The 272,939-nt window shown below is 48.3% G+C and overlaps 3 protein-coding genes across 8 annotated transcripts in view; all 3 read left to right on the top strand.

Moving 5' to 3' along the window:
* The first annotated feature begins 4,976 nt into the window (after nt 1-4,976).
* On the top strand, nt 4,977-29,385 carry tirap (toll-interleukin 1 receptor (TIR) domain containing adaptor protein). Of its 4 annotated transcripts, XM_085968138.1 has the most exons (7): nt 4,977-5,133; nt 14,591-14,788; nt 17,029-17,231; nt 21,103-21,274; nt 22,850-23,425; nt 27,786-27,940; nt 29,203-29,385. In XM_085968138.1, exons 4-6 carry the CDS (start codon nt 21,268-21,270, stop codon nt 27,896-27,898), a joined length of 696 nt encoding a protein of 231 aa, XP_085824264.1. In that variant the 5' UTR covers nt 4,977-5,133; nt 14,591-14,788; nt 17,029-17,231; nt 21,103-21,267; the 3' UTR covers nt 27,899-27,940; nt 29,203-29,385. The 4 variants fall into 4 exon arrangements, with proteins under 4 accessions (XP_085824264.1, XP_085824263.1, XP_085824265.1 ...); XM_085968137.1 differs by having other exon boundaries at nt 27,786-29,385; XM_085968139.1 differs by lacking the exon at nt 17,029-17,231 and having other exon boundaries at nt 27,786-29,385.
* A 4,517-nt stretch (nt 29,386-33,902) lies between these two features.
* On the top strand, nt 33,903-130,325 carry dcps (decapping enzyme, scavenger). Of its 2 annotated transcripts, XM_085968159.1 has the most exons (6): nt 33,905-34,138; nt 57,315-57,483; nt 97,913-98,058; nt 108,450-108,563; nt 125,264-125,374; nt 128,004-130,325. In XM_085968159.1, exons 1-6 carry the CDS (start codon nt 33,944-33,946, stop codon nt 128,268-128,270), a joined length of 1,002 nt encoding a protein of 333 aa, XP_085824285.1. In that variant the 5' UTR covers nt 33,905-33,943; the 3' UTR covers nt 128,271-130,325. The 2 variants fall into 2 exon arrangements, with proteins under 2 accessions (XP_085824287.1, XP_085824285.1); XM_085968161.1 differs by lacking the exon at nt 125,264-125,374 and having other exon boundaries at nt 33,903-34,138.
* Nucleotides 130,326-241,077: 110,752 nt separating this feature from the next.
* LOC147100438 (CMP-N-acetylneuraminate-beta-galactosamide-alpha-2,3-sialyltransferase 4-like) overlaps nt 241,078-272,939 on the top strand; it is a 163,550-nt gene continuing 131,688 nt past the window's right edge. The window contains exons 1-2 of one of the 2 annotated variants that reach the window (XM_085968162.1): nt 241,078-241,338; nt 271,444-271,522. The gene's annotated coding sequence lies outside the window, so the exon portion shown is untranslated. The remainder of the gene's footprint in view (nt 241,339-271,443; nt 271,523-272,939) is intronic. The other variant, XM_085968163.1, reaches the window with a different exon arrangement.

Consider the following 272,939-nt stretch of genomic DNA (forward strand, 5'->3'; position numbering starts at 1 on the left):
GCTGGCTGGTTAAAGTGCCCCTGACCAGGGACTGGGCGATCCAGCGGGTTAGTGTATTAACTTTTCATCTGACTTCAGTTCACATCCAACCTAGGCTCATGGAATGAAATTGTGCTTTCTCTGCCAGTTGTGAAGGAGCTGAGTTTGGACAATGCAGAATCATGGCATAGAACTTCCTGTAAGTTGGCACTAAAATATCAGAGTTACCCATAAGGCTATAAGGGTTGCTTTGTGGTGAATGGAATCATGACATTGATGTAGTTGGCTCTTCTAAGGTTATGGCTATGGCTAAAGCACATTAATTGAGGTGCTTGTTGACCTACATTGGCTCCTGCTCCACCAATGCCTCTATTTTAAAATTCTCATCCTTCTGTTCAGATCCCACCATGACCTCACTCCTCCCTCTCTCTCTAACCTCATTCAAGCCCATAACCCTCCGAGAGCTCTGCGCGCCTCCAATTCTGGCCTCTTGCCCATCCTTGATTTTCATTGGAAAGTGGCAAATGTGACACTGTAGGAGTCTCTGCACTCCCAGCAAAGATATTCTAAACTCTCAGGTGTTTAACAAATTGAGTTTAATGAATCAAAACTTTACAAAAACAAGAAAACGCTGGAGAAGCTTTACACAGGTCTATTCACTAACACTCCACACGAGGACTAACTGCCCATGCCCCCTAACCCTGACGTCATCACGTTTCCCGCCATTGGGAAGTCACGTGATGACGTCATCGCGTCAGATCGCGATTTTGTCGATCTAGCTCTGTTTAACCAGAGCCAACAATAAAAGGTAATAAACATGCTTAAAGGCAATTATACAAGTCACTGTGAGAGTCCCTTAGTGGCTTTGTCACAACACCATTGTTCAAGAAAGGGTGTAAGGACAATCCTAGTAACTACAGGCTGGTCAGTTTAATATCAGTGGTGGGTAAAGTTTTAAAAACAAGGAAAATAATCAAGGAAAAAATTAACGGGCACTTGGAGAGGCTTAAGCTAATTAAGGAGAGCCAACACGGATTTGTAAAAGGCAGATCGTGTTTGACTAATTGAATTTTTTGATGAAGTAACGGGATCGATGAAGGGAATGCAATGGATGTTGTCTACATGGATTTTCGGAAGGTGTTTGACAAAGTACCACATTGAAGGCTGGTTAACAAAATTGAGGCTCATGGAATAGGTGGGTCAGTGGCAGCTTGGATAAGGAATTGGCTTAAGGATAGAAAACAGTGAGTTGTGGTAAATGGCTGTTTTTCAGACTGGAGGATGGTAGACAGTGGTGTTCCCCAAGGGTCTGTGCTGGGGCCACTGCTTTTTTTGATCTATATATAAAAATGACCTGGATATTGGAATACAGAGTAGAATTTCTAAATTTGCTGACGACACCAACCTTGGGGGTGTGGCAAACAGTGAGATTGATACCAATTGACTGCAACAGGACATAGAAAGGCTAGCAGAATGGGCAGACAAGTGGCAGATGGAATTTAATGCAGAGAAGTGTGAGGTGATGCATTTTGGCAGAAGGTTAGGCCACAACTGGAGTACTGCGTCCAGTTCTAGTCACCACATTTTAGGAAGGATGTGAAAGTCCTTGAGAGGGTGCAGAGGAGATTTACCAGAATGGGTCTGGGGATGGGGGATCTTAGCTACAAGGACAGGTTGGAGAAGCTGGATTTGTTTTCATTAGAGCAAAGGAGGTTGAGGGGTGATTTGATAGAGGTGTACAAGATTATGACTGGTTTGGATAGGCTAGACCAGGGAAAGGCTGTTCCCACTAGTTGATGGTACAAGGACTAGGGGACACAGATTTAAGGTTTTGGGCAAGAGATACGGGGGGGGATGTGAAGAAAAACGTTTTTACGCAGCGAGTGGTGAGGACCCGGAACTCGCTGCCGACGGACGTGGTGGAAGCGGAGACACTCAATGTTTTCAAGGGGAGACTGGATAGGCACTTGAGGGAAATAAACTTGCAGGGCTACGGGGATAGAGCGGGGGAATGGGACTGACTGGATTGCTCTGCAGCAAGCCGACACGGACTCGATGGGCCGAATGGCCTCCTTCTGTGCCGTTATGACTCTGACTAATTGATCTCTTGTGGCTTTTCTCAAAGATTGGGTTGGTAACACTCGCTTCTCAGTCAGAAGGTTGTGGATTTAAGTCCCAGTCCACGACTTGAGCACATAAGCTGGGCTGGCACTTCAATGCAGTACTCGGGGAGTGCTGCACTGTCAGAGGTGCCAACTTTTGGGCAGGCTATTAAACCAGGGCTCCATCTGTCTATTCGTGTGGATATAAACGTTCCTCAAGCAACACCACTAAAAGCATTAATTGGTCATTGGTCAACTTCATAACATGATCGAATTCTTCATTAAGATGGAGAATGAAGTAGTTGACTCGGAGACTAGGGTCCTCAATTTAAATAAAGGAAACTACGATGGTCTGAGGAGCGAGTTGGATAGGATTGATTGGGGAATGGCACTCAAAGGGTTGACGGTGGATAGGCAATGGCAAACATTCAAAGACTGAATGGATGAACTACAGAATTTGTTCATCCCAGTTTGGCATAAAAATAAAACAAAAAAGGTGACCCAACCGTGGCTAACAAGGGAAATTAGGGATAGCATAAGGTCCAAGGAGAGGGCATATAAATTGGCCAGAAATAGCAATAATCCTGAGGATTGGGAGCAGTTTAGGATTCAACAAAGGAGGACAAAGGGATTAATTAAGAAAGGGAAAATAGAATGAGAGTAAGCTTGCAGGGAACATAAAAACTGACTGTAAAAGCTTTTATAGATATGTGAAGAGAAAAAGATTGGTGAAGTCAAGCGTAGGTCCCTTGCAGTCAGAATCGGGGGAATTTATAATGGGGAACAAAGAAATGGCAGACCAACTAAATACATATTTTGGTTCTGTCTTCACAAAGGAGGACACAAATAACCTCCCAGAGATGCCGGGGAACATAGGGTCTGATGAAAGGGTGGAACTGAAAGAAATCAGTATTTGTAGGGAAATGGTGTTAGAAAAATTGATGGGACTAAAGGCCGATAAATCCCCAGGGCCTGATAATCTACATCCCAGGGTACTTAAGGAAGTGGCCCTAGAAATAGTAGATGCACTGCTGGTCATCTTCCAGAACTCGATAGACTCTGGAACAGTACCCATGGATTGGCGGGTAGTTAATGTTACCCCACTATTCAAAAAAGGTGGTAGGTAGTGGGGAAAATGCTAGAGTCCATTATAAAAGATGTAATAGCAGAGCACTTGGAAAGCAGTGACTGGATCGGACAAAGTCAACATGGATTTACAAAAGGTAAATCATGCTTGACTAGTCTACTGGAATTTTTTGAGGATGTAACTGGTAAAATAGATAAGGGAGAACCAGTGGATGTGGTGTATTTGGACTTTCAGAAGGCTTTCGATAAGGTCCCACATAAGAGATTAGCGTGCAAAATTAAGGCACATGGGATTGGGGGCAAGGTATTGACTTGGATAGAGAACTGGTTGGCGGACAGAAAGCAAAGAGTTGGAATAAATGGGTCGTTTTCCGAGTGGCAGGCAGTGACTAGTGGGGTACCACAAGGATCGGTCCTAGGACCCCAGCTGTTCACAATATATATTAATGATCTGGACGAGGGAATTGGATGTAATATCTCCAAATTTGCAGACGACACAAAGCTGGGTGGGAGGGTATGCTGTGAGGAGGATGTCGTGAAACTCCAGTACGATTTGGACAGGTTGGGTGATTGGGCAGAAACATGGCAAATGCACTATAATGTGGATAAATGTGAGGTTATCCACTTTGGTGGCAAAAACAGGAAGGCAGATTATTATTTGAATGGCAATAGATTGGGAGAAGGGGAAGTGCAAAGAGACCTGGGTGTTCTTGTGCACCAGTCGCTGAAGGTAAGCATGCAGGTGCAGCAGGCGGTTAAGAAGGCAAATGGTATGTTGGCCTTCGTAGCAAGAGGGTTCGAGTACAAGAACAAGGATGTCTTGCTGCAGTTGTACAGGGACTTGGTGAGACCACACCTTGAGTATTGTGTGCAGTTTTGGTCACCTTACCTGAGGAAGGACGTTCTTGCCATGGAGGGAGTGCAGCGAAGATTCACCAGGCTGATACCTGGGATGGCAGGAATGACGTATGAGGAGAGATTGTGTCGATTGGGCTTATACTCACTGGAGTTTAGAAGATTGAGAGGGGATCTCATCGAAACCTATAAAATTCTGTCAGGCCTGGACAGACTAGATGCGGGAAGGATATTTCTGATGGCGGGGGAGTCCAGAACCAGGGGTCATAGTCTAAGGATAAGGGGTAAGCCATTTAGGACTGAAATAAGGAGGAATTTCTTCACCCAGAGAGTGGTGAACCTGTGGAATTCTCTGCCACAGAGGGCAGTGGAGGCCAGTTCATTAAGTATATTCAAGAAAGAGTTGGATATATTTCTTAAGGCTAAAGGGATCAAGGGGTATGGGGAGAAGGCAGGGACAGGGTACTGAATTTGGATGATCAGCCATGATCTCATTAAATGGCGGAGCAGGCTCGAAGGGCCGAATGGCCTACTCCTGCTCCTATCTTCTATGTTTCTGTTTCTGTTTGCTTTCAAAACAGCAGCATTTGAAAAGAAATTAATCGGTTGCGAAACATACTGTGGTGAGGTGCTCGAAAATGCAAGTTCTTCTTTGGGTTCTCGGTTTTGAAAGTGGTCCAGTGGCAGCGTTTCATGCTTCAAGATTAAAGAAGGCGTTTGCAGGTAACTTATGAACTCACTGGATAAAACAAGTAAACCTATTTCATTGTTCTGCATATGCTGAGTGCAGGTACTTTAGCCCAGTATTTCCCCCTGGGTGCCACTCAGTCACAGGGAGTTTCCACTTTCGCACTCCCCAGTTTGCCATTGCTAGTCGGTTACACTGAATCGTGACTTGGGGTGGGGATGGAGCTGTGCGGAAAGGTCAGAGTGCCGGAGGAGGTGCCGGTGTGCGTCACCTCCGCACAAAGTTGCAGAAACTTTGGAGCAACTTCCGTGCGACCGGGAGCTGGGCACAGGTGGACTGGCAGGGGCTCGGACTGAAAACCACGTCTAGTCCCCACCTGCAGAGACCGGGGCCGGACCTGGACCTCTCCGTCCCTGAATTAATGTAATTTTTAAAAATCTTTGTCAAAAATCAAGATTTTCTTTTAAATAAGTGTATTTTATATTTGAAAATTGAGGCAATTTCAGACTTTTGCATATTTACTCTGCGGTTTACAGTCAACGTTTTAATTTTATTCCACTAACTTGTCTCTATACATAATTGGAATTTTTAAAATAAAGGTAAGAGACTTGTTACAGGTTTCCAGCACTGTCACTGAGTCAGCACTCAAGCTGAGAGGGGAATAGAGCTCGGGTACAGAGGCGAGAAAGAGGTGGATATATAGGCGTTGGTGGGGGGGGGGGCAGATGCGTGCCCAATACACACAGGTAGTTAATAGCATTACTGTAATCATCCCTTTTAGGCGATTGGATGGCTTTGCAACTCAGCAACAAGGGTTCAAGTCTAGTACAGACTGCTAGGATGCAGGTCTCCTAAATGCTGTCTATAAGGGTCCCATGTGACATGAGTAGGGCAGTCTCAACCCCGTTTCTACCAGGTGAGAACCCACAGCTGAAAAGTAACCACAAACTGGCAAACTCATTCAGAGAGGCTGCAGTAGGAGCCACTGATCAAAGATTATCATTGAAGCATGTTATTGGGACAGAGTAGAGGGAGCTTTACTCTGCATGTAACCCCTGTTGTACCTGCCCTGGGAGTGTTTGATGGGACAGTGCAGAGGAAGCTTTACTCTGTATCTAACCCATTCTGTACTTGCTCTGGGAGTGTTTGATGGGACAGTGTAGAGGGAGCTTGACACTGTATCTAACCCGTGCTGTACCTGCCCTGGGAGTGTTAGATGGGACAGTGTAGAGGGAGCTTTACTCTGTATCTAACCTGTTAGATCCGGGTATCTTAATGTGGTGTCCTTCAATAATCAGACAAAGACTGCAGGGAACGATCAACAGGTGTTTACTGAATGAGGGTTCAAACTGCAACTGGCTGTACAGAGCACTACTCAGGGTTTATATACAGGTGTGGTCACTGCCAGTACTACAGGATACAGGAGCTGTAAAAAGTAGTTCTCCCGCTTAAAGGTACATACACTACAATTCCTCCCCTTTTAGATTAACAGTACCATAACACTCATTTAACAATTAAATATCAAACTAATTACAATTAACACTTTTAACATGCAACATTAACTGGAAATAGTCCATTTATAAATTCAGTCTTTGGGGAGGCTTCCTGATTCTTTCTGGATAGCGCCTTTCCCGAGTGTCTCGCTCTTGGTGCGGAGGCGATTCTAACACCCTGTCGTCAGTTGATTCATCAGCTTCCAATGCTATTGTTTCTGAGGTAGATGTGACCTGTACGTCGGGTTCCTCACCAGGTACGTATGGCCGAGACATGGGGTTGACTCGTTCCTGTGACTCTAGGATCTGGTCAGCATAGCGTCTCACAATGTTCTCCCCAACATCCACTGTGTACATTAGTGGCCCCTGCCGTGTGCATATCATTCCTGGTTGCCATTTCTCTGTTCGGTAGTCGCGGGCCAAGACTGGTTGCCCTACATTGAAGCTCCTTGTCGGCTTCTCATTGATGTGCTGGAATTGCTTATTCTCAACATCTCTTCGTACATTTGGTCTGAGCAAATCCAGACGAGACCTCAACCTTCGGTTAAAGAACATCATGGCCGGGGCCTGGTTGGTGACTGCATGTGTCGCATTTCTGTAGGCTAACAGGAAATTGTCCACCTTATGCTGCAGTGGAATGTCGTCATCGCACATGGCCTTTACTGCTTTTTTAAAGGTTTGTACGAACCTCTCAGCCAATCCATTTGTGGCTGGATGATACGGGGCGGATGTGTAATGCCTTACCCCATTCCTTTTCATAAATCTTCGAAACTCTTCGGACACAAACTGTGGTCCGTTATCAGAGCAAATCTGCTCTGGCAAGCCGTTCCTGGCAAAAATGGTCCGTAGGACTGCAATAGTTTTCTCCGTGATGGTGGAGGACATTTTGATCACCTCAGGCCATTTCGAGTGCACATCCACGGCTATTAAAAACATTGAGTCCATGAATGGACCAGCAAAACCAATATGCACCCGTTGCCATGGAGATGAGGGCCACTCCCATGGGTGTAGAGGGGCATGTGATGGTGCATTTTGGACCTTCTGGCATCCTGAGCAGCTCTTTGTCAGGTTCTCGATTTGCTGATCGATCCCCGGCCACCACACATAAGCCCTAGCAAGGCTTTTCATTTTCACCCCTCCCAGATGACCTTCGTGAAGCTCATTGAGTGCACTCTCCCTTAACTTGGGTGGAATTACCACTCGGGATCCACACATCAAGGTCCCCTGGCATACTGACAGCTGTTCTCTTCTGGATGAGAATGCTGGCAACAGTGAGTCGCCATGTGCTGGCCATCCCTTCACCGTCAAATCATATACCCGAGACAGTGTTGGGTCATTTCGGGTCTCCTTCTCTATACCAGCGTTAGTTACTGGCAAGCATTCAATTATAGTCGAATGAAATATTTCGACAGGATCCACTGCTGATGCTTCCTCCGCAGTAGGCAGTGGCAGGCGTGATAGCCCATCAGCGTTTCCATGCTGTTTCGTGCCCTTATACTCGCTATCATATTGGTGCGCCCCTAGAAAAAGGGACCATCTTTGTAGCCGTTGCGCAGTCATCACCGGAACGCCCTTCTTTGGATTAAAGATGGAGACAAGTGGTTGGTGGTCAGTCAGCAAGGTGAACTTCTGCCCGTGCAGATAGTGATTGAACTTTTTCACTCCCCACATTAGGCTGAGGGCCTCCCTGTCAGTCTGGGTGTAGTTACGCTCGGCTGAGGTTAGTGACCGAGACGCAAATACTACTGGCCTCTCCGAGCCGTCCGGGAATTTGTGCGACAGCACCGCTCCAATGCCATAGGGTGATGCATCACACGCCAACCGAATTGGTAGTGCTGGGTTGAAATGAGCCAACACCTCTTTCGATGTGCTCAATGCTTTGCTCTTCTGGAAAGCTCGTTTACATTCGTCACTCCACTTCCATGGTATGCCCGTTTGCAGTAGGGTGTTCAGTGGGTGTAGCACGGTAGACAAATTCGGCAAGAACTTATGGTAGTAGTTCACCAGCCCGAGGAATGACCTCAGTTGTAACACATTTTCCGGTGCTGGAGCCTTGACTACTGCCTCAATCTTTTCAGGGGACTTATGTAACCCCTCTATCAATAACGTGGCCACAATACGAGATCTGCTCCTGGAAAAACTCGCATTTGTGGCGATTAGCTCGGAGCCCATATTCCTTCAATCTAGTGAGCACCTGCTCCAGGTTGGCAAGGTGACAACTGTAATTTTCGCCCGTCACCAGGATGTCATCCAAATAACACTGGGTCCCTGGAATCCCTTGCAGGACTTGTTCCATTGCCCTTTGCCAAATAGCCGGAGCTGATGCTACCCCGAACACCAGCCGGTTGTATTGGTAGAGACCTTTATGAGTGTTGATCGTGAGGTACTGTTTCGAGGCTTCTTCTACCTCCATTTGCAGGTACGCCTGGGCCAGATCAATCTTAGTGAAGCGTTTCCCTCCAGATAGCGAGGCGAAAATATCTTCAATCCGCGGAAGCGGATATTGTACAGTGTGAAGGACTGGGTTCACTGTCACCTTAAAGTCCCCACAGATGCGAACCTTCTTTGGTTCCCCAGGCGTATTACTCAACGACCTCTTCATTACAGGAACGATGGGTGTAGGCCACTCGCTCCAGTCCACTTTGGACAGTACTCCTGAACGTTCCAAACCTTCCAGCTCTGCTTCGACGGCTGGGCGGATCGCATAAGGTGTCTGGCCTTAAAAAACTTTGGGCTTGCATTTTCCTCTATTTTGATTGTCGCTGTGATGCCTTTTAGTGTTCCGAGTCCCTGCTGGAACACTTCTTGTGCGTCAGTTAGCATTTTTGACAGTTGTCCAGGTGTGACGTCATCATCCTTTTTGGCATCTACAGTCCGTGCTTGTATGGAATGCCAATCTAGCTGTATCTTCTGGATCCATTCACGTCCTAGTAGTGGTGGTCCTCCATCTGGCAATACATATAGGTCCATTTTTGGTGTTTCCTTGCCGTTATATATAACGTTCACCCTTATTTTTCCTTTGGGGTAGACTTTTTGCCCCGTGTACGTCTTCAAGACAATCTTTGTATCTCTCAAGGGTATATGTGAGAATAGCCGCTTGTAGTCCCTTCGGTTTATGACTGTTAGGGCTGATCCTGTGTCCAATTCCATTTTCACTTGGACTCCTGCTATCTTGAACGTGACCCAGATAGTTTGGTTATCCTCCGTTTTGATCACATTATGTAGTTTCAGACAACCCAGCTCCTTGCTTCCGGAGTCTGTATCACTCTTCTGTTCGTCTGAACTACTCTCCGTCACCTTATGTACCTTCTTGTACTTCTCCTGTGGAGATTTCTTGCTGTTGGTTTTCTTTCCCGACCTGCAGACTCTTGCTATGTGTCCTACTTTTCCACACTATCTGCACACTTTGTCCTTGAACCAGCAATCATTATGGTTGTGTGTTGTTCTGCCGCAGCGATAGCACTTCACTGTTCCGTATGACATTTCATTTGTGCCATATTCTTGCGATCTCCGTTGTATCTCTGCAGCGCCCCGTGCTGCTGCTTCGTGTGATACTGCCATGCTGAAAGCCTTGTCCAGCGTAAGATCCTTTTCTGATAGAAGCCGTTTCTGGGTTCCTTCACTTTGAAGCCCACACACAAACTTGTCCCTTAAAGTATCTGCTAGTCCCGTTCCAAACTGGCAGTGTTTCGATAGCTTGCGCAGTTCCGTTAAATACTCAGCATTACTTTCATCTTTATGCTGGTTCCTTTTGTGAAACTTAAATCTTTCTGCTATCAGCAGCGGTGTGGGGTTTAAGTGGTCCTGTAGGATTGACACTATGTTTTCAAAACCCTTTTCTACTGGCTTCTCTGGGGTTACTAGGTTTCGTAGTAAGCCATACATTTTTGCAGCCATTGAATTCAACAATACCAGTGCTTTCTTGTCATCTGGCACTTCATTCGCCTTGCAGTATACTTCTATGCGTTCGACATATGTCTTCCAATCTTCGACTTCATTATCGAACGCTGTGATACTGCCACTCTTCGGCATTTTTGGGTGTGGTTAGACTGGCTTAAAATGGCGTCTCCCGTGCTTTCCTTTCTTCCCCGCAGCGGCTTAAAATGGCGTCTCCCGCGCTGCTGCCAACGCTGCTCTCGGCGGTCCTCCTGGCAAATGGCGACGCCCTGTGGGTTTCGTGCGCTGCTCCTGCGCTGCTGCCAACGCCGCTCTCTGCGGTCCTCGTGGCAATGGCAGCGCTTCGCGTTTTCCTGCGCGCCTCTCTCCCCTGTTAATGCTGCTCGGCCCCTGAACACTGGCTGCGCTCTGTTCTCTTTCGCCTCTCCCCCGTTGACGCCACTCGGTCCCGAACACCGGCTGCGCTCTGCTCTTTCTCGTTGATGCTGCTCGGCCCTCGAACACCGGCTGCGCCCCGTGTGCTCTGCCCTTTCCCTCCCGTCGACGCTGCTCGGCCCTTTCTGTGCCGCTCGGTCGGCTCTAGTCGCCGCTGTCCGGGAAGGGTCTGTGCAGTACCTGTTGCCAGCCCGTTTCGCTGGACCACCGTGGCTGGAAGGCCAAGCCTGGCTCCCGACAGCCTCCCCTGCGATGCCCGTGCTTCTGGACTCGACCTCCTTCCACTGTTCTCCAGGAGCGAATCCCTGGGAGGTGAAGCAGAGTTGCAGGTAGGTTCGAATCTTCTCGTCGCCAATGTTAGATCCCTGTATCTTAATGTGGTGTCCTTCAATAATCAGACAAAGACTGCAGGGAACGATCAACAGGTGTTTACTGAATGAGGGTTCAAACTGCAACTGGCTGTACAGAGCATTACTCAGGGTTTATATACAGGTGTGGTCACTGCCGGTACTACAGGATACAGGAGCTGTAAAAAGTAGTTCTCCCCCCTTAAAGGTACATACACTACATAACCCATGCGGTACCTGCCCTGGGAGTGTTAGATGGGACAGTGTAGAGGGAGCTTTACACTGTATCTAACCCGTTCTGTACTTGCCCTGGGAGTGTTTGATGAGGCAGTATAGAGGGAGCTTTACTCTGTATCTAACCCATGCTGTACCTGCCCTGGGAATGTTTGACCGGACAGTGTCGAGAAAGCGCACACCAAAGGTGGTACCACTGACAGTGCAGCGCACCCTCAGTATTACACTGCAGTGTTGGCCTAGACTATGTGCTCAAGTCTGAAGAGTGGGGCTTAAACCACAGCCTTCTGACACAGAGGCAAGCCTGCTACTACTAAACTAAGGCTCACTTTTTTTTATTATTATGTATGTATGTATGTATCTATCTATATATATAAATCGGTACTTCTGTCATTCTGTCTGTCATCGCCTGTGCGTCTGGCGGGCTATGCGCTCGAAAGTTACAGGGCGTACCTACGCGCGCGTTACCTCCAAAGAAAGCTTACGCTTCCGAGACGGTTTTAAGCGTATTTACGTTTCGGCCGGGCTAAAATCGCGCCCGCGGTATCCCAAAAACCTTCAACGTTCCGCTCATTAGCATCTCATTATCCGCTCATTAGCGACAGAGTGACCTCGAGCTCGACCAATCGTACGCCGGGTTGCTGGCGTGTGCCGCCGGGCCAAATTGAATTTATTAAATTGTTTTTAAAAAAATCACTCATTTGTAAACCTAACCTGAACATTCTTTTTCCTACCTTTCCCCGTTTTTTTCTTAGGCCTGAAAGCCTGCGCCTTTCTTGCCCAGCCAGGCCCGAGCTAGGTGATTGCGCTTCTGCTAAGCTCCTCACCCCCACCCCCCCGCCGTGTCACTTTACCCAGGGCAACGGCGTCAGCCACGAGGGTCAGGGTGCGCGCGCAGCAGGAGCAAGTGAGATGCGGCGTCTCTGTTCCGCGCTCGGCGGGGGGGGGGGCGGGGCTCGGCCGCCGGCCGTCTCTCAGAGCCGCAATCGGGCTCGGCGGGGGGGGCGGGGCTCGGCTGCCGGCCGTCTCTCAGAGCCGCAATCGGCCGGGGGGGGGGGGGGGCGTGGCTCGGCCGCCGGCCGTCTCTCAGAGCCGCAATCGGGCTCGGCCGGGGGGGGGGGGCTCGGCCGTCTCTCAGAGCCGCAATCGGGCTCCGCCGGCCGTCTCTCAGAGCCGCAATCGGGCTCGACCGGGGGGGGGGGGGGGGCGGCGGGGCTCGGAGAGCGGGGCTCTCGGCCGGGGGGGGGCGGGGCTCGGAGAGCGGGGCTCTCGGCCTGGGCCCCCGCCCCTTCCCCTTCCCGCCTCCCCCCTCCCTTTCCCCCCCTCCCCTCCCTTTCCCCCCCTCCCCTCCCTTTCCCCCCCTCCCCTCCCTTTCCCCCCCTCCCCTCCCTTTCCCCCCCTCCCCTCCCTTTCCCCCCCTCCCCTCCCTTTCCCCCCCTCCCCTCCCTTTCCCCCCCTCCCCTCCCTTTCCCCCCCTCCCCTCCCTTTCCCCCCCTCCCCTCCCTTTCCCCCCCTCCCCTCCCTTTCCCCCCCTTCCCCCCCCTCCCCTCCCTTCTCCCCCCCGTCCCTTCTTCCCCCCGTCCCTTCTCCCCCCCCGTCCCTTCTCCCCCCCCGTCCCTTCTCCCCCCCCGTCCCTTCTCCCCCCCCGTCCCTTCTCCCCCCCCGTCCCTTCTCCCCCCCCGTCCCTTCTCCCCCCCCGTCCCTTCTCCCCCCCCGTCCCTTCTCCCCCCCCGTCCCTTCTCCCCCCCCGTCCCTTCTCCCCCCCCGTCCCTTCTCCCCCCCCGTCCCTTCTCCCCCCCCGTCCCTTCTCCCCCCCCGTCCCTTCTCCCCCCCCCGTCCCTTCTCCCCCCCCCGTCCCTTCTCCCCCCCCCCCCCCGTCCCTTCTCCCCCCCCCGTCCCTTCCTCCCCCCCGTCCCTTCCTCCCCCCCCGTCCCTTCCTCCCCCCCCCCGTCCCTTCCTCCCCCCCCCCGTCCCTTCCCCCCCTCCCTTTTCCCCCCACCCGCTCTCTCTTCCCCCCAGTCGCTCGCTCGCTCTCTCTTCCAACAACAACATGCCCTCGAAAAAGCCTCGGCACCGCCGGGCACTTCAGCTAGTATATATATATAAATCGGTACATCTGTCTGTCATTCTGTCTGTCATCGCGTGTGCGTCTGTTGGGCTATGCACTCAAAAGTTACAGGGCGTACCTACGCGCGCGTTACCTCCAAAGAAAGCTTACGCTTCCGAGACGGTTTTAAGCGTATTTACGTTTCGGCCGGGCTAAAATCGCGCCCGCGGTATCCCAAAAACCTTCAACATTCTGCTCATTAGCATCTCATTATCCGCTCATTAGCGACAGAGTGACCTCGAGCTCGACCAATCGTACGCCGGGTTGCTGGCGTGTGCCGCCGGGCCAATCGGTGCGTGTGTGGCCGGGCCTTATCGTTCTGAACCGAGGTGAGTCGCCGCCATCTTGCTTCCATTCTTTTTCCTGCTTTCTGCGTCTTTTCAAATATACATTTCCACCAAAATAAAATTGAATTTATTAAATTATTTTTTAAAAAATCACTCATTTGTAAACCTAACCTGAACATTCTTTTTCCTACCTTTCCCCGTTTTTTTCTTAGGCCTGAAAGCCTGCGCCTTTCTTGCCCAGCCAGGCCCGAGCTAGGTCATTGCGCTTCTGCTAAGCTCCTCACCCCCCCCCCCCCACCCCGCCGTGTCACGTTACCCAGGGCAACGGCGTCAGCCACGAGGGTCAGGGTGCGTGCGCAGCAGGAGCAGGTGAGACGCGGCATCTCTGTTCCGCGCTCGGCGGGGGGGGGGGGGCGGGGCTCGGCCGCCGGCCGTCTCTCAGAGCCGCAATCGGGCTCGGCCGGGGGGGGCGGGGCTCGGCCGCCTGCCGTCTCAGAGCCGCAATCGGCCTCGGCCGGGGGGCTCTCGGCCGGGGGGGGGGCGGGGCTCTCGGCTGGGGGGGGCGGGGCTCGGAGAGCGGGGCTCTCGGCCTGGGCCCCCCCGCCCCTTCCCCCCCCTCACTTCCCCCCTCCCTTTTCCCCCCCCTTCCCCCCCTCCCTTCCCCCTTCTCCCCCCTCCTTCCCCGCCCCTTCCCCCCCCGCCCTCCCTTCCCCGCCCCCCGCTCTCTTCCCCCCACCCGCTCCCTCTCTTCCCCCCAGTCGCTCTCTCTCTTCCCCCCCAGTCGCTCGCTCGCTCTCTCTTCCAACAACAACATGCCCTCGAAAAAGCCTCGGCACCGCCGGGCACTTCAGCTAGTATATTATATTTCACTTCCCAGCAGTCTCCTGTGGGTTCATTAGAGGCCATATGGAGACCTCTGTATCTGTGAGGAAGATGTGCAGACACACTTTCACTTTAACATTTGGCTTTTGAAGATTTCCACCTAAAACCATTCATTTCTTTTTTGTATCTTTTTTTAGAAATTAATTATTATTCGTGCCGAATCTGTAACAAAATCAAACATTTTCCCTTTTAACGCAGATTCTGTTTTTGAAGGCTGGATATTAACACTAAGGTGGCCTCAAAGCAGCGTGCACCGGTTGTGACACATTGAAATGTCTCGGCACATTCTGCAGGCCACAGGAGAAGGTGTGACAGCTCACCCACGATAAAAGTGTGTCTCTACTGCCATCTGGAATTTGGAAGTTGGATCGTTTATACTGGAGTCCTGCTGACAATGTGAGTCTGGCAAATCTAAAAAAAAGAATAATGGCACAGAAATTCGGGTCCCCACGTGTGAGTACGCGCTGGGTACTCACGCGTAGGCCCAACGGAAGTGCCAGTTTCCTGCATGCGCGGGAAACCAGAACTTCCGTTCCCTTGAAAGAAGGGGTTCACAGGTGGAACGCGTGCGCCAGAGAGGCAGTGCGTGAGCATTGAACTTACATTTTTTTTCCATCTTTCTTCGGGAGGGTAAGTCTCCAGGAGTTACACATGTAAAAAGCAGTCGCAAGGCCTGCTTTTAACAAGGTAAGTGGTGAATTAAAATTAAAACATTTTTTCCACAGGTTCATTATTTTAAATACTTTAAAGAAAGGTAAGTTTATTTTTAGCCCCGTTAGAAAATGTAATTAATTTTTTCAAAAATTTAAATTAGTTTAAAATAGTTATTTTATGTAATTTATAGTTATTTTTAAAATGTGATGTTTTTTAAAATTTATTTGAAGTTTTAGTGATGTTTTGGGGCTTATAGTTATAGTTTTGACAGCTCTACCTGTCAATTTTATGAATGGGCACTTCCCTGCTACCATTGGCTCTCCATGGCCCACGTGATCCCAGGGGACGCATCGAACTAACTGCGCCCCTGGGATACGCAAGCACTGCGCGCCGGCAGCTGGAGGAGGCCCAGGATCGGAATCCCACGTGGGCCCACAGCTCAACAGCCGGCGCGCTAGGTAAGTGCAGGTCGGAGGCTTGCACCCGCGGGAAGCCTCTGACCCGAATTTCTGGGCCAATGACTTGCATTTTTATAGAGCCTTTCACATCCTCAGGACGTCCCAAAGTGTTTCACAGCCAATGAAGTACATTTTCTAATGTAGGCAGATGTGGCAGCCAATTTGTGCACAGCAAGGTCCCAAAAATAGCAAATGGGATAAATGAGCAGTTCACCTGATTTTGGTGGTGTTGGTTGAGGGGGCACTATTCACCGCCTTCCAATAGTGGCATTGGACCTTTTGCATCCATCTGAGGGGGCAGTCAGGGCTTCATCCGAAAGATGGCATCTCCGACAGTGCAGCACTCCTTCAGCTCTGCGTTAAAATGTCAGCCTGGATTATGTGCTGAAGTCCTAGAGTGGGGCTTAAACTCGCATCCTTCCGACCTGTGGTTCTGTTAGTGCAAAAATCCATGTTCTCTTTAAATTTGAACATCTAGAGGCTACTTTCAAAAGAGCATTAAATGCCTGAAAAAGCGGAATATTAAAGGGTGCGGGGAGCGAGCGGGATTGGACTGGGTGGCTCATGTTGATGGGCTGAATGGCCTGTTTCTGTGCTGTAACACTGATCGAACCTCCATGCCTCAGCTGCAGCCAGTAGTGGGTACCAAAGCCTCGGCGTTGATTGGATCCCCTGCCAACTGTGCCCATCTTGTCATCTGGGGCAGGGAATGAGCCTGGGACAAGATGTCCCACAAGGCCAGCCCACGGGGTCCCTAACACGCCTGCCCTCTGCGATGTAACCGATGATCTAAAAGGTCTCTGGAGCTCAACTGAAATGACAACCTGCTCTCAGAGGCTGAAGCATACAAAATTGATGGGGCAGGAAAGGACCAGCTGGTTCATCAAGCCTTGATGTAAGAAAACTACTAAGCACTTGGTTGGAATATAAAACAGGGCTTTAATCAACTGTTTCACAACCATGAGTTCTAGTTACATCACTAGTGCCTGGTTACAAAAACGTCCTGAGCAAGCTGGGCCCACGCCCGAGTATTTATACTTTCCTTGGACGGCGCCACCAGCTGGCCGCCCAGTGTTATCACGAGTCATTTCTACATGAATGGTAAGATTCATGACAAGCCTCATAACAAACACTTCCTCCCTCGCTCAGCCATGTAATCTCCTGGGAGAGGCAAAAGACCAGACCAAAAACTCAGGGCCAAAAAGGGAAAAAAAATACCCTGGAGAATTCCTCTCCGATCCCTTCAGGCGATGGAAACCAGTCCCAAGAGCTCACACGGACCCAGTGTTATCTAGGAAGACATTTACCTTCTATAATGATGTGATCTCTGCCCCAGCCAAGATTTTGAATTTGTCTTTTCAATGCACAATTGCAGCTGGTGCTCAATTCTAACTTCCTTTTTTTTGTACTTACTGAAACTGCTGCCTGTTCTGGGTTACCAGGAAGGATGTGCTTAGCAGCTCTGGGAGTGCTTTGAATTGCAGTCGTGCATTGTGTGCTAATTCAGTGAGTTTTGTAATGCAGTGTACCAGAGGCCCAGTGGCGATCCTTCCCTCGCCATCGCTTCGAGACCAGGCGGGTAATTGTGATAGTCAGGAGGAGGAGGCAGAGAATCTGCTTTTGCAAAGACGGCCGTTACCCTGCGCACCTCGCAGAATCGGGAAGTGCTGTCCTATCCTTCTGGAATCATCTGTCAACTTGTTGCGACTGGATAAACTTAAGTCAAGGTGAGTTTGAAAGAGCAGGAGGTAAATCAGAAAGTTGTGTTTTGGTGATGCTAAGTTTTGGATTTTAGAAACCTGTGAGACGAAGGAAAGACTGAGGGGGGATGCGGAATTCCACACCTTTTAAAGTCCTGAGAGAGAATGAGCAACAGTAGGAGACTGTGAGGGGAGACTTAATTTCACCTCCGTTCAGAAGCACTATCGTTGACCTTTGTGCAGAGCTTTGGTGACCTTCAGACGTGGGATCTGACTCGGGTAGTGGTACAGCTGAAGGTTTCCAAGGGCTGGCTGCAGTCGGCGTGCTGGTTGTGGCTTCAGACCGCGCACTAACCTCGGTTCCATGGAGCAGTGCTGCTTCCCTTCCCGAGTGTCGTCTTCTCTCTTAGGCAGTCTCTCGGAACTGAGGATGACTTGCTTCCACACTAAAAATGAGTTCAGGTGACTGATGAGTCCAATGCGGGACCTACAGTCTCTGTCACAGGTGGGGCAGACGGTGGTTGAAGGGGCGGGTGAGTGGGGTGCTTGGGTTGACGTGCGCGCCTTCCGCTGTTTGCACTTGGCTTTCGCTTGCTCCCGGCAAAGAGACTCGAGGCGTTTGGCGCCTTCCCGGATGCTTCTCCTCCACTTTGCGCGGCCTTGGGCCAGGGATTCCCAGGTGTCAGTAGGAATGTTACACTTTTTCAAGGAGGCTTTGAGGGTGTCCTTGAAGCGTTTCCTCTGCCCACCTGGGGCTCTCTTGCCGTGTCGGAGCTCCGAGTAGAGCGCTTGTTTTGGGAGTCTCGCATCGGGCATGCGGACGATGTGGCCCATCCATCGGAGCTGATAGAGCGTGGTCAAAGCTTCGATGCTGGGGATATTGGCCTGAGCGAGAACACTGACGTTGGTGTGCCTATCCTGCCAATGGATTTGCAGGATCTTGCGGCGGCAGCATTGGTGGTACCTCTCCAGTGCTTTGAGGTGCCTGCTGTAGATGGTTCATGTCTCTGAAGCATACAGGAGGGTGGGTATCACTACTGCTCTGTAGACCATGAGCTTGGTGCTGGGTTTGAGGTCCTGGTCTTCAAACACTCTCTTCCTCAGGCTGCACTGGCACACTAAAGGCGGTGTTGGACTTCGTCATTGACATCTGCCCTTGTTGACAGTAGGCTCCCGAGGTATGGAAAGTGGTCCACGTTGTCCAAGGCCTTGACGTGGATTTTGATAATCGGGGAGCAGTGCTGTGTGGCGGGGGCCAAGTGTAGCAGGGAATGTTCGGCAGGGCAGGGCAGGCGGAGAGTGAGTCATCCGGATGCAGCACCCGGGGGCTGGTTTCGGGGCCTAGCAGTAGTTTGTCCACCCACTGTCCGGTACATCCTTGGTGCACGACGTATCGGAAAGCTATTACACATGGAGTTGTAATAGATGCTGGCTTAATTCACATAACACCCACTGGGGAAGTGGTCGGCTCTACTTGCTGATCCATTCATCAATAGCATATTTATAGGCTTATTAAAGGGTGATGGAAGCAGATTCAATAGTATCTTTCAAAAGGGAATTGGATATACACTTGTAAAGGAAAAATTTGCAGGGCTATGGGGTAAGAGCAATAGAAAAAAAGAAAGACTTGCATTTCTATAGCGCCTTTCACGACCTCAGGATGTCCAAAGTGCTTTACAGCCAATGAAGTACTTTTTGAGTATAGTCACTGTTGTAATGTAGGAAACACGGCAGCCAATTTGCAAACAGCAAGCTCCCACAAACAGCAATGTGATAATGACCCGATAATTTGTTTTTTATAGATTGAGGGATAAATATTGGCCAGGACACCGGGGATAACTCCCATGCTCTTCTTCGATATAGTGCCTTGGTATCTTTTACGTCCTGAGAGAGCAGACGGAGTCTCTGTTTAATGTCTCATCCGAAAGACAGCGCCTCTGACAGTGCAGCACTCCCTCAGCACTGCACTGGAGCGTCAGCCTAGATTTTTGTGCTCAAGTCTCTGGCGTGGGACTTGAACCCACGACCTTCTGACTCGGAGGTGAGAGTGCGACCCACTGAGACATGGCAGGGGAGTGGGACTAATTGGATAACTCTTTCAAAGAGGCAGCACAGGCACGATGGGCCGAATGGCCCCCTCTGCGTTGTATGATTCTATGATGTAGATGAGGGACTTCCGTTATGTGGAGAGACTAGAGAAGCTGACATTGTCATCCTCAAAGCCGAGACGGTGCAGAGGAGATTTAATAGGTGTTCAAAATCATGAAGGGTTTTGATAAATAAGGAGAAACTGTTTCCCTGGCTGAGTACAGTCAACTCGGAACAGTTGAGGTTTGAACAGATGCTTTCTGGTCAGTGTGGCACAGTTACTCACCAGCTTTGCTGGCTGAGAGTTAAAAATAACTATAAAACAGATCATCACCATGAGCTTTTCTGCAGGGTTGCTAAATGTTTGCCGTTAAAACACAGTTTTAAAGTACGAAAGTGAGACACCAGTTGGTGTACAGATGAAGATCGCTCCCGCTCTCTTAAACCATGGGCTATTTGGGGCATTCAGCAGCTTCTGTCCTCAGCCGTTTGTAAACATCTTGCCTGCAGCTGTCAGGTACAGGTTTAAAGTCCATTTCTTGGACACTAAAATTACTAGCAGCCAGAATGGGCACGTGGGTGAAACAGCAGTGGGTGCTCAGTGCCTGTGGGACTGTGCCCCAGTAAGAGTCAAAAAATCGGGAGGAGGGAGGAAGGGACATAATTCCCAGGGCATGTACAACACGGGTTAGATACAGAGTAAAGCTCCCCTCTGCACTGTCCCATCAAACACTCCCAGGGCAGGTACAGTACGGGTTAGTTACAGAGTAAAGCTCCCTCTACACTGTCCCATCAAACACTCCCAGGGCAGGTACAAGTACGGGTTAGTTACAGAGTAAAGCTCCCTCTACACTGCCCCATCAAACACTCCCAGGGCAGGTACAGTATGGGTTAGTTACAGAGTAAAGCTCCCTCTACACTGCCCCATCAAACACTCCCAGGGCAGGTACAGTATGGGTTAGTTACAGAGTAAAGCTCCCCATTACACTGCCCCATCAAACACTCCCAGGGCATGTACAACACGGGTCAGATACAGAGTAAAGCTCCCTCTACACTGTCCCATCAAACACTCCCAGGGCAGGTACAGCACGGGTCAGATACAGAGTAAAGCTCCCTCTACACTGTCCCATCAAACACTCCCAGGGCAGGTACAGCACGGGTTAGATACAGAGTAAAGCTCCCTCTGCACTGTCCCATCAAACACTCCCAGGGCAGGTACAGCACGGGTTAGATACAGAGTAAAGCTCCCTCTACACTGTCCCATCAAACACTCCCAGGGCAGGTACAGCATGGGTTAGATACAGAGTAAAGCTCCCTCTACACTGTCCCATCAATGTTCTATCGTGTCACTGTGAAGATGTTACTTCCTGGGGCCTCTTGGTGATTTAGTGCTGAGTTAAAGGCAGTTTTGCATTGTGAACCTATGTCCAATGGGAATCGGACTGAAAACTGGATGATGTGTCGTTGTCAATTGATGTAATGTTTTCCTGACTGACCTGTTTGGACACCATTCACACCTTTGATTGCTGTGATTATCTCTCTGCCGAGGTGTGATAAATGGCAGTTAGAAAGATTACCTGTAAACATCTGACATTATTCCCTGACTATATAAGCTGTGTCTTTATGCATCTCTCCACTTCACCTGACGAAGGAGCAGCGCTCCGAAAGCTTGTGACTTCAAATAAAGCTGTTGGACTATAACCTGGTGTTGTGTGACTTCTTACATTTGTCCACCCCAGTGCAACTCCGGCATCTCCACACCATGGCAGTATTTTAGTTCAATCCTATGTGGTTCTTTCGTGCATTGCAGATGAAGTCTCCATGCGATCGTGTTTGGACAGGAGGATCTTCTGCTGGTGACCAGGACTGAGACTTCAAGAAGGAACTGTCTCCGTTTTCTTTAAGGATTAAATTGGCTGTTACGTTCTGGCTGTGTGTTGGTGTGAAGGTGTTGGAGGGCCCCACTCAGCACCAGATGGCTCGTAAGTGAATCTTGTTAAAATGCACGGATCTGTAGAATTACCCAATGGAACCAAATGGTGGCGAGGGTGAGCCGGGCCAATCGTTGAGTTTACTGGGTGCTCAGATGCAGTAGGTGTCTGTGCGGCAAGTTACTGGTGGTCTCCATCAGATGGAGGCGAGTTGCAAGCAGAGGGGAGGAACCGAGAGGCAGTCACCCTGGGCTGCTCTTGCACAAAAAAGACTTGCATTTCTATAGCACCTTTCACCACCTCAGGACGTCCCAAAGCGCTTTATAGCCAATGAAGTATATTCTGAAGTGGCGTCACTGTTGTAATATAGGAAACGCACCAGCCCATTTTACGCACAGCAAGCTCCCACAAACAGCAATGTGATAATGACCAGATCATCAGTTTTAGTGATGTTGGTTGAGGGATAAATCTTGGCCAGGACACCGGGAGAACGCCCCTGCTCTTCTTCGAAATAGTGCCGTGGGATCTTTTATCTCCACCTGAGAGGGAAGACGGGGCCTCGGTTTAACGTCTCATCCGAAAGACAGCACCTTCAACAGTGCGGCGCTCCCTCAGTACTGCACTGGAGTGTCGGCCTGGATTTTTGTGCTCCAGTCTCTGGAGTTGGACTTGAACCCACGACCGTCTGACTCCGAGGTGAGAGTTCTAAGCACTGAGCCCTAGCCAGAGATGGTGCATGGTGTAGGGAGGCTACACAGACAGAACAAGAATTTAAAAAAACAAACACAAGGTTAATGTACCACCTGAAGTGTTATACAGACGAGGAACTAAGGACCCAACATCCATCTGTGTCGAGCCAGCCGCTGTGGGATGAGAATGTTAAAGTTGGTCTCTGCCTTTTGAGATGGGAAGGAGCAAATTCAGCCAGGGTTCTTTGGCAGTAGTTCCAGCCGGAGAGTATGTGTGTACGCGGGCAAGCTGAGAACTGGGTCAGGCTCGGCTGTGCAGTCCCAGTGGTCGAATAGCCAGCCGACACTCACTGTCCAGGCTCTCGCATGAATGCCCACTTAGGTGAGGCTGTCGGCCATGGAACTGTGCCCCAGTGAGAGCCGGCGTTTTGAGGAAGGGGGAGGGGAGCAAATAAAGACACTCTCTCCTTTCTATAGCACCTTTCACAACTTCAGGACGTCCCAAAGCACTTTACAGCCAATGAAGTACTTTTGAAGTGTAGTAATGTAGGAAACGTGGCAGCCAATTTGCACACAGCAAGATCCCACAAATAGCAAAGTGATAATGACCAGATAATCTTTTTTTTAGCGATGTTGATTGAGGGATAAATATTGGCCAGGACACCGGGGAGAACTCCCCTGCTCTTCTTTGAAATAGTGCTGCGGGATCTTTTATTTCCACCTGAGAGAGCAGACGGGACCTGGGTTTAACATCTCATCCGAAAGACGGCACCTCTGACAGTGCAGCGCTCCCTCAGCACTGCACTGGAGTGTCGGCCTGGATTTTTGAGCTCAAGTCTCTGAGCGGGACACAGTGCCTTTTGGGATGAGGAGAGAATAAGGAAAGTCACCAACTAACTTTACCGTCTGTTTTAAAAAAAAAAAAAAAAATCCGCAGGCTTCTTCAGGCGGCTTGTAGACTTCAAGAGGAACAGGAGCTCGAATCCCGGCTCCAGCCCCCGGACGAGCGACAGGACAAAAAGTCCCCGTGGAGACTCGAGGTCCAGCAGCACCTGCTCCCCGCCCGTCGTTGCCTTGCCGTCATGGAATCTCAACAGCAGCGCCCGATGGAGTAAAGAGTACGACGTGTGCATCTGTCACACCGAGGACGATATAACGTACGTGCAGGACCTGGTGTCCTTCCTGGAACTGCACCCGTACAGCCTTCGCTGCTTCATGCAGCTCAGGGACTCGGCCCCAGGGGCCGCTATCTGCACCGAGCTCTGCCAAGCGGTCAGGGGCAGCCACTGCTGGGTCTTGGTCATCACGCCGAGCTTTCTCAAGGACCCGTGGTGCCGGTACCAGATGCAGCAGGCACTTTCTGAATCTCCCACTGCCAATGGACGGGTCATTCCTGTCCGCAAGCAGCTGGAACGGAAGGATTACCCGCAGGAGCTCCGCTTCATGTACGGCATTGATGTCTGGCTGGACAAGGAGAATGGATTCCAAAAGATCAAGCGCGCCATATTGTATTGTAAGTACCGCTAGTTGCACGTCACTGCAAAATCCTGATGGACACCTTCAGCACCCCACTTGCTGGTAACAAAAAAATATATATATATTTTCCATTGGAGGATTACCAGAATGGTGCCAGGGATGAGGGACTTCAGTTAGGTGGAAAGACTAGAGAATCTGGAGCAGAGAAGGTTAAGGGGAAATTTAATAGAGGTGTTCAAAAATGATGGAGAGTTTTGATCGAGTAGATCGGGAGCGACTGTTTCCACTGGCAGGCGGGTCGGTCACCAGGGGACACAGATTTAAGATCATTGGCAAAAGAACCAGAGGGGAGATGAGAATTTCTTTTACGCAGCGAGTTGTTGTGATCTGGAACGCGCTGCCTGAAAGGGCGGTGGAAGCAGATTCAACAGTAACTTTCAAAAGAGAATTGGATATATACTTGAAAAGGAAAACTTTGTGGGGCAAGAGCGGGGGAGTGGGACTAATTGGAGCGCTCTTTCAAGGAGTCGGCACAGGCACGGTGGGCCGAATTACTTCCTTCGGTGCTGTATGAGTCTGGTTTGCCGAGTCTAGGTTACACACACGGTCTTGGTATCAATGAGGCTCACAGTGAGGGAGATGTTTTTTCCTCAAACTCTCTGCTCTAACGCTATGTGGCCCTTCTGTTCTTTTGTTCCGCCCCTCCAAGTGCGGCCCATCCCCTTCTGAAGGTGTTGACTCCGGTACCTTGCCCAAGTGGTTATTCGTGGATCATGTGTGAGCCTCGACTGGCAGGCTATTCACACAAGGGAGGCATCGCAGCCGAGCCTGGCTCCTGTCCTCGGCCAACATCCAAACCCAGTTATTTTTCAGCAAGGATCACTGGAGCAAGATCAGTGGCTTATTTTGCCCTCCCAAGGTATACTGGATCCAGTGCTTGAGTGCTTCTAATTCAGGTCAGACGGGCATTGTACCAGGGACCTTCCTGCTCTGTCTGGTTCGGCTCCGCGCCGCCCTCAGCAGTGAATACACCAACTCGTTGGGAGTGGCCTTTCTTGTGGTCTACATTTGCTAATTGTGTGCAGCACTGGTACAAAGTGCCAGTGACTACAGCCTGACCCTAGAGAATGGTTCGCCCAACAACCACTTGAATTTATATAGTGTCTTTAACGCAGACACCACATGGTCTTTAATGCGCTCCACGTGAGTGCCATCATACAATATTTTTATTCGTTCATGGGATGTGGGCGTCGCTGGCAAGGCCAGCATTTATTGCCCATCCCAAGTTGCCCTTGAGAAGGTGGTGGTGAGCCGCCTTCTTGAACCGCTGCAGTCCGTGTGGTGAGGGTACTCCCACAGTGCTGTTAGGGAGGGAGTTCCAGGATTCTGACCCAGCGACGATGAAGGATCGTCGATATACTTCCAAGTCAGGATGGTATGTGACTTGGAGGGGAACTTGCAGGTGGTGGTGTTCCCATGCGCCTGCTGCCCTTGTCCTTCTAGGTGGAAGAGGTCACGGGTTTGGGAGGTGCTGCCGAAGAAGCCTTGGTGAGTTGCTGTAGTGCATCAATATCTGGCACCGAGCCATCAAAGGAAGCATTAGGACAGGTGACCTAGTTTTAGCGAGCGTCTTAACGGAGGAGAGAGAGAGAGAGATAGAGGGGCGGAGGGCCTTAGGGAGGCAATTCCAGAGCTTGGGGCCGAGATGGCTGAAGGCACGGCCGCCAGTGGTGGGGTAAAGGAAGTGGGGGATGCACAAGAGGCCAGAGTTGGATTTCTCAGAGGGTTGTAGGGCTGGAGGAGATTACAGAGATAAGATGGGGTGAGGCCATGAATGCAGTGATGAGAACGGGAGCTAATGTAGGTCAGTGAGCACAGGGGAGATGGATGAGCGGGTTTTTGGTTTGAGCTAAGATACTCTTGCAGAGCTTTAAGGGATAGCATTGGATTTAGAAGCAAAATGCCACTAGTCGACTGGAATACTTTGAGAAGGTAATCAAACTACTGAATGAAGCTTGTCCAGTTTATCAAATTTACATTGATTTTTAGAAAGTATTTAATGAGGTTCCACACGTCTTTTAAAGAAGGTAAAGCTCCGTGAACTAATGGCAAATTAGTTCAATTGAAAGCTGGCTTGGCAGTAAGGAAGTAGGATGAGGATAAAGGGCAGGAGGTGTGTTCTGGGCAAGGTGTCTGTAGAGTTCCCCGAGGGTCAGTTCTGGATCTGTCGCACCTTTTTACATTCTTCATAAACAATATGGAGGAGGATACGTCTTGAAATTTTATCCAGTTTATTGATGACGCCAAGCTACATAGAGACAAGGTCGAAAATAACTTCTCTGTTGTCTGTGTAGTGAAATTGTAAACGTGTTCTTTTTGAACATGTCTATGTTGCCCCATTGCATAGAAACAAGAGGAATTCTTCCTCCCCAATGAGTGTAAAAGACATTGAGTGTTCCAAAGGATCCGGACCAATTAAGTGGATGGGCTAAGAAATGGCAAATGGAATTTACCGCAGGTAATTGTGAGGTGGCATATACGGGGACGGGATGTGTAAGACATGCATACACGACAAAGGGATATCATCAAAGGTGGAGGGGGAGAAGGATTTGGGGATAATCACCAATTGTTCCTAAAAAAAAATCTTGAGTCAACTTGATCAGCAATGGTGAACAAAGGCTAAGAGACATCTGAAGGGCATTTGATGCCAGGTCTAAATAAGGTACTCTATAGATCACCGGTGACCCCACACTTGATCAGCGTGTCTGGGTTTGGGCACCTGATCATCAAAAGTCATTGATGCATTGGAGAGAGTTTACAGAGTAGCGGCAAAGATTGTGCTTCAAGTCATCAGTTATTAAGAGAAACTTACAGAACTGAACTTCATGAGAGAAAAAGAGGATGGGGCCACGATCCAAGTCTTCAGAAGGCTCGAGAGGGATGGCTAATGTAGATGCAAGGCCATTTAACCTGGACTATGAGCACAGAACGAGAAGACACCTGTTCAAAATATCTAAGCTTGGAGCAAAACTTGAGATTGGAGAAAAAAAAATCTCGCACAATAAAGGTTGAGCCCAGCAAGAAACGGTTATTAAGGTGTCCGTTTACCCCGCAGATGTAAGATAATCCGTGGGATAATGTACTTCTGGAGCCCGTGAGATGCTATGCAGTGACACTCTTTGAAGAGCAGGTGATAATTTTGTATAAAAGTTTGGTTTGGCCACAGTTAAAGCACTTGGGCATCTCATTACAGAAAGGACACCAAAGCCATTGAGAGCCGTGCAGCGTGGATTCACCAGAATGATACCAGGGATAGGAAACTATAGTTACGAGGAGAGACGCTAGATAATGGGACTATTTCCAGTGGAGCAGAGAAGCTAAGAGGAGATTTAATCAATTATGATGGGTTTTGACGTTTTGAATAGAGAGAGGCTTTCCTCTAGTGAGGGAGTAAGTGACGAGGAGTCCTCAATTTAAAGTTGTCACCTGAGGAGGAGAGTGGTTAGAAGAAATGTCTTTGTGCTGATCAAAATCCGGTACAGAAGCCTTGTGGTTATGGGACTGGACTAGCAATCCAGAGGTTATGAGTTCAAATCCCATCATGGCAAGTTGGGAATTGAGTTCAGTAAATCTGGTGATTCACAGAGGACCTGCAGCATGACACAAAGCATGGTTGAAAGGCAAAGGCACGGGATGACTGAAAGGTCATCTGGTGGTTGGCACCAGATAAAGATACAGGAAACTTTTGATTTACCGACACCTAAATAACCGGAAATCTCGGTTAACCGGCAAAATTCAGGAGTAGGTTCAGGTAACTTTTATTACTTGCCTTCCTCCATTTGTTGCTGTGCAAGGGTGTGGCTGCAGCTGTTGCTAAGCTACAGAGACGCTTGCAACTTGTGGCCATTGTTCTGAAGCACAGGGTTTGTTGCTTTATATGGCGCTCTCAGCTCCGTATCTTTTACTATAGCTTTCGGTTATCCGGAATTTTTGATGAACCGGCACCACGTCGGTCCTGTCCGTGCCGGATAAAAAAAAGTTTCCTGGAGCAATAAAAGCTACGGATAGTCATAAAAAACCCAACTAGTTCACTAATGTCCTTCAAGGAAGGGAATCTGCCACCCCTACCAGTGTTCCCTCTAATTATTTTTGGTGCTAAGCTTCTCTGTCTTGTGATGTTATTATGCTAAAGGCATTAATTTAATGCAAGTTATAAAATCAAGAGCAGGCGCAGAGGGCACAGACATCAAAACTCCACGTGCCTCCCTTGTCTGTCAGCCCACATTCTGCCAGTGCTTCACCTGCCAGGCATGCCACCCAGCCCCTCCCTGCCAGCGCACCCCGTGGTACCCCGGAACTTAACATGGAAACTGACCTGTTTCTCTTTATGTCTCCAGATCTCGAGGAGCTCTGTAGGAAGGAGAGAGAGCACAGTGACCGTGTGCAGTGTGAGCGAGAGTCGACCGTGGACACGGGCAGCGAAACACTAGACTTGAGCGGAAATTGCTGAGCGAGTGAAGGACAGTACGCACTGAGTTCCACCATCGAGGAGGTGGGGTACTAAAAATGGAGGAGTTCTAACACTGGGGGAAACTTGAAAAATGTGTGTCTGTTTCTGTCGGTCTGTGTAACTGTCTATTTGTCTCTGTCACAGTGTGTGTGTGTGTGTGTGTGTGTGCCTCTGTATCTATGGTTTATGTGTGTGTGTTTGCAATGTTTTGCCCCTCTTTACTTTCCCTGTGATAGGAACCTCTCCCCAGCCAAGGGACAGTCAAATGAAAACTGACACCGATCGATGTTTGTGTTTGGCCTGACTCCTGAGCTTTGACATCTACACTCACTCCAGCTTGTGTTGAGTCCAGGTGATACACATGGGTGCACCTTAGGAGACGGGAGTGGCTTGCTGTGTGTTTTGGTGGGGTTTTCCCCTCGCTGGCACAGATCTGGATGGATAGTGAAGGAGAGTATGATCGAGTTGTGATTGGAGAACCAAAGTGGCGTTTTCTTTTTCTTTTTCTTTGAATGAATGGGGAATAAACGATTGGGTCTCCCGGCGGGAGATGTCGGTGCTGGGAATGGAATGTCTCTCCACTTTGAGTACTGGCTAGGTGCAGAACGAGGGTCGCTCTGCTGCACTCTAAAGCCAGCCCCAACCTCGCAAGAGCACCCCCTATTGCATCAGTGTAAACTTTTCTACTTCTCATCTCTGTGGTGCCTGAGTAGACCAGTTACATACTAATGGCTGCATATAGTGACACCATAAGTCCCGACTAGACAGGAGATGATTGGAAAATTCCCCCATCAATCATGCCTGGAAGTGACCGGAATTGATTCTATGCACATAATTTGTATTATGTATCTTTTTTCTACTCACTGCATTTTGCTGGAGAAGTAATCTTGCTTTTAGCGGGAGGCTCTGCTGCAGTTTCGGTTACGAGTTCTGTTTGCTGCAGTTCGCGGAGACTTGGATTAAATAGACTCTGTTTGCTGCCAGGGCCTGCCCTGTTTCAAACTCATTGGCTAACACAGTGGTGTCAATACTCACTTTGAATACTAATTGATCAAATGCAAATTAGATACATTTCCTTCAGAAACTAACATTTTTGGGTCGAGTATATGAGGAATTTGAAACATGACGTGTGGTAAGGGTAACTTTTGTGGGAGGAACGAGTGACTTTGGACATTTGGTCCCCACATCTCTCCACCACTGGGGTTTTCTCGCCTCATGTCTGGGTCTGGTGTAGACTAATTGATAGAGATTGATTGCTGTGATTAGTCAACAACTCCATTATCATTCTATCCTGTGACTACCAGGATGGTCGACGGTGAACCAGATGGACCGTGGTCTTTTTCGTCTATCAATTCCGAAGCTCTTGAACTGTGATCAGCCTTGTGTTGTGTGTCAATTTTCACGAGGAACTGTGCTGAAACCAAGAAATAAAAACACACAGCAGGTCTGTCGGCATCTGAAAGGGAAAAATAAACGAGTTAACTTTTTGTCTGTGCACTGACTGCTCTGCTTTGTCATTCTCTCTCTCTCTGTTCTTTTCTTCTTCCATCCCATTAGTCTAGTTTTGGTTTGAACCCAGTCCTTAAGAGGTCAAAGTTCAGTGCGTAACCCACTGCAGGACCCAACTGACACTGGACATTAAACATTCAGTGGCTCCATTCAGAGAGGAGGAAGAAGAGAGTTGGCCAACATTCCTATCTCAACCAACACCCGCAAAACAAATTGGTCATGTAGATCATTGAGGTATGTCACTGGTGCAGAATCACTGCTGCTTTGTCCCACGTAACATCACCCGTTTCCGCCCCTGCCTCAGCCCTTCTGCTGCAGAAACCCTCACCCATGCTGTAGTTACCTCCAGCCTTGAATATTCCAACGCTATCCTACCCGGCCTCCCATCTTTCACCCACTGTAAACTTGAGCTCATCCAAAACTCGGCTGCCCGTATCCTGACTCGCACCAAGTCCCGTTCACCCATCACCCCCTGTGTTCACTGCCCGTGTCCTAACTCGCACCAAGTCCCGTTCACCCATCACCCCCTGTGTTCACTGCCCGTGTCCTAACTCGCACCAAGTCCCGTTCACCCATCACCCCCCCCCCCCCCCCGTGTTCACTGCCCGTATCCTAACTCGCATCAAGTCCCGTTCACCCATCACCCCCCTGTGTTCACTGATCTACTTTGGCTCCCGGTCCGGCAATGCCTTTTTTTTTAAAGTTCTCATCCTTGTGTTTAGATCCCTCCATCGTCTCGCTCTTCCCTATCTCTGTAATCTCCTCCAGCCCTACAACCCTCAGATCTCTGCGCTGCTCCAATTCTGGCCTCATGCACATCCCTGATTTCCTTTGTCCCAGCGTTGGCGGCCGTGCCTTTAGTCCCAAACTCTAGAATTCCTTCCCTAAACCCCTCCACCTTTTAAGACGCTCCCTAAAACCTACCTCTTTGACCACCTGCCCTAATATCTCCTTATGTGGCCAGGTGTCAAATTTCATTTGATAACGCTCCTGTGAAACGCCTTATGACATTTTACTACATTAAAGGCGCTATATAAATGCAAGTTGCTGTTTTTATCAGTCACTACACTCCAGTCACTGTGCATGAAGCATTAAGGTGTCTCAGCATGCTATACAAACACAAGTATTATTTTTGATTTGTGCTTTCACTTTCCTTGGATTGTGACATCCTCTGTATGTTGCACACTGGGTTCTGTTGCACATCCCCACCTCCCTGGCCCGCGCTCACTCCTGACTGATGCTGTCATCCTCGGATTAAGAAAACATAAAACTGGATAGTCTCGCAGGAGGTGAAGTCAAGAATGGTTATTCAGTATATGTTGTCCCGTCGCTAGCCTCATTGTTCTGTTTGATAACAAAATAAAATGATGTTGGAGGCGGTCACTTTTGCGAAGTATTTGCTGTATTTTTAAAGTTTGTTTATGGAAAAGTGTAGGCTGCGAGGACCCAAAAGCAGCGCTACCTGCTGACTGGGAGGATCTCTCTCACTGCTCTGTGACACATTATATCTGAGAACATTCAGTTGTTTCTGGTTCCTGTACACTTCCTTATTTCATAACAGTAACGGGCAGAATCCTACAGTGACTTTCTGGCTGATTGTTTTATTTTGTTGCCGGTTGAACCTTCTTTAGTTTCCTCTCTCCCCACCCCCCCCCCCCCCCCCTGCTGGCCCAATCTTGTCTTCTCAGCATAGACTGGTGCTGGAGAAATTCCATTCCAGTTTGCCCTGGATGTTCCAAATATCACTTTAAGGGTGGGGGAGGTGCAGAAAGGGCAGACTACGACACCTGGTGAGCGTGCAACCACCAGGACACCTGGAGAACACACTGTATGGTGATGTAACAGTGCCGTTACCAATGTGGGGGGAGTGGTGTTCTGGGTGTCGAGCTGTGGAGGGGGTTTTGCATAACTCGTGGATCATACAGCTGACACAAGTTATTAAATTTACCTTCTCTCCCTCTTTTTGCTTTTGATTTTACAACCCCCCCCCCCAGATGAGCTGGCAATAGGATGACTCTTCCTTCAGCGCTTTCTGCTTACCTTGTTCCATTGCCATTTATCAGGCACAGTTAAGATTGTGAATTTACTATGGGAGAGGAGGGTTGGAATCTGTGAATAAATGCAAGTTGTTCATAGAATCATACAGCACAGAAGGAGGCCATTTGGCCCACCATGCCTGTGCCAACTTTTTGAAAGAACTGTCCAATTAGTCCCACTTTTTTCTTTTCCCTTACACCTGTAAATTTTCTTTCTGAAGTATTTATCCAATTCCCTTTTGAAAGTTACTATTGAATCTGCTTCCACCGCCCTTTCAGGCAGCGCGTTCCAGATTGTAAACACTCGCTGCGTAAAAACATTTCTCCTCATCTCCCCTCTGGCTCTTTTGCCAATTACCATAAATCTGTGTCCCCTGGCTACCGACCCTGCTGCCAGTGGAAACCATTTCTCCTTATTTACTGTTATTAGAACCCTTCATAATTTTGAACGCCTCTGTTAAATCTCCTCTGAACTTTCTCTGTTCTAACCATCCAATTGTTCTTCAGCAACTATCTGGATGGTCTATCACTACCAGTTAGTGACATAGGGTGCTTTTGGATCCTTGTCAGTCTCTCGGAGGGGCTAGCAAGGTTAAGCAGTGCATGGAGGCTTTGGGAGTGAGACGCTGGGTCTGAATTCCGAGACACTTTTAAAAATAGATTTTGTGCCTAGTGTATCAATTACTTATTTTGAGATGTTGTGAAAAAACAGACTGGATCAAAACTACCCTGGTGAATCCTGTGGTTTATGAAAATGTGACACAAAGTGAATTCGCCCTGAACTAGATAATTTCATTCACTTTGCTTCCAATTTCCACCCTTCCCTCAACTTCACATGGTCCATCTCCGACTCTTCTCTTCCCTTCCTCGACTTCTCCGTCTCCATCTCTGGGGATAGGTTATTGACAAACATTCACTGCAAGCCCAATGACTCCCACAGCTACCTGGACTACACTTCCTCCCACCCCGCTTCCTGTAAAGACTCTATTCCATTCTCCCAGTTTCTCCGTCTCCGCCGCATCTGCTCTGACGATGCCACCTTCCACACCAGTGCTTCCGACATGTCTTCCTTTTTCCTCAACCGAGGATTCCCCTCTACTGTGGTTGACACGGCCCTTGACCATGTCCATTCTATCTCCCGCACTTCTGCCCTCACCCCTGCCCCTCCTTCCCGGAACCACGATAAGAGTTCCCCTTGTCCTCACCTTTCACCCCACCAGCCTACACATTCAACTGATCATCCTCTGCCATTTCCACCACCTCCAGCGTGATCCCGCCATCTCCAGCGTGATCCCACCACCAAACACATCTTTCCCTCGCCTCCCCTTTCAGCATTCCGAAGGGACCGCTCCCTCTGCGACACCCTGGTCCACTCCTCTATCACCCCCAACACCCCTTCCCCTGGCACCTTCCTGTGCAAGCGCAGGAGATGCAACACATGCCCTTATACCTCCCCCCTTCCCACTGTCCAGGGCCCCAAACACCCCTTCCAGGTGAAACAGCGATTTACTTGTACTTCTTGCAATTTAGTATACTGTATTCGCTGCTCACGATGTGGGGAGACTAAATGCAGATTGGGCGACCGCTTTGCGGAACACCTCCGTTCAGTCCGTAAGGGGGACCCCGAGCTTCCGGTCGCCTGTCACTTTAATTCTCCGCTCCACTCCCACTCAGGCCTCACTGTCCTCGGCCTCTTACATTGTTCCACTGAAGCTCAAGGAACAGCACCTCATCTTTCGATTAGGCACTTTACAGCCTTCCTCCATAGCCTCAACATAGAGTTCAACAATTTCAGATCATAACATCGGCCCCTATCATCATATATATATATTTTTTATCCACGCTTTTTGTCTGTCTTTTTTTCTTCTCTCCCACGGGGCAGCTGTCTTTCATTCTGCCAGCGCAGTTTACACTTCATCTAGAGCCATCCTTTGTTTCTTAACCTGTCCTGTTACCATCTCTTTTTGCCTTGAATATCTCTTAATGTCTCTTAACCTCTCCTGCCTTCTATCCTATCACAGACCTCCCCTTTTGTTCTTTCATCCCCTGTCCCAGCCCCTACCCTTGCTTAAAAATCTGTTCCGTTTTCTGCTTTTTTCCAGTTCTGACGAAAGGTTAGCGGTCTGACGCGTTAACTCTGTTTCTCTCTTCACAGATGCTGCCTGACCTGCTCAGTATCTCCAGCATTTTCTGTTTTTATTTCAGATTTCCAGCATCTGCAGTATTTTTTTTTGAATCAAAATATCTCCTGGCCGAAGAGCCCATGTGTAAAGCAGCAGCTATGGCTGAGGGCAGGCTCTCACCCTCTCCTCCGGCAACAGGGGAGGCGGAGGGCGAGCTCTGCGCACGCGCCGCTGTCCCAGCTTGTTGACAACGATCGCCGGCGTCAAAACAAGACGCGCGCTGATTGGGCGTCTTCAGTGAAGCTGGCGCTCATTGGCCGCGGCGGTCAACGCTCCTGCCGATTGGCTGACGAGTAAAGGCGGGCGCTGGTTTGGAGATGGCGGAGAATGCGAAGGAGTGCGCGCCGGGGTCCGCGGAGAAGAAGCAGCGGCTCAGCGAGAGCGCCCCGGAGGCGGAGTCGCAGGAGGGGAAGGCGCCGGCCGAGCGGAGTGGCTTCACCTTCAACAGCTTCCGCATCGAGAAAATACTGAGAGAAAGCGCGCGCGACAAGACCATCTTCATTCACGGGAAGGTGAGGGGCGGGGCCAATAGTGGAGAGGGGGCGGGGCCGACAGTGGAGAGGGGGCGGGGCCAATAATGGAGAGGGGCGGGGCCAATTGTGGAGAGGGGCGGGGCCAATTGTGGAGCGGGGACAGGGCCAATAGCAGGGTGGGAGCGAGGCCAATAGCAGAGAGGGGGCAGGGCCAATTGTGGAGAGGGGGCGGGGCCGACAGTGGAGAGGGGGCGGGGCCGACAGTGGAGAGGGGGCGAGGCCGACAGTGGAGAGGGGGCGGGGCCGACAGTGGAGAGGGGGCGGGGCCAATAGTGGGCAGGGCTTTTCGGCAGAGCCTTACAGTTGTCACAACTGGAGGCGCAGAGATTATTACATTGGATATACAGCACAGAAACAGGCCATTTGGCCCATCCAGTCCATGTCAGCGTTTATAGAAACATAGAAGATAGGAGCAGGAATCGGCCATTCGGCCCCTCGAGCCTGCTCCGCCATTCAATGCGATCATGGCTGATCATCCAAATTCAGTACCCTGTCCCTGCTTTCTCCCCATACCCCTTGCTCCCTTTAGCCTTAAGAAATATATCCAACTCCTTCTTGAATATATTTAATGAATTGGCCTCAACTGCCTTCTGTGGTAGAGAATTCCACAGGTTCACCACTTTCTGGGTGAAGAAATTCCTCCTCATCTCAGTCCTAAATGGCTTACCCCTTATCCTTAGACTGTGACCCCTGGTTCTGGACTCCCCGGCCATCTGGAACATCCTTCCTGCATTTAGTCTGTCTAGTCCTGTTAGAATTTTATAAGTTTCAATGAGATCCCCTCTCATTCTTCTAAACTCCAGCGAGTATAAGCCCATTTGACCCAATCTCTCCTCATACGTCATTCCTGCCATTATGCTCCACTCGAGCCTCCTCCAGTCTTTCCTCATTTAAATCTATCAGCGTAACCCTCTATTCCCTTCTCCCTCATATGCTTGTCCAGGCTCCCCTTAAATGCATTTATACTATTCGCTTCAACCACTTCCTGTGGTAGCGAGTTCCACATTCTCACCACTCTCTGGGTAAAGAAGTTTCTTTTGAATTGGATTTCTTGGTGACTATCTTATATTGATGACCACTAGTTATGCTCTTCCTCACAGAGTAGACAGAAAGAGTGTTTCCACTTATCAAAACGTTTCATAATTTTAAAGACCTCTTATTAGGTCACCCCTTAGCCTTTTCTTTTCAAGAGAAAAGAGACCCAGCCTGTTCATCCTTTCCTCATATACCCGCGCATTTCTGGTATCATCTGTGTAAATCTTCTCTGCACCCTCTCCAGTACCTCTGTATCCTTTTTATAATATGGCGACCAGAACTGCATGCAGTATTCAAAGTGTGGTCTAACCAGGGTTTGATACAGGTTTAGCATAACTTACCTACTTTTCAATTCTATCCCACTAGAAATAAACCCTAGTGGTTGGGTTGCTTTTTTATGGCCTTTTTAACCTGTGTCACTACTGTCAATGATTTGTGTACTTGTACTCCGAGATCCCTTTGTTCCTCTGCCCCATTTAGATTCTTATTTTCCCAGTAATATGTGACCTTACTATTTTTCTTACCAAAATGTAATACCTCACATTCTGTGTTGAATTTCATTTGCCAATTATATGCCCATTCTGCAAGTTTATTAATGTCCTCCTGTAATTTGTTGCAGTCCTCCTCAGTATTGGCTTCCCCCCAATTTGGTGTCATCCGCAAATTTAGAAATTGTGTTTTGATTCCAAGGTCTAAATTGTTAATATAAATTGTAAACAACAGTGGTCCCAACAGTGATCCTTGTGGAACACCACTACCCACCTTCTGCCACTCTGAATAGCTACTCTTTACTCCTACTCTCTGCTTTCTGTCTTGAAGCCAGCTAGTTATTCATTCTGCTACTTGTCCACTGACTCCGCATTCCCTGACCTTATTCATTATGTGGTACCTTATCGAAGGCCTTTTGAAAATCTAGATAAATTACATCTACTGCATTACCCTTGTCTACTCTCTCTGTTACCTCTTCAAAAACTTCAATTCGGTTGGTCAAGCAAGACTTTCCATTTTGAAATCCATGCTGACTTTATTATTAGTATTTTTGGTTTCTAGATGTTCTTCTATTTTCTCCTTTAGTAGAGATTCCATTATTTTTCCTACCACCGATGTTAAGCTGACTGGTCTATAATTCCCTGGACATGTTCTATCTCCCTTCTTAAATATAGGTATTACGTTAGCTATCTGTCAGTTCTCTGGCACTACACCTTTTTCTAATGAATTACTAACTAAGTGTAGTAATAGCTCTGCTATTTCTTCCCTAGATTTTTAAAAAAATGCGCGGATCCATCTGGACCAGGGGTTTTATCCTCTGAGTTTCTTTAGTATATCTCCAACTTTTACTTTAAATGCAGTTAACTCATTACTAATCTCATCATCTGATGTCATCTCCACCTGTTCTATCTCCCTGGCAAATACTGAAGCAAAGTAATTATTTAATATCTCTGCCATCTCTATGGCTGCCTGTGGTATTCTCTCCATCCCTTAGTGGCCCTATTCCCATCTCGACCTTCCTTTTAAACAAGGATTGCGGAATGGGTGGGAATGTGAATAAATAGTTTGATAGATCACAGAAGGAGGCCATTTGGATCATCGTGCTCTTTGAAAGAGCTGTCCCACTCCCCAGCTCTTTCCCCATACCCCTGCAAATTTTCCTTTTCAACTGTACGTATATCCAATTCCCTTTTGAAAGTTACTATTGAATCTGCTTCCACCGCCCTTTCAGGCAGCGCATTCCAGATCACAACAACTCACTGCGTAAAATAATCTCCCCTCTGGTTCTTTTGCCAATTATCTTAAATCTGTGCCCTCTGGTGACCGACCCTCCTGCCAGTGGAAACAGTTGCTCCCGATCTACTCTATCAAAACCCCTCATCATTTTGAACACCTCTATTAAATTTCCCCTGAACTATCTGCTGTAAGGAGAACAACTCCAGTTTCTCCAATCTCTCCAGTCCCTCATCTCTGGTACTATTCTGATAAATCTCCTCTGCACCCTCAACTCCAATAGAGAATTTTTTTTAGTTACCAGCAAGCAATGCAGGCTAGTGCGGAGCTGAAGGTGTCCATCAGGATTTTGCACAGTGACGTGCAACTAGCGGTACTTACAATACGATATGGCGCGCTTGATCTTTTGGAATCCGTTCTCTTTGTAAAGCCTGCCATCAATGCCGAACATGAAGCGGAGATTCTGCGGGTAATCCTTCCGTTCCAGCTGCTCGTCCTTCCAGTAAACCTCCATTGCACACGCTCCAAGGCCTTGACATCCTTCCTAAAAGCTTCTATAGATATGTGAAGAGAAAAAGCTTGGTGAAGTCAAGCGTAGGTCCCTTACAGTCAGAATCAGGGGAATTTATAATGGGGAACAAAGAAATGGCAGACCAATTAAATACATACTTTGGTTCTGTCTTCACAAAGGAGGACACAAATAACCTCCCAGAGATGTTGGGGAACATAGGGTCTAATGAGAGGGAGGAACTGAAAGAAATCAGTATTTTGTAGGGAAATGGTGTTAGGGAAATTGACAGGATTGAAGGCCGATAAATCCCCAGGGCCTGATAATCTACATCCTAGGGTATTTAAGGAAGTGGCCCTAGAAATAGTAGATGCATTGCTGATCATCTTCCAAAATTCTATAGACTCTGGAACAGTTCCCATGGATTGGAGGGTAGCTAATGTTACCCCACTATTTAAAAAAGGTGGTAGAGAGAAAACGGGAAATTATAGACCGGTAAGCCTGACATCGGTAGTGGGGAAAATGCTAGAGTCCATTATAAAAGATGTAATAGCAGAGCACTTGGAAAACAGTGACAGGATCGGACAAAGTCAACATGAATTTACAAAAGGTAAATCGTGCTTGACTAATCTACTGGAATTTTTTGAGGATGTAACTGGTAAAATAGATAAGGGAGAAGCAGTGGATGTGGTGTATTTGGACTTTCAGAAGGCTTTCGATAAGGTCCCACATAAGAGATTAGCGTGTAAAGTTAAGGCACGTGGGATTGGGGGCAAGGTGCTGACTTGGATAGAGAACTGGTTGGCAGACAGGAAGCAAAGAGTTGGAATAAACGGGTCTTTTTCCGAGTGGCAGGCAGTGACTAGTGGGGTACCGCAGGGATCGGTCCTTGGACCCCAGCTATTCACAATATATATAAATGATCTAGACGAGGGAACTAGATGTAATATCTCCAAGTTTGCAGATGACACAAAGCTGGGTGGGTGTGTGTGCTGTGAGGAGGATGCCGAGAAACTCTAGTATGATTTGGACAGGTTGGGTGATTGGGCAGATGCATGGCAGATGCAGTATAATGTGGATAAATGCGAGGTTATCCACTTTGGTGTCAAAAACAGGAAGGCAGATTATTCAAGATTCAAGATTATTTTATTGCCATATGTAACTGGTACAATGGAATGCTTACTCCCCACTCACTCCCACAGTATAAGTATAAATATAAGAAGCAAAAGTAAAAACAAGTATAAATATAGAAACAATAAGCAAACAAGTATAGCAATGACAGTCCAAGTTGCAGGATATGATGAATAGTGCAAAAAGCCTCTGTTACCACTGGAAGTAATAGTTATGTAATATGATAAGTATATGGTAGTGTAATATAATATATATAAGTTAAAATGCAGTGTGCAATGTACAAATGAGTTATAAGTTCTATAAGTTATAAGTTAAGGTTGAGGTACAAGAGTCCTATGTGCACACAGTCCAGTGATCAAGAATGTTCTTGTGCGCTCACAGTTCATGTGATATACAGTTCCAGGGTGGGAGGGAGAATGTGACTATGGTATGTGGGGCAGTGCGGTTAGCAGTTCAGTAGGCGCACTGCCTGTGGGTAGAAACTGTTCTTGAACCTGCTGGTCCTGGTTCGAATGCTGCGGTACCGACGACCGGACCACAGGAGGGAGAACAGTTCGTGCCCAGGGTGATTGGGGTCCTGGATAATGGAGCGGGCCTTGTTCCGACACCTGGTCTGAAAGATCTCCACGATGGACGGAAGTGCACACCCGATGATCTTTTCTGCCGTCCTCACAACCCTCTGGCTGGCTTTCCTGTCCTGTGCAGTGGTGTTACCATACCACACGTTGACACCACCCGTCAGGACGCTCTCTATGGTGCCGCGGTAAAAGTTCACAAGCCACTGTGCTTATGTCACATTTCCTCAGGCACCGTAGAGGGTAGAGGCGCTGGTGTGCCTTTTTCAGCATGGCCTCAGTATTGTGGTTCCAGGCCAGGTCATTGGAGATCTGCAGTCCCAGGAATCGGAAGCAACTGACGACTTCCACTGGTGTCCCGTCTATGCTGATGGGGCGGTGGTTCCCTCGGTGGCTTCTGAAGTCCACGATGAGCTCCTTAGTCTTGCCAACGTTCAGGGCAAGATTGTTGTCATTGCACCATCTCATCAGCTGGACTATCTCATCTGCTGGACTATCTCATCTCTGTACTCCGTCTCGTCGTCGTTGCTTATCAGGGCGATTACTGTGGTGTCGTCGGCAAACTTGATGATCCGGTTGTTGCTGTGTATGGCTGTACAGTCATGTGTAAACAGAGAGTACAGCCGAGGACTATGATCTGAAAGGCAGTAGATTGGGAGAAGGGGAAGTGCGACGAGACCTGGGTGTCCTTGTGCACCAGTCGCTGAAGGTAAGCATGCAGGTGCAGCAGACGGATAAGAAGGCAAATGGTATGCTGGCCTTCGTAGCGAGAGGGTTCGAGTACAGGAACAAGGATGTCTTGCTGCAGTTGTACAGGGCCTTGGTGAGACCACACCTTGAGTATTGTGTGCAGTTTTGGTCGCCTTATCTGAGGAAGGATGTTCTTGCCATGGAGGGAGTGCAGCGAAGATTCACCAGACTGATACCTGGGATGGCAGGAATGACGTATGAGGAGAGATTGGGTCGATTGGGCTTAAACTCGCTGCAGTTTAGAAGAATGAGAGGGGATCTCATTGAAACTTATAAAATTCTAACAGGACTAGACAGACTAAATGCAGGAAGGATGTTCCCGATGGTCGGGGTGTCCAGAACCAGGGGTCACAGTCTAAGGATAAGGGGTAAGCCATTTAGGACAGAGATGAGGAGGAATTTCTTCACCCAGAGAGTGGTGAACCTGTGGAATTCTCTACCACACAAGGCAGTTGAGGCCAATTCATTAAATATATTCAAGAAGGAGTTAGATATATTTCTTAAGGCTAAAGGGATCAAGGGATATGGGGAGAAAGCAGGGACAGGGAACTGAATTTGGATGATCAGCCATGATCGCATTGAATGGCGGAGCAGGCTCGAGGGACCGATTGGCCTACTCCTGCTCCTATCTTCTATGTTTCTAAAGTTTGGTGCCCGGAATTGGACACAATACTCCAGTTGAGGCCTAACCTAAATTTAATACATAATGGTCAGGAGTTTTCCTCCGTGGGCAAATAATTTGAAGATGTCAAATTACGCCCCAGTATCCTCCCAATCGCATTAGAATACGGCTACATTTAAAATGGGCGTAAACCAGTGGAAACAATCAGAGCCCAAAGAAATACCGAACCCCCACCATATATTCTTTGGAGTCTTAAAATTTAAGTTTCAGCTCATTTCACCACCGGCACAGACACGATGGGTCGAATGGCCTACTTCTGTGCCGTTGATTTCTATGATTGATTCACTCACACCAAGCGCAGCGAGTTTAAGAACCTCAGTAATGCCAACTCTCACAATTTAATATCGAGACACGCGGTTTTTAATTAAAATCCCCCCCCCCCCGCTCGCGATACACCTAAAAAAAACTCGCGAGTTGAACGCTTGATTAATTCCAAACCAGAACTTCTATACAGAAAAAAACTAGCAAAGTCTGGGTGCCCTGCCCACCTCCTATATATAATGTTCCAGTTCCAAAGGGGGGCGGGCTCTCGTTACCTGGACACTGATTGACGGGTACGTTTCGATGGAATCTTTGCAAAACATAAATGAGGTGTGACGGTGCCAATAAGACGCTGACTGCCTGACGAGGGTTGCAAAATTCCGGGAATTTTTAAAAGAAACTTTCCATGGGGATTTTGAGTTTTTTTGCACACTGATGGTTTTTGTCTCTGACCCTTATATTATCTTTGTCATCAAAATGGACATACAAATAAAAACAGGCTTTCAAAACTTTATTTAGGTTATAATTTTGAACTTTATTGAACCCCCACATAAAAGACCCATCTAAAATAAAATAAAAAGAGTGTCAGCTTATTTAGCCTGTAATTTGTCCTTATTTTGTCCCTTTGAGTCTTCTACTCATGAGTCTTCTGAGTCTTCTACTCCTCATTGCTCCTCCTGATTCTCTGACTCTGGCTCTGATGTGTCCATTTCCTCCTCTGTGTCACTGTCTGGCTGTGTGGTGGACACTTCTGTATCTGGCTCAATAAGCTGTAGGTTCGCCCGGATAGCCACCAGTTTCTCCACTCTCTTGTTAGTCAACCTGTTGCGCACCTTTGCATGTGTATTCCCAAAAAGTGACCAGTTTCGTTCAGAGGCTGCTGATGAAGGTGGGATTTGGAGTATCACCGATGCAATGGGTGACAGGGCCTCAGATGCACAAAGTCCCTTCCACCAGGTATGTGCACTGATATGCTTGCATGATTCCCATATCCCGTCCCCATTCCAAAGACCTTGCTTGGTAGAGAACTTTGCCAGGCTTCCCAGAACTTTGCCCACGTCCAGATTGAGATGGTGTGAGAGGGTAGAAATCACACTGTAAGCGCTGTTGATCTGTTCTCCAGAAAGTATTGGTCTCCTAACATGCTTTGGGTCCAGCATGTATGCTGCAGCATGAATCGGCTTGACACAAAATTCTTGACGCGTCTGTATGAATTGAACAGTTGCCTTCTCCCCTGCTTTGAGCAGCAGGGATGTGCGTAGGGCAATGCTGATTTGTTCTTTTAAATCAGTAAAAAGCCTGAGAACATCTGACAAGACAGCGTCATCTCCTTCAATCTGAGCAATTGCAGATGCTACTGGTGAGAGTAGTTTAAGGCTGCTAACCACTCTCTCCCAAAACACATCATCCAGCAGTATTTTCTTGATGGTGGTTTCCATATCCCCAGACTGGGATATTGCCATTTCTTGCAGCGACTCCTTACCCTCCAGAAGGCTGTTGTACATTATGACAATGCCACCCCATCTAGTGTTGCTGGGCAGCTTCAGTTTGGTGTTCTTGTTCTTTGTCGTTTGCTTGGAGTTGTAGGTTGTTGCAACTACCTGTTTTCCCCTGACATACTTAGCAACTTACTTGGCTCTCTTGTACAGTGTTTCCATGGTTCTCAAACCCATGATGTCCTTGAGGAGCAGGTTGAGCCCATGAGCTGCGCACCCAATAGACGTAATATGAGGGTAGGCCTCCTCCACTTGAGCCCAAACAGCCTTCATATTCGCAGCATTGTCAGTAACTACTGCAAAGACCTTTTGTGATCCAAGATCATTGATGACCGCTTTCAGCTCATCAGCAATGTATGTGCCTGTGTGTCTGTTGTCCTTCATGTCTGTGCTCTTGAAGAACACTGGGAGAGGAGTGGAGACGATGTACTTTATGATGCCCTCCTCTCGTACATTTGACCACCCATCTGAGATAACTGCAACACAGTCTGCCATCTCTATTGTTTCTTTGAGCTTTCCTTGGACTCTGTTATACTCAGCCTCCAGCAAATAAGTAGACAAAGCATGTCTGGTGGGAGGACAGTATGCAGGGCGAATAACATTGAAAAATCTCTTCCAGTATACATTGGCTGTGAGCATGAGGGGTGAGCCTGTCGCATATACAGCTCGAGCAAGGCACTCATCTGCATTCTTCTGGCTATGGTTATCCATTGTATCAAAGAACCTTCCAAGTGGGCCAGGAGTTGCTGATGATAAGGAGCCTGATGCTGAATGTGAACCATCATCTTCTTGAATGGAAGCAGAGGAACTCTGGGCTGACTGCTGTGAGCTTTGAGTGAAGTTTTTGCATTTGGATAAATGCTGCTGCATCTTTGTGGCATTCTTTACATATGGCTTTGTACAGTGTTTGCACATGTACACAGTCTTTCCATCTTTAATGCCTGGGGTAAAATGCTTCCACACATCCGACGGTAAACGTGGCATTGTTCTATGCAGAGAAATAAAGGGCATTCGTCTCTGTGTCGAACAGCGGTCGATCAGCACGTTTGCAACAGGGTGATGCTCCATGTGATGGAAGCATGACCTGTGCACGCACGACGCTACATCACCAATAGAGGGAGCCAATCGCTCATCCAACCAATTGGGACACATTTGTTCACAGTCACACACAAAACTTGTAATTATTAAAACAAGCCAAGTAAGAAGATAAACATATATTGATTAAGAAATTCCTTAATAATTAAGATTCCATCTCTGTTAGTAATTTTAAGAGAGGACCTGTGGAAAAAAGAAATGAATGAAATACAAAAAAAAAATGTTATGCTAGCATGTGCTTTTTTGGGCAAAATTCCCAAGCAAACTTTCCACCCCTTCGCAACCCTATGCCTGACTCTGCAGAATGGTCATGGGGGGAGGGGACAAGGCTAACTGGTTCAAAACTACAAGGTATGCAACAGAAGGCTTCCTTTAATCATGTGTGAAATCCAAAAACCAAGCTGTGAGCGGAGTTGTAGCAAAAAGGGGAAACAGTTTATGAAGGTAGGTGCAGAAAATATGAACACTAATTCCTGCACAAAGGTCACCGCATAGAAGAAATAGTGTATTGAAAAATTCTAATGTGGAATCTGGCATCAGACGTTAAATTTCTTAAATTGTCTTCTTTATTTTGGCTGAAATTGCACGTAGTATATGGAGCTGGGTTTTCAAGGTGAGGAGAGCAGCAAGAGGTGGAGGGGTTAAGAAAGGGAGTTCCAGAGAAAGAGACGAGGTTCTGCCACCAATGGTGAGGTGAAGGGACTGGGAACGCACAAAAGCCCGGAGTCCAAAGGCTAAAGGATGCAGGAGGGGGTATAAAACTGGAGGAGGTTGCAGAAGGTTGGGTTGAGGTTGTGAAAGGATTTGAAGATACCGACAAAGATTCTAAATTTAAAAAGTGTTGGGCATCACGCAGCCAGAGTTAGTTTGTGATAATGGGTGAACAGGACTGAGTGCAGAAAAGAATAAGAGTGGCTAAGGGTTGGAGGAGTCAGAAATTCAGGAGGTTGGAGAGTCAGAGCCAGAAAGAGGGCTTTGGAGAAAAATATTCTTTCGGTGACAAAAGCATGGATAAAGGTTTCAGTAGCGCAGGAGTCGAGGTGGGAGCAGAAACAGGCAGTGTTGCACAGATAGAAACACAAAGTTGTGGTGATGGGGAGGATGTGGTGTTTGGAGCTCAGTCTGGATCAGACAGAGGTCAAGGTCTCGCACTGGTTCAACCTGAATGAGTGTCTGGGGAGGGGGATGGAGTCGGGGAGGAGGATGGAGTCGGTGACAAGGAGCAGAGTTTATGGTGGCGGCCAAAAACAACGATAAAATGTATTGTTGCTTCTGGACTACCTCAGACACAGCGTGTATAATAGCGTAGGTTTTGGTTTTGGTTCACAGGAGAGTTGAGGCTTAAGTTTTAACATCCGGCATCAAACAGGTGGGCAGTGGGCGGAATGCTCGCCTCTTCCTGCTGTCAGGTGGCCAAGCCGTAAATATAAGAACATAAGAAATAGGAGCAGGAGTTGGCCAATCGGCCCCTTGAGCCTGCTCCGCCATTCAATAAGATCATGGCTGATCTGATCCTAATCGCCTATCCACTATCACAGAACCATCTCCTGAATCTAACAGAATTAGACACACAAAATAGGAGCAGGATCAGGCTACACGGCCCCTGGGCCCGCTCCGCTACCCACAGGGCCATGACCGATCCGAACCTAGACTCATGTCCAAATTCCTGCCCACTCCCCGTAACCCTTAATTCCCTTTACTTCTAGGAAACTGTCTATTTCTGTTTTAAATTTATGTAATGATGTAGCTTCTACAGCTTTTTGGGGCAGCATATTCCATGGACCTACCACCCTCTGAGTGAAGTAGTTCCTCCTCATCTCAGTTTTGAAAGAGCAGCCCCTTATTCTAAGACTATGCCCCCTAGTTCTAGTTTCACCCATCATCGGGAACATCTTCCCCGCATCCACCCGATCCAACCCCTTCACAATCTTATATGTTTCAATAAGATCGCCTCTCATTCTTCTGAACTCCAATGAGTAGAGCCCCAATCTACTCAACCTCTCCTCATATGTCCATCCCCTCATCCCCGGGATTAACCGAGTGAACCTTCTTTGTACTGACTCGAGAGCAAGTATGTCCTTTCTTAAGTATGGACACCAAAACTGTACGCAGTATTCCAGGTGCGGTCTCACCAATACCTTGTACAACTGAAGCAATACCTCCCTATTTTTATATTCTATCCCCCTAGCAATGAAAGCCAACATTCCATTGGCCTTCTTAATCACTTGCTGCACCTGCATACTACCCTTTTGAGTTTCGTGCACCAGGACCCCCAGATCCCTTTGTACTTCAGTACTTTCCAGTTTCTTGCCATTAAGACAATAACTTGCTCTACGATTTTTCCTGCCAAAGTGCATAACCTCACACTTTCCAGTATTGTATTCCATCTGCCAAATCTCTGCCCACTTACTTAGCCTGTCTATGTCCCCTTGCAGGTTTTTTATGTCCTCCTCACTCACTACTTTCCCTCCCATCTTAGTATCATCTGCAAACTTTGATATGTTACACTTGGTCCCCTCCTCCAAATCGTTAATATAGATTGTAAAGAGTTGGGGACCCAGCACTGACCCCTGCGGAACACCACTAGTTACTGATTGCCAGTCTGAGAATGAACCATTTATCCCAACTCTCTGCCTTCTGTTAGATAGCCAATCCTCTATCCATGCCGGAATATTAACCCCAATCTGGTGATTTTTTATCTTAAGCAATAATCTTTTGTGTGGCACCTTGTCAAATGCCTTTTGGAAGTCTAAATACACTACGTCCACTGGTTCCCCTTTATCCACCCTATACGTTACTTCCTCAAAGAACTCCAGCAAATTTGTCAAACATGACTTCCCCTTCATAAAACCATGCTGACTTTGTCCTATTAAATTATGATTATCCAAATGTCCTGTTACTGTCTCCTTAATAATGGACTCCAAAATTTTACCTACCACAGATGTTAGGCTAACCGGCCTATAGTTTCCAGCCTTCTGTCTACTGCCCTTTTTAAATAAGGGTGTTACATTAGCAGTTTTCCAGTCTGCTGGGACCTTTGCCGAGTCCAGGGAGTTTTGGAAAATTATTACCAATGCATCCACAATCCCTACCGCCACTTCCCTCAAGACCCTAGGATGTAAGCCATCAGGTCCAGGTGATTTATCCGCCTTGAGTCCCATTATTTTACCGAGTACCACTTCCTTAGTGATTTTGATCGTGTTTAGCTCCTCCCCCCCTTTAGCCCCCTGTTTGTCCAGTGTTGGGATATTCTTAGTGTCTTCTACTGTAAAGACTGATGTAAAATATTCATTCAGTGTTTTTGCCATCTCCATATTTCCCACCATTAATTTCCCGGTCTCATCCTCTAAGGGACCAACATTTACTTTAGCCACCCTTTTTCTTTTTACATAACTATAAAAACTCTTACTATCTGTTTTTATATTTTTTGCTAATTTACTTTCATAATCTATCTTCCCTTAATCAATCTTTTTGTTATTTTTTGCTGTCTTTTAAAGTTTTCCCAATCCTCTATCCTCCCACTAGATTTGGCTACCTTATATGCCCTTGTTTTTAGTTGAATACTATCCTTAATTTCTTTACTTAGCCACGGATGGCTGTCTTTTCTTTTACACCCTTTTGTTCTCAGTGGAATATTTTTTTTTTGGAAGTTGTAAAATAACTCCTTAAATGTACACCACTGATCATGTATCGTCTTACCCTTTAACCTATTTTCCCAATCCACTCTACTCAATTCCGCTCTCATACCTTCATAGTCTCCTTTATTCAAGCTTAGCACGCTTGTTTGAGATCCAACCTTCTCACCCTCTAATAGAATATGGAATTCAACCATGTTATGGTCACTCATTCCAAGGGGATCCTTTACTAGGACATTTTTAATTAATCCTGTCTCGTTACACAGGACCAGATCTAAGGTTGCTTGCCCCCTGGTCGGTTCAGTTACACACTGCTCAAGAAACCCATCCCTAATACACTCAATGAACTCATCCTCCAATTAATATGATAGTTAAAATCCCCCATAATTATAGATGTTCCCTTATTACAAGCCTCAACTATTTCCTGATTGATACTCCGTCCAACAGAGTTGCCACTGTTCGGAGGCCTATAGACTACGCCCACTAGTGTTTTTTTCCCCTTATTATTCCTTACCTCCACCCAAACTGTTTCATTATCCTGATCTTTTGACCCAATATCATTTCTCTGTATTACAGTGATTCCTTCCTTTATTAATATAGCCACCCCACCTCCCCTTCCTTCCTGCCTGTCCTTCCTGATCGTTAAATAACCTGGTATGTTTAATTCCCAGGCATTGTCACCCTGCAGCCATGTTTCTGTAATGGCCACAAGATCATACCCATATGTAGTTATTTGTGCCATTAACTCGCCTATTTTGTTACGAATGCTACGTGCATTCAGATAGAGAACTTTCAAAGATGTTTTGTGACACTTAGTTCCTGCTTTTGCCCTTTTTATTACTTTACCTTTTACTCCATACCTTCTGCCCCTTCCTGACACGCTCTGGTTTTTAATTTCCCCACTGCTACCTAAGTCTATGACCTTCTCTGTTGTCATTTTTATTATTTGCTCTCTAGGAATCTCCCCCCCACTAGTTAGTTTAAAGCCCTCTCTACAGCCCTAGTTATATGATCCGCCAGGACTCTAGTCCCAGCACTGGCCAAGTGAAGCCCGTCCCAACGGAACAGCTCCCTCCTGCCCCAGCACTGGTGCCAGTGTCCCAGGAAGCAAAACCCATTTCTCCCACACCAGTCTTTGAGCCACGCATTTAACTCTCTAATTTTATTTGTCCTAGCCAAATTCGCTCGTGGCTCGGGTAATAATCCAGAGATTATTACCCTTGTGGTTCTGCTTTTTAATTTGGCCCCTAGCTGCTCAAACTCCCTCAGCAGAACCTCCTTCCTTGTCCTATCTATGTCGTTGGTACCAACATGGACCACGACAACTGGATCCTCCCCCTCCCACTCCAAGTTTCTCTCCAGTCCAGAGGAGATGTCCTTAACCCTGGCACCGGGCAGGCAACACAGCCTTCGGGACTCTCGCTCTCGGCTGCAAAGAACTCTATCTATCCCCCTAATGATACTATCCCCTACCACTACAACATTTCTTTTAACTCCCCCCACTTGAATGGCCCCCTGCTCCACGGTGCTGTGGCCAGGTTGCTCATCCTCCTTGCAGTCCCTGCTCCTGTCCCCACAGGGAGTAAGAGCCTCGAACCTGTTGGACAAGTGCAAGGGCTGCGGCTCCTCCAACACTACCTCCTGGATCCCCGTACCTGCCTCACTTCTAGTCACACCATCCTGACCCTGGCCATGGACTACATCTGAATTAATTAATCTAATTGGTGTGACTACCTCGTGATACACAGAGTCCAGGTAACTCTCCCCCTCCCTGATGTGTCTCAGTGTTTGAAGCTCGGACTCCAGCTCTTCAACACGGAGCTGGAGTTCCTCGAGCAGCCAACACTTACTGCAAATGTGATCACTGTGAGCATCAATGGTGTTCACCAGCTCCCACATATTGCAGCAGCAACACATCGCCTGATCTCCCATTCTATGTAATTAATTAAATTTATTAATATTATTCTTAAATATCCTCTGTCCCGATTCTAGATGGTGAATATCACACCTTAGAAACTATGGTCTAGAAATTCACTTTGGGCCCGCCAGCTGGCGTGCGCCCAAAAGTTAGCGCTGAGCACGGAGCCAGTTGCGCCCGTCAGATATTCAGTTTTTGCGCCCCAAGTCGGAACCGGGCGCTATTCCAGGGTGTGCCCGCCCCCGCTTGGGGCGCTGAAACTGAATTTCAGCACTCTAGGCGCCGCTGCGCCACCCGCTGCGGAGCGGCAGGCTGCGGTACTGCAGGCCTCCTCCTTAAGGGGGAGGTGCCTGCAACGGGGAGATCGCCGCTGGATAGTGCCGGCAAATGAGCCCGGCACCACGGAGAAGTGCCGGGTTCGCGGAAAGCAGCCGGCAATGCCGCGGGGGGGGGGGGGGGGTGCGGGTAGAGGAGGCCGGGGAAGGAGGTGCGGGCAGGTGGCCGCCGAAAAAGTGGCCGGCCGCACCGCCACCTTAAAGCGCCCCACTAAGGCTACAGGACGGCCCCGTTTTCTGATCGCTGTTTGCGGCCGCTGCGGAAGAGGCGGCCGCAACTAAATATGGCGGTCGGGGCGGTAGCGGGGCACTGCGCACACCGATGACGTCATCGGTGGCGGCGCAGCGCTACTGGCTAACGCCGCCATTATCGCAGCGCTGAATATCGGCGAAAGCTCAGCAAGTGGCGCAAAAGCCCTCTTTGGGCGAAAACTGGGCGCAAAGCCTACTGAATTTCTAGCCCTATAAACCAAAGAGATTTAAGCTTAAAAGGGAGAAATACTCACCAACCAATCACTTACCCGCTTTCTGGTGACGTCACACTTGGATTACTTTTTACCTCTCTCCTTCCAGACTGGAGACTGGTACACCTTACCTGGTCTCTGGGGACTTTTCTACCCCGCTCTGCCGCTCAGGATTCCCGCCGACGCTGTGAGGCCTTACCTGGTCTCTGGGGCTTTTATAGCCCCGCTCTGCCGCTCAGGATTCCCGCCGACGCTGTGAGGCCTTACCTGGTCTCTGGGGCTTTTATAGCCCCGCTCTGCCGCTCAGGATTCCCGCCGACGCTGTGAGGCCTTACCTGGTCTCTGGGGCTTTTATAGCCCCGCTCTGCCGCTCAGGATTCCCGCCGACGCTGTGAGGCCTTACCTGGTCTCTGGGGCTTTTATAGCCCCGCTCTGCCGCTCAGGATTCCCGCCGACGCTGTGAGGCCTTACCTGGTCTCTGGGGCTTTTATAGCCCCGCTCTGCCGCTCAGGATTTCCGCCGACGCTGTGAGGCCTTACCTGGCTTAATTGACTGACTCCATCCCCCCTCCCCAGACACTCATTCAGGTTGAACCAGACAGTGCGAGACCTTGACCTCTGTCTGATCCAGAGCTGAGCTCCAAACACCACATCCTCCCCATCACCACAACTTCGTGTTTCTATCTCTGCAACACTGCCTGTTTCTGCTCCCACCTCGACTCCTGCGCTACTGAAACCCTTTATCCAAGCTTTTGTCGCCGACAGAATATTTTTTTCCAATGCCCTCTTTCTGGCTCTGACTCTCCAACCTCCATAATTTATATTAGTCACCGTAAGCTTAAACTGAGATGCATGGCAGCATGGTGATAACGGGTGGGATTTTAAAAAAGGATTTTTGTGAAGCATTTTCAGATGCAGTAATACAGTTTTTGTGAAGATCTGTGACCTGTTAGAGATTAAATAAAACCACTAACTAGTTTTATAAATGAACTGTCAATCTATATTGGTTTATATGTTTGTGAAAAAAATAGCAACCCATGATTTCTTACCAAACCTCATGATTTTTAAGAGTTTGTCACATGATTTATGGGGTTGGCATTACTGGAACCTGCAATTGGGAAAGCATTTCAATTTTTAACGTGACTTGTACTTATTCTTTAAAATGCATTCAAAGGAACAGAAAATAAGGAGCAGGTCTCGGTGATGGTGATTTAAAAAAAACCTCAGAAAATTGCAATGAAAAGACCAGTAAAATGACTTGCTTTTCTGCTGCACCTGAAACTCTGGCCGCAGTGTGGAGTGACGTGCCCCCACCCCCGAACAAGTGCAATTGGAGGATACTCATGTTTGAGATTCGGGGCATGGCCGGTGTTGTGGGTGGGGATTCATTTGGATGGAAGGTTTGATGGACGGACGTAAAAGGTTGAGAAGACTCGGGCGTATTGTAGTAACTCACTTAACGCCCAAAATTCTACAATCTTTAAGCCACGCAACTTGTTTACGCCCAGTTTGTGGGTGTGTCTGTTCGCAAATGCGGAGGAAACTCCAGGCCACAATGTGCGCTGGTGAGCATGGTAACAATAATTGGTGGCGCTCAGCTTCCCCACACCGACTGAACTCCTGGACCAGCATTCACTCTTGTCGCCCTGCTGCATCTGGAGCAGCAGCAGCATTCATTCGGACCCTCCCTCCTCGTCCCTCAACCACCCCCTCCTCCACCAATCCGGCCTGACCTGCCATTCACTGAGAGCCCCCCCTCCCTGGGCCGGCAGACACTTGGAACAGCCTCACCGGCCACTTGCCCCCCACCCCCAATCTGGACCATTGTTTGTTACATTTGGCACAGAAGGAACTTGTATTTATGTAGCACCTCATTAAGGACTCCCCAAAGCACTTCACTGAATTCCTTTTGAGCTGTAGTCACTGTTATTTAAATAAACGTTCTTCACACTGCCCCTTTGAGAGATATTCCAGGTGTGTCTTCCAGTGCATTGTTGATCCCATTGGTTGGTTGAATCTTCCCCCAGCCCAACCCATACGAGCGGTTTGTCAGCCAAGGTTTTGGGAGCCATTTAAATTTAACAGTTGCTGGTCGGTTTTCCCAGGGCTCAGGAAACCCGGCAGCAGAAGGGAGGCGGGAGCTGCCGGATCCAGCAGGTAAATGCTTTTCCAGCACTGCTCGTGGGCCAGGAGGCGCAGGAGTGCTTCCTCCCCCCTCCGGCCCTCCAAGCTAACTGCTGCGATCTCTCCCTCCCTCACTGCCGCTCTCTGAGCACCGCCCCCCCCCCCCCCCAATGAACCCCCGATCTTCTCCGCTGCCAGGGACCATCCCCAGTTGATCCCGGCTGTGGCTTTCCCGCCTGACAGTGGCCAGCTTGGCAATCTGTCCAGCTGCCGGGCGGGAAACGGAGTAAATGCTGTTAATTTCGGCAGGACCTCCGGGTTTCCTGGCCGCTGACCCGCGCCCCTGCTCCCTCCCCACCTACCCATAAATATCGAGGCCTACATTTCCGTCTATAGCGTTGCATAAAATAGCATTTTAAACATGCTGTCCTGTATCTTAAAGGATTGCTGAGCAAACAACGAGAAAAGCCTCCATTTTAGACGCCAACCACTTGAAACTATGCAAGGTAAAGGAAAATTCCTAATTTGTCTCAACATGTGGTGGTTAAAGGGTACCTCCTCTGCCAGTGCAGCGTTGTACCGCGCGCCGTTTCAACAGTTGCGGTATCCCACTCCCGCAGTTGTGTGTTCCTACTTCGATGTAATCACCACCTATCGCTGCCATTCCTCAGTTATACTGCCCTCTCTCTCTCTCTCTCTCTGTCCAACATGCACTTGTTCTTTCCTTCACTCTGGTTCGCACTCTCCACCTATAAAAGCTGTTTCCATCTGCCTTTCTATGTCGTGCACCAGTCAGCTTGATCTAAATAAATGAAATTGCAGCAGCGCCGCCCCCACCTTACAGAAAAATAAACGGAGGGGATGTGGTCTGTGGGTCAAAAATATTTAAGGAAACAATTTTCAACCTGCTGTACCAACATAAAGTGAAGTTAGTCAAAGGCTGAGGATCAGCATACTGGTCAGATGTCCGTTTTTAAATGAGCACCTCATTGGGGTGTGGAGCCGTTTTCCACGGATGTCTGCTCGTGTGTTGTGGTGCAGGACAGGTGTGAAGGAAGGAATCTGACATATAGTCCACTAAACGTGATACCTGACGCCCATGGCTATCGGATACAGGCCGTGCCAGGATACTGTGAGGTAACTGGGCACGATAGTGCAATTTGCTGGAACCATTTTGTAAAGAAGGAAGTCTGGAAACAGTTAGAGAAGTGCAGAGGTAGTTATGATCCTGTCTTTGTTGTTGAGGCAATTTGGTTTTTTTTGGTTGACTCTCACAGAACAACCCATCACTATGCTGAGGTTTCCAAACCCAAGCTAATGAGAAATCCCTAAGCTTGAGTTTGTGTGTCAGAAGTGAGTGCCCACTAACTCCCTAGGGACCTCCCCCGCATCGTCCCTTGCCTAACTTAGGTGCAAGTTGGGAAGAGGCCAGGCTTAGGACCCCCAAGTGTGTGGAGCATAGGAATTGCTAGGCGAAAAAGACCACGGTCTATCTCGTTCACCTTCTACCTTCCTGTTAGAGGCATGATACAATGATAATGGAGTTACTGACTAATCACAGCAATCAATCTCTATCAATTAGTCTACAATAGACCCAGACATGAGGCGAGAAAACCCCAGTGGTGGAGAGCTTTGGGAACGACAGGTCCAAAGTCACCCGTTCCTCCTAACAATGCCACACTTGCCACATGTGCCTCAAATTACTCATACATTATATCCTCAAAATGTTATTTTCTGAAAGAAATTTATCTAATTTGTATTTTAATGAATCCATATTAACTGTTCCATGAATTGACTACTTGCTCACTGAAATATTGTTTCCACAGATTCGTTTTGAATTTTCCCCCCTTCAAGCGTAGGCTGTGTCCTCTGGTTCTGCTGATCCAGACCAGGTGAAATAGCTCGTCATGGTCGACATTGTCTACGTGTGTAGCTGTACTGTTGCAGTTTAACCAGCTGAAACAGAGGACTGTCCAGCCAAGACCACTCTACCTGCTAGGCCATTGGTTTGCGGGGTTGTCTGGACCTGACAGAAGAATTGCAGCCCACTGCAAATGGCCCACCCCTTCAGGCCCCGTTCATGAGCCAGGCTAACTCATCAACAGTGTCTTAGGGTACTGCAGATCTGCCTGAAGTGTTCGATTACCAATCTGCCACGCAGGGTTGATTTGGTTCCAATCTTGCTTCAGCAGGTGTATGATCTTGGAGCTGAAGTAAACCCACTTACTTCCACCCTGTGATCCAGGAAAGTTTGATGTGTGCCGTCAAGCACAACCCCAGGCATTTATTGCCTATGACGTGGCAGCCACTCTAGATATTCACCGATCGCAACATGACCTGCTCTGCAGGGGTCAGCTGAGGAACGAATTGCCTCTAACTTCGGACACAGATTTAGAGAGTAAACCTAATGCTCTTGTGGAATGCGGCCAGTGCAGCAGATCTCCTCCTGTCCAGCTGGAGAGAGCTGGGCTGTAACACAATGGCCTCATGAGAAAAGCTGCTGTTTCTTGGACAGCATCACAGCTTGTGGCTTACTGGTGTTTGTTGTCAGATTGTAGCCGCTGTGTGTGGAAGCTTGTGTCTGCATGGAAGAGAAATCTGTCAGACTGCGTTCACACCAGTGGCTCTGGTGTCAGGTAATTAGTGATGACACTGAAGCGATGGTGCTAGCTGGTTTCTCATTTCCTCTGCCAATTTGTCTCCGTTCTCCCGGTGGTCTGAGACTCCTTGCTGGGATAAGGTTCCTTGGACACTAGCTCCCCTCTGGTGCCTTGCCCAAGTGTTCATCACCCTTGTGTGAAAGCGGGCAGTGAGGGCGTCGGGACGAAGCCGGATCTTCTTCACCCCGGAAGTCTGCACACATGCACTTTTTGGGGATGGGTGGGGGGTGCGGGGTGTCACTGGATTGTGATCAGGGGCAGGGACCCTGGCGGACTGTTCCCCGCTTCCTAATCCAGGGGCTCTGAGGTCAATAGTAGCGCCCCTATCGCCCCCCCCCCTCCAAACCACCCCCCAACCCCCAAAACCACCATCCCGGCTAAGATCAGCGGACACAGCACAGACTGAGGATTGAACCTGGGGCTCTCTGGGTCTGTATGACTCAGCCGCTCTCCGAACCATCAGGGATGCCTCATAATAATAGTTGTAACATCAGGACCAACCTGGGAAGGATTATAAATAAACGGTGACACTCCTGTAAGGCGAGCAGTTGGTTATAAACCTTTGTCTAACAAGAACTCTGAATGTATGGGAACAATATTTTTGATAAGTGGATTTTTGAATTTATGAAAATTATTTTTAAATTCCGCCTGATTTTAAAGACCAGAGCAGCACAAGCGTTCAGTTTAATGGGCAGTCAGAGCTGATTGAGGGATTCCCATTGACTTTAGCCTCCACCGCATCACAGCTGCACACTTGGGCAAATTAACCACGGGAGGCTGGAAAATGGGCCAGTGTTTTCTGTTTCACCTTATTTGAGTGGGGGGGCAGTGCTTGGGCAGATTTTCCGTCTGTTTGGGCCCGGGGGAGTGTGCGGACTACCCTGGGAATTCTGTCCTTTACACCCAGTCTAGGCCTCGGCAGGACTCAGGCCAGGTGAGAGCTGGTGTGAGTCCCACTGCAGCCTGTATATAGGCCCCAAATCTTCACCAGGGAAAGTTAATCAATCCCGCAGGTATATTTAGGAACAGGAGGAGGCCATTCAGCCCCTGGGGCCTGCTCCGCCATTCACAATCATGACTGATCTGTACCTCAACTCCATTCGTCCACTTTTGCTCCATATCTCTTGCCAAACAGAAACCTATCGATCTCGGTCTTGAAAGCCCCAATGGTCCCCCAGCATCCACAGCCTTTTGAGGGAGAGAGTTCCAGATTTCCACCACCCTTTGTGTGGAATAAGTGCTTTCACTCCCTGAATGATCTAACTCTAATTCTAAGATTATGTCCCCTCATTCTGAATTCTCCACTAGAGGAAATTCTCCGCATCTACCCTATTGAATCTCTTTATAATTTTAAACAACTCGATTAGATTGCCTCTCAATCTTCTATACTCAAGGGAATTTACTGTTATAATGCAAGGAAATGTGGCAGCCAATTTGTGCACAGCAAGGTCCCACACACACCAACAAGGTAAATGACCAGGGCATCTGTTTTAGTGGTGATGGTTGAGGGATATTGACCAGGCCATTGGGAGAACTCCCCTGCTCTTCATTGAATAGTGCCATGGGTTCTTTCCATTCACCCGAAAGAGCAGACGGGGCCTCGGTTTAATAGCTCATCTGAAAGACGGCACCTCTGACAGTGCAGCACTCCCTCAGAACAGCACTGAAGTGTCAGCCTGGATTATATGCTCAAGCGCACGGAGTGGGGCTTGACCCACGACCTTTTGGCTCGGGGGCGAGAGTGCTACCACCGAGGCACGGCTGATGACCTGTAATGGTGGTGAGGGGCCCGACCCCTTCACACTCACACAGCCTTGGCTCTGGGACTAATACTGAGGCCCCAGGTGGAAGGATAATTATTTCTTCAGTGGGTTAGAACGCAGCCCTTTTATCCCTGGGTCTTGCTGTGGAATTCAGTTGGCCTATTTCTCTCACGTGGAAAGGCTGCCTCAGCCCAACTTCCAGTTGGCGCTGACCCACAGAACCACTCTTTCCCCACAGCAGTTGCCATCAAATTGCTGGTCTCACTCAAAGTGGGCAAAGGATGCCTGGCGTGATTAACGATGGAGACGTCTGGACCACTCTTGTGTTAAAGTGGCTGCCGGATGTCAAGATGAACAGGCTGGGGCTCTTTTCTCCAGAAAAGAGCAGGCCGAGGGGTGGCCTGATGCAGGCCTCTAAAAATTATGAAGGGGCTCAATAAGGTAGAACTGGAGAAAATATTTCCACTTGTGGGAGAGACCAAGACTAGAGGTCATAAATATAAGATAGTCACTCATAAATCCAATAGGGAATTCAGGAGAACTTCACTACCCAGAGAGTGGGGAGAATGTGGAACTCGCTACCCCAGGGAGTGGGGAGAATGTGGAACTCGCTCCCCCAGGGAGTGGGGAGAATGTGGAACTCGCTCCCCCAGGGAGTGGGGAGAATGTGGAACTCGCTCCCCCAGGGAGTGGTTGAGGTGAATAGCACAGATGCCTTTTAAGGGGAAGCTGTATGAGGGAGAAAGGAATAGAAGCATATGCTTGTAGGGTGAGATGAAGTAGAGTGGGAGGAGGCTCATGTAGAGCATAAACACCGGCACGGACCGAATAGCCTGTGTCTGTGCTACAGAATCGATGTAATGATAGTTTGGCAGAGGATGCGTGTAGGTGAGTTATTGTTCGATTGTTTTCACTAGAGTAGGCACATTTCACCGCACTTTCTGCTGGTGGCAGAGGGCCTTGTTCTATCAGTTTTTGTAAGCAGCTTCTTTAATGTGGCAGGTTGGAGAAGACTGTGGAGACATTCAGGACGCCGTGGTCATTCTAGAGAAGACGCCATTCCGCAAGGAGACCCTGCCGCAGCTTCTCAACAAGGACACAGATCTTCGCCTTCAGTTAAGGAATGACATCTACAGCACACACCACCTCCGCCCGCTTCCAGCCTTCAATGGTACGGTGCCGTCCAGCCCAGTCCTGCTTTCCACACACACTGGGTCAGCATCAAGCTGAGCTGCAGGTTACTTTACATTTCGAATTGTCTCTAAACACAGTGGTGCCCTTAGCATTTAGGTGAAGCATTTGGATGTAAAACTTTCATACTGTGTCCACTTAAAACTTCAGAAGAACAGACATTGTTCTTTAGAACATCTGCTGTATCTGGAGAGAACTTTGAGTAGTATAACACTCAGGTAGAGTACTAGTGGGTACAGATCTGTCACTATATAACACTGGGGTCCAGTATTGGTGGGTGCAGGTCCGTCACTGTATTACACTGGGGTACAGTACTGGTGGGTACAGGTTTGTCACTGTATTACACTGGGGTACAGTACTGGTGGGTACAGGTTTGTCACTATAACACGGGTCCAGTATTGGTGGGTACAGATCTCACTGTATAACACTGGGGTACAGTACTGGTGGGTACAGGTCTGTCACTAACACTGGGGTACAGTGCTGATGGGTACAGGTATTTCACTGTAACACTGGGGTACAGTGCTGGTGAGTACAGGTATTTCACTGTAACACTCGGGTACAGACCTGGTGGGTACAGGTCTGTCACTAACAATGGGGTACAGTACTGGTGGGTACAGGTCTGTCACTAACACGGGTACAGTGCTGATGGGTACAGGTCTGTCACTATCACTGGGGTACAGTACTGGTGGGTACAGGTCTGTCACTAACAACTGGGGTACAGTACTGGTGGGTACAGGTCTGTCTCTAACACTGGGATACAGTACTGGTGGGTACAGGTCTGTCACTAACACTGGGGTACAGTACTGGTGGGTACAGGTATTTCACTAACACTCGGGTAGAGTACTGGTGGGTACAGGTCTGTCACTAACACTGGGGTACAGTACTGGTGGGCACAGGTCTGTCACTAACACGGGTACAGTGCTGATGGGTACAGGTCTGTCACTAACACGGGTACAGTACTGGTGGGTACAGGTATTTCACTAACACTCGGGTAGAGTACCGGTGGGTACAGGTCTGTCACTAACACTGGGGTACAGTACCGGTGGGCACAGGCCTGTCACTGTATAACACTGGGGTACAGTACTGGTGGGTACAGGTCTGTCGCTGTATAACACTGGGGTACAGTGCTGATGGGTACAGATATTTCACTAACACTCGGGTACAGTACTGGTGAGTACAGGTCTGTCACTAACACTGGGGTACAGTACTGGTGGGTACAGGTCTGTCACTAACACTGGGGTACAGTACTGGTGGGTACAGGTCTGTCACTAACACGGGTACAGTACTGGTGGTTACAGGTATTTCACTAACACTCGGGTAGAGTACTGGTGGGTACAGGTCTGTCACTAACACGGGTACAGTACTGGTGGGCACAGGTCTGTCACTAACACAGGTACAGTGCTGATGGTTACAGGTCTGTCACTAACACTGGGGTACAGTACTGGTGGGTACAGGTATTTCACTAACACTCGGGTAGAGTACTGGTGGGTACAGGTCTGTCACTAACACTGGGGTACAGTACTGGTGGGTACAGGCCTGTCACTTTTTAACACGGGTACAGTACTGGTGGGTACAGGTATTTAACTGTAACACTAGGGTACAGTACTGGTGGGTACAGGCCTGTCACTGTATAACACTGGGGTACAGTACTGGTGGGTACAGGTCTGTCACTAACACTGGGGTACAGTACTGTTGGGTACAGGTCTGTCACTAACACTGGGGTACAGTACTGGTGGGTACAGGCCTGTCACTGTATAACACTGGGGTACAGTACTGGTGGGTACAGGTCTGTCACTAACACTGGGGTACAGTACTGGTGGGTACAGGTCTGTCACTAACACTGGGATACAGTACTGGTGGGTACAGGTCTGTCACTAACACTGGGGTACAGTACTGGTGGGTACAGGCCTGTCACTGTATAACACTGGGGTACAGTACTGGTGGGTACAGGTCTGTCACTAACACTGGGGTACAGTACTGGTGGGTACAGGTCTGTCACTGTATAACACTGGGGCACAGTACTGGTGGGTACAGGTCTGTCACTGTATAACACTGGGGTACAGTACTGGGGGGTACAGGTCTGTCACTGTATAACACTGGGGTACAGTACTGGTGGGTACAGGCCTGTCACTAACACTTGGTTTAGTGACTGGTCTCTGGTGTTGGGGGAGGTTGAGGTGATGAATTGAAGTGGTGCCTGTTGTTGAAACGGACTCGGCGGAGACTTCGGTGCGGTACAACGATCGCTTTATTCAAGTGCACCGGGAGAAATCTCCATTCCGCGAGGGTCAAGAGGATTTCTGTCTTCACAGCGAGAAGCGAGTTGCTTTTATGCTTGGAAACCGCAAAGATCAACATGTTGTTTTTGCACGTTCGCATATTATTTAGAAAAACCACTTTTGACTGTGGTTTCTGCTTGTCACAGACACTTGGGCTGTATGAACTATCCACTCTTTAGTTTAGAGAGGTTGTCTCCATGGTTACACTTATCTACCCACTTTGTGGTTTCTGTTATCTGGGTCATAATGTTAGTTTAGGTGCCCTAACAGTGCCTTTCAAACATTCTGCTCTGGGTGAGGAGACCCTTTTCCAAATACTGATGCAGTCCTGCGGACTGGACCCTCTGCCCTAAAACTTCCGACGGACTTTGTCAGTGACTCAAAGATAGAAGATGATGGAAGAGCATCACACACAAGCTTGTTGTTACAACACTGAAGCACATTGGATGTTATTTCTGATAGTGTGTGTGCTGAAGAAGCTCTATGATCGCACTGAAAATGCAAGGTTTTTCCCCACCCGTGTGGTTCCCAAAGCTATCGACCCCAGAACGGTGTGGGGCTGCCAGGAAATGGTAGGTCAGCTCAAATGAAGAATGAGGCATGTCATATCGTACAGAAACCTCGACTGTTGCAATGTTCCCCAGGATATCCCAACTGCTTGCTTCTAATTGGGGAGTAACAGAGTCTGAGGGCAAATCACACAACCCGCACTGGTTGAGTTGTGAAGTGTCATGGGCATAGGGCTGGGAGCGGATTGCCAAGCTGTTTGCTTGGTTGGAGAATGTGTGTCAGGAGAGGGGAAATGGAAAACTATGTATGTGTGATAGATGAAAGTGCATTTGTAACACTGGTAATCGCCAAAATGATTGTTCGAACCTAGAAAGTGAGTATTGACTGACTATTCAACTGTGGAAGGCATCACTGCCAAGCCCAATCCTGCCCTTGGCCAATGTCCATGCATGAAGATTATTGCAGGGGGTGACTGGAGTCACTTGGGCGAATTGCACTGACCTGAAGCTGTACCTCCAATCTTTCTGGTTTATGTGGCTCAGGGCCACACAGCCCAGCACTTACTGGAGCATCGGGGCAGCACTGTCATCTCTGCTCCTCTCTCGCTCTGTTCTGCCTTGAACTGACATCCTCAATATCGACGGATGTTTTTACCTACAGTAGAATGAACTATTCTGCTTGCCCAAGACTTGGGGCCCTCGATTTGCTTGGCCCAGGCCAGCAGAGAGCTGGGCTGAGTTGTCTGAGTGTCCAACCTAGACACGGGTCCCCAAGTCCTGAAAGTGCTGCCGCTGAAGCCTAGGCAACTCGATCCTTATAGTGATATTCAATGTTCCCTCTAATTGTTTTTTTTTCCCCCCGTGCATCTCCTCCAGCGGCAACAGCTGGCGAGCAGCCTGCGCGGGACTTCCAGATTGATGCGCAGCCGCTTGCCCACACACCTTAGGGGGAAACATTGGTAATATTACATATTCCCTGGTTTGCCCTGTTTGAATTTTGTGGGCCTGGAGGTTTGGAAAGGGCTGTTGTTGATGTTGTCACCTCACTGTTAAATCAGAACAAGAAGATCTGTGAGTATCAGCAACTTCAGACAGGTGCAAGTTAAGGAGAACGTGGATTTAAACTTTCTATGTGCTGCTCGAGGTTCCATGTGATGCAGCCCCTGTTCTGCGCGACCTACATTGATGCAAGAGTCATAGAATGGTTACAGCACAGAAGAAGGCCATTCGGCTTGTCGGGCCCATGCCGGCGCTCAGCTAGTCCCACTCCCCCGCCCTTTCTCCGTAGTCCTGCAATTTTTTTTCCTTCAGGCACTTATCCAATTCCCTTTTGAAAGCCACGATTGAATCTGCCTCCACCATCCTTTCAGGCAGTGCATTCCAGATCATAACCACTCGCTGCGTAAAAAAGTCTTTTCTTGTGTCGCCTTTGATTGATGCTGTGACAAAATTAAATGTCGAATTGCATTATCTTGTATTGTATTTGCCGGTTCCCACGACTGATTGACGTCAGCTGTGGCTCAATAGGTAGCACTTTCTCCTCTGAGATTCAAGCCCCACTCCAGAGACTTCAGCACATAATCTAGACAGGTACTTCAGTGCCGTACTGAGGGAGTGCTGCACTGTCGGAGGCGCCAGTTGGAGTATTCTTCTTCTTAGGCAGTCCCTCGGAACCGAGGATGACTTGCTTCCACACTAAAAATGAGTTCTCAGGTGACTGATGAGTCCAATGCGGGACCTACAGTCTCTGTCACAGGTGGGGCAGACGGTGGTTGAAGGGGCGGGTGGGTGGGGTGCTTGGGTTGACGTGCGCTCCTTCCGTTGTTTGCGCTTGGCTTCCGCTTGCTCCCGGCGCAGAGACTCGAGGTGTTCAGCGCCTTCCCGGATGCTTTTTCTCCACTTTGTGCGGTCTTGGGCCAGGGATTCCCAGGTGTCAGTGGGGATGTTGTACTTTTTCAAGGAGGCTTTGAGGGTGTCCTTGAAGCGTTTCCTCTGCCCACCTGGAGCTCTCTTGCCGTGTCGGAGCTCCGAGTAGAGCGCTTGTTTTGGGAGTCTTGTATCAATGTGGCCCGTCCATCAGAGCTGATTGAGCATGGTCAAAGCTTCGATGCTGGCCTGAGCAAGAACACTGACATTGGTGTGCCTATCCTGCCAATGGATTTGCAGGATCTTGCGGAGGCAGCGTTGGTGGTACCTCTCCAATGCTTTGAGGTGCCTGCTGTACATGGTCCATGTCTCTGAAGCATACAGCAGGGCGGGTATCACTACTGCTCTGTAGACCATGAGCTTGGTGCTGGGTTTGAGGTCCTGGTCTTCAAACACTCTCTTCCTCAGGCGACCGAAGGCTGCACTGGCACACTGAAGGCAGTGTTGGACTTCGTCATCGACATCTGCCCTTGTTGACAGGCTCCCGAGGTATGGAAAGTGGTCCACGTTGTCCAAGGCCTCGTCGTGGATTTTGATAATCGGGGGGTAGTACTGTGTGGCGGGAGCAGGTTGGTAAAGGACCTTTGTCTTACGGATGTTTAGCGTAAGGCCCATGCTCTCGTACGCTTTGGTGAAGGTGTTGACGATGGTTTGGAGTTCAACCTCTGAGTGTGTGCAGATGCAGACACTTGGTATTATGGCCAATTTTGGGCACCACACTTTTGGATGAGACGTTAAAATGTGGTCTGTCTGCCCTCTGGATGTAAAAGATATCACTGCATTATTCGAAGACGAGCAGGGGAGTTCTCCCCGGTGTCCTGGACGATATTTGTCCCTCAACCAACACCTAAAACAGATTATTGTGTCGTGATCACATTGCTGTTTGTGGGACCTTGCTATTAGATGTTGGCCTGCTAAGCCAACATTCTTGGTGCTTGGCACATTCTAATCCTTTGAAACTTTGTTTATAGTTTCCTTAACTTTATAATCTATTTCTCTCATTTCCACTTGCTAAGCTTTTGACAGGTTTTAGTGTACTTTTAAATATTATCTTGACAGAAGTGTCAGTACAAAGTGTTTCATTGTCCCGTGGGCTACAGACTTCGATAGAAGTTATTTATCTCCATATTTTGTTGCACTTCTTGGAACTGCACTGGGTAATAGATTCCATTGTTTTGAAGTCTGGCTCCTACTTGCCTTTGGAATAGATCCAGTGAAAATTCCCCGTAGAGCAGTGTGAAGTGATTAATTTTGGTTTGAAGAACGAAGAGAGGCAAAATAAACTAAATGGTACAGTGTTAAAGGGGGTGCAGGAACAGAGAGACCTGGGGTACATACATAGATACATAGAAGATAGGAGCAGGAGTAGGCCATTCGGCCCTTCGTGCCTGCTCCGCCATTTAATGAGATCATGGCTGATCCTTTAATTCAGTATCCCGTCCCCGCCTTCTCTCCGTAACCCTTAACCCCTTTTGCCCGTAGAAATATATCTAATTCCCTCTTAAATATATTTAATGAGCTGGCGTACACTGCCCTCTGTGGCAATGAGTTCCACAGGTTCACCACTCTCTGAGTGAAGAAATTCCCCCTCATCTCTGTCCTAAATGGTTTAGCCCTTATCCTTAAATTATGTCCTCTAGTTCTGTTTTCACCCGCCAAGGGAAACATTCCTTCTGCATCCAGTCTGTCTAGACCTGTCAGAATTTTATACACTTCTATGAGGTCCCCTCTCAATCTTCTAAACTCCAGTGTGTACATCCCTAAACTACATAGTCTCTCCTCATAGGTCATTCCCGCCATTCCTGGTATCAGCCTGGTGAATCGCCGCTGCACCCCCTCCATGGCAAGAACATCCTTCCTCAGATGAGGCGACCAAAACTGTACACAGTACTCGAGGTGTGGTCTCACCAGTGCCCTGTACAGCTGCAGCAAGGTATCCCTGTTCCTGTATTCTAACCCTTTTGCTATGAAGGCCAGCATACCGTTTGCCTTCTTGACCGCCTGTTGCACCTGCATGCTCGCCTTCAGTGACTGGTGTACAAGAACACCCAGGTCTCTCTGTACTTCCCCCTCTCCCAATCTATTGCCATTTAAATAATAATTTGCCCTCCCGTTCCTGCACCCAAGGTGGATAACTTCGCACTTGTCCACATTATAGTGCATCTGCCATTTATCCGCCCAATCGCCCAGTCTGTCCAAATCGCTCTGGAGCTTCCTGGTCTCTTCCTCTGAGCCCACCCCACCTCCTAGTTTAGTGTCGTCTGCAAATTTGGAAATGCTGCATCCGACTCCCTGATCCAGGTCATTAATGTAAATTGTGAACAGCTGGGGGCCCAGGACAGATCCCTGTGGTACCCCACTTGTTACTGCCTGCCATTCAGAAAATGAGCCGTTTATTCCAACTCTCTGTTTTCTATCTGACAGCCAGTTCCCTATCCACGCCAAAACTTTCCCCTTTATCCCATGAGCCTCAATTTTCCATGCTAATCTTTTATGTGGGACCTTATCGAAGGCCTTTTGGAAGTCCAGGTACACCACATCTACTGGCTCTCCCCCATCTATTCTACCAGTTACTCCCTCAAAAAATTCCAATAGATTAGTCAAGCACGATTTACCCTTTGTAAATCCATGTTGACTCTGTCCTATCCTGTCCCCATTTGCTAAGTGCTCCGCTATTTCATCCTTAATGATGGACTCCAGCATTTTGCCCACAACTGATGTAAGGCTTACAGGTCTGTAATTACCTGCTTTTTCCCTACCCCCCTTTTTGAATAGTGGGGTAACGTTAGCTACCCTCCAATCCATCGGCACTGTTCCCGAGTCTAATGAATTCTGAAAAATCATCCTTAGTGCATCCGCTATCTCTAGGGCCACCTCCTTCAGTACCCTAGGATGCATGTTATCAGGCCCTGGGGATTTGTCCACCTTCAATCCCTTTAGCTTCCTTAACACCATATCCTTAGAGATATTGATTTGCGTCAGTTCCTCCTTTGCCAATGTCCCTATTTTTCCCGATATCCCAGGGAGGTTTTTTGTGTCTTCCTTCGTAAAGACTGACCCAAAGTATGCATTTAGTTGATCTGCCATTTCCTTATTTCCCATTATATATTCCCCCGTATCTGACTGCAATGGACCAACTTTGGTTTTCACCAGTCTTTTCCTTTTGATATATTTATAAAAGCTTTTGGAGTTAGTTTTTATATTTTCCGCCAGCTTGTTTTCGTAAGCTATTTTGCCCCTCTTGATCATGCCCTTTGCCCTCCTTTGCTCTAGGTACACAAATCATTGAAGGTGGCAGGGCAAGTTGAGAACGGTTAAAAAGGCACACGGGATCATTGGCTTTATAAACAGAGGGATAGAATACAAAAGCAAGGAAGTTATGCTAAACCTTTATAGAATACTGGTTAGACTCCAGCTGGAGAATGGTGGCCAATTCTGGGCCCTGCACTTGGGAAGGAGGTAAAGGCCTTAAGAGAAGGTGCAGAGGAGATTTACCAGGGATGAAATACTTCAGTTATGTGGAGAGACTAGAGAAACTAAGGTTGTTCTCCTTAGAGCAGAGAAGGTAAAGGGGAGATTTGATAGAGTTGTTCAAAATCATGAAGGGTTTTGACAGACTAAATAAGGAGAAACTGTTTCCCGTGGCAGAAGGGTTGGTAACCAGAGGACACAGATTTAAGGTAATTGGCAAAAAAACAGGCGAGATGAAGTTTTTTTTAAGCAGCGAGTTGTTATGATCTGGAATGCACTGCCTGAAAGCGTGTTGGAAGCAGATTTAATAATCGCTTTCCAAAGGGAATTGGATAAGTACTTAAAGTGGAAAAATTTGCAGGGCTGCGGAGAAAAAGCAGGGGAGTGGGACTATTTGGGAGAGCTCTGTATCCTATGCTGTATCATTCTCTGATTTTATATCGCTGCAGCATTCGTTCCCTGCCACTAGGTGACGCCAAATTCCAGCGTGCACCTGATCGCAGCCACTAGGTGGTGCTGTGCAGGCACTCGGACATGTGATGCTGGCATCACAGCGCCGCCCAGTGGCGGCAATATATTAATTTCCGTGCAGTCGGTCACTGGTGCCAGATACTAGCAGCTGTCGCCTCACTGGCAAGGAACGAATAGGCTTTAGTGAAAAGCTGAAGTAAAGCCAACAGTTTACAATAAGAAGAATTTTTAGGAAAATACAATTTGGCCCCTTTTGGATTTGATTTTTTTTTGGCTTTAAGTGATTCAAGTAGGGTGTGCTGGACAAGTAATAACTTGTATTTATATAGCGCGTTATTGAGTTGAATAGCCTCCAAGTGCTCTGTCTACTGCATAACCTATTTAAACACATTGACTGTTGCGCAGTTCTGGATCGGAAACCCATTTACATATAGAACCTTCGTAATTCTCTGCGGACGCCAGACCCATGGCAGCAAGCTAGTGACATCTAGTGTCACGCGCTGAGTGCTGCGACAGAACCTTTTACTTTTGAGACCTAGGAACAGGAGGAGGCCATTCAGCCCCTCGAACCTGTTCCACCATTCAGTTCGATCAGGGCTGATTTGCACCTCAGTTCCATTTACCTGCCTTTGCTCCATGTCCCTCGATTGGAATGTGGACCTACCCTCCCTGGTGTTTCTTGCCCTCGCCAAGGTGTTGGCTTGTGCCAGGGTTCAGGTCGGTGCATGCCAGGGGCCCTCCTGGAGCGCAGACTTGCTGCAGTTACGCTCGGCAGAATGTGCTTTCTCCTGTGAGCATTGCAAGCTGCCCATTGCGCCATGGTCTGCATGAATTACTTTACTTGGCTGCAGTGCTGCTGTGATCTCCAGTCGTGTTCATCGCAGTAAATTGGATGCTACTCAACTCTACAACAGCGCGAGTGTTATTGTTTGCAGTTTACCAGCCCCTTGTAAATTTCCAGGAACCTCCTTCGCAAACGGCAAATAACCTGGAATTGACCGGAACATGAAATTAACGCCTTTCTCTTTTTAATACTTGTGATACTTTGAAATGCGATGTCCGATGCGTAAAATAACTCTCGCCTCTGAGTCAGAAAGTCCCACTCCAGAGACTTGAACACATAATCTAGTACTAAGGGAGCGGCGCACTGTCGGAGGTGCCGTCCTTTGGATGCGAAGTTAAACTGAGGCCTCGTCTGCCCTCAAGTGGTTGTAAAAGATCCCATGGCACTATTTCGAAGAAGAGTTGGGCAGTTGCCCCTGGTGTCCTGGCCAATATTTATCCCTCAACCAACATCACTCAAGCAGATGATCTAGTTATTATCACATTGCTGTTTGTGGGACCTTGCTATGCGTAGATTGGCTGCCGCGTTTCCAACATTACAACAGTGACTACACTTCAAAACACTTAATTGGCTGTAAAGCACTTTGGGACATCCTGAAGTTATGAAAGTCACTGTATAAATGTAAGTCCTTTCTTTGTACTGCACGGTCACTGAGAGAAGCTCTTTGGTTGCACTTGAAGTACTTTAAAAGCAAAAAGTCAGCATGAAAGAGGTGAAGCAGCGTCAGCAAGTGCAGGAGAAAGTCTGTGAGCTCCGCCACGCTCACGAATGAAGTGGCCACAAACACTAGTACCAAAGCTGGAGCGAGTGACACCTCGGAGAGTTCTGCAAATCTCGACAACATCCCCAAGGAGGGTTTAGAACCAGATAGCAGAGTTTGGGTTGGCACTGATGACCGTGCAGTGATCACCCACACTACAGCATCGGGCGAGCTTGCCGCCTGTGCTCACGGTGATGAGAGTTGATGACGGTCACTGTGATACAGGCGACTCTCACTGGCCTGGCTGGAAGGGAAATCGCTGACTGCATTCAAACCCTGCAGGCACTAGAATAACGCATCAGAACAGAAGGAAGGCAAGATTACAAAAACAAAATACTGCGGATGCTGGAAATCTGAAATAAAAACCAGAAAATGCTGGAAATACTCAGCAGGTCAGGCAGCATCTGTAGAGAGAGAAACGAGTTAATGTTTCAGGTCGATGACCCTTCGTCAGAACTGGAAAAAGCTGGAGATGGAACAGGTCTTTAAGCAAGTGTAGGGGCTGGGAAAGGGGGGAGGGGAGGAAAGAACAAAAGGGAAGGTCTGTGATAGGCTGGAAGGCAGGAGAGATTAAATGACAAAAGGGATGATGGTGCAAGGCAAAAGGAGATGGTAATGGGACAAGTTAAGAAACACAAGATGGCTGTAGATGAAGTGTAAATGGCACTGGCAGGTGATCAACAGCTGCCATGTGAGAGAAAGAAAAAAATGATCGGGGCCGAGGTTATGGTCTGAAATTGTTGAACTCTATGTTGAGTCCGGAAGGCTGTAAAGTGCCTAATCGAAAGATGTGCTGTTCCTCGAGCTTCCGCTGAGCTTCATTGGAACAGTGTAAGAGGCCAAGGACAGAGAGGTCAGAGTGGGAGCGAGACGGAGAATTACACGCACGTTCATTAAATGAATGATAATTAAATGCTTTTGGTTCCTGAATTGGCTGCTGGCCCTGATTCACTAAAACATTACTATAATCAACTGTTTTGCTAACCAACCCAGTAAGCTAATTGCCGCACTGCAGTCTAATCTGTCTTTGTGATTTACTTGTTGACTTGATAAAACCATTCTCTTCCAAGTTTGTTCCTTTCTGTGCTCAGATTCTGGCTCTTTTAAATTACAGTTTTTTAATGTGATCTAAACCTAATAACTTCTCGCCTCTTTCCATTAATCCTTCTTAGTCCTCTGCTAGATTTAAGAACCTCTTTTTAAAAAAAAAATCTTTCCTCCATCTCTGAATTTAATTAACTCTCTCTTCCCCTTTCGCTGCGCACCAAATTTGCCCCTGCCATGTTCCACAGCACCAAATACTCCCTGCTACCTCGGCCAAATCGCCATTATTCAAATGTGAGGCTTATCAGTCAGCTAGGGGGTTGGGGAAGGTGGCATAGAAGTTGAGCATGATCCTGTTATCAATTGACATCCATGCAGCCTTTGGTCTTCTTATCTAAGGAAGGATGTACATGCCTTAGAGGCGGTGCAACAAAGGTTCACGAGGTTGATCCCTGGGATGAGAGGGTTGTCCTATGATGAGAGATTGTGTAGAATGGGCCGATATTCTCTGGAGTTTAGAAGAATGAGAGGTGATCTCATTGAAACATACAAGATTCTGAAGGAGATTGACAGGGTAGATGCCGAGAGGTTGTTTCCCCCTGGCTGGAGAGTCTAGAGCAAGGGGGCATAGTCTCAGGATAAGGGGTCGGCCATTTAAGACTGAGATGAGGAGGAATTTCTTCACTCAGAGGGTTGTGAATCTTTGGAATTCTCTGCCCCAGAGGACTGTGAATGCTGAGTCTTTGAGTATATTCAAGGCTGAGATCAAGAGATTGTTGGACTCTGGGGGAATCGAGGGATATGGGGATCGGGCGGGAAAGTGGAGTTTTTTTTTAGAGATAGGAACAGGAGTAGGCCATTCGGCCCTTCGAGCCTGCTCCGCCATTCAATGAGATCATGGCTGATCTTCGTCTGAGATCATAGCTGATCTTACCAGTTCAGTACCCCGTCCCCGCCTTTTCTCCGTAACCCTTAATCCCCTTAGCCTTCAGAAATATATCCAATTCTCTCTTGAAAATATTTATTGAATTAGCCTTCACAGCCCTCTGTGGCAGGGAATTCCACAGGCTCACCACTCTTTGAGTGAAGAAATTCTTCCTCATCTCTGTTTTAAATGATTTGCCCGCTATTTTTAGACTGTGGCCCCTGGTTCTGTGCTCCCCTGCCATTGGAAACATTCTCTCTGAATTCAGCCTGTCCAGGCCTGCCATAATTTTATATGTTTCGATGAGATCCCCTCTCAATCTTCTAAACTCCAGTGAGTACAAGCCCAAACTATTCAATCTCTCCTCGTAGGTCATTCCCGCCATTCCAGGTATCAGCCTGGTGAATCGCCGCTGCACTCTTTCCATGGCAAGAACATCCTTCCGCAGATGGGGCGACCAAAACTGTACACAATACTCCAGATGCGGTCTCACCAGCACCTTGTACAGCTGTAGTAAGGTATCCCTATTCCTATACTCGAACCCCCTTGATATGAAGGCCAACATACCATTTGCCTTCTTAATCGCCTGTTGCACCTGCATGCTCTCCTTCAGTGACTGGTGCACAAGAACACCCAGGTCCCTCTGCACTTCCCCATCTCCCAATCTATTGCCATTTAGATAATAATCTACCCTCCTGTTTTTACCCCCAAAGTGGATAACCTCGCATTTATCCACATTATAGTGTATCTGCCACGTATCCGCCCATTCCCCCAACCTGTCCAAATCGCACTGTAGCCTCCTGACATCCTCATCAGAGCCCACCCCTCCTCCTAGTTTAGTGTCGTCAGCGAATTTGGAAATATTGCATCCAATTCCCTGATCCAGATCATTTATATATATTGTGAACAGCTGGGGTCCCAGGACAGATCCTTGCGGCACCCCGCTGGTCACTGCCTGCCACTCCGAAAACGAGCCGTTTATTCCAACTCTCTGTTTTCTATCCGCCAGCCAGTTCTCTATCCACGTTAATACTTTGCCCCCAATCCCATGAGCCTTAATTTTGCATGATAATCTTTTGTGTGGAACCTTATCGAAGGCTTTCTGGAAGTCAAGGTACACCACATCCACTGGCTCTCCCCCATCTATTTTACCAGTTACTTCCTCAAAAAATTCCAGCAGATTAGTCAAACACGATTTACCCTTTGTAAATCCATGTTGACTCTGTCCGATCCTTTCCCCATTTGTCAAGTGCTCCGCTATTTTATCCTTAATAATGGACTCTAGCATTTTGCCCACAACCGATGTAAGGCTTACTGGTCTATAATTCCCTGCTTTCTCTCTACCCCCCTTTTTAAATATTGGGGTAACATTAGCTACCCTCCAATCCACGGGTACTGTTCCCGAGTCAATGGAGTTCCGGAAGATGATCCTTAGAGCATCTGCTATCTCCAGGGCCACCTCCTTAAGTACCCTAGGATGTAGTTTATCAGGCCCCGGGGATTTGTCGGCCTTCAGTCCCCTCAACTTACCCAACACCATATCCCTAGAGATACTAATTTCTGTCAGCTCCTCCCTCTCATTAGTCCCTATGTTTGCCGATATTCCTGGGAGGTTATTTGTGTCCTCCTTTGTGAATACAGAACCAAAGTATGAGTTTAATTGGTCTGCCATTTCCTTATTCTCCATTATATATTCTCCCGAATCGGACTGCAAGGGACCGACTTGGGATTTTACCAGTCTTTTCCTCCTGATATACCGATAAAAGCTTTTGCAGTCTGTCTTTATGTTTGCTGCAAGTTTACTTTCGTATTCTATTTTCCCCTTCCTGATTAATCCCTTTGTCCTCTTTTGCTGTATCCTGTACTGCCCCCAATCTTCCGGTCTGGTGCTTTTTTTTGCCAGTTGATATGCCCTTTTTTTTTATTTTATGCTGTCCCTAATTTCCCTCGTTATCCACGGTTGAGCCACCTTTTTAGGTTTATTTTTATGCCAAACCGGTATAAACATGTTCTGGAATTCTTCCATTCTATCTTTGAATGCTTGCCATTGTCTATCCACTGTCAATCCCCCCAGAAACACCACCCAATCAATCTTACCCAATTCCCGTCTCATACCCTCGTAATTCCCTTTATTTAAGTTGAGGTCGAAGATCAGCCATGATCTTATTGAATGGCGGAGCAGGCTCGAAGGTCGTATGGCCGACTCCTGCTCCTAATTCTTATGTTGTTATGTTCTTGTGTTCTCATCTGCAGCAGGGGTCAGTGGATAGTGCTCAGGAGCAGGAATGCTGGCTGATTCTTCCAGCTGAAATAAATTTAACTCAACACAGCCTGGGCATTGAACCTTGGACCTCCCTGTTCTGTAAAGCTCTGTTAGCCACTCAACAAACTTGCTGAGCTATCAGGGGAGCCTGTTTTGAATTATAATGCATTTCTCCATTTTAATAAATCTTTTCATCTTAGGGCTTTACCTTGTATAACGACAGTAACTAGATGTTCCAATTTTTGTTGTTTACCTTTACGATTTTTAGTCCTTAGTTTAACCATTTTATTGGAGGCGAAAGCCAGGCTTGTATGGGCGCTTCCCATTTTACTTTTGGTAACATCAAAGTAAAATTGGGTGCAAAAAAAACCCCAGTTGTATCCTGATGGACAATTTTAATAGCGGTTCACGGGTAAATGGAATGTTTTCACTCAATGGCTGTTGTGGTAAAATAACTCTTTAATTTTTGGAAAAGCATAGTTCGCATGAATCTGATGTGAGTAAACTAGGCAAGTACGGAGCAAAGCTTTTTAACCATGTGTCCTTATCTTCAGTGCTTCTGCGGGTTTAAACTTCAAATGGGCAATCCTACTTTTATCTGTCTTGGGGACGAGATGTCATCGAGGGACTGGGTGAGTCATGGACTAGTAATAGCCAACACCACATCAATTTCTTCAAAAATCAGGGGGACCCATGTCAGAACGATACTGCAGGATGCAATTCCTATTTTGTATCAGTCTGCTTCCTAATGACCCCTCACTGGTATGTAACTGTTATCTAAATTAGATCGACTTCAGAGCTTAACCCTGGGGAGACCATGGCTGGTTTCCACCATTATTTCAGCAAAGTGACTGCAGGTCCCACGCAACGATGGGGTTTACCCAGAGTTATTTGGACAGCAGTCACCAGCCTTGCTCTGATTTCCTAGGACAGAATTCTATGGGGTGTTTCTGGACATAGAAACATAGAAGATAGGAGCAGGAGTAGGCAATTCGGCCCCTCGAGCCTGCTCTGCCATTCAATGAGATCATGGCTGATCATCCAAATTCAGTACCCTGTCCCTGCCTTCTCCCCATATCCCTTGATCCCTTTAGCCTTAAGAAATATATCCAACTCTTTTTTGAATATATTTAATGAACTGGCCTCCACCGCCCTCTGTGGCAGAGAATTCCACAGGTTCACCACTCTCTGGGTGAAGAAATTCCTCCTCATTTCAGTCCTAAATGGCTTACCCCTTATCCTTAGACTATGACCCCTGGTTCTGGACTCCCCGGCCATCAGAAACATCCTTCCTGCATCTAGTCTGTCCAGGCCTGACAGAATTTTATAGGTTTCGATGAGATCCCCTCTCAATCTTCTAAACTCCAGTGAGTATAATCCCAATCGACACAATCTCTCCTCATACGTTATTCCTGCCATCCCAGGTATCAGTCTGGTGAATCTTCACTGCACTCCCTCCATGGCAAGAACATCCTTCCTCAGATAAGGCGACCAAAACTGCACACAATACTCAAGGTGTGGTCTCACCAAGGCCCTGTACAACTGCAGCAAGACATCCTTGTTCCTGTACTCGAATCCTCTCGCTACGAAGGCCAACATACCATTTGCCTTCTTAACCGCCTGCTGCACCTGCATGCTTACCTTCAGCGACTGGTGCACAAGGACACCCAGGTCTCGTTGCACTTCCCCTTCTCCCAATCTATTGCCGTTCAGATAATAATCTGCCTTCCTGTTTTTGCCACCAAAGTGGATAACTTTGCATTTATCCACATTATACTCCATCTGCCCAATCACTCAACCTGTCCAAATCATACTGGAGTTTCTCTGCATCCTCCTCACAGCACACACGCCCACCCAGCTTTGTGTCGTCTGCAAACTTGGAGATATTACATCTAGTTCCCTTGTCTAGATCATTAATATATATTGTGAATAGCTGGGGTCCTCGGACCGATCCCTGCGGTACCCCACTAGTCACTGCCTGCCACTCGGAAAAAGACCCGTTTATTCCAACTCTTTGCTTCCTGTCTGCCAACCAGTTCTCTATCCAAGTCAGGACCTTACCCCCAATCCCATGTGCCTTAACTTTACACGCTAATCTCTTATGCGGGACCTTATCGAAAGTCTTCTGAAAGTCCAAATACACCACATCCACTGGTTCTCCCTTATCTATTCTACCCCCAGTTACATCCTCAAAAAATTCCAGTAGATTAGTCGAGCACGATTTACCTTTTGTAAAATCCATGTTGACTTTGTCCGATCCTGTCACTGTTTTCCAAAATAACAACAGAAAATGCTGGAAAAACTCAGCAGGTCAGGCAACATCCATGGAGAGAAATTTGAGTTGACGTTTCAGGTCGAAACCCTTCTTCAAAAGTGCTCTGCTATTACATCTTTTATAATGGACTCTTAGCATTTTCCCCACTACCGATGTCAGGCTTACCGGTCGATAATTTCCTGTTTTCTCTCCACCACCTTTTTTGAATAGTGGGGTAACATTAGCTACCCTCCAATCCATGGGAACTGTTCCAGAGTCTATTGAATTTTGGAAGACTTGAGAAGCAGTGTTCCCCCACACCCGTGTAGCAACGCATCCAAGCCAAGGAACTTTCGACGGATCTGGAACAGGATCAACATATCGGTGTAACAACCTGCTCAAGCACGTAGCATTCTACAGTGAAGGAACTTGAGAAAAGCAGAAATAACAGCTCTTTCATAACAATTTTCCAACTCTGATAACGGAAGAGCAAGGTCCCCGGTTTAGATTGAGGTTCCCACGGTCTCCTCAAGTTCCTTGCGGCCACATGCTGACTCCCAGCAAAGAGGCAGGTGATGTGTTCTTATACCGCTGGCAGTGCTACCAAACGATTTGCCTCGCCCACCCACGATAGCTCGGACAGACTGAAGAAAGCAGAGGAAAGGGAAGAGCGAAGGCAGCGAGAGCAGATTGGCGGCGGGGATAGAGTGGTGGGGGTGTATTGGAAACCCAGCGCTGTGTGTGTTGGGGGAAAGGCCTTTTTGATGAGGTTTTAGTTAGTCTCTGGTGCAGGACTTGTGTGTTCAAATGGGGGAGTCGTTCTCTCTTGGAATAGCTCATCCCAAGGGACGCTGTGACATCGCACTGCTTGCGGGGTTCACAGTTATTGTATGAGCTATTCTGTGAACTGTGATATAACTGCTCAGACCCGATCTGACCCAACCTAGAGAACTCGCAAAAGCAGACAGAGCCCAAAAAAGGCAGGCAACTCAAATTTAACTGTCTTAATATAGGCCTATGACACGTAATTAGGGACTAAATATCGCAAAGCAAACAAACAAAAATTGGAAAATCTGGTTATAAAATGCTGCAATTGACCCGTGATCCAGTAATGTCTGCTGTACAAGGTAGAGTCCTGAGATGTAAAGATTTATTAAATGGAGAAATGCATTATAATTCACACTGCAAAACAGGCTCCCTTGTTGAGTTTGTTGAGTTATTAATGGAGCTCTTCAGAACAGGAAGTCTGAGGTTTAAGGTACGGAAATAAAAAAAACAGAAAATGCTGGAAAAACTCCGCAGGTCAGGCAGCATTTGTGGAGGGGGAAACCGAGTCAACGTTTCAGGTCGATGACCTTTCATCAGAACTGGAAAAGGTTCGAGATGTAACGGATTTTAAGCAAGCACAGAGAAAGGGGGGGAAGGGAGGAAAGAACAAAAGGGAAGGTCTGTGATAGGCTGGAAGGTAGGAGAGATTGAATGACAAAAGGGATGATGGTGAAAGGAGATGGTAATGGGACAAGTAAAGCTGACCGTGTCCGCTGTGGCTCAGTTGGTAACACCATCGCCTCGGAGTCAGATGGTCGTGGGTTCAAGCCCCACTCCAGAGACTTGAGTACAAAAGTCTAGGCTGATACTCCAGTGCAGTGCTGAGGGAGTGCTGCACTGTCGGAGGTGCCGTCTTTCGGATGAGACGTTAAACCGAGGCCCATCTGTCACCTCAGGTGGACGTAAAAGATCCCATGGCACTATTTCGAAGAAGAGCAGGGGAGTTATCCCCGGTGTCCTGGCCAATGTTTATTGAGTGCAAATTGGCTGCTGCGTTTCCTACATTACAACAGTGACTACACTTCAAAAGTACTTCATTGGCTGTAGAGTGCTTTGGGATGTTCAGTGGTAGTGAAAGGCGTTCTATAAATGCAAGTCTTTTTTCTTTAACAAAAGATGGGTCTAGAGGAGCTATTAATGGGAATATCAGAATCATCAGCTGCTGCTGCTGCCCGAGAAAACAGGGGCAGAGTTTATGATCTGAAATTATTCAACTCAATGTTGAGTCTGGAAGGTTGAGTTAAGTTGATCTTTGATGGTGTAGTACAGGGGCCTCAACTTGCTGGTTTTAGGGAGGGGGTTGGGGCGGGGCGGGAGATTGGGAGGGAGTTGGGGCGGGAGGGGTGTTGGGGTGCGGAGGGGAGTTGGGGTGCGGAGGGGAGTTGGGGTGCGGAGGGGAGTTGGGGTGCGGAGGGGAGTGGGGGTGCGGAGGGGAGTGGGGGTGCGGAGTTGATTGACTAGGCTCATATATGAATAATAACTATTTGGCTGAGGTAGCAGAGTATTGACAGTAGATTCGGAGCGGTTTTTCATTTTTCTATTGTTTTGTAGTCTACAGCACTTTAAAATGATCACAGCTTATAAATGAAACCAGAACACAGACGCACCAATGGGACAGCCTTGTAATATTAACGAGGCTGCAGCAGTTGCGGCTCAGTAACATGCGATGTCTCAATTAAAAACAACACGGGAGAATTATTCACAACACTTAAGTACAACTCCCCCTAAAAATGTACCTCGCAATTTACAGCAACTCATTGGGGTTAAAATACAACCAGTATTGCACTCTTAACAAAAGGAAAACCAACCCCCAGTCAAACAAACTGTTCTAGGTTTAACTGCCAGCAGCATCTCACTCTCAACCAGGGAAAACCCAGGCTTTTTGTGCACCCACAGTTTAAATTTTCTTTTGGCTCCCTTTTATGATGTTATCCATGGTGATCAGTCCCTGTGCAACACCCCACAGATTCTCCATTTACTACATTCAGTGTGACTTGCCCATTTGGAATGGGCTTGCTTAAGTTATACCTATCAGGAAAGGATGAACAGGCTGGGTCTCTTTTTTCTCTTGAAAAGAGAAGGCTGAGGGGTGACCTAATAGAGGTCTTTAAAATTATGAAAGGTTGTGATAGAGTGGATACAGAGAGAATGTTTCCACTTGTGGGGAAGAGCATAACTAGAGGCCATCAATATAAGATAGTTACCAAGAAATCAAATAGGGAATTCAAAAGAAACTTCTTTACCCAGAGAGTGGTGAGAATGTGGAACTCGCTACCACAGGGAGTGGTTGAAGCGAATAGTATCGATGCATTTAAGAGGAAGCTAGATAGGCATACGAGGGAGAAGGGAACAGAGGGTTACGCTGATAGATTTAGATGAGGAAAGACGGGAGGAGGCTCGAGTGGAGCATAAACACCGGCATGGACTGGTTGGGCCGAATGGCCTGTTTCTGTATATTCTATATAAAGTAAGGCAGTAAGTAATTACTGAGTTATATTTCCAACCCAACACACTCGGGGCACAGGCGCAGGGGGCAAGTGGCCTGTGGAGGACAAGCAGCGTGAGGGCGAGAGAGAGTGACTGACACTGGGAGACTCGTCCCCAGTCACATTGAATCTGCTTTTTGGATTTTTTGCTGCAACAACTCACTTGCCCTGTTGTACCTGACCAGTGTGATGCGCACAAATGATTAGAAACCTTCAATGGTTTTCACCAGGTTGAAGTCCCATTGCCTTTGTACCGAAACAGATATTACAGCAGCTCATGAGTATTTAAGGAGTCATGAGATGTCCCACTCCAGACACTCAAGTGTGTAATCTAGGCTGACACTCCAGTGCAGTATTGAGGGAGAGCTGCACTATTGGAGATAGTCTGTCTGCTCTCTGAGGCGGATGTAAAAGATCCCACGGTTCTTTTCCAGAGCAGGGGAGTTCTTCCCAGTGCCTGGCCAATATTTATCCCTCAGCCATCACTAAAAATAGCTGCTCACGATGCGGTCTCCTCTACATTGGGGAGACCAAACACAGATTGGGTGACCGCTTTGCGGAACACCTCCGTTCAGCTTCCGGTCGCCTGTCATTTTAATTCACCGCCCCATTCCCACTTGGACCTCACCGTCCTTGGCCTCTTGCATTGTTCCACGGAAGCTCAACGTAAACTCGAGGAACAGCACCTCATCTTCCGATTAGGCACTTTACAGCCTTCCGGACTCAATATCGAGTTCAACAATTTCAGATCATAACCTCGGCCCCTATTACATTTTTACTTATAATTTTTATCCACACCTTTGTTTTGGCCTCCCCCCCCCCCCCCCTTTCTTTTTTTTTCCTCTCTCTCCCACATGGCAGCTGTCTCCCATTCTGCCAGCGCATTTCACACCTAATCTAGAGCCGTCTTTTGTCTCCGCTAGTCCTATCACCATCTCGTCTCGTTTTGAATACCTCTTAATGTCTCTTCTCTTTTGTTCTCTCCCAGCCCTGCCTTTCGATCTATTTCATTCCCTGTGCCTCTTTAGTCTTGACAAAGGGTTTCGACCTGAAACGTTAACTCTGTTTCTCTCTCCACGGATGTTGCCTGGCCTGCTGAGTTTTTCCAGCATTTTCTGTTGTTATTTTGGATTTCCAGCATCTGCAGTATTTTGCTATCGTACTAAAAATAGATTATCTGGTCATTATCTCACTGCTGTGTGTGGGAGCTTGCTGTGTGCAAATTGGCTGCCGCATTTCCTGCATTACAACAGTGACTACATTTCAAAAGTACTTAATTGGCTCCAAGGCGCTTTGGGACATCCTGAGGTTGTGAAAGGAACTGTATAAATGCAAGTTTGTTCTTTCAAATAGTGCCACAGGATCTTTTACGTCCACCTGAGAGGGCAAACTCGGCTTAATGCCTCATCAGAAGGGCTGCAGCTCCGACAGTGAAGCACTCCCTCACTTTCTCTAAGGTTCCGCCCTGAACTTGCATATTTCTCTAGTTTCTCTCCAATCTGCACTCAAGCCCTCTCCGAGCACATCTTGTCCATGAGACCCACTTCCTGCTCCCTTGACCCTATTCCGAACTGCTGACCACCCAACTTCCTTTCCTGGCCCCCATGTTAGCTGATACTGTTAAGTGTTCTATCTCCTCAGGTACTGTCCCCTTCCCCTTAAAATCTGCCGTCATCACCGCACTCCTCAAAAAACCCACCCTTGACCCCTCTGTCTTTGCAAACTACTGCCCTAACTCCAACCACTCTTTCCTCTCCAAAGTCCTTGAACATGTTGTCGCCTCTCAAATCCATGCCCATCTTTCCCGGAACTCCATGTTTAAATCCCTCCAATAAGGTCTCGGTCACTGCCACATTACTGAAATGGCTTTTATCAAAGTCACAAATGACATCCTATGTGACTGTGACCGTTGGAAACTAGCCCTCCTCGTCCTGTCTGCAGCCTTAGACATGGTTGACCACTCCATCCTCTTCCAGCGTCTCTCCTCCGTCGTCCAGCTGGGTGGGACTGCACTCGCCTGGTTCCATTCTTATCTATCTAATCGTAGCCAGAGAATCACCTGCAAAGGCTTCTCTTCCCGCTCCTGCATCGTTACCTCTGGTGTCCCCCAAGGATAGATCCATAATCCCCTCCCGTTTCTCATCTGCATGTTGCCCCTTGGCGACATCAACACAGCGTCAGTTTCCACATGTACGCTTGTGAAACCCACCTCTACCTCACCACCACCTCTCTCAACCCCTCCTCTGTCACTAAATTATCAGACTGCTTGTCCAGCATTCAGTATTGGATGAGCAGAAATTTCCTCCAACTAAATATTGGGAAGACCGAAGCCATTGTCTTTGGGCCCCACCACAAACTCCGTTCCCTCGCCACCAACTCCATCCCTCTCCCTGGCAACAGTCTGAGGCTGAACCAGACCGTTCGCAACCTTGGTGTCGTATTAGATCGAAATGAGCTTCCGACCATATCAGCGCCATCACCAAGACCACCTACTTCCACCTCCGTAACATCGCCCGACTCCGCCCTTGCCTCAGCTCATCCGCTGCTGAAACCCTCATCCATGCCTTTGTTACCTCTACACTTGACTATTCCAACACACTCCTGGGCGGCCTCCCAGCTTCCACCGTCGATAAACTTGAGCTCATCCAAAACTCTGCTGCCCGTGTCCTAACTCGCACCAAGTCCTGTTCACCCATCACCCCCGTGTCCTAACTCGCACCAAGTCTTGTTCACCCGTCACCCCCCGTGTCCTAACTCGCACCAAGTCCTGTTCACCCGTCACCCCCCGTGTCCTAACTCGCACCAAGTCCTGTTCACCCATCACCCCCCGTGTCCTAACTCGCACCGAGTCCCGTTCACCCATCACCCCCCGTGTCCTAACTCGCACCAAGTCCTGTTCACCCATCACCCCCCGTGTCCTAACTCGCACCGAGTCCCGTTCACCCATCACCCCCCGTGTCCTAACTCGCACCAAGTCCCGTTCACCCATCACCCCCCGTGTCCTAACTCGCACCAAGTCCCGTTCACCCATCACCCCCCGTGTCCTAACTCGCACCAAGTCCCGTTCACCCATCACCCCCCGTGTCCTAACTCGCACCAAGTCCCGTTCACCCATCACCCCCCGTGTCCTAACTCGCACCAAGTCCCGTTCACCCATCACCCCCCGTGTCCTAACTCGCACCAAGTCCCGTTCACCCATCACCCCCTGTGTCCTAACTCGCACCGAGTCCCGTTCACCCATCACCCCTGCGCTTGCTGACCTACATCAGCAACGCCTAAATTTGGAAATTCTCATCCTTGTTTTTAAATCTCCATGACCTCATCCCTCCATATCTCTATAACCTCCGCCAGTCCTACAACCCTCCGAGATATCTGCGCTCCTCCAATTCTGGCCTCTTGCGTATCCCCTGATTTAATCCTTCCACCATTATCGGCTGTGCTTTCAGCTGCCAAGGCCCTAAACTCTGGACTTCCCTCCCTGTACCTCTCCGCCTCTTTACCTCTCTCGCTGCCTTTAAGACGCTCCTTAAAACCTCTTTTCATCTATCCTAATTTCTGCTTATGTGGCTCGGTGTCAATTTTTGTTTGATAACGCTCCTGTGAACATTTTACTACGTTAAAGGCGCTATATAAGAACATAAGAAACAGGAGCAGGAGTAGGTCATTCGGCCTCTCGAGCCTGCTCCGCCATTCAGTAAGATCATGGCTGATCTGATCTTGGCCTCAACTCCACTTCCCTGCCCGCTCCCCATAACCCTCGACTCCCCTGTTTTTCAAAATTCTGTCTATCTCCGCCTTGTATATATTCAATGACTCCGCCTCCACAGCTCTCTGGGGAAGAGAATTCCAAAGATTCACGGCCCTCTGAGAGAAGAAATTCCTCCTCATCTCCGTTTTAAATGGGCGACCCCTTATTCTGAAACTGTGCCCCCGAGTTCTAGATTCCCCCACGAGGGGAAACATCCTCCCTGCATCTACCCTGTCCAACCCCCTCAGAATCTTATATGTTTCAATAAGATCACCTCTCATTCTTCTAAACTCCAATGAGTATAGGCCCAACCTGCTCAACCTTTCCTCATAAGACAACCCCTTCATCTCAGGAATCAACCTTCTCTGAACTGCCTCCAAGGTGAGTATATCCCTCCTTAAATAAGGAGACCAAAACTGTACGCAGTACTCCAGGTGTGGTCTCACCAACGCCCTGTACAGTTGTATCAGGACTGCCCTACTTTTATACTCCACCCCGCTTTCAATAAAGGCCAACATTCCATTTGCCTTCCTAATTATAGGAAACTCTCGATTTACCGGCACCCAAACAACCGGAAATCTCGGTTAACCGGCAAAATTCAGGAGCAGGTTCAGTTAAGTTTTTCTTCATATTAGTGGCAGTTTCTTGATTCTTGGCTGTGTAATCGGGGGTTCCTGCACTTGTTGCTAAGCAACAGGGACGCTTGGTCTGTGGCCGGGCTTCTTGCACCTGTTGCTAAGCAACAGGGAAGCCTGGATTTGTTGCTGTGTACGGAGCTCTCGTACCTTTTAACTATAACTCTCTGTAATCCGGACTTTTTGATAAACCGGCACCACGGCGGTCCCGTCAGTGCAGGATAAAAAAGAGTTTCCTGTACTTGCTGTACCTGCATGCTAACTTTTTGTGTTTCATGTACAATATAAATACAGGTTGTTGTTGTTGCACTGGAGTGTCAGCCTGGATTATTTCCTCAAACTCACAGTCATCTGACTCAGAGGTGAGAGGGCTACAGCCATAAATGTGTCCCAGATGGACAGGTGACTAAAATCAATCAAGCCTCCTGCTGATGTAATCGGGCAGGGGGAGCAGTTTCCCTGCCAGCATTCACCTACCCGATCTGCAGCAGAGATAATCGTATACTCGCAGTTACTGTACTGTGCGTCATTCTGTGCAAGCAAGATCCTGATTAAAAAAAATGCTTGTGTAAGAATCCAATCAGCAAAATTTGCATACATAATTCGACAGTCTCAGAGGTGATACTGATTGAAGTAATGTATCTAAATGTAATTTCAGATAATAATCCCTGCCCCCATTTTTCATGCTGTATTGCCATTCCCATTTGCAACATTTTCACAGGATGTTCTTTCAATTCCTTCCTCCCCTCCTAAACTCCCCCCGTCTCTGCACCTGCTTAGTATCTGTTACATCTCCAGCTTTTTCCAGTTCTGATGAAGGGTCCCAGACCTGAAACGTTAACTCTGTTTCTCTCGCCACGGATGTTGCCTGGCCTGCTGAGTATTTCCAGCATTTTCTGTTGTTATTTCAGATTTCCAGCATCCGCAGTATTTTGCTATTGTATCTAAATGCTGTATTGGGTTTAGTAAACTTAAAGGTTCTGAAGCAGACTCCAAACTGCTGCGTCACAATGTTCAACTGATGACATGACTTACAGCTCCGTATACCCTACCTGACCCTCACATTAGCATAGAAATTACGCAGTTCAGTATTAGTGTACTTATGAAATTACTTTGTATGCTATTTTAACTGAGGTTAATCTGTTTATGGGTTAACTCTTTTAATAAAATACAAAGTAATTTCACATGAACTAATCCTGTTTGCACGCTGATATTGCACTGCATGGTTTCTAGGCTTTTGGTTCTTAAAAATTCATTTTGCTAAAACTCCCCCTCTGTATCCAATAATCATGTCTTAATTTTGCTGTTTTATGGGTGGTTTCAGTGTCATTCACAGCAATGTCATCATGCTCTCTATGATCTACATACAGGAAACTTTTATCCGGCACCGACGGGACCGGCGTGCTGCTGGTTGATCAAAAAGTCCGGATTACAGAGAGGTATACTTACTAAGGTACGAGAGCCCCGTACACGGCCACAGATCCGGGCGTCCCTGTTGCATGGCAACAGGTGCAGGAGTCCCGGTTACACAGCCACAGATCCAGGAACTGCCACTAATATCAAGTAAAACTTACCTGAACCTACTCCTGAATTTTGCCGGTTAAGAGAGATTTCCGGTTATTTAGGTGCCGGTACTTGGTTACAGTGCCACAGTGGCAAGCTAGGCTTTCACGCTCAACCGGCCCAATGTTTTCCTTTCCCCCTCCAATTTTCTCTCCTCCTCCGCCCCTGACTCTAGTTGGGGTACAATTCCACGGACAAGGTTTTAGAAAGATGGACAGGCATCATCAGAAAGGAGGGAAGAGAGAAAACAGGAAACTACATCAGTCTAACATCAGTAGTGGGGAAAATGCTAGAGTCTATTATAAATGATGTGATAACAGGACATTTAGAAAATACCAACGGGATTAGACAAAGTCAACATGGATTTATGAAAGGGAAATCGCGTTTGACAAACCTACTGGAGTTTTTTGTGGATGTAACTACTAGAATAGATAAGGGAGAACCAGTGGATGTGGTGTATTTGGATTTTCAGAAGGCCTTTGATAAAGTCCCACATAAGAGGTTAGTGTGCAAAATTAAAGCACATGGGATTGGGGGTAATATACTGGCATGGATTGAAAATTGGTTAACAGACAGGAAACAGAGAGTAGGAATAAATGGGTCTTTTTCGGGGTGGCAGGCGGTGACTAGTGGGGTACCGCAGGGATCAGTGCCTGGGCCCCAGCTATTCACAATGGCCCAGAACTTGGTGTCGGGGGCTTGCCGCGCGTGCAAGCCCCCAATCTGCACTCACCCTGCGCGCTGACATCTGAAGCCCGGGCCTGCTTGCATTTCCTGTCACAGGCCCGGTTCAGATGTCAGCGCGCAGTGCTTACCTGATCCAGCGGCGTAGTTAAGTGCGATGTGCCGGCTGGGATCAGGTGAGCACTGTACAACCAATCAGGGGAGGGGAAGGTTCATTCGTGAGTTTGAGAGTAAGAACTGTCAAACTCATGAAAACTACGGGGACCCAAAACACTATTTAAACTTTAAATAAAAATTTAAAAAACATCCCAATCATTAAATCTATCTATCTATCTATATATATAAATCGGTACATCTGTCTGTCATTCTGTCTGTCATCGCCTGTGCGTCTGTCGGGCTATGCGCTCGAAAATTACAGGGCGTACCTATGTGCGCGTTACCTCCAAAGAAAGCTTACGCCCCTCCCTTCCCCCCCGCCCTCCCTTCCCTCCCCCCCGCACTCCCTTCCCCTCCCCCTCCTCTCCCCCCTCCCCTCCCCCCTCCCTCTCTTCCCCCCAGTCGCTCTCTCTCTTCCCCCCCAGTCGCTCTCTCTCTTCCCCCCAGTCGCTCGCTCTCTTCCCCCCAGTCGCGCGCTCTCTCTCTTCCAACAACAACATTCCCTCGAAAAAGCCTCGGCACCGCCGGGCACTTCAGCTAGTCTATCCACCTATCTATCTATCTCTATCTATCTATATATAAATCGGTACTTCTGTCTGTCTGTCATTCTGTCTGTCATCGCGTGTGCGTCTGTCGGGTATGCGCTCGAAAGTTACAGGGCGTACCTACGCGCGCGTTACCTCCAAAGAAAGCTTACGCTTCCGAGACAGTTTTAAGCGTATTTACGTTTCGGCCGGGCTAAAATCGCGCCCGCGGTATCCGAAAAACCTTAACATTCCGCTCATTAGCGACAGAGTGACCTCGAGCTCGACCAATCGTACGCCGGGTTGCTGGCGTGTGCCGCCGGGCCAATCGGTGCGTGTGGGGCCGGGCCTTATCGTTCTGAACCGAGGTGAGTCGCCGCCATCTTGATTCCAAACTTTTCCTTTCTTTTTCCCGCTTTCTGCGTCTTAAAAAAAAACGTTGCTTTTAAAACACATAGGCCTAGAAATTGGGTTTTGGCGCAGCAACGGCTTTAGCGCCGGAAGTTAGTGCCGGAGCTAAGTCGCGCTGGTCGGGCCAAAAATTCAGTACTTCTGCGCCCAAACGGCTGCCGGCGCTGCTGAAAGCTGTTAGCGCCTGAAAACTGGCGCTATGCGCTGAATTTCGGCGCTATTCCGGCGCTGCGGCGCCCGCTGCGGTGCGGCAGGTTCGGGAAGTGCAGGCCTCCTTCCCTTAAGGAGGACCTGCCTGCACCCGGCCGCGGCCCGCGATAATCGTATTAAAAATGAGCCCGGCACCTCGGACAAGTGCTGGGCTTGCTTCTGTTCCGGGGGGGGTGGGGGGGAAGTCCGGGGAGGGAGCTGCGGCCAGGCGGCCGGCGGGAAAGCGGCCGGCCGCCGCGGGGCCTTTAATGCGCCGGCGCAAACTTGTGCAAGGCACCTCTGCCAGAACGTTGCTTGCGGCTGCCACGGGCGAGGCGGCCGCAAGTCAATTTCCCAGTTCGGGCGGGTTACCACGGCAACCGGGACGCTGCGCACACCGATGACGTCATCGGTGCCGGCGCAGCGCTACCGGTCTACCGCGGCGGAAGGGCCCCAGGCAATTTAGGCGCCGGCGCCAATTGCAGCGCTAGGCCCTCTAGCGCCGCAAAATCGGCGCTAAGGGCACTGAATTTCTAGGCCATACTGTTTTTTAAAAAAATGATTTAGAAACGAATTAACTTATCTAATCTCATTAATTTTCCTACCTTTCCCCGTTTTTCCAGGTAGGCCTCGAAGCCTCGGCTTCTCCTTCGCACCCACGCCCGAGCTAGGCACCTCCCGGCCCCACTCGAAGGCTGGAGGGCCGAGCCTCAGCCCAGCGCCGCTAGGGTGCGCGCGCAGCAGGAGCTGAGACGCGGCGTCTCTGGCTCGGCTGGGGGGCGGGGCTTGCTGAGCGTCAAGCGTCACCCTGGCAACCGGCCCCCCGGCCGTCTCGCACAGCCGCAATCGGCGGTCTTCACCTCGGGCGGGGGGGGGCGCGACCCTCGGGGGGGGGGGGGGGGCCGCGACCCTCGCGGGGGGGCGCGACCCTCGGGGGGGGCCCCCTCCCTCCCCCCCCGCGCCCCTCCCCTCCCTCGCCCCCCCCTGCCCCCCCTCTCCCCTTCCCCCCCCCGCCCTCCCCCCCCAGTCGCTCTCTCTCTCTCTCTCTCTCTCTTCCAACAACAACATGCCCTCGAAAAAGCCTTGGCACCGCCGGGCACTTCAGCTAGTTAAGTATAAATAAGTTTTTTTTTAAAAATTTAAACAATTTTTTTTTTTGAAAAAAATAATTTTTAATAAAAAGGGTCTAAAACTAAACTTACCTTATTGTAGATTCTTTAAAATAATAAACCTGTGGAAAAAAAATTCTAAATTACACTAAAACACCACTTACCTGTAAAAATAAATACTTACGTGTGCTTTTTACAAGCGTAAAGACCGGAGGCCTTTAGACATGCGCAAATCCCCCAAAACAGAGGAAATCCAAGACGCACGCGCTGCCCCCTACAGCGCACGCGCTAGCCTCTTCACCTCTTGGGTTAGAGGAGAGGAAATGCCGGTTTTCAGCGCATGCGCTGTGCATGCTGAAAACCGGCATTTCCTCCGGCCAGACGCGTGAGTACCCCTTCCGTACTCGCGCGTTTGGGGAGGAATTACTGCCCCATTATATATCAGTGATTTGGATGAGGGAACCAAATGTAATATTTCCAAGTTTGCTGACGACACAAAACTAGGTGGGATTGTGAGTTGTGAGGCGGATGCAAAGAGGCTTCAAGGCGATTTAGACAAGTTGGGTGAGTGGGCAAATACATGGCAGATGCAGTATAACGTGGGTAAATGTGAAGTTATCCACTTCGGTAGGAAAAACAGAAACGCAGTGTATTATAAAAATGGTGATAGATTGGGAAATGTTGATGAACAAAGTGACCTGGGTGTCCTTGTACACTAGTCACTGAAAGCAAACATGCAGGTGCAGCAAGCAGTTAGGAAGTCAAATGGTATGTTGGCCTTCATTGCAAGAGGATTTGAGTACAGGAGCAAGGATGTCTTACTACAGTTATACAGGGCCTTGGTCAGACCACACCTGGAGTACTGTGTGCAGTTTTGGTCTCCTTACCTAAGAAAGGATATACTTGCCATAGAGGGAGTGCAGCGAAGGTTCACCAGACTGATTCCTGGGATGGCAGGACTGTCGTATGAGGAGAGATTGGGTCGACTAGGCCTGTATTCACTAGAGTTTAGAAGAATGAGAGGGGATCTCATTGAAACGTATAAAATTCTGACGGGGCTGGACAGACTGGATGCAGGGCCTAGAACGAGAGGTCACAGTCTCAGGATATAGGGCAGGACATTTAGGACTGAGATGAGAAATTTCTTCACTCAGAGGGTGGTGAACCTGTGGAATTCTCTACCCCAGAAGGCTGTGGAGGCCAAGTCACTGAATATATTTAAGAAGGAGATAGATAGATTTCTGGACACAAAAGGCATCAAGGGGTATGGGGAGAGAGCGGGAACATGGTGTTGAGCTAGAGGATCAGCCCTGATCATATTGAATGGCGGAGCAGGCTCGAAGGGCCGAATGGCCTACTCCTGCTCCTATGTTTCTATGTCCAAAGGAGCATTCTTCATGCATCAACCAAGATATAGTCAGGCTCATAGAGGGTTAGTTGTGATTGTGGGGAGCTATGTGCTACCGCAGTCTTCCAGGGCTTTGCTTGTCTTAGAGATTCAGAGAAGGACATCCCAGAGATTTTGCTGAAATAGGTGCAAGTTATTTTCCCCTTCTCTTTTGCTTGTCCCAGGAGATTGCATGGTCGGAGGTGGGTCAGTGCTGAACGTGGTTTCACCATGTCGCAATATGGCGGGCCTGATGTCCTTCCATGCCCTTTTTATTTGTATGTGCTGAAGGTTAATTGACTGTGGCAGACCTCACAGCTGAGCCAGATCTTGTTTTCACTGGGTAGCCTGGCTCATCCATGTTTTTTGTTTTAGTTTTCCCCATTGCTAGTCCAGAGGTGCTCAAACAAGCACTTACTGTTCCCTTGGCTGAGATCAGCTGTCTCAGAGCACTAAATGGGGATTGAAGCTGGGTCTGAATGGCCCACTTGCTCACCGGAAATAAATTGGTGTGGCATCAGGGAAACCCGTTGCTGCAACTCGAACTTACTCCAGATACTTTCTCCGTGTGCTGAGTGCAAATAATCCACTCCCACAGATAAGCCTTGGTCCCTCTGAACTAAAAATATGGGCCTAGAAATTCGGTATAGCCCCGTTTGGGGTGCTAGTCCTGGCGATGCGCAAAGTTTAGCGCCAGTCACAATTTAGCGCCACCTAGCGCGATATTGGGTTGCAGCGCCCCTAAAGGTGATTGCGGCGCTAAATCAGGCACTGCACGCTACTCTTAAGGCGCTAACCCGGCGGCGCAACCCAATATTGCTGCGGCGGGGCGCAGCGCAGGTGCTTTCAATAATCACTTTCCCTGAGACACAGTGGCGCCGGCCAGCTCTTAAAGGGGCAGGTCAATTGGCATCACCAGACACACTCACTGCCTTGTAGGCCTTCAAAGCGGTGGGAGCCTACCTGTGGCGCACCAGCCTAGCAAGAAATGGAAAGGGTGAGGCAGTGGGCGGAACGCCTCACTGATGGGGCATTGGATGCTTTGGTTGGCGCAATGGAATCAAGGCCAAGGAAGATGGTCGGAATGTGATTTATGTTTTGGACAGTCTCCCGGGTGTGAGAGGCAGTTATGTGTCAGGGTATTAGTTTTGCTTTCTGTTGCCATAGCTTTCTCATGTTTGAAGGAACCACATTTTGTGTAATGAAACACTTTTTCATTTACAACGGCTATGCCTGCTATTTACATGCATCTTGCCCTTCACAGGCTTGGGGGTATCAGACCAGTTCCATGCCTGTTCTTGGAATGGCAGCAAGCATTCCGTGAGAGGGGCCTAGAAGCTACTTCTGATCAGCCTCTGATGCGCAGCCTGAGAAGAGCCGCTCGCGTAGAAGTTCAGCCACCGACAGAGATGTCCTGCACCTTATCTGAGGCTGCAGATCTGGCTGAAGCAGCTGGCACAGCTCAGTCACCACCTCCTTTCTAAATCGCAGCCTTCTGACACACTGCTCCTCCGGCATGTTCATGTAGGAAAACTGCTGTCGGAAAACCCTGCCAGCGTAAGGTCTGCTGTGGCGACGTCTGTTGGCCCTCCTCCGTCTGGCCATGCCCGCCCCCCTCTCCCAGCGTCTCAGTGCCCTTTCCAGATGATTCAGCAGCAGGACGTTCCCCTCCAATGCAGCCCCCATAATAAGTGCCCACAGGATGGTTCCCCGTTGTCAAGGCTCACCAACAGCAAGGTGATGGTCAGAAGGCTGAAGATCGTCTGCCTGTGCTGGCTCAGTGGTCAAATGGCTCTCGGTGTGCAGCTCAGCAACTCTTTGTAGCTCTCGAGGAAGTTGTGATCCAAAAATGGCTGCCACTTTTAAACCACACCAGTCCCCTATAAATAACGCTCCTCCAGCCTGAGAGAGACTTGGTAAGGCCCAGGTAAGCTGTCACTATTAGCGCCAGGCGCTATGGAGGGGGGCGCCACTGAATTTCTGGTCCGGGGCACCCAAAAGGCGTTGCACACTCAAATTACTTCATAATCGCTAAGATTTAGCGCCGGCGCTAAATGCATGCTCAATATGGGGCGAGGCGCTAGACGCCTTGCGCCCGCCCGGAAATTGGCTAGCGCCCCACTTCTCGGCCTCTTTAGGCATTAATCGGTGGCGCTATCAACCGAATTTCTCCCCCATGGTCTTTTGCATGAAGACTAGGATAGAAGGGTCAATCATGGTTCTTTTTACTGTTAATTCATGCAGTGGAAATAGTACAGGATCCCACTTGATCGCTCCGACTGATGGCAAACTCCACATTGACAAACATTGGCTGAAAAATTAAAATCTAGTTGATTAAAAAGTAAGATTAACAGAATCAAGATTGAAACAAACATCAGATTTAGCTTTAAAAAAAAAAGAAAAAGGAAGACTTGCATTTATACAGCGCCTTTCACGACCACTGGAGACCACAAAGTGCTTTACAGCCAATGAATTACTTTAGGAGTGTAGTCACTGTTGTAATGTGGGAAACGTGGCAGCCAATACGCACAGCAAGCTCCCACAAACAGCAATGTGATAATGACCAGATAATCTGTTTTTTTGTTATGTTGATTGAGGAATAAATATTGGCTAACTTAAAATATTTAACATAACGCAGTGTCTCTTCCAGAACAATAAAAGTCAAGATAACTTTAGAGGCTCTCTGTAGTGCTTTAGACATAGGACCGTGCGTTCTCAGTGGAAAAACTTGTAACAGACCCAGCGGAGACCTTGTTAGTCTGCAACTGTGTCGCATTAGACCAAGAAGAATATTGAAGCATCCAGACTACCAGGTCCAGTTGTTTATGTATCGCCCTTGGAAATCGAGATGAAGGTTGACGGATAAGTCTCACAATTAAACAACGCTAATCCCCAGTGATGTACGCTTGCAATGATAGAGCCTTAAATCAACTTGGGCTTCTCAGATATCACTATACTCTCGCAGAAACCAGACAAGCAATTTGCACACATCCAGGACACAACCGAAACACAAGAATCTTGCTTACAGTAACCCAATGAGACAGTTAAAAAGTTTATAGTCTGGAGTATAAGAAATTGATGGTAATTATTTCTATCTTTGTGCCTCCCAAAACTTGTTTAGCAGACAATCCCTTTGAAGCAACTTCTACATAGTAACCAGGGGTGTGAGCTGCCTACCAAGCTAGAGACAATCGCATCCATTGCTAGGAACCCATTCTAAAAAAAGTAGCAAGGAAGTGGACTCGTTTTTGGATCATAGGGAACAAAAGATGCCTCCAGCAACAACTATTAAACTGTCGAATGAAATAATGGTACTGAAAATCTGAAACGGTAACATACTACCTGGTACAATCAGACTGCAGCATGGCACCTTTATAGTCAGACAGCAACGCACCACCAGCGCAGACCGAATGCTGTGACATACATGCGGGAGCTCTCGATCTCACACAGAGGATTCCCACCAAATGTGAAAAGTTTGTAGGCTGCCATATTGATCTACATAAAAGGAAGATCAGATGCGGAAAGGGAACTGAGGGTGGCTGTGATGGAATGAAACAGAAATGTTGTGTGATTAGACAGTTTCATCATTGTACATACTTCACCTTCAGCTCCATCACTGGCTACAATACCCATTATTTTCACTTTTCTATATATCAGTTGCTGTGTTGGGCTGAGCTTTTTTAAAATTTGTTTATGGGATGTGGGCGTTGCTGGCAAGCCCCGCATTTATTGCCCTTGAGAAGGTGGTGGTGAGCTGCCTTGAACCGCTGCAGTCCGTGTGGTGAAGGTGCTCCCACAGTGCTGTTAGGTAGGGAGTTCCAGGATTTTGACCCAGTGACGATGAAGAATCGGTGATATACTTCTAAGTCAGGATAGTGTGAGACTTGGAATGGAACTTGGAGGTGGTGGTGTTCCCATGCGCCTGCTGCCCTTGTCCTTCTGGGTGGTAGAGGTCGAGGGTTTGGGGGGGGTGCAGCCGAAGAAGCCTTGGCGAGTTGCTGCGGTGCATCTTGTAGATGGTACACACTGCAGCCACGGTACACCGGTGGTGGAGGGAGTGCCAATCAAACAGGCTGCTTTGTCCTGGATGGTGTTGAGCTTTTTGAGTGTTGTTGGAGTTGCACTCATCCAGGCAAGTGGAGAGTATTCCATCACACTCCTTACTTGTGCCTTGTAGATGGTAGAAAGGCTTTGGGGAGTCAGGAGGTGAGACACTCGATGCAGAATACCCAGCCTCTGACCTGCTCTTGTTGCCACAGTATTTATGTGGCTGGTTAGACTCTCGCTTGTTGGAGATAGTCATTGCCTGGCACTTGTGTGGCGCGAATGTTACCTGCCACTTATCAGCCCAAACATGAAAGTCGTTCAGGTCTTGTTGCATGCGGGCATGGACTGCTTCGTTATCTGAGGAGTTGCGAATGGCACTGAACACTGCAGTCATCAGCGAACATCCCCATTTCTGACCTTATGTTGGAGGGAGGATCATTGATGAAGCAGCTGAAGATGGTTGGGCCTAGGACACTGCCCTGAGGAACTCCTGCAGCGATGTCCTGGGGCTGTGATGATCGACCTTCAACCACAGTTAAGTTGGTGAATACAGGAAGAGGAGTAAGTGCAACCATGCAGTGGGCCTGAACTGCTGCGGATGTCATGCAAGATGGCAGAGGAGCCAGTTCAAGAGCAGATGGATGTGGAGGAAGATTGTGTAGTTGGGTGTGACGGGGACCAGCTGTTCACTCCTCTGCTGTTTTTTTAAGAGTGTTAAGATTGACCAATTACTGAAATTTTAGGAACAAAAAGTAATACATTGAATTCTGGAGTTTCAGTTCACAAATCCGCAATGAACAGATTTGAAAGCGATGTTCAACAAAAACCTTGTAACTCTCTGACCTCCTGGCACTTTCCATTTCCTCGCAGCTCGCTGACTAAGTAGATAACATACTCCTTTGGCGTGTTTAGAATATTTAACTCTGCAACTAAACTAAAACAAATAATTAATGCTGAACACTAACTGCTTGCCCTGCCTTTCTTTTTTTCTCCTTACTTCCATTCTCTTCTCCACTCCCCTCTATTCTATTTTACTTCGATTTTAATTTTCCTTTATCTGGTGCACCTTATTTTATTTATAACCTTTAGTTACGAGCAGGTTGCTTCTCGCTCTTTGCCTCCTGCACTTCAGCTATTTTGGAAGTAGGAGCAACATTGCAAAAAACTGGGCTTTTGATTGGCTGTAAAACCGACCGTACAGGTTATTTTTCAGCGAATTGAATATCACAAGTCTAAAGATTGACAGTGATGTCATAGACATGGCCAGGCCAGTCTTTGACCTGTACAAGCGTCCAGTAAAGAGAGCTTGTCTGGCATGGGCTATCCTGTTGCCAGCCCAGAGATCTCCATAATGCAAAGACGAGAAAACAAGCTCATTGCATGGTAAAGGTTAAGTCTCGACCAGTCACAACTCTGAATGATCAGGTAGTAGCAAGGTGTTTTAGTGCAGTGTAAAGGTGTGGCTGAGTGAAGATTGGGGGCTGTATTCTCCTCTGCGATCCTGCCCTAAACGGCGTGGGATTGTGGGCAGAGAATGAGGCAAAGTCTGGTAGCAACGCCTACTTCACCTCACTGCCCCAGCCTGGATTTCCCTCCTCCTGGGACTGCCCTTTCCCCACCCACCAAAATATGAAATGGCATTGCCGGGGCATTTCCCTTCTGTCTATCCCCAGTTGCCGCCGCTTTCGGGAATGTGGTATAGAAGCTGGCAGTAGGCCTGGGGTAGTGGCTCAAGATCAGGAAATGAAGGGACAGGGCCTCATCCAGGCCTCCTCACCCTCCACCTTGGCGCCCACACACTTGCCTGTGTTGGCGCTGCTCTCTGCTGAGGCCTACAACGGTAAGGCTCTCGTGATCTATGGGGCTTTTCTGCCTGGTTGCTTCTTCTGGTGCTGCAGCAGGCCTCCCCCTCAGTGGAGAGAATCCCGCCGTGCATAACTAAAGACACCCCTCCCCCCCCCCCCCCCCCCCCACCCGGGGTAATGGGCTCGGTTTGGGGTGACATCCAAGGAGCCCCACACTTACTTCCTCCCAAATAAGAGAATCCAAGCCTGGGTGCTTTTCCCTCAGGAACCCTGGCGTGTTCTTCTCCCATTGTATGCCATTTAAAATTCATTCAGCATCTTCCATAGTCCCTTCACTATCTGAGTGGCAATGTAATGATGCGCCAGTCACAGTCTACAAATTAGCTCTCTAAATCTTGTGGAAGTTTTAAAATAATCTATGTTTCTGTTTGAAACATGCGACTTTACTCAGATAAATGACACACAGGTATGTATGTCTCTGATCACTAATGTTAAGCTTATCGGTTATTTTGCGTATAATACTGCAGACAGCAGGTGAATATACCTGATGGAACATATTTATTTGCTGAAGCATTCTGTGTATTGCAATCCACCTGTCCTGTACCACAACTGCTAAACACCCAGGCGTGAGATTAATGAAGCATCAATGTGATTTAGGGGAGTTTCCTGGCCAAGCACAACCCTTGCCTGTTTCTGAACTCCTAAAGTCTGCGTTGTATCACTGAAAATATTTTAATCTGTTTGCACATCCTGTAAAGGAGCTGAACATTTTTGATAACAACGTTTAGGGAGTTACGCCCACTTAAATCAGTGTAGTCAGCAAAACAAACTGCTCTTGCATGCTAGTTCCTACATACTAAGTGGCTGTCACTTAATTAAGATCCTGAGTTACCAGTCTTTCCCGTAGAGTATGGCGGGTAGAAATTGGACCACATTGCACACGTTCTATGGGCATGAAATGGGTGCAACGAGGGCCATATTCAGAGACCAACGTCCCGCGCCCAAAGGACACCTGAAAGACATCCGACCCGATATTGGGTTCACCCATTTTACAGGTATTGCTGGCAGCCGCCTAAAACTGCTGTTAGACCGCTTACATATGTAAATGAGGGGTGTTTTTTAAATCACTTATCGGGAAGTGGCATTGCTGGCAAGGCTGGCGTTTATTGCCCATCCCTAGTTGCCCTTGAGAAAGTGATGGTGGGCCTGTTCCTTGAACCGCTGCAGTCCATGTGATGATGTTACTCCACAATGTTGTTAGGTAGGAGGTGCCAGAATTTTGATCAGCCACGATGAAGAAACGGCGATATGTATCCAAGTCAGCGATGGTGTGTGACTTGGAAGGGAACTTGGAGGTGATGGTGTTCCCATACACCTACTGTTCTTGTTTTTCTAGGTGGTGGAGGTTGCAGGTTTGGGCGCTGCTGCCGAAGAAGCCTTGGCGAGTTGCTGCAGTGCATCCTCTAGATATTATACACTTGTAGACACAGTACACCGATGGTGGAGGGAGTGGATGTTTAAGCTAGTGAATCAGGTGCCAATCCTGGATGGTGTCGAGCTTCTTGAATGTTGTTGCAGCTGATTTGATTTCTGCCTTGTAGGTGGTGGAGAGGCTTTCGGGAATCATGAGGTGAGCCACTTGCTACAGAAAACCCAGCCTCTGACTTGCTCTAGTAGCCACAGCATTTATATGGCTGGCCCAGTTGAGTTTCTGGGCAATGATGGTGGAGGACCCGATGATGGGAATGCCATTGAATGTCGAGGGGAGATGGTTAGGCTCTCTCTTGTTGAAAATGGTCACTTGTGTGGTGCAAATGTTACTTGCCATTTATCACCCCAAGCCTGGATGTTGTCTAGGCCTTGCTGCACGCAGGCATAGGATGCTTCCTTATCAGAGGATAATGTGCCATCATCGTGAACAGCCCTACTTCTGACCTTATGATGGAGGGAAGGCCATTGACAAATCAGTTGAAGATAATTGAGACTAGGACACTGTCCTGAGGAACTCCTGCAGCGATGTCCTGGAGCTGCGATGATTGGCTTCCAACAACCGCAGCCATCTTCCTTTGTGCCAAGTATGACTCCAGCCAGTGGAGCGTTTTCCACCAATCCCCATTGACTTCAGTTTTACCAGGGCTCCTTGGTGTCAACTGTTGCCTTGTTGTCAAGGGCAGTCACTCTCATTTCACCGCTGGAATTGAGCTCTTCTGCCCATGTTTGGACCAAGGTTGGAGTCTGATGATGATTGGGAGCAGGCTGATGGGGCAGTAATTTACCTGGATTTGTCCTACTTTTTGTGGACAGGACTTACCTGGGCAGATTTCCACATTGCCGGGTAGCTGCCAGTGCGCAGCTGTACTGAAACAGCTGGGCTACTGGTTCTGGAGCACAGGTCTTCAGCACTACAGTCGGGATGTTGTCGGGACCCGTAGCCTTTGCTGTGTCCACCGCACTCAGTCGTTTCTTGATGGAGTGAATTGGCTGAAGACTGGCATCTGTGATGGTGGGGACCTCCAGGGGGAGGCCGAGATGGATCATCCACTCGGCACTTCTGGCTGAAGGTGGTTGCAAGTGTTTCAGCCTTGTCTTTTGCACTTGTGTGCTGGGCCCTGCCATCGTTGAGGATGGGGATGTTCCTTGACCCTCCTCCTCCCGTTAGTTGCTTAATTGTCCACCACCATTCACAACCCGATGTGGCAGGACTGCAAAGCTTTGATCTGATCCATTGATTGTGGGATCGCTTAGCTGTGTCTGTAGCATGCTGCTTCTGCTGTTTAGCATGCATTTAGTCCTATGTTGTAGCTTCACCGGGTTGGCACCTCATTTTCAGATACGCTTGATGCTGGTCTCGGCAGGGGAAAGAACCTCTCAGCGTCTACCCTGTCAATCCCCTCAGAATCCTACATGTTTCAGTGAGATCACACCTCATTCTTCTAAACTCCAGAGAGTATCGGCCCAATCTACTCAATCTCTCCTCATAGGACAGCCCTCTCATCCCAGGAATCAATCTAGTGAACCTTCGTTGTACCGCCTCCAAGGCACGATAACTGTTTAACTTTTTTTGTGGGGAGGGTGGGGGTAGATAAATGTTGGAGTAATAGGGTATAGGTTTTCTTTCACTGTTCATTGCATGGGGAGTGACCAGTAGTGATCGATTGTTTCACTGGTCACTTAGATGGTAACAAAAAGGCAAAAATTTAAGATGGGCACAAAAACAATTAAACAGGAGGTTAGTCAAAGTTTCTTGCCACGGAGAATGGTTCGAATGTGAACATTTCTGCCACAAACTATTGAATCTACAAATTCTTTTGAAAAGGAATTAGTTAACAGGAGACAGCAGGAGAGGGGGATTAGACTGGGTGGGATATTAAAGGGGCACGGGGAGACAGCAGGAGAGGGGGATTAGAATGGGTGGGATATTAAAGGGACACTGGGAGACAGCAGGAGAGGGGGATTAGAATGGGTGGGATATTAAAGGGACACGGGGAGACAGCAGGAGAGGGGGATTAGAATGGGTGGGATATTAAAGGGACACGGGGAGACAGCAGGAGAGGGGGATTAGAATGGGTGGGATATTAAAGGGGCCTGGGGAGACAGCAGGAGAGGGGGATTAGAATGGGTGGGATATTAAAGGGACACGGGGAGACAGCAGGAGAGGGGGATTAGAATGGGTGGGATATTAAAGGGGCCTGGGGAGACAGCAGGAGAGGGGGATTAGAATGGGTGGGGCATGTGGATACAAACACCGACACAGACCTGATGGACCGAATGGTCTGTTTTTGTGCTGTAACAATCTATGATTCTACCGCAGCCATTGTGTCATGGACAAGCAATAAACAGAGGCCAGATAACGTCCCTGTGGGCAGTAGGACTTAACATTGGGGCTTTCTGCACCTCCTACTCGGTGGTTATAGAATGGGATTATTGGAGGCTAAGAAGCAGGCCACTTGTCCATGCTGTACCCAACAAACATAGCATGGGAAGTGGGGAGGAACAACAATTGATGGCTTGGAGAATTACAAAAAAAATTCTTCACTCATCTTTCTGGTTACTTTTTTAAATTCTAAGACAAAGTCTGCATTCCTTTGCAGAGATAAAGACCACAGTGGTATGTCCAGCTACAGAGAAGCACATCAAGAAATACCTACGGCAGGAGATGTACCTCGTCCATGAAACAGCAGATGACTATAAGACCATCAGCACCCCGTACCTTCAGTCCCAAACCTTCAGTATTCAGGTATTGTGCATTTCAATAAATAAATGGCCCTTTCTGCTCATTCCTTTTCTCATGGGCTCTGTAGTTCAGTGGGCCACTCCTGAGCCAGGAGGGTGGGTGTGCAGGCAGGCTGTCTCAGGTATCTGCCAAAGCCACAGTCAGTTTGGCCATTTGGAGATATGCAAGAGCAGCGCTGGTACTGCATCCTCTTTATATAATTCTCGTAATTCTGTGGGTAAGTGGCAGGCCCCTGCTCAGTGCCAACACAAATAAGATCAAACTTAAGTGATGAATACTTGCAGGCAGCAGTATTGGTCCATCCTGACCAATCCAGTTCCCTACAAGATTATCTTGATGGATTTCTAGGTCTAATAACCTTGAATCCTATTTGCTGATGGGAACCTGTCTTGTCCTTCAGAGTAGTCTGTTCCACATATTTATCATCCCTTTCACTGAAAATGTTTTGCCTGAACTTTCCGTTTTCTTTTGTCATCCTTAATTTGAAACGATGATCCCTTGTTCTTGAAGTTCATACATGGTAGAAGAGTTTCTCTCGATCCACATTCTCCAATCGCCTCAAATCTTAAATACGGAGAGCATGTCCCAGGGTAGCTAATGTGTCCTGAAAGCTCTGCCCTCTTAGTTCTGGAATTAATCCAGCAACCCTCATCTGCATTTCCTCCAATAAACAAACACTTTTTAAATGGAGATACTAAAATTGCACAGTATTCTCACAATGTAGTCTCACCGAGGCCAGATATAACTTTAGAATTCCCTCTCTCAACATATAAATGACACCCCTAGTTAAAGCTCCCAACATTCTGGCTGCTTTCCTGTCTGTAATCACGGTACTCACAGTTCTAGCTGTCTACCAGTACAGGAAACTTTCGATTAACCGGCACCTAAATAACCGGAAATGTCAGTTAACCGGCAAAATTCAGGAGTAGGTTCAGGTAACTTTTATTACTTGCCTTCCTCCATGTGTTGCTGTGCAAGGGTGTGGCTGCAGCTGTTGCTAAGCTACAGAGACGCTTGCAACTTGTGGCCATTGTTTTGAACTTGTTGCTAAGCAACAGGGTTTGTTGCTTAGCTCCGTATCTTTTACTATAGCGTTCGGTTATCTGGAATTTTTGATGAACCGGCACCACGTCGGTCCCGTCCATGCCAGATAAAAAAAAAGTTTCCTGTACTACAAAAAGCACATTTGCATTTAATACATAATCCACACCGTCCTATTCTCTGCTGAACCCCAAAACTTTACATTTCTCTTTTCACTTCAGTTAGCTTTCTGCCTTTTCTATAAACCTTCTAACAATTTTCTTGGAACCCTTACTTACGGGTGGACAGACGTAAACTCCTATTCCTACTAACTAAATCCCACTGGGACAAACCATTAGTGACCACTCAAGAGGATTGATTCTGTCACATGGATCATTTCCAAGGTGTCATTTAACTGGACAGGCAAGTGTCAAAAACTATCATTGCCAGTTGTGAATTAGTTTAATGAAGGACAGGACCTCACTTAGGTGCAGCATTCCTTTCATCTTTGATAGGTTATGGTAAGGGCAACAGAGACCGGATATCAATACCATCCAAAACTTCCTTGTTCATTAGGCCTATTTAAGCAAGAGCCATAGCACCTTAACCAGTGTACTAGTCTAAAGCCTTGAGTGGTCTTATACAGACCCAGCTGAACAGGCACCAGTCCCAAATGGGAACCCTTAGTAACACAACTTCCCCACAATCGAAAGACTTGTGATTTGACGGCTTGACCTTAGCCCTCTTTTAAAAATAGGAGTCACGTTTGCTGCTTTCCCTTCCTCCAGGATGGGACCCTAATCCAGACACTCTAGAAAATGTTGATGATGGGATTCACGATCTCCTGAGCCAACTGGGATGAAATTCGTTTGAACTCTGAGGCTTATCAATCTTGAATTTCTGGAACTTTCCCAATACAGTCTGCTCCTGACAATGTAAAGGATTTTTTTGAACAATAATATGAATTACGTAACTTTTAGTTGAAAGGAATAGACTTTGTATGCTCGCTTTCATTTTAAAGGTGTCTACGTTAAACTCACCATTAAATTATATCCTCATTTTTGGCACTTCTCTCCTTTTCATTTGTGAGTACTTCTGCAGAGTAGTGGCTTTGTATTTCAACAACTTCCCTGTCCTCAGCCACAGGGTATTGTTCTTTCTGGCTTTTACATGCCCTTTAATATCCCACCTAGTCTAATCGCCTCCCTGTACCCACACCTTGCTTTTGACATATTTGAAGCAGGCTTTGTTCTTCTCCTTTAGGTTGCCAGCTATATTTTGTTCATGTTCTCTTTCAGCAAATATTTCTTTGTATTTCTCGGCCTCTTTCTAGATCTCCCTATCCAGTTCCCTTCCTGAACTTTTTATATTTTGCATGCTTTCTCCTTCTTTCTAATGCTTTCTGTAACTTTTTTAATTATCTGCATGATTTGTATTTCCTCAACAGCTTATTTGAGGGATAAATTACTTTTGCATCTTAAAAAATATCCTTTTAAAATGTTGCCATTTTCTTTCTGCAGTCTTTCTTCTCAATATTTCCACCCACTTTATGTATTCTCTCATGCCCTCAAATTTTGCTTGTCTAAAATTAAGTTTCTTAATAGGCTTGTTCTTCTCTACTCAAAGTAACAACACTATGGTCACTAGATCCCAGATCTTCCCATTCTACTATTTAACTTATCTCCCTTTCCTCACTAGTTAACACTAAATCTAATATTGCATTCTCCCTTGTCCGTTCCCTCACATGCTGCTTTAGAAATGGGTGCAGCCCAGCTTCAGTAAATTTCTGCTCATAGAGTCATAGAGTTATACAGCACAGAAAGAGGCCCTTCGGCCCATCGCGTCCGCGCCGGCCATCAGGCCCTGTCTATTCTAATCCCATTTTCCAGCATTTGGTCCGTAGCCTTGTATGCTATGGCATTTCAAGTGCTCATCCAAATGTTTCTTGAATGTTGTGAGGGTTCCTGCCTCTACCACCCTTTCAGGCAGTGAGTTCCAGATTCCAACCACCCTCTGGGTGAAAAAGTTCTTCCTCAAATCCCCTCTAAACCTCCTGCCCCTTACCTTGAATCTGTGCCCCCTGGTTATTGACCCCTCTACTAAGGGAAAAAGTTCCTTTCTATCTACCCTATCTATGCCCCTCATAATTTTGTACACCTCAATCAGGTCCCCCCTCAGCCTTCTCTGCTCCAAGGAAAACAACCCCAGCCTGTCCAGTCTTTCTTCATAGCTGAAGCGCTCCAGCCCAGGTAACATCCTGGTGAATCTCCTCTGCACCCTCTCCAAAGCAATCACATCCTTCCTATAGTGTGGCGACCAGAACTGCACACAGTATTCCAGCTGTGGCCTAACCAGCGTTTTGTACAGCTCCATCATAACCTCCCTGCTCTTATATTCTATGCCTCGGCTAATGAAGGCAAGTATTCCATATGCCTTTTTAACCACCTTATCCACCTGTTCTGCTGCCTTCAGGGATCTATGTACATGCACACCAAGTTCCCTCTGATCCTCTGTCTTTCCTAGGGTCTTACCATTCATTGTGTATTCCCTTGCCTTGTTAGTCCCTCCAAAATGCATCACCTCACACTTTTCAGGGTTAAATTCCATTTGCCACTGTTCCGCCCATCTGACCAACCCGTCTATATCGTCCTGCAGACTGAGGCTACCCTCCTCGCTATATACCACCCCACCAATTTTTGTGTCATCTGCGAACTTACTGATCATACCTTTTACATTCACATCCAAATCATTAATGTAGACTACAAACAGCAAGGGACCCAGCACCGATCCCTGCGGTACCCCACTGGACACAGGCTTCCAGTCACAAAAACAACCTTCGACCATCACCCTCTGTCTTCTGCCACTCAGCCAGTTTTGGATCCAATGTGCCAAGTCACCCTGGATCCCATGGGCTCTTAGCTTCTTGACCAGTCTCCTATGCGGGACTTTATCGAAAGCCTTACTGAAATCCATGTATACCACATCCACTGCATTACCCTCATCCACACACCTAGTCACCCCCTCGAAAAATTCAATCAAATTAGTCAGACATGATCTTCCCTTGACACAGCCATGCTGACTATCCCTGATTAATCCTTGCCTCTCCAAGTGGAGACTAATTCTGTCCCTCAGAATTTTTTCCAATAATTTCCCTACCACTGATGTTAGGCTCACTGGCCTGTAATTCCCTGGTTTATCCCTACTACCCTTCTTGAATAATGGTACTACGTTAGCTGTTCTCCAGTCCTCTGGCATATCCCCTGTGGCCAGAGAGGTTCTGAAAATTTGTGTCAGAGCCCCTGCAATCTCCTCCTTTGCCTCACACAGCAGCCTGGGATACATCTCGTCCGGGCCTGGGGATTTATCCACTTTTAAGCCTGCTAAAACCGCTAGTACCTCCTCCCTCTTGATGCTAATATGTTCAAGTATATCACAGTCCCCCTGCCCGATTTCTATGTCTACATTGTCCTTCTCCATAGTGAACACAGATGCAAAAAATTCATTTAAAACCCCACCTACATCTTCTGGCTCCACACACAGATTGCCACTTTGGTCCCTAATGGGCCCTACTCTTTCCCTAGTTATCCTCTTGCACTTAATATACTTATAAAACACCTTAGGATTTTCCTTTATTTTGCTCACCAGTGTTATTTCATGGCCCCTCCTCGCTCTCCTAATTTCTTTTTTAAGTATCCCCCTGCACTTTTTATACTCCTCTAGGGCTTCCTCTGTCTTTAGTCCTTTGTATCTGCCAAAAGCCCCCCTTTTTTTCCTAATACATTCTCGTATATCCCTTGACATCCAAGGTTCCCTGGGCTTGTTGGTCCCACCCTTGACCTTTACGGGAACATGTTGCCATTGTACTCTCTCAATTTCCTTTCTGAAAGACTCCCATTGCTCCGATGTGGATTTTCCTACAAGTAGCTGATCCCAGTCCACTTTGGCCAGATCCTGCCTTATCATATTAAAATCGGCCTTCCCCCAATTTAGAATCTTTATTTCCGGTCCATCTCTGTCCTTTTCCATGACTACCTTAAATCTCACCGAATTATGGTCACTGTCACCAAAGTGCTCACCTACTAACACTTCTACCACTTGGCCGGCCACATTCCCTAGAATTAGGTCCAGTACCGCCCCCTCTCTTGTAGGACTTTCTACATGCTGGCTCAAAAAGCTCTTCTGGATGCTCTTTAAGAATTCTGCACCCTCTAAGCCTTTCACACTCTGACTATCCCAGTTAATATTGGGGAAGTTGAAATCCCCCACTATTATTACCCTATTATTTGCACATTTCTCTGAGATTTGCCTACATATCTGTTCCTCTATCTCCCCCTGACTGTTTGGGGGCCTATAGTACACTCCCAGCAAAGTGCTTGCCCCCTTTTTGTTTTTAAGTTCTACCCATCTCAATTGGGTCTCGCTGTCCTCTGCCGAAACTGTCCACCGCCCAGGATCATTCTGATCCGCTTCCCATCTTCCACCCTCCATAAACTTCAGGTCATCCAAAACTCTGCTCCCCATATCCTAACTCGCATCAAGCCCCATTCACACATTGCCTCTATCCTCGTTGACCTACATTGGCTTTTGCTCCCCCAACGCCTTAAGTTTAAAATTCTCAACCTCATGTTTAAATCCCTTCATGGCCTTGTCCCTCCCTGTCTCTGCAACCTCTCCCAGCTCTCTGGCCAACTGTACACCCCTTCCCCCCATTCACCCCACCATTGGCGGCCATGCCTTCAGTCGCCTTGGCTCCACATTCTGGAATTTCCTGCATAACCCACTCTGCCTTTCAACCTCCTTCAAGACCTTCCTTAAAACCCACATCTTTGACAGTGTTTTGGTCATCCCCCCTGATAGCTCATTCTTTGGTGCGGTGTCCATTTATTTTTGATTGTGCCTTTGTGAAGCACCTTGGGATGTTTTCCTATGTTAAAAGCGCTATATAAATGCAAGTTGGTGTTGTCATCAACGATGATCCTGCACTCATCTGTTTTAGGGCCTCCAACAGCAATACGTTTCCATCCTTTGGATTGTTTGATGGCCTGATGCATATTCCTGGCACTAACTTGTTTTTTTTTGTTGCTTTTTCTGTTTTCTAAATCCAGCAAAAAAACTCTCTCATTGCCAAGACCCTTTTATAGATTGCAGGTCATTTCTCTCTGATTCTCTAAAGCACACATAACCCTGCAGGTTTGTTCCTCGCTCATTTTCCTTGTTGAGCCAAGTTTCAATTGCCCACTGTGATTTTGGCAGAAACCTTGAAGAAACATTGTAACCGGCCATTCTTAGCTGTTTCTCTGGGCGATTCGCCACTGGAGAAACGTGGCAGAAATTCAACGAAATGATGTTCAATTGCCCCGTATTAGTCATCACGTCCAGCTCATCCATTGTTTGTTTCCTTCTTGTATTTATATAAACATAGCTTAAATCATCCTTCGCAATCCTAAGTTTAGTTGCTTAGTCAGTAGTCTGCTGTGCTGTCTCCCTTTCCCACAACATTGCTCGTATAAAACCTTCCCCAGTGTCCTGTTTATCCCACCCACTAGGATATATGTACCACCTTGGTTCAGTGAATGGTGCTCCCAGCACTAGTCCAGTGTCTCGGGAATACGAAACCCTTCTTCGTACAACAACTTGCATTTATATAGCGCCTTTAACGTAGTGAAACATCCCAAGGCGCTTCACAGGAGCATTAACAAACAAAATTTGACACCGAGCCTCATAAGTAGATATTATGATAGGTGACCAAAAGCTTGGTCAAGGAGGTAGGTTTTGAGGAGAGGCGGAGAGGTATTGGAAGGGAATCCAAGAGCTTAGGGCCTCCAATGGTGGGACCAAGGAAATCGGAGATGCACAAGAATCCAGATTGGGACGAACGCAGAGTTCTCGGCGGCTTGGAGGAGATTACAGAGATAGAGAGGGGGCGAGGTCATGGAGGGATTTGAACACAAGGATGAGAATTTTAAATTTGAAGCATTGCTGGATCCAGAGCCAGTGTAGGCCAGTGAGCACAGTGGTGATGGGTGAACGAGACTATCTACATCCAAGGTCTAGTGCTCCGAGCTAATCAACGCTACAGTGTTGTAAATCTGTCTCTGCCCCCGCTACCTGCAAATGCAGCTTCCCCTGTAGGAGCACAGAATCACCCATTATATCTGAAACGGTTCGTCGGGTTTTATTTTGGATAGCCTTGACCAACTCCTCCCAGGCCCTAAACTCACTCTGCCAAGGTATTACTCCTACTGCTACTTTGTTCTGCAGCATTTTATAACAGCGTTTTTAAGTTCATTATTGTGATTTGAATGATAGATTGAATGCTGTCTGTGTGTGCGTGCATTGCAAGGGTGTTGGTTTTTATCTGTTGAAGTGTGTGTTGTAGCAGAAACAGCCAAGCTTTGGAGCAGAGCCACGCCATAGTCTATCTGGGCAGCAGTCCCAGACTGAAACAGAATCTCCTTTGGAATGGCTACTTTAAATGATTGCAGCACTAGTCCGTCACACAGCGATACGTTTTCAGCAGCTTCACCGTCAGATATAAAACTGCATTCTCCTTCTCCCACCCCTGTCCCGGTTTTCTTCCCTGTCATCCTGAAGGTTCTGACTCAGAATGGAGTATAGTACCAAGGGCATCTGCAACTCTCCGGGACCCTTCACAAGCAGGTATTCTTTACGTGTGAGCCTCGCCAGTGAGTATTGGCAGGATATTTTATTTTTAATGGTGTATTCTTACGATGTGCAGGCAAAACTTCCAGGTGTCTTGACCCAGTGACAGTGAAGGAACAGTGATGTCTGTCCGAGTCAGGATAGTGTGTGACTTGAAGGGAAACTTGGCGATAATGGTGTTGCTATGATCTTGCTGCTCTTGTCCATCTTGCTGGCAGAGGCCACCGAGACTAGGAGGTGCTGTTGAAGTAAGCCGATGGAATTGCTGCAGTGCAGCCTGCAGGTAGTCCATTCAACAGCCAAAGTGTCCCAGGTGTGGTGGAGGTGGAGTCCAGTGACAGGGATGCTGATCAAGTAAAGTGCTCTGTCCTGGATAGTTTTGAGCTTCCTGAGATGTTTTATAGCAGCCAGAGGTACCCAGGCATGTGGTAAGTGTTCCATCACACCTATGACTTTAGTCTTGTAGATGGTGGAGTGACCCCTGCCCTGCCCTGCCCACCACAGTGTTGGCATGGCTGGTTCAGTTAAGCTTCAGTTCACTGGTTATTTACCCCTGGATAGTAAACAGGAATGAGAATTCGACATCATTGCAGAATGCTCAGTGACGGCCTCAGCAGTTCAGGGATTGAAGCCGCGACCTTCCTAATCTGTATAGTTTAATGGCACTTAGTGCATTTACTATTTTGGGAAATAAAGCCTCTACTTTTAAACCTAAATCTCTACATGTGGGAGAGGATGAAGAGAGTTAGCATTGAGCTGTTGCTTTACAAAGTGGTGCATTACTGGTTCCACAGTAGCATCAGAGATTGCTAGAGTTTATGAGCGAAGAGTCCCACACAGCTTTCGATTGCAGCAGGAGAGTAAATCAAACCATGTATCCCAACTCATTTCCAAGTGTTTGTGGATTCATATATTTTCCTTACTAAATAGTCTGAGTCTCTTGCTTTTTGTGCTGTAGAATGGGGAGCATAGAAACTGAAGCCAAGGGACTCCGTCTAAGGGCTGTATTCTAGTGAGCCCAATCCCGCTCCTTCAGTGAGATTTCTCTTGACGAAGGTAACTGTACTGGCCGCGCTAGACGTGCTCCTATCTAGCTATCCAGCAAGTTAAACACTCATTCAAAATAATTCTTCCTGAAGCGGTTGCTGTTTTGAAGCTTTTACTTGAACAAATTTGTGAAACTGTAAACAAAGACAAAGTATGTTTTGTACATAAACTGAGTACTACACATTCGATATTACACAAGATATAAACATATTTACAACAGTAGAATAGACTAATTGTATAACTAACTAACATTTGAACGAACTTCTGTAACTATTAAATATTAACCTTTTATAAACATAGTATTATCAAAATATTACTCTGACAACATTGCTATTATGCTAAGAACTAAAGATACTCACAGATATTGCGCTTGGCCTAACATAGGAAGTCAGATTACACTGGATTGTAATGGAACCTCTCATAGCAAATTCTCCATTACTCAAGTCAGGTTCTTCCTGGCAAAACTGCTTCCTGGGGTCAACAGGAAGAAAGGTAAGAAGGTCAAATGACCTCTCACAGGAAGAAAGGAACAAAGGTCAAATGACCTCACACAGGAAGAAAGGAACAGATGACCTTTCCAGCTTACAAACTGTTAACACAATAACCGCCACCAGAGGGTGCTATTGCATGTAAAAATGTCCAGAATGTCACATAATGTCCATCGGTCCAGAACAGTAACCACCCTGTCTAGTTTTGAACCAGGCAGTATGGGTTCAGGGGTGGAGGCCCAGTCATTTGGAACAATGCAAAACAGACAAGAAAAAGCTTTTGTAGGTTTTTGTGTTCCTAGGGCAATCAGAGTATCAAATAGAAGAAAATCCGGCAGGGAGAGGCACACGCCTGTTCAGGCAGCCTGCCCGATTTTAGATCCATTCAAATGAAATTGGGCTCCGTTAGGGGAGCACACTTCTCCCTGTCCGATTTTCCTGTACAGTATTTGCTGCTCCCAGGCGATCCAAAAGCCCCAAGCGAAGCAACAGGAAAATCTGCCCCATTCAGTTTTTCACTGCTGGTAGTTTTTAAACGGCTGGTGACCAATGTTCCCCGTGAGCTGCACTTTGTTCTGCGCGGCCTGTTTCTTTTAATGCGCGGTCCCTTTAAATTTCTGTGCATGCGTGGTATTTTCAGTGTAAAAGCCGGTGAGCGGCCTGCCCGGGACCTTGCAGATGAGTGCGTGGCCACGCACGCGCGCAGCTTAGCGGGAACATCGCTGGTGACATATGCGAAACACGTTTGCTTGTGGATGCATGAATGAAGAGCGATTGCACACGAGTTAAATGGCCCACTCCTGCATGCCCGAGAGAAATGAGTGCACGACTCATTTTGCATTGGATTGAACTAAAGGTGATCGCCCTATCTTTGATGGCAGGTTCCTTGGTAATGGTGGCAATTGGATTCAAAATCGTTTTGAAGAGCAAGCATTTCAAATAAATCGACTTCCATTTGTTTGACCTATAATGAGAAGGTAGATGAGAATAAGGAAGGCTTATTCAGTCATTCATTCAGAAGGAACCTACAGTTCACTCCCTCCCACACCCGTCACAATATCCAGCTGTTTCTTAAATGATTCAGGGGATTCTCCTGACACGTTAATGTATAATGGCTTCTGTTAATCAGGCAGGTTTTCTGAGCTCTCCCAGATTGACTTATGTATTTTCTTTCAGTGGGTGTACAACATTCTGGAAAAGAAGGCAGAAGTTGAGAGAATAGTTTACGAAAATCCAGATCCACAAAACGGTTTCATCCTTATTCCAGACTTCAAGTGGAATCAGCAGCAGGTACGATCATGGATGGGATGGGATGTCATTTCTTTCCTCCTGGGATGTGGGTGCCGCTGGCAAGGCCGCATTTATTGTCCATCCCTAGTGCTTTGAGCAGGTGGGAATGGGCCTTCTCCTTGATCCACTGCAGTCCTTGTGGTGATGCCTTCCCACTGTCACATGGGAAAATCCTGACCCAGCAACAATGAAGGAAGGACAGTACAAATCCTCGTCAGGGTGAGGTGGAGGGGATCCGGAATCCGGGGTGATGGTGTTCCCGAGACCTTGCTGCTCTCGGTGGCAGGGGCAGCAAAGCTGGGAAGTGCTGTTGAAGTAAGTTTGGTCAAGGCACAAGATGGTGACAGACTACTTGGAGTTTAATTTTTGCACTTCTGTTTTTCTTTTCTCTATAATATATGATAAAAATCGAGTACCACAGATTGATCCTTATACCACAAGTATGAATATTTTCGCAGTTGAGGCTTTCTTCTATCCTGGACCTAGTCGTTACTAGTTCTTAATTCTAAAATACTGTTAAAATGTGAAGTTAGTGTCTGCGTTGCTCATGTATTACAATCCCCACCATACAGCGGTGCTAACGTGATTTGCCCACTGCACGGGTTGAGCAGTTTAAAGGGGTAGCGCTGTTACAGCATTCTACTATTGAACAGGAATGTAGCAGATCACTGTTGAATAAACTAAACAAGACTGCGTGCAGTATAATTAGCTTTATTTAAACAACAAAGTCAAATACATATGTTAAATGTTTTAAAAAAGTTATAAAAATTAAAAACAATTAAAAATGTATCCGCATTAAAAATGATAAAATTGACAAAAATCTGTCCTTCACGTCTCCACCACAAAGAACTCTGGAATCCGAGACACATAATAAAACTCACTACACACTTGGTTTGAGTATAAAGCAAGGCTTCAATCAACTTGTTTCAAAACATGGAGGTCTAGGTGTCTTTCACTAGTTCCTGTTTACAAAATGTCCTGGGCAAGCTGGGCCCACGCCCGAGTACTTATACTCCTTGGACGGCACCACCAGCTGGCCGTCCAGTGTTATTTCATGAGTCTTCATGGATCATAAGATTCATAACACCGAGTTTGAACTGTCTTTATCTGGCAGTATGGCGCCAAATGATGTCCACCTTTCTGAGGGTTTCCCAGTCTGGCTTTACATCGGGACGCTGCTCCCTAGCACGCCACAATGTGAGAACCACAGAGATAGCATTGGTCGGTCGTTCGGTATCACCATCATTTCTTCGCTGTCCAGATCCTGTTCCTGTTCTCCCTCCCCTCTTTTTATTTTGGGGCTCATGTTGCACCCACCACCCCTCCTATGTCATCGGTGTCAGTTTCTGACCGTCGTGGTCACCAAGGTGACACAGCTGAGAGGAATCTTCCTCTGACGGATATCCCGCCTGGTGATGTCACTGTCTCCGCTTCTGCTACATTTTCCTCAGCGTTTATCTCGCCACCATTTAGAAAACTCTGATCTCTTGAAGCAACACTGGATTGTTTGCTGATTGGCAGAGTCTCCGGCACCTTTCAACAGACAAACTGTATCCAAGAGAGATTCTCTTTACACACTGGAGTGCTGTCAGTTCGGCGTTACTGTCCATCTCTTGAAGGTTTTTCTCTCTCATTGCCTTAACATAGTGCTGTTTCAGACCGTAGATGATGCCCTGGCCTAAGAACTGGATCAGACATGTGGGGTTGGCAGGGAGGAATATAAGTTGGATGTTCCTCAGCCCAGAGGGTGTCCAGAAAAGATGCCCAGAATCAGGAAAACTCTGCAACCCATCCGTTTGTGATCCAACAGGTGTGCCCATTCAGAAAATAATGTCTGCTGTCATCCAGGCGATCTTACTCGTAGGCAGGTGATGAACTCCTCTAAAACAGCGAGGGTCCTGCAACTCTCCAATCACCAGTAGATCGCACTTCTCCATGCCATCCATACTGCAGCAGGCCATAATGGCAATCCTTTCTTTTATGGCCAAGCAGAGCTTCACCTTTGAAGGCGAGGGTCCCATATCCAACACACCTATAGAAGGCACCAGTCTCGTCACAATTAAAAGATTTCCCGGGGTTCATGACCTTCGAGGAGCCCAGGCAACGCTTTTTTCATCCACAGTTCTGCACCGGAGTTGAGCTTTTCCTCGTATGCACGGTGGGAAACTGTGCTGTGGCGAGACTTCCATCTTTAAAGCCAGCCCTCCGGGGGATTAAAATCAGGCTTTCCAAGTGCTTCGGCCAACTGCTTGCACTTCTGGGCTAGAAAGGAGCCATTGATAAGCGCATCTGTCCCACGCGCATCCTGAAGCCAGTGGAGAGGTGCCTCCTTGACCTCCCCATCCTTACCATCGCACTTCCTTTGGAATTTCGATGCCACTCGCTGTACAACCTATCTCCCTGTTTCAGCAAGTTTGCGACAGTGGATTTCGGAGGACCGAGGTGCTGTGCCAGGTCGTACTGACTCATCTTGGGCAGCTCATTGATTATGTTCAGGAGGTCAGCTTTAGTGCTGAGACTCGTGGCTTTCCTCTTTCCCATCATGTTTGTTAATGCAGTCTGTGCTTAGTGCAAACTGTGACCCCACACCACTCCGAGGGGATTAGCAGGGTTTAAGTACACAAGGAAATTGGATCTTAACGGGATGTTACTTACTTACACCAAAGCAAAATACTGCGGATGCTGGAAATCTGTGGGGAGAAAAACAGAGTTAACGTTTCAGGTCGATGGCCTTTTATCAGAACTGATCACCAGAGGCACTGACACTGAGTTGCATAAACAACAACAGCAACAAAGCTTGCATTTATATAGCACCTGTGAAAGTCCTAAGGCTCTTCACAAAGGCATTGTCATGAATCTCATCATTCATGAAGAAATAACTCATGAAGTAACACTGGGCGGCCAGCTGGTGGCGCCGTCCAAGGAGTATAAATACTCGGGCATGGGCCCAGCTTACTCAGGATGTTTCTGTAACCAGGAACTAGTGATGTAACTAGAAATCTCATGGTTTTGAAACAGTTGATTAAAGCCTTGTTTTATACTCAAACCAAGCACTCAGTAGTCTTTTTACATCAGGCGTTATAAGACAAATATGGATTTTGAGACAAAGCAGGAGATACTAGGAGGGGTGATCAAAACCTTGGTCAGCGAGGTGGGGGAGGGCTTTAAAGGAAGAGGGAGCTGGTGAGCCGGAGGGGTTTAGGGAAGGAATTCCAGAGCATGGGCTTAGACAGCAGAAGGCACAGCTGCCAATGATGGGGCAAATTGAGGGGAAGATGCACAAAAGGCCAGATTCAGAGGAATGGAGAGTTCAGGGCGGGGAGCGGTTGATGGGCAGGAGGGGCAAGGCCATGAAGGGATTTAAACACCAGATTGAGAATTTTAAATTTAAGGCATTGGGTGACCAGGAGCCAATATAGGTCAGCGAGCACAGGATGATGGGTGAGCGGGACTTGGTGCGGGATAGGATACAGGCAGCAGAGTTTTGGATGAGCTGAAGTTTACGGAGGGTGTAGATTGGGAGGCTGACCAGGAGAGCATTGGAATAGTCAAGTCTGTGGGTGACAAAGACATGGGTGACAGTTTCAGCGGCATTTGGGCTCAGTCTGGGGCAGAGGGGGTGATGTTAGGAGGTGGAAGTGGGCGGTCTTTGTGGTGGAGAGTACATGCAGTCGAAAGCTCAGCTCGGGATAAGTGAATAGGAGACCAAGATTGCAAACACTCTGGTTCAGCCTGAGGAGGGGGGTGGAATTGGTGGCGTGGATACCGAGTTTTTGGCGGGGGGCCAAAGACGATTGCTTCAGTCTTCCCAATGTTTAAATGGAGGAAATGCCATCCAAGTGGAGGAGTTTAGACAGGTGGTGTAGAACTGGGTGTTGTCAGCATACATGTGGTGACCCCATATCTACGGATAATGTCAGCATGTAGATAAGCAAGAGAAGCGGGCCAAGGACAGATACTTGAGGGACTCTGGAGGTAACGGTGCAGGGAGAGAAGCCATTGCTGCAGATTCTCTGGCTACAATGGGATAGTTAAGAGTGGTACCAAGTGAGGGCAGTCCCACTGAGCTGGGCGATGGAGGAGTGGCTTTGGAGGAGGATAGTGATGTGCCTCAATTATTCCGAGACTCGAAGTTAGCAGAACAAAAGTAAGGCTTTTATTAACTCAGAACATAACACGTAAAATAGAGAGATGTCTACCTTCAGGAGGCTGATGCCGGACTGGTTAGATTACAAAGGAGCCAGGTATGGGCGGAGCCCTGCACACAACCAGTTCCAGCACATTCCAATGCATAATACATGAGGACTGGGGGAAGGGAAAAGACACAGAAGGCAGGCAGTTAGAAGACACAGAAAACAGGCAGTGATGAATGGAATATATTTCATCACATTCACCCCTTCTATAGATTTAGTCTGTTCGGGGGTTTGATAGTCCTCTGCGACCGACGTGGCTGTTGTGGTGCCGCGGGTGTCGGCTGGGTGTCCCCGGTAGCCTCCTGGGTCTCTGCCGGGGGTGCCGCCGGGGTTGTTGAAGGGGTAGTTGGTGGGGGTGCCGTTGGTCGATGTTCTTCCGGGGGTGATGAAAGAATAGTGGGTGGGTAAGGGTTGCTGTGATCGTCGTCGCTGCTATTGCCGTGGTTGTTGTTGATGCCGGCTGGGGCGACGTCTTTTATGGACACGGTGTCCTCCCTTCCGTCGGCGTGCCGGACATATGCGTATTGGGGGTTGGCGTGGAGTAGGTGTACTGGCTCCACGAGAGGGTCCGTCTTGTGGCCCCTCACATGCCTTCGCACGAGTACCGGACCTGGGGTGGAGAGCCATGACGGCATGGATACGCCCGAGGTGGATTTCCGGGGAAAGACAAACATTCGTTCATGAGGCGTGGTATTAGTGGCCGTACACAATAGCGACCGTATCGAATGGAGCACATCCGAGAGGACTTCCTGCCAGCGGGAGATAGGGAGGCCCTTGGTCCTTAGAGCTAGAGTGACTGCTTTCCACACTGTCCCGTTCTCTCGCTCCACCTGGCCGTTACCCCGGGGGTTGTAGCTGGTGGTACGGCTCGTGGCGATCCCCTTGGACAGCATGTACTGGCGTAGCTCTTCACTCATGAAGGACGCCCCCCTATCCGTGTGGATATAGCTCGGCATACCGAACAGGCAGAACAGGCTGTTGAGGCATTTAATGACCGTGGCGCTGGTCATGTCTGGGCAGGGGAAGGCGAATGGGAAACGGGAGTATTCGTCCACAATGTTCAGGAAGTAAACATTGCGGTCGACGGACGGGAGGGGGCCCTTGAAATCTAAGCTGAGCCGCTCGAAGGGCCGTGTAGCTTTGATTAAGTGGGCTCTATCTGGGCGGTAGAACCGAGGCTTGCACTCAGCGCAAGTGCGGCAGTTCCTGGTCAGAGACCGAACTTCCTCAATTGAGTAGGGTAAGTTACGGGACTTTATGAAGTGGAACAGCCGCGTGACCCCTGGGTGGCAGAGGTCGTTGTGGAGGGTCTGTAGCCGATCCTCGGTGGCGCTGGCACACATCCCTCGTGAGAGGGCGTCAGGGGATTCGTTAAGGGCCCCTGGCCGGTAAATGATGTCGTACTCGAAAGTGGAGAGCTCGATCCGCCACCTAAGAATCTTATCATTTTTAATCTTCCCCCTCTGTTTATTGTTGAACATAAACGCTACCGATCGCTGGTCGGTAAGTAGGGTGAAGCGTTTGCCGGCTAGGTAGTGGCGCCAGTGGCGCACTGCCTCCACGATGGCTTGGGCCTCCTTTTCCACGGAGGAGTGTCTGATCTCGGGGCCTTGGAGGGTCCTCGAGAAGAAAGCTACGGGCCGCCCCGCCTGGTTGAGGGTGGCCGCCAAGGCGAAGTCGGACGCATCACTTTCCACTTGAAATGGAGTGTTCTCGTCCACTGCCTGTAGCGTGGCCCGCTCAATATCCTGCTTAATGCTTTTGAAGGCGGCGTGGGCCTCAGCAGAGAGCGGAAAAGAGGATGCTTTCAAGAGGGGGCGGGCTTTGTCGGAGTAGTTGGGGACCCATTGGGAATAGTAAGAAAATAACCCCAGGCACCTTTTCAGGGCTTTGGGAGTGTTGGGCAGGGGCAGCTCCCGTAGGGGGCGCAATCGGTCGGGGTCTGGTCCGATTTCCCCATTCTCCACCACGCTGCCCAGTATGCAGAGGCGCGTGGTGTTGAAAACGCACTTGTCCTCGTTATAGGTGAGGTTGAGTTTTTGTGCGGTTTTCAGGAACCTCTCGAGGTTCGAGTCGTGATCCTGCTGGTTGTGACCGCAGATGGTGACGTTGTCGAGGTAGGGGAAGGTTGCCTGCAAGTGGTGGTCATCGACCATGCGATCCATCTCCCTCTGAAAGACCGAGACCCCGTGCGTCACCCCAAAGGGGACTCTGAGGAATTGGTAGAGGCGTCCGTTCGCCTCGAAGGCGGTGTACGGGCGGTCCTCTGGTCTGATAGGGAGCTGGTGGTACGCTGACTTGAGGTCGATGGTGGAGAACACCCGGTATTGGGCGATTTGGTTCACCATTTCTGATATGCGGGGTAGCGGGTAGGCGTCTAGTAGGGTGTACCTGTTGATCGTTTGACTATAGTCGATCACCATCCGTTTCTTCTCGCTACCCCTTACCACTACCACTTGGGCGCGCCACGGGCTGTTGCTGTGTTCAATAATGCGCTCTTTCAGGAGCCTGTCTACCTCGGTCGCGATAAACCGCCTGTCCTCCCAGCTGTACCTCCTGCTTTTGGTCGCTATTGGCCGGCAGTTAGGGGTAAGGTTCGCGAATAGCGAAGGCGGCTTTACCTTCAGGGTAGCCAGACCGCACACTGTGAGGGGCGGCTGGGACCCACCGTACTTGAGCGTGATGCTTTGGTGGTTGCACTGGAAATCCAAACCCAAGATCACGCTCGCACATAGATTCTTCATGATTAATACTTTAAAATTATCATACACAGTTCCGTTAACGCACAATTGTACCGTGCAGTAACCCAGAATGGTCGATGTCTGGGTTTTATCGGCCATAGAGATGGTACCCTGAGCAGGGACCACCTTTAGGGAGAGTTGTTGTGCCAGTTCAGGGTGGATAAAACTCTCCGTGCTTCCACTGTCAATTAAGCATTTAACCCGGCACCCGTTTACCTCGATGTCCACCATTGATTTGGATAGCGGATGCGGCCTGGTCTGGTCCACTGTGACCGATGCCACTGTAGGGCCCTGATCGAGACAAGATGGCGTCCACGCTGTCTGCTCATAAGATGGCGGACCCCACGAGGTCGGGCAAGATGGCGTCCAAGGTGGCCGCTCCCACGGCGCACACGCGGCGGTGGCGGGTTTTCCGGCGGTTGGTTTTCCGGCGGGGTTCCCTCTGCACACCTTCCCGAAGTGCCCCTTCTTACCGCACTTAAAGCAGGTGGTGCCTTTCGCCGGGCACAGGTTTCTGGTGTGCTTTGGCTGCCCGCAGAAGTAGCAGTTGGGTCCTTGACGCGTCGCGGCTGTCGTAGGGCTTCTGGGGGGAGAGCTGGGCCCCGCCGGTGTCGGGCTGCCGGGCGGGGAAGATGCCTTCCAAGATGGCGGCGCCCTCGGCGCACACGTGGCGGCGTGGGCGGCGCGGGCTGAAGAGTAGGCGTCCGAGTTTCTCTGGGCCATCTCCAGGGACCGCGCGGTGTCCGCAGCCTGTTTCAGGTCCAACCCCGTTTTTTCCAGCAGTCTTTGCCGGATGTGAGTGGAGCTGAGGCCTGTGATAAAGGCATCGCGAACAAGCTCGTCGGTGTACACTGCGGCTTTTACATCTCGGCACTTACAGTCCTTGCCAAGCTTTTTCAGGATGCTTAGGAACTCCTCCACCGATTCCCCAGGTCGCTGTGCGCGAGTAGCGAGTAGATGCCTAGCATACACCTCATTCGTAGGCTGCTGGTAATGCGCCTTTAAGGTGTTGCAGGCGGCCAGGTACGTATCGGCGTCTTGGATGAGGGGGTAAACCCGGTGGCTTACCCAATTCCGTAGCATTCCGAGTCTCATCTTCGCAGTGTCCGTAGCGTCTTTGACGGCTGCGGAATTGTCCAGGAAGAATTCCATACAGTCAAACCAGTGTCCGAAGCGTGCTGATGCGTCCGGAGCATGTTGATCCAAATCCAAACGTTCGGGTTTCAGGAGTTGATCCATAGTGTTGAAAATTGAGTTAAGAAAATTGATGTGCCTCAATTATTCCGAGACTCGAAGTTAGCAGAACAAAAGTAAGGCTTTTATTAACTCAGAACATAACACGTAAAATAGAGAGATGTCTACCTTCAGGAGGCTGATGCCGGACTGGTTAGATTACAAAGGAGCCAGGTATGGGCGGAGCCCTGCACACAACCAGTTCCAGCACATTCCAATGCATAATACATGAGGACTGGGGGAAGGGAAAAGACACAGAAGGCAGGCAGTTAGAAGACACAGAAAACAGGCAGTGATGAATGGAATATATTTCATCACAGATAGTTTGATTGACCGTGCAACAGAAGGTTGAGGAGGGAGAGCGGCTCACGGTCACAGTTACAGAGGATGTAATTTGTGACTTTGGTTAGCACCATTTCATTGGCAAGGACTGAGTCCTGATTGGAGAGATTCAAAGAGTTACAGGAAAGATGGGCAGGGATTTGGAAGGAAACAATAAATTCAAGAACTTTGGGGCGGAGAGGTTGGAGATGGGGTGTGTGGTTGTTTGCGAGGAGAGAGGGGGTCATGGGTTTTTTGAGTAGGGGTATGATGATGGCCCTTTCGAAAGCGAAACTGTACCTGAGGAGCAGGAACCATTGAAAGCGAGAGAAACTGTACCTGAGGAGCAGGAACCATTGAAAGCGAGAGAAACTGTACCTGAGGAGCAGGAACCATTGAAAGCGAGAGAAACTGTACCTGAGGAGCAGGAACTATTGAAAGCGAGAGGAACTGTACCTGAGGAGCGGGAACCATTTACAATGTCAGTTAGCATTGGGTGAGGAAGGGAAATTTAGTGGTTGGCAGTCCAGTGGGAATAGGGCCAAGGGAGCAGGAAGTAGGTCTCATGCACAAGATGAGCTTGGAGAGGGTATGAGGGGTAATAGAGATTCTGGAGAAAGCAGGTTGAGGGTTAGGGCAGGGGGAAACCATGGGGGAGATTCAGCATGGTGTGCCAGGAGAAGAGGAGGACGCATCAGAGACAGCTGAATGGATGCTCTCAGTCTTAGTGGTGAAGAAGTTCACGAGTCCCTCGCTCTTACTGTTGGAGGTGAGGATGGAGGGGGAGGGGAGAGCGTTTTAAACAGACAATTGGCAGTGGAGAAAAGAAGCCGGGGGGTTGTCTTTATTCTGGACAGTTTTGGCAGAGGAGACTACAGCCTGATGGTGTTTGATATGGTCCAACTAGATCTGGCGATGGAGGGCGAAACCAGCTGTGTGCCAAATACGCTCAAGTCTGTGCCCCTTTGACTTGGGGAAGCGGAGCTGGGGGCCAGACCAGAGGATCAACCAGGATTGGGTAGAGTAAAGGTTTTGCTGGGGGTAAAGGCATCAAAATTGGACTTGTAGGAAGTGGTTAAGCAGGTTGATGGCTGCAGAAGTAATGTGCTGAATGGAGGGCCAAAGGCCAGGCTGCTGTGATTTAAAAAGTGCAGTTGTAAGTAATTTGGGGGTGTGTGGGGGAGGGGGTGATACCGTGTGTGGGGGAGGGTGTGTGTGAGGGAGGGGGTGATACCGTGTGTGGGGGAGGGGGTGATACGGTGTGTGGGGGAGGGGGGAAACGGTGTGTGGGGGAGGGGGTGTGTGGGGGAGGGGGTGTGTGGGGGAGGGGGTGTGTGGGGGAGGGGGTGATATGGTAGGGGGGTGTGGGGGAGGTGGGGTGTGGGGGAGGGGGTGATACGGTGTGTGGGGGAGGGGGTGATACGGTGTGTGGGGGAGGGGGTGATACGGTGTGTGGGGGAGGGGGGGATACGGTGTGTGGGGGAGGGTGATACGGTGTGTGGGGGAGGGGGTGATACGGTGTGTGGGGGAGGGGGTGATACAGTGTGTGGGGGAGGGGGTGATACGGTGTGGGGGGAGGGGGTGTGTGGGGGAGGGGGGATACGGTGTGGGGGGGAGGGGGTGTGTGGGGGAGGGGATACGGTGTGTGGGGGAGGGGGGTGTGGAGGAGGGGGGATACAGTGTGTGGGGGAGGGGGATACGGTGTGTGGGGGAGGGGGTGATACGGTGTGGGGGAGGGGGTGATACAGTGTGTGGGGGAGGGGGTGTGCGGGGGAAGGGGTGATACGGTGTGCGGGGGAGGGGGTGATACGGTGTGGGGGAGGGGGGTGTGGGGGAGGGGTGATACTGTGGGGGGAGGGGTGATACGGTGTGGGGGGAGGGGTGATACGGTGTGGGGGAGGGGGTGATACTGTGTGGGGGAGGGGTGATACGGTGTGGGGGAGGGGGTGTGGGGGAGGGGTGATACTGTGTGGGGGAGGGGTGATACGGTGTGGGGGAGGGGGTGATACTGTGTGTGGGGAGGGGTGATACGGTGTGGGGGAGGTGGGTGTGGGGGAGGGGTGATACTGTGTGTGGGGGAGGGGTGGTGTGTGGGAGGGGGTGATACAGTGTGTGGGGGAGGGGGTGATACGGTGTGGGGGAGAGGGGTGATACGGGTGTGTGGGGGAGGGGTCGATACGGTGTGTGGGGAGGGGTCGATACGGTGTGTGGGGGAGGGGGTGATACGGTGTGTGGGGGAGGGGGTGATACGGTGTGTGGGGGAGGGGTCGATACGGTGTGTGGGGGAGGGGTTGATACGGTGTGTGGGGGAGGGGTGATACTGTGGAGGGGGGTGATACGGTGTGTGGGGAGGGGTCGATGTCGGTGTGTGGGGGAGGGGGTGATACGGTGTGTGGGGGGGAGGGTCGATACGGTGTGTGGTGAGGGGTGATACGGTGTGTGGGAGGGGGGTGATACGGTGTGTGGGGGAGGGTCGATACCGGTGTGTGGGGGAGGGGTTGATACGGTGTGTGGGGGAGGGGGTGATACGGTGTGGGGGAGAGGGGTGATACGGATGTGTGGTGGGGAGGGGTCGATACGGTGTGTGGGGGAGGGGTCGATACGGTGTGTGGGGGAGGGGGTGATACGTGTGGGGGGAGAGGGGTGATACGGTGTGTGGGGGAGGGGTCGATACGGTGTGTGGGGGAGGGGGTGATACGGTGTGTGGGGGAGGGGGTGATACTGTGTGCAGGGCTATGATACAGTGATCATTGCAGGGGAGGGGGATCTAGTGAGATAGTGTGATGAGGGATTCAGTGGGATACTGTGCTGGATAGGGTACTGGGTAAGGAGTATCTTGCTGGATTCCTCTGATATCCTGATTCCAAGTGCAACAATATGTAGAGCCTGTGCTGTGCAATGTCTGACTGTTCTCTGGGGCATGATTGCTCTATTCTCTCCCAGGACACAGGGCTATCCCATCTCGGCATGTTAGCGAACAAAAAATATTTTAATTTTATTTTTACTGTGATTATTAATGTTTTGCTGCCACCACAGAAATGTAACTGGTCATATTAAGCAAGTGTAGGGGCAGGAAAGAGGGGAGGGGAGGAAAGAACAAAGGGTCTGTGATTGGAGGGCAGGCGAGATTAAATGACAAAAGGGATGAGGTAATGGGACAAGTAAAGAAACAAAAGAAATAGTCCAGAGGAGGTGTAAATACCAGGACCTACAGCCTGAGAGAGTAGGAGTGGTGGTTATGATCTAAAGTTGTTGAACTCAATGTTGAGGCCGGAATTCGAAGAGGTTGACATCACCCATGGAGCCATTGCTAGGGAAACAGAGTGGAGACCAGAGGCCAGTGGTTGGGATTTTCACAACTTTGACCACTGGTAGCCATGACTTTCTCATGACACATTTAGAGATGTCAGAACAATCAGCTTCTTGTCCTTGCCTTGAGATGGCCTATTTGGAGCGCATGATGGCTGGCTTGTTTATAAAGCTTTTCCACTTCAGAAGGCCGAATTCTGCAGGTGCCGTGTCTCTCAAGGTGGCAGCCGTGGCTCAGTGGGCAGCACGCTCACCTCTGGGTTAGAAGGTTGTGGGTTCAAGTCCGCACACCAGAGACTTGAGCACACCATCGAGGCTTTCAGATGAGATGTTAAACCGAGGCCCCGCCTGCCCTCTTAGATGGATGTAAAAGGTCCTACGGCAGAAGAGCAGGGGGGTTCGCCCCAGTGTCCTGGCCAAATTTATCCCTCAACCAACATAACAAAAGCAGATTATTTCGTCATTATCATATTGCTGTTTGTGGGACCTTGCTGTGCGCAACTTGGCTGCTGCGTTTCCTACATTACAACATTGACTACACTTCAAAAGTAAATTGGCTGTAAATTGCTTTGGGACGTCCTGAGGTTGTGAAAGGTGCTATATAAATGCAAGTCTCTCTTTATCTCAAAAATAATCTGCTCTGAGGGAGCTGGGGACAATATGTTATTGGTACTGTTCCTAAATGTATGGTACGGCAGGGAAAGCCCGGGATTTGGGAGTGTTTTGGGCGATTATGCTGTCTCGTCTGATTGCGCTCAGCTGTTTTTCGTCAGTGAGGAATGCCCTGGCATCGGATTCCAGGTCCCGTGCGAGTAGAAGGGTCTCCTCTAGGATTGACAGATGTGTGAGACACTGCCTAACTGCTCCTGCCATGTCTGTCTGGAAGTGTGGAAAAAGCTGTTCAGCCGACTGTTGGGCTGTGCTGATTGAGCCTTGCCCAGTCACTAACTCACTGGTACGCCTCTCTGTGCTGCCAACTTTCCTGGGCCTGGACTTGGTACAGCATTCTATGCAGATGATATCACAAGGGTGTCAAACGTGAGCGGAAATCGGAATCCGTCCAATCTATGTGGCGAGACTAGAGAAGCTGGGGTTGTTGGTCATTAGAGAAGAGACGGTTAAGGGGAGATTTAATAGAGGTGTTCAAATTCATGAAGGGTTGGGAAAAGAACCAGAGGCGAGATGAGGAGAATGTTTTTTTACGTAGTGAGTTGTTGTGATCTGGAATGCACTGCCTGAAAGGGTGGAGGAAGCAAATTCAATAGTGATTTTCAAAAAGTTAATTGAATAAATACTTGAATTGGAAAAATATGCAGGGCTGTGGGGAAAGGGCATGTGACTGAGACTACTTGGATCGCACTTTCAAAGAGCTGGCACAGGCACGATGGGATAAATGGCCTCCTTCCCCTGTGCTGTATCATTCTATAATTCTATTTTATGATAAGTGCAGAAAGGTTAAAAGAGCTTGTCGTCTGCCTCCTTTTGATTTATCATTCCTGTGTTTGAATGAACAAGCAGCTTTGGAGAACGGTCAGAAGGTGTATTAGTAAGAATATAAGAATTAGGAGCAGGAGTAGGCCATACGGCCCCTCGAGCCTGCTCCGCCATTCAGTGAGATCATGGCTGACCTTCGACCTCAACACCACTTTCCCGCCCGATCTCCATATCCCTTGATTCCCCTGGAGTCCAAAAATCTATCGATCTCAGCCTTGAATATTCTCAACGATTCTGCATCCACATTGGGGTAGAGAATTCCAAAGATTGAGAAATTTAGAATGGAATTTAAAGGGGTGAAGTACCTCAAAAAGAGAAAGTTACTAAACCGGAATGCACTCGACCCCCTCCCCCAGCAGCACTGCCAACCTTAAGCAGGCCCTGAATGGGGAATTACAAGGGTAAATCTGTATCAGGCCATTTAACGACAGACCTTTGCAGTGCACCACCCTCCCACCTGTGACTAAGGCTCCAATTCTTCGGTACCCAGTTTTGGTTCACTGCTGGACACCAGAAATCGCTGGATGCTGCTCACTTGTCATTATATTTCCTCTGTTTTTCCCTCCAAGTTTCTCTGTGCACCGTTCGCCAGCCAGGCTTCTGATAATCTTGGACTGCCGGCAACTGCTGCTGGGTGTGTAATGGCAGCCCAGAGGTGAGTTACCTGAAGTGCCTGACCACAGATTGGTGCTTCCTCTAAGTAGCATGATTGAGCTCGAGAACTCACTGAACAGCAACTTCCACCGCGCAGTGTAACCACGCTGCATAACCTCGCCGCAAAACTGTGCAGCATAACGGTGCTCCTGGCAAAAGTCATGACTTTCATGAGGAAAAAACAGAGCATTTACATTATATACAGTGCTTTATTCCATTTCTCCGGAATATCCCAAAGTATTTCCTATGCGATGAACAGAATTGTGCGGGTGCTGTTTTTATATGGGCAAACGTGACTGCCATTTTCTGCACAACAAGCTCCCACAAATGGCAATGAGGTGAATGACCAGTTTATTGGTAGCATTTGTTGAGGGAGGAAGGTTAGTCAGGAGAACTTTTACTCGTACTTCTTGCAATCTAGTATACTGTATCCGCTGTTCACGATGCGGTCTCCTCTACATCGGGGAGACCAAACGCAGATTGGGCGACCGCTTTGCGGAACACCTCCGTTCAGTCCGTAAGGGTGACCCTGAGCTTCCGGTCGCCTGTCACTTTAATTCTCCGCTTCACTCCCACTCTGATCTCTCTGTCCTCGGCCTATTACATTGTTCTAATGAAGCTCGAGGAACAGCACCTCATCTTTCGATTAGGCACTTTACAGCCTTCCAGGCGCAACATTGAGTTCAACAATTTCAGATAATAACCCCAGCCCCCATTTTTCATGCTGTATGATTTTTGCCACTCCCATTTGCAACATTTTATCTTTCCTGCCTCTTACATAAGCACAGTATGTTCCTTCAATTCCTTCCTCCCCTCCTAAACTCCCCTCCCCGTCTCTGCACCTGTTTAATATCTGTTACATTGCCAGCTTTTTCCAGTTCTGATGAAGGGTCCCAGACCTGAAACGTTAACTCTGTTTCTCCCTCCACGGATGCTGCCTGGCCTGCTGAGTATTTCCAGCATTTTCTGTTGTTAAGTCAGGAGAACTCCCTGCTCATTTCTGATCAATGCCTTGAGATCTTTTAATGTCCAGTTGAAATACTGAAACCAGCAAAGAGGAGACGCTAATTTAACAGCCCATCCAAAGGACGGCACCTACGACAGTGCAGCACTCCCTCAGTATTGCAGTTGTGTCAGCCTAGATTACGTGCTCAAGTCCTCGAGTGAGGCTTGAACACACAATTTTCTAACTTGGGGGCAAGAGTGCCTCCCACTGAGCTAAGCTAGCACTTCAGTTGTGATGACGTTGTTAGTGTGACATTTGCTTACAAGGAGCCCGCTCCTGGTTTGAGTGCTTAAACCGTAAAATCCATCACTAGTTTTAAATCGGATTTCTGATGTCTCGGTACAAATACTGACAGGGAGAGCTGCTTCAACAACAACACATTGCATTTATATAGCGCCTTTAACGCAGTAAAACATCCCAAGGTGCTTCACAGGAGCGTTATCAGACAAAAATTGACACTGAGCCACATAAGGTAATGAAAAGCTTGGTCAAAGTGGTAGGTTTTAAGGAACGTTTTAAAGGAGGAGAGGTAGAGAGCCGGAGAGGTTTAGAGCGGGAATTTCAGAGCTTAGGGTCTAGGCAGCTGAAGGCACGGCCGCCAATGGTAGTGATTAAAATCGGGATGCGCAAGAGGCCAGAATTGGAGGAGTGCAGAGATCTCGGAGGGTTGTAGGGCTGGAGGAGGCTACACAGATAGTTGTGTTTTTGGATGGTGTCGCTGAGAGGCAGCATTTAGATGAGAAAAAGGATAGATCCTTGGGGGACTCCAGAAGTAACAGGGTGGGAGCAGGAAGAGAAGACTTTGCAGGTGATTCTCTGGCTACAACTGGATAGATAAGAATGGAACCAGGCGAGGTCCATCCCACCCAGCTGGACGATGGAGGAGAGACGTTGGAGCAGGATGGAGTGGCCAACCGTGTCAAAGGCGGCAGACAGAGTGAGAAGAATGAGGAGGGATAGTTTACCATGCTCACAGTCACACAGGATGTCATTTGTGACTTTGGTAAGGGCTGTTTCAGTGCTGTGGCATGGAGTTGCGGGACAGAAAGGCATGGATTTGGGAGGTGATTACACATTCAAGGACTTTGGAGAGGAAAGGGAGGTTGGAGATGGGGTGGTAGTTTGCAACGACGGAGGGGTCAAGGGTTGGTTTTTTGAGGAGACGGGTGATGGGGAAGGAGAGGGCAACAGTACGTGAGGAAAGAGAACAGTTAACAATATCAGCTAACATGGGGGCCAGAAAGGGAAGTTGGGTGGTCAGCAGTTTGGTGGGAATAGGGTCAAAGGAGCAGGAGGTGGGTCTCATGGACAAGATGAGCTCGGAATAGGGCATATGGGGAGATGGGAGAGAAACTAGAGTTCAGGGCTAGGGCAGAGGGGAACATTAGGGGAAGTTTGGCCTGGTGGGCTAGGGGAAGGGAGATAATAGGCAGAGGCAGCTGAACGGATGGTCTCAATCATCATAGTGATAAAGAAGTCCATGAGCTCCTCTCACTTATTGTTGCAGGTTAGAGTAGAGGAGACGGGGAGAGGGGTTTAAGAAGATGGTTTGTCATGGAGGAGAGAAGCTGGGGGTTATCTTTGTATTCCAGGATGTTCCTGGAATAGTGAGCAGTTTTGGCCGAGGTCAGCCGGACCCGACAGTGCTTTATGTTGTCCAGGCAGATCTGGCGATGAATGGTTAAACTAGTTGTCCGCCATAAATGTTATGAGAAGTAAGTTATTCTCCGTTTCCCTTGTGTGTTGCAGGTGGATGACCTGTACCTGATTGCTATTTCCCACCGGCGCGGGGTGAAGTCGCTGCGAGACCTAACAGCAGAACATGTGCCAATGTTACAGAATATACTGCAGGAGGGACAGGTGAGTGCCTGTTAGATCAATCTGTAGCTGCTTTTATATTGCACTGAGACTAGTCACATTGGCCCCCAGTTCTTTGCAGCTGCCGCCTTTAGCATGTATCAGCCAGCTTACTTTCAGCTTGCAGCTGGCTAAATAACATCCACATAGAGAATTAAACCATCGAGATTTACAGCACAGAGGAAGTCATTTGGCACAGTGTCTGCACCAGCTCTTGGCTCGAGCAATCCAGAACTAATTCCACTGCCCCACTCTCTCTCTCTCTCTCAATAGCCCTCTATCTTCTATAGTTTCCGGAAATCTATCCAATTTTCAATTTTCCCTTTGGCTCGAGTGCAGTCCAGGTCTTGGGAGAGCAGCCAAAATCCGCCATTCTCTTCCATTTACTTACGATCACTGCAGCCAAATCTTGTAAACCGGCCGCACCCCTGAGCCTCGCAGTGCCATGCACATGGAGGTTGGCAGTGACAAGTTGATCAGCGCAAAGCGCTGGCATGGCTTCGTTAACAGAAAGTGTCAGCCCCACCGGGAATCGCTGCGTGCCCGCATGGCAATGTTGTTACACCGGCACTGGTAATCACGCCGTCGAAAGGAACAGCCCGTTTACTGGCCCCAGGAAGACCAGCGGCAGTCAGTCATTTTGCAACTAAAAACAAGTTTCCCGATTTTAAAAAAAGACATCCAGATGGCTTGGCTTCCAGTGCTGCCAGTTGAGCAAAGCCCAAGTGTTTGTCAGCAGCAGATCGACTTATGAGCAGATTTAAAAAGGCACGTACTCTTCCCCCGCCCCCCCCCCCCCCCCCAAAAAAAATCTGCCCTCTAATTGCAGCATTGCCAACACCCATCGATTCACCCGGCATTTCCACGATTTCTGGGCACAGGTTTTTTTTTTTAAAACATGCACGATTTGAAGCGAGAATTAAGAACGTTACGATTTTTTTTTCTGCCCCACGAATCGTGGGCACGGAAAAAACTGCGTAATCATCGGGGGACGAGCGAGTGAAACGTGTGAGTGTTGGCACCACTGGGTAACTAGGATGGCTTTCTGCCCGTGGTTTGCCGCTTCGAGTTTCCAGCTTTTGCTTGGCCACCAGGGGGTTGGAGGGGGTGCAACGAGTGGAGGCGAAGCATCTCCTTGTTGACTGGAAAAGGGGCAGCTCTGGAAATCAGAGTTTATCACATCAGTTAAATACCATAGAGCATTGTCAAAGTAGGCGGCAAGTGCACTGGCCCCAGCACAATGGGCCGAATGGCCTCCTGCTGTGCTGTAAGATTCTACCATATACAGGAAACTTTTTTATCCGGGACCGGCGTGGAGCCAGTTGATCAAAAAGTCCGGATTACAGAGAGGTATACTTACCAAGGTACGAGAGCCCCGTACACGGCCACAGGTGCAGGAGTCCCTGTTGCACGGCAACAGGTGCAGAAACCCCAGTTACACGGCCACAGGTGCAGGAACCCCGGTTACGCGGCCACAGGTGCAGGAACCCCAGTTACACGGCCACAGGTGCAGGAACCCCGGTTACGCGGCCACAGGTGCAGGAACCCCGGTTACACGGCCACAGGTGCAGGAACCCCGGTTACGCGGCCACAGGTGCAGGAACCCCGGTTACGCGGCCACAGGTGCAGGAACCCCGGTTACGCGGCCACAGGTGCAGGAACCCCGGTTACGCGGCCACAGGTGCAGGAACCCCGGTTACGCGGCCACAGGTGCAGGAACCCCGGTTACACGGCCACAGGTGCAGGAACCCCAGTTACACGGCCACAGATCCAGGAACCCCGGTTACACGGCCACAGATCCAGGAACCCCGGTTACACGGCTACTAATATATAGTAAAATAAAACTTACCTGAACCTACTGCTGAATTTTGCCGGTTGAGAGAGAGTTTCCTGTAGTCTTGCTTACAAGGGTATATTTTAAGGTCGTTGTTCTATAGCCCTTGGTAATTGTATTCAGATGGCGGGTATTAATTGGGGACTCTTGTGTTCATTTATATGGGAGCAGGCTCAGGAAGGAGGGAAAGCTTATCTTGGGGATGCACGGTATGTAATGTGCGTCTCTGTAAATAAAGGCTTGTAAGTGACTGAAGTCTAGGCTTTTATATTCTATCCTTCACCACCTGGCTGTCTGACTTTTATATCCTTGATGTGTCAGTCATGCCTCAGTGGGCCGCACTCTTGCCTCTGAGTCAGAAGGTTGTGGGTTCAAGTCCCACTCCAGAGACTCGAGCACATAAATCTAGGCTGACACTCCAGTGCAGTACTGAGGGAGTGCTGCACTGTCGGAGGTGCCGTCTTTTGGATGAGATGTTAAACCGAGGCCCCGTCTGCGCTCTCAGGTGGACGTAAAAGATCCCACGGCACTATTTTGAAGAAGAACAGGGGAGTTATCCCCGGTGTCCTGGGGCCAATATTGATCCCTCAATCAACATCACTGAAACAGATTATCTGGTCATTATCACATTGATATTTGTGGGAGCTTGCTGTGCGCAAATTGGCTGCCGCGTTTCCCACATTACAACAGTGACTCCACTTCAAACAGCACTTCATTGGCTGTAAAGCGCTTTGAGACGTCCAGTGGCCGTGAAAGACGCTATATAAATGCAAGTCTTTTTCTTTCTTTCCCCTGCAGGTGGCCATCTCCAAGCGTTATAATATTCCAGGAAACCAGCTGAGGATTTACCTCCATTATCAGCCCTCCTACTACCACCTTCACGTTCACTTCACTGCTCTTGGCTATGACGCTCCAGGAACCACGGTGGAGCGCGCGCATCTCCTTTCCAGCGTCATAGAGAACCTGCAGACCGATCCGGAGTACTACCAGAAACGATCTCTGACCTTCGCCTTGAAGGCCGATGACCCCCTCCTACAGCGGTTCAAAGAGGCGGGAAGGGTGTAGAAGAGAGATCGAATTTTGTTCACGCACGGTCGGTGTTTGCGCTCTGCGCTGAACTTACCTGACGCCACACGCACGTAGAGTTGGGTTGCACTGCTTTAGAAATGTCAACAGTGCAGACAGATCCCCTTTGAGCAAGCAGGCCCTCAGCCTGACCTCTGCTTTCTCAGAACGCAGATCTTCAAGAGTTTCTGCTCGAACAGACCAAAATAAATGTTGTTGCTGTGGCGTTAAAATGTTACCTGCCAGAAATCAGAGATAGCAAAGAGTCAAATACCCAAATGGAGCTTTAAAGAAAAATGTTAACTTGTTGTCAGCTTTTAGACTTGACTTTCTGTTCACCATCCTGGCTTTTCACGCAGAGAAGTTGGTGGGCGTGGGGGGTGAGAGAGGAGAGAGAAATATGTGCATTTGTAAGCTGACCCAGCCAAGATTGCTGAATAGTGTTTGTATTCTGATCTGATCATGCAGAAACGCTTGGAAATCTTTGTTCTGAGCATGCAGGGGTCAGGCTGGGTGACGGCTTGCTCAATGGAGCATCTGTCTCCACTATTCGTGTGTGTGTGTGTGTGGGGGGGGGTTCTAGGTTCTTGATTCTGCTACTTTCCTGTCACGGAGGATTTCTTCTCTGTGTGCTATTTGTAGCAAAACCATTAATGAGCTCGTTTATAAAGAGCTCATTGACGATTTTGCTCCAAGTATAACAATGCCAGCTCTTTTTACATATCTCATTTCTCCTGGAAGCCCTGACTCTTGCTGGGGGCCAGTTCCACAGGCGCCAAAGACGACCCTCAGCACCTTGGCCGTTCTTCATGTGCAAGCCTAGTTATTGAGTGACCGCATGCTAGTCAACCAAAGGGGATGCCGCTGCGCTTCTCGTGTCTTCACACACAGTGTGCACCTGTCCACCTTCCAGCTGGAACCACTGGACGGTAATCGGAAGTGGGAGCCTTGTCTATATTTTTCTTCCCCAACCCCACCCTTAGCCAGTCCACAGGAGCTGAGGCTGCTGAGGAGGAGACCAACTAACTCAACACAAAACAGGGATTACGTACGAAAATAACAGGCAGGAAAGCACCAGCTGGTCCATCAGGCCTGCCCCACACTGATGCTGGCCGGAGCATTATGACTAGACAGTTCCTGCCCCTCACCCCCGCAGCCATGTGATCTGGTGCGTGTGGCTCATGAACACACTGGGTGACCCACCAAACCATTGCAGGAGCTGATAGCTCCATTTAAAAGGTACTTTATAGTCTCTTCATCTTTTGATGATCCAGCAGCTCGCTTGGGTGACCGGCTCCTACACTACTGCCTGGAGCTTGTCACTAGGATTTGTGCCACAGTGCCCAGGGCAGAGGAGGTCCCCTTTCCAGTGGAGAAACACTCCACCACCCAGCCCGTTGCCTTGGTGGTGCAGTTGGGTTAGTCGCCTGTCCGTGTGGGGAAATCGCAGGTGTGGGCCCACCTGGGACACGGGTTTTTAATTTTCAGAACAATTGAGAAGCGCTTTTTACAAAGAAATTGAACAATCCCAGCTGAGGCTCTGTGTCTCTTTTGGGCAGTTTTCTTCCCCTCCCTTTGCCCATCCCCAGAAGTTGCTGACTTTTGCTTGGTACACAGCCCAACAATTGCCAATAGCCCCCCCTGTACCTCAATCATGTGTAACCTTAGACAGTAAGTGTTGGCAAGTTAGTCAATTATAGAGGGAATGACAAGCCCCATCCTCACATGATCCACAGATGTGTACCAGCACCAGGAGCCCTGGTAAGGATCTATCCCTCCTAAAGTCAGTTGTAGCTAACTTTGCAGATACCAGGAATCAAACCCTAGACCCTCTGCTCTGTATGGCCCAGTCATACATTTACCCAGCAGAGTATGGGGGGATTGATTGATTAGCTTGTCCCCTACCAAACTCAGATACTTAGCCAAAATTTCAGGCGGTATGCACAGTAATAGGAATTAGAATCAGAACATTTTGATACAATGACGATGTTATAATTTTTTTAAAGCAGCTTTGTAGTAATGTTTAAAGATTAATAAATGCTTTGAAGAAATGAACCATGGTGTGTGTCATTCCTTCATATCCACTATTCTGCAGTACTCCAGTCTGCCTGATGTCTATAATTACCTGCATTGCAAGGGCGTGACACAGTTGAGAAATTCAGGCATCCTCATGAACTAAAAGAGTAAAGTTTTGACCTTGTAGAGAGGATAGTATGTCTCATTTCATCATTTACAAGGCACTAATCTAATCCTGGGCCTTGATGATAGCAGTTAGTCAAGAGAAGTCAAGGATGAGAAAAGGTCATTCGACCCATCAAAGTTTGTCCCTGAAGTGTCCAAAACTACAGCTCGTGGGCCATGTGGAGACCATGTGCCTTGGCTATCTGCCCCTCCACGTCCTGGCAGCTCTGTTTCAGTTTCTTATTCATTAGTTTGTCCTGTTTAAGTTCTGTGGGCTCTTCTCAGTACTGCACCCTCATTGGAAGGCCAATCATAATTCAGAACATCAAGATCTGTTTGTATCAGCAACTTGAGATAATTGAAAATGAATGGGCAGGTGGATTTATACATTACACCTGGCTCCACGGGACACACCGAAGAGGCCCACACAGACAAAACATTTGGACACAGGTGTTTGGACACAGTAGTCCCCTAACTCTCCCATCAAAGCCATCCCTCTGGTCCCCTAACTAGCAAACGTCAAATTTAGGATTGATGTCACAAATTTCTTATTCACATAAAGATTGGAGTAAACTTCCAGCTAGGGCGGTGGAGACAAAAACCCTGGAATTATTTAAGGAACAGTTGGATGCTGTATTGTAGACTTGGTCAGTTCTTTCTGGATGCATGTGCTGGAATGGGCCGAATGCCTTCTCCTCTATCTCCTCCTCCAACTCCATCTCCTCCATCTCCTCCTCCATCACCTTCTCCTCCATCTACGTCTCCTCCATTTCCTTCTCTGTCTCCTCCGGCTCATCCATCTCCGTCTCTGTTTAAAACTATATTTTACTCATTTAAATTTATGTTCTCAGGTCCTTAGATTCCTGGCTGAATTTGAAGTAGCCTTCATTTGGTTTACCCTGTCTCTACCATTTAATGGTTCTTACACATTGAACGAGTCTCCAACCCTTAATGGCCATTTTACACTGCATAGCTTGGGCTTCTTTTGCCTCGTTGCTCGTGCTCATTCATCTTTTTTGTCTTCTCACTGTTCAAGGTGGTGTTAAGTGATACACGAACCTGTAAGTATTTTATTTAAACAGTCAACTGTAGGATAGAGATCCCTAAGGCGACATCATCAGAAAACACAGCGTCAGTTTCCACATGTACTCTGACGACACCCAGCTCTACCTCACCACCTCTTCTCTCGACCCCTCCACGGTCTCTAAATTGCCAGACTGCTTGTCTAACATCCAGTTCTGGATGAGCAAAAATGTTATCCAGTTAAATATTGGGAAGACCGAAGCCATTGTTTTCAGTCCCCGCCACAAACTCCGTTCCCTAGCCACTGACTCCATCCCTCTCCCTAACGTCTGTCTGAGGCTGAACCACACTGTTCGTAACCTTGGTGTCATAATTGACCCTGAAATGTGCTTCCGACCACATATCCACGGCATAACTAAGACCGCCTACTTCCACCTCCGTAACATCGTCCGTCTCCGCCCCTGCCTCAGCTCATCCGCTGCTGAAACCCTCATCCATGCCTTTGTTACCTCTAACTTGACTATTCCAACGCACTCCTGACTGCCTCCCATGTTCTACCCTACGTAAACTTGAGGTCATCCAAAACTCAGCCGCCAATTCCCCTTCACCCATCACCCCTGTGCTCGCTGACCTACATTGGCTCCCGCTTAAGCAACGCCTCGATTTCAAAATTCTCATCCTTGTTTTCAAATCCCTCCATGGCCTCGCCCCTCCCTATCTCTGTAATCTCCTCCAGTCCCACAACCCCCCCGAGATATCTGCACTCCTCTAATTCTGCCCTCTTGAGCATCCCTGATTATAATCGTTCAACCTTTGGTGGCCGTGCCTTCTGTTGCCGAGGCCCTAAGCTCTGGAATTCCCTGCCTAAACCTCTCCGCATCGCTACCTCTCCTCCTTTAAAATCCTCCTTAAAACCTACCTCTTTTACCAAGCTTTTGGTCATCTGCCTTAATTTCCCCTTATGTGGCTCGGTGTCATTTTTATAATTATAATACTTCTGTGAAGCGCCTTGGGACGTTTTACTACATTAAAGGCGCTATATAAATACAAGTTATAGGAACATCCTGTGACCTCTGTTTAAAAAAAGTCAGAAATCCATGTTGCTTCCACCACCCGTCATTACCCAGTTTTCCCAGTTCCATTTCCCTGCATGGAGCCTAAGTCAGGCATCACATTGTGTGTCTCTGAGCCCCAACTATCCGTGGAACTGAAATTACTGTCATGGGGGGACAGTGCTGGTCTTGCCGTACAGTTTTTGAACTACGTGCTTTAATGACACATGATCTTCCTTATTACCTTTGCCAGAGTGCTCGCTTCCCACGTCAACTTCTGTTCTCGACTTGCCGTCAGCCAGATGTAACGAAGCACTTCAAAGGGATGTAATGATGTGGAGTCATGTCCCCTGTAGTGGGCTTGCCTGCCAACGCTCAGGGGTAAAAGGTCAGTTGGCATTCTTCCGATCTCCTGCTGTAACTATGGCAGAAACTCCAGAGAAATGCCGGAAATGGCTGAACAAAATACCCCGGCCTTTCTCCTCTCTGCAGCCGGGGGTACATTCCACTGAGGTGGTGGCAGGTGGCCCATGTCCTCACCAATTTGCCGAGGGTCGCCATGGCTTGGGTCGCTGTGGAAAATAGTCCAGTCTGGAAAATCTACATACTCAGTCAGACTGAAACACCACACAAAGCACACGTTGTACTGGAGACACCCGTATCCAGCCCGCCTGACTGAAAGGAGCCAGAGCAAGGTCAGGACAACAGCAGACAGGGGTTAACTCAATCACAGCAATACACCAGAGCCAACCCGCACACGTTTAAACCACCTGCCATATTTTATCACAGGCACTGTACACCAGGAATCCAATGTAATGGAAGGACAGTTGTAATTTATTTTTTAATTAATTGCAAAGAATGGTAATTATTACCTACCTTCCCACCTGTTTTTCTTGTATCTTTGTTTGAACACTGTGGACAGTTTATCGATCAGGTCCCACTAAATTCTCCACCCAGTTTCCAACCATGGTTAAAATTAGATCTAAATTCTGCTCAGTTGTGTTCTCCAGCCCAAATCTTCCTTCTACCTGTATCTTGCTCTGGTTGGAGGTTATTTTTTGCAGCGTTAAAAAACAACTGCAGCCAAATATTTCATGCCAGATCCAATTTTCATGATGTTCCACCCTGGTTGTAGACCTTGTACGGAATTGAAAGTGATCCAAACCCGGTGAGACTTTCACACATTGCCAGATCAGCCGCAAGGATGGGCCGCCGGGCAGCAGCCTTTGGAGGCGAGCTGTAAAAACAGCAGTGGTGGGCAGAAGTGGTGCAGACAGACGCACCTTGAAAATAAACTGAAGGCACATCTGCCCTTACAGTTGATTTGGGGGGTTGAGTTGACACTGGATAGATCGCGATGGCGTGCTACCCTACCGCTGGTCTCTCACTTCGATAACAAACACCAGTGTGAGCTGGGCAGAAATGGAGATAACTGCGAAACCACACAATGGCTGCAGTGCCTCACAACTCCCAACGTTGGACACGGTGGTGTAGTGGTTATGTTATTGGGCCAGTAATCCAGAGAATATGAATTCAAATCCCACCATGGCAGATTGAGAATTTCATAGAATCATACAGCAAGTAGGCCATTCAGCGCATTGTGTCTGTGCTGGCTCGTTGCAAGCATTATCCAAATAGTCCCACTCCCCTTGCTTTTTCCCCATAGCCCTGCAAATTTTTCCTTTTTAAGCAGAGATCCAATTCCCTTTTGAAAGTTGCTACTGAATCTGCTACCACCACCCTTTTCAATTCAGTTTTTAAAAGAATCCAGAAATAAAATGTTTGGTATCAGTAAAAGTGACCATGAAGCTGTCGGAGTGTCGTGAAAACCCAACTGGGTTTTAGTGAAGGGAATCTGCCGTCCCTGCCCGGTTTGGTCTCTATGTGACTCCAGTCCCACACCATGACTCTTGATTTCTCTCTGAAGTGGCCTAACAAGCCACATACAGGAAACTTTTTTTTATCCGGCACCGACGGGACCGACGTGGTGCCGGTTCATCAAAAATTCCGGATAACCGAGAGCGATAGTAGAAGATACGGAGAGCTGAGAGCTCCGTATAAAGCAACAAACCCTGTTGCTTAGCAACAGGTGCAGAACAATGGCCACACGTTCCAAGCATCTCTGTAGCTTAGCAACAGCTGCAGCCACACCCTTGCACAGCAACAGATCGAGGAAGGCAAGTAATACGAAGTATGAACCTACTCCTGAATTTTGCCGGTTAACCGAGATTTCCGGTTATTTAGGTGCCGGTAAATCGAAAGTTTCCTGTATTTGTCTGGGCAACTCTGGATGGGCAATGATGACGTCCACATCTCGAGAATGAAAGGAACACACCGTTCCACACTGTGACCAGTGTAACGAGAACTGAGGTTCCTTCATCAGTCACCAGAGGACCCAAGTAACTTCTGATGATCCACCCATCCTTGATACGAAGAACAGCAATGCATATGTGGAATAATAGATCCTCGTTTTTTTTAATTAATTCATGGGATGTGGGCGTCATTGGCATAGCCAGCATTTATTGCCCATCCCCAGTTGCCCTTGAGAAGGTGGTGGTGAGCTGCCTTCTTGAACTGCTGCAGTCTGTGTGGTGAGGGTACTCCCACAATGCTGTTAGGGAGGGAGTTCCAGGACGATGAAGGAACAGCGATATACTTCCCAGTCAGGATGGTGTGTGACTTGGAGGGAGGGGGTGGTGTTCCCATGCTCCTGCTGCCCTTGTCCTTCTAGGTGGTAGAGGTCATGGGTTTGGGAGGTGCTGCCAAAGAAGCCTTGCCAAGTTACTGCAGTGCACCTTGTAGATGGTACACACTGCAGCCACGGTACGCCGGTGGTGGAGGGAGTGAATGTTTAAGGTGGTGGATGGGGTGCCAATCAAGCGGACTGCTTTGTCCTAGATGGTGTTGAGCTTCTTGAGTGTTGTTGGAGCTGCACTCATCCAGGCAAGTGGAGAGTATTCCATCACACTCCTGACTTGTGCCTTGTAGCTGGTGGAAAGGCTTTGGGGAGTCAGGAGGTGAGACACTCGCTGCAGAATACCTAGCCTCTGACCTGCTCTTGTAGCCACAGTATTTATGTGGCGGGTCCAGTTAAGTTTCTGGTCAATGGTGACCCCAAGGATGTTGATGGTGGGGGATTTGGTGATGGTAATGCCATTGAATGTCAAGGGGTGGTGGTTGGACTCTCACCTGTTGGAGATAGTCATTGCCTGGCACTTGTGTGGCGCGAATGTTACCTGCCACTTATCAGCCCAAACCTGAATGTCGTCCAGGTCTTGTTGCATGCGGGCATTGGACTGTATCATTACCTGAGGAGTTGCAAATGGCACTGAACACTTGCAGTAATCAGCGAACATCGCCATTTCTGACCTTATGTTGGAGGGAAGGTCATTGATGAAGCAGCTGAAGATGGTTGGGCCTAAGACATTGCCCTGAGGAACTCCTGCAGTGATATCCTGGGGCTGTAATGATTGACCTCCAACCACCACAACCATCTTCCTTTGTGCTAGGTATGACTCCAGCCAGTGGAGCATTTTTCCCCCCGATTCCCATTGACTTCAGTTTTACTAGGGCTCCTTGATGCTACACTCGGTCAAATGCTGCCTTGATGTCAAGGGCAGTCACTCTCACCTCACCTCTGGAATTCAGCTCCTTTGTCCATGTTTGGACCAAGGCTGTAATAAGGTCTGGAGCCGAGTGATCTTGACGGAACCCAAACTTGGCATCAGTGAGCAGGTTATTGGCGAGTAAGTGACGCTTGATAGCACTGTCGACGACACCATCCATCTCTTTGCTGATGATTGAGTGTAGACTGATGGGGCGATAATTGGCTGGATTGGATTTGTCCTGCTTTTTGTGGACAGGACACACCTGGGCAGTTTTCCACATTGTCAGATAGATGCCAGTGTTGTAGCTGTACTGGAACAGCTTGGCTGGAAGCACGACTAGTTCTGCAGCACAATTCTTCAGCACGACAGCCGGGATGTTGTCGGGGCCCAAAGCCTTTGCTGTATTTAGTGCGCTCAGCCATTTCTTGATATCACGTGGAGTAAATCGAATTGGCTGAAGACTGGCTTCTGTGATGGTGGGGACCTCAGGAGGAGGCCGATATGGATTATCCACTCAGCACTTCTGGCTGAAGATGGTTGCAAACGCTTCAGCCTTGTCTTTTGTACTTACATGTTGGGCTCTACCATCATTGAGGAAGGGGTTATTCATGGAGCCTCCTCCTCCCGTTAGTTGTTTAATGGTCCACCACCATTCACAACTGGATGTGGCAGGACCACAGAGCTTTGATCTGATCCGTTGATTGTGCGATCGCTTAGCCCTGTCTATAGCATGCTGCTTCCGCTTTTTAGCATGCATGTAGTCCTGTGTTGCAGCTTCCCCAGGTTGGCACTTCATTTTTAGGTACACCTGGTGCTGCTCCTGGCATGCTCTTCTACACTCCTTATTGAACCAGGGTTGGTCCCCTGGCTTGGTGGTAATGGTAGAGTGAGGGACATGCCAGGCCATGAAATTACAGATTGTGGTGGAATACAATTCTGCTGCTACTGATGGCCCATGGATGCCCAGTTTTCAGCTGCTAGGTCTGTTCTGAATCTATTCCATTTAGCACGGTGGTAGTGCCACACAACACGATGGAGGGTGTCCTCAGTGTGAAGATGGGACTTTGTCTGCACATTGACAGTGCGGTGGTAGATTGGTGAGGACGAGGTCAAGTAGGTTTTTCCCTCGTGTTGGTTCTCTCACCATTTGCCGCAGGCCCAGACTGGCAGCTATGTCCTTCAGGACTCGGCCAGCTCGGTCAGTAGTGGTGCTACCGAGCCACTCTTGGTGATGGACATTGAAGTCTCCCACCCAGAGTACATTCTGTGCCCTTGCTACCCTCAGTGCTTCTTCCAAGTGGTGTTCAACATGGAGGAGTACTGATTCATCAGCTGAGGGAGGGCGGTAGGTGGTAATCGGCAGGAGGTTTCCATGCCCATGCTTGACCTGAAGCCATGAGCCTTCATGGGGTCTGGAGTCAATGTTAAGGACTCCTAGGGCCACTCCTTCCCGACTGTATACCACTGTGCTGCCACCCCTGGTGGGTCTGTCTTGCCGGTGGGACAGGACATACCCAGGGATGGTGATGGAGGAGTTCGGGGCATTGGCTGAAAGTTCTGATTCTGTGAGTATGACTGTCAGGCTGTTGCTTGACTAGTCTGTGGGACAGCTCTCCCAATATTGGCACAAGTCCCCAGATGTTGGTGAGGAGGACGTTGCAGGGTCGACTGGGCTGGGTGTGCCGTTGTCGTGTCCGTAGCCGGTGCCGAGGTCGATGCCGGGTGGTCCGTCCGGTTTTATTCTTATTATTGTTTCTTGTAGCGGTTTGTTACAACTGAGTGTCTTGCTGGGCCATTTCAGAGGGCAGTTAAGAGTCAACCACATTGCTGTGGGCCTGGAGTCACATATAGGCCAGACCGGGTAAGGATGGCAGATTTCCTTCTCTAAAGGACATTAGTGAACCCGATGGCAATCCGATAATTACATGGTCACCATTACTGATACTAGCTTTTTAATTCCAGATTTATTTAATTAACTGAATTTAAATTCGCCAGCTGCCGTGGTGGGATTTGAACTCAAGTCTCTGGATCATTAGTCAAGGCCTCTGGATTATTTGTCCAGTAACATTACCAAATCATTGTAGCCAGTCGAGGCGTCAGATTCTTGTTTCACACGAGAGGGATTTCAATCTTCGCTACCTAGAAATAAATCTACATCACATGCAAATGAAAATGCCAGAAATCAGATATAAACACAGAATATAAACACAGAATATAAAAGCTCTAAATGAGCAGACAGTTCGTCTCTGCCCAAAGGAGAAAAGACAAATTAATGTTCCAGGTGGGATTCTTTATCAGAATTTTTTTAAATATATATATTTTGTGCATATTGTTTACTAAGAATGTTTGAGGAAGGATCAGGCTCCCTGTTTCGTTGATGCTTTCTTCTTTTATGTAGTCATGTAAATTATTTTTAACAGATGAAAGAAAGAACTTATCCAGCGCCTTTCATGACCTCAGGGCGACCCAAAGTGCTTTACAGCCAACAAAGTGCTTTTGAAGTGTAGTCACGGTTATAATGTAGGGAAACACGGCAGCCAATTTGTGCACAGCAAGCTCCCACAAACAGCACTGAAATAAATCACCAGATAATCTGTTTTAGTGATGTTGGTTGAGGGATAAATATTGGCCAAGACACCGGGGATAACTCCCCCGTTCACAAACAGTGCTATGGGATTTTTTGCGTCCACCTGAGAGGACAGCTGGGGCTTTGGTTTAATGTCACATCTGAAAGACGGTACCTCCGACAGTGTGGCGCTCCCTCAGTACTGCCCCTCCGACAGTGTGGCGCTCCCTCAGTACTGCCCCTCCGACAGTGTGGCGCTCCCTCAGTACTGCCCCTCTGACAGTGCAGTGCTCCATCACTACTGCCCCCCCGACAGTGCAGTGCTCCCTAAGTACTGCCCCCCCCGACAGTGCAGTGCTCCCTCAGTACTGCCCCCCCCCCCCCCCGCCGACAGTGCAGCGCTCCCTCAGTACTGCCCCTCCGACAGTGCGGCGCTCCCTCAGTACTGCCCTTCCGACAGTGCGGCGCTCCCTCAGTACTGCCCCCCCGACAGTGCGATGCTCCCTCAGTACTGCCCCTCCGACAGTGCGGAGCTCCCTCAGTACTACCCCCCCGAAAGTGCAGCACTCCCTCAGTACTGCCTCTCCAACAGGGCAGCACTCCCGCATAACTGCCCCACCGACTGTATTGATATCAGCAAATAGTGATGGTATTTGCCTGTTTGATTATTTATGCCTTACCAGCATATTTGCCTGATTGATTATTTATGCCTGACCAGCAGAGGGCATGTGCGAGACAAGCAGTTTACTTTTAGTTTTGTTTTAGATGGATCTCTAAGATGGTGTCTCCTGTAATGCTGTTAACATAGATGAACAAGCTTTAGATTAAAAGACATTCTCTTTCATAAATGTCTCATCATTGAACCCACAAAGAAATCAATACATGGTGTCAGAAGTGATTGAAAGAGATGAAGAGGAAAAATCTGAAGTTAAATCAGCTCTCCACATATTAGCAAGCCAAAAGAGAACATCGTTACTTACCATTGGAGAATAGCTAACGAAGTGAAAAATGGTAGGATTACACCCACCGGCGAAGCTTCAGTTGACAGGTAATGTGGCTGAAAATTGGAGGAGATTCAAACAACGTTTGGAGTTGTATTTAGCGGCAATCAGAGCTGACGAGAAAAGTGATAAAATAAAAGTGTCAGTGTTCTTACATGTCATGGGTGATGAAGCGCTGGAGGTGTATAATAACTTTGCATTCGCTGCTGATGGAGACAAAATAAAGCTGGATAAAATAATGGAACAGTTTGAGGCCTACTGCATACCTAAACGTAACGTGACGTTTGAGAGGCACAGATTTTTCACATGTGTACAGAAAACGGGAGAGACTATTGATCAGTATGTGACTGAACTGAGAAACCGAAGCAAAACATGTGAATTTGGGGGACTGACAGACTCGCTGATAAAAGACAGACTGGTGTGTGGTATTCCAGATAATGGTCTAAGGGAAAGACTGCTAAGAGAGCAAGATCTAGACTTGGGAAAAGCCATAGCACTGTGTAGGGCTACAGAGACTGTGAAGTCGCAGGCAAAGGAGCTGTTCAGTGACAATAGCTGCAACGTGGATGCAGTGAGAAAGAACGGACACAAACCGTTTAACAAAAAGAGCGCTAATGTGAAAAAAGAGGCGTGGCCAGCGAACAAAAATGAAAGGGGCAATCGAAAGTCATGTAGTCGATGCGGTACACAGCATACACCAAAAAAGTGTCCAGCATATGGTAAAACATGCAATAGTTGCAACAAAAACAACCATTATGCCCGTTGCTGTAAGAACCAAGCGCAACAAAGCAAGGTCCATACAGTAGATGAAAGCAACATAGAGGAGTTCTATGTGGATGTTGTGTCTGAAAACAAAAAAGAAAAAAAGAGACTGGATGTTGACACTAAAAGTGAATGACATACACATTCCATTTAAATTGGATACTGGAGCACAAGTTAATGTGATATCAGAGACTGATTTTAAGAAAATTAGACCCAGACCAAAGATACATGGAATCAAAGTGAAAGTGACAGGATACTCAGGTACTGATATACCAGTGAAAGGAAGATGCATTGTCAAAGTGACACACAAGGACAGAGAGCACACGCTAGCATTAATCGTGGTGCCAAAGGATGTGCAAGCCATACTAGGTTTAAAAGCCTGTGAGAGACTGAACCTGGTAAAGAGAGTCCTCGTTGTGGAAAGCGAAGGAGAGACAGTCTATGATGAACTCATGAATGAGTACAACGACCTATTTAAGGGTCTAGGCTGCCTTCCAGGAGAACACACGATCAGAGTAGATAAAAGTATGCCAGCGGTCATACATCCATGCAGAAAAGTTCCGTTTGCTCTTCAAAAGCAACTGAAGGCAGAGTTGGACAGGATGGAAAGCCTGAACGTGATTCAGAAGATAGATGAGCCAACTGAGTGGGTGAGTTCCCTCGTCGTTGTGGACAAAAAGAATGGAAAGCTCAGAATTTGTCTGGATCCAAGAGATCTAAACAGAGCAATAAAGAGAGAACACTTCAAGCTTCCTACACGTGAGGAAATCATGTCACAGTTTGCAAATGCAAAGTATTTCAGCAAGTTAGATGCATCATCAGGATTTTGGCAGATGAAATTGGACGAGGCAAGTTCAAGACTGTGCACGTTCAACAGTCCATTTGGCAGATACAGATTCCTAAGGTTACCATTTGGCATTGCCTTAGCTCCTGAAGTGTATCACAAAACTATCCATATGATCTATGAGCACCTGGAGGGAGTTGATACATCAATGGATGACATCATAGTATGGGGAACCACGAGAACTGAGCATGACAAGAGACTGAAAAAAGTGCTGGAAGCAACAAGGAAAACAAACCTGAAGCTGAATAGAGAGAAATGCCAGCTCGGGGTGACAGAACTGACATTCGTGGGAGATCTCCTTAGCAGTGAGGGCATCAGACCAGATCCCAGAAAGGTGTCCGCCATTGAGAATATGCCAAAGCCACAATGCAAAAAGGTCGTGCAGAGGTTTAATGGAATGATCAACTATATGGGTAAATTCATATCCAACCTCTCAGAAAAGATGGCGCCACTGAGACGACTAACTGAAAAGAACATAGAATAGGAATGGAATCATGAGCATGAGAAGTCATGGAGCGATCTAAAGAAACTGCTCACAGAGGAGCCAGTTCTGAGGTTTTATGACCCAGCGAGACCCATCAAGATATCATCAGATGCATCACAGAGTGGGCTCGGTGCCATTCTTCTGCAAAAATATGACGACTGGCAACCTATTGCATATGCATCGCGCTCAATGACAGACGCGGAGACGCGATATGCTCAAATAGAAAAGGAGCTGCTCAGCATCACATACACCTGTGAAAGATTTCACCAGTTTATGTCAGGACAAGCAATCAGTGTAGAGACTGACCATAAGCCCTTGATTGCATTGTTCCAAAAGCCACTAAATAGCTGTCCGCTTAGAATACAAAGAATGATGATCAGGCTGCAACGCTATACACTGAATGTTGCGTACACACCGGGTAAGCTGATGTATACAGCAGACACGTTGTCCAGAGCTGTTGACCCAAGTGAGCCCGCAAACACCAAAATGGATGAAAAAGTGAATGCCTACGTGGACATGATCACAAGTGCACTGCCCATAGCAGATGCAAAAATGGAGCTCATAAAGACTGAGACAAACAAAGATGAAACAATGAGACGACTGAGGAAAAGCATCTTGGATGGATGGCCCAACATGAAGCAAGACTGCTCACCTGACATGGCAGAGTACTGGAACTGCAGGGCGGAACTATCAGTGGTCGAAGACATCATCTACAAAGGAAGTAAATAGTTATCCCAAAGAGTCTGAGAAAAGAGATGCTAAAAAGGATCCATGGAGGACATCTGGGAATCGAAAAGTGTAAGAAAAGAGCACGAGAGGTGATGTACTGGCCACGAATCAACCAAGATGTGACAAATGAGGTGTCAAACTGCACAATATGCCTGAAATATCGAGCAAGCAATCCGGTAGAACCACTAAAGCCACACCCAGCGCCAGACAGACCTTACAAGAAGGTAGGCGCTGACCTATTCGTATGTCAAGGGAAGGACTATCTTGTAGTCACAGACTATTACTCCTTGTATCCAGAGGTTTGTAGACTGTACACCACCACTGCAGATGCTGTGATAACATGTATGAAAGCCATATTCTCCAGACATGGCGTGGCAAGCGAGGTCTTCACAGACAACGGACCCCAGTTTTACAATGCAAGTTTCCGACACTTTGCCAAAGAGTGGGACTTTGTCCACACAACGTCAAGTCCTCACTTTCCACAGTCCAATGGACTAGTGGAAAAATCGGTCCAGACAGTGAAAAGACTGATGTACAAGGCAAAAGACAGTGGAACTGACTTCTACCAGAGCATGCTTGTATACCGCACAACGCCACTCGAGTGTGGTATGTCACCAGCCCAACTCCTTATGGGACGTCTGCTAAGGTCAAACCTACCCATCCCGGAGAACCTCCTGAAAACAAAAGAGAGGGAGAAAGTGAGGAAGTTCAAAGAACAACAGAAAGAAAAGCAAAAGTACTACTATGACAGAGGAACACAAAACCTACCTGAACTCCACACTGGTGACCAAGTAAGGTTCAAAGACAAAACAAACACATGGACTCAGAAGGGAACTGTCCTGAGTGAAGTCCAACCAAGATCATACACCATTCAGACAGATGAGGGTGCTGTTCTGAGAATAAATCGTCGAGATCTTCTCATGGGACCAGCCACAGCAAGTCAAAAGACTGATACTGTTGAACAACCTGATCACACAGCTGAGAAATCATCATCTGAGGCAACAACTCAGATTCAAGGACAATCAATCAGAAAATCCTCAAGACGTGTGAAGCCTCCTGAGAGACTCATTGAGCAAATTTAAGGACTCTTGTTATAGAAGGAAGTAATGTTATCTTATTCTCTTTTGAAGTTCTAGTGTATTTACATATTTCATGTGAACACAAAAAACAAGGTTAAAAAACCTTGATAATGATAATGATAATGTAAGTTCATTAAGTGTTACAGTTAAAATGCAGAGTAATACAAAGAAAACATGTTAGATAAAAGTAAAATACTTTTGTTTTAAGAAAGGGAGATGTAATGATATCAGCAAATAGTGATAGTATTTGCCTGTTTGATTATTTATGCCTTACCAGCATATTTGCCTGATTGATTATTTATGCCTGACCAGCAGAGGGCATGTGAGAGACAAGCAGTTTAGTTTTAGTTTCGTTTTAGATGGATCTCTAAGATGGTGTCTCCTGTAATGCTGTTAACATAGATGAACAAGCTTTAGATTAAAAGACATTCTCTTTCATAAATGTCTCGTCATTGAACCCACAAAGAAATCAATACACCAACAGTGCGGTGCTCCCTTAGTACTGCCCCTCCGACAGTGCAGCGCTCCCTCAGTACTGCGCTTCCGACAGTGCAGTGCTCCCTCAGTACTGCCCTTCCGACAGTGCAGTGCTCCCTCAGTACTGCCCCTCCGACAGTGCAGCGCTCCCTCAGTACTGCCCCTCGACAGTGCGGTGCTCCCTCAGTACTGCCCCTCGACAGTGCGGTGCTCCCTCAGTACTGCCTCTCGACAGTGTGGTGCTCCCTCAGTACTGACTCTCCGACAGTGCCACGCTCCCTCAGTACTGTCCCTCGACAGTGCGGTGCTCCCTCAGTACTGACTCTCTTGGCTTGTATCTCAGTGGACTACTTGTTTTCAAGTCCAAAAGACAAAGGTGCTTTGTTTTTTTTAACTCCAGCTCTGTTTGAAGCCTTTGAAAGAAAGAAAGACTTGCATTTGTACAGCGTCTTGCACGACCTCAGGACGTCCCAAAGCATTTTACAGCCAATTAAGCGGTTTTGAAGTAAAGTTGTACTGTTGTAATGTAGGAAACGTGGAAGCACAGCACAATCTCAGAAACAGCACTGTGAGAATGACCAGATAATCTGTTATTTTTTTGTAAGACTTGTGTCTGAATTCCACTCTTGTTTGAGTGGGGAACACTCGACTCCGTACTTATACAAGGCTTTCATTTTACAGAAAGAAACCAACCTGCAAGATCACAGTCGAGAATTACAATTAACTTTAATCTGTTTATCTGGAGTGGTGAGCACTGCTGAGACTGGGGAAGAGGCTAATAAAAGATTAGGGAAGTCTGACATCATGATGGGGTTAGAGTAGCAGCAATCGAACTCTGTCCCTGGGTCAGTGTTTGTGTGGCTAAAGTTACTGCATATTTGCCACTGAATGTTATCACTGGAGCTAATCCTAATCATTTTTCCATGTTATAGTAAACCTGTGGTAGCTCTTCACGTCCTATCATACAAAAGTTCACCAGAATAAGAATGGTTGACTCAAATATCAGTTAAGACAGTGGTTATGCGCTGATCTAACTTTTATAAACAGTAGGGTGTCTGGTTGCGGCCTATATGAAGTTGACGATTAAACTTACCTGTGTTAGAATGGGCGACACAAGTTACCGCGATACTGGAGCAAGCTGTGCCCTTGGAGAAAAGAATATTTGCAAATTGGCAACTGTCTTTTGCCTTTTTTTTATTTGTTTATGGGATCAGGGCGTCGCTGGCAATGCCAGCATTTATTGCCCATCCCTAATTGCCCTTGAGAAGGTGGTGGTGAGCCACCTTCTTGAACCGCTGCAGTCCGTGTGGTGAAGGTACTCCCACAGTGCTGTTAGGGAGGGAGTTCCAAGATTTTGACCCAGTGACGATGAAGGATCGGCGATATAACATAGAAACATAGAAGATAGGAGCAGGAGTAGGCCATTCGGCCCTTCGCGCCTGCTCCGCCATTCAACGAGATCATGGCTGATCATCCAAACCCTAGCACCCGGTCCCTACACCGACAGCCATCCCACACAAGCCCTATCCCCGTAACCCCACGTATTTAATCCCCCCCTAACACTAAGGGCCAATTTTTTTTTTTGTCATAGCCAATCAACCTAACCCGCACATCTTTGGACTGTGGGAGGAAACCGGAGCAAACCCACGCAAACACGGGGAGAATGTGCAAACTCCACACAGACAGTCACCCGAGGCCGGATTTGAACCCGGGTCCCTGGCGCTGTGAGGCAACAGTGCTAACCACTATGCCACCGTGCTGCCCTTACTTCTAAGTCAGGATGGTGCGTGACTTGGAGGGGAACTTGGAGGTGGTGGTCCCATGCGCCTGCTGCCCTTGTCCTTCTAGGTGGAAGAGTCGCAGGTTTGGGAGGTGCTGCCAAAGAAGCCTTGGCGAGTTGCTGCAGTGCATCTTGTAGATGGTACAAACTGCAGCCACGGTACGCCGGTGGTGGAGGGAGTGAATGTTTAAGTTGGTGGATGGGGTGCCAATCAAGCGGGCTGTTTTGTCCTGGATGGTGTCGAGCTTCTTGAGTATTGTTGGAGCTGCACTCATCCAGGCACGTGGAGAGTATTCCATCACACTCCTTACTTGTGCCTTGTAGATGGTGGAAAGGCTTTGGGGAGTCAGGAGGTGAGACACTCACCGCAGAATACCCAGCCTCTGACCTGCTCTTGTTGCCACAGTATTTATGTGGCTGGTCCAGTTAAGTTTCTGGTCAATGGTGACCCCCCAGGATGTTGATGGTGGCGGATTCGGCGATGGTAATGCCGTTGAATGTCAAGGGGCAGTGGTTAGATTCTCGCTTGTTGGAGATAGTCATTGCCTGGCACTTCTGTGGCGCGAATGTTACCTGACGCTTATCAGCCCAAGCCTGAACGTCATCCAGGTCTTGTTGCATGCGGGCATGGACTGCTTCATTATCTGAGGAGTTGCGAATGGGACCAAGACCAAGAACCTGCTGACTCGTCTGGCCCCATTGATTTGGCCTCTGTTACATGTGTCCTTTTAATCAAACGACAATCTATTGCTCCGTATCTGCATCGTATCAAGGAGGGGGGTGACGGGACCTCAGCTTATCGTGCACTGGTCGCAGCGTCGAATGGTCTGGTTGGGGGACGGTCGGTCATTGCAGCCATTGTGTGCTCTTGTGTTTTATTCACCGTTCTGCTTAACTCACACGACCCGTTCATTTTCATAGCACCGGCATGAATATTCTCCACGCGACTCCCAGCTCCTGCCCTTGGTTTTGCTGTCTCGCTTTGCTGAATATTTTTTTTTAACTTAAGAAGTCTAAGCAAAGGGTCCATGCTCGCTGCGCAAGGCACCACCCAGACTGAAAAAAAGTCGGAGCAACTTAATTATTGTTACAGCCGTCAGTATTGTGGGAGAAAGGGAAATGGCAGGGAGTTCCACGGCTTTGGGGACCGCAGATTTTTTTTGTTATTTGTCTCTCAGGATGTGGGCGTCGTCGGCAAGGGGAGTGGGGGACGGGGGGATGTGAACCCACATTCTCTAGCTTACTCGTCCAGTAACATGAAAGAAGGAGTTGGAGTAGGAGACTGTCCAATGATCTTCAACGTCAACTGAGTGAAGCTGCAGGGAGGACGGGCGTGAGCGACGGCAGATTCGCATCTTACAACAAACAAGTGAGAATGGTTCAGCGGAAAGGGACAGTCTGGAGGCTAATCGTGAGAGACCCTATCAGATGATGAGCCTATTCTGGTACAAGAGCTCATCTAGAACGTGCCTGGTTTTGGTCCCTTCACATAAAAAGAAAGACTTGTATTTCTATAGCGCCTTTCACAACCTCAGTACCTCCCAAAACGCTTTACAACCAATGAAGTGTTTTTGAAGTGTAGTCACTGTTGTAATCTAGGAAACGCGGCAGCCCATTTGCGCACAGCAAGCTCCCACTGCACTATAACACATGGGTCTCTTTCCCACTCCATAGACCTATGGCATGCACTTTTTGAATATTGGTGCAACATTAGCCTCCCTCCAGTCCCTGGGAACAATCCCTGACTCTAACAAGCGGCCCACTTAGCACAGCTCCCATTTCAGCACCGGCTACATTAAGGGCAGCCCAATTTTGCAAAGGGGTCCTCAAACGGATATCATAGATTCATAGAAAGTTACAGCACGGAAGGAGGCCATTTCGGCCCATCGTGTCCGCGCCTCCCAACAAAGAGCTATCCAGCCTAATCCCACTTCCCAGCTCTTGGTCCGTGGCCCTGCAGGTTACAGCACCCCAAGTGCACATCCAAGTACTTTTTGACAAGTCTTGACAAAGGGTTTGACTCGAAACGTTGACTCTATTTTCTCTCCACGGATGTTGCCTGGCCTGCTGAGTTTGTCCAGCATTTTCTGTTGTTATTTCAGATTTCCAGCATCTGCAGTATTTTGCTATCGTCCAAGTACTTTTTTAATGTGGTTAAGGTTCCTGCCTCTACCACCCTTTCAGGCAGTGAGTTCCAGACCCCCACAACCCTCTGGGTGAAGAAATTTCCCCTCAAATCCCCTCTAAACCTTCCCCCAATTACTTTAAATCTGTGCCCTCTGGTTTTTGACCCCTCTGCTAAGGGAAATAAGTCCTTTCTATCCACTTTATCTAAGCCCCTCATAATTTTATACACCTCAATAAGGTCTCCCCTCAGCCTCCTCTGTTCCAAGAAAACATCCCAGCCTATCCAGTCTTTCCTCATAGCTAAGATTCTCTACTCCCGGCAACATCCTTGTAAATCTCCTCTGTACCCTCTCTAGTGCAATCACATCTTTCCTGTAATGTGGTGACCAGAACTGCACCCAGTACTCTAGCTGAGGCCTAACTAGTGTTTTCGTACACATCGGTGAAGGTGTTGACGATGGTTTGGAGTTCGACCTCCGAGTGAGCGCAGACGCAAGCGTCGTCTGCATACTGTAATTCAACGACAGAGCATAGGCCTTACACTAAACATCCGTAACACAAAGGTCCTCTACCAACCTGCCCCTGCCACACAGTTGGTGGTGGGTTTTGGGGTTTTGTTTTCAGGTTTTAGGGCCTTTTTGGCCCACAAAAAACAGCCAGATGGCTGCTGAGGGGTCCAGAGTGCCGGGCCCCTCAGAGGACAATGTTCCTCAGAGGAATTTAATTAGGGAAGAAACTGTGGTGGGAAAGGAAAAAAAAAGGCCCAAAGATTTGAGCCGGGACCCCAGGAGGTTTGATAAAGAAAACACGGTGGTGGTGCAGTGTGAGGATAAGAAGATTCGAGCTTGGGATATTATCCAGGTGGTTCATGAGGACTGTGGCGAGGGAAGCTGCTTTGCCTGCCGACCAAAGCCAAATGTGGGATTCGAGGTGACGGTCAGTGGCCGTGAGGAGGTGGAAAGACTGTTACTCAGTCTGAAAGTTGGTGAGAAATTCTTGGAGGTGACTCTGTGATATACCTATCAATCCATCCAATGAAAAGCGACGAGTTAAGAAAGTAACTATAGGTTTTTATTGGCTAAATAACAGAGCCCACCCTCGTGGGTGATCGGATCCAACAAGGAGGAATACCAGCCAGTCGACCACCTTTATACCTGGGCAGGTAGGTGGAGCCATGGGCGGAGTCAGCAGTGTTCAGCCCAGGTATAACAGCGTGACAAGAGGCGACCTCGTATAGTGATACAACAGTGTGAACAGTGATAACGATATAACAGTGATAACTATAGTGTAACGATAGTGAACGACAAAAGTGCTTTACCACACTCTGCTATATTCAGAGGAAGTGGTGGTTTCATTTTGAAACCTGCCAGTTTACATTGAGGACGAAGTGCTAAGCAAGAAGTTGGAGTCGTGGGACATAAAAATCTGTTCTGCAATAAAGAGGAAGTATTATCCGGGAACACGGGTAGCAGACGGAACCCGGTATGTAAAGGTGCGGTTCCCAGAGGGGGTGAGGCCATTGCCGTACCGTATGAAGTTCGAGACACTGCAAGGAGTACAGTACTTTCGTGTGCTGCATGATAACCAAGTAAAGGTGTGCTATTATTGTCTTGGACATGACCATCTCATAAGAAACTGTCCTGACCTGTATTGTTACAATTGCGGTGAGTCGGGACACATTGCTCGGAGCTGCAAGGAGGAGAGCTGTGGGGTGTGTCGTAAAGGCCCCACTCGCTGTGAGTGTGTGGCAGAAGGGAGTGATATGAGTGATGAGGAGATGGGAGAAGGAGCAGGAGATGAGCGTGGAACGGCCGGAGGAGCGGTGCAGTCGGAGGACACAGCCGGTAAAATGAAGGAAAAAGGAGCACAGGAAGAGGCAGAGGATGGCGGAGCGGAGAATGGGATGGAGATGGCGGAAAACACGCCGAGTGCTGTGGAGGGGAACAAAGACAGCAGCGGGCAGCGAGGGTCGAGTGCAGACGGCTCCTCCCTCCCTCCCCTACAAATAAAATTGAAAACATATCTGTTTTTTGGAAATAACAACAGAAAATGCTGGAAAAACTCAGCAGGTCAGGCAACATCCGTGGAGAGAAATTTGAGTTGACGTTTCGGGTTGAACCCTTCTTCAAAACTGGAAAGAAAAGAAAATAGGTCGAAGGCAGGGCTGCGATCGGACAAAAGAAGTGAAAGAAACAAAAGAGCTAGACGAGATGGTAATAGGCTGAGATTAGGTGTGAAGTGTACTGGCAGGGCAAGAGATAGCTGCCAGGTGTGAGAGAGAAACAAAAGGAAAGGGGGGGGTGGGGAAAAGGAGTGGAAAAATTACAAGAAAAAATGTGTAATGGGGCTGCGGTTATGATCTGAAATTGTTGAACTCGATATTGAGTCCGGAAGGCTGCAAAGTGCCTAATCGGAAGATGAGGTGCTGTTCCTCGAGTTTACGTTGAGCTTCCGTGGAACAATACAAGAGGCCGCAGATGGTGAGGTCTGAGTGGGAATGGGGCGGTGAATTAAAGTGACAGGCGACCGGAAGCTCGGGGTCACCCTTACGGACTGAACGGAGGTGTTCTGCAAAGCGGTCACCCAATCTGCATTTGGTCTCCCCAATGTAGAGGAGAATGCATCGTGAGCAGCGAATACAGTATACTAGATTGCAAGAAGTACAAGTAAATCGCTGTTTGGTTGTACCGCCAGTAAAACTGGTCGGGGAGAGCGTGGCACAGTTCTGTCCTAAAATGGCCATCGGGGTCCTATGCACTTCTTAAGACCCTGAATTGAATATTAGGAGGCCGACTGCTGGAAACAGGCGGGCGCTTCAGCCCCCCCAGCGGGAGGCCCCTGTTAAATTGGAGGAGGCCACAGCCCCTCCCCCGGCAGTAGCGAGGCGGTAAGCCTACAGACCCCATTTTGAGGCCATTATCTTCTCATTAACACAAATGCCTCCGAATTGACCCCAAGGCCCATACTGCGGGAGACCATGACAGAACTGGAGTCTTTTGTCAGTATTTTATAGATCTTTCCCATGTATTTGAGTACTGAATGTCTTTTGGAACTGCAGCGGTTCAAGACGGCGGCTCACCACCACCTTCACTGGGGCGGCCTGGAGTGGGGCTCGAACACAACCCTCTGACTCAGGATGCTGCCATTGAGCCAAAGCCTCACTTCACTTAACATGTATCACTTGGTAATTAATGTCACGATCAGTTCAGGACACACTTAGCTTATACAGCCCACATCAACTCCACCCAGGTGGTGTTCAGTACGCCTTTGCTACCTGTGTTAAGTAGCTGAAGGTTAAGGTGAAAATAAGGAGGCAAATTGGCTTCTCAAATCAAATCAACTTTTATTGTCATTGTTAGTGCACAAGTGCAGTACAACGAAATGTAGGCTTGCGGCTCCCGAGAGTGTACATTTAGATTAAGACATTTAAACATTCACCATACATTTGGCTTGTAATACATTAACATAAACATAACCATAATAAAGTGCATTGGCAGATGTGCAGGCTTTAGAGTTTATTTGTGGAGTTCAGTAGGATGACAGCCCTGGGAAAGAAGCTGTTCCTAAATCTGGTCGTACGGGTGCGAATGCATCTGTAGCGTCTCCCAGATGGCAGGAGGGCGAACAGACTGTGGCTGGGGTGGGTAGGGTCTTTGATGATGGACCGTGACCTCCGTAAACAGCGTTTCTGGTAGGGAAGGCCGCATATCAAAGGGGTACGGTATCATAACGGGGACGGTAGCATAGTGGTAATGTCACTTGGTTAGTAATCCAGAGGCCTGGACTAATGATCCAGAGACGTGAGTTCAAATCCCACCACGGCAGCTGGGGAATTTAAATTCAGTTAATTAAATAAATCTGGAATAAAAAGCTAGTATCAGTAATGGTGGCCATGAAACTATCGGATTGTTGTAAAAAAAAAACATCTGGTTCACTAATGTCCTTTAGGGAAGGAAATCTACCGTCCTTACCCGGTCTGGCCTATATGTGACTCCAGACCCACAGCAATGCGGTTGACTCTTTACTGCCCTCTGAAATGGCCTAGCAAACCATTCAGTTGTAATGGCACGCCCAGCCCAGTTGACTCTGCAAAGTCCAATTCACCAACATCTGGGGACTTGTGCCACAGACTAGTCAAGCAACAGCCTGACATAGTCATACTCACAGGATCATACCTTTCAGCCAATTACCTTCTCCATCACCATCCTTGGGTATGTCCTGTCCCACTGGCAGGACAGACCCACCAGAGGTGGTGGCACAGGGATATATAGTCGGGAAGGAGTGACCCTGGGAGTCCTCAACATTGACTCCGGACCCCATGAAGTCTCATGGTTTCAGGTCAAGCATGGGCAAGGAAACCTCCTGCTGATTACCACCTACCGCCCTCCCTCAGCTGATGAATCAGTACTCCTCCATGTTGAACACCACTTGGAAGAAGCACTGAGCGTAGCAAGGGCACAGAATGTACTCTGGGTGGGGGACTTTAATGTCTATCACCAAGAGTGGTTCGGTAGTACCACTACTGGCCGAGTCCTGAAGGACATAGCTGCCAGTCTGGGCCTATGACAGGTGGTGAGAGAACCAACACGAGGGAAAAACCTACTTGACCTCGTCCTCACCAATCTACCACCGCACTGTCATTGTGGAGACGAAGTCCCGTCTTCACACTGAGGACATCCTCCATCGTGTTGTGTGGCACTACCGCTGTGCTAAATGGGATCGATTCAGAACAGACCTAGCAGCTGAAAACTGGACATCCATGAGGCATTGTTGGGCAGCAGAATTGTATTCTACCACAATCTGTAACCTCATGGCCTGGCATATCCCTCACTCTTCCATTACCATCAAGCCAGGGGACCAACCCTGGTTCAATAAGGGGTGTAGAAGAGCATGCCAGGAGCAGGACCTAGAAATTAGGTGCCAACCTGGGGAAGCTGCAACACAGGACTACATGCATGCTAAAAAGCGAGAGCAACATGCTATAGGCAGGGCTAAGCGATCCCACAATCAACGGATCAGATCAAAGCCCTGTAGTCCTTCCACATCCAGTCGTGAATGGTGGTGGACCATTAAACAACTAACGGTTGGAGGAGGCTCCATGAATATCCCCATCCTCAATGATGGTGGAGCCCAGCAAGTGAGTGCAAAAGGCAAGGCTGAAGCATTTGCAACCATCTTCAGCCAGAAGTGCCGAGTAGATGATCTATATCGGCCTCCTCCTGAGGTCCCCACCATCACAGAAGCCAGTCTTCAGCCAATTCGACTCACTCCACGTGATATCAAGAAACAGCTGAGCTCACTGGATACAGCAAAGGCTCTGGGCCCCGACAACATCCCGGCTATTGTGCTGAAGGCATATGCTCCAGAACTAGCTGCGCCTCTAGCCAAGCTGTTACAGTAAAGCTACAACACTGGCATCTATCCGACAATGTGGAAAACTGCCCAGGTATGTCCTTTCCACAAAAAGCAGGAGAAATCCAATCTGGCCAATTACCGCCCCATCAGTCTACTCTCAATCATCAGCAAAGTGATGGAAGGTGTCATCGACAGTGCTATCAAGTGACACTTGCTCACCGATGCCCAGTTTGGGTTCCGCCAAGACCACTCGGCTCCCGACCTCATTACAGCCTTGGTCCAAACATGGACAAAGGAGCTGAATTCCAGAGGTGAGGTGAGAGTGACTGCCCTTAACATCAAGGCAGCAGTTGACCGAGTGTGGCATCAAGGACCCCTAGTAAAACTGAAGTCACTGGGGATCAGGGGAAAACACTCTACTGGCTGGAGTCATACCTAGCACAAAGGAAGATGGTTGTGGTGGTTGAAGGTCAATCATCACAGCCCCAGGACACAAGTGCCAGACAATGACTATCTCTAACAAGTGAGAGTCTAGCCATCCCCCTTGACATTCAACGGCATTACCATCGCCGAATCCCCCACCATCAACATCCTCGCGGTCACCATTGACCAGAAACTTAACTGGACCAGCCACATAAATACTGTGGCAACAAGAGCAAGTCAGAGGCTAGATATTCTGCGGCGAATGTCTCACCTCCTGACTCCCCAAAGCCTTTCCACCATCTGCAAATCAGGAGTGTGATGGAATACTCTCCACTTGCCTGGATGAGTGCAGCTCCAACAACGTTCAAGAAGCTCGACACCATCCAGGACAAAGCAGCCCACTTGATTGGCACCCCATCCACCACCTTAAATATTCACTCCCTCCACCACCGGCGCACTGTGGCTGCAGTGTGTACCATCTACAAGATGCACTGCAGCAACTCGCCAAGGCTTCTTCGGCAGCACCTCCCAAACCCGCGACCTCTTCCACCTATAAGTACAAGGGCAGCAGGCGCATGGGAACACCACCACCTTCAAGTTCCCCTCCAAGTCCACACCATCCTGACTTGGAAGTATATCGGCCGTTCCTTCATCGTCGCTGGGTCAAAATCCTTGAACTCCCTCCCTAACAGCACTGTGGGAGCACCTTCACCACACGGACTGCCGCGGTTCAAGAAGGCGGCTCACCACCACCTTCTCGAGGCCAATTAGGGATGGGGAATAAATGCCGGCCTTGTCAGCGACGCCCACATCCCAGGAACGAATAAAAAAAAAGGGTGACGGATATAAGATTTAGGCATTTCTGATATTCTAGTTCATTCTCCGCGGAATGGCTTGCTGTACTTCACCAATTTAGTTTCCTACCTCTTCTAGGGTCGCTAACTCTGATTGGATGAATTCCTGGAGGTTTGATCACATGACGTCCCGCCTTCAACCACCCCACCCGGTCAAACAGCCTCTTTCCCCCCCACTCCTCCAATCTCCGATATTTTTGTAACTAATAACCGAAAGAGTTGAGATTTAATAAGAAACACAAGAGGCTGAATTTTAACCTGCAGGGGCGCGTGGGTTTGGGTGCGGGTGGGGAGTTAGTACCAGGAAAATTGACAGCGTCTCGGGAAGCCAGCCGACTTCAGCTCACCGGCTTCCATATTTGACTCCAGCATGTTAGGCTGCCTGCGCGCAACTCCTTCTGGAGAGGCGGGTTGTCAATCTCCATATGCTAATCGCTCAATTAGAGTGATATTGACGCACTGTTTTCACTTTAACATCAGGGCCACGGGTTTCCCAGGCTTCCTGAAACTCGCCAGTGAAACCAAGGTGAGTACACAGCGGCAATTGAGGCGGTTGAATCAATCTCAGGCAAAGATGCCAATAAATACTCAGTACTCAGCTGCTTTCTTACCTGCGAGTGGGAAAAGTACTTCTGCTGAGAGGTTACTTTCTACAATTTAGAGGTTACATTCTACACTTTGGAGCTTTGCTCTATCACATCAGGATGGGTGCCGCTTATGCTGCCGTAGATTGGACCTCAGATGAGGACCAATATGACCAGCAACAGCACCAGTAACAGCTTGCTGCTCACAGATCTGTAGCTGCAAAGAAGGGAGAGGGGAGCAGCAGAGAGGTGACCGGCAGAGAGGGGCAGCTCACAGGAGGCACTACCAGTGAAACAGGGTCTACAGGCAGAGGCTCAGTTTCCTTGACATGTCTGAACAGCAGAGTCTCAGGGGGCTCAGGGTTGGGGCGTCAGGTGGTGGCAGAGATCCGCAGCCTCCTAGAAGAAGCCCTGCTGCCTGCTGGACCTGGTGGTCAGACGTTACTGGTGGCCGTCAAAGTCACCACCGCCCTCAACATTTTTGGCCTCTGGATCCTTCCAGGGCTTTGCCACAGACATCTCCAGGATCCCCTCCCCCTCCCCTCCCGTCGTCGGCTGGCCACAAATGGTTAAGACAGGTGACTGATGGCTTGTTTGCCGGGGCTGCCAATGATGTCAACTTTGCCAGCGATGTTTTGGTAGACCGTCCACTGGGGATTTCCCCTCCCCCCCCTCTCTCCTGCTGCAACTTCGGTGACGATCGCTGGAAAACCTAAAGTTGCAGTCGGAGGTCGGGAGAACCTCCACGGAAATTACTGCCATCTGTCTGTGAATAAACCTGCTTGCAAATTCACTCAGATACCACAGTGTCCGATGTGACTGATATTAATTATCCTCAGAGGTGATGTGGGTGGGCCGTGGCAATCCTGTGCCGAAATCTTGAGATGATAAACTGATCCATTATTCTCCCAGGGTGCACTGTCCCAGGTTATTTTGCATACTCCGGATTAGAGGCAGTTGTGTTTAAAATCGAGAGAAACCATTTCCTCTGGTGGAGGAGTAGAACAAGGGGGCTTAATGTTAAAATTAGAGCCAGGCCGCTCAGGAGTGACGTCAGGAAGCACTTCCTCACACAAACAGTGGTGGAAATCTGGAACTCTCGCCCCCAAAAAGGCTGTTGAGGTTGGAGGTCAATTGAAATGTTCAAAATTGAGATTGATAGGTTTTTGTTAGGCAAGGGTATTAAGGGATAGGGAGTTAAGATACCATAATCTGACTGAATGGTGGAACGGGCTCGAGGGGCTGAATGGCGGACTCCTGTTCATATGAGTCAGGGTGCTTGACTGAGGGAGCGGCTCTTTTGTGTTTGAAGTGAAATAAAAGTATCTGGTGAGAGCTCGAAATCAACAGCCACCGAGAGTGAAAGGGGGATTAAAAAAGGCACTGAATTGCTAACTTCTCCCAGTTCTTGAAGCGTTAACTCTTCTATTCCTCGCCGCAGATGCTGCATAGAAACAAGATAGGAGCAGGAGTAGGCCATTCGGCCCCTCGAGCCTGCTCCGCCATTCAATGCGATCATGGCTGATCATCCAAATTCAGTACCCCTGCTTTCTCCCCATACCCCTTGATCCCTTTAGCCTTAAGAAATATATCCAACTCCTTCTTGAATATATTTAATGAATTGGCCTCTACTGCCTTCTGTGGTAGAGAATTCCACAGGGTCACCACTCTCTGGGTGAAGAAATTCCTCCTCATTTCTGTCCTAAATGGCCTACCCCTTATCCTTAGACTGTGACCCCTGGTTCTGGACTCCCTGACCATCGGGAACATCCTTCCTGCATCAAGTCTGTCCAGTCCTGTCAGAATTTTATAAGTTTCAATGAGATCCCCTCTCATTCTTCTAAACTCCAGCGAGTATAAGCCCAATCGACCCAATCTCTCCTCATACGTCATTCCTGCCATCCCAGGTATCAGCCTGGTGAATCTTCGCTGAACTGCTTCCATGGCAAGAACATCCTTCCTCAAATAAGGCGACCAAAACTGCACACAATACTCAAAGATATGGTCTCACCAAGGCCCTGTACAACTGCGGTGTGGAGATGCCGGAGTTGGACTGGGGTGAACAAATGTAAGAAGTCACACAACACCAGGTTATAGTCCAACAGCTTTATTTGAAATCACAAGCTTTCGGAGCACTGCTCCTTCTTCAGGTGAAGTGGAGAAATGCATAAAGACACAGCTTATATAGTCAGAGAATCATGTCAGATGTTTACAGGTAATCTTTCCAACTGCCATTTATCACACCTCGGCAGAGAGATAATCACAGCAATCAAAGGTGTGAATGGTGTCCAAACAGGTCAGTCAGGAAAACATTACATCAAAGAACAATGGGGTGGGGTCACAAGGGGTCAAATATTGCAGATGCTGGGGTCTGTATGAAAAACAAAAAAAGACAAAAAACATTTTTTTTGCTGGAAATCACAGCAGGTCCGGCCGCATCTGTGCAGAGAGAACAAGCCAATGTCGACTCGAGTCTGGATGACCCTGTGGGTAAGCATTCTCCAAGGCGGCCTTCGAGACACATGACAACGCAAAATCGTCGAGCAGAAACTGATAGCCAAGTTCCGTACCCATGAGGACGGCCTCAACCGAGATCTTGGGTTCATGTCACGCTACATGTAACCCCACCTGACACAGGGTCATCCATACCATTTGCCTTCTTAACCGCCTGCAGTATCTGCATGCTTACCTTCAGCGGCTGGTGCACAAGGACACCCAGGTCTCGTTGCACTTCCCCTTCTCCCAATCTATTGCTGTTCAGATAATAATCTGCCTTCCTGTTTTTGCCACCAAAGTGGATAACCTCGCATTTATCCACATTATACTGCATCTGCTATGCTTCTCCCCAATCACCCAACCTGTCCAAATCATACTGGAGTTTCTCAGCATCCTCCTCACAGCACACATGCCCACCCAGCTTTATTAGCACCTTTACTGTAGAAAAACATCCCAAGGAGCTTCGTGGAGGCTTGAAGAAAGAAGGAAGCATTCGGAGGGGTGACCAAAAGCTTGGCCAAAAGAGGTAGGTTTTAAGAAGGGTTTTGAAGGAGGAGAGGGAGGTGGAGAGGTTTAGGGAGGGAATTCCAGAGGGTGGGACTTAGGCTGAAAGTCAAGTTAAAATAGCACATAAAGTAAATCAAAATAAATTCATTCAGTGATCGCCATTAGTGCCAATAGTAATTCTAACCCACGATACTCTTTAGAACATGTCATAAATATTTCTTCTGTTGGTAATAAAAATCATCACAAAAATCATTAAAAAATGTAAAGTTAAGACAAAGGGGGCTTCCCGACACTGCCATGGGGAGCTGAAATTCAGTTGTGCCTGAGTGAATGCCTCCAGTCTACAACAACATCTTGTATTTATATAGCACCTTTAACGCGGTAAAACGTCCCAAGGCGCTTCACAGGAGCGATTATCAAACAAAATTTGACATAAAGAGATATTTGGACAGGTGACCAAAAGCTTGCTCAAGGAGTTATGTTTTAAGGGTCATCTTAAAGGAAGAGGAGGAAAGGTTTAGGGAGGGTATTCCAGAGCTTAGGGCCCAGGCAGTTGAAGGCGCGGCCGCCAATGGTGGAGCGATGAAAATCGGGGATGCGCGAGAGGCCAGGTGGGAGTCTATTTACTGATCACTAATGGCGCTCCAAATTTTCCCCCGTGGATGTTGACTGCTCTAATTGGGTGGGATCGTTCTCTGCTGACTGCATAGTAACAAAGGGACCTTAACAATGAGCGGATAAAACAAAGTTACAGAATGCAAGCGAGCACTGGGACTCACGCAGACAAACCAAGTTCACACATCACAGCAGCGTACGGTAGCTGAATGCTAAAACAAGCGAACCTCAGTGTAACTTGTTTAAATTAAGGAAAGCTCATCGCCATTCCTTTAGGAGAAATTTTAACTCCCACCGCCCGCGGGAAAATCCAAGCGGTACATTTAAAGCTCGCTTCCCGACACGGCGACCATTTTAACGCCGCTGTTTTATTGGGTACTTGAGGCCACTGCCTGAGTCAGGCGGGGGCCTGATGAACATATGCAAATCAGGGTCCTATGATGCCATAAGGAACCCGGTGCGGGTTTAGCGGCCGACCGAGCGCACTACTCAGTAAAACCTGCCGAGACCCAGCGACAGCCTCATCAGGCAAGTTTAAAACTGCTCCTCCGGGCCACACAATGAGACTTCGAGCCTCTCCCGCCTCAGCTAACCCCCCCTCTCAACCCCTTCCAATCCACAAAACCTTCCCAAGCCTCCCCCTCCTGATTCACAGGCACAAAGTTGGCGAACTGGCTCTGGACAGCGTTTTTCTTGGAAGTGTCCATAGATTTCTTTTTTTCTGTGTTTTTATTTACTTCCTCTGGGAGTGAGCTTTGCAACGATTGGGGAGAGTGGGGCTCGAGGCCGCACCATCCTATGGATGAGGGGAGCAAGAGTGGGCCTCCCACAGTGCTGTTTTTTTTTTAGCATTGTCGGTTGAGTGATAAATATTGGCCAGGACACTGGGGGAGAGCTCTTCTTCGAAATAGTGGCCGTGGGATCTTTTACGTCCACCTGAGAGAGCAGATGGGGCTTCGGGTTTAACGTCTCATCAGAGGCCATGTTTGGGGGCAGACAGAAGGAATTGGGAAGCAGAGGGATGTTGAGTGGTGATCCAGTATTCCCGCATCCCGTCAGAATTTCCCACCTCTGTTAGGCCTCCCGTGCCCGACTTGCACCCCAGGATTGTTCAACCCAATTATCTTGATGACCTAACTGCCCTAGACATAGTTCTGAAATTAAACAGTGACGGCGTCCGAATCACAAGCCTTTGATTTGACATTTACACAGTGAGGGAGTGGGTGGATTAACTCCTCAGCCAAGAGCATACATCAGACCTTCATGGGAGGTCCGCAGGGCTGCAGATAAATTGACAATAATGAGTGTGGCAGCTTTGGTTAATTATCCTGCGAAAACAAATCCTGTTTTCAGGAGTTTGACCGAATTATTAACTCAGCTCCTGCAAAACATGGAGGGCAATTTATTTTAATTTTAAAAAAGGCTAAATGGAAAGCAATTCAAAGATAATAAAAACATAAAATATTGGAAAATACTCAGCAGGCAACATCTGTGGAGAGAGAAACAGAGTTAATGGCCCAGAAATTAGGCTTGGGGGCTTGCCGCGCGTGCAAGCCCCCGATGAGCACTTACCCGGCGCACCTGCCGTTCGGCTCCCGGGACGCTTGCAATTCCTGTTTTCAGTTGATTACTCCCGGGCAGCATCTGACGTCACGCCGCCCAGGAGTGCAGCCAGCGCGAAGCCTCGAGCGCGGAGTCTAAGTTAGACACGCCCCTTGAGGTCTCCTTAACATAGGCCACGCCCCCAATTTTTAACACAAGCTGCAAAGCAATTTTACATGCAGAGCAGCATTTTAAAGAAATTTTTTGTATTTTTATTAATCTTTAGGTAACTTTTATAAAGTTTTAAATACTTTTAAATTATTTTGTAGAATGTAAAGTAGTTTTAAACAGAATTAAAGCGTAGTTATTTTGATGAGCCGGCTGGGATCACATGGGCACTGGGCAACCAATGGGAGGTTGCAAAAGTTCATTCATGAGTTTGATAGTAAGAACTGTCAAACTCATGAAAACTCAGGGTGCCCAAAACAGCACTTAAACTACAAATAAAAGTTTAAAAAACATCCCACTAAATAAATGAACTATGAATAACTGTAAAAAACTATTTTAAACAATTAATCAAATTTAAAAAAAAATAATTTTTTAACAAATAGGGTCTAAAAATACACTTACCTTACTGTAAATTCTTTAAAAATAATAAACCTGTGGAAAAAAAATTCTAAATTGTATTAATAGACCACTTACCTGTAAAACTAAGTACTTACGTCTGGTATTTTCAAGCGTAAAAACCGGAGGCCTTTACGCACGGGCAACTCTTTACAAAAAAAGGAAATTCAGCGCGCACGTGCTGCCTGATACGTCGTACGCGTTCCGCCTCTTAACCCCTTGGGTCAGAGGAGAGGAAATGCCGGTTTTCCCCGCATGCGCTGTGCATGCTGAAAACCAGCAATTCCTCCGGGCCCACGCGTGAGTACCCCGTCCGTACTCACGCGTTGGGACAGGAATTACTGGCCCAATGTTTCAGGTCGGTGACCTTTCGTCAGAACTGGAAAATGTTAGAGATGTAACAGGTTTTAAGCAAGTGTAGGGGCAGGGAAAGGGGGGAGGGGAGGAAAGAACAAAGGGTCTGTGATTGGGTGGAGAGCAGGCGAGATTAAATGACAAAAGGGATGAGGTAATGGGACAAGTAAAGAAACAAAAGAAATCGTCCAGAGGAGGTGTAAATACCAGGACCTACAGCCTGAGAGAGTAGGAGTGGTGGTTATGATCTAAAGTTGTTGAACTCAATGTTGAGGCCGGAATTCGAAGAGGTTGACATCACACATGGAGCCATTGCTAGGGAAACAGAGTGGAGACCAGAGGCCAGTGGTTGGGATTTTCACAACATTGACCACTGGTAGCCATGACTTTCTCATGACACATTTAGAGATGTCGGAACAATCAGCTTCTTGTCCTTGCCTTGAGATGGCCTATTTGGAGCGTATGGTGGCTGGCTTGTTTATAAAGCTTTTCCACTTCAGAAGGCCGAATTCTGCAGGTGCCGTGTCTCTCAAGGTGTCAGCCGTGGCTCAGTGGGCAGCACTCTCACCTCTGGGTTAGAAGGTTGTGGGTTCAAGTCCGCACTCCAGAGACTTGAGCACACCATCGAGGCTTTCAGGTGAGATGTTAAACCGAGGCCCTGCCTGCCATCTTAGATGGATGTAAAAGGTCCTACGGCAGAAGAGCAGGGGGGTTCGCCCCAGTGTCCTGGCCAATATTTATCCCTCAACCAACATAACAAAAGCAGATTATCTGGTCATTTATTTCATTGCTGCGACCTTGCTGTGCGCAAATTGACTGCTGTGTTTCCTACATTACATCAGTGATTACACTTCAAAAGTACCTCAATGGCTGTAAAGTGCTTTGGGACGTCCTGAGGTGATATATAAATGCATGCTTTTTTTTTCTTTCTCTGACTTGGGATGTTCAACATTGTGTTTGGCACAAACCTTTCTCACCCTGGTTGAATCATTGCCATCTTCCTCATGGCGTTAAATCCGTATTCCTCATTCTCTGTTATGTAAAAAAATCTGTCCACTTCTTTCTTGAACACTTCAAACAAGTCCGTATTTAGTGTACTGGATGGCAGTCTGTTTCATAAAGTAAGTCTTAACATGTCTAACTGTGAAGGAGTTAATCCTTGTGTTGCATTTACCTTGAGCTTTCATTAGATTATATCGAATCATAAACATTACAGCACACAAGGAGGCCCTTTGGCCCTTTGTGTTGGTGCTAGCTCTTCAATTGGAAGAATCAACTCTAATTCAATTTCTCTAATCTTCCCCTTATCCTTTTAATGTATTTTTACTTTTCAAATACGTATCTAATTATCTTCTACATGGTGGTGAAGCATTCCAAATTCTGGCCAAACTCTAACTTTTCTCTTCGCTCTTGATGTAATAATCCTCAGCCTATTTGCCAACCAGTAGAAATATTCTTTTACTATTCACTCTCAAACCCTTCACTGAAAACCTCTATTAGATCACACCATCCTCTGTCATTGAATTACAGTCTGTGCTCACTCGGAGGTCGAACTCCAAACCATCGTCAACACCTTCACCGAAGCGTACGAGAGCATGGGTCTTACACTAAACATCTGTAAGACAAAGGTCCTCTACCAACCTGCCCCTGCCACACAGTACTGCCCCTCGATTATCAAAATCCACGACAAGGCCTTGGACCATGTGGACCACTTTCCATACTTCGGGAGCCTACTGTCAACAAGGACAGATGTCGACGACGAAGTCCAACACCGCCTTCAGTGTGCCAGTGCAGCCTTCGGTCGCCTGAGGAAGAGAATGTTTGAAGACCAGGACCTCAAACCCGGCACTAAGCTCATGGTCTACAGAGCAGCAGTGATACCTTCCCTACTGTATGCCTCAGTGACATGGACCATGTACAGCAGGCACCTCAAAGCACTGGAGCGTTACCACCAACGCTGCCTCCGCAAGATCCTGCAAATCCATTGGCAGGATAGGCGCACAAACGTCAGTGTTCTCGCTCAGGCCAACAACCCCAGCATCGAAGCTTTGACCATGCTCGATCAGCTCCGATGGACGGGTCACATCGTCCGCATGCCCGATACGAGACTCCCAAAACAAGCGCTCTACTCGGAGCTCCGACATGGCAAGAGAGCCCCAGGTGGGCAGAGGAAATGCTTCAAGGACACCCTCAAAGCCTCCTTGAAAAAGTGTAACATCCCCACTGACACCTGGGAAACCCTGGCCCAAGACCGCACAAAGTGGAGGAGAAGCATCCGGGAAGGCGACGAACACCTCGAGTCTCTTCGCCGGGAGCAAGCGGAAGCCAAGCGCAGGCAGCGCAAGGAGCGCACGTCAACCCAAGCACCCCACCCACCCGCCCCTTCAACCACCGTCTGCCCCACCTGTGACAGAGACTGTAGATCCCGCATTGGACACATCAGTCACCTGAGAACTCATTTTTAATGTGGAAGCAAGTCATCCTCGGTTCCGAGGGACTGCCTAAGAAAGAATCCTCAGCCTATTTGCCAACCAGTAAAAATATTCTTTTACTATTCACTCTCAAACCCTTCGCTGAAAACCTCTATTAGATCTCACCTTAACCTTCCCTTCTTTAGTGAAAAAAGCCCTAATTGTTCTACCTTGTCTTCATAACTATAACCTCTCACTCCTGATGTCAGTCCAGTGAATCTTCTACTGTCCCTTCATACCCTTCGTATAATGGAGGGCCCAGAACTGCGCACAATGCTCTAACTGTGGCCTAACCAATGTCTTGTATAAATTTAATACCACTTCCTTATTTTTTTTAAATTTAACGCCCATTTATATAAAATCCAGAATCTCATTTGCCTTTTTATGGCTTTTTCCACCTGTATGCCCAACTTTAAAGATCTTTGTACTAGCTCGCCTTGACCCCTCTGTTAAGAGTCTTATCCTTTAGGCTGCACTTCCTCTCACTCTCACTGTTCTTTTTCCCCACAATGTATCACTTCACGGGGGAAATATTCGCGTGGTTTGCGCCACACACTAGCGCCACAAGATGGCGCTAAAACAGTGTTGACAACTGTAACGACAGCTTAACGGTAGTGTTGCTGGTAAACTCGCTCGCCAGGGATCGCGCCATCATGGAGATCGTGACGTCAGTGAGTGTGCAACGCTCACTGGACACCCAATCTCCCAACTTCCTTATAGCCAATGGACTTACCGGCTGGAGTTAACAACGACAGGTTGAGGTGGTGTGTAGCAGCAGGAAGCCAAATCCAGCAACGCTATTTAAAGAGATCATCACCAATCACTCGCACCTGACCAATTTGTGAAGTTTGAGTGGCTGTGTGTTAGTTCCTGCAACTGTAAGAGTTTTCTTTAGTAATTTCAAGGTTCATTGGTATCAGGAGTGTTCTGGCAAGTACAAAACTGCATAATTATTTCTGGAAAGATTCAAACTACAACACTGGCTAAGATTAATGGGGGCTGTACTGGCAGTCGACCTCACCCTCCAGGATCTACAGTGGAGGGAGCGGAGGCAATGAGAAAGATTGGAACATGTGCGCAGAGGGAGGAGGAGGGCCATCAGGGCTCTCAACAGGAGGCCTTATCCTCCGCGGGTTTTCCAAGAGCACTTCTCCTACCTTCAATTAAGCGAGGAACAGTGTATTAGAAGGCTCCGCTTCACCAAGGAGGTGGTCACAGAACTCTGCCACCTCCTGCACCCAGACCTTCAGCCTCAGACCAGGGTGACCATGGCTCTCCCAGTGGCAGTCGAGGTCACTGTGGCCCTCAATTTCTTTGCCAGCGGATCCTTCCAGTCTGCAGCAGGAGACATAGCTAACATCTCGCAGTTCGCCGTCCATCACTGCATCCGGGAGGTCACAGAGGCTCTCTACAATAGGAGAAGGGACTACATTTCCTTCCCCATCACCAGAGAGAAGTAGGATGAGCGCGCCATTGACTGCACCCATGTGGCTTTGTGGGCACCGCATAACAATCCTGAGATCTTCCGTAACCGCAAAGGCTACCACTCACTTAAGGTGCAGTTGGTGTGCGACCACAGACAGCGAATCCTCACGGTCAATGCCCACTATCCTGGCAGCAGCCACGATGCCTTCATCCTGCGCCAGACCGGTGTGCCAGCACTCTTCCAGCCAGCACGTCAAGCTCGGAGACAAGGGCTATCCGCTCTCCACCTGGCCCATGACTCCCCTCCGCAACTCTAACACTCATTCCCAGCACTCATATAATGAGAGCTATGCTGCCACCAGGAACATCATCGAGCAGACCATCAGCCTTCTGAAGCAACGGTTCCGCTGCCTTGACCGCTCGGGAGGAGCAGGTGTCCCATTTCATGGTGGTCTGTTGCATGCTCCACGACTTGGCCATCATGAGGGTGTAGCCCTTACCACCAGGGATTGTGGGACCAGCTCAGGAGGAGGACGAGGGAGAGGAGGAGGAACAGGAGCGAGGGAGGAGGACGAGGGAGAGGAGGAGGAACAGGAGCGAGGGAGGAGGACGAGGGAGAGGAGGAGGAACAGGAGCGAGGGAGGAGGACGAGGGCGAGGAGGAGGCAACCACTCAATCGGCCTTCCGGAAGGGTGGTCTGTGACCGCCTCATCAGACTGCGGTTCGAATGAATGAAACCCCAGATCCCTGTTTCTCATGACATCCCCATCATTCCATACATGTCGCAGGCTGTATCACAGCACAAAGCTGAAATGAGAGACACCACAAAGGAATCCAAACAGAATTAATACATTTATCTATACACATATAACACATATTGTTAGATTCGTGATTCTGAGAGTATGATGTTTTTCAATAACCACACGGATGCTGTAACTTAACAATCAACAGGTCTTTACTGGAGTAGGGTAGTCTCAAGACTGGGGTACAGAGGCATGCTCAAGGCTTATATACAGGTGTGGTCACTGCCGGTACTACAGTATACAGGAGCTGTAAAAGTAGTTCTCTCTTAAAGGTACATACACTACACATATAGCATCAATACTATTAACTAATCACCCTTGTGCAATCCCTTAGTGCCTCTCGTTCCTGTGCCTTTGCCTACTCTAGTGCTCCTATGAAGTGTTGGCCCAGCGGCTGCAGCAGGGCTGGTGGAAGGCTGCTGAGTGTCCGTGCGGGAGACTTCAGATGGCCTTGCAGGACGCCCTCGACCAGCTCTGGGCCTGGAAGGCTCGGCTGCAGACTACACCACCTCAGCATGGGCGGCAGCAGTCTGGCCTGGCTGGATGACAGGCAGCGACAAGGGCAATGGTGGAGTGGCAGTGGTGGGAGCAGGAATGCTGTCATCCTGAGAGAGGACAGCAGCTTCCTGCTCCACTGGCCCACTGCCCTCCCCGGGGCAGCACCTCAGCATCCCTAGCAATCTGTTGGAGCACAGATTGCTGGCCGGCTGTGACACTGTGAAAGCCCCGGTCGATGGTGGTCGACCCAGCCACGATGGCAGCTGTCAGAGCTTGCGTGGCATCAAGCTGAGACTGCATGAGAGCAGTCTGAGCTTCCGCTGCAGCACTAAGATGTTGGGTCGCTTCCGCCTGTGCTGCAATGGAAGTTGTGACATCGCCCATCATGCATGCCATCTCATCTGGGTCGCCGCGGTCTCTCTGGAAGTCTACCATCATTTGCAGACTGGAAATGATGGGCTCCAGGCTCTCTGCAGAGCCTTGTGCAATGTTGGAGGTGGATTGCTCCACACTCCTTGCCATTGCACCTATCATTTAAGGCCTCCCCATCGAGGTCCTTGTGGTGTATGTAACCGTTCCACCTTTAAGAGAACTATTTTAAGAGTTGCACTACTTTATCTTGGCTGCTGTATACTGTAATACCGGTGGTGACCACACCGGTATATAAGTGCTGTGTAATGATTTATTGGGCAGTTCAGCCCGGACCTTCGACTAGTAAAGACCTGTTAAAAGTTACTCTTGTGGTCTGTGTAATAATTCTCATTATAACACACAGACTTAACAGTGGCGACGAGTACGATCTTACCCTGCGGCAGAGATACATCCATGGCAGTTTAACGGGCGTCGAGAGGAGGCATCCGCCCTCATCATTCTGCTGAGAAAAGACTCGGGTCTGCAGAGCAAAGGAAGAATTCTGACACGAAGCCTTCCATCAGCAACAGGCAGTGATCATCCCTTCTATCACGGTGGTGGGTAAGCCGAACAGCGACGAGCAGCAAGTCGGCCACGTTGGCGTGAAGTAGGGGGAAAAAAAAAAAACCGGAGGATATAAGGGCGGAGAACTCGACCACGGCCAGGGAAAAGAGCCGGACAGAAGTCGGGGCCAGAGGCGCTGAGACTGGGGCAGCGTAAGGCACGGGAGCCGCGGTGAATGCAAACGCAGCCGGTGTAAAAGACCGGGCTGCAAGCGGGCTGGGAGACGCATCAGCGTCGAGAGAGAGCTCGACCGCGACCGGTGAGAAAGGCCGGGCAGCTACCGAGGCCGCGAGGCGCAGCGACCGGGTCAGCGTAAGGCGCGGGAGAATTTTTTTTTAAAAACCGCGGAGAACTCAGCCGCAGCCGGGGGAAAGGACCGGACTGCAAGAGGGGCTGGGAGGCACGATTTGAAAACCGCTGGGGGAGGGCGAACGCAGCAATACGGCAATCGCCATTACAGCCAGCGGGGGAGAAAGGCAAACGCGGGAAGCCGCCATTTTCGGAGGCGGGGGAAGAAGACAAGCGCGGGAAACCGCCATTTTGAAAAAAATAAATAAATAAAAGAAAAATTTCTTTTTTGTTTCTCAAGAAGATTGCGAGGATGCCTAAGCGTGGTAACATCAACGATTTCGATCCCGATGTTGAAGATTGGGCCACGTATGTAGAACTCATAGAGATATATTGTAAGGCAAATAAAATATCAGATGAAGATAAAGCACTAACCTTACTAAACTCAATGGGTGCGAAGACATACGGGCTATTGAAGCATCTTCTATCACCAGCTAAACCGGCGGATCAGACTTTCGCTAATATTGTTGCTGTCCTGAAGAATCATTTGAACCCCACACCGCTGATGTTAGCGGAACGATTTAAATTTTATGCGAGAACGCAACTGAAAGAGGAAAGCAACGCGGAGTATTTAATTGAACTGCGTAAGCTAGCGAAATACTGTCAGTTTGGGGAAAGCCTGACAGAGGCACTGAGAGACAAATTCGTGTGTGGATTGTCGAAAGAAGGAACACAAAAGCGGCTACTTGAAGAGAATGATCTTACACTTGATAAGGCTGTCACTATTGCAGCATCGCACGAAGCCGCAGCGAGAGGCACTGCGGAAATGCAGCTGAAGGCAGCGGTACTCAGCGCACATCAAATGGCTTTGGGTACAACGAAATGTTATCGTTGTGGAAAGACAACACACGATCAGAACCAATGCTGGTTTAAAAACCAGGAATGTAGAAAATGTGGCAAGCTTGGTCACATAGCTAAAGTATGCCAGTCAGGAAAGAAGACCAGCAACAAAAAGTCACCACAGGAAAAGTGCAGAAAGGTACATAAGGTGGCTGAGAAGAGTTCGGATGAACAGAATTCGGATTCAGACTCCAACAGCAAGGAACTGGGTAGTCTGAGAATTCACAATGTGAGTAAGGAAGCTGACCGACAAACTATCTGGGTCACACTGCAGATAGCAGGAGTCCAAGTGAAGATGGAATTGGACACCGGATCGGCGTTGACGGTCATGAATAAGCAAGATTACAAAAGGTTATTCACACATATTCCCCTACGGGATACGGAGATAGTATTGCAGACATACACGGGGCAAAAAGTATACCCCATCGGAAAGATAAAAGTCAAGGTGATACACAAGGGCAAAGAACACCAAGGAATGGACTTATATGTACTACCTGAGGGAGGTCCACCACTTCTGGGGCGGGAGTGGATCAGGAAAATAAATATGGACTGGCACTCCCTAAAAGCAATGACGGTAGATTCCGGAAAAAGAAATGTCAAACCTGAACGATTGTCCAGAATATTGGATGAGGCTAAAGAGGTGTTCCAACAGGGACTGGGAACACTAAGAGGAATTAAGGCAAAAATCAAGATTGCAGAACATGCAAACCCAAAATTTTTCAAAGCCAGACCGGTACCTTATACGATACGACCTGCTGTGGAAGCTGAGCTGGAAGGGCTAGAACATTCAGGAGTACTGTCTAAGGTGGACTGGAGTGAGTGGGCCACGCCCATTGTTCCCGTCATGAAGCGTTCATCGAGTAACAAGCCAGGGGAACCGGGGAAGGTCCGCATCTGTGGAGACTTCAAGATCACAGTTAATCCGGTGCTTCACACGGTGCAATATCCGCTTCCGCGGATTGAGGATATCTTTGCTTCATTGTCTGGCGGGAAACACTTCACCAAGATAGACCTGGCGCAAGCATACTTACAGATGGAAGTTGAGGAAGAGCCGCGCCAGTATCTCACAATCAATACGCACAGAGGCTTGTATCGATATAATAGACTGGTTTTTGGAGTGGCTTCGGCTCCAGCAATTTGGCAGAGGGCCATGGAGCAGGTATTACAGGGAATTCCAAACACTCAATGTTACTTGGACGATATCCTGATTACAGGAGACGACGATGAGGAACACCTTGCAAATTTGAAACTGGTGCTCACCAGGTTGAAGGAATATGGACTTCGAGTTAATCGCCAGAAATGTGAGTTCTTTCAGAAACGGATCTCGTACTGTGGTCATGTCATTGACCAGGAGGGGCTGCACAAGTCACCTGACAAGATCGAAGCTGTTGTGAAGGCTCCCGCTCCGGAAAATGTATCCCAGTTGAGGTCGTTCCTAGGGTTGATTAACTATTACCAGAAGTTTCTGCCAAATCTATCCACGGTGCTGCACCCGCTGAATGCTCTTTTGCAGAAAGAAGTACCATGGAAGTGGAGCGAGGACTGTAAGAAGGCCTTTCGCAAAAGCAAGGCATTGATCACCTCAGAGGAAGTGTTGGCTCATTTCAACCCAACGCTACCTATTCGTTTAGCTTGTGATGCTTCTCCTTATGGTATTGGAGCAGTACTCTCACACAAGTTGCCAAATGGCTTGGAAAGGCCAGTCGCATTTGCATCCAGATCATTGACCTCCGCTGAGCGCAACTATGTTCAGATAGATAGGGAGGCTCTCAGCCTGGTGTGGGGTGTAAAGAAGTTTAATCATTACCTGCAGGGCCAGAAGTTTACACTGCTGACAGACCACCAGCCGTTGGTATCCATATTCAACCCTAAAAGGGGCATTTCCATTATGACAGCGCAAAGGCTACAGAGGTGGTCCCTTTTCCTAGGGGCACACCAATATGACATAGAATACAAAGGATCAAAACAGCACGGGAATGCTGACGGTTTATCGCGCCTACCGTTGCCAACGGTAGAAGAGGCGCCTACAGTGGACCCAGTGGAGATGTTCCACTCAACCATAGTGGAGTGTCTACCAGTAACAAATTCTACCATCGAAAAGGAAACGAGAAATGACCCGACTCTCTCACGAGTCTACGATTTAACGGTGAAGGGATGGCCAGCACATGGCGAACCACTGTTGCCAGCATTCTCGCAAAGAAGAGAGCAGCTGTCAGTGTGCCGAGGAACTTTGATGTGTGGATCCAGAGTGGTGATTCCACCCAAACTCCAGCATAAAGTGCTAAAGGAGCTTCACGAGGGGCATCTGGGTGGAGTGAAAATGAAGAACCTAGCCAGAGCGTTTGTGTGGTGGCCAGGTATCGATGGAGATATCGAAGAAATGACCAAGAGCTGTCTAGGATGCCAGAGGTCCAAAACGCCCCACCACAAGCCCCTCTACATCCATGGGAGTGGCCCTCATCTCCATGGCAAAGGGTACATATCGACTTTGCTGGTCCACTTATGGACTCAATGTTCTTAATCACGGTGGATGCACACTCCAAGTGGCCGGAGGTAATAAAGATGTCCTCCACCACCACAGAAAAAACCATCACAGTATTAAGGACCATATTTGCCAGGAATGGGCTGCCGGAACAGATCTGTTCTGATAATGGACCGCAATTTGTGTCCGAAGAATTCAGGAAGTTCTTAAAAAACAATGGGGTCAAGCACTACACGTCCGCTCCATACCATCCCGCCACCAATGGATTGGCTGAAAGGTTTGTCCAGACCTTCAAGAAGGCCATAAAGGCCATGGGTAATGAAGACATAAATCTACAACATAAGGTAGATAACTTCTTGTTGGCGTACAGGAATGCAACACATGTGGTTACAAACCAAACTCCCGCCATGATGTTTTTCAATAGAAGACTAAGATGCCGGCTGGATTTGATCAAGCCAAACATCAGAAGGGACGTAGAGAACCGGCAATTTCAAGGCATGAATGAAAGGCCAACTAGAACCTTCCAGAAATGTCAACAAGTTTTGGCCCGGGACTACAGTACCGAGAAATGGCAGCCTGGAACTATTTGCACACGACTAGGACCGCTGATGTATACCGTGGACATTGGTGAAAGCATAATAAGGCGCCATGTTGACCAGATAATAGAGTCATCCGAAAAGGGACAACCTACTCCACAACTCTATACGCCTAATGATGAAGCAGAGATACCCATAGTATCTACCTCCGATCCGGTGATACTGGAATCAGATGAACCCGACACTGGCATTCAAGCCGAATCGACCTTGCCAAAAGAACCTACTACACCACCGAAAACTACTACACCACCGAGGCGTTATCCGGACCGAGTCAGGAAGCCTCCAGAGAGACTGAATCTGTGAACTGTTTTTACATGAAGTTGTGTATATATGTTATTATGTTATGTTAATGGGGAATATATACTGTTAAGCTAAAAAGGGAGGATTGTGGTATATGTAACCATTCCACCTTTAAGAGAACTATTTTAAGAGTTGCACTACTTTATCTTGGCTGCTGTATACTGTAATACCGGTGGTGACCACACCGGTATATAAGTGCTGTGTAATGATTTATTGGGCAGTTCAGCCCGGACCTTCGACTAGTAAAGACCTGTTAAAAGTTACTCTTGTGGTCTGTGTAATAATTCTCATTATAACACACAGACTTAACAGTCCTCATCTGAGTCCTGTGCATCAAAACTCACGTGCGAACTCGCCCTCTGGAGAGCTGGCCTCCGAGCTACCCTTTCCCCCTGGCCTTGCTGCAGCTCACTCGTCCCCGGTGCCTCACCCTGTGCAGATCCCACTACTATACTAGCCTCTAAAGAACACATAGTGCCAGTGTCTGAGCTGGTGCCTGTGGGTGAGAGATGCAGTGATGCAGTGTGTTCTCCCTCCTCCTCTTCTCCTGCCTTGCGCTCTATGGTGCCCTCAGGGACAGGCTGCCCCAGTGCTTGCTGATTATCTGAAAGCAGAAAGGGTCAAGAGTTGGGTTATGGTGAGGTGAGGGGGCAGGAAGGCAGAAATGCATGTCTACAGCATGATTGGCTGGAAAGTGCAAAACGATTGTGAGCGGAGGGGGAAATAGGATGTGAGAAGAAGGAGTAGGGATGAACATACCATTGTTGTCCCCAAGGGGGTCAACGTCGCTGGTGGTCGAGCTGGTACCCAATGATCTGCAGCACTCGACTCTCCAGGTCACTCGGGTGTTCAATGTGGGCTTGGCCCCCACCTGTGCGCTCCGGCTCCCTCCTGTTGTGAGCCACCTTAGCCTGCAAGAGAAAGGAAAGTGTGTGAGTGAGTGTGGAGCAATGTGTTTGGGTGATGTGCCTGCCATAATTGAATAGCTGTCATTGTGTGCAAAGTGTGAGAAGTGGGTGTGTGTTGGTAGGTAGATATTGTTAGTGGGTGAGTGCTGGGGGTGTGGTGCTTTGGCCAGTGTGTGGAATTGGGGTACAGATGGTGGTATGTAGCATTTGTTGAAGCCTTCACTCACCCTGACCACCCATGTGAGGTCGTTAAACATCTTCCTGCACTGTGTGTGGGTCCTGGGGACCACAGTGCTGATTGAGACGTGCTACGCTACCTCCCTCCATGTTGTGCGGCACACTTGTGACGAGGGCTTCCTGCCAGTTGGCAGGTACAGGACCGCCATCCTTCTCTCCACAGCGAAAACCAATGCCTCCAAAGCTTTGTCAGAGAACTTCTGGGCTTTCTCCCTGGGGCGTCGATCTGCCATCACAACAACTTATTCACTGTTCCGGACCCTTCTCCTTCTCCTTCTCCTTCTCCTTCTCCTTCTCCTTCTCCTCCTCCTCCTCCTCCTCCTCCTTCTTCTTCTTCTTAGGATTGTTGAGGCAGCTGCACACCCAACAGCGCTGAGAATGAGGTGCTGCAGCATCAATGAACCTCCCCTTTAAGTAGTGAAGAAAGCCTGTGGCAATCATGACTTGTAATTAGACTGCCCCTGATATTGGTCCACCCTTTGAGTGTAATGCCAATGAGCTTGGATTTTTAGGCTAGATTTATGACTGCAATCATTTTAATGAGGAGTGAGCATGAATTTTACGTGCAGTCTAGATGATTTTCAGTGGGTGATTTAACCATTTTTAGTCTAAACACTGCCAATTCCTTGGCTATAATGAATTTCTAGCCCCACATTTATTCGCATTGAACTGCATCTGCCTCCTATTTGCCCACTCCACTAACCTGTCTATATAATCAAGTTTTTTCAGATTATCTCAAAGTCCGTCACATCCACCTCACTAATACCCTTCACGGCTTAATAAACTTGGATCACATCCTCTGTCAATCTTAATTATTCCCAGTTCATAGAATCATATGGCACAGTAGGGGGCTATTAGTCCTATCGTGCCTGTGCCAGCATTCTGAAAGAGCTATCCAATTAGTCCCACTTCCCTGCCTGTCCCCACCAGCCCCTGCAAATTTTTCCTTTTCAAGTATTTATCCAATTCCGTTTTGAAAGTTACTATTGAATCTGCTTCCACCGCCCTTTCAGACAGCGCGTTCCAGATCAGAACAACTTGCTGAGTAAAACATTTCCTCCTCATCGCCCCCTGGCTTTTATGCAAATTATTTTAAATCTGTGTCCTTTGGTTACCGACCCTCCTACCAGTAGATTCAGTTTCTCCCCATCTACTCTATCAAAATTCCACGTAATTTTGAACACCTCTATTAAATCTCCCCTTAACCTTCTCTGCTCTAAGGAGAACAATCCCAGCTACTCCAGCCTCTCCTGATCATTGAAACCCCTCATCCCCGGTACCATTCTAGTAAATCTGTGCACCCTCTCAAGCAGCCTGATCTCCGTTACTCTGGTTTAGGAGCTGGTTGACTTGAATGATTCGCAGTGTTGCTCTTTGAACCTTAACCAACATGCCCGCGTCTTTTCCTAAGTACAATGATCCAGGCCGGAACGCAGTGCCACACATGTGGCTCCGCTACTGCTTTACTGATTGTCAGAGGGAAGTCATCACTAGATAAACCTCTTCTCAACAGGATGCAGGGCAGATCATAGAGAGAGCTGCTTTTGAAGACACTCCTTTGTATTTGCAAATGGAAATGCTTCTTCTCATTCAAGAAAGAGTGAGAGCCCAGCCAAGGGTTGGCTGGTGCAAGGATGGAAATAGTAGGAGAGAATGTGCAGAATATCAAGGAACAGTGGTTGAAAAAGGGGTGGATGATGTGAATTTTTTTTACTCAGCGAGTCTTTATGATCTGGGATGAGAGGCAATGTTCCCTTTAAGCTGCGCCTCCAGGGGTCCCGTGCAGCCGGTGAGCAAGCTTTTAAATTGACAAAAACGCGCACGCGCGGACTTTTGAATGGGCTGCGCAGCCCCCCAAAAAATTACAGGGAACATTGATGAGGAGGCTGCCCTATGAGGAGAGATTAAGTAGAATGAGCCTATACTCTCTGGAGTCTCCATCCCTCTCCCTAACATCTGTCTGAGGCTGAACCACACTGTTCGCAGCCTTGGTGTCATATTTGACCCTGAAATGAGCTTCCGACCACATATCCGCGGCATAACTAAGACCGCCTATTTCCACCTCCGTAACATCGCCCGTCTCCGCCCCTTGCCTGAGCTCATCCGCTGCTGAAACCCTCATCTATGCCTTTGTTACCTCTAGACTTGACTATTCCAACGCACTCCTGGCTGGCCTCCCACATTCCACCCTACGTAAACTTGAGGTCATCCAAAACTCAGCTGCCCGTGTCCTAACTCGCACCAAGTCCCGTTCGCCCATCAGCCCTGCGCTCACTGACCTACATTGGCTCCCAGTTAAGCAGCACCTCGATTTCAAAATTCTCATCCTTGTTTTCAAATCCCTCCATGGCCTCGCCCCTCCCTATCTCTGTAATCTCCTTCAGCCCCACAACCCCCCGAGATATCTGCGCTCCTCTAATTCTGCCCCCTTGAGCATCCCTGATTATAATCGCTCAACCATTGGTGGCCGTGTCTTCTTTTGCCTAGGCCCTAAGCTCTGGAATTCCCTGCCTAAACCTCTCCGCCTCGCTACCTCTCTTTCCTCCTTTAAGATGCTCCTTAAAACCTACCTCTTTGACCAAGCTTTTGGTCACCTGCCCTAATTTATCCTTATGTGGCTCGGTGTCAAATTTTTTTTGTCTTAAAATACTCCTGTGCAGCGCCTTGGGACGTTTTACTAAGTTAAAGGCGCTATATAAATACAAGTTGTTGTTGAGTTTATAAGAATGAGAGGTGATCTCATCGAAACTTCTAAGATACAGAGGGGGATTGACGGGGTAGATGCTGAGAGGTTGTTTCCCCGGCTGGACAGTCTCAGGATAAGGGGTCGGCCATTTATGATTGAGATGAGGAGAAATGACTTCACTCAGAATCTTTGGAATCCTCTATCCCAGAGGGCTGTGGAGGCTCAGTCATTGAGTATATTCAAGATCGAGATCGATAGATTTTTGGGCACTAAGGGAATCAAGGGATATGGGGATCGGGTGGGAGGGTGGAGTTGAAGTTGAAGATCAGCCATGATCTTATTGAATGGTGGAGCAGGCTCGAGGGGCCCGAATGGCCGACTCCTGCTCCTAATTCTTATGTTCTTATGTTCGGAGACAGCGAGTTTGGCTTTAAAAAGCCTTTCGATTGTAGGAGGAAGTGAAGACTGCGGGAGAGAAGGACTTCTAGTTTTCAAGTGCTGGGAAAGATGAGTCGGGCAACTCTCCAATTTCCTGCCTAGCCTTTTACTGTGTAAAGTCTGAGTTATAATTAGGCTTGCTGACACCACTCACTGGATAGTTGCCTCGTTGGGGGAATTTTAACATTGAGGAGCGTGTGGGTTTAGGTAAGGGTGGGGGGTTAAAGACATCGACAATGTCAGCACGTCAGGAACTGACTCCAAACTCCAGGTATAACTTGGGCACGTAATCCCCTCCGGAGATTTGAATATTTACATTTTACAGTGAATTCCGGCGATATTTTAACCGGCATTTAAATTTAACGGCACATGCACTGGCTTCCTGAAACCGAGGCGAGAAGAGACCGGCTATTTGTGGGGCTCAGTAAAAGTCAGGCAAATACAAGAGTAGTCAGTGCTCACAGCTGCTTTCTTACCTATCACTGGGAAAGGGTTTGTTGAGAGAACTTGTGGCGAGAGGTTTATTTTTGCGCTTTGGATGTATTGCGACACAAGATCAGGATGGGTAGCGCCATGGCTCCCTTAGATTGGCCGTGAAACGCTTTGGGACGAACTGATGGAGTTGAAAGGCGCTATATAAATGCAAGTTTCTTCTTCCTTTTTCAAAAATAAAGTACGGGATTACCCAGGTTGGCTTTATGGGTGCTTGTGCAATAAACTGGAGCTATTCCTACCCAGTTAGCACTCAAATTCAAAGAAACAGTTAACTCCGCTTTTCAGTTAGAAGCAGCAACCCACAAAAATAAGCCAACAAATTCTCAACAGGATGCAGGGCAGATCATAGAGATTTGAAGACACTCCTTTGTATTTGCAAATGGAAATGCTTCTTCTCATTCAAGAAAGAGTGAGAGCCCAGCCAAGGGTTGGCTGGTGCAAGGATGGAAATAGTAGGAGAGAATGTGCAGAATATCAAGGAACAGTGGTTGAACAAGGGGTGGATGATGTGAATTTTTTTTACTCAGCGAGTCTTTATGATCTGGGATGAGAGGCAATGTTCCCTTTAAGCTGCGCCTCCAGGGGTCCCGTGCAGCCGGTGAGCAAGCTTTTAAATTGACAAAAACGCGCACGCGCGGACTTTTGAATGGGCTGCGCAGCCCCCCAAAAAATTACAGGGAACATTGATGAGGAGGCTGCCCTATGAGGAGAGATTAAGTAGAATGAGCCTATACTCTCTGGAGTCTCCATCCCTCTCCCTAACATCTGTCTGAGGCTGAACCACACTGTTCGCAGCCTTGGTGTCATATTTGACCCTGAAATGAGCTTCCGACCACATATCCGCGGCATAACTAAGACCGCCTATTTCCACCTCCGTAACATCGCCCGTCTCCGCCCCTTGCCTGAGCTCATCCGCTGCTGAAACCCTCATCTATGCCTTTGTTACCTCTAGACTTGACTATTCCAACGCACTCCTGGCTGGCCTCCCACATTCCACCCTACGTAAACTTGAGGTCATCCAAAACTCAGCTGCCCGTGTCCTAACTCGCACCAAGTCCCGTTCGCCCATCAGCCCTGCGCTCACTGACCTACATTGGCTCCCAGTTAAGCAGCACCTCGATTTCAAAATTCTCATCCTTGTTTTCAAATCCCTCCATGGCCTCGCCCCTCCCTATCTCTGTAATCTCCTTCAGCCCCACAACCCCCCGAGATATCTGCGCTCCTCTAATTCTGCCCCCTTGAGCATCCCTGATTATAATCGCTCAACCATTGGTGGCCGTGTCTTCTTTTGCCTAGGTCCTAAGCTCTGGAATTCCCTGCCTAAACCTCTCCGCCTCGCTACCTCTCTTTCCTCCTTTAAGATGCTCCTTAAAACCTACCTCTTTGACCAAGCTTTTGGTCACCTGCCCTAATTTATCGTTATGTGGCTCGGTGTCAAATTTTTTTTGTCTTAAAATACTCCTGTGCAGCGCCTTGGGACGTTTTACTAAGTTAAAGGCGCTATATAAATACAAGTTGTTGTTGTTGAGTTTATAAGAATGAGAGGTGATCTCATCGAAACTTCTAAGATACAGAGGGGGATTGACGGGGTAGATGCTGAGAGGTTGTTTCCCCGGCTGGACAGTCTCAGGATAAGAGGTCGGCCATTTATGATTGAGATGAGGAGAAATGACTTCACTCAGAATCTTTGGAATCCTCTATCCCAGAGGGCTGTGGAGGCTCAGTCATTGAGTATATTCAAGATCGAGATCGATAGATTTTTGGGCACTAAGGGAATCAAGGGATATGGGGATCGGGCGGGAGGGTGGAGTTGAAGTTGAAGATCAGCCATGATCTTATTGAATGGTGGAGCAGGCTCGAGGGGCCCGAATGGCCGACTCCTGCTCCTAATTCTTATGTTCTTATGTTCGGAGACAGCGAGTTTGGCTTTAAAAAGCCTTTCGATTGTAGGAGGAAGTGAAGACTGCGGGAGAGAAGGACTTCTAGTTTTCAAGTGCTGGGAAAGATGAGTCGGGCAACTCTCCAATTTCCTGCCTAGCCTTTTACTGTGTAAAGTCTGAGTTATAATTAGGCTTGCTGACACCACTCACTGGATAGTTGCCTCGTTGGGGGAATTTTAACATTGAGGAGCGTGTGGGTTTAGGTAAGGGTGGGGGGTTAAAGACATCGACAATGTCAGCACGTCAGGAACTGACTCCAAACTCCAGGTATAACTTGGGCACGTAATCCCCTCCGGAGATTTGAATATTTACATTTTACAGTGAATTCCGGCGATATTTTAACCGGCATTTAAATTTAACGGCACATGCACGGGCTTCCTGAAACCGAGGCGAGAAGAGACCGGCTATTTGTGGGGCTCAGTAAAAGTCAGGCAAATACAAGAGTAGTCAGTGCTCACAGCTGCTTTCTTACCTATCACTGGGAAAGGGTTTGTTGAGAGAACTTGTGGCGAGAGGTTTATTTTTGCGCTTTGGATGTATTGCGACACAAGATCAGGATGGGTAGCGCCATGGCTCCCTTAGATTGGCCGTGAAACGCTTTGGGACGAACTGATGGAGTTGAAAGGCGCTATATAAATGCAAGTTTCTTCTTCCTTTTTCAAAAATAAAGTACGGGATTACCCAGGTTGGCTTTATGGGTGCTTGTGCAATAAACTGGAGCTATTCCTACCCAGTTAGCACTCAAATTCAAAGAAACAGTTAACTCCGCTTTTCAGTTAGAAGCAGCAACCCACAAAAATAAGCCAACAAATTCTCAGTTGTTTTGGCAGATGAGTGAGAAATGTGCTAGCTGACCACTGCAAGTACTGTTAGTGGTTTTCAGAGGAAAAGGTCTTGCATCAGGATGACGAAACCAGAGGCAGGGCCAGCAGTAGTTGGGTGCAGCATAGGTTGAGTCATTTGAGAATGAGTTCAGCCACACATAAAGAAAGACTTGCATTTATCTCGCGTCTTTCACAACCTCGGGACGTCCCAAAGCGCTTTACAGCCTGTGAAGTACTTTTTTTGAAGTGTAGTCACTGTTGTAATGTGGGAAACGCGGCAGCCAATTGCGCACAGCAAGCTCCCGCAAACACCAATGTGGTAATGACCAGATAATCTGTTTTAGTGATCATAAGAACATAAGAAGTAGGAGCAGGAGTTGGCCATTTGGCCCTTCGAGCCTGCTCCGCCATTCAATAGTTGATCTTCCACCTCATCTCCACTTTCCTGATATTGGTTGAAGTATAAATATTGGCCAGAACACCGGGCGAACTCCCCTGCTCCTCTTTGAATAGCGCCATAGAATCTTTTACATCCACCTAAGAACGCAGATGGGGCCTCGGTTTAACGTCTCATCCGAAAGATGGCACCTCCGACAGTGCAGCACTCCCTCAGTACTGCTCAGGAGTGTCAGCCTAGATTATGTGCCCAGGTCTTTGGAGTGAGACTTGTACCCAGAACCTCTTGACTCAGATGAGAGTGCTAACCCACAGAGCCACGGTTGAAACCTCCCCCAACCTCAGAGCATCCGGAGCAATAAATTGTTTTTAACTGACAGGCCTGTGGTTACGCTAGACATCAAAACACCCAGAAACAGGAAGACCATTAACCCTAAAGGGAGAGGACAGAGGGTAACATAAAAGCAGGACCCCAAAAATCATCTATAAACATATAAAAAGTAAAAGGAATGGTGCGGCTGATTAGGGACAAAAAAGGGAATCTTCTTGTGGAGGCAGGAGTATGACTGAATGAGGATTTTGCATCTGTCTTCACAAAAGAAGAGGGTGAAGTTAATATCACAGTGGAGGGGGAGGGAGTAGAGATGATAGAAAGGAAGTGCGAAATAGGTTGACGTCACTCAAAGTTAACAAGCCACACGGTCCAGATACATCCCGTGTTGCTGAGGGGAGCTACAGTGGAGATAGAAGAAGTTCTGACCACAAACTTTCAATCCTCCTTGGTTATGGACGTTGTAGTGTATGTAACCTGTTCCACCTTAAGAGAACTACCTTAAGAGATGTACTACTTTCTCTTGGCTGCTGTATACTGTAATACCGGTGGTGACCACACCGGTATATAAACGTTGTGTAGGGATTTGCTGGGCAGTTCAGCCCTGACCTCCGAATAGTAAAGACCTGTTAAAGTTATTCTTGTGGTCTGTGTCCAGTGATTTATAATAAGCATAACTGGGACACACAGACTTAACAGACGTGGTGCCAGAGGACTGGAGGATTGCAGATGTTACACCCCTGTTCAAAAGGGGAGAAGGATAAACCTGGTACCTGCAGGCCAGTCATTCTAACATCAGTGTTGGGAAAATGACTAGAGACCATTGTCAAGGTCAAAATTCTCACTTGGAAAAGCATGGGTTAATAAGGGACAGCCAGCATGGAATTACTAAAGGAAAATCATGTCTGACGAACTTGATTGAGTTCTTTGATGAAGTAACAGAGAGGGTTGATGAAGGTACTGCAGTAGATGGGGAAAAAGCTGGGGTGTGGGACTAAATTGGAGAGCTCTTTTAAACAGGCACAATGGGCCAAATGGTCTCCTTCTGTGCCGTAAGATTCTATATTTTTATGAACTGTTTTCTTTGGATATAGTGGAGGGGAATATTTATTGTCAAATAATAATTGGAGTCTCAATAACATTCATATGTAACAGTTTAGCTTGTATCAACTTGGATCAGTTGGTAACAGTCTTGTCTGTGTCATGTTGCCAACCTATAGAACTTGGCAAAGCTGACAAACAGCTCTAAGGTCTAAAGACCCGGTAAAGCCCTCTTCACTAACATCTGGTGTCCGGTGCCAAGGTTGGGAGAGCTGTTCCACAGACTAGTCAAGCAACAGCCTGGCATAGTCACAGAATCATATCTATTAGCCAATGTTCCAGACTCCTTGATCACCATCCCTGGTTATGTCCTGTCCCACTGCCAGGATAGACCCACCAGAGAATAGGGTCGAGAAAGCTGGAGCTCGGTCTCAACAACAACAACTTGTATTTATATAGCGCCTTTAACGTAGTAAAATGTCCCAAGGCGCTGCACAGGAGTATTTTAAGACAAAAAATTTGACACCGAACACATAAGGATAAATTAGGGCAGGTGACCAAAAGCTTGGTCAAAGAGGTAGGTTTTAAGGAGCGTCTTAAAGAAGGAAAGAGAGGTAGCGAGGCGGAGAGGTCTAGGGAGGGAATTCCAGAGCTTGGGGCCTTGGCAGCTTAAGGCACAGCCACCAGAGGTTGCTCAAGAGGGCAGAATTAGAGGAACACAGATATCTCGGGGGTTGTGGGGCTGAAGGAGATTACAGAGATAGGGAGGGGCGAGGTCATGGAGGGATTTGAAAACAAGGATGAGAATTTTGAAATCGAGGAGTTGCTTAACCGAGAGCCAATGTAGGTCAGCGAACACAGGGGTGATGGGCGAACGGGACTTGGTGCGAGTTAGGACACGGGCAGCCGAGTTTTAGATGACCTCAAGTTTACATAGGGTGGAATGTGGGAGGCCAGCCAGGAGTGCGTTGGAATAGTCAAGTCTAGAGGTAACAAAGGCATGGATGAGGGTTTCAGCAGTGGATGAGCTGAGGCAAGGGCGGAGACGGGTGATGTTACGGAGGTGGAAGTAGGCAGTCTTTGTTATGCTGCAGATATGTGGTCGGAAGCTCATTTCAGGGTTAAATATGACACCAAGGTTGCGAACAGTGTGGTTCAGCCTGTGGTTAGGGAGAGGGATGGAGTCAGTGACGAGGGAACGGAGTTTGTGGCGGGGACCGATAACAATGGCTTCCCAATATTTAATTGGAGAAAATTTCTGCTGATCCAGAACTGGATGTCGGACAAACAGTCTGAGAATTTAGACACCGTGGAGGGGTCGAGAGAAGAGGTGGTGAGGTCTCATTGACAAGATGAGCTTTGAAAAGGCAAGGGAGAAGAAAGGAGAGAAATTAGAGAAATATGCAAATTTAGGGTTAGGGCAGGGGGGAAACAGAGAGGAAGTAAGGTCTGGTGGGCTCGGGGAAGGGGGGGGAATTGAAAGCAGAAGCAGTTGAATGAATGTTTTCGATCTTTTTAACAAAGAAGTCCATGAGCTCCTCACATTTATTGTTAGAGGTGAGGGAGGAGGAAGCGGGGTGGGGGGGGGCGTTGAGAAGACAGTTAGTGGTAGAGAAGCCTGGTGTTATTTTTGCCGTCCTGGATGATATTAGAATAGTGGGTGGTTTTGGTGATGGAGTGCGGGACCCGCCAGTAGTGCTTTCTATGATCTCGCCAAATCTGGTGATGGATGATTAGACCAGTTGTCCGCCAAAGACGTCCAAGTCTGCGTCCCTTGGACTTAGGGGAGCGGAGATGAGGGGTGTACTGGGGGAATGACTAGGTTGAGAGAGTGTAATGATTTTAGTGGGGCCAAGGGCATCAAAGGTGGTGGAGAGTCGGTAGCTGCAGAGATGTCATGGAGGCCAGAGGTGAGATAGTTGGGATTTAGAAAGTGCAGTGGTAAGGGACTTGAGGGAGAGTTTTTTCCAGGGGTGGATACGAAAAGAAGTGAGTTTAGGAGGGGGAAGGGGAATATGGGTAGAGAGCGATATAAGGAAAAGGTCGGAGGTTGCCTTATCGGTGATGGTCATGGAGGGGATAGCGAGGCCACGTGAGATAGTAAGATCGAGGGGTGGCCGTGTATATGGGCGGGGGAGTTGATATGAAGGGAGAGATTAAGGGAGGAAAGGAGGGCAATGAACTCAGAGGAGAGGGAGCAAGAAGAGTTGAGGTGGAGGTTGAAATCACCGAGGATGAGAAGTCGTTTGGTGCCGAGGCAGAGGGAGGAAAGCAGAGAAGATATCTCATTGAGAAACTTGGTGTGGTATTTGAGTGGGTGGCACAGAATAAGGACTTTAAAAGAGAGACGAGAGGGGTGGGACAAGGTGAGACGCTTGGAGGAGAAGTTGCCGAAGGAGTAGGGAGACAGACCAAGGTGTGATTTAGATACAAGGGCTACACCGTGAGCCTGGCGGTTTGGTTGTGAAATCTGGTGGAAAATAGAGTCAGGTGGGGCCGCTTTGTTAAGGGGAAAGGTGTCATCACCCCTCAACCATGTCTCCGTCAACGCCATGATGTCAATTTGATCATCCACAATAAGATCATGGGCGACAAGCCCCTTATTTACAAGTGAACGTATATTTTGAAGGGAAATGCGGAGAGGGGCGTGAATACCTAATGTACTGGCGGAGGGGCCGAGCAGGGAGGGACAGGGAGGGTGTTGGTGAGATCAGCCCGCAGCAGGTGCTTAGGGCGGGTAGGCGGGGTGAGAGTAAGGTAGGGCAATTTGGGTTGCTGCTAGCTAGGAGGCAGCAACAAGTGTCTCGGTGGGCCTTCTGAAGGATCACAGGAGAGATTGAACCAACTAAGGCACAGGGGCTAACCAAAGGGGGCATTTTCCTGAAATGCAAGTAGGTGACCCCCTGAAAATTTCCCAGTGAGCTGTTGCGAGCCGAGCAGGAAACAATCTGAAGCAGAAACCAATCGCCTGTTGCTGGCTCCTCGTTCACCAAATTACATCATTGCTGGGGGACGGGTGAAGTGGAGGTTACTTTTTTTTCAAATCGTGGATAACATTCAATTTAATGCTTACATGAAAACATGCATGCTACTTCTTTCATGAAGATTTTAATAACCAACTGAATCTATGAATCCTGTACTCCGTGATTAAATACACATCTGCAACTATTTAACTGGGAAAAATGATCATGGGTTGGCATTCATTATGACCTTGGATTTCTAGGTGGTTGCACTGCACCTTCAACAAAGCCCCTGTGGGAAACAGATAACAATAGATTGTGACTAAAATGATACAATGACTCAGCTTTAAAGAGAATGTTGTTATTGCACATTTCCAATCACTGCAGTCAGATGATTGCTGAAGCTCTGAGCTTGAAAACAGCACAATCAGGCTGCCAGATTGATGGTGTAACCTGAGTAATTAAACCAATGCTGGTTACTGGCCAGGGTTGCATGCTGATAAGCACTCGGGTTGTTGAGCTATTTACTGACCTTTGACTGTCTAATAACCTCCTTGGGTTGCATTCCCACTGAACCTTCACCCCCAGCAACCCTGACTCCAGGCGCGCAGCTGTGCTGCAACCTAACCTTAATGGCAGCCGTATGATTGCCAGGCCTGTCCCGCCATTGACGAGCACCAGGCCTGTCCGGCCTTCTCCTCGGCTGGCGGACCTCTCAGGGTAGAATTGGAGAAATAATTTCCTCTGCTGGAGGAATCAAGAATGAGAGCACATCATCTTAAAATGAGAGACTGGCCATTTAGGAGTGAAATCAGAAAGTACTTTTTTTCCACATAAAGGCTAAAGAAATCTGAAATTCTCCCCCCCTCCCCCCCCAAAAAAAGGCTGTGGATGCTGGGGTAGAATTGGAGCTTTCCAGACTGAGAGAAACATAGAAGATAGGAGGAGTAGGCCATTCGGCCCCTCGAGCCTGCTCCGCCATTTAATGAGGTCATGGCTGATCATCCAAACTCAGCACCCTGTCCCTGCCTTCTCCCCATATCCCTTGATCCCTTTAGCCTTAAGGAATATATCCAACTCCTTCTTGAATATATTTAATGAATTGGCCTCTACTGCCTTCTGTGGTAGAGAATTCCACAGGTTCACCACTCTCTGGGTGAAGAAATTCCACCTCATTTCTGTCCTAAATGGCTTCCCCCTTATCCTTAGACTGTGACCCCTGGTTCTGGACTCCCCGACCATCGGGAACATCCTTCCTGCATCTAGTCTGTCCAGTCCTGTCAGAATTTTATAAGTTATTTTGTAAGAGAGCGATAGATTTTTGTTGGGTAAGGTGATACGGAGCAAAGGCGGGTAAATGGGGTTGAGGTACAGATCAGCCATGATCTGGCGGAACAGGCCCGAGGGGCTGAATGGCCTCCTCCTGTTCCCTGACGTGAAGTAACACTCCAATCAATGAGATGAGGCTACAACCGACATATCTCAGATTACGGTAGCAGTGGAGATGCCTGATAAGAGAGCTGCTGACTGCTCAAGGTGGGAGCAGAGGCCCGACATCTGCAGATAGATTTCAGTCTAATTCCTGAGAGCTGCCAGACTGCAGCCTGCCGGCAAATCCATTCGACAGGTTGGTGATCCTCAACTAATATCAAATAATGACTGTTCCGCTTATATCATTCACCATTACCAAAGCAAGCTCCCACAAATAGCAATGAGATAAATGTCGAAACAATCTGTTTTAGTGATGTTGATTTAGAGATAAATATTGGCCAGGACACTGGGGAGAACTATCCTGCTCTTCAAACTAGCGCCATGGGATCTTTTATGTCCACCTGAGAGGGTAGACAGGGTCTCAGTTTAATGTCTCATCTGAAAGACGGCACCTCCGACAGTGCAGCACTCCCTCAGTACTGCACTGGAGTGTCGGCCTGGATTATGTGTTCATGGGGGGGAAAAATTTGGTTGGTTAGCGCCTCCCATTAACGCTAGGAACTTAGCGTCCGAGCGCGGCGATTTTAGCGCCGCTCGTGAAATTGACCAGTTGTTTTGCGGCGGCGCTAAACACTACCGCCATGATCCCCTGCGCCCGCAGATCGTGACGTCAGTTAAGCGTGCAACGCCCCGGTAGCGCCCCAGACTGGATATTGAGCCGCGCCCCTTGCCTTGGCGCCTGCCGCTAGGAACGACAGGTAGAGGGGAATGTTTTCAAGTCAGGAAGGGGCAGGGGGAGTGCTATTTAAAGGCGGGTGCTTCCTGCCTTTTCTTGTCGGGAAAATTTTTGGTTTTAACGCTGTCCTAAGGAGTTTTGGCCCTCAGCACCACTTTTGAGGTTCCTAAGCGCCAAGCTCTTTCCCTGGGCCGATCCATTAGTGCTTCCAACACAATTGCTTTTGAGGTCTCTCCAGGCCGAGATTCAAGGCTGCAATGAGCAGGGTGTGGCTGGTCAGCAAGATGGCCCCTCCCCTTTAAGAACTGGACGGTGCCAGTCTGTCTGGCTTCCATGGTAACGGACATCGCCTGAGCTTCGGTAGCGTTCTGAGGTCGCACCTCGCTCCCTGACGTTAGCGCCTTAAGAGAGGCGTGTAGCGCCTGATTTAGCGCTCCAATCACCACCAGGGGGCGATAGAGACGAATTTTGCAGTCGGAGGCGATAATTAGCGCCCGGTCGATATTAGCGCCCCAAAATGGGCGATAACCAATTTTTCCCCTCCAAGACTCTGGCGTGGGACCTGAACCCATGACCTTTCTCAGAGACGAGAGTGCTACCCACGGAGCCACAGCTGACACCCATCAGGGATTGGGCAACTGGTAGCAAACCTAACCAGCGTATTCGCTAAGGCCGGCAGCTCTGAAAACCTGGCGCTGGCCTCGACGGATTCAGCAATTTGACTTTAGGACTACCGGCTGCTGCATGAAGCTCGTGAATTGAGAGGCGCCGACTCCAATAAACCAAGACAAACGCAACAACTGGTGTGTCGGGCTCACTAACGGGCATTGTGAGATCAAAAGAGAAAAACTTGCATTTATATAGCGCCTTTCATGACCACCGGACGTCCCAAAGCGCTTTACAGCCAATGAAGTACTTTTTGAAGTGGAGTCACTGTTGTAATGTGGGAAATGCGGCAGCCAATTTGCGCACAGCAAGCTCCCACAAACAGCAATGTGTTAATGACCAGACAATCTGTTTTTAGTGATGTTGGTTGAGGGATAAATATTGGCCAGGACACCGGGGAGAACTCCCCTGCTATTCTTCAAAATAGTGCCATGGGATCTTTTACGTCCACCTGAGAGAGCAGAAAGGGCCTCGGTTTAACGTCTCATCCGAAAGACGGCACCTCCGACAGTGCAGCACTCCCTCGGTACTGGCACTGGGAGAGTCAGCCTAGCTTTATGTGCTCAAGTCCTTGGCGTGGGACTTGAACCCACAACCTTCTGACTCAAAGGCGACTGTGCTGCCCACTGATCCACAGCTGACACTGCCATGTGGCCTCCTTTATCTGAACTCAATTAATGCCCATCTATCTTACCATATAGATTATTCATCACTGACCGACTGCCACTCTGCTCTCACGTTTCCAAGCCCTCAGCACTTCAAAAGTTGTGGTAAAACATGATAGGTCCTGATCATCTCTTCCTTACACTTATCCTTCCGAGCGTTAATCGCGGCCAGAAATCCTTCCACCACTTCCTACAGTTCCCCAAAGGGAACGGTATGAAGACACGTACGATGACGACTTATCCTTCCAATCCTTAATCTCCCTTTTTAATCAGCTACTGGTACAGCTGTCTGTTGTTATACAGTAATAATATATTATTAACTGCATGGCAGGTGCGCCTGGGATCCATACCCTGTAATTTGCACCATCTCCATTACCTCTGCCGCCAGGTTACTGAAGAGAATCAGCTTTGTGAAGCCATTGTTCTGGCACAGTACAAGTGGCAATACCTGCACTTTGATGCAACCTTTGCTTCTCTCGGCCAGATTTCAGGTCACGATTCCAACTCTCGGCCAGTTTTTGGCGGGTGTGAGGTAGAAACTCAGCCACTGCTGCAGAAATGAGGTCCGGGATATTTTTAAACTCACTTGAATCCCACTGGCCGACTCTCCAGCTGACTGGCCGCCGAGACCAGGTAGGTGGCGGGATTGGCCTGTGGTGGTCTCGCGATCGGGAATGAGGGGGGCCTGATTGTAAACACGCACGCACATACACGCACACACACACAGACAGGAACTTATACTTGCAGGGTAGAAATTTCAATTAGATCTGGCAGTGAATCTACCATGCATCGCAGTGCTTTATCCAGAATGCTCTCCGCTTGTGAATTGATTACAAACGTCAGCGTCAATCTCTTACGAACAAGTGCCCGGAGCTTCCGCTGGACTTTTTGGTGCAACTCGCCCGAAATCGGCCAAACCAATTGATGCGCTATCAATTACTTATAAAAGACAGAGAGTTAGGAGAGTAACCAAAAGGCTTTTATTAACAAAGAACAGAGCATGCCTCTCGTGGTTGACTGGTTTCCAAGAAGGCAGGGGGCTGCAGAGCAGTCACCTTTATACCTGGGCATGTGGGTGGAGCCAGGGGCGGAGCCAGCTGAGGCATGCATAGATACAACAGTGTGCAACAACAACAACAACGGTGAACAACAATAACAGTGGTTTACCACATTCACCCCTTGTTTAAAATTGAGTCCGGCGGGGTGAAGCGTACTAAAGGTTCGTGTAAGTAAGTCTATCAGGTGGCCTTGTATGCCGTCCTGATCGTCGTGGTGGCGGCGGTGATGGTGCAGCATCCAACGTTGAACCTGGCGTCTCATTGAGTGGTTGGGTGGTCAATGACGGGTCGTGAGGCTGCGGCATGCCGTCTACAGGGGTTGGGTTGTGGGTAGTGGTGGATGGCAATGGTAGTGTTTCAGGGGCACCCGAAGGTGCGAGGTCTCGTATGGAGACTGTGTCCTCCCGCCCATCCGGGTACGCCACGTAAGCATACTGGGGGTTGGCGTGGAGGAGGCTCACCCTCTCGACCAGGGGGTCCGTTTTATGGGACCTCACGTGCTTCCGCAGTAGGACGGGTCCTGGAGACGTCAGCCATGTCGGTAGCGAGGTCCCTGATGTGGACTTCCTGGGGAAAGTGAACATTTTTTCATGGGGGGTGGCATTGGTGGCCGTACAAAGCAGTGACCGAATGGAGTGGAGCGCCGCAGGGAGGACCTCCTGCCAGCGAGAGGTCGGAAGGCCCTTAGATTTTAAGTTTAAGAGGACGGCCTTCCAAACCGTCGCGTTCTCTCTTTCCACCTGGCCGTTCCCCCGGGGGTTGTAGCTGGTGGTTCTGCTTGTAGCAATACCTCTCGTGAGCAGGTACTGACGGAGTTCGTCGCTCATAAAGGATGAGCCCCGGTCGCTATGGATATAGCTAGGGAAGCCGAACAAGGCGAAAAGGTCATTCAGACCTTTAATGATCGTGGTACTGGTCATGTCTGGGCAAGGGATGGCAAACGGGAAACGGGAGTACTCATCAATTATGTTGAGGAAGTACACGTTGCGGTCAGAGGAGGGGAGGGGCCCTTTAAAATCGACGCTCAGGCGCTCGAAGGGGCGAGTGGCCTTGATCAGGCTTGCTCTGTCTGGCCTATAAAAATGCGGTTTGCACTCGGCACAGATTTGGCAGTTCCTGGTCATGGTCCTGACCTCCTCGATGGAGTAGGGCAGGTTACGGGATTTGATGAAATGGAAGAACCTGGTGACCCCCGGGTGGCAGAGGTCATTGTGGAGGGTCTGCAGTCTATCAACCTGTGCGTTGGCGCATGTACCACGTGATAGGGCATCTGGGGGCTCATTGAGTTTCCCGGGCCGGTACAAGATATCGTAATTGTAGGTGGAGAGTTCAATTCTCCACCTCAAGATCTTGTCGTTCTTGATTTTGCCCCTCTGCTTATTGTTCAACATAAAAGCTACTGAACGCTGGTCAGTGAGCAGGGTAAATCGTTTTCCGGCCAGGTAATGCCTCCAATGTCGCACCGCTTCCACAATGGCCTGGGCCTCCTTTTCGACAGAGGAGTGTCGAATCTCGGGGCCCTGGAGGGTCCTTGAGAAAAAGGCCACGGGTCTCCCCGCCTGATTAAGGGTTGCAGCTAGGGCGAAGTCGGATGCGTCGCTCTCCACTTGGAAAGGGATGGACTCATCCACTGCGTGCATTGTGGCCTTTGCAATATCTCTTTTTATGAGAGTGAAGGCTGCACTTGCCTCTGCTGTCAGGGGGAAGGAGGTGGACTTGATGAGGGGTCTGGCTTTGTCTGCATAGTTGGGCACCCACTGAGCATAGTAAGAGAAAAACCCTAGGCATCTCTTCAGTGCCTTTTGGCAGTGGGGGAGGGGGAGCTCCATAAGGGGGCGCATTCTGTCGGGGTCGGGGCCGATGACTCCGTTCTCCACTACGCAGCCAAGAATGGCGAGGCGCGTGGTGCGAAACATACATTTGTCCTTGTTGTATGTTAGATTCAGCCGCTGGGCCGTACGGAGGAATTTCTCTAGGTTAACGTCATGGTCCTGCTGGTCGTGGCCGCAGATGGTGACGTTGTCTAGATAGGGGAAGGTGGCCTGCAGCGCGTTCTGGTCAACCATTCGGTCCATCTCCCTTTGGAAGACCGAAACCCCGTTGGTGACGCCGAAGGGGACTCGGAGGAAGTGGTAGAGACGACCGTCAGCTTCAAAAGCTGTGTACTGGCGGTCCTCAGCCCTGATGGGGAGCTGGTGGTATGCCGACTTCAGATCAATCGTCGAGAACACCCGGTATTGTGCTATCTGATTGACCATGTCAGATATGTGGGGGAGTGGGTATGCATCTAACTGGGTGTAGCGATTGATCGTCTGGCTGTAGTCAATAACTAGGCGCTGTTTTTCACCAGTCTTCACTACCACCACTTGTGCTCGCCATGGGCTAGTGCTACCCTCAATAATCCCTTCAGGAGTCTTGCTACTTCGGATTTAATGAAGCTCCTATCCCCGGCACTGTACCGCCTGCTTTTGGTAGCGATGGGCTTACAGTCACGGGTGAGGTTAGCGAACAAGGGGGGGGGGGGAGACTTTAAGCGTGGAGAGGCTGCAAATGGTGCGCAGCAGGCGATTTAAAAGCTGCTGGCTGCAGACTGTGAGTGGGGGGAGGGGTCCACCGTACGCTAATGTGACACTTTTAAGGTGGCACTGAAAATCCAACCCCAGTAGAACGGCAGCGCAGAGATGGGGCAGGACAAGAAGTTTAAAATTTTTGTATTCTGTGCCCCTTACTGAAAGAGTCACTACACAGTAGCCACCGACGTCTGCTGAATGGGATTTGGAAGCCATAGAGATCCGATGGCGCGTTGGCAGGACCGGGAGAGAGTAACTGCGCACTGTGTCGGGGTGGATAAAGCTCTCCGTGCTCCCGCTGTCGAAAAGGCAGGTAGTGGCGCAGCCGTTTACCGTAATGTCCATCATGGACCTGGACAGTTGGTGAGGGAGAGATTGGTCCAGCGTCACGGAGGCCAGCGTATGGTCGAGCGAGTCGCTGTGGTCGTCAGACGAGGCGGTGGTTGAGTCCGGGTCACCCGCGATTGGAGTTGGAGGCGTCCAAGATGGCGGACAAAATGGCTGCGCCCATGATCCCGATCCCCACGCGGCTGGAGGTGTCCAAGATGGCGGACAAGATGGCTGCCCCCACGGTTCACACGTGGCGCTGCTGGCGTTAGCGGTTTTACCTTTGCAGGCGCTGACGTAGTGTCCTTTCTTCCCGCAGCCAGAGCAGGTAGCGTTTTTCGCCGGGCAGCGTGCTCTGGGGTGTTTTGCCTGGCCACAAAAGTAACATTTCGGGCCCTTGGACATCGCTGCAGCAGTTGGTGCCGGGGGTGGCGGTCCCATGACCCAAGGTTGCGGCGTCCACGGTGCGGGGCGGTTAGGGGAGAATGCGTCCATATTCCGGTGGGCCGCGTCTAGCGACAGCGCGAGGGACACTGCCTTCTTCAGGTCGATTTCGCCCTTCTCCAGCAGTCTCTGCCGGGAGTAGTCGGACTTGAGGCCCGCAACGAAAGCATCTCGGATAAGTCCCTCCGTGTGTGTCGCGGCCGATACCTCTTTACAATCGCAGGCTCGGCCAAGTATCTGTAGTGCCCGTAGGAATGTCTCCACCGATTCCCCGGACTGCTGTTTGCGGGATCTCAGGAGGTGTCTGGCATAAACCGTATTTACCGGGCGTGTGTATTGTCCTTTTAGCAGATCGATAGCCGCCGCGTAGGTAGTCGCGTCCTGGATGAGCGTGTAGACTTGGTGGCCCACCTTGGAGGCCAGGATTTTTAGTTTGTTTCCATCTAGTGTCACGGCTGAGGCTTCCAGGTAAGCTTCGAAGCAACGCAGCCATTGTGCCAACTTGGTAGACGAACCCGCCTATTGAGGGTCTAGGTCCGGGCATGTTGGTCTGAGGGCATGCAGCAGCGCCTGCTGCTCAGCGTTTGGTGCCGTCATTTGCTGCAGCGCCTGCTGCTCAGCGTTTGGTGCCGACATTTTGTTTTTGTTAATAAAATTGATGCGCTATCAATTACTCATAAAAGACGGAGAGTTAGGAGAGTAACCAAAAGGCTTTTATTAACAAAGAACAGAGCATGCCTCTCGTGGTTGACTGGTTTCCAAGAAGGCAGGGGGCTGCAGAGCAGTCACCTTTATACCTGGGCATGTGGGTGGAGCCAGGGGGCGGAGCCAGCTGAGGCATGCATAGATACAACAGTGTGTAACAACAACAACAACGGTGAACAACAATAACAGTGGTTTACCACACCAATGCAAAAGATCGAGGAATTTCAAGCGCAACTCGAGTTCCTGCGATCTTTCGCGCTGGTTTAAAAAAAAAACGAGCTGGGAGCCGGCCCCACCCATGAAACGGGCCACGCCCCCAGATCGACTTTTTAAAAATTCATTCTCGGGATGTGGGCGTCGCTGGCAAGGCCGGCATTTATTGCCCATCCCTAGTTGCCCTTGAGAAGGTGGTGGTGAGCCGCCTTCTTGAACCGCTGCAGTCCGTGTGGTGAAGGTGCTCCCACAGTGCTGTTAGGGAGGGAGTTCCAGGATTTTGACCCAGCGACAATGAAGGAACGGCCGATATACTTCCAAGTCAGGATGGTGCGCCTGCTGCCTTGTCCTTCTAAAACATAGAAACATAGAAGATAGGAGCAGGAGTAGGCCATTCGGCCCCTCGAGCCTGCTCCGCCATTCAATGTGATCATGGCTGATCATCCAAATTCAGTACCCGGTCCCTGCTTTCTCCCCATACCCCTTGATCCCTTTAGCCTTAAAAAATATATCCAACTCCTTCTTGAATATATTTAATGAATTGGCCTCCACTGCCTTCTGTGGTAGAGAATTCCACAGGTTCACCACTCTCTGGGTGAAGAAATTCCTCCTCATTTTTGTCCTAAATGGCATACCCTTTATCCTTAGACTGTGACCCCTGGTTCTGGACTCCCCGACCATCGGGAACATCCTTCCTGCATCTAGTCTGTCCAGTCCTGTCAGGGGGAAGAGGTCGCGGGTTTGGGAGGTGCTGCCGAAGAAGCCTTGGTGAGTTGCTGCAGTGCATCTTGTAGATGGTACACACTGCAGCCACGGTACGCCGGCGGTGCAGGGAGTGAATGTTTAAGGTGATTGATGGGGTGCCAATCAAGCGGGCTGCTTTATCCTGAATGGTGTCGAGCTTCTTGAGTGTTGTTGGAGCTGCACTCATCCAGGCAAGTGGAAAGTATTCCATCACACTCCTGACTTGTGCCTTGTAGATGGTGGAAAGGCTTTGGGGAGTCAGGAAGTGAGACACTCGCCGCAGAACACCCAGAATTAATCACCACTGGGAGTTTCCGCTAATTGCGCCCATGTGCGGCCCTTTGAGGAGGCTCTTGAAATTAAGCTGGTTGTCGAAGCATAAAGACGCTAATAGGCACATTTTTAAAGCTTTTAAATATTAATTTCACTAAGAAACTGACTACTGCACACGATTGGAACTAGTAAACGAGTCTGTATATTTTTGTTTAAGTCATTTTCAGTTATTTAAAATCGGGTTACTCACAGGTGGCGGACCAGACACTCTGATTAAAATGCTTACTTTTTGTGATAAACCCATTTTCGGCTGTATTAATAAGACTGCCTCAGATTACCACTCTTAAATTTATCAAGGAATACTTACTAAAGGCAATAATTGTTTTTATCTTAAATTACCTTCTGAAACGCTGCCCCATTGCGCTGGTTCATGGAAGATTTTACACGTGGCAATATGCATATGAGATTGATTGGCAGCTTGAGTGAATAAAAGCCGGACTTCTTAAAGCCAGCGCAATTTGCGGCCGCATCGCCGATTGCGCATAAGGCTTTATGTTAATGGCTTTGGTTCAATGTTGGCCGTTTCAGGTGGATGTTAAAGATCCCGTGGCGTGGAAGTATTTGAAGAGGAGCAGGGAGTTCTCCCTGGTGTCCTGGGCCAGCCTTTCTCCCTCAGCCATCACCAATAAACAGATTAACTGGCCTTTTCCCCTCAAGATTGCTGCCGTCTTCCACAAACTCACCAGCTTATAATAAGAACAAGCTGGAGTTTGGGCTAAAACATTGTAACTACACTCCTTTGCCAGTGCACAGCCCTTCTTGAGTCATAGGGGGAGGAATTCGGTATCGCCTCGTTGGGGCGCAATTATCAGCGCCTGGTGCTAATTATCACCTCCGACGGCAAACTTGGCTTCTATCACCCCTGGAGGTGATTTGAGTGCAAAATCAGGCACTATACACCTCTCTTAAGGCGTTAACGCCGAGGAGCGAGGCGCTACCTCAGAGCGCCGGCGAAGCTCATGTGATGTCAGTCAGCAATGGAACACAGACACACTGGTGCCAACCAGTTCTTAAAGGGGAGGGTCGATCTTGCTCTCCATCCACACCCTGCTCATTGCAGCCTTGAATCTCGGCCTGGAGAGACCTGTACATCAAATCTGCTGGAAAGAACAATGGAGAGACCCAGGGAAAGAGCTCAGAGTGCAGCCCCCATAGTCTCTTGTAAATCGATGCAAGGAAGGTCAAATCAAAATGAACCTGCAAAGTGCTGCTCAGTACCCAAAACTCCTTCACACAGCATTGAATCTCTCTGGAAGTCTCTCTCTCTCAGAATGCGTGGTGCAAAAATGCCGGCGACAAAAAAAGGCAGGAAGCGATCGCCTTTAAATAGCGCTCCTTCAGTCCCTTCCTGACTGCATAACGCTCCCCTCAACCTGTCGTTGCTAGCGGCAGGCGGTAAGGCAGGGGGTGCCACTCAATATCCGGTCCGGGGCGCTACCGCGGCGTTGCACACTCGACTGACGTCACGATCTGCCGGCGCAGGAGATTGTGGTGGTAGTGTTTAGCACCGCCGCAAAATGTCTGGTCAATTTCGTGAGTGGCGCAAACATCACCGCGACTGGGCGCCAATTGGTTTGTGCCCCATCGCTAATGGGAGGCGCAATGCAACCAAATTTTTCCCCCATAGAGCCATAGAGTTATAACGGCACAGAAGGAGGCCATTTGGCCCATCGAGTCTGTGCCGGCTCTCTGCAGAGCAATCCAGTCAGTCCCATTCCCCCGCTCTATCCCCGTAGCCCTGCAAGTTTAGTTCCCTCAAGTGCCTATCCAGTCTCCCCTTGAAAACATTGAGTGTCTCCGCTTCCACCACTTCCGTCGGCAGCGAGTTCCGGGTCCTCACCACTCGCTGCGTAAAAAAGTTTTTCCTCACTTCCCCCCTGTATCTCTTGCCTAAAACCTTAAATCTGTGTCCCCGAGTCCTTGTACCATCAACCAGTGGGAACAGCCTTTCTCCGTCTAGCCTTTCCAAACCCGTCATAATCTTGTACACCTCTATCAAATCACCCCTCAACCTCCTTTGCTCTAATGAAAACAAATCCAGCTTCTCTAACCTGTCCTTGTAACTAAAATCCCCCATCCCCAGAACCATTCTGGTAAATCTCCTTTGCCTTCACATCCTTCCCAAAGCTTCTCCAACCTGTCCTTGTAGCTAAGATCCCCCAATCCGTGGAACCATTATGGTAAATCTCCTCTGCACCCTCTCAAGGGCCTTCACATCCTTGTGGTGATCAGAATTGGATGCAATACTCCAGTTGTGGCCTAACCAGCGCTTTATAAAGGTTCAGCATAACTTCTCTACTTTTGTACTCAATACCTCTATTTATGAAGCCCAAGATCCCATATGCTTTGTTTGCTAACCACTCACTCAATATGTCCTGCCACCTTCAGGGACCTATGCACATTAACTGCCAGGTCCCTCTGTCCCTGCACACTCTTTAAAACTGTGCCATTGAGTGTATATTGCCTCTCCCTGTCCCTTCTACCAAAATGCATCACCATTGCGCATGGAATTAACCCCGATTGGCTGTGTCTGGGATCTTGCTGTGCTTTGCTATAGAACAACGATGACTACACTTGAAATTCATTGGCTGTGAAGTGCTTTGGGATGTCCTGAAGATGTGAAAAGTGCTCTATAAATGCAAGTTCTTTCTTTCTTTAAGCGAGCTATGTTCCTTTCTTCTCTCCATCCCTAATCTTTGTTGTGTTGTAGTTCCATGGGCACCGGTACCCATTTAGTACAGTGCCCACGTGGGCATTGTTCCTGCATGATCCTGGAAGAGTGAGCAGGGGATTTGACCTCTCCTCACCCAACATTCACTTGTCCATTTTGCAACAGGAGTCACTGAATAGGGGTCAGGAGTGGGAACCAAGGCTGATATTGCCCTCCCTCAACCAAGGGCACTGAGTCCAATTGTTATGCCCTTACCACCCATTGTCTGAGATCAATGATTTCAGCACAGATCAGGGATCAAATTGGGGATGCGCAAGCGGCCAGAGTTGGAGGAGCGCGGAGATCTCGGAGGGTTGTAGGGCTGGAGGAGGTTACAGATATAAAGAAAGAAAGACTTGCATTTCTATAGCGCTTTTCAGGACCACCGGACGTCTCAAAGTGCTTTACAGCCAATGAAGTACTTTTGAAGTTTAGTCACTGTTGTAATGTGGGAAACACAGCAGCCAATTTGCGCACAGCAAGCTCCCACAAAACAGCAATGTGATAATGACTAGATAATCTGTTTTTGTTATGTTGATTGAGGCATAAATATTGGCCAGCACACCGGGGATAACTCCCCTGCTCTTCTTCGAAATAGTGGCCATGGGATCTTTTACTTCCACCTGGTTTAATGTCTCATCCAAAAGACGGCACCTCCGACAGTGCAGCACTCCCTCAGCACTGTACTGGAGTGTCAGCCTAGATTTTCATGCTCAAGTCCCTAAGGTGGGGCTTGAACCTGTAAACTTCTGACTCAGAGTGCGAGTGTGCTACCCACTTTTTTTATTACTTTATTGAACATTAAGAACATTTACAGCATCATGATCATTTCATTGTATGATACAAATCAATTCCGCCGCTCTGCACAGCCATTCCGCCACCACATTTTAACATCAAAACCTGAAGTTTAAGTTGTCTCCTGTAACATATATTAATCGATTGTACTTTAAAAATTGGTTGTAAAATACTGTCCTTAAATTCCTTTCTGAATAAAACATCCACAGAGCCTTATAATGATCTTTTAGCTTATATTTAAAATACCCTTTTAGATTGATTCTCCTCCCCTTAAAAAACAGAGCATTCCTTCTTTGCACAATCACGAATCTAGCCAAACTGAACATTAAATTAATTGCCGCTCCGCTAGACTCGGGCAGACTCTCCTGCAATCCCCATCTCAAAATTGAGTCCCACGGGATCCCCATTCTCGCTCTTTGGTCCCCACCCAGCAAAAAAGCTTCACACAACTGTCGAACATAGTACTTAAAGTCATTTAACTGCGGACATAACACCAGTAAATGGGACAGAGTCTCATCCCGTGTCCCACACATTGGGCAAGTTGCCGCCTCCACTCGTCCAATCTTGCACAAGACCGTCATGGTAAAAATCCGGTTATGAGCCAATTTGAAATCCAGTTCAATCCATTCTGGGCATTTAAAATTCGCCCACACTCCCTTCCAAATCCTGTTGAAGTCCAGCTGTGGGTATATACCCTGCCAAAACTCCTGATCAGCAGGTGTCTTGAATCTCCATTCTCTGAATACCTCATAGAAATCTCGAGTATTACAGTTGTCAAATTGGACCAACTTTCCCCCTTTCTCCAGTACAAAGCTTGGAAAGGCAGGACGCATTTTACTTCCTTTGGAGATTTCCGCATTTATTTCTTCCATCCAATCCTGTGGCATTGCCCTCACAATCTTCTCATACATGATTCCTATTGCTTTTCCTTCTACCTCCTGATCCTCCTCCCACACCATGTCCCTCACTATCGCTTCCGGCAACCAACCTGGAATTACCTCGTATAATACATCTTTCACAGATATAATCCCAGCTTTTATAAAAGCTTGATTAAATAAAACCTCTCCTTCGATGTTGACCCACCTGTTCAAAAATAAGGGCTGTTCTAAAAATTCCTCAGCCCCCTTGGGCATAAACTGCACACTCTTTAAAAATTGGGCCCAAGTCTCTACAACCCCCTTATAAAACCTAGGGAGAAGTTTAATCGATTTCAAAAACATATTATTGTATTCCATATACAATATCCCTGCCCTCCTATCCCACTTCGTTTAAAAAAATGCTCAAAACAACTCTTCCAAAAACTTGTATTTGACTTCTGAAGAAATCTCTTCACCCATTTGATTCTAAAGGATTTCGTTTTCAAATCAATATCTGGAAAATTGAGTCCTCCCTGATTTCTCCGTCCAATGATGGTGTTGTAAGCCACCAAGGCTGGTTTCCCTTCCCATAAAAACCTCACACAAGCCTCTCGGATGGACTTTTCCGCCCACTCGGGAATATCCTCCACTGTCAATAAGTACCATAGCTTAGATAGCAGGAGAGCAGACACCACTGTCGCTCTTCCTTGCACTTTCAACCACCTTCTTTCCCATCTTCCCAAAATCTTTTTAATTTTCATAACCTTTGGTTCCCAATTTAAACGATCCACTTCATCCCTATCTTTCTTGCACCCCATATGCACCCCCAGAACATCCAAAACCTCCACCACCTTAAAGGGACATTCCCGCAACCATTCCCCCCTACCCCTCCCTGCAACCAGGCATTGGGACTTACTATAATTCACTCTGGCTCCTGAAGCTCTACAATATTCCTCCACTACCTCCATAGCTTTCCTTACTGACTCCCCATTTCTCAATGTTAAGGTTGTGTTATCTGCATATTGGTGTATCACCGACACCAGCCCAGAACTGGGTACCACAATCCCAACTACACCTTGTTTCTTTCGCATCATGTAACCTAATGGTTCTGCTACCAATGTGTACAGCAGTGGGGACAGGGGACAACCCTGTCTCACTGATCTCTGTATCGGAAAATACTTGGATAAAAAGCCATTACATTTAACACAGCTAAATATGTTTGAATAAAAAATCCTTATCCACTGAATGAAATTTTCCTTGAAACCAAATGCTTCCAAAACCTTCAATAAAAACTCATGAGAGACCCTATCGAAGGCTTTCTCTTGATCTATCTTTAATACATAAGCCTCCCTCCCACTCTCTTCCATGAGCTCTATCGCATCTCGGATTGAGACCACAGAGTCTGCGATGTCCCGGCCTATGACTCCATAGGACTGAGAGGGCCAAACTATCTCCGGTAACACCTCCTTCAAATGATTTGCCATAACCCTCGCCAAGATCTTATAATCCACATTTAATAATGTGATGGGCCTCCAATTCTTCAGATCCCGTCTATCCCCTTTATTTTTATAAGCTAAGCTTATGATCCCTCTCCTCATAGATAGGGCCAGGCTTCCCTCAATTTTAATTTCCTTAAAAACTTCTAAGAGCAATGGACTTAAAATCTCGAAAAATTCTTTATAAAATTCTGCACTTAGTCCATCGGACCCTAGGCTTTTCCCCCCCTTCATTCCACTTATTGCTACTTTTATTTCCGCTAATCCTACTTCTTTATCACACATGCTTCTCTCATCCTTCTTTAAACCCTCTTCAATAAAAGCAGTAAACTTCTCCATCGCCAAATTGGAAATGTCTTCTTTTGTATCTAACTCTTGATAAAAGCTGCTAGCCGCCTCTAAAATCTCCCCACTTTCATGAATGATCTTCTCCCCAACCTTCAACTCCTCAATTAACGATAATCTCTGTCGCAGCTTCTCTTGCTCTAGAAAATATCCAGTGCATCTTTCGCCCTCCAATGCATCTCTAGCCTTTGCACGGAGAATGGCCCTCTTGCATTTTTCAGCTTGCAATAATTCCCACTCTTCCTTTAGCACCCGGAACTTAGTCTCAGCTCCCTTATCAATTCAATTCAATTCAATTCAAATCGCTTTATTGGCATGATAAGGTACATCTTATGTTGCCAAAGCATCAAAATACATTTATGGTTGAACACATAAACGCGGTTCTATTCATACAGTTTATAAATATATACATTCGCCTTGTTTGTATATATTCTTGTCTTAGTTTACTGGTTGTCCCTCTGTTCATGGCAAGCTGTAACATAGTGTGCCGCCAGTGTTACACAGCTTCTCTCCTCCCCCAGTAGGAAAGGGAGTTTTTGGTCAACTGCTTTACAGACATCCGTAAACCTTTTGTTTATATTCTCTTCTCGACGCTGGTTAGCTGCCGCCCTCTTTTTCCCATAACGTACCGAAAAAACTTTTACCTCATATTTGAAATTGTCCCACCAAACTCTTCTTTCTTTCAAGAACAAAAGTTCCTTCCGAGCATTCTTTATTATATTTATAATCCCTTCTTTATAAGCAATTTCTTTCAGGTATTGATTGTTTAAAATCCATACCCCTGAATCGATCTTAACTCTGCTGTTCCTAATTCTAAGAACCAAAGCCGAGTGATCACTAAAAAATACTTTTTTATAATAAATCTCCATCACCTCCGAACTTAACCCTTCTCGCATTAACACAAAATCTATTCGGCTCTGTTTTAAAACATTACCCACCCAACCTGCTCTGGAGAACTCCCTTTTTATGGGGTTCCGGTCCCTCCATAAGTCTCTCAAATTTAAATTTGCCATCATTTTTACAATCATCCCTCTGAAGTTATCATCTTTAAAGGTCATCTGGGCTGAAATGTCCATCCGAGATAAAAATACATTAAAATCCCCCACTATACAAGGATTTTCCACCTCTGCCGCTTCAGTGAATAACCCCCGAAAAAACTTGCGACGCTTGCAATGGTCGTTCGGTGCACAGATATTAAAGAGATTGCAATTAAATCCCTCCATTTTTACCCTTAGCCGTAAAAATCTCCCCTCAGTGTCCTTGTCCACCAAGGCAACGTTCTCTTCTATGGACGGACTCACCAAAACAGCCACCCCTCTACGGTTATTGTTTGCATAACTTGCAAACACCTCTCCCTTCCAAATCTTCTGAACTCTTTCTAGAATATCCTCATCCCAAAAGGTTTCTTGCAGACACAACAAGTCCGAACCTTTAAAACCCTGCAACAACTGCTGCAATTTCTTCTCACCCCTCAGTCCGTTCACATTAATCGAGACCAATGTAATCATGGCTCCAAAGAAGGGAAGTATGCCTGATAATCTCCCCATCATTTAATCTCTGGCTCTTCCCTCCTCTCATGCTCCTTCTCAACTTTTCGGGCAGCTGTTGCTTTTTCCTGCAGCCTCCGGCTCTTTTTCACCTCCTGTTTGACCCCTCCCTGCTGTTTCAGCCTCTTCCTTGCCTTAAGTTTGGGCCCAGGAGCTGCCCTTTCTCCCTCCTTCTGCCCCTCACTAACCTTTCCCTTTCCACATGATGCCACCCCACCCCCGACTTCCATGTCTCTGTCCCCCTCTAATTCCTCACACTCAAGCTCTTCTGTAACCCCCTGTGCCTGCTCCCCGTCAGATACATAATCCTGCTCCCCGTCAGATACTTCATCTCCCATAGAGAGTCTTCCTGCTATCGCAGTTTCTCCCACTGTGCCGCCCCCTTCGACCACGTCTCCACCTCTGACCCTTGCACCTTGTTCCCTCACTCCATGGGACAATGGAGCACCTAAATTGTTCCCTTCTGACGTCTCTATCTCGCCGATCCCATCCTGCTGTCCCTTTAAGGCTCTTGCCTCTTGCACCCTCTCCCCGTCCTACCCCCTCCCGCTCACCAAGATATCCAACTCCCCGCCTCTCCCCGGAGCACCCACATCCACCACATACCCCGCTCCCGCCTCCTCTCCCCCTGCAGACACCAGACTCCCCAGGGGGAGCCGGACTGCACTAAGGCTCGAGTCTGCACTCGACCCTCGCTGCCCGCTGCTGTCTTTGTTCCCCTCCACAGCACTCGGCGTGTTTTCCGCCATCTCCATCCCGTTCTCCGCTCCGCCATCCTCTGCCTCTTCCTGTGCTCCTTTTTCCTTCATTTTACCGGCTGTGTCCTCCGACTGCACCGCTCCTCCGGCCATTCCACACTCATCTCCTGCTCCTTCTCCCATCTCCTCATCACTCATATCACTCCCTTCTGCCACACACTCACAGCGGGTGGGGCCTTTACGACACACCCCACAGCTCTCCTCCTTGCAGCTCCGAGCAATGTGTCCTGACTCACCGCAATTGTAACAATACAGGTCTGGACAGTTTCTTATGAGATGGTCATGTCCAAGACAATAATAGCACACTTTTACTTGGTTATCATGCAGCACACGAAAGTACTGCACTCCTTGCAGTGTCTCGAACTTCATACTGTACGGCAATGACCTCACCCCCTCTGGGAACCGCACCTTTACATACCGGGTTCCGTCTGCTACCCGTGTTCCCGGATAGTACCTCCTCTTTATTGCAGAACAGATTTTAATGTCCCACGACTCCAACTTCTTGCTTAGCACTTCGTCCTTGATGCGCTATCAATTACTCATAAAAGACTGAGAGTTAGAAGAGTAACCAAAGGCTTTTATTAACAACAGAATGGAGGTCTGCCTCGAGTGGTCGACCGGTCCAGGATACCAAGGGCTGGGGAGCAGTCACCTTTATACTAGGACCTGTGGGAGGAGTCAGCCGAGGCATTTCCAGGCATGTACACAGTGGAATACAAACAGGACAAACAGGAATACAAACAGTGGTTTACCACATTCACCCCTTGTTTAAAATTGAGTCCGGCGGGGTGAAGTGTATTAAAAGTTAGTGTATTGGAGTCTCTCCGGAGGTCTTGTCTGCCGCTGTGATCGGCGTGGCGACGGCAGGGGTAGTGAAGCTTCCGGCGTCGAGTCCAGCGTAGGCTGTGGCACAGGCGTGTCGTCCTCGTAGATGTCGAGCGGGTCGCGGGGCCCAGGCCTGCCGTCTGCTGGGGCTGGATATCGGATCGTGGGGGGGGGTGGTAGTGGGTAGTGGGTTACTGTGGTCCCCGAGGGTGCAAGGTCTCTTATGGAGACCGTGTCCTCCCGCCCGTCCGGGTATGCGATGTAAGCATACTGGGGGTTGGCGTGGAGGAGGTCGACCCTCTCGACCAGGGGGTCCGTTTTATGGGTCCTCACGTGTCTTCTCAGTAGGACCGGCCCTGGGGACGTCAGCCATGGCGGTAGCGATGTCCCTGATGTGGACTTCCTTGGGAAGACGAACATTTTCTCATGAGGGGTGGCGTTAGTGGCAGTGCAGAGCAGTGACCGAATAGAGTGGAGCGCATCGGGGAGCACATCCTGCCAGCGGGAGGTTGGAAGGCCCCTAGACTTTAAGGCTAGCAGGACGGCCTTCCAAACTGTCGCATTTTCTCTTTCCACCTGTCCGTTCCCCCGGGGGTTGTAACTGGTGGTCCTGCTTGTGGCAATACCCCTAGTTAGCAGGTACTGACGGAGTTCGTCGCTCATAAACGATGAGCCCCGGTCGCTATGGATATAGCTGGGGAAGCCGAACAGGGTGAAGAGGTTGTTCAGACATTTAATGACCGTGGCACTGGTCATGTCCGGGCAGGGGAAGGCGAACGGGAAACGGGAGTACTCATCAATAATATTGAGGAAGTACACATTGCGGTCGGAGGAGGGGAGAGGCCCTTTAAAATCAACGCGAAGGGGCGAGTGGCTTTTATCAGGTGGGCCCTGTCTGGTCTATAAAAGTGTGGTTTGCACTCAGCGCAGACTTGGCAGTTCCTGGTCATGGTCCTGACCTCCTCAATAGAGTAAGGCAGGTTGCGGGCCTTGATGAGGTGGAAGAACCTGGTGACCCCCGGGTGGCAGAGGTCATTGTGGAGGACCCGTAGTCTATCGATCTGCGCGCTGGCGCAGGTGCCACGCGATAGCGCATCCGGGGGTTCATTTAGCTTCCCGGGCCGGTACAAGATCTCGTAGTTGTAGGTGGAAAGTTCGATTCTCCACCTCAAGATCTTGTCATTTTTGATTTTGCCCCTCTGCTTGTTGTTAAACATAAAAGCAACTGAACGCTGGTCAGTGAGCAGGGTAAATCGTTTTCCGGCCAGGTAGTGCCTCCAATGACGCACAGCCTCCACAATCGCCTGGGCCTCCTTCTCAACAGCGGAGTGTCTGGTCTCCGGGCCTTGGAGGGTTCGTGAAAAGAAGGCCACGGGTCTCCCCGCCTGATTGAGGGTAGCGGCCAGGGCAAAGTCGGACGCGTCGCTTTCCACCTGGAAGGGGATGGATTCGTCCACTGCGTGCATGGTGGCTTTGGCAATGTCCTCCTTGATACGGTGGAAGGCTAAGCGGGCCTCTGCCGTCAAGGGAAAAGAGGTGGACTTGATCAGCGGACGGGCCTTGTCCGCATAGTAGGGGACCCACTGGGCGTAATAGGAGAAAAACCCTAGGCACCTCTTCAGGGCCTTGAGGCAGTGGGGCAGTGGAAGTTCCATAAGGGGACGCATCCGGTCGGGGTCGGGGCCGATGACTCCGTGTTCCACAACACAGCCAAGGATGGCGAGGCGGTTTGTGCGGAATATGCACTTCTCCTTGTTATATGTCAGGTTTAGGAGTTGGGCGGTGCGGAGGAATTTTTCGAGGTTTGCGTCATGGTCCTGCAAGTCACGGCCGCAGATGGTCACATTGTCCAGATATGGGAAAGTGGCCTGCAACGCATTTTGATCTACCATCCGGTCCATCTCCCTTTGGAAGATGGAGACCCCGTTGGTGACGCCAAAGGGAACCCTAAGGAAGTGATAGAGGCGGCCGTTTGCCTCAAAGGCAGTGTACTGGCGGTCCTCAGGGCGGATGGGGAGCTGGTGGTATGCTGATTTCAGGTCAATGATCGAGAAGACGCGGTACTGCGCGATCTGGTTGACCATATCAGCTATACGGGGGAGTGGGTAGGCGTCCAGCAGGGTGTAGCGATTTATTGTCTGGCTGTAGTCGATGACCAGGCGCTGCTTCTCGCTGGTCTTAACGACCACAACCTGGGCTCGCCAGGGGCTGGTGCTGCCCTCAATAATCCCTTCTTTCAGGAGCCGCTCCACTTCGGTTTTAATGAAAACCCTGTCCCCGGCACTGTATCGCCTGCTCTTTGTGGCGATGGGCTTACAGTCGGGGGTGAGGTTAGCAAACAGTGGTGTGGGGGTGACTCTGAGTGTGGAGAGGTTGCACCTGGTGCGCGGCGGGCAATTTGGAAGCTGCTGGCTGCGGACTGTGAGTGGGGGTAGGGGTCCACCGTACGCCATCGTAACACTTTTAAGGTGGCACTGAAAATCTAACCCCAGCAGGACGGCAGCGCAGAGGTCAGGCAGGACCAGAAGTTTAAAATGATCGTACACGGTCCCGTCTACTACGAGTGTCACCACGCAGTAGCCGCCGATGTCCGCCGACTGGGACTCGGAGGCCATAGAAATCCGCTGTTGCGCAGGCAGGACTGGGAGAGAGCAACGCCGCACCGTGTCGGGGTGGATGAAGCTCTCCGTGCTCCCAGAGTCAAAAAGGCAGATTGTATCGTGACCATTTACCTTAATGTCCATTGTGGAACTGGCCAGTTGGTGCGGTCTCGCTTGGTCCAGTGTAACGGATGCCAGCGTAGGGGTTGGTGTGTCGCTGCGGGTATCAGATGAGGCGGTGTCGGGGGCCTGCTGCGTCCCGGCTGTCGTCCAAGATGGCGGCGTCCATGATCCCCATGTGGCTGGAGGCGTCCAAAATGGCTGCTGTACCGGTGATTCGCACACGGCCGGGGAGGTCCAAAATGGCGGCCCGCATGGCCCACACGCGGCGCTGCTGGGGTTCGGGGTGGCTTTGGCCCTGCAGACGCTAGCGTAGTGTCCCTTCTTCCCGCAGCCCGAGCAGATCGCGTTTTTCGCCTGGCAGCGCGCTCTGGGGTGTTTTGCCTGGCCACAGAAGTAGCATTTCTGGCCTTGGGGCACTGCTGTCTGGCCTTGGGACATTGCTGCGGTAGTTGGGCCGTTGTTGGGGTGTGGCTGGGGTGGCACGGCGCTATGAGGCGGTCCTACCGTGTCCCAGGCTGTCATTCCCCGCGGCGTCCACGGTGCAGAGGAGTAGGCATCCATGCCCTGGTAGGCTGCATCCAACGATAGTGCGAGTTCAGAGGCCTTGTTGAGGTCGAGGTTACTCTGCTCCAACAGTCGCTGTCGTGTGTAATTGGATCTGTGGCCCGCTACAAAAGCGTCCCGGATAAGTTCCTCTGTGTACACGGCGGCCTTTAAATCCTTACAACCACAGGCCCGGCCAAGCACAGACAGTGCCTGAAGGTATTCCACGGTCGATTCCCCAGGTTGTTGTTTACGACTCCCCAGGAGGTGCCTGGCGTACGCTTCGTTCACTGGGCGCGTGTACTGGCCCTTGAGGAGCTTGATAGCATCCGCGTACGAGGTCGCGTCTTGGATGACCGAGTACACTCGGTGGTTCACTTTGGAGGTCAGGACATCCAGTTTGTCCTCGTCCGATTTGATTGCTTCGGAGGCGGTCAGGAATTTTTCGAAACACTTAAGCCAGTGAGTAAACTTGGTAGATGAGTCCGCCTCCCGATGATCTAAGTCCAGGCATGCTGGTGTGAGGATCTTCTCCATTATAAAAATGTTGTTAATAAAATTGATGCGCTATCAATTACTGATAAAAGACTGAGAGTTAGAAGAGTAACCAAAGGCTTTTATTAACAACAGAATGGAGGTCTGCCTCGAGTGGTCGACCGGTCCAGGATACCAAAGGCTGGGGAGCAGTCACCTTTATACTAGGACCTGTGGGAGGAGTCAGCCGAGGCATGTCCAGGCATGTACACAGTGGAATACAAACAGGACAAACAGGAATACAAACAGTGGTTTACCACAGTCCTCAATGTAAACTGGCAGGTTTCAAAATGAAACCACCACTTCCTCCGAATATAGCAGAGTCACCTCCAAGAATTTCTCACCAACTTTCAGACTGAGTAACAGTCTTTCCGCCTCCTCACGGCCACTGACCGTCACCTCGAATCCCACATTTGGCTTTGGTCGGCAGGCCAAGCAGCTTCCCTCGCCACAGTCCTCATGAACCACCTGGATAATATCCCAAGCTCGTATCTCCTTATCCTCACACTGCACCACCACCGTGTTTTCTTTACCAAACCTCCTGGGGTCCCGGCCCAAATCTTTGGGCCTTTTTTTTTCCTTTCCCACCACAGTTTCTTCCCTAATTAAATTCCTCTGAGGAACATTGTCCTCTGAGGGGCCCGGCAGGACCCCTCAGCAGCCATCTGGCTGTTTTTTGTGGGCCAAAAAGGCCCTAAAACCTGAAAACAAAACCCCAAAACCCACCACCAACTTTTTACAAAACTCCCAGCTGCAATCAGGCAACCAGTAACACCTGGCTCACTCCTAGCCCCTCCCACCTAGACAGTGCTGCCCACTGAGCCACAGCTGACACTATAGGGAGGGGCGAGGTCATGGAGGGATTTGAAAACAAGGATGAGAAATTTAATATCGAGGCATTGCTGGACCGGGAGCAGGTCAGCGAGCACAAGGGTGAAGGGTGAACGGGACTTGGTGCGAGTTAGGATATGGGCAGCAGAGTTTTGGATGAGTTGAAGTTGAGGGAGGCTGGAAGATGGGAGGCCGGTTCACACTGGAGACGCTGTCCTCTAGGCACAGCTCTGGAGGTGTCCATATTGTTGAAGTGACCTGTGTGTGAAAAAGGAAATAGAAAAGCACAAAGAGCACAGAAAACTACAACGGTTTGAATCACACGAATAGTAAGCGGATGGAGAAAGACAATGAGGAACCTCTCAACCACTCACTGTTCAACAAACCTCAAACCCTTTTATGACACTCTTCTTCCAATCACCTCCTCAGCGGCCTATCAATCTTCTTCTTAGGCAGTCCCTCGGAACCGAGGATGACTTGCTTCCACATTAAAAATGAGTTCTCAGGTGACTGATGAGTCCAATGCGGGACCTACAGTCTCTGTCACAGGTGGGGCAGACGGTGGTTGAAGGGGCGGGTGGGTGGGGTGCTTGGGTTGACATGCGCTCCTTCCACTGTTTGCGCTTGGCCTCTGCTTGCTCCTGGCGAAGAGACTCGAGGTGTTCAACGCCTTCCCGGATGCTTCTCCTCCACTTTGTGCGGTCTTGGGCCAGGGATTCCCAGGTGTCGGTGGGGATGTTGCACTTTTTCAAGGAGGCTTTGATGGTGTCCGTGAAGGGTTTCCTCTGCCCACCTGGGGCTTTCCTGCCGTGTCGGAGTTCCGAGTAGAGCGCATATTTTGGGAGTCTCGTATTGGGCATGCGGATGATGTGGCCCGTCCATCGGAGCTGATCGAGCGTGGTCAAAGCTTTGATGCTGGGGATGTTGGCCTGAGCGAGAACACTGACATTGGTGCGCCTATCCTGCCAATGGATTTGCAGGATCTTGCGGAGGCAGCGTTGATGGTACCTCTCCAGTGCTTTGAGGTGCCTGCTGTACATGGTCCATGTCTCTGAAGCATACAGGAGGGCGGGTATCACTACTGCTCTGTAGACCATGAACTTGGTGCCGGGTTTGAGGTCCTGGTCTTCAAACATTCTCTTCCTCAGGTGACCGAAGGCTGCACTGGCACACTGAAGGCGGTGTTGGACTTCATCATCGGCGTCTGCCCTTGTTGACAGTAGGTATGGAAAGTGGTCCACGTTGTCCAAGGCCTCGTCGTGGATTTACTGTGTGGCGGGGGCAGGTTGGTAGAGGACCTTTGTCTTACGGATATTTAGTGTAAGGCCCATGCTCTTGTACGCTTCGGTGAAGGTGTTGACGATGGTTTGGAGTTCGACCTCCAAGTGTGCGCAGACGCAAGCGTCGTCTGCATACTGTAATTCGATGACTGAGGATGGGACAACCTTGGATCTGGACTGAAGACGATGGAGGTTGAACAGTTTCCTGTTTGTTCTGTAGATTAGCTCCACTCCAGCGGGGAGCTTACTGAGGGTGAGATGGAGCATTGCAGCAAGGAAGATCGAGAAGAGCATTGGTGTGATGACACAGCCTTGCTTGACCCCGGTCCGTATGTGAATTGGGTCTGTAGTGGAACCGTTAGTCAGGATCATGACTTGCATGTCGTTGTGAAGCAGGCGGAGGATGGTGACAAACCTTTGAGGGCAGCCGAATTTGAGGAGGACACTCCATAATCCCTCATGGTTGACGGTGTCGAAGGCCTTTGTGAGGGCAAAGAAGGCCATGTACAGCGGTTGGTGCTGTTCCCTGCATTTCTCTTGTCATTGACGCGTGGTGAAGATCATGTCCATTGTGCCCCTTAGTGGGCGGAATCCGCTTTGCGACTCGGAGGAGCACTTCAGCCACTGGGAGAAGGCGATTGAGGAGGATTCTTGCGATGACTTTCCCTGTGGCAGACAGCAGGGAAATTCCTCTGTAATTACCGCAATCGGACTTGTCACCTTTCTTGAAGATGGTCACGATTACTGCATCTCTGAGTTTCCCTGGCACGCTCTCCTCCTTCCAAATAAGAGAAATAAGTTAATTTATTTGCACCAATAGTGCTTCTCCATCATGCTCTAATGCCTCGGCGGGGATTCCGTCTGCTCCTGAGGCCTTGTTGTTCTTCAGTTGTCGGATGGCCTTTTCAACCTCATGCCGGGCTGGGGTTGTGCTGAGGTGGTGGCGGGTAGCATGCTGCGGGATGGAGTTCAGGACACTCGTGTCGAAGACAAGAGTCTCGGTTAAGGAGATCTTCGAAGTGCTCCTTCCAGCGGGCACTGACTGCCTCTCTGTCCTTGATGAGTACCTCTCCGTTCTTGGCCCGCAGTGGAGTAGGATCTTGGGTGCTTGGGCCGTCGATGGTCTTGACTGCGCTAAAGAATCCACGCACGTGGTGGTTGTCGGCTAGCTGCTGGATCTCCTACGCTTTCTCCACCCACCATCTGTTCTTTAGGTCGCGAGTTTTTTTTTGGACCTCGGCCTTCAGGCGTCTGTAGAGCTGCTTTCTTGCTTTCGAGTTGTGTTGCTGTTTCCAGATCAGGAATGCCTTGCGCTTGCGGCTTATTAGCTCCTGAATCTCCTAGTTGTTCTCGTCGAACCAGTCTTGGTGTTTCCTGGTTGAGTGACCGAGCGTCTCTTCACAGGTGCTGATTATGGAGGCCTTGAGTGCAGACCAGGTGCTGTGGACACTCTGTGTCTCTGCATCACTGGGAGTCGTCAGGTTGGTTGTGAGGCACAGGTTGAATAGAGCTTTCTTAGCAGGGTGTTTGAGTGCTCCAGCGTTAATTTTCCTGCGGCATTGTTTCTGTTGCCGCCGCTGCTTTGGGGCTACATTGATGGAGATGACAGAATGGATTAGGCGGTGGTCAGTCCAGCAGTCGTCAGCTCCTGTCATGGCGTGGGTGATGCGGATGTCCTTGCGGTCCCTCGCTCGGATGATGACGTAGTCCAGCAGATGCCAGTGCTTGGAGCGAGGGTGCTGCCATGAAGCCTTGTACTTGTCTCTCTGACGGAACAAGGTGTTGGTTATGACAAGGCCATGTTCTAAGCATTTCGTCAGGAGTTGGCTTTCCCTACCCCCTCTCTGTCGATCACACCTCCCCAGGGGTCTGTGTCCTTTCCAACTCTGGCGTTAAAGTCGCCAAGGAGGATCAGCTTGTTGCCCGTTGGGACTCGGGACAGGGATTGTTCGAGGCTGGAGTAGAATTCCTCTTTGGTCTCGTCTGTGGCTTCCAGTGTTGGGCCGTATGCACTGATGACCGTAGCGCACTGGTTCCGGGCTAGGGTGAGCCGTAGAGTCATGAGGCGCTCATTTATTCCACTAGGGGAGTCTCTGAGACGGTCAACTAGTTCATTTTTTATGACGAAGCCTACCCCAGGGAGGCGGCGTTCTTCTTCAGGTTTGCCTTTCCAGAAAAAGGTATAGCCACCGCCTTGCTCCTTGAGCTGGCCGTCCCCTGCCCGCCTCACTTAGGGCGATGATGTTTATGTCGAAACGTCTGAGCTCCCGGGCAACGATAGCAGTACGGCGTTCCGGTCTGTCACTGTTGGGGTTGTCCATGAGGGTCCTGACGTTCCAGGTCCCGAACTTCATTTTAAAGGGTGGAAGATGCCTGTGCGTGAATTCTTTTAACGTGGGGTGGCCGTTGCACACCAGCTACCACACGGGCTTGACAGAGCAAGGTCTTGGTCCAACGGCAAGGGGATCCAAGACAATTGGAGACCAGGCTCTGCTACAACAGCCTAGCACACACACACAAACATACTGCTACTGTCCTCCTCCCTCCTTCCCGCAGGTCCTCTCTGCCTGGGTTTCATAGGCTGCAGTGTGATCCTCCCGACCTCGCTGTTGGCCCATGCTGCACCTTCCCTGGGCCCCGACCCCGCTGCTGGTCCACGCTGCGCCACTCCTGGGCCCCGTCCTCGCCCCTGGGCCTCGTCCTTACTCCTGGGTCCCGACCTCGCTCCTGGGCCTCCTCCTCGCTCCTGGGCCTCGACCTCGCTCTTGGGCCTCGACCTCGCTCCTGGGCCTCGACCTCGCTCCTGGGTCCCGACCTCGCTCCTGGGCCTCGACCTCGCTCCTGGGCCTCGACCTCGCTCCTGGTCCTCGTCCTTGCTCCTGGGCCTCCTCCTCACTCCCGGGTCCCGGCCTCGCTGCTCCTCCCGTCCCTGCTCCTGGGCCTCGACCTCCGCATCACTCATTCTACATTCCACTGTACATACACAGACTCTCAACAGCTGACTGTACACGCACAGATCGAGTTACAACCTGAGAAGCAAGTGGCTGGTAGTCCTGGCCATGGGTGCGGCCCCGCTCTGCCCTGCCTGGCCTGGCCTGGTGCGGTCCAGTGTCGGCGCTCCCTCACCACGCGGCCCGGTGTCGGCGCTCCCTCACTGCCCGGCCCCACGGCCGCCATCTTGCTCTTCTTGATTCTATCAATCTATCGCTACGGCAGTTGTGTCTTTAAGCGCAGAGATGAACAAAACAGTAACAGCGCTTACCTTCTAGCAGATAGATTCTCGCTCCTCGCTCCTTCCTCCGCAGCTTCTCCTCCCTTTAATCCTTCCAGGCTGGGAGTCCTTCCTGACTGACTTTAAAGTTTTCTTAAAGCTATACCGCCTTACCTTGGTCATTCTGACATTTTATACAATTTCTCAAACTTGTACCCCTCTAGCGGATACAGAGCTCTCAAAAGCCGATTGCTCACATATCGTCCCCCTCTCGCCCTGTTACATACACCCTCCCTCGCTCACATGATTTCTTTGGTAAGGCACAACATTCGCGAGAGGGCGATTGTATTCCCATGTGTCGACCCAGCTCCATGCTCAACTGGAAAGGCGTATGATTGGAGGGACAAGAAACAACGGGCAACCCGGGCATTCTTTTCCTTATTCTCCCACATCCTGCTTAAAGGGGGCTTGATCCATTACCAGCTGGAAGGTTCTCGCTAGCAAATAGTCCTTTAGTGTCTCCACCGCCCATTTGATCGATGAACACTCCTTCTCGACTATACCACAGCTGCGTTCTCGAGGTAGCAGCGTTCTACTCCGGTCCATTACGGGATGTTTGGCCCGTTCAATAGTCTGGGACAGTACCGCCACTAGCCCAACGTCTGATGCATCCGCCTGGAGGATGAACTCCCGGGAGAAATCCGGAACAATCAGCACTGTGCCTGAGCAGAAGGCATCGCAGCGGTCCCCAAGAGCTGAGTGGACCTGCTGAGTATTTCCAGCATTTTCTGTTCTTCATCTAGACCCATCTTTTGTTTCTTAACTTGTCCCATTACCATCTCCTTTTGCCTTGCACCATCATCCCTTTTGTCTCCTAATCTCTCCTGCCTTCCACCCTATCACAGACCTTCCCTTTTGTTCTTTCCTCCCCACCCCCCTTTCCCAGCCCCTACCCTTGCTTAAAACCTGTTCCATCTCCAGCTTTTTCCAGTTCTGACGAAGGGTCATCAACCTGAAATGTTAACTCTGTTCCTCTCTCCACAGATGCTGCCTGACCTGCTGAGTATCTCCAGCATTTTCTGTTTTTATCCCCAAAAGCTGTTTTCCCCACCAGGGGTTCATCGGACAATATTCAGCTCCGGAGATTTGATTAGATCTGAAAACAAAGTGTCAGTTTGCACATGTACTCTGACGACACCCAGCTCCTCGACCCTCCACTGTCTCTAAATTGTCACATTGCTTGTCCGACATCCAGCACTGGATGAGTAGAGCACCGTGCGGCCATGCAGCTTAAAGGGAACATTGCCTACAACCCTCCGAGATATCTGCGCGTCTTCTATTTTGGGCTCTTGAGCATCCCCACGATCTCCTGCGCCGGCAGATCGTGACGTCAGTCGAGTGCGCAATGCCCCAGCAGCGCCCTGGACCGGATATTGAGTGGCGCCCCTGCCTAGCCGCCAGCCGCTAGCGACGACAGGTTGAGGGGAACGTTTTGCAGTCGGGAAGGGACTGGGGGAGCTCTTTTTAAAGGCGACCACTTCCTACCTTTTTTTGTCGGTGACCTTTTTGCACCACGCATTCTGAGAGAGAGTTACCCTAGCCTAGTAACAGTCACAGAGAGAGAGTAGATATGGTGGTTAAGAAGGCATATGGGATACTTGCCTTTATTAGCTGAGGCATAGAATATAAGAGCAGGGGGGGTTATGCTTGAACTGTATAAAACACTAGTTAGGCCTCAGCTAGAGTACTGTGTACAGTTCTGGTCACCACATTACAGGAAGGACGTGATTGCACTAGAGAGGGTGCAGAGGAGATTTATGAGGATGTTGCCTAGGCTGGGGAATTTTAGCTATGAGGAAAGATTAGATCGGCTGGGGTTGTTTTCTTTGGAACAGAAGAGGCTGAGGGGAGACCGAATTGAGGTGTATAAAATTATGAGGAGCCTAGATAGAGTGGATAGGAAGGACCTATTTCCCTTAGCAGAGGGGTTGATAACCAGGGGGCACAGATTTAAAGTAAGTAGGGGGTATAGAGGGGAATTGAGGAGAAATTGTTTCACCCAGAGGGTGGTGGGGGTCTGGAACTCACTGCCTGAAAGGGTGGGAGAGGCAGAAACCCTCATCACATTTAAAAAGTACTTGGATATGCACCTGAAGTGCCGTAACCTACAGGGCTATGGACCAAGCGCTGGAAAGTGGGATTAAGCTGGATCACTCTCTGTCGGCCGGCACGGACAAGATGGGCCAAATGGCCTTCTTCTGTGCTGTAAATTTCTATGATTCTATGTGAGTTACCCTGGCCTAGTGACAGTCAGAGAGAGAGAGAGAGAGAGTTACCCTGGCCTAGTAATAGTCAGAGAGAGAGAGAGAGAGTTACCCTGGCCTAGTGACAGTCAGAGAGAGAGAGTTACCCTGGCCTAGTAATAGTCAGAGAGAGAGAGAGAGAGTTACCCTGGCCTAGTGACAGTCAGAGAGAGAGAGAGAGAGAGTTACCCTGGCCTAGTAACAGTCAGAGAGAGAGAGAGAGAGTTACCCTGGCCTAGTGACAGTCAGAGAGAGAGAGAGAGAGAGTTACCCTGGCCTAGTAACAGTCAGAGAGAGAGAGAGAGAGAGTTACCCTGGCCTAGTGACAGTCAGAGAGAGAGAGAGAGAGTTACCCTGGCCTAGTGACAGTCAGAGAGAGAGAGAGAGAGTTACCCTGGCCTAGTGACAGTCAGAGAGAGAGAGAGAGAGTTACCCTGGCCTAGTGACAGTCAGAGAGAGAGAAAGAGAGAGTTACCCTGGCCTAGTAACAGTCAGAGAGAGAGAGAGAGAGTTACCCTGGCCTAGTGACAGTCAGAGAGAGAGAGAGAGAGTTACCCTGGCCTAGTGACAGTCAGAGAGAGAGAGAGAGAGAGTTACCCTGGCCTAGTGACAGTCAGAGAGAGAGAGAGAGAGTTACCCTGGCCTAGTGACAGTCAGAGAGAGAGAGTTACCCTGGCCTAGTAATAGTCAGAGAGAGAGAGAGAGAGTTACCCTGGCCTAGTGACAGTCAGAGAGAGAGAGAGAGAGAGTTACCCTGGCCTAGTAACAGTCAGAGAGAGAGAGAGAGAGTTACCCTGGCCTAGTGACAGTCAGAGAGAGAGAGAGAGAGAGTTACCCTGGCCTAGTAACAGTCAGAGAGAGAGAGAGAGAGAGTTACCCTGGCCTAGTGACAGTCAGAGAGAGAGAGAGAGAGTTACCCTGGCCTAGTGACAGTCAGAGAGAGAGAGAGAGAGTTACCCTGGCCTAGTGACAGTCAGAGAGAGAGAGAGAGAGTTACCCTGGCCTAGTGACAGTCAGAGAGAGAGAAAGAGAGAGTTACCCTGGCCTAGTAACAGTCAGAGAGAGAGAGAGAGAGTTACCCTGGCCTAGTGACAGTCAGAGAGAGAGAGAGAGAGTTACCCTGGCCTAGTGACAGTCAGAGAGAGAGAGAGAGAGAGTTACCCTGGCCTAGTGACAGTCAGAGAGAGAGAGAGAGAGAGTTACCCTGGCCTAGTAACAGTCAGAGAGAAAGAGAGAGAGAGAGAGTTACCCTGGCCTAATAACAGTCAGAGAGAGAGAGAGAGTTACCCTGGCCTAGTAACAGTCAGAGAGAGAGAGAGAGTTACCCTGGCCTAGTAACAGTCAGAGAGAAAGAGAGAGAGAGAGAGTTACCCTGGCCTAGTAACAGTCAGAGTGAGAGAGAGAGTTACCCTGGCCTAGTGACAGTCAGAGAGAAAGAGAGAGAGAGTTACCCTGGCCTAGTAATAGTCAGAGGGAGAGAGTTACCCTAGCCTAGTAACAGTCAGAGGGAGAGAGAGAGTTACCCTGGCCTAGTAACAGTCAGAGAGAGAGAGAGAGTTACCCTAGCTGTAAAGTCTGTGGGTTGTTTAGTTAATTAATACACAGACTACCAGAGTAACTTAAAACAGGACTTTACTATTCGAAGGTCAGGGCGAATCTGCCAAATAAATCCTGACACAGGTGTGGTCACCGTCGGTATTACAGTATACAGTATACAGAAGCCAACAAAGTAGTGCCACACCTAAAATAGTTCTTTTAAAGGTGAACGGTTACATACAATGGTTTTCTTAAAGGTAGACGGATACATACACTACAATCCTCCCTTTTTAGCTTACAACATACTTAGTCCCCTGTGATAAAAATGCTAACTTCCGGGAAGTTATGTCATCACTTCCTGTGAACTATGAACTGTGAACTATGAACTGTGTACATACCTCACTTCCTGTTGGACTGGTATAAATACTGGTCTGTTCAGTATTGTAAGAGGCTTCTACCAGAGGCATGGTAAAGACCTCTCTTGTATATAGTGTGTTTATAAGTTACTTAAAGCTTACTTTAAAGTTACTTGATGGTAAGTCTCCTTTTTCTTACATCAATTTAAGTAACTTAGTATTTACACTGACAAATACTAGACCTTCAGACAAACTCGGAAGTTAAGGATCCAGGGAACCACCCATCATGGAGAAAATCCTTAGACCTATTCGTCTGGACTTGGACCCGAATACACCAGCAGCTGGCAGGGTATGGAAGCATTGGTATCGTACTTTTGAGAATTTTCTGGATGAATGTAAAGTGGATGCTCCTGCTAAATTGAAGATACTTGTCAATTATGTGACCCCAAAAGTGTTCGAATATGTTGATGACTGGGATAATTACGAAGAGGTGATTCGGGCACTTAAGAAACTGTATGCGAAGACCCCAAATGAGGTCTATGCTAGACATCTACTGGCCACAGCCCGACAAGGGCCAGGGGAATCAATTGACGAATTCCTGCAAGAACTTCGCAGGCTCAGCGTAGATTGTAACTTTCAGGCAGCCTCAGCTGAGCTGTACCGCCAAGAAATGATTCGTGATGCTTTCATCTGCGGGATTGCCTCTCCATTTATACGCCAGCGTCTACTAGAAAGTAAAACACTTGAGCTACAAAAAGCTTTTGACCTAGCTTGTTCACTGGATTTGGCAAAGAGAAATGCAGACCTCTATCAGCTGCCCAGATCTCGATCTGCTGCTGTAGCTGCAACCAGACAATTCAAGCGGTCTCAGGTGAACCCTATCATGGGGGAATCTAATTCTGATAATTCTGATGAAGAGGAGGACGACCCCACTTTAGCAGCCTCTTGGCAATCTAGGAAGGAATGCTTCTTTTGTGGAGATGCTTTTCACCCTAGGAAAACCTGCCCTGCTCGCAATGCAATCTGCAGTTATTGCGGGAAAAAAGGACACTTTGCTAAAGTTTGCCTATCAAGGGCCTCTACGAGGGCCAATCCAGCTAAGACCTACCGAACTGCCCCAATTAGGGCCTATCAAGATGCTCCAGCTAGGACCTATCAAGCTTCCTCTCGAGCTCTCTCCCGAAGAAGCACACCGAGAGTTTTAGCCACTCTCTGTGCAACGACACCAATTACAGCTGCTTGCCCACAGAACCTGTCTCAGGCAGCCACAAAAATTTCAATTAAAGGGCATACCTTAGATGCCTTAATTGACTCAGGAAGTACTGATAGTTTCATTAAGGAACAGATTGTTGCGAAATTGAAACTACATGTCTTCCCATCGGACCAGGCAATTGCGATGGCCCAGTCATCACTTAATACCAGAATCTCCGGCTTTTGTGTTGTTGATATGACACTTCATGGTCGTATGTATCCCTCCACCCGACTTTCGGTGCTCAAAGACTTATGTAGTGATCTCCTCTTAGGGCTGGACTTCCAAAAACAGCATAAGAAACTCACCATTGAGTTTGGTGGATCCAAACCCGGACTTACTATTTCTAATATACCATCTAAATTACCTTTTTGTGCATTATCAGCAGCTTCACTTGATGAACCCTCATTATTTGCCAGTATTCCGCCTCAATGCCAACCGATAATAACGAAATCGCGGCGCTTTAATCAGGAAGACCAATCTTTTATTGCGGCTGAAATCTCTCGACTTCTAGCAGAGGATATCATTGAACCATGTTCGTCGCCCTGGCGGGCTCAAGTCGTCATTGTCAAGAACCCTCTAAAACCTCACAAACAGCGACTATGCATCGATTATTCGCAAACCATCAATCAATATACCGACTTGGACGCCTACCCATTGCCACGCATTGATGATATGGTTAATAAACTGGCCGAATACAAAGTGTTCTCAACTTACGATTTAAAAAGTGCCTATCATCAGTTACCCTTGAAGGTCTCAGATAAGCAGTACACAGCCTTTGAGGCTAATGGACGGCTGTACCAATTTCGTCGCCTCCCATTCGGGGTTACTAATGGAGTGGCTGTCTTTCAACGGGCAATGGATGGCCTGGTTAAGCAGGAAAACCTAAGGGACACTTTTCCCTATCTTGATAACATTACCATTGCAGGTCACGATCAACAGGAACACGACTCCAACCTCCAAAAATTTCGGGATGCCCTCCATCGCCGTAATTTGACCCTGAATGAATCCAAATCTGTTGAGTCGCAACCGACCATCAACATCCTTGGCTACTGCGTAGGCAATGGTATCATTCAGCCAGACCCAGAAAGACTTCGCCCGCTCCAAGAGCTCCCGTCACCTAAGAATCCGGCTTCTTTACGTCGGGCTCTCGGTCTGTTTGCATACTACGCTAAATGGATTCCTCATTTTTCGGACAAAATCCAACCCTTGCTGCATGCTAGATCATTTCCACTGGGAACAGCGGCTGTTGCAGCCTTTAACCTTCTCAAAAAACAGTTGGAGAAAGCGGCTCTTCACTCCATCGATGAGAATCTCCCTTTCGTGGTTGAATGTGATGCCTCGGAGGTGGCGATCTCGGCTACTCTGAATCAGGAAGGTCGTCCTGTAGCATTTATGTCCAGGACCTTACAAGGTGCCGAGCTACATTATCCTCCGGTTGAGAAAGAAGCCACAGCCATCATAGAGGCAGTACGGAAGTGGAACCATTTTCTAGCTCGCCAGCACTTTACATTGATCACGGACCAACGATCAGTCGCCTTCATGCTCGATAATCGAAAACGAACCAAAATTAAGAATAATAAAATACAACTTTGGAGGATGGAACTGGCCTCTTTTGGTTATACCATTCTCTATCGGCCTGGCAAGGAGAATGTGGCCCCGGACACCCTCACACGGGCATTCTGCTCCACTATGTCATCCTCCACTCTCATGGATGTCCACAATGGTTTGTGTCATCCTGGCGTTACGCGCATGCTACATTTCGTACGATCACGGAATCTCCCTTTTTCCACTGGAGATGTAAAGAAAATATGCTCAGAATGCCGGCTTTGTGCGGAATTAAAACCTCAGTTCTTCCGCCCCTCAGCTGGTATACTCATACATGCAACCCACCGATGCAACGACTTAGCATCGATTTTAAGGGCCCAGTGCCCTCTTCAACTCGGAACACATATTTGCTCACCATGATCGACGAATATTCACGTTTTCCGTTTGCCTTCCCCTGCTCCAATATGCTGGCGTCCACAGTAATCTGCTGCCTTGAGCAGGTATTTTCTCTCTGTGGCATGCCGGCTTATATTCACTCAGATCGGGGTCCATCCTTTATGTCAAGGGAACTCAAGGACTACCTCTCAGAACGGGGAATTGCTACAAGCAAAACAACACCATACCATCCCATCGGAAATGGGCAGGTAGAGAGGTATAACGGTATCATCTGGAATTCCGTACGTCTCGCTTTAAGATCTCGGGGCCTACCAGACCAGCAATGGGAAACAGTGCTTCCGGATGCATTGCACTCTATACGGTCTCTGCTTTCTACAGCCGCAAATACTACACCTCATGAGCGGTTCTTTGGATTCCAGCGTCGCTCATCTCATGGGACATCACTCCCGTCATGGCTAACTACTCCTGGACCTGTATTACTCCGAAGATACGTTCGGACGTCTAAAAATGACCCTCTCGTAGACGAGGTTGAACTAACCGATGCCAACCCCACCTATGCAAACATACGATATTCCGACGGCCGAGAATCTACCGTATCATTACGGGATCTGGCTCCCTGCCCACCAGGACCTAGTGGGACATCGGGTGATGGCATTTCACCAGGAAACTCTTGGGACCTATCGGGTACCCCTCTCCAGGATCCTGATCGGACACCAACTAGCTTGGTGCCGGTAGAACCCCGTGCTCAAGGTTGCGACCCTCCCAGTACCGCGCATGAAAGTACTGATCCGCCACAGACCAGCTCTGCACCTCCCTCTGAACAGAGGCAGTCCGACTTTGAACCTATTGGGGCTCGTACTCGAAGCCATGATCTCCCCGACCCTTCACAGGGCAATCCAGGCCACACGGACTCTGACCAATGGCCAACCGCATGTAAGCGGACCAGCGACCCTCTACGACGGGAATCCAAACGGGTGCGACTCTTCCTTGTTCGGCGGCTGCGGACCAAAAGGTAGACCACAGCCTCCTAATCCTGCAGGAGGGAAGAATGTGATAAAAATGCTAACTTCCGGGAAGTTATGTCATCACTTCCTGTGAACTATGAACTGTGAACTATGAACTGTGTACATACCTCACTTCCTGTTGGACTGGTATAAATACTGGTCTGTTCAGTATTGTAAGAGGCTTCTACCAGAGGCATGGTAAAGACCTCTCTTGTATATAGTGTGTTTATAAGTTACTTAAAGCTTACTTTAAAGTTACTTGATGGTAAGTCTCCTTTTTCTTACATCATCCCCCATTAAACATAACATATATTCAACTTCATGTAAAACAATTCACAGGTATAATCTATGCGGGAAACAGTTTACAGATTCAGTCTCTGCGGGAACAGTTCACAGATTCAGTCTCTGGTCTTGACTCGGTCCGAACAACATCTCTGTGGTGTAGCCGGTTCACATTGCTAGCGTGACTCATCCAATAGTCTTTCCCTTGACTTAACAGCTTGAACTTCCGTCCTGCTGAACCAGCAGTGCTGACTTGTACAAACAGCTGGACTGGCTTGGTAATTTTTCCTACTTGCCAACTGATTTGGCTCCCTTCGTAGGGCCCACGTACATGATCTGGTAGCAGTGATAATGATTTAGATGGTTATCACCTTCTGCTTCGTCTTTTTCTTTTCTGCTTCTTGGAGACTCTCGGGGCTCCCTTATCAGCTGCCAGCTGTAGCGCCACCATCTCCCTATGTTCCTTAGACTTTAAGTGCTTCATCCTGATTTCTGCACTTTGGGAGTTTTCATCACAAGCTGGGCAGACCAAGTCCTCGTAATATTCCGTGTCACTCAACAGGTCATGGTAATATTCGGTGTCGTCCTGAACTAGTCTAGCGAGAGGGCCTGCTACTTCTTCCTTACCCAACTGGACGTTAGCCGACTGTTGTTCCCTCCCTAGACATCTTTCCTCAAGAGACTTCTTCATGCGTTCATATTCATCCCGCTCTTCCTGGGTTTCCTGCAAATCCTTCACTAATGACCTCATTTGTGATTTCAATACTTCCCCTTCCATCGGGGATTGATTGATCGGGCTATTCAATCCTTCTACTGGAGCAGCTGTTCCAACATTCTGTTGTTCACATAGACGTGATTCAGCGTACTTTTGGCATCCCAGTAAAATCTGTGTTGCAACCTCAGCTATTTCCATAACTTTTGAGAGCTCCGAACTCCTGCCCTTTGAAGATTGAAGCTCGTGTTCAGATTGTTCCCATTGCAGAGTCTTGTCCCTCAGCATATGAAGGAGTTGGCTGACCGTTAACTCTTCCACGGGAACACTGTGGATCAGAGTCTTCTCCATTTCATCCACCTTTTCCTCCAATGCTTTCACCTTCTTTTCCTCTTGTACTTTGGCTTTCAGCGCTCGGAGAAGTTGCGCCTTGATGCTCTCTAGCTCATGTTCAGGGGCCATTCTTACAGTCTCTGTGTTTCTTACAGTTTCCTTTTCTTCCACTGAAAGGATTCCCAGTTGAATCTGTTCTTCAAGTTGTTGAACCTCGGTCATTGCCGCCTCATATTTGTCTTGGGTTTCCTTCAATATTTTTATGCGTTCTTGGACATCTTGTCTTTCATGTTCTGCCATGTCTTTCACCTCTAATTTCTCATCTATGGATGGAACTTCTACCGATGAGTCTGTCTTGGCCTTGAGCTCATCAAGAATTTCCTGCAGCCTTTGGACTTCTTGCTCATGTTCAACCTTTAGTTGCTCATATGCTTCTACTGAAACTAGCTTTTCGGAGGTTGCCGAGTTAACCCCCTCCAGGATTGTAGCCTGGGCCTGTTCATACTGTTCCTTCAACTTCTCAAACTCTGCTTGTAAGGAGTCGTAGAGAAGAACGGGAATAAAATCCTGGCTTCCTGAAGATTCCTCTTCATTTGCTCCTTCCTGCAAATATTCTAACTCCTGAACAGCATAAGGGAGATGTGATCGGTAATTGGTCACAATGGCTCTATGGTCGCTCTCTGCTTGAGCTAGCTGCTTCTGTTGTCTTTCCAGATTCTCCCATTCGGTGTCATAGAACTTTTTCATTGTTTTCATCTCTTGTTCGAGACGGTAACTCACTTGTTCTACTTGCTGTCGTAATTTGAAATAAAGTTGAGTCCGAGCTCGGTGTTCGTCAGTCATGGATATGTCCGTAAACTGAACAGACTCAGAATTCTCTGTCAAACTATGTTGTCGTTGTTCGGTAGAGTTCTGTTCTGAAACTTTGTTCTTCTCTGGAGCATAAGCCTTTATGCATGCCTTCGTTCTTCCAACCTTAGTCGGCAAGTCCATTTTAGCCTTGTCTTTCATATTTGGGTTGGTCTTATCGTCATCCGTTTCAGAATCTGAGCTGATTGTCTGCACCGAGTCCTCACTCGTTATGGCTTTTAGATAGTGCCATTCCATGTCTATTTTCTTGATCCACTCCCGTCCCAGAAGTGGTGGTCCTCCCTCAGGTAGTACGTATAAGTTCATTCTTGGGTATTCTTTACCCCCATCTCTCACCTTGACTCTTATCTTCCCCATGGGGTATACTTTATGCCCCGTGTATGTCTGCAATACAAACTTGGTATCTCTTAAGGGTATATGTGAGAATAGCCGGTGGTAATCCCTTCGATTTATGACTGATAGAGCTGATCCAGTGTCCAACTCCATTTTCACTTGGACTCCAGCTATTTTTAGCATGACCCAGATAATTTGTAGGTCAGCTTCCTTACTCACATTGTGAATTCTCAGACTGCCCAGCTCCTGGCCGTTTGGGTCTGAGTCCGAATTCTGTTCGTCTGAACTCTTCTCAGCCACCTTGTGTACCTTGTTGTACTTTTCCTGTGATGGCTTCCTTTGGTTGTTGGTCTTCTTCCCTGACCGGCATACCTTAGCTATGTGACCCAGTTTGCCACATTTCCTACATTCCTGGTTCTTAAACCAGCATTGGTTCTGGTCGTGTGTTGTCTTCCCACAACGATAGCATTTTGTTGTACTCGAGGTAATTTGATCCACACTGAGTGCCGCTGCCTTTAGCTGCATTTCCGCAGTTCCCTTCGCTGCGGCTTCGTGCGATGCTGCAATAAGGACAGCCCTGTCAAGTGTAAGGTCGTTCTCTTCGAGTAGTCGCTTTTGCGTTCCTTCCTTTGACAACCCACACACGAACTTGTCTCGCAATGCCTCTGTCAGATTCCCTCCAAACTGGCAGTGTTTCGCTAGTCTACGCAGTTCAACCAAGTATTCTGCGTTGCTTTCGTCTTTCCTTTGCGTTCTCGCATAGAATTTGAATCGTTCCGCCAACATCAACGGTGTGGGGTTCAAGTGATCCTTCAGAACAGTCACAATATCATCGAAAGTCTGATCCGCCGGTTTAGCTGGTGCTAGTAGATGCTTCAAGAGCCCGTATGTCTTCGCGCCCATCGAGTTTAGCAAGGTTATAGCTTTGTCATCTTCTTCTATTTTATTGGCCTCACAATAGATCTCAATGCGTTCCACATACGTGGCCCAGTCTTCTACCTCGGAATTAAAATCGTTGATGTTACCACGCTTAGGCATCTTCCTCTCTTCCTGATAACACCACGAATTATTTCTTTAAATTTTCTTTTATTTTTTCCAAGATGGTGGTTCCCGCGAAAATGGCGGTTTCCCGCGCTTATCTTCTCTCCCCGCCCACATCAATGGCGGTTTCCCGCTTCTGTCTTCTTCCCCGCCTAATGGCGGCTTCCCGCGTTTCTTCCCTAGCGGGAGGGGTACACTTTCCCCACGGGCGACGGCCGCTGGCTTTCAGGTTCACAGCCTGCGCGTCGGCTTCAGGGCTTTCCCTTTTCTCGGCAGGGCAACCGGCGCTGGGTACACCCCGTTGACGGCGAACAGTTTCAGCCGCTGGGCTGGCTCTCGCTCGGTTCCCCTTGCTCGGGCTCTGTCTCTCTCCCGCTCGCTCGGCTCTACCGGCGCTGGGTACACCCCGTTGACGGAGAACAGTTTCAGCCGCTGGGCTGGCTCTCGCTCGGTTCCCCTTGCTCGGGCTCTGTCTCTCTCCCGCTCGCTCGGCTCTACCGGCGCTGGGTACACCCCGTTGACGGAGAACAGTTTCAGCCGCTGGACTGGCTCTCGCTCAGTTCCCCCTTGGTCGGCTCTGCCTCTCCCGCTCACTCGGCTCCCAATCGCGCCTCCCAGCCCTCTCGCAGTCCGGTGCTTCCCTCCCCGGTTGCGGCTGAGTTTATCTCTTCCCGCGCCTACGCTCCCGGTCGCAGCGCTTCGTGGCTTCAGTCGCTGCCCGGCCTTTTTCGCCGGTCGCGGTCTAGCTGTCTCACGACGCCGTTGCGTCCCCCAGCCTGCCTGTACCGCGGCTTCCTTGCTCCACGCTGCCCCAGTCTCAGCGCCTCTGGACCCGACTTCTGTCCGGCTCCTTTCCCCCTCGACCGTGGTCGAGTGCACCGCCCTTATCCTCCGGTTATTCTTTTTACTTTCCCTTACTCACAGTCACCGTGGCTGCCTTGCTTCTCGTGCTGATCGGCTCACTCCTCACCATGGCAGAAGGGACAGTCAGTGCCTGTTGCTGATGGAAGTCTTTGTCTCTAACTTCTTCTTCCTTTCTAGTTCTGCAGCCTCGAGTTTTCTCCCAGCAGAACGACGAGGGCGGTTGCCTCTTCTCGATGCTCGTTAACTGCTTCGGAAGTATTGTTGCCGCAGGGTACGATTGGACTCGTCGCCACTGTAAAGTCTGTGGGTTGTTTATTAATTAATACACAGACTACCAGAGTAACTTAAAACAGGACTTTACTATTCGAAGGTCAGGGCGAATCTGCCAAATAAATCCTGACACAGCACTTATATACCGGTGTGGTCACCGTCGGTATTACAGTATACAGAAGCCAACAAAGTAGTGCCACACCTAAAATAGTTCTCTTAAAGGTGAACGGTTACATACAATGGTTTTCTTAAAGGTAGACGGATACATACACTACACTAGCCTAGTAACAGTTCTGACGAAGGGTCACAATATTTAATTGGAGAAACATTTTTCTCATCCAGAACTGTATGTCGGACAAGCAGTCTGACAATTTAGACACTGTGGAGGGGTCGAGAGAAGATGTAGTGAGGTAGAGCTGGGTGTCAGAGAGAGAGAGAGATATCTTAGCCTTGTAACAGTCGGAGAGAGAGTGTTACTCTAGCCTAGAACAGTCTGTTCAAGCCTTGGGTCTGAAAACTTGGAGTCCTGCCAATATAATTGTCATCACAAGAAGCAAACTTATGTGATGGGTAAAGACGTTTGTGTGCGTATGGACTGAAGGATCTAAGGCAATGCCAGTTCCAGTTTGATAAGTAAACATTGTATATAAGTATATAAGCTTTTCCTTTGTTCAAGCAGCACGCGAAGTGGCGCATGCCTACGTCCCCGTGCTCTGTCTGTGACATTACTCCACCTGTAAATTGCTTTTCATGCTGAAGTTAAAGAATAAAATGATTGTAACCATAAGACTGAATTCGTTGCTACTCAAGCGAACAAAGGTTGTTTCTGAGAACATTTGGCGAGCCGAGTGGGACCTGAACTTGTTGCTTGCTGAAAACCCGGGGCGTTGAAACCGAAGCGGAGTGGAACCTCAACCAGCGAGAAATTAATCGCGAATGAGTTCTGGGGCAGGAGGTAGACTACTTCCACCATTGGCAACCCATGGCAACGACTACATAGCAAGACATAGGATAAAGAACACATACACGTGTGAGCAGTATCCATTTTGATAAGGGAGTAGAGCAGATTCCAAGTTGTATGTTATTTTAACGCGACAGTGACTGGGAGATCACTGTTCTAATTATACAGACCTCAACCTCTTAGAGGCATCATAGAATCACCTCCAATAAAGTCCATGAAGGAGAGGGCCAAACAGAGAACAGCTGTAAAAATAAAATGGATGACGATAATAAAGGAATATTATCATAGATATTGAGCACAGAAAGTTATGTCCAAAAGCACACTAGAGAAGGGCCTTTTGAGGGAGGAAACCGTGTCCCTTATGGAGACCTTACAATGAAGTGTGATAATCGTAATGTAAATAAACAAAATAAGAAAACAGTAAAGGCCAACTGCATAATGGCAATGGTGCAAATAATAACTAGAGTGAATGAGAAATACACTAAACAGAGTAGCCAGTTTCAGACGCTTCAGGCAGAAATAGAGAGCTTGAAAAAGGAATTGGGTGCTATACCGGCAGAATGTAGATTAGCCATCACTCAACAGTTGGAGATGCACAAAGAAATAACAGAATTACACGCCCAGCTGCAGAGTTCTTCAGAAACAAGGGTTAAGATGCAGAGAAAATTGGATGATACCAAAATAGCTGATCAAGAACTATGGAATTTGTCGCTGGACCACAAGGTGGTAAGGCGATGGAGAGAGGAGAGAGGGGGAAGAGCAGAGGACAAGAAAAAGATTACAGAATCAAAAGTTAAGAGTGGCAGCCTTGCCTGTCGGCACTTAGGAGGAGGAACCCAGCAGTGACGATGACGAGGATGATCCCATCCTCCTAACTGCGCCCCCGCCGTTCAGAGTATCACTGAAGGTGGATGTTTCTAATGCCGAGCGGGGTTGGGGGCGGGGAAGTGATACTTCTAGTATCAGTAGTAATCAGTATTATACCCGGTCTAAGACATGGGGTAGCACAGGGATACGCAGGTCTGTTGAGATGGCCCCCCATAGTTACCAAACAGGAGGGACGACACACTGGGGAGGTCAAGTAGTATATGAGTATGAAGATAAAGAAGCAAGTTGGGATCTGACCCTTTCAGAATTGTGCCAGTGTGGCCAATTGCCCAAATATGAGGGAAGAGGCGAGCCAACACAGTTATTATTAAATTAAGTTTGATTGCTACAGCAGGTGCCTCGACAGACCAGGATGCTTGTCGACTGCTGCAGGCTCCCTTACCCCCAGGCGCGACATTGCATGATAAGTTTGTGGTGTAAATAGCAGCTAATAAAAACCCTTGGGTTCAACAATTGATTTGTAACAAAAGGGGTTAGGAAAAAGAGAAAGAAGTTAAAAAGCCCACAGCTAATGTTAAAGAAATAGGATGGCTGTGAAAAAGAAATAGGATAAGTGTCTTCAACAGGTTTTGTTTTTAATTTGATATTTTAATATAAATAGTATAACTATTTTAATATTTTAAAAAGGAAAAAGTTTCCGAGAGTGTGTGAATGTTTTTGGGCTCACGATCAGGGAATGTCACATACATTTTGGCCAACCCTGGAACAGCTGTAAGAAAATAATATTCATTAAGAGGAACGGACTCAACCAATGTTGAGAGGGCCAGAGATAAAAAATGGTTAGAATCGTTAGAAATGATATGACTAAGTTTCATGTGAATATAGTTGAGTATGTTCATTTCAATTTAAGGTTGTGCACCCAGAATTGGGAAAAACTTTGAATTATATTTTAAGTTAAAGACGCTGGTGTGAATTTATTTTGACATTTACTTGTGCAACTGTGTAAACGCAAAAGAGTTTGTTTTATAAAAGATAAGCTGCAGCCTTGAAGTTACGGTTGCCATTGTGTTTGGTAGAAAATGAATTTGAACTCCTCAAGAACTTTGGCCGGGATTTTCCCGTTTCCCACCCGCATGGAGCGGTGTGGCCCGATAGAAGGCACACTGAAGTTTTAACTCCACAGCCTGCGTGTGATGTAATGGGCAGGGTTCCCACCTGGAAGCCAGCCTGCTGGACAAGCCCAGGGGTGGGGGTCTGATCTCCGACCCCTGGGCTGAGTTCGATCCCCTGGGTGGGGAGTTCGGTCCCTTACCCTGTGGAGACTGATTCCCGACCCTGGGGGAGTGGGGGTTCCCCTAGCGGGGGAGTCACCATCCCGTGGAGGGGAGGTCCAATCTCTGATCCGGGGGGAGTCGTGATCCTGAAGGGTGTCCAATCCCGGTGGGGGTGGGGTGGGGCAGTTCTGATCCCTCAACCCGGGGAGGGGTGGGCTGATGGTGGGTAACGATAGCAAAATACTGCAGATGCTGGAAATCTGAAATAACAACAGAAAATGCTGGAAAAACTCAGCAGGCCAGGCAACATCCGTGGAGAGAAATTAGAGTTGACGTTTCGGGTTGAAACCCATTTTCAAAACTGGAAAGGAAATAAAATAGATCGAAGGCAGGGCTGCGATAGAACAAAAGAAGTAAAAGAGACATTAAGAGGTATTCAAAACCAGACGAGATGGTAATAGGACAGTGGAGACAAAAGACGGCTAAGATTAGGTGTGAAGTGTTCTGGCAGGATGAGAGACAGCTGCCATGTGGGAGAGAGAAAAAGAAAAAAAAGGAAAGGGGGGGGGGGAAGGGAAGACCCAAAACAAAGGGGTGGAAAAAAATGTAAGTAAAAATGTAATGGGGGCCGAAGTTATGATCTGAAATTGTTGAACTCGATATTGAGTCCGGAAGGCTCTTGATGATGGGTGAGCTTTGGAGGGGCTGGGAGGAAGCTCTCCTGCTCCTCCCGGCCCACAAGGATTGCTCCCCGAGGCTGTGCTCGCCTCGTTGCAGCCACCGGGATGCCGAGCCCCGGGATCCCCGGTCGACTGCAGTAAAACCTACACAGCAGGTTAAAGCAGAAGCTTCAGGCCTCATTATCATATTTAAAATGCCAGCCCGCCTCCTGTCAGCGGGTTAGCTGCCCGTCCCCCGTCCCGCCTGAGTAAAAGCCGAAAGTAGGCAGTTTGGAGGCGGGTTGGGGTCGGGTTTTAGGTTTTTAAACTTTCACTTCCCTCCACCCTCCCCCACCACCACCCCCCTCACCCCCGCCTCCAATCCATCTTTTTTTTCATGTAAAGTTCCCCTCTTTGTTTTAATTGGACTCAAGTTTAAAAAAAATGCTGTTGCTTTATGCAGTTTAAATGAAAGACGGGTGGTTTTATTTTAAATCAATTTGAACATTTATAAAGCGCTGTTACTGTAAGTCTGCCAATGACACAAAGAGAGGCGGCAATGTAAGCAGTGCAGAATCAAGCATAAAATTACAAGAGATATTAATAGATTAAGTGAATGGGAAAAATTATGAAAAATGGATTTCAATGTAAGCAAATGTGAGGCCATCCACTTTGGACCTTAAAACGAGAGAACAGGGTACTTTCTAAATGGTGAAAAGCTAACAACAGTGGAGGTCCAAAGGGACTTGGGGCTCCAGGTACATAGATCATTAAAATGTACAGAAAATAATCAAATAGGCTATTGGAATGCTGGCCTTTATATCTAGAGGATTAGAATACAAGAGGGTAGAAGTTATGCTGCAGCTGTACAAAACCGTGGTTAGACCACACCTGGAGAACTGTGAGCAGTTCTGGGCACCACACCTTAGGAAGGATATATTGGTCTTGGAGGGAGTGCAGCGTAGATTTACCAGAATGATACCCAGACTCCAAGGGTTAAATTACGAGGAGAGATTACACAAATGATGGTTGTATTCCCTGGAATTTAAAAAAAAGGGGTGATTTGGTCCAACCAGGGCTTTGTATAGCTGTTACCCCCTTGTATTCTAGTCCTCTAGATATAAAGGCCAGCATTCCATTAGCCTTTTTGATTATTTCTGTATCTGTCTATGACATTTTAAAAGAGGGGTGATTTGATTGAAGTTTTACAAAGATTTTGTTTAACCGTAAAAGCTAACCATTTCTTCACGTTATATTACAGTCATTTGGAAAGACACCCGAAGAAAGAAAAGGAAAGATGGCATAATTTATGCACGTGCTATTTTGCTTTATTTTATCTGTTCTCTATTGTGTTTAGTCAATAAAATATTGGTCTGAATTAAATTGGAACTATTGAGATTTAACTAACTTATTAAGTGGTGAAAATCTGACTTTCATTTTGGCCTCAGTGAAATTCTGGTTGTTGTAAATTGTGTGAGAGTCTCTAATTCTGGACATGAAACCATCACATTAACAAAAAGGGGAAGACATCCGAAAGTTGGATTGAACTGCAGAATTGTTTCACAGAATGTTTAAAGTTTAACGATTTCTGCTTTTTTTAACTGATTTTTAGTTCACAGGGATGGATAAAAATTTAGTAACATTATTTTGTCCCTTCCTGGCTCACGTTTTGAAACTTGGACGTAAAGGAGAAGCTGAAATTTATTTCTGAATTTAATTGTATCAGGAAATTGAGTGCAAGCTTACATAGAATTGCATCGGATATACGGCACAGAAACAGGCCATTCGACCCAACCATTCCGGCCATTCCGGAACTCTGGATTTTGGACGCTCAACCTGTACCTCACATTTGCCTGTGTTGAAATTAATTTGCCAATTATATGCCCATTCTGCAAGTTTATTAATGTCCTCCTGCAATTTGTTGCAGTCCCCCCCAATTTGGTGTCATCCGCAAATTTAAAAGGTACAAATACTGAAACAAAGTAAGATAGCATTTGGTTCTTTGGGAAACTTTTCTTAAATTTACGTGAAGTGACGCAATGGCATCTGACAATGTTTCGCTCTGCCTTCTTATAAACCGACAAAGGAGTTAACCCTTTCCGTTGGTAGTTGCCTTTTATAATTCACCAAGCAATAACTTCCGTATTGCTGAATGTAAATATATATATTTAATAATACATTATTAAATTTAAGTTTCTTAATTTAAGTGGATATTTCCCCACGGTGGCAGAAATATGAATTGACAAATTAACCCCTTGGGCTCTTAAGCAGTGCCTCAATGGATTCTCTGTTTCTCTTTTCTTATAAACAGAGGACCACGGTTTTCGGACGGTATAGATGGTATAGAGAAAGTGGGGAACTATAGACTGGTAAGCCTGACATCGGTAGTGCGGAAAATGCTAGAGTCCATTATAAAAGATGTAATAGCAGAGCACTTGGAAAACAGTGACAGGATCGGACAAAGTCAACATGGATTTACAAAAGGTAAATCGTGCTTGACTAATCTACTGGAATTTTTGAGGATGTAACTGGTAGGTAAGGGAGAACCAGTGGATGTGGTGTATTTGGACTTTCAGAAGGCTTTCGATAAGGTCCCGCATAAGAGATTAGCGTGTAAAGTTAAAGCACATGGGATTGGGGGTAAGGTACTGACTTGGATAGAGAACTGGTTGGCAGACAGGAAGCAAAGAGTTGGAATAAACGGGTCTTTCTCCGAGTGGCAGGCAGTGACTAGTGGGGTACCACAGGGATCAGTGCTAGGACCCCAGCTATTCACAATATATATTAATGATCTAGACGAGGGAACTAGATGTAATATCTCCAAGTTTGCAGACGACACAAAGCTGGGTGGGCATGTGTGCTGTGAGGAGGATGCCGAGAAACTCCAGCATGATTTGGACAGGTTGGGTGATTGGGCAGATGCATGGCAGATGCAGTATAATGTGGATAAATGCGAGGTTATCCACTTCGGTGGCAAAAACAGGAAGGCAGATTATTATCTGAATGGCAATAGATTGGGAGAAGGGGAAGTGCAACGAGACCTGGGTGTCCTTGTGCACCAGTCGTTGAAGGTAAGCATGCAGGTGCAGCAGGCGGTTAAGAAGGCAAATGGTATGTTGGCCTTCATAGCGAGAGGATTCGAGTACAGGAGCAAGGATGTCTTGCTGCAGTTGTACAGGGCCTTGGTGAGACCATACCTTGAGTATTGTGTGCAGTTTTGGTCGCCTTATCTGAGAAAGGATGTTCTTGCCATGGAGGGAGTGCAGCGAAGATTCACCAGACTGATACCTGGGATGGCAGGAATGACGTATGAGGAGAGATTGGGTCGATTGGGCTTATATTCACTGGAGTTTAGAAGAATGAGAGGGGATTTCATTGAAACTTATAAAATTCTAACAGGACTAGACAGACTAGATGCAGGAAGGATGTTCCCGATGGCGGGGGAGTCCAGAACCAGGGGTCACAGTCTAAAGATAAGGGGTAAGCCATTTAGGACAGAGATGAGGAGGAATTTCTTCACCCAGAAAGTGGTGAACCTGTGGAATTCTCTACCACAGAAGGCAGTTGAGGCCAATTTATTAAATATATTCAAGAAGGAGTTAGATATATTTCTTAAGTCTAAAGGGATCAAGAGATATGGGGAGAAAGCAGGGACAGGGTACTGAATTTGGATGATCAGCCATGATCTCATTGAATGGTGGAGCAGGCTCGAGGGGCTGAATGGCCTACTCCTGCTCCTATCTTCTATGTTTCTATGATGGCACAGCAATAGATCCACCAGTTTTAAGAATGTAAGACCTTATCTGCATCAGATGTCACAGCATGGTGACAATTTGGACTAAAGACTTTGCCTTTCAAAGACTCGGCCTTAACCCATTCAGGATCATTTGTTATCTTCCGAGACAGTGTATTTGAGAGGGGGAGATATGGAAGTTACTTCCAAAGTAATTGCAAGCACTTCTGTCTCAAATATATAACTACCAAGCCTGGGCATCATTTGTTTCTGAAATTGGAATTGATAAAATAAATTAATATGAGTTGCTGATTGAAGCACTCAAGAAGAGAAAATTTACCTGAAATTTAAGGGGATAATCAAATTTCCATTAAAAGAAGAGAGGAGTGCAGGCTTGGTGGTTCCTGTATATCAAGGAAGAAAGTTTTTTGGGGGAAATAGAATTGAAGATTGACAAGACCTGTCAGTCCAACAGTGTTGCTCTTTGGATTTGGGATCATTTTTAAATTGTGAAATGAACTCAGGCACAATATAACAGGTTCATTTTGATCAATAAAAGACCCAAGAAGAGGTTTGGTTAAGTAATGTTAAACAAAAAAATGTGTTAAAATTTGGACCAAATGGGAATGTTTGATTTTTGTTTTAAAGATATTATGACAATATTGTATTGGACAATAAAGTTCCTCCAGGCCTCATGAATGAGATGAAATGGTAATTACTATGTAAAATTTAATGGGAGTAAGTGAGTGATGATATAAGATGAAAACAGGAAATTTACACCACCAAATGGTAATTTTTCTCAAATCATTTTTCTTAGGTGAATTGGAATAAATCACCTGGGTGAAATTCAACAAAGATATCAATCTGGTCTTAATGTACATTCTTGTGAAAGTCAGGAAAGTGTAGTTAAGAATAGTAACATGATAAGCTTTCTCTTGGAGATGTTTGTGTCATTGTCTATACTAAATAATAAGAAAACTGCATTTGATAGCCTGGCCACTACCCGAGACACCGGGACCATGCAGGGGGAGATGAGCAAAGATCTCGAGACACCTCATAATCTTTTGATAAAATCACCTGAAAGCCTGAGGATGGCTTGGATCAGATGTCATGTGTGGCATTATATTGGGATACTGGTGTGTGTGTGCAAATGTGATTTGTTACTTATGTAGTAACTAGCATGTGGGAATGCATGGTGAATTTCACTGAAGAACAGGTCTCAGACATGCTCAGTTATCGACAACAGCATGACATGAAATGGTTAATGTGGCTCAGGAGAGTGAAACAACTTTTTAAATCATCAAGGCACTGACACATACTCCATGGAAAAACTGACTTTGAAATAATCATGATATAGTTAAACACACTGGTATCTGTTAGAGGGATTAAAATTAAAAGTAAAGAGAATGCTGTTCAAGCTAGGATTTCTTTACAGTTAGAATGGTCACCTGTTTCAAGACCTCCACTAACTGCGGAACAAAGAAAGCTTGTAGGAAGGCTAAGAACAAAAAATAAGGGAGGCCTAGGCCTGTCTCTGTCTGGACAAGGGGGCCATGGTTGTATACAAATCAACAAGCTGAAGGTGGGAGACGAGGAGGACATATCCTACATGTTCCATAACAAAGCATGGATCCAAGTGAGAAGCGACCTCCCTGAGGAAGCAGAGGACCTCACAAAGGTTAGGTTTGGACATCCAATCCCACCGATATCATTTAGTCTCGAATCAGTGATAAACTGAGGTATAGCCTCTCAAAAGCATAATTTTGGTGATATTGGGGAAAGAACCCTAAGGCGGCCTCCCTGGAAAGATTGGGAGTCCCGTATGCGGGAGACCAGGAAGACACACCTAAACTAGGTGGGATGGGACATACCCTGACTCTAAATTGGCCACAGATATGGCAGCGGCATACAGAAAGGGGAAGGGATGACATACATTGTATGATGGGGGAGCGACGGGTGGCGTGATCTCTTTGGCACAGATAAAACTAACTGTAAGACCAAAAATAAGACATCCCATCTCACAAAAAGAACTCTACCTGTATGATCCAGCAAAAGAACCCAAATGTTATTGGACTAGAAGTAATTGAATCAGGAAATGTGATTTAAAATGATGTGCGTTTTGAAATTGTACCAGTTGTGTTAAACATGAGTTTGAATCTGGGAACCGGATTATGTGAAAGGAGCTATTCACAATTACAGACCATAATATGATGCGCCAAATGGGAATGGCATTTTTGGCCCCCTGAGATGAGGATACTGGTGGTATTGGCACTACCCTTGTTAGCCAAGAATGGGAGTCAACCTTGGAAGGTTCGAGTCTATCGGAGTGATCGAAGACTCTGGCATAGGCCCGATACATAAACAATATGAAGAATACCCACATCATCTGTAAAGAACGGTGGAACTTGGATAGCACCGGGCATAGAGTGCTGCACCCTAAAAGGGACCACTTGGGTTTGTAGGTGAGATGTGATACGGCAACATACCACTTCGGCCTGCGGGTTCATAATCGATGGGGGATCACCCAATTGTAAGTTGCGACTAAGACTCTGGGAAGAGGAATAGACTAATATAGACTACAAAGGCAAGGGAAGATACCGTGTGACCACCACAGCTGCTTTTGTGACTATTGGATTAACGAGATGCCCAATACCGGAACACCAATTCGGTGTGTTTCCAGTTGGGAAAAAACCCAAATCGGTGATAAAACATTGGTGCTGGTACAGCATCATATTGTGACCCACCGCCAAGTGAAACTGCCTTTGGAGAATGAGGCGATTCCAGCAATCTCACACATTGGTCATTACATACCCCCACCAATGTTCCTTCTAAGCTGTGCGCATGCGCGGCTACGCAGTAATCTGCAAGGTCCCGCGCAGGCCGCTCACAAGTGCTTACATTGGAAATACCGCGCAGGCACAGAGATTTAAAGGGACAGGCCGTGCAGAACAAAGTGCAGTTTACAGGGAACATTGACCCCCCTCTATCCCTCAGTCCGAAATCTATAATCCACAGAACAAGAACCTTGCAAAAACATATATCCTGCAAATGCTACAAGATAATAAACAAATAGAACAGGCAATCAAGAAACTAGGAAATCATGAATGGTGTGGCGTTACACCCATGGGTTCGAATATTTCAGATAGGACTAGTGATAGCACAAGTGATAGTACTAATAATTCTAATCAATACTTTGTATTGTGTGAGGAAGTCAATAAGAGATATGGGGGAAAAATTGGGTGGCGCCCATTTTGGGGCTCTAACGACGCCAGGGTGCTAATTTTAGCGCCCCCAAAAAGTTAGCACCCCTCCGCCGTAAATTCAGCAGTAGCGCCCCAAGCAGGAGGTGGGACGTTACTGGAATGCGCTCCACCTCCTACTTGGGGCGCTACTACTGAATTTCACAGCGCTACGTAGCGCTGCGCCATTGTAGGCCTTCTCCCCTGATTAAAGGGGAAGGGCCTAGCGCTGCAAGCACCAAGGCCCTGCTGGACCACCGGTGAGCAGTGTGCCGTGAAAACAGCCCGGCACTCAGGAGGAGTGCCGGGCGGAGTGATCGCGGCCGGCACCCTGCATAAAAAAACGAAAGGGGGCAGGTGCTGGCAGTCGGCTAATATAAAAATGGACGCCTGACACCTGCCCTTTAAGTAGCGTCGGCGCTGCAGCAAAAACGCCCCCTGATCCTGTCGGACACATCATCAGGGGGCGCAAGGGAAGTTTGCAGCCGGGGCGCAAACGGGGTGCTGCGCACAGCGATAACGTCATCGCTGGAGGTGCAGCGGCGCGGGGCGCTGCCGGCTACCACCGCCGCTAACCTCCCACTGAATTTCATGGGAGGCGTTAGTGGAGCCACGCCCGGGCGCTAGGGGATTTCCTCTCCATTAGTGCCCCCTGGGGGCATTAATCAGAGGCGCAAATCAACCCAATTTTTCACCCATAGAAAATATAAGAAAAGGTAAGAAGAAAGCAAGGGCAAAAAAGGCAGGCAGGATTGCTAATGTAAAGAAGGGTATAAAACACTCTGCTAAGAGGTAGCCGACCAATAAAAAAGTAAAAAGTAAGGCACATTGATACATGAGGAAGTTACCCTAGCCTAGTAACAGTCAGAGAGAGAGAGTTACCCTAGCTTAGTAACAGTCTGTTCAAGATTGAAGTAGGACCTTGGGTCTGAAAACTTGAAGTTCTGCCAATATAATGGTCACCATAAGAAGGACTCTGCATATTACGTGATGGATAAAGGCTTTTCAGCACGTATGGACTGAAGGACTCTGCATTGGCCAAAGAATACCATATAAGGCAATGCCAGTTCCAGTTTGATAAGAAATCAGTGTATAGGTATAAGCAACGTTCCCCCTAGGATGCGCGGGCACGCATCAATTGGGAGGTCCCGCGCAGGCCGCTCACCAGCTGTAGCCGGGGGAAAATACCGCGTGTGTGTGGCCACGCAGCAAATTTAAAGGGACTGCGCATGAAAAAAAAATTAGAGGGAACTTTGTTCAAGCAGCACGAGAAGGAACGCATGCCTAGGTTCGCGCATTCTACATGTGACAATACTCTGTTTTCCTGTAAATTGCTTTTTATGCTGAAGTTAAAGAATAAAATGATTGTAACCACAAGACTGAATTTATTACTACTGAAGGGAACAACGGAAGGTTGTTTTTATCAACGGTGTGTGATGTGTATAAAGGGGTTATGCTGTGATCTATATTTAGGGGTTGCGATGTGATGTATTTATATAGTAGTTGGTATATGATGTGTATATATAGGTAGTTTATAAGCGCTATATATAGGGTTTGGTGTGGGATGTATATATATTGTTGTCGGAATATGATTTATATATATAGGGGTTTATATATTGTGGTTGGTATATGATGTGTATATATGGGTGTTAGTGGTGACTCAGTTGGGAGCTCTCTTGCCTCTTAGGCAGAAGGTTGTGGGTTCAAGTCCCACTCCAGAAACTTGAGCACAAAAATTTAGGCTGACATTACAGTGCAGCACTGAGGGAGTGCTGCACTGTCGGAGGTGCCGTCTTTTGGATGAGACGTTAAACTGAGACCCCATCTGCTCTCTCAGGCGGATGCAAAAGATCTATTCACTATTTCGAAGAAGAGCAGGGAAGTTTTCATAGAAACATAGAAGATAGGAGCAGGAGTAGGCCATTCGGCCCCTCGAGCCCGCTCCGCCATTTAATGAGATCATGGCTGATCATCCAAATTCAGTACCCTGTCCCTGCTTTCTCCCCATATCCCTTGATCCCTTTAGTCTCAAGAAATATATCCAACTCCTTCTTGAATATATTTAATGAATTGGCCTCAACAGCCCTGTGTGGCAGAGAATTCCACAGGTTCACCACTCTCTGGGCGAAGAAATTCCTCCTCATCTCAGTCCTAAATGGCTTACCCCTTATCCTTAGACTGTGACCCATGCTTCTGGACTCCCCCGCCATTGGGAACATCCTTCCTGCATCTAGTCTGTCTAGTCCTGTTAGAATTTCAATGAGCTCCCTCTCATTCTTCTAAACTCCAGTGAATATAAGCCTAATCGACCCAATCTCTCCTCATACGTCATTCCTGCCATCCCAGGTATCAGTCTGGTGAATCTTCGCTGCACTCCCTCCATGGCAAGAACATCCTTCCTCAGATAAGGCGACCAAAACTGCACACAATACTCAAGGTGTGGTCTCACCAAAGCCCTGCACAACTGCAGCAAGACATCCTTGCTCCTGTACTCAAATCCTCTTGCTATGAAGGCCAACATACCATTTGCCTTCTTAACTGCCTGCTGCACCTGCATACTTACCTTCAACGACTGGTGCACAAGGACACCCAGGTCTCGTTGCACTTCCCCTTTTCCCAATCCTTTGCCGTTCAGATAATAATCGGTCTTCCTGTTTTTGCCACCGAAGTGGATAACCTCGCATTTATCCACATTATACTGCATCTGCCATGCATCTGCCCAATCACCCAACCTGTCAAAATCATACTGGAGTTTCTCTGCATCCTCCTCACAGCACACATGCCCACCCAGCTTTGTGTCCTCTGCAGAATTGGAGATATTACATCCAATTCCCTCGTCTAGATCATTTATATATATTGTGAATAGCTGGGGCCCTAGCACCGATCCCTGCGGTACCCCACTAGTCACTGCCTGCCACTCGGAAAAAGACCCGTTTATTCCAACTCTTTGCTTCCTGTCTGCCAACCAGTTCTCTATCCAAGACAGTACCTTACCCCCAATCCCATGTGCTTTAACTTTGCACGCTAATCTCTTATGCGGGGCCTTATCGAAAGCCTTCTGAAAGTCCAAATACACCACATCCACTGGTTCTCCCTTATCTATTCTACCAGTTACATCCTCAAAAAATTCCAGTAGATTAGTCAAGCACGATTTACCTTTTGTAAATCCATGTTGACTTTGTCCGATCCTGTCACTGTTTTCCAAGTGCTCTGCTATTACATCTTTTATAATGGACTCTAGCATTTTCCCCACTACCGATGTCAGGCTTACCGGTCTATAATTCCCTGTTTTCTCTGTACCACCCTTTTTAAATAATGGGGTTACATTAGCTACCCTCCAATCCATGGGAACTGTTCCAGAGTCTATAGAATTTTGGAAGATGACCAGCAATGCATCTACTATTTCTAGGGCCACTTCCTTAAGTACCCTAGGATGTAGATTATCAGGCCCTGGAGATTTATCGGCCTTCAATCCCATCAATTTCCCTAACACCATTTCCCTACAAATACTGATTTCATTCAGTTCTCCCCGGTGTCCTGGGGCCAATATTGATCCCTCAATCAACATCACTAAAAACAGATTATCTGGTCATTATCACATTGCTGTTTGTGGGAGCTTGCTGTGCGCAAATTGGCTGTCGCCTTTCCTGCATTACAACAGCGACTACACTTCAAAAAGTATTTCGTTGGCTGTAAAGTGCTTTGGGAGGTCATTGTAACACAAATTGTTTTTAAAAAAAAGTTAATTAATTTGTAAATCTTTTCTCTAACCTGTATAATTTTCCTACCTTTCACCGTTTTTCCAGGCCTCGAAGCCTGTGCCTCTGTTGCCCAGCCACGCCCGAGCTAGGCACCTCCCGTCGCGCTCAACAAGCGGCCCGCGATCGCTGCCATCTTTGTGAAGGCTGGAGGGGGCGGGCCTGAGCCGAGCGTCGCCACCGCCGCCATCTTAGTGAAGGCGGGCGGGGCGGGAGTCAGCGCGCAGCTCAACTTCGGCCCGGAGCGCGACTTGAGTCTGGCCGGGCCTCACGCGGTAGGTTGCGCGGCCGGCTCTGAGGCGCTGATGAGCGGCGGCATTTCTCTCCCTGGTCTTGAAGCTGGCTCGGGCGGGGGGCCGGTGCTCGGGAGGGCGGGAGCGCGGGGGGCGGGAGCGCGGGGCTCGGGAGAGCGGGAAGGGGGCGATGGGTTACCCCGGCAACCGGGCCCGGCCCTCACTGCGGCCGCGGGCCACTCGCCCTCTCTCTCTCCTTCCCTCTGTCTCTCTCCCCTCTCCCTCCCCCTCCCCTCCACCCCCCTTCGCCCCTCTCCCCCTCCACTTACCCCCCTACCCCTTCCCCCTCTTCCCCTGTCACTCTCTCTTCCCCCAGTCGCTCTCTCTCTCTTACAACAACAACATGCCCTCGAAAAAGCCTCGGCACCGCCGGGCACTCCAGCTAGTATATATATTAGGATATATATAGGGGGTTAAGATGTGATATATACACTGTAAATATATTGGGGTTGATAATGCAATGTATCTCTGGGCGGGTGAGATGTGATGTAAAGCCCAATTATATTAAAATGATTTAATGAATGAGCCCAACACTGAGCGAGCAGGAGCCAGGAGAGAGGCGGACTGACTGATTGCGGCTCTCTAGACACGGGCTGAGTCGAGTCGCTCCCTCGTGGAGAGCCGCGGGGCTTTCAGGCTGATAACGGAGCGGAGCCTCCACTTCTGCCTCTCTCCCTCTGTGTCTTTACGTGAATCCAGGATATATCTTTCTTTATTTTTGTTGCTGGTTGCAGTCCCGGGGGCCGCAGTGAGGAGCGAGCGAGTGAGGTGGCTGTGCCCGGGGATGCGCTGCCCTGCCTGGCCGAGTCTCTGGACGGGTAAGCTGGGTGGCTGAGCAGCTCTGGGTCTGGATTTATGCTCCAGGATATTCCATGCAATTCCCGGCGGAGAGACCCTATCCGCCATCTCCCACCTTTTTGTCTTTTGACGTTGTTGCAGATTAATGTAATCGTTCCATTAGAAAAATCCGCTGCCTCTCTTCCCCGCTTGAGGTTGAGCCACTTTCCTGTTGGCTCTTTCGGTCTCTGCCTGGGTCCCAGACAGCGTCTGCATCGACTCATGGCCGCTCCTGTTAGTGTGCAGACCCATCAGCAGCCCCTCTCCCTCTTCCCAGCATTACTGCTAAGAGCAGCAGTCTGGTGTGGAGATTGAGAGAGATCCACCGTGGGTTTGCCGGTCGAATGAATTTTAGGCATTTAAAGGTCCCCAAATTAAACGAAACATAAAAGCAACTCCCTGCCGCCACCCCGCCCCCCACGGTTTTTGCAAGTTGAGGCAGTGAAGGCCTGGGCCATACACATGAGGAGTCAGAGGGTCCTCCCCTGGTCAGTGATCAGTTTTTGCTGATTTCAGTTCGATGAGGGCAGCAGAACTACTCTGGTCCGGGGCACCCTCCGGTCCACGCTCTGGTCCGGGGCACCCTCCGGGCCACGCTCTGGTCCGGGGCACCCTCCGGGCCACGCTCTGGTCCGGGGCACCCTCCGGGCCACGCTCTGGTCCGGGGCACCCTCCGGTCCACGCTCTGGTCCGGGGCACCCTCCGGTCCACGCTCTGGTCCGGAGCACCCTCCGGGCCACGCTCTGGTCCGGAGCACCCTCCGGGCCACGCTCTGGTCCGGGGCACCCTCCGGTCCACGCTCTGGTCCGGAGCACCCTCCGGGCCACGCTCTGGTCCGGAGCACCCTCCGGGCCACGCTCTGGTCCGGGGCACCCTCCGGTCCACGCTCTGGTCCGGGGCACCCTCCGGTCCACGCTCTGGTCCGGAGCACCCTCCGGTCCACGCTCTGGTCCGGAGCACCCTCCGGGCCACGCTCTGGTCCGGAGCACCCTCTGGGCCAGAGACCCCCGCCTTCCCGCACCTGAATGCTGAGCATTACTTTCTGGAGTGAGGCTTTGGCTGGATGGGTGACAGCCAGGGTCAGCAGGTGAAGGGTTGCAGCCCCGGCGAGTGGAGACTAGACTATGGTCTCTTAAATACTGGGTTGACATCCAGCAGATTACTTGCGTCCGGGTGGAGTGAGCACTGGCTCAGGGTAGGATATCTGCCTCTAAGCCAGAGGGTTGGGTTTGAGCTCCACTCCAGACAGCCCCAGCGAGGGGAGATCGGAGTATCGGCTCTGAATACTGGGCTGACATCCAGCGGGATACTTGTGTCTTGTGGGTGATGGTGGCCCTGGTCTCCCCATTGTAAAGGGTAGGTGGGGTTCTTTAACCTTGCTTGTAGCCCATCTAGGAGAAGGCACTCCTCAGATAAAATCGGTGAGCAAGGCAATGGCAAATCACCTTAGCCTAGTGGGTGACTCGTGAATGTCGTGTGTGTGTCACGATCAAACCCCATTGAGAGAAAAACCAAGTTAATGTTTCAGGTATTTTGTGTTTGTTTTGGGAGCGGGATGCTTCTCATTCTGGTAGCTGACACACTCTTGCTTGTTGCTAACCGTTTTGGTCTACTTCTGAGGTACACTTTTTTATTTCTTAAATATCAATGTGACTTCAAAGGGAGTCGCCTGTTCCCTGACGAGCTGGCCTGATGTATTACAGGTGACTGCCATTATCAGTGCTGGCCTCCTCACTGGAGTGGCAGTGGGAGTGGAAGGTGGATAGTTTTGGATGAGCTCAAGTCTAGGCAGGGTAAGGCGGGAGGCTGGCCTGCAGGGCATTAAAGCGTAGTTCAGGGGTACACAGATAGTTTTTGTACACTTTCCTGAGGTGCCGAAACTAAACGCAGTGCTCCAGAAGGGGTCTGACCAATGCTCCCTATAACTGAAGCATCACTTCCTCTTTCTATTCCAGCCCCCCTGGACAAAAAGACCAACATTCCACACCCCTGTTTTATTTGTATTAAATCCACCAAGTTCAGTTCCTTGATTTATTTTTAGGTTCCCTTCCACTGCTGATATTTTGTCCCCTTCCTCCACTGTGAAAACTGATGACGGCACTCATTTAACATGTCTGCTATTTCTTTTATTATCCATTGTAGTCTCGCCTGCATCTGTTTTTTAAGGGCCCACATTCCCCTTTACCACTCTCTTTCCCTTAATATGTTTATAAAAATCTTTGCTGTTAGCTGTGCTATTACTTGCAAGTTGTTTTTTTCATACTCCCTTTTTGCATCTTTATTTCTCTTTGCTCTTTGTATCCCTTTGTTGCTTTTTCTAGCTCTCCCAGTCCGCTGGATTTCCACTTTCTCTTGCAATTGTGTATGCCTGTTCTTTTTAGCCTGATACTATCTCTTACCTCGTTTGTTGACCACGGTTGCTTAACTACACAATGGAGCTTTTCCTTTTTAGGGGTATGTACTGGTTTTGTGTCGTACCAGATACTTGTTTGCATGCTGCCTGTTTGTTTGTTGGTTTACCCATTAGCAGTTCAGCCCAGTTTACTGCAGTTAATTCATTTCTCATCTCTGAAGGCTGCCTTACTTAAATTTAAAACCTTGGTTTGTGACTCTACCTCCTCCCCCCCCCCCATCAAACCTCAATCCACTGCCCACTGTGTAAGGACAATGTTCTCGATGTGTAAACATTAGATCAGGGAAACCTGATACAATTTCTGAAGCCTTTGGGCCCTACTTTGATTGACAACTTTGCTTATTGTGAATATATACTTTGGCCTATTTCAAATCAATAAAGGGGGGTGCGGGGGTGTCCCACACTGAACTTCATTTAGTAGTTTTCTGTTTTGCCAGGCAGTTGCATGGAGCATTTTGCCTGATTTTGCGTATGGATTCTGCCTTATGATCTCTGATCTCCATTAAGTGTTGATGGAAAAGTTTTGAGACACTTTTATTGGTTTGCAACGGTATTGGTGAGATAAGTAAAGTTCTGTGATCTCGTGCACTCTTGCTCCTGTTACATAATAAGGTTTAAGGTAAAGATAGAGAAAGAAAGAAAGACTTACATTGCTATAGCACCTTTCACGACCACCGGACATCTCAAAGCGCTTTGCAGCCAATGAAGTACTTTTTGAAGTGTAGTCACTGTTGTAATGTAGGAAACACAGCAGCCAATTTGCGCACCACAAGATTCCACAAACAGCAATGTGATAATGATCAGATAATCTGTTTCAGTGATGTTGATTGAGGGATAAATATTGGAGAAGGTGATAAGAAAGACCAAAGTAATAAATTGGAAAAAGCTGATTTTTATGAGGATGGGAATGGAACTAGGGAAAATAATCTGGAAACATTTACTGACAAACAAAGAAATAGAACAGCGATGGGAAACATTTAAAACGGTGATCAATAGAGTCCAGGAGAAATATATTCCACTAAAAAGCAAGAACAAACTAGCCAGTAATGAAATGGATGAATTAAAAAAAAGGGAAAAATTGAAACTAAAGAAAAAGACATACACTAAGCGCACAGACAACACAGGAGAGGATGACCAAGGGGAATATGAAAAGGTTAGGAAAGAAGTAAAAAAAAATTAGGAAGGCAAAGAGAAACTATGAAATTAAATTATCAAGTAATATAAAAAGAAATAGTACAATATTCTGCAGACACAAATAATAAAAGAAAAACCAGGCTAGGGATTGGGCCACTGAGGGATACACATGATAAACTGGCAGGTAGTGTCAATGAAATGGCAAAAATATTGAATAATTACTTTCTCTCGGCATTTACCAGGGAGACTAACATGGTGGACATGACTTTAGAAGCAGTGATCAAAAAAAGATATAAAGCCATTTAAGATAGAAAGAGGGAGATAATTGATTAATCAAACTTAGAGAGGATAAAACTCCTGGTCCAGATGGAATGCATCCATGCATTTTAAAAGAAGGTAGCGAAGAGATAGCTGAGGCTCGATTACATATAGATATAAAAATGCATAAGAAAAGGGAATAGTGCTAAAGGACTGGCGGACAGCTAATGTGATTCCTATATATAAAAAGGGAGGTAGAACAAGTAGGCGAGGGAACTAGATGTAATATCTCCAAGTTTGCAGAAGACACAAAGCTGGGTGGGCGTGTGTGCTGTGAGGAGGACGCCGAGAAACTCCAGTATGATTTGGACAGGTTGGGTGATCGGGCAGATGCAGTATAATGTGGATAAATGCGAGGTTATCCACTTTGGTGGCAAAAACAGGAAGACAGATTATTACCTGAACGGCAATAGATTGGGAGAATGGGAAGTGCAACGAGACCTGGGTGTCCTTGTGCACCAGTCGCTGAAGGTAAGCATGCAGGTGCAGCAGGCGGTTAAGAAGGCAAATGGTATGTTGGCCTTCGTAGCGAGAGGGTTTGAGTACAGGAACAAGGATGTCTTGCTACAGTTGTACAGGGCCTTGGTAAGACCACAGCTTGAGTATTGTGTGCAGTTTTGGTCACCTTATCAGAGGAAGGATGTTCTTGCCATGGAGGGAGTGCAGCGAAGATTCACCAGACTGATACCTGGGATGGCAGGAATGACATATGAGGAGAGATTGGGTCAATTGGGCTTATACTTGCTGGAGTTTAGAAGAATGAGAGGGGATCTCATTGAAACTTATAAAATTCTAACAGGACTAGACAGACTAGATGCAGGAATGATGTTCCCAATGGCGGGGGAGTCCAGAACCAGGGGTCACAGTCTAAAGATAAGGGGTAAGCCATTTAGGACAGAGATGAGGAGGAATTTCTTCACCCAGAGAGTGGTGAACCTGTGGAATTCTCTACCACAGAAGGCAGTTGAGGCCAATTCATTAAATATATTCACGAAGGAGTTAGATATATTTCTTAAGGCTAAAGAGATCAAGGGATATGGGGAGAAAGCAGGGACAGGGTACTGAGTTTGGATGATCAGCCATGATCTCATTAAATGGCGGAGTAGGCTCGAGGGGACAAATGGCCTACTCCTGCTCCTATCTTCTATGTTTCTATGCAAGTCCAGGGAACTATAGACCAATTAGCTTAACGTCGGTGGTAGGAAAGATAATGGAATCCTTAATCAAATATGTAATAGAAACTGAAAATATAATAGAGTAGTCAGCACAGATTCCAAAAGGGAAGGTCATGCCTGACCAACCTTATTGAATTCTTTGAAGAAGTAACAGAAAGGGTAGATGAGAGTAACATAATATATTTGGATTTCCAAAAGGCCTTCGATAAGGTACTACATAGTAGACTCATGACCAATGTTCCCTTTAAGCTGCGCAGTACTCTGCAGCTCCCGCAGAACCGGTTCATCATCTTTTAAATAGGAAAAACTGCGCATGCACGATAATTTGAATGGGTAGCGCAGAGCATGTGGAGTCAGGGGACAAGTAGCAGAATGGATAGCAAGCTGGCTACACAACAGAGAGCAGGGGTTAAAATAGTTAGTCAGATTGGCAAATGGTGGGAAGTGGTGTTCCACAGGGATCGGTGCTGGGATCACTGTTATTCACCATTTATATAAATGATTTGTAGTCTGGAATCGGAAGTACAGTTTGAACATTTGCGGACAACACCAAATTGGGACGGGCGGGGGGGGTGGTGGTGGCATAGTTAATATAGAGGAGAACTGCGACAAAATACAGGAAGACATGAATAAACTTGCAGAATTGGCAAGTGAACTTCAATATAGATAAGTGTTAGGTAGTACATTTTGGTAGAAGAATGAGGAGGCCACAAACTCCTTGGAAAATAATTGTCTAAATGGGGTAGAGAAGCCGAGGGATCTGGGGTAAAAATACACAACTTTCTAAAAGTAGCGACACTGACTAACAAGGCTATAACAAAAGCAAACAAAGCACTGGGGTTCATTTCTGGAGGGATAGAATTGAAAAGCAGAGAAGTGATGTTAAACTTGTATAGAACCTTGATTAGACCACACCTGGAGTACTGTGAACAGCTGTGGTCTCCATATTATAGGAAGGATACAGAGGCACTGGAGAAGGTGCAAAAAAAAAAGACCTACAAGAATGATACCAGAACTGAGAGGTTACACCTGTCAGGAAGGATTGAATGGGCTGAGGCTCTTTACGCTAGAAAATAAAAGACTGAGGGGTGACCTGGTAGAGGTCATTAAGATTATGAAAGTGTTTGATAGGGTGGACATTGAGAAGATGTTTCCACTTGCAGGCGAGAGCAGAACTAGGAGCCATAAATATAAGATAAAGTCACTAATAAATCCAATAGGGAATTCAGGAGAAACGTCTTCACCCAGAGAGTGGTGAGAATGTAGAACTCGCTACCACAGATGCATTTAAGGGGAGGCTAGATAAGCACATGAGGGTGAAAGGAAGAGAAGGATATGCTGATAGGGTGAGATGAAGAAGGATGGGAGGAGGCTCATGTGGAGCATAAACACAGGCATGGACCTGTTGGGCTGAATGGCCTGTTCTGTGCTTTAAATACGAAATAAATCTGATTTATAGAATATAGCCTGAGAGATATGGTCTGTCTGTCTGCTATTTGTCTATTGAAGTATCTGGAGAGTATGTGGCGTTTGTTATGTGTTCAGTGAGCCTATCAAGAGCACAAAGGGTTTATTGTTCAACCCGGGCACTCCATCCTACCAAATTACTTTACATAGAAGGTCTTTCTACAATTCATTGACAGCACAGGCTTGCTTATGGGAGCTGGTTTTGTACTGGGCACAAGATAAGCATCTGGAGTAGCCTGAATTGTTGCTCTGAGGCCCTCACGGTCAAATAGCCTGACCGACACTCACTGCCTGGGTTCATAGATTAAGAAAGGCCATGTGGGTCAGGGTGTCTGTGGGATGATCCCCTGCAAGGGAAAGGGGAGGAATTTCACAATAAAACGAGGGAGGACAAATAGACATTAAAAATCTGATAGTTCCGACTTGTAATACTCTGGTTTGTTTTCAGCTTTAGATTCCTTGGACAAGTGGAGAAGGCTGTTAACAAAGGACATGGGAATCTTGGCTTGATAAATAGAGGCATAGAGCATAAAAGCAAGCAGTAAGGTTTATGGTAAACCTTTATAAATGACTGGTTGGTTAGACCACAGTTAGAGTATTGTGTCCAATTCTGGGCATCGCACTTTAGAAAGAATGTCCAGGCCTTGCAGAGGAGATTTACCAGAATGGTACCAGGGATACGGGACTTCAGTTAGGTGGAGAGACTAGAGAAGCTGGGGTTGTTCTCCTTGGGACAAAGAAGGCTAAGGGGAGATTCAATAGAGCTGCTCAAAATTCTGAGGGGTTTTGATAGAATAGGTACGGAGAAACTGTTTCCATTGGCAGGAGGATTGGTAACTAGAGGAGACAGATTTATTATTCATAATTAACATATAGGTTAAGGCACAGAAGGCCTTTAATATGATGGATAAGTGAGAATCTAAAGCTACGTCAACTGATTATTCCGGGAGGCTTTTCAATGGTTAGGGATGGTGAAGTATGCATATGAACCTTGTTTCACATGGAGTTCAAAGTTACATTTTATAGACTTCAAATCCATTCCTAAGCCATGCCTCTTGCTTTAGACTCTGGAATTGCAATCCCAAATAAGGAAGCAATACTCGAGTCTTGGACAGACTTGGGCTTTGTAGAGTGAAGTGCCAATTGGAGGTGTCACAGTTTTGGCTTTGTATGCACGATATTTTCTTGGGCTCAGCATCATGGGGCAGTCCCGTAAGCAGATCTTGCGATCTGGAGCGGACCTCTTTCTGCCCAGTATCTAGGTGGTTGTTGTGGTATCTTCACGCTCTTCCCTTGGAGAACAGTGTGAAGTAGTGGAGGGATTTGTAGGCTAATTAACAGTCTGACAGGCTGTGATGTGAACACTCCATCCGTGGTCGTAACCATCTTAATATCTAGCGATCGCAAGACTCAAGGATTGCAACAGAGAAGCCTCAACTCTCTACACTAGCTATTGGTTATGTTTCAAGTTCTCCTTTCTTTGAAAAGGCGGACTGCATTTATATCCTTATCAGACTGAGGCTCAGGCTCTAAGCCAACAGTCTGTTTCTTTAAATAAAACAGATGAGTGAACAGTAGAAAACATCGAGTCAGATACTTCTCCATTCTCTTTGATTTATAAAATAATAAAGACGCCACTCGCTTTCTCTCTATATACACAGGCTTCAAAATAGAAACTCTCTTCTTACCCTGTGAAACGTATCACAGCTCCAAGCTGGTCAGCACACACACTGAAAAGCCGAGGAGACTCTCTATTAACAGAAAGTCATAACAGATATCATTTGGTCCTTTTGAAGATGTACTGAAACTGAAGGCTGCTTTTTGTTCACCAATATTAAATGTACTGGCATCTGATGCTTGCTTTGCAGTGTGAAATCTGGGGTCATTTAAACTAATTGGCCTAGAAATTCGGTGGGCTGCACCACCAGTTAGCGCCCAAAGAGGTCACTTAGTGGGTTTAGCGCCACTGGTCACGCCTCCCGTGAAATTTAGCAGGGTGCTAATGGCGGCATTAGCCGGTAGTGCTGCGTCGCCACCGATGACATAATAGGTGTGTGCAGTGCCCCGCTACCGCCCTGATCACAAAATTTGGTAGCGCTCCCCGCTGTAACGCTGCGACCGGTTCAGGGGGGCCTACCTGCGGCGGTAGAGGTGCGGGGTGGGCATTTTTCTTGCTGGCCGCCTGCCAGCACCTCTTCGCGCAGCTGTCCCCGGCCTCCTGAGCCCTCCACCCCCGCCCCCCCCCCCCCGCGTTGTGCCGGCTGTCTCCCAAGAGCCCGGCACTTCTCCTCGGTGCCGGGCTCTTTTGCCGGCACTCGCGATCTCAGATCGTGCTGCAGCAGGCCCCTTCCCTTTAAGAAGGGGAGGAAGGCCTGCAGTACCGCAGCGCGACGTGCCGCAGCGTGTGGCGCTGCGAACTTCAGTTGCAGCGCCCCAAGAGGGATGCAGGGCGCCTCGAGTAGCGCCGCACTTCCGTTTGGGGCGCTCAAACTGAATATCCGGCTGGCGCTCGCGACTCCTTCTGGGGCGGTACTTCCGGCGCCCTGGCGAGAGGGGCGCCACCGAATTTCTAGGCCATTGTGTTTTCTCCAACAATTTGCACTTTGTGAAGCCAACCATAGCCAGTAGGTCTAGCTAGGCCTTTTCCTTAAGCCATGTGGTTTTAAGCCCTCTCATGCAGTTTCTAGAAATATTGGCCTGAATTCCCGAAGTGTTCGGGAAACCTGGGAGAACCCAAATTTAACGGCAGGGCCTGATTTACATGGAAGACCTCTGTTTCCCACCTGGACCTAGCCAGATTGAGAAGCTGGCTGGCTGCGGGCGGGTAGGCCTGCGGCACTAGGCCTCAGAGAGGAGGGAGGGAGGGATTGCGCGGGGGCCGGAGGAGTGGGGGGATCGGCAACAATCGGGGGCCAGGAGCAGCAGATCGGTGGCAGGAACAGTGTATGGGGGTGGGGTGGGGGCGTGGCCTCGTGAGGGGGTCTCCGATGGCGGGGGTTGGGTTAGGCAGGGACGCTGGATCTAGGAGCTAAGTGTAAAGGCACTTATCTCCTGGATCCCGCAGTCCTCGCATTACTTTAGCTGGTGGGTTTCACCAAGGCCTGCAAAACCCGACCAGCCAGAGTAAAATTTAAAATGGAGGTTGTAGTGTATGTACCCGTCTACCTTTAAGAGAACTATTGTATGTAACCGTCCACCTTTAAGAGAACTACTTTAGGTGTTGCACTACTTTGTTGGCTTCTGTATACTGTAATACCTGATGTGCCTCAATAATCCCGAGACTCGATGTTAGCGAAACAAAACAAGGCTTTTATTAACTTAGAAGATAACACGCAGTGGAGAGAGGTATCTTCCATCTGGGGCTCTGCAGTACTGGATATGAGGCCAGACTGAGCTGGCTTACATAGAGGCCAGGTATGGGCGGAGCCCTACACACAACACATGCCATACATTCCAATATACAATACAATGGTGAGGAGAAACCTGAAACCAACCACAGTCACAGGCAATACAATGGTGAGGGGAAACCTGAAACCAACCACAGTCACAGGCAGTGATGAATGGAATATTTCATCACAATACCGACGGTGACCACACCGGTATATAAGTGCTGTGTCAGGAAGTATTGGGCAGATTCGCCCTGACCTTCGAATAGTAAAGTCCTGTTTTAAGTTACTCTTGGAGTCTGTGTATTAATTAACTAAACAACCCACAGACTTTACAGAGGTTACTTATAATATTTAACTAGGCGCCCCGCTTTCTGGGAGTGGGTTGGCTGGCCCACCCCCAACCACCCCCCATCCTATCTTGGAGGCGGGTTGAGGTCAGGATTCAGATTTTTAACACTTTAGCTTCCCACCCGACCCCAACCCACCCCCTAAGCATCTAAATCACAGATTTAATACAGATGAAAGTATATTCTTGTCAGTGGAAGTAAGAAAGTGAGCAGAGTTCCCTCAAAGCTTTAGTGATATTGTAGATCATAAGGCCAGGAATGCCGATAGAATTGAAAGTGGCAGGCGATTTCTGAAAGATATGAAGATACGGGGTTCAATTTTCCCATCACTTGCACCTGTAATTTTGTGTCATTGGGTGTAACCGACCAGAAATGTGGATGGAGATGGCTTACGTTGGATATCCGCCTATAATGTCAATGCCAGTTTTTAACTAGATTGAAGGTAAAAGAATGCATGATCGAATGGTTAGGGAGATCTGTTGCATTTTAAACCATTTATATTTTTAGTATCTATTTATTTATGAGTAGTGGTTGGCCACTTTAAATTTGATTACCTCACCGTGACGGAATCTCTCCACTGCCTGTCTTTCTACTGATTGTCCATGCTGGGAGAAGGTTCGCTGTCCATGCTGGGAGAAGGTTCGCTGTCCATGCTGGGAGAAGGTTCGCTGTCCATGCTGGGAGAAGGTTCGCTGTCCATGCTGGGAGAAGGTTCGCTGTCCATGCTGGGAGAAGGTTCGCTGTCCATGCTGGGAGAAGGTTCGCTGTCCATGCTGGGAGAAGGTTCGCTGTCCTGTATGTTTTGCAAAATGCCACTTCAAAGGCAGATGATCACTGTCCAGACAGATTGTATAATGAGAGTTATTTCCCAAGTTGACACAGTTAAAAAAGACTTGCATTTATATGGCGCCTTTCACGACCACCTCAAAGCGCTTTACAGCCAATGAAGTACTTTTGAAGTGGAGTCACAGTTGACGGATTTAGCTCTTTGATAAAGTAACGGAAAGGATTGATGAGGGAAGTGTGGTTGATGTGTATATGGACTTTCAAAAGGCATTTGATTAAGTACCACATACTGTAATAAGCTTGTTAGTAAAATTGAAACTTGTGCGATTTAAAGGGGCAGAGGCTGCGTGGACACAAAATTGGCTAAGGGACAGAAAACAGATTAGAGGTGAACGGTTGTTTTTCAGACAGGAGGGAGGTGTACAGTGGTGTTCCCCAGGGGCCGGTATTGGGACCTCTGCTCTTTTTGATTTATATTGATGACCTGGACTTGGGTATACAGGGCATAATTTCAAAGTTTGCAGATGACACAAAACTCGGAAATGTAGTAAACAATGAGGAGGATAGTAACAAACGACAAGAGGACATAGACAGACTGGTGAAATGGGCAGACACACGGCAGATGAAATTTAACGCAGTGAACTGTTTCATTTTTGAAGGAAGAATGAGGAGAGGCAATATAAACTAAATGCTACAATGTTAAAGGGGGTGCAGGAACAGAGAGACCTAGGGGTGTATGTACACAAATCTTTGAAGGTGACAGGACAAGTTCAAATCAAATCAAATCAACTTTTATTGTCATTGTTAGTGCACAAGTGCAGTACAACGAAATGTAGGCTTACGACTCCCGAGAGTGTACATTTAGATTAAGACAATTAAACATTCAACATACAATTGGCTTGTAATACATTAACATAAACATAACCATAATAAAGTGCATTGACAGATGTGCAGGCTTTAGAGTTTATTTGTGGAGTTCAGTAGGATGACAGCCCTGGGAAAGAAGCTGTTCCTAAATCTGGTCGTACGGGTGCGAATGCATCTGTAGCGTCTCCCAGATGGCAGGAGGGCGAACAGACTGTGGCTGGGGTGGGTAGGGTCTTTGATGATGGTCCGTGACCTCCGTAAACAGCATTTCTGGTATATGTGCTCTATGGTCGGTAGCCGGGTGCCGGTAATGCGTTGGGCAGTTTTGACTACCCGCTGCAGGGCTTTCCGGTCATAGTAGCTACAGCTGCCATGCCATACTGTGATACAGTTCGTCAGGATGCTCTCTATTGTGCAGCGGTAAAAGTTAGAGAGGATCAGGGGTGACCGGTTACATCCCTTCAGCCTCCTTAGGAAATATAGGCGCTGCTGGGCCTTCTTCACCAGAGAGGAGGTATTGAGGGACCAGGAGAGGTCTTCCGTGATGTGGACTCCGAGGAACTTAAAGCTGTCCACCCTTTCCACCACAGCCCCATTGATGTGGATGGGGGTGTGACTTCCGCCTTTAGACTTCCTGAAGTCCACAATGATTTCTTTGGTTTTCTTGATGTTAAGGGCCAGGTTGTTATCGGCGCACCACTTCACGAGATGCTGGACCTCCTCCCTGTAGGCTGACTCATCGTTGTTGGTGACCTGGCCTACTACCGTGGTATCATCCGCAAACTTGATGATGGTGTTGGAACCATGAACAGCCACACAGTCGTGGGTGAAGAGGGAGTAGAGGAGGGGGCTCAGCACACATCCTTGTGGGGCCCCCGTGTTCAGGTTCGGGGGGGGGGAGGTGTGGTTACCTAATTTGACAGACTGGGGTCTGTTTGTTAGGAAGTCCAGGGTCCAGTTGCAGAGGGAAGTGTTCAGGCCAAGAGTTTGGAGTTTGGTGGCCAGCTTGTTGGGGACGATAGTGTTGAATGCTGAGCTGTAGTCTATGAACAGCATTCTGATGTAGGTCTCTTTACCATCTAAGTGATTCAGTGCAGAGTGTAGAGCAGTTGTGATTGCATCCTCCGTTGATCTGTTTGCATGATAGGCAAACTGGTGTTGGTCAAGAGAGGCGGGAACACTGGCTTTGATGTGAGCCAGGACCAGTCTCTCTCAACACTTCATTATGATGGGTGTGAGTGCGACAGGTCGATAGTCGTTCAGGCACGTCACAGCCGTTTGTTTTGGCACAGGAATAATGGTAGCGGTCTTGAAGCATGTAGGGACTACTGCCTGGGCCAATGACAGATTGAAGATGGCGGTGAAGACATCAGCCAGCTGATCAGCACATTCCTTGAGTACCCGTCCAGGGATGCTATCCGGTCCAGCAGCCTTTCGTGTGTTCACTCCGCGTAGAACACCCCTGTCGACAGAGTGAGCACCTGGTCTTCCGGGGGTGGCAAGGCTTTGGTAGCCGGCTCCCTGTTGTCCCTGTCGAAGCGAGCGTAGAAGTTGTTAAGCTCCTCCGGAAGGGAGGCATCGCTAACCGGGGGGCTGGTGTTTTTGCTCTTGTAGTCAGTGATGGACTGGATGCCTTGCCACAGTGGCTGTTAAAAAGGCACACGGGATCCTTGGTTTTATAAATAGAGGCATAGAGTTCAAAAGCAAGAAAGTTTTGCTAAATGTTTATGAAACACTGGCTAGGCCCCAGCTCGAGAATTATGGCCAATTCTGGGCACCGCACTTTAGGAAGGATGCCAAGGCCTTACAGAAGGTGCAGAAGAGATTTACTAGAATTGTAGCAGGGATGAAGGACTTCAGTTATACGGAGAAGCTGGGATTGTTCTCCTTAGAGCAGAGAAGTTTAAGGGGCAATTTGATAGAGGTGTTCAAAATCATGAAGAGTTCAAAATCATGAGATTTGAGAAGAGTAAAGTATGAGAAACTGTTTCCAGCGTCAGAAGGGTCGGTAACCAGAGGACACAAATTTAAGGTAATTGGAAAAAGAACCAACAACAACTTGCATTTATATAGTGCCTTTAGCGTAGTAAAATGGTCCAAGGTGTTTCACATGAGATGCATCTTAAAGGCTGAAAGAGCAGTGGAGATGTTGACAGGTTGAGGGTGGGACTTCCAGAGCTTCGGGCCTAGACAGCCGAAGGCATTGCCTCCAATGGTGGAGCGAAGGGATGCACAAAAGGCCAGAATTGGAGGAGCGCAGATATCTCGGAGGGTTAAAGGACTGAAGAAGGTTACAGAGATAGGGATTTGAAAACAAGGATGAGAATTTTAAAATCGAGGCGTTGCTCAACCAGGAGCCAATGCAGGTCAGCGAGCACAAGGATGATGGGTGGACGGGACTTTGATGCGGGTTAGGATAAGGGCAGCAGAGTTTTGGACGAGCTCGAGTTTATGGAGGCCAGTCAGGAGTGTGTTGGAATAGTCAAGTCTAGAGGTAACAAAGGCATGGATGAGGGTTTCAGCTGCAGATGAGCTGAGGCAAGGGCGGAGTCGAGCGATGTTACGGAGGTGGAAGTAGGTGTTTTTGCTGATGGAACAAATATGTGGTCGGAAGCTCATCTCTAGGTCAATACCAATGTTGTGAACAGCCTGGGTCAGCCTCAGACAGTTGCCAGGGAGAGGGATGGAGTCAGTGGCTTGGGAATGGAGTTTGTGGTGGGGCAGAAGACAATGACTTCGGTCTTCCCAATATTTAGTTGGAGGAAATTTCTGCTCATCCAGTACTGGATGTTGGACAAGCAGTGTGACCAAATAGAGACAGTGGAGGGGTCGAGAGAGATGGTGGCGAGGTCGAACTGGGTGTCGCCAGCTTACATGTAGAACCTGACATTGTGGTTTCGGATGTTGTTGCCAAGGGGCAGCATATAGATGAGAAAAAGGAGGGGGCCTTTTCCCAATTCTTCAGGTCTCCTGATCCCAAGGTGGAGGACGGAAACTCGGTGGTAATTGTACGAAAACTCCTGTATGTGAAACATTGTGCTGTACAGATGTTGATCCAACTTAGCAAAGTGTTAAGCAGTTAATAGTTTTGAACCGCAGGAGATGCAAGTTAAAAGTTCTGTAATCAAATGAAATCTTCTGCGTTGATTTGTCGTTACACAGGAGAGTGCAAGGTGACAAAGGGGTGTGCAAGACCTCTGGCCGACCCCAGTGAGTATAGCAAAATCGCGCTGTCTTGATTAAAGTGTAAGAAATCACACAACACCAGGTTATAGTCCAACAGCTTTATTTGAAATCACAAGCTTTCGGAGCGCTGCTCCTTCGTCGGGTGACTTCACCGGACGAAGGAGCAGCGCTCCGAAAGCTTGTGATTTCAAATAAAGCTGTTGGACTATAACCTGGTGTTGTGTGACTTCTTACATTTGTCCACCCCAGTCCAACACCGGCATCTCCACACCTTGATTAAAGTGTTTTCTCTACCGTTATCTGACATCTACGAGAGCCTATCAAGAGGGCTTGTGCTAATTCAACAACTTAATTACAGCAACAAAGGTTTCTGTTCAACCTCTGGGCTCACCACATCACCAGATATTTGTGTGTGTATATGTAGTCACAATTTGGTTCATAGGAATTGAGGGCTTGCTCAAGGGCATGATTTTTGGTGCCGAGCCCGAGAGACGCCTGGTGCCAGTAAAGTCTGGATAAGAAGATCGTCCGCAGGCCAAAAACAGGCTATTCAAACAGTTAAATTTTAAAGTAAATTTGTCAGACTTGTCAAGTGCTGCCACTGAGCAAACAGTGCATGGGCTGAGTACAAGACGGGTGGATTGTGAGTTATAGCAGGCCTGGCTCTCATTGGAGGAGAAGGAAAAAGAACATGCCTGCTGTTAGAATAAAATTTTGCTGGAAAAGACACAAACAACAAATTCGCTGACTGTGACTAATTGAATCACTGCACAATGAGACATGCTACGCGTGGCTGGAACAAAGTTCCTCTCGTGTCCTGTTATCGCAGTCCCAAGAACAAACAAGGTTCACTGGTACCCTATTATTGAACTAATCACATTCCGCCGGTGACGCGGACGGAACAAGACGGAACCAAGACCTTTCGCAATCACTGAAGAGGCAGAATTGGCAACACGAGTGTGTAAACTGACTGGAGGAAAATAACGATATGCGCTAATGAACAAATTGATTGAATGAATGTAAATGATCTAAAACCAACTTCTTGGAATTGTATATAAGCTCGGCACGTACTACAATCGGGAAGAAGGTGCTCTCGCAGACCGCGTGGTTGCAGACGCTTCTCCCAGAGCTCTGTCATTTAATAAAGTTGTCTCTCTTACTCAAAGTCTAGTTTCCGAGGAATCATTTTTCCTACAACAAATTGGCGCTGCGAGCAGGGTGCCACGGAGCTGAACAGTCGCTCGAGTCAGTGACCAGGGTGAGTAGTCAGATTTTTGACCACCCATAAATCAGAGACACTCGACAAGGCGACTGAACGGCGAAGCGGCACCAAAACGAATCTGGGACACAGACTGAGTGGGTAAGAGACACTACTTGATTTGTATTTGTATTTGTATTTGTGTAATAGTAACTAAGAAAAACCTCGGACCAGGAGGACACTTGTCTCAGACACCTAACCTCAGGCCGGTTGTTAAGAGGGCAAATGCCCCACGCGAAGGCCAGGACCATGAAGTAGGTGCCGAGACTCCAAGGTGTTCTAAAGTCGTGATACTAGTCGAGTATGGTTAACATTTTTCTGCATTATATCATGTTGCTAAGTGAACTAGGAGATTATTAGTGTCGGTGTTGTAGGACCCTGATCAGGTAAACAGACACCGGGGAGGGGTAGAAACCCCGTCCAACAAGCAAGCGTTACACGTCCGGGCAGTTTTGAGAGAAAGACAAACCCGGACCTCTGAGAACGCTGGCATAGAGTGCGACAAGAAGCTCGGGTATTCTCGGAAGGAAAGAATAGGGGGGCTCTCTAAGGAACAGATCTCCAGACACGAAGGAACGATTGGTGAAGCAGCGGCGATGTCAGGTGAGGAAGTTAAGAGGGGACCTTCGGGCTCCCTCACATATTCTTATATGACAGACCGACAGTCGTTAATTAAGAAGATGCAGAAAGACGGGTGGGATGTGTCACAGACTTTAGAACTCCAGAGAAGCTGGTTGACTAAACAGACAAAGGATAAAACCAAGAAGGCAGGAGTGTTATTAGTACACCAACTAGCAGGACTCATTGAACAAGTAAACGTAATAAAGAAAGTTGCACAAGACAAAGTACAGGTGGTTACGGAACTCAAGGTGAAATGTCAAGCAAAGATTATAAAGGAATTAGAGTGTAAGGTATATGAGGGGGGGCGAATGGGGACCTGTCCAGACACCACCTCCCTTCCCCCATATTACAGTGCAGAACCAACAGCCCCTGCAGGCGAGGGGGACGTTGAAATAGTCGAGATGGCTCCTGTGAGTCGGGGCGGGACATTGGCTAATCCCACCGCCAGTTACAAACCATTTACTCCCGGAGAAAGACAACAGATCATGACTGTCTTAGGAAAACTCCAGCCCCGGAGCCAGAATGTTAAATTCTGGACGGAACTTAACGCCGTCTGGGTAGGGCACCAGTTGCACCTAAAGGGATATTCACCAATTGGTCCGAGCAGCCTGCCCTACGGACAAGTGGCGACTTGTGGCAGGCGGGCATGCAGTTCAACCCGCTCAGGACTACAGCGGAGGGCATTGGACACACGCGGTAGCCCTCACTGACGAAATGGACGCCCAACAGCCGGCATTTGCCCTTTTTAAGACAGAAGTCCAGAGGGTCCTAGGTGATTCCCCCACGAATTGGAATAGAATCACAACAACCAAACAACAAAAGGGTGAGGGAGCGTCAGAATATGGAGAACGATTATTCAATATCTACCAAGAGAGCTCGGGCCAACAAAATGCCATTAGGACGGACCCGGCCTTTATACAGGCATTTAAGGATGGCTTGTCACCCAGCCACCAAGGCATCATTAAGATGGGGGTAGTAACCACCAGAAACTATGATGACCTGGTAGAATGGGCTTGTGGGGTAGATGGAAGTGGGATGAAGGATAAGGATAAGGATAAGGTTAAGGTAAAGCAAGAGAAGGTAGCAGCCGTGACTAATTGGGAATCTGGAACCCGACCCAAGAAAGGACCATGCCACAACTGTGGAAAGATGGGCCACTTTGCAAAAGAATGCAAAGGGAAGAAAGTTGACAAACAGTGCAATTATTGCGGAAAACGGGGGCACTTAGAGGCCGCCTGTTACGGAAAACACAGGCCTAGTGAGGGGCAAAACACCCTAACCGCCGAAGAATATAAGGAATGGCAGGAATATAAGCGTAGTAGTTGACGTCCTGTGGCCCCCGTAAAAGGGAGGGGAGAATTTATGTGTCTGCACTAGTAGGGGGCCGACAATGTGAAATGCTGGTGGACACAGGCGCATCAGTTTCCATCACTAACCTCCCCCTCCCCACGACTAGTAAGTCAATACTCCTGCGAGGACTCAATGGCACTAAAGTGCCAGCTTATTTGAGCACCACGCAGCTGGTGGAAATCGATAATATATACCTCCCCATGAAATTCTATGTGTGTAAAAATAATGAAGGTACAATATTAGGTAATGATATAATGAGGGAGTACAAAGCAATAATTGATTGTGACAAAGGAAAGTTAACATGGCCAAAGGCGGATGGCCGCAAGGAAAAGATTAGACAACTGGTAAATAACACTGGCACCCTTGGGGTGGCCACCGTAACCACCAGGGACTGGCACGAAGATACGGGAGGATACGGAGCCATTTGTGATTCCGTGATTGGGGTATGGGCTGAAACAAAGTTAGATACAGGAAAAGCTAGTATCAACCCTATTAAGATTCCCGGACCAGAACACAAGCCACACCGCCAGTACCCAATAAAGGCGGAGGCCAGGAAGGCAGTCGTGGACATAGTGAAGGGGCTGGTAGAAAGGGGTATCCTGAGGGAAACCACGAGCACTACTAATTCCCCCACATGACCAGTAGAAAAACCTGATGGGAGCTATAGGTTGACTATAGACTACACGGCCCTCAACAAGGTCACTCCTAAATTACACCCCATCGTTGCCAGTCCCTCAATAATTTTGAATGGGCTACCCCCTGAACAGAAGATATTCACCGTTTTAGACATAGCTAACGGATTCTGGGCATTCCCATTAGATCCGGAATCACAAGAGAAATTTGCATTCACAGTAGGGGATAAACAATATACGTGGACCCGATTGCCACAGGGATTCCATAATAGCCCAGCTATTTTTCACCGCGTCATGAGTGATATCCTAAAACAGATAGAAGTACCTAAAGGGAGCACTATTTTGCAGTACGTCGACGACATACTAATAGCCTCGGAAACGAAGGCAGACCATCTGGCAACCCTATATTTAGTACTAAGGGCCCTAGAGACGGCTGGCCTCAAGGTAAGCCCTAAAAAAGCACAGATAGGAAAAACTCAGGTCCTATACCTGGGACATCTAATCTCCCAAGGACTTAAAGAAATGCCACAGGACAGGAAACACGCTGTCCAGGGCATGCCAAGACCCGTAACAGTACGCGGAGTCAGGAAGGTACTGGGGCTCTTTAATTACAGTAGAAATTTTATCCCGGGGTTTGCTAAATTAGTAGAACCTATACAAAGATTAGTGAAAGGGGGTAAATCCGCGTTGGAACCGATAGATTGGGGACCAGAACAAGAGGAAGCTCATACTCAACTAAAGTCTGAGCTAGTATCAGCCCCAGGGCTAGGACTGCCAGATATGAGTAAGGACTTCCACATACATTGCAACAATGAAGAAGGGTTTTACACAGCAGTAGTTACACAGGATCATGGGGATAAAAGAAGGCCCGTCGCCTACTATTCCACAGCGGAGAGACCGGTAGTCACAGGGCTCTCCCGGTGCATAGCTGCATTGGATTGTGCGGCTTGGGCAGTAAAGGTTAGTGAGCCGATAGTAATGACAGGAAACATTATATTGCACACTAAACACACTCTGGTAGAGATGCTGAATACCGGGAAATTAAGATCCGTCTCGAACATGAGACGTGCCAAGTGGGAGGCCGTCCTCCCTCCGAGTAAAGCAGTAACCATTGTTAGAGACACGGGGGAGAACCCGGCAGAAGGAATACTGGGAACTGGGGAGCCCCACAACTGTGGGGACGTAGATATGAACCTGGAAGAAGATAGGATAAAAGACACCCCTTTAGCGACAGCGGAAGAGACGTTGTACGTAGATGGTTCACGCAAGTATATAGATGGGCTGCCCCGAACGGGGTGGGCGGTGGTTAATGGCGAATTAAAAACTGTAGAGTCAGGACGGATTGATGGAGGCCTATCGGCCCAAGTGGCAGAGCTAGTGGCTCTCACCAGGGCACTAGAGTTGTCAGAGAATAAAATCGTGAACATTTACACAGATAGTAGGTATGCCTTTGGGGTGGTCCACGATTATATGACTGCATGGGGTAGGAGGGGATTCATTACTACGGGAGGCAATACCATAAAACACCAGCTGAGGATAGAAGCCCTCCTAGAAGCTAGCGACAAACCCCAACAGGTAGCCGTAATTAAGATTAAGGCACATCAGAGGGAACCGGACCGGACTAGCCCGGAGTGGTTAAATCACCAGGGGAACCAGGCTGCGGACCAAGCAGCACAAAGGGCGCTAGAGCAAGAAAGGATCGAAGAAGTACCAATAGCCGCTGTGAGCAGCTCCGAGGACGAGATAAGTATTGACGAACTCCATGAGGACACCCCCGACGTCGAAAAAGGTACGTGGGAAGAACAAGGCGCAAAGCGGGGAAGTGATAATGTCTGGCGAAAGGATAACAGGGTAATGGCCCCCAAGTGCATTCAAAATACGCTATTAGAACTCCACCATGGACTTGTACACTCGGAGAGAAGCGATGATGGGAAGCCTCAGCAAAGAATGGTGGTGGAAGGGGATGGGAAGAGATATCGCGAGATACTGCCATCGATGTATCACCTGTGCGCAGTATAACCCCGGGCGACCCATAAAGGTCAAAATGGGACAGGAGGGCCCTGGGAGCATATACAAATAGACTTCACAGGTCCCCTTCCACCGTCACACGGCAAAACATACTGCCTCGTGGTCATAGACCAATTCACCCGCTGGGTAGAGGCTTTCCCCACGTGAAATTGCACCGCTTTGACGGTTGCCAGAGTCTTGGCTGAAGAAGTAATCCCCAGGCGGGGAATACCAATTCAAATGGACTCTGATCAAGGTACCCACTTTACCGGGAGTGTCATAAAAACGGTATGCCAATTAATGGGAATTAAACAAAAATTCCACATCCCATACCACCCTCAAAGTTCGGGCATGGTGGAACGAATGAACCGAACCCTTAAAAATGCATTGGCAAAGGCAATGCAGACGTCGGGGAAAACCTGGACTGAAGTATTGCCCATTATCCTAATGAAGCTGCGAGCCACTGAAAACCGAACGACAGGCTTGACCCCTTATGAATTGATGACAGGAAGGGCGATGCAATTGCCAGAAGGCATCATAATAGGTGGGGCCGATGTAGGCCCTTTAAAAGATAGACTAAAATGATACGTTCTGGAACTTAGCACTCAATTAAAGGAGATGCGAAAAAATGTCCGTGATAATCAGGAGGACAAGGATCGGGCACAAGAGCTGACAATGACGGCTTATGTTCCCTCAGCGGGTAGTAAAGTCATGGTGAAAACTCTGCCCAGCAAAGCAGGGTTCGCCCCAAAATGGAGTGGGCCATATGAAATCATAATCAGTGGGGATACCTGTGCCTGTCTAGACATAAGGGGTAAAGGAGTATGGAAGCATTGGACACAATTGAAAGTATATAAAGACGACTGACTGGCTACTTTCTGAATCTGTTTTACAGGTGATCTGCATACCCTTTGTCATAAAATTCCTGTAAAGACTGGACTGTAGTGATATATTAATCATGTTTAGAGTATTATGGGTAATGGCGTTATTTTATATTGTCACGGGAAGCGCGGTACCCCATTTACGTAAAGAGAGAGGATTGCATGTAAATACCTTTCTGTATATGTCATATGTCTATGCGAAAAAAATGGGCCAAAGCTCCTGCTGGGTGTGCGCCCATGTGCCCACCCATACGGGGGGAGGAATCCCATTAAGGCCTATCCCCTTTAAGGTAGAGGAGATGGTAGGGTGGTTATTATACTCTAATACCACCTGGAATAAGGAGGATACCATACAAACCCAAAATAGCTTGAATCCAGGTCAGCTGGAACATGAGTGGAAACAGGTAGGGTATAACCCCACGAACTTTAAAGGATGGTTTCATCCCCAGTACGATAATCGAAGGTATCTGTAGTGTATGTGCCTTTAAGAGCCCCAGGTGTGCTGTAATGCCGGTAATTGCCACTCGGGCTATATAAGCCTGTATATTGTGTATATCCGTTAGAACCCCCCCCAGACTTTGCTTAGTAAACACCTATGAACCGACTCCTGTCTTCAGTGTCTTTATCAACACACGAACACTACAGTGGCGACGAAGTGGAAACGGACTTACCTGCAATTCGGCAGCACCTCAAGGACATCGATTCCTCGGGCGTCCAGAAGACTCAAGGAAGTGAGAGAAGCTGTGGTTTCACCAGCTGGCCAAGCTGGTGGCAGGTACTGCGCTAATCCTTCCTGGGCGTCAGGCTGGGGCTCCAGCGGCTGGCTCTACAGCTGAGACAGGGAGCGAAATTGGAGGCAAGCAATAACGGACTGGGAGGGAGCACTCGGGAGATGGCCGGCGCGGCAAGCAGGTCAGCGTTCAGACCTGGAGAGAAACTCCGGCGGGAACGAGTCTCCAACAGTAAATAAAAAAAGAAAAAAAAGAACGGAAACTGCGGTAAACAGCGTTGTCATCGGCAGCAGCGGCGGGAAAGCGCGGGAAGCGCCATATCTTTGCTGCAGAAAAGAAAAAAAAAGCACGGGAAGCGCCATATCTTTTCTGAAATGCCTAAGTCTGGCAATATTGATACTTTTGATAGCAAAATAGAGGATTGGACCACATACGTGGAAAGAGTAGAGGTATATTGCACTGCAAATGGAATAGAAGATGAAAAAAAAGCTTCAGTACTTCTGAACTTAATGGGCGCAAAGGCATACGGGCTGTTACGAAATTTAATCACTCCAGCCAAACCAAAGGACAAGAATTTTAAAGAAATTGTTGATACCCTGCAGGAGCACTTAAACCCAACACCACTGCTGATAGCGGAACGATTCAAGTTCTTCAAGAGAAATCAACACAAGAATGAAAGTAACGCTGATTACCTAACCGAATTAAGAAAGCTATCAAAGTACTGCCAATTCGGGGCAGGACTATCAGATTATCTTCGAGACAAATTCGTTTGCGGTCTCTTAAGTGAAGGAACACAAAAAAGGCTGCTTTCTGAAAAAGATTTAACATTGGACAAAGCTTTCAGTATGGCTGTATCATACGAGGCAGCAGCAAGAGGAGCTGCAGAAATACAACAAAAGACACAGGACTTCGGCACCCATGAAATGACACAGGGTTTCGAAAGATGTTATCGCTGCGGCAGATCCACCCATAACCAGAGGGACTGCTGGTTCAAGGACAAAGCATGCAGGCAATGCGGAAAGATTGGACACATTGCACAGGTATGCCGATCTGGACAAAATAAATCCACAGACAGGAAGAAAAAAATCAATGAAGAAAAGTACAGGAAGCTACAAATGATGACGGACAGTAGCTCCGAAGACCAGAAGAGCGATAGCGACTTCGAAAACAAGAGACTAAGCTGTCTCAAATTACATAATGTACTTGCCAAAGATAATTACCAAACCATTTGGGTTACCCTCACGATAGCAGGGTCCCCAGTTAAAATGGAGCTAGATACAGGATCAGCTCTAGCCGTAATAAATCGACGGGATTACGAGAGGCTATTTTCGCATATACCTCTAAAAGACACATCCATTATCTTAAAAACATATACGGGGCAGAAAGTATACCCCAAAGGAAAAATAAGGGTGCCTGTTGTATACAACGGCAAAGAAATACAAAAGTTGTATTTATACATTCTACAAGATGGTGGTCCACCGTTGTTGGGATGTGAATGGATCAGAAAGATACGTTTAGACTGGCACTCCATTCAGGCACTGACGGTGACCAGTAAGAAAAAAAACAATGACATCATACCTGAACGATTAAAAGACATCTTGGCCAACGCCAAAGAAGTGTTTCAAGAGAAACTAGGAACCTTGAAAGGCATCACCGCCTCAATAAAAGTGGAAGATGCAGCAATTCCCAAATTTTTTAAGGCAAGACCGGTGCCATACGCAATCCGTCCAGCAGTCGAGGCAGAGCTGGAGAATTTGGAAAAAGCAGGCGTATTATCCAAAATAGATTGGAGCGAGTGGGCAACACCCATCGTTCCAGTCATGAAAAAAGCATTGAATAATGATAAATCTGAAGAACAGAGAAAAATTCGCATCTGTGGAGACTTCAAGGTGACTGTAAACCCGGTCCTTCACACGGTACAGTATCCTCTTCCGAGGATAGAAGATATTTTCGCCTCACTATCCGGAGGGAAACGTTTCACCAAAATTGACTTGGCACAGGCATATCTACAGATGGAGGTTGAGGAGGCCTCTAAAAAGTATCTCACGATAAACACACACAAAGGCCTGTACCAGTACAATCGACTGGTTTTTGGAGTAGCATCAGCTCCAGCTATCTGGCAAAGAGCTATGGAGCAAGTCCTGCAAGGGATTCCGGGGACTCAATGCTACCGAGATGACATCCTTGTAACAGGAGAAAATGACAACGAGCACCTTGCCAATTTGGAGCAGGTGCTCACTAGGCTGAAAGAACGGGGCCTACGAGCGAATCGCCCCAAGTGGGAATTTTTCCAAAATCAGATATATTGTGGCCACATAATTAATAATGAAGGGTTGCATAAGTCACCTGAAAAAATTGAAGCGGTCATAAAAGCCCCAGCACCTGAAAATGTTTCACAATTAAGGTCATTCCTGGGATTAATAAATTACTATCATAAATTTTTACCGAACTTATCAACTCTTCTACACCCTCTTAATGAACTTCTACAAACAGGAGTGATTTGGAAATGGAACGAAGACTGTAAACGTGCCTTCCATAAATGCAAAGACTTAATCACATCCGAAGAAGTTTTGGCTCATTACAACCCATCACTGCCAATCAGACTGGCGTGCGATGCATCCCCTTACGGCATAGGAGCAGTATTACCCCATAAATTCCCTGATGGCTCGGAACGGCCGATAGCTTTTGCGTCACGCTCATTAAACTCAGCTGAGCGTAACTATGCCCAAATCGACAGGGAAGCACTCAGCCTGGTATGGGGAGTGAAGAAATTCAACCATTACCTACACGGACAAAAATTTACCTTGTTGACTGACCATCAACCCCTCATCTCCATATTCAACCCTAAAAAAGGTGTTCCTATTATGACAGCGCAAAGGCTACAGAGGTGGTCCCTTTTTCTAGGGGCACACCAATACAACATAGAATACAAAGGGTCAAAACAGCATGGGAATGCTGACGGTTTATCGCGCCTACCATTGCCAACGGTAGAAGAGGCACCTACAGTAGACCCAGTAGAGATGTTCCACTCTACCATAGTGGAATGTCTACCAGTGACAAATTCTGCCATTGAAAGGGAGACGAGAAATGACCCGACTCTCTCACGGGTCTACGATTTAACAGTGAAGGGATGGCCAGCACATGGCGAACCACTGTTGCCAGCATTCTCGCAAAGAAGAGAACAGCTGTCAGTGTGTCGAGGAACCTTGATGTGTGGATCCAGAGTGGTGATTCCACCCAAACTCCAGGATAAAGTGCTAAAGGAGCTTCACGAGGGGCATCTGGGTGGAGTGAAAATGAAGAACCTAGCTAGGGCGTTTGTATGGTGGCCAGGTATCGATGGAGACATCGAAGAAATGACCAAGAGCTGCCTAGGATGCCAGAAGGTCCAAAACGCTCCACCACAAGCCCCTCTACATCCATGGGAGTGGCCCTCATCTCCCTGGCAAAGGGTGCATATCGACTTTGCTGGTCCATTTATGGACTCAATGTTCTTAATCGCAGTTGATGCACACTCCAAGTGGCCGGAGGTAATAAAGATGTCCTCCACCACCACGGAAAAAACCATCACAGTATTAAGGACCATATTTGCCAGGAATGGGCTGCCGGAACAGATATGTTCTGATAATGGACCGCAATTTGTGTCCGAAGAATTCAGAAAGTTCTTAAAAAAACAATGGGGTTAAGCACTACACGTCCGCCCCATACCATCCCGCCACCAATGGATTGGCTGAAAGGTTTGTCCAGACCTTCAAGAAGGCCATAAAAGCCATGGGTAATGAAGACATAAAACTTCAGCACAAGGTGGATAACTTCTTATTCGCATACAGGAATGCAACACATATGGTTACCAACCAAACTCCCGCCATGATGTTCTTCAATAGAAACCTAAGATGCCGGCTGGATTTGGTCAAGCCCAACATCAGAAGGGACGTGGAGAACCGGCAGTTTCAAGGCATGAATGAAAGGCCAACTAGAACCTTCCAGATAGGTCAACAAGTTTTGGCCTGGGACTACCGTACCGAGAAATGGCAGCCTGGAACTATCTGCACACGACTAGGACCACTAATGTATACCGTGGACATCGGAGAAAGCATAATAAGGCGCCATGCTGACCAAATCATAAAGTCATCCGAAAAGGGACAACCTACACCACAACTCTATACATCTAACGATGAAGTAGAGATACCCATACCTACCTCCGATCCGGTGATACTGGAACCCGATGAACCCGACACTGGCATTCAAGCCGAATCAGCCTTGCCAGAAGAACCTACTACACCACCAGAAACTACTACACCCCCGAGGCGTTATCCGGACCGAGTCAGGAAGCCTCCTAAGAGTCTAACTTATAATTAATTAACTACAGCAATGTATATTATTTTGCTTATAACATGTAATTAATAATTACTTAAAATATGATGTACTGGTTAGCTAAAAGGGGAGGAATTGTGGTGTATGTGCCTTTAAGAGCCCCAGGTGTGCTGTAATGCCGGTAATTGCCACTCGGGCTATATAAGCCTGTATATTGTGTATATCCGTTAGAACCCCCCCCCCCCCCCAGACTTTGCTTAGTAAATACCTATGAACCAACTCCTGTCTTCAGTGTCTTTATCAACACACGGACACTACAGTATCCAGAAGAGCTATTAGTCAGCACAGGGGGAAAACTAAACAATGCAGAGGGGGAAGTCTGCTTGGTAAACTATGACGAGACAGGGTTAGTGGTTGGATGGAGTAAGTGCAAGTATAATTACACTTTAACCAAAACCAGTACTAAACCACCAGGTGCCCTAGAATGGCCCTACGTGGGAACGTTTAATTTATCCGAAGTGCTAAACCGGACTAGCAATCTACCCTGGAGGGGAATACCTGGGATCATGTACCAACTTTGGAACAAATTTGAGGCCTATAATAATAACACTTTCATTTGCGGATATAAGGCGTATCCATGGCTTCCACGAACCTGGACTGGGTCATGCTATATAGGATACGTAGTACCATACATCCATCATTTATCCTCCCTAACCCACCACTACGGGTACCAGTCGTTATGGCAACCAGCCAAGCGTGTTAAGAGAGCTATTACGGAAACCGAAAGATTCTGGGCTATAGCATTCCCCTGGTACGGAACAGGAAAAATAGCAAGGGAATCCATAAACATGGCAGCAGTGCTCGAACAAATAGCCAACGATACGGCTGAGTCCCTGAGAGAAATGAGTGCCAAAATGGTGGCGATCCGGACCACCGCCTTACAGAATAGGATGGCCCTAGATTATCTGTTGGCGGCGCAAGGAGGCACCTGTGCCCTGATCGGGACAGACTGCTGTACATATGTCCCAGATAGCTCCGAGAATATCACGAGCCTAGCAAATCATATCCAAGAAGAAATAAAGAAGCTCCATCAACCCACAAGCACAGGGGGATGGCTTGATTGGTTGCTAGGGAAAACCGGGTGGGGAGCGTGGATGATGCAAGGGATAATAATAATTGTTGTAATTTGTATGTTGATGTGTTGTGCGCTGAGCCTTATAAAGTTGTGTTGCCAAACTGCTATGAAAACCGTGATGCCGATCGCCTCTATCAAGGAGGAACACACCAACCTGCTACCAAGGGACGAAGAACACCAATACGACACTGTCGAAGGAGCAACCGAACCCCCGGACATAAGCCAGTGGCTGTAAGCACCGACGAAAGGGGGACCAAGGATGGTCATCTGGGAGCAAATGAATCGTGCTCCAGGACCAAGAGGAGGGACTGTTAGAATAAAATTTTGCTGGAAAAGACACAAACAACAAATTCGCTGACTGGGACTAATTGAATCACTGCACAATGAGACATGCCACGCCTACGCATGGCTGGAACAAAGTTAATTTCGTGTCCTGTTATCGCAGTCCCAAGAACAAACAAGGTTCACTGGTATCCTATTATCGAACTAATCACATTCCGCCGGTGACGCGGACGGAACAAGACGGAACCAAGACCTTTCGCAATCACTGAAGAGGCAGAATTGGCAACACGAGTGTGTAAACTCCTGACTGGAGGAAAATAACGATATGCGCTAATAAACGAATTGATTGAATGAATGTAAATGATCTAAAACCAACTTCTTGGAATTGTATATAAGCTCGGCACGTACTACAATCGGGAAGAAGGTGCTCTCGCAGACCGCGTGGTTGCAGACGCTTCTCCCAGAGCTCTGTCATTTAATAAAGTTGTCTCTCTTACTCAAAGTCTAGTTTCCGAGGAATCATTTTTCCTACAACACCTGCCAATGAGAAGTGCTTACACGGAACAGCACAAAGGAGCTAATTGCACTACAGTGAGTTTCTATTCGACCCCCTGCGCACCTCAACATCGGCAGATATTGGCCCGGATTTTCCAGCTGGTTTTAACACCAATAAGGCTATTGTGCATATAAAGTTACACGTTGGCTCATGGGAGTGAAAGCCCATTTACAGGAATGGTCTTCAGTCCAAAGCACAGGAGAAATATCTGCTGGAGCCCTACAAAATGTATCAGCCACCTCCCCACAAACCACCTGGGCCATCTCTGGATGGTATTGGCTATTCTCCCTCGACCACAAGAATTCTGTATCTCAGTTACAGCTAACTGAAGCCTATCAAACTTCATCCTATTCTAATACATTTCAGCAGCAAATATGATTCTTGTTTGATGAAGCTCAGATTCCATCGCAGTTGCTGTTTGGTTTGCGCAGGTTAATGGTGGTAATACACCACAGCAAACTTAAACCTCAAGCTAGTCGTCTTTAACAATAGAAAACGCTGGAAAAACTCAGCAGGCCAGGCAACATCCGTGGAGAGAGAAACAGAGTCAATGTTTCAGGTCGAAGACACTTCGTCAGAACTGAGAAAAAAAAGCAGGAAAATGTTTCTCTGTTTCTCTCTCCACGGATGTTGCCTGGCCTGCTGAGTTTTTCCAGCGTTTTCACAGAAATCACAGAAACCCCACAGTGCAGATAGAGGCCATTTCGGCCCATCGAGCCTGCACCGATACATATCCCACCCGATCCCCGTACCCCCTACACCAACACATATCCCACCCTATCCCCGTAACCCCACGTATTTAATCCCCCTAACACTAAGGGTCAATTTAGCATAGTCAATCAACCTAACCCGCACATCTTTGGACTGTGGGAGGAAACCCACGCAAACACGGGGAGAATGTGCAAACTCCACACAGACAGTCACCCGAGGCCGGATTCAAACCCGGGTCTCTGGCGCTGTGAGGCTTCTGTTGTTATTCCGCAGTATTTTGCTATCGTCTTTAACAATAGTTGTAATTCGTCACCTTGTCTCGCTCCCACCCCTTCCACTCTCAATGCTTCTGCCACGTGTAAAACGCCTACATCTGCAATGGGTGTCATTCGCAATTGAAGTGGACGGTAGCTTTTTTCTGATGATCTTTGCTTTTGCCACCTCATTTGTCGTACTTGTAAGCAACAGCAAAAGAAAAGATGAAACTTCGTGCATCACTAAACAAGTTCTTTTTTATGTGTTTCAGCCAACCCTGCCAGGTCCCTGACCTCTTGGTGACCGCGGGCTGTGAACAGATGCTGCAGGCGGTCAGTGACTACTGTCGGGTAAGTGGCCGGAAGTGGAAGCTGCATTGTATTTAACTGCATTGGAGATGTTAGAAGCATTAATAACTATGGAGCGCTAGTGTAGTGGTTATATTGTAATTGTGTGCCAGCCAGTGAGGGTCAGAAGATTGTGGGTTCCAGTCCCACTCCAGGGACTTGAGCACTTCCTTCCTTCTCCTTCTTAGGCAGTCCCTCGGAACCGAGGATGACTTGCTTCCACACTAAAAATGAGTTCTCAGGCGACTGATGAGTCCAATGCGGGATCTACAGTCTCTGTCACAGGTGGGGCAGATGGTGGTTGAGGGGGCGGGTGGGTGGGGTGCTTGGGTTGACGTGCGCTCCTTCTGCTGTTTGCGCTTGGCTTCTGCTTGCTCCCGGCGAAGAGATTCGAGGTATTCGGTGCCTTCCCAGATGCTTCTCCTCCACTTTGTGCGGTTTTGGGCCAGGGATTCTCAGGTGTCGGTGGGGATGTTGCACTTTTTCAAGGAGGCTTTGAGGGTGTCCTTGAAGCGTTTCTTCTGCCCACCTGGGGCTCTCTTGCCGTGTCGGAGCTCCGAGTAGAGTGCTTTTTTTGGGAGTCTCGTATCGGGCATGCGGACGATGTGGCCCATCCATCGGAGCTGATCGAGCGTGGTCAGAGCTTCGATGCTGGGGATGTTGGCCTGAGCGAGAACACTGACGTTGATGCGCCTATCCTGCCAATGGAATTGCAGGATCTTGCGGAGGCAGCATTGGTGGTACCTCTCCAGTGCTTTGAGGCGCCTGCTGTACATGGTCCATGTCTCTGATGCATACAGGAGGGCGGGTATCACTGCTGCTCTGTAGACCATGAGCTTGGTGCCGGGTTTGAGGTCCTGGTCTTCAAACACACTCTTCCTCAGGCGACCGAAGGCTGCACTGGCACACTGAAGGCGGTGTTGGACTTCGTCGTTGACATCTGCCCTTGTTGACAGTAGGCTCCCGAGGTATGGAAAGTGGTCCACGTTGTCCAAGGCCTTGTCGTGGGTTTTGATAATTGGGGGGCAGTACTGTGTGGCGGGAGCAGGTTGGTAGAGGCCCTTTGTCTTACGGATGTTTAGTGTAAGGCCCATGCTCTCGTATGCTTCGGTGAAGGTGTTGACGATGGCTTGGCGTTCGACCTCCAAGTGTGCGCAGACGCAAGCGTCGTCTGCATACTGTAATTCGATGACCAAGGATGAGGCGACCTTGGATCTGGGCTGGAGGCGACGGAGGTTGAATAGTTTCCCGTTTATTCTGTAGATTAGCTCCACTCCAGCGGGGAGCTTACTAAGGGTGAGATGGAGCATTGCAGCAAGGAAGATCGAGAAGAGGATTGGTGTGATGATACAGCCTTGCTTGAGCCCGGTCTGTAGGTGAATTGGGTCTGTCGTGGATCCGTTGGTCAGGATCACTGCTT

Source organism: Somniosus microcephalus, chromosome 26, assembly GCF_052327205.1.
Source record: "Somniosus microcephalus isolate GS21.2 chromosome 26, FLI_Smic_1.0, whole genome shotgun sequence".
In the NCBI taxonomy this organism is placed as follows: Eukaryota; Metazoa; Chordata; class Chondrichthyes; order Squaliformes; family Somniosidae; genus Somniosus; species Somniosus microcephalus.

Excerpts from the sequence above, each read along its gene's own strand:
- tirap (XM_085968137.1), top strand. Across the intron at positions 23,426-27,785 it reads CAAGCGCGCCATATTGTATT|ATCTCGAGGAGCTCTGTAGG; the intron begins GTAAGTACCGCT and ends TTATGTCTCCAG.
- dcps (XM_085968159.1), top strand. The coding sequence starts at position 33,944 with ATGGCGGAGAATGCGAAGGAGTGCGCGCCGGGGTCCGCGGAGAAGAAG. Across the intron at positions 57,484-97,912 it reads CCCGCTTCCAGCCTTCAATG|AGATAAAGACCACAGTGGTA; the intron begins GTACGGTGCCGT and ends ATTCCTTTGCAG. Across the intron at positions 125,375-128,003 it reads ATATACTGCAGGAGGGACAG|GTGGCCATCTCCAAGCGTTA; the intron begins GTGAGTGCCTGT and ends TTTCCCCTGCAG.